We start from the raw sequence: 262,308 nt of genomic DNA, 5'->3' as shown, positions 1-262,308 counted from the left end.
CTGACAGACCACACCCAGAGGCTTAGAGTTGGTCCCCACACATACACGGCTCTTGGCCTCAGCACTGGCTGCCCACAGGGCTGCGATAATGATCATAGGGATGAATGTAAACATGGAGACTAATGGTGTCTGACTCCGACTGCGGCCACAGGACCACGTACATCAACCCTTACCCGAGTCAATACTATTGAACCCATGCTTTATCAGTCGAATCTCCCTAGTGTTTGAATCCATATGGAGTAGCTTTGTTGTACTGCATGTGCACGCACACGTGTGTGTGGTTGTGTGTGTGTGTGTGTGTGTGTGTGTGTGTGTGTGTGTGTGTGTGGAGGGGGGATGCATGCTTGCTTTGTGGACATTTTCTCGTGAAAACAATCAAAGTGGCATTAATGACTGCGATGCACGCAATCTTAAATGTTAAGCTGCTGTGTGCCAAAGAGCATAAAGATTGTTGAAATGGTTTTCCCACTGCCCTTTAAAAGCTAATTAAGAATTCTCAGTCCTTTATTGTGTTCCTTGGATGTGTTGACAATGACAGCAAGGAAAAGAGTTCACGCTAAAGGTCACACTTTAGGGTCTCCAAGGACACTGCGAGTGACGTGATGGCTAAAACCTGCAAATGGAAGGTACCTTGAAGCTGCTGGGGTTTGTTTTTCTACCTTCTCGACATTACATTCAGCGCAGTTCATGCCTTAATCAGTAGGAAATGTTGTCATTTTATCTCCATCTCCTTTAAATTTGAAAGCTAACCTAAATAATGAAAAGCATTCTAATCCTCCATTTTACACAGTCTTTGAGGGAATGTTTGTGGTTATTTTCAAATCAATAGGTTTTTGGTTTGAGCCAACCGAAACCTTTTCTCTCACAGAGATTTCTCATGTATGTGTATAACCAAGACAACAGTGAACACTTTTATGCAATGTAAAAGAAAACAGATGCGTCTCTAAGGGGCTCATGGGGAAACAGAGGTTGTCGCCCAGTTACAATAGTATCAAAACAAGAGCGCTATCCTCAGATGACACCGAGCTGTATCAAACAAACCTTTTAGACACTGTGAACTTCACCACATGTCCTCTGCATTTAAGCTGATATATCAAGCTTCCAAAACCCACAGAGCCATTAATAAATAAACAGAAAAGCAGGTGGCACGAGAGCCGAACATCCATCTACATCTGCTATCATTCAAGAGCTTCAGCTGGAGGCTATTTTAGGAAGCTGGACTCAGTATTCTTTTTAAACTGCTGTTTGTGTGTGTATCTATGCTCATTGCCTCATTGTAAAATATGTAGTCAGTCCTCTTGGAATTGCCAAGCTGCATTATTACTTTTTGGGGGGTGTAATTTGGTCACACTGTTAATATTTTCTTTAACCTACTTCACATTGAATTCGATCAGAAAGATGTGCATAGCAGTAAGCAAAGGAGCTCCTTAGCAGGAAGAATCCAGTTTTGATGCCAGTTTCCTTCCACTGTCCAAAAACATATAAAACTTGTCTGAATGTTGTAAATTGCCCCCATGTCAGCATTTACATGTAGTTACGAATAAGATTGGTTCAAAATGGACATAATACTAATAACAAGTGCAAAACCTGCTGCATGTGCTTTTATTTATGAGAATGTTGGTGTAATAAGATGTGAATAGGCTGCTAGATTTTACTGAATTTCAGCTCCTGCTCCTCAGCCCTATTATTATCATGCCAAGGTCAGGTGAGTGGGCAAGCACAGAAAGAACAGATGAATCGGATTTGTGCATTTTCATTCATCACAGCAGAAATGTACAATCCCTGTGTATTGTAAAGAATGAGTGTTGACCAACCGACATCTGTAAGATACGATGCCAATAATATTACCGGCATTTCTAATCAGTAGTTGTTTTTTTCCCCCCTTTGGCCTACAAATGTACGCACAAATGTATCAGAGATAATGTGCTGTCCTCTCATGTTGTAATGAGCGAATAAACTGGCTGCAGTGAGCTAACAAGTCTGTATTTGTCTTCTAATATTTATTTCCTTTGTTTGAAACCTTTGTCTCTATTGTGCTGCAGATCAATGAATGCAATGATTTCAAAAAATGAAATGTGGATGGCGAGTTACATAACCACTATTAGTGCACACATTGAAGAGGAAGAGTGCTTTATTAGTCCTACAGAGTGACATTACTGTGTTCACTCTCTTTTCAGAGCACGTGCACACACACACACACACACACACACACACACACACACACACACACACACACACACACAGAGGCATATTGTGCTTTTGCTAAGTTGTATTTGCTAAATGAAAGATCAGTTATTCAAGGTCTCAGATACAGTACATACTTTTCAAAACCTTTCCTTTATTGTGTAACAAATGCGTTAAAATGAAGATTGAATCACTGAAATTAATTGGCTGATTCTAAATAATAAATACGTCTATGATCTATCACCTATCATCTATTTATTATTGGACTGTGATTAGACCGCGGGACCCGTGTGGGCGGGATCATGGCCTCGTTCTCGGTCGCTGATTGGCTTGTTACCGCATGTTTTCACTTCCTCGTCCGGAAAAATCCTTTTCATCTAATTGGTTGAAATAGCTGGCGGGAGAGCCTTTCGCTCGGGTTTGAATTTTCAAAGTCTTCGACTGTGAGTGCTCACGCAGCTAGTTGGTCGGTGCAAATTTAAGATAGTTCTATCAACATTTTTAGTGAGCAGAATTTAGCAATAAATACCAGAAGAATGGCTGTGCCACTAAAGGTAAATTTACGTTTAATCTGAAGTGTGCGATGCGCAAATAGTTTTACTTTTCGCGATGCTAAGGGCAACTATAATAGTTGATTAACTACGCCTCAATTATTTGTTGTGATTATAGTTGAAGTTGCAAAGAAAGATTGATCCAGAGTTCAAACGAGTAAAGCAGCGTTGCCTGGGAAATTCATATTAAATTAACATCTCCCACACACACACGCCATTGAATACATGATTATCGGTGGCTAACATTAGCTCAGTTTTTAAATTGATATATTTGCCTTCTCCGCCGAGTGATTTCTTTTGTTGATGTGTTAGCTGTTAGAATGTCAGTCCGATTGTTACGCTTTGCGTATTTTCTCATTTTTCATTTTTGTCAGCGTTATGTTTTTTTGCTGGTGGATTAAGTAAACTGGGAAGATTAATTAGCGTGGCTCGATTATTGTAGAAAACCCTGTTATAATCGGCCAATTATAAATGCTTCGTCATTTACAACCATGGTAACCTGAATACTACTGTAGAAACATCTATTCTGTTCTTTGAAGATTGAAGAAAATAAATCTAAAAATAACAGTTCAGTTTTTTCTTCTTATTTGTAACATTGTGGCTCTCCTAAAGACACAAATAAATAGTCCTCTTACAATGCAAGAACATTTTCAATAACCATTCTTTGCTGTTTGCAGGCTTTCTTGGAAAACAAACCTCTGGAAAAGACAAAGAAAGATCCAAAGAGGATGTCAGTAGAGAGGATCTATCAGAAGAAGACCCAGTTGGAGCACATTTTGCTTCGGCCGGACTCGTACATAGGCTCCGTAGAACCCGTCACCCAGGTAAGATGTCATCCAGGCGACATCAGCTGTGATTGTGTTCTCACAGCAAACCTTGAGACACAACACAATCAGAACTGATTGATGCCCAATTTTAGAAGCTGATGAAAGCCAGTTGTTGACAACATGATCTTTCCTTAGCAAATGTGGGTGTATGACGAGGATGTTGGACTAAACTGCCGTGATGTGACATTTGTTCCTGGGCTTTACAAGATTTTTGATGAGATCCTGGGTGAGTGAGTGGTTTGTACTTCAGGATGGTCTGTTATGCCGTGACAGTGTTTTGAGTGTGTGTATGATCTGTTTTATTTTCCCTCAGTAAATGCAGCTGACAACAAGCAGAGGGACAAAAGCATGTCCTGCATCAAAGTCAGCATTGATGTGTGAGTTAGACAATGACCAATATCTTAAATTAATTTGACAGTATTTGCTTACAAGTCACGTCTACATGTTTTGTTTCACTGCACTTCTTTGCACATAATAAGTTACATATGTTTATGATTTCAGTGAAAATAACACCATCGCTGTTTGGAATAATGGGAAAGGTATTCCTGTTGTAGAGCACAAGGTAGAGAAGGTCTATGTACCAGCTCTGATCTTTGGACAGCTCCTCACGTCTAGTAACTATGATGATGATGAGAAGAAAGTCACTGGTGTGTATGAATAACTGATTACATTTCGTTAGAGTTGGAGATGATGTAAACGAGATCAGTGCTGTAGTAACCCCGATCCTAATGTTCAATACTCTAGGTGGACGCAATGGGTATGGTGCAAAGCTCTGCAACATTTTTAGCACAAAGTTTACTGTAGAGACTTCCTGTAAAGATTCAAAGAAGACATTTAAGCAGGTAAAAATGAAAGAAAACACTACAATTTTTAACAAAAGGAACTTAGTCCCTAACTGAATCTCTTATGAGATGTAGAACATGTAAATTTAGATTGAATGTTTTCCACAGACCTGGTATGACAATATGGGAAGAGCAGGGGATGCTAACATCAGGTCTTTTGATGGAGAGGAATACACTTGCATCACCTTCAGACCAGATCTGGCCAAGTTTAAAATGAGCATCCTGGATAAAGACACCCTGGCCCTGATGACCAGAAGGGCCTACGATGTTGCTGGGGCCACGAAAGGCGTCCGTGTTTTCTTCAATGGAAAGAGGCTGCCAGTAAGTTATAGCATGGTTTTGCACGTGTTGCTCAATAGATGTTGTCTTTAGAGAATAATTTCCTACATCTGAGAAGATTTTTGGTGGATGGGTTAATATTAGTGGTCACTCCATGAGTCTGCGTGAAATTAAGATGGTTTGTTTTATATTCCAGGTCACAGGTTTCCGTAGCTACGTGGACTTGTATTTAAAGGACAAAGTGGACGAAATAGGAAATGCCTTAAATGTGGTCCATGAGGTTGTCAATGAACGTTGGGAGGTGTGTCTCACCATGAGCGAAAAAGGTTTCCAGCAAGTCAGCTTTGTCAATAGCATTGCTACAACCAAGGTAAAGGTCACCGTGCATTACACCTTGTGAAGTGTGTCACATTTGTGGCCTCTGTTAAAAAAAACAAGTGACTCATGTTGTTTGTTGGAATATTGAGTTCCACCTTTTAAACTTCATCTTATTTTGTCAGATGGTTTAATTTATAAAAAAAAATCTTGCTGCAGTCCCTCAGGTGCACTATTCTAGTGGGCCTTTTTGGCAGCTGAGTACACGTTTGGCTGCTTTCCCAGCTGCTCTGTGTCATAAGTAAGACAAATGACATTTATCCTTTTAATGAGATCTTATCTTTATCTGCCACCTAGGGAGGAAGACATGTTGACTACGTGGCTGATCAGGTGGTCAGCAAACTAATTGAAGTGGTGAAAAAGAAGAACAAAGCTGGAGTGGCTGTCAAGCCATTCCAGGTACTTTGATTATAATCTGTTTACTAAGAAATGTGGATGATGTTGTTATATTAAGATGATGTGTCCAAATTCCTACCTGTAATGAGACTTCTGCTCCTTCTCCAGGTGAAAAACCACATTTGGCTGTTTGTAAATTGCCTGGTTGAGAATCCCACTTTTGACTCTCAGACCAAAGAGAATATGACTCTGCAGCAGAAAAGCTTTGGGTCGACTTGTCCTCTCAGTGACAAGTTTATCAAACAGGTACCAAGAGAAAGAAAAACTGACCTTGCACTCTTGACTGAATAAATTTCGCTGATACATTTACAAATTTGTCATTTATAGGCCACAGCTTGTGGGATTGTGGAAAGTATCATGAATTGGGTGAAGTTTAAGGCTCAGACACAGCTCAATAAGAAATGCTCAGCTGTTAAACATACAAAGATCAAAGGGGTGCCTAAACTGGATGATGCCAACGATGCAGGTAATGTAGTTCTTGTTCAGCATCAGGAGAGAATTAATCACTTGGTCTCATTACAGCTGGTCGTGTTCTCATACAGGTGGTAAGAACTCGATTGGCTGCACACTCATCCTCACTGAGGGAGACTCGGCCAAGACTCTTGCTGTGTCTGGGCTGGGTGTGGTCGGCAGGGACCGCTACGGCGTCTTTCCTCTCAGAGGAAAAATGCTCAACGTGCGGGAGGCCTCTCTCAAGCAGGTTAGGCCCAAAAATTGTGATAATTGTGACTTTTACGACAGCACCTATATTTTTACACATAATTTATGTAATCTGTTGTTTTTCCCATCAGATTATGGAGAATGCTGAAATCAACAACATCATTAAGATCCTTGGCCTGCAGTACAAAAAGAACTACAGTGATCCAGAATCCCTGAAGACTCTGCGCTATGGAAAGATCATGATCATGACAGATCAGGTGTGACAGCAGTTTTAGTTTATTTCTAATTCACATTGATTACGTTAGAGTAGATATAAAAGGTCTTCAAGTTATTACTGAGTATTGAATTCTCATGATTACGACAGGATCAAGATGGCTCCCACATTAAGGGTTTACTGATCAATTTTATCCACCATAACTGGCCATCGCTGCTGCGACACAACTTCATTGAAGAGTTTATCACACCCATCATCAAGGTGAGTTTTAGTTCAGCAGAGATGTGTTCTGCAACCACAATGGAGCGGAAAGTATTTTTCTTCTGGTTGGTTGCTGTATCTTTTAAAACATTTTTCTTCCCTGGTAGTGGACAAAGATTTGGAGTTGCAACACTGCCACCTTGTGGCGATATTGTAAACTGTCAATAGCCTAAATTATATATTTTTTAAAACAAAAAAAACGTTGTCGTTATTTGCTGTGATTGTTTATATATTTCAATGTTTTATTCAATGTCAATAATTTGAACAAAAAGGAGAAAAGCACAATTTGAGTCATGTTTTTCCTTTCTCTCAGGCTTCACACAAAAAATCCCAGCTGTCCTTTTACAGCATCCCTGAATTCAATGCATGGAAGGAAAGCCAGGCCAACCACAAATCCTGGAAAATCAAATACTACAAAGGTTTGTTATAAACCCCTGTGTGGTAGTAAAAAGCCCAAGTAAGCAGCTCTTTCAAAGCTGACCAACGTTGTGGTGTTAATTATGTGATAATCTCACATTTTCTTCACTTGGCTTTGATGCATTCCAGGTTTGGGAACTAGCACATCTCAGGAAGCCAAGGAGTACTTCTCTGATATGCAGAGACATCGTATCCCCTTTAAATATGCAGGACCTGAAGATGATGAAGCTATTACCCTTGTATGAACATTGTAGTTCCTTTTCTGCTTGTATCATTTAAACTATTTTACGGAGCACATATCTGTTCATGATAATGCAGAAGCATGATTTTTTATTTTTTTTTCCTGACCAGGCCTTTAGCAAGAAGAAAGTGGAAGAGCGAAAAGAGTGGCTGACCAACTTCATGACTAACAGACGCCAGCGCAGGGAGCACAACCTGCCTGAGGTAAAATCAGCGCAGACATGACTCGCTATGATTTGTCCGTCTGTTGGGTTTCAACATGTCTTTGGTTTCTTCCCAGGACTACTTGTATGGTCAGACCACCAAGTATCTCTCCTACAATGATTTTGTCAACAAAGAGCTGGTACTTTTCTCCAATTCTGACAATGAGAGGTCAATCCCCTGCCTGGTGGACGGTACGTGATGTTAAGATGACCACGCGCTACTCTTTTGTTACTCCTTCAGAACCCATTTTGTTGAAAGTGAGACTGTTCTAATCTGTATCTACATTTGTGTTTTAGGTTTCAAACCAGGTCAGAGGAAGGTTCTGTTCTGTTGCTTTAAGAGGAATGATAAGCGTGAGGTGAAGGTGGCTCAGTTAGCTGGATCAGTGGCTGAGATGTCGGCCTATCATCATGGAGAAGTGAGTTGATATAACCCTGAAATTCTGGAAAGGACTATCATGTCATTTGATGGTGAAGATATGTGCTTTAACCCTGGCAACTCCCCTGATTAGATCACAAATTTAAAAAGAAACATATTTTCAGGTCTCTCTGATGATGACCATTGTTGGTTTGGCCCAAAACTTCGTGGGAAGCAACAATCTGAACATGCTGCAGCCTCTGGGACAGTTTGGAACCAGGCTGCACGGCGGCAAGGACTCTGCCAGTCCTCGATACATCTTCACCATGCTGAGGTCAGTATCTGCCCTTACATTGTGCCAACATTCTAAAGTTACTGGCCTCTTGTCTTTGTAGTGATTCATTTGTCTCCTTTCTGCCCTTTCAGCACTCTCACTCGTCTCGTTTTTCCACCCGTGGATGACAATTTACTGAAGTACAACTACGATGACAATCAACGCGTAGAGCCAGAGTGGTATATACCCATCATTCCCATGGTGCTAGTCAATGGTGCTGAAGGGATCGGCACTGGTTGGGCCAGCAAAATCCCAAACTACGACGTACGAGAAATCGTCAATAACATCCACCGCATGCTGAATGGTGATGAGCCTCTGCCCATGGTGAGCACAGGCCCTGGCTCTGCTTAGGTCGCTACACGGTCACGTTTTGTGATTAGATGTTGTTATAGCTGTCTTCCATGTCCAATAGCTTCCAAGCTACAAAGGATTCAAGGGAACCATTGAACATGTGATGAACAACCAGTATATGAACAGTGGAGAGGTGGCCATCATTGATTCCACCACTATTGAGATCTCAGAATTGCCGGTCAAATCCTGGACACAGGTAGGTGACTAAAGCCTCGCCTGATCTTCAAATTGTATACATCCCTGAAAGAAATGAGGTATTGTTCCTTTCTGTGACTAATTAACGCTTCAACTCTGTCTAGACCTACAAAGAGAACGTGTTGGAGCCCATGTTAAACGGCACTGAAAAGGTGCCTCCTCTCATCACGGACTTTAAGGAATACCACACAGACACCACTGTGCGCTTTGTGGTCAAGATGTCAGAGGAGAAGCTTCGTGAGGCCGAGGCCGCTGGCTTTCACAAAGTCTTCAAGCTTCAGAATCCTCTCACCTGCAACTCCATGGTAATGGAGCCACACCCATGTGACATTCTGGTAACAGTGAATTGTGACCGTCTTGTGGAGCCGTCCTTTTTAATCCCTTATGTCCTGGGTTTCAGGTTCTTTTTGACCATGCGGGCAGCCTGAAGAAGTACGAGTCTGTGCAGGATATTCTAAAGGACTTCTTTGAGTTGAGGATGAAATATTATGTCCTGAGAAAGGACTGGTTGGTTGGCATGCTGGGTGCAGAGAGCGCTAAACTCACCAACCAGGCCCGCTTCATTCTGGAGAAAATCCAGGGCACCCTAGTTATTGGTTAGCATCTTTTTTCCTATTAAGAACCAGTTTGGTTTAAATTTTCCATGATTAAAATGATTTTTCTATATTGACTTATAGAGAACAAGCCCAAAAAGGAATTGATCCGTATGCTGCAGCAGATGGGCTATGACTCGGACCCAGTCAAGGCATGGAAACTGGCTCAGGAGAAGGTATGGCGCTAATAAGTAATGCTCAGTAGTTCATATGTGCCTCCACAAATATCATTCCATATGTACATTCCCACCCTTAGAATGAGGAGGAGACGGTTGAGGAACAGGAGGAGGATGAAGCGAAGGAGGAGGAGGCCAGTGGGCCAGACTACAACTACCTGCTGAGCATGCCCATGTGGTTCCTGACCAAGGAGAAGAAAGAGGAACTATGCAAACAGAGGGATGCTAAGGTGTGAGCTTTAAGCTCCTTTAAAATACTAATCTCAAATTCTCAAGCAAACTAAGTTTCGAACCACCTGTCACCTGGCAGCTGACTGAGCTAAACACCCTGAAGAAGAGGAGTCCCATAGACCTCTGGAAGGAAGATCTTGCTGCTTTCTCTGAGGAGCTCGAGGTATTGACCCTTGTGAAGGAGGGCTTGGTCATTAATCCAGGCGTCTTGATCATTCAGCACTCAAAATCTTTAGCCCTCGTTACATTTTTGTTCTTTTTCAGAACTCTGAGGCAAAAGAGAAGGAGAATGCTGCCATGCCTGTCAAAAAGGGAGCTGGGAAAGGCAAAACATTAAAGATGAAGCAGGAGACTCGGCCCACTCCACAGGGCCGCCGTGTTATTCCACGTGTCACCAGCACCATGAAGGCTGAGGCTAACAGGAAGGCAGATACTAAGAAAGGTGAAGCCAAGAGAGGCAAGAAAATCAAGGTGGGTCTGTGTTTCTTACCCGACTCCCCCACATTTTCTCAAATGAACAAACATTTGACTGGATGTCATCTGCTGCAGAGTGAGGATGTGGTGATGCAGATGGACTTTGAAGATGCAGAGGGAGTCATGTCAAGCGAGGACGTCGGCTTGGCTGCACGACTGAGCAAGAAAACGAAAACGCAGGCAAAGGAAAAAGGTAAGACCGGAGATAACTCCCCCCCAATTCCATCAATCGGAGCAGAGTCGCCAGTTCAGTGACGTGTAACAGATTGAGAATATAAAATAAAAGCACGTTTACTCCGTTGGTTCTGATGGATTTTAAAGCTGCATCGTTACTGTAAAAAAAACCTTCTTGATCCTTTGCAACTGCAGCAGTAAAAAGCAGCAAGCAGAGCACCATTCAGTTCAAACCTGTTGCCAAGAAGCCTAAGAAGAATCCATGGTCGGACGATGAGACCCCTCAGTCTGACAGCGACATGGAGGATGAGGAGGAAGTGGCTGCGCCTCGGGAGCAGGTTGGACGCAGAGCCAAAGGTGGGGCAGCTCAAAGTCCTCAGCCACTGTCATTGCTTATATATCTGGCTATAAAATAATATAATTCTGTCCCATAGATACTGTGAAGTACAGTCTGTCTGACAGCGAGGAGGAATGGAATTTCCATGGGAAGAACGCTCCCAAACGGAAGGCTGTTATCAGTGACGACGACAGCTTCATCCCAGATGCTGACTCCCCAGCACCATCTCCCAAAGTTCCAGAGCCGGTGTAAGTGGGACAAAGATGTCAGACAAAGCGTCTGTGAGAGGTTTTCTTGATTCACTCCAACTTTCTCTGCAGGAAGAAAGTGGCAAAAAGCAAATCGACTAGTAAACCAACGGAGAGCAAGTCCAGCTGTAAGTCCCTGTCATGTGACTATCTCAACCAATCAGAATCATCTGTGTGAGAGATGGGTTTTCTCCATTTGGTGGTTTCCAGCTCCTTCAGACGACCAGGTGACGGCCTCAAAGGCTCCGGTTAAACCAAAACCTAAAGAGACTGTGGCCAAAAAAGCTCCTGCCGCCAAAAAGCCAGCGGCCCCAAAGAAGAAGGCTACAGGTGATTAAATCAGCCCCGCCGAGAGCACCTCGGATTCCCGCTGTGGTCCATCAGCAGACAGACGAGACGTTCAGAGCTGAACTCTGTGGTCTCCTCTTAGGTGTGAAGCAGTCGTCCATCGCGGACGCCTTTTCCAAACCCAAACCTTCGTCCACCAGTGCCAAGAGAGTCCCCTCCTTCGACTCTAGTGACTCCGAGGCAGAGGTGAAGGCCGCAGCGAAAAAGGCAAAGCCCGTTTCCAAACGGAAGCAGGCGGTCAGCGACGACTCCGACAGCGATTCAGACAACCTCATGTCGCGCCTCAAGGCCAAAAGCGCAGGCAGCAAGGTGAGCCCTGATCCCGGAGCTGGCGTCATTTGTCATGAAGGCGAATCGCAGCTCAATGTTTCCTCTGTTCTTGTAGAAACCCAAGAAGTGCACAACTGATGAAACCTTCAGCATTTCCAGCCAGGAAGCGCCCGTCGCCGTGGAGTCGCGCAACAACCCCTCGCGTGCACGCAAACCCGTCACCTACGCACTAGACTCAGACTCGGATGAAGACTTTTAAAGGATGTATGTTTAGCTCTTTTTAGTCTAGAATATAAAAACAGCTTTTACCGTTACGCTGGTCAGGCTTTTCTGACCTGATTTTACCAAGGAAAAGTTGTTTAGTGCGATATTTTGGTAGCTGGCCTCGTTGCACTGTTTTTGTAAATATTTCAATGGTTGCTCATTTGTTGTCTTAAAAAATAAAGTTGTTTGTGTTCTGTAATTGGTGGGTTGGTGATGGTGAGCGGAATGTTGTGTCTGCCTGGGAGGGGAAATGTGAGACCGGTGCTAAAGGGAAACCAGTCATTAGGAGATCAGAATGGGCAAGTTGGCTTTACTGTTAAACCAGTGTGTAAAGTGTAATTTTGAAGCTAGTTTAATCATCATTCATGCAGATTTCATCAGGAGTTTTGACTAGATTTGGATGCTTCGAAGGGGAACAGGAAAGTATGAATCGGAGGCTTCCTGCCACTTAGGAAGCTCTTTGAAACGCTCACAAGTGTTTGCCTTTCATAGGCGTTCTCCAGGCCTCTTGATTGGAACTGATTAGGATGGAACAGGAATTTCCTCTAAAGTTGCCACCCTCACAATTATAAAGTTCCTGCAGCCCTTAAAGACTTTATGTTCTTGCTTTGATGCAGCTTTTACACTGGCTGTGAGTAGATGAAGCTAATGCCTCGGTTTTGAAGGTTATCCAGTGAGGTCTGCATGTTTCTGCATCAGGTAAATAGCGTTTTTCTTTGAACTTTGTGATCTCGAGCCATGACTGGTCTCAGGAAAGATTCTAACTGGTGAAGCTATATAACATCTCCGCTACACTGACTCATACAGCCTGACGATAAACCAACACTCGTGTTGATCAAAGTTCACTGTTATTCTTAGTCATCCCTTGTGATGATCTCACATTACAGATCCAACTTCTTTGCTCTGTGATAAGGTGTATTTGCCACTAAGAGAACTTGGCATGTTTTCCTCTTTCTAGAGAAAAGAGCAGGAGAAATAATCTTTTCTCATCTACTGAAATGCTCAAACACGTGTGAAGGTGCTTGTCTGTGCCAAACCAACAAATCTGTTGCTGTACTTTGACGCCGCTTTCTTCATTTCAACTTTAAGAGTGACTGCACTGATTATGTCAGGGGGCTACGTCAAGACTTTATATCTGTATCAAGGGGGAGGAAAAAAGAAACCTTGTGAAATGTCTATGCGTATAATGAAAAAAAAAATCTTCCAATCGGTGACACATATTCTAAAAAATGAGTTTTAGTTTGCAAAACTTTGACTCATCCTGATTTCTAAAGCTTTTCTCTCTTTTCTTCTTAAATTTCAAAAACAATCATTGCTTTAGATCTCCCTTTATGTTGATTATTATTATTAAATCTTTGCTCACCAGTTTTGCTATTTGACACCCTCGAATGTTATAAGGGAAATTATTAATTTTTGACTTGAGGTTTCACCACAGATCACCAAGAAATAGTGAAACATTTAAGAGGGTGTCAATAATTTCCAGACCCACTGTGTGCTCATGTCCATATAGATGCTGAGTAAAGATTCTGCTCATTAGAGGAATCTTGAAGATTCTTGAAAGAAAGGATGATGATTGAGTGTTTTTAGTTGGTTCTGAATATTCTTTAGTCAGGTTCATATTTCATATTTTGAATAAGGCAGCTGCTGAATCTTTGTGTGATACTACAGAGGTTATTAAGTAACAGATTTGTTCATTGTTATTGCTTTATCACACTCTTTACTGTATTGTTTCTCGTAATTCTGTTTCATTTTTGGTTTCAGACTTTCTGGAATCTGGACCTACCTTTGACCTGCCATTTGATCCATTATCAGTGTTGAACTGGAGATAATTAAACTTGCTTTAGTTTCTTTATGTGTCCAGAAGCAACTGTTTCCCTGAGTGGAGTGGCGGCACACGTCTCCCCTTTGCCAGAATCTCTAGCTAAAACCGTGAAAGTGCTGCAGACATGGGGGAATGGGGCTTCCTCGGTGGACTCTTCGACAGCCTCCAGGCTCACTCGCCCATGCTCGGCCGCTTCTGGCTCCTGCTCATGCTCATCTTTCGGATAGTGATCCTCGGAACTGTGGCCAGCGACCTGTTTGAGGACGAACAGGAGGAATTTGCCTGCAACACCCTCCAGCCGGGCTGCAAACAGGTGTGTTACGACATGGCCTTTCCCATCTCGCAGTACAGATTCTGGGTGTTTCACATCGTCCTCATCGCCACGCCATCGCTGCTTTTTCTGGTTTACACCATGCATCACCACAATAAGAAGAACTCCAAATTCAATCAGAGGTACAATGAAGACATCCGTTTAAGGAGGCTTTACATCGTCAACGTGGTGTTTCGCATCCTGGCAGAAGTTGGGTTTCTCGTGGGTCAGTGGCTGCTCTATGGCTTCAAGGTGGAGGCCCAGTTCCCCTGCAGCCGCTTCCCCTGCCCCTACACCGTGGACTGCTTCACCTCCCGCCCGGCGGAGAAAACCGTCTTCCTCTGCTTCTACTTTGTCGTCGGGGCGATTGCAGCCCTTTTCAGCTGTGCTGAGCTCTTCCACAGCTCCATAAAGTGGTTCTGCTGCAGCACGGAGGTAGGAAGGCAGAAACAGAACTTGCCCTGTATCAGCGACAACCTCTTCAACTTCAAGCAGGAAGAAGAGACAGCAAAGGAGAAGCGGCAGATGAAGAATCCGCACGCACCCAACAGCGTGAGGCAGAAGAGAGGATCAGCGAAGAGCATCTCTAGGAAGAGCTCCAGTGGCGTCCACAGGCACATCGGTGGGAAAGTGGTGAGCACCAGGACATTCATGGTGTGAGCGCAGTGTTTGGATCAGACTCTTTTTTCATTAAATTCACGATTTAATATTTACATGACTGACCTTTGCTGGAAGATGGACACAAACTGGTTAGGTTTAGTGAATAAAGATGAACTGGTTTGGTTGATGGTTTGATCGAAGGAATGGAAGACACAAAAGGAAATACGCCACCTGGACACTATTTGGAGCTTCATCTTGAATTTTAGGTCAGTTGTGGCACATTTGACAGTTACAGATCAGGGTTAGTGCTTCATCAGGTTTGATGGTGCTGGAAGAACGTTTGATTTGTTTTAGATGGATATACATCTTTCAACTTTCAAGAAAGAGATGCAGAGATCATTTGCCGTTCACAAGCTTAGCTAAACCGAAGTACAGAAGCCCACCACAGGGGGCAGTGTGACCCAGGATGTAAAAGTCTCTCTGTTAGAGTTTTACCTGATGATGTGATGTTTCAATGTAGTCGCACCACCTATTTTGTGCGACTTTCACGAGGTCAGCATGTCCTGATGATGCTCTTGCACGTGGGTTTCACATACATTTCAGTCTTTAACTAGAATACAATCAACCAGAGTGTTATCTGACTGTGAAATCCCCCCCACCCCCCCCCCCCACCCGCCCCCCGCCCGAGGTTATAAGGAATCCATACTGCTCTAACAGTCAACTTCATAAATGTGTTTTACCTTCTGATTCCTTGGTCTTAACTTGTAACAGAAATGTTCTCCAGATATTCTCAAACAGAGGCGCTCCACACTCACACAACAGATGTTATTCCCAGTAAATCATCACGCTCTCACACAGTGACTAACCTCGTCCCATCGTGGAAATGAAGAAATGCAGATGTTTCCTGATTTTATTTAATAACACGGCGCCTCTTTAACAGATGCAGCTGTTTGTGCTTCCTTTGTTAAATGTGTTTTTCCACTTAATTATGAATAAATGCATGAAAAAAAAGCAGGGACGTCTCTAGTGTTATAAATCCCAGGACATTATTCCCCATTATGTGTTCCCTGCACCGGCTCTCAGGTGCTGTGAAATGTGTGAAAGGCAATGTTCAGATCTTTTTTTCCATAGCTTCCAAAGTTTTGTTGGGAAATGTTTCATTTAAAAAAAAAAACACACACACAGATTATACAGCTGAGTCATCTCACTTTATACATCTGAAACCATTTAAGTTATATAAGAGTCATAAAAACTGAGGAACAGCGACACTTGCCTCTGATTTACTTTTATTGTTCTTTTAGGAGTTTTGCAGGAATCTGTGATCAAACAGTTCATCTAAAACTACTGTCAGACTATTCTAATCAGTCAGTTTAGAGTTCCACTTTGTGTTTGCTGATAATTGTTTCCTATTAAATTAACTCTGACCTCTAAAGTGTGGCCCCTGCAGACTCTATGAGATGCAGTACCCTACCTCGGCAGTAGGTGGCAGCAGTGAAATAGCGAACCAGTTGAGCTCGTCCTCTCTGTGACGTCTTCATCTAAAGCTCCATTATTACAGCCATAACATTCACTCTTCCATTCACCGGGGCTTGATTTAATATTTTCTCCCCACCCCCCCTCCCTCGGGCCATGCTTCCTGACACGGCTAATGGTTCATTCTTCATTTCCGATAGAAGCATCGTAATGTCTGTCGCAGTCGTTCAGCCGAGGAACTCTTTATGTGTCTGTGAGGACTGAATAAAGCAGTTTATTTATTTTTTTTGCTGTAATGAGTTCTGCCTCTGATGATGAAGATGTTGTCTGAAGTCTGAAGCTCTGACAGATGTATGCGGCATCCGAGCAGGGAGGGATCTGAATACTCTCCAAAGAAGCTTAATTTGGACTCAGATTTCCCTTCCAGGACACACCAAACGTGCTTTTCCCTGGACACAATATATATGCATATTGCAAACCTCTTTGATGTGAACGGAACAGAATTGGAAATGTGTTTTATGTAAGAGTTTGAGAAGGGAGGAAGGGAAAGTCGAAGAGGATTACTGTCAAAACTTTCCCCACTCTCCTTTTGTCTCCATCTACCTTTTCATGTCTGCCTCTTTCAAGATGGAAGTGTTCCTATTTCTGTCTTTCTCCCTCCCCTCCTCCTCAGACCCTCTCCCTTCATACTCTGCATACCTCTCTGTATGTTCTGGATCTGGGGAGGCCTCACTGCTGGAGTCTGTCTCGGTCTGGGAAAAAAGGGGGGAAAAAAAATGTAGGTCATCTGTTTTCCGCAGCTTCCTTCACACCAGCGATGAGCAGAAGATAGAAATGATAACATCTTCTTCCTCACCCAGTCACCACCTAGTCTTCCTCAACCTTGAGAGGGGAGGCTCCCTGTGCCTCACCCCTCAATCAACCACCTAGGCCCTTTTTCACGGTGCAGATGGTTGACTGATGGCTCCCCAGGACATCTCTGAAGTCACACACGCTCCTCCTTCCACCTTATAGCACAGGGTGGTAATAGACGATGGAAATAGAATGTGCTAGTTGTAGTTTCCATCGTTCAGTCTACAACTTTGCAGCACATTTAAAATCGATGCAACACGTCTGATGTTTCCCTCATTTTCCTTCCTGTTATCCAGACGCCATTTTCTTTTCTTTTTTTTTGCTTGGATATGCAGCTGCCATTTAGCTTAGCTTTGCAGAAAAAAAGAAAAAAAAAGAAAGTGACAGAGAGGAAACATCCAACATCCAGCCTTCAACACACATATTTCTCATTGGTTCAGTGCTTGGTAAGCTGTGGGGGTGCTGATGGATGTTGGGACTAGCTGTGGACGCGACCCGGACCGGCTGTGTGTCACCAACTGATGCGGAGCGATCTGCCCAAACACACAGCGTGCGAATGGTGATGTATACATCTCTGTGTCAGCGCCGGTGACCAGGGATCCAGGAGAGCTCATATCTCCCTCCTGGAAGCTGCTGAAGCGTGCCTGCAAGTTTATGGCGTCACCGAGGAACTCGGGTCAGCGCACATCACACCTCGGTGCTCCACCTCCTCCTCACCCACCCTCCATCTGTGCACTCCATCCATCCCTCCTTCCCTCCTTCCGCAACGTTTACGGCGCAGCACTGGCAACCCTCCCTCCATCTGTTTCCTTCACTTCTGCTTTTCCTTGCCTAAAGGGCAGGTTTGCAGCGCGAAGAGTGCACTGTCATCCAGATCCCTTTTTCTCCCTCTCATCTCCCACCACGTTCTATCTCGTTTCGAAGGGAAAATGTTGTGTCAAGGCCTCAGAGCTCAGTCAGTCAGCCATGTTACACACAGTGACCAGAGAGAGGATGAGCTGACTGCTCTGCTCCTGCTGACACAACCGCTCTGCTGGAGAACCGTGATGCACCCTGACTGCCCTCACACTCCCCACTCTGACGGATTTGATTAAGTAACTTGCTATGGTTTGTAGCTTTGTGCGAGCCAGACTTGTATACTCGAGCAGGACGAGACAATGCGCCTGTGTTGCTAAAGAGCGCAGCTCCGAACATCAGGTTGCAACATTTCCCCCAACATGAAGACGCACTCTTCTGGGACAGGCAGAATTCATTTGGTTCTGATTAATCCTTCACTACCCCCCCCCCCCCCCCCCCCACCCCCCCAATGAATATTTGTAAGAAAGTGGGCAGGAAATGAATGCTCCATTGTGGCAGCAGAACCACAGACAGGAAAGACTAATGATGGATAAATGAACGGATGCCCTCGTGGAAGAAAAGGCGTTTGAAGACGCTCCTGGCATCTGTCAAAGCTCAGTAGGTGCTCACTTGTTTTCAGTGTGTGGGAGGTTATGGCGTGTGTGCATTTGTCCTCAAATACAGGTACCTTGTGTGTGTGTGTGTGTGTGTGTGTACGTGCGCCCTGAGCTGTCCAGAGTGGTGTGCTCAGCAGTCGTGCTTGGCTGCACACTAACGCGATGTGACAGGGTAGAAATACCAGAACCGACCGCGCTCTCGCCCACCTATAATCGCCCCCCCAACCCCCAACCCCCCCCCCCCCCCCCCCCCCCCCCCGCCCTCCACCATCTCCCTCTCTGTTGAACCGCGCCCACGTCCCATTGGCTGTCTCCTTCTGTCTCTCTGCTTCTTCTGCTTGGAAACAGCCTCATAAACCCTCGCTGTTCTCCCGCTCCCTTTCTTTCCTCCTCACCCCAAAAAGTCACACCCCACTGGCTTTCCTTGCTCACCGGCAGCACCACGCGGGGTCCGAACATGCATCGGTGACATGGTTTCAAATGGGGTGCATTACGCAACACCCCATTATGCAACCGTGCATTCTCGTGCGCTCATCCCTGGTGTTCCGGAGAACTTGTTCCCATTTTCTTCCTTTTGTTCTCTCTGTCTGTCCGCATCTTCCCGCTGCTCAGTTAATCCTCTAAATGATGAACCAAGGTGACAGCCACAGTGGGGGACAAGTCATTTGACATTTGCAGCTGTCACAGTTTGAACCTTGACCTCTGCGCACTTCACAGCTGGTGACCTGATAAGACGAGGGGGAATTTAAATATTGCACTACGCTGGCGTCTAAAAAAAGGGGAGGAGCCTCTTTTAACCTTCAGAAGAAGTTTCTAGGGAAAGTTGATTTGGGCAGCACCTCGCTCCACGTTTAGACCTTTACACATTTTCATGCCTGGATGCTACCACACGATACGTCTCAACTGGAGCGTTTCAGCTCCCAGTGCCTTGCTCAAGGGCATTTGTGTTTCACTTGCTACACGAAGAAAAGGCCATCCGTGAGTGCGGAATCACTTCAGACCTGCATCAGATCCACTAAAACTGCTTCAACTCCCAGCTGGCTGAAGGACCAGCAAGAGTGGGGTCTTGATTAAGATGCTGTTTTGTTTGCCTTTCTACAGAAAAAAGTTTAATTTTAACACATTTCACTTTAACATTCCAAACCCGTTTTTATAACTTGAAGCAGTATATGGCAAAACAAACAACAAGCTCTGCCCTTGTGTTTTCTAAAAGGTCAGGTTCAGCACAGAAGAAGGTCCCTGGATGGTTCTCTGGTTCCTGACATTCAGTCTAATGAGCTGTTATTATCCCGCTTTTCTTCCTACTAAACTGCGATTTGACGCTCTGGTGTTCCGGCACATGTGCAACCAGTTTCTCCAAATATACTTCGGCCATCTTCCAGAATCTATTTTTTACCCCTAAACCATGAATAGCTTGAATAAATGAGTGTTTAGTTTGAAAAAATCAGGCTGGAAGATGAAATACGGTAGCCTGACTAGCTCTCCGCTCCACTTTGACCTTTTTATCTCCAAATATCTATATTGAGAGCGAGCGGCATCTCATATTTTCTTTCTGCATCACACTGCCTCTCACCTCTCATCTTTGCTGTGGGCTGACATACACTTTCCCCTCTCTTGCCTTCTCCTCCATCATCTCTGTTTCTCCTCTCCCGGCTGTATTTTTCTCTCTCCACAGGGAGTCAGCTGCATGCAGAATCATTGTGGATCACTGAGCTTCAAGACACAGTCGCTAAAAATTGCTCCATTTTCATTTCTTTTTTTTTCTGAGGCACTAGGAGGGTACAGACTGGTTTAATATGATGCGTGTTATTCCTGTTTCGGAATTTGTTCTGTGAGCTGATAGTTCAGCTGTTGCAGACTTGCGGAGGCATATTCGGTCTTGGTATCAGAAAGTCAGGTCATGTTTGGGCTTTTAAGGCTTCTCAATTCCACATCCCGGGGACTTCTGTGAGCCATAATCAGTTCTGAGATTTAAAATTGAACCACTGATGAATGTAGAGTTCATCTATCAGGTTTGGGTTTCATGGCAGTCCAGCCCTGGAGGCATCCATCTTGGATCTTCTCCAGTTCAGTGGAGCCATTGGGTGGGGGGCACAGCCTGGTGGAGGCTGCATTTTGGCTCCCTTCCAGTCCAGTAGGCATGAAGCAGGCCTGCAAGGCTCCTGGGATTGCCCTTTACACCAGCTCCCCTGCCCTCAATTACCCGATTAGAGAAGCGAATTGCCTAACTGGACATATAAAAGACCATGCGGGGTCTGAGGAACGAGAATAAATCAGTGGTAACACGAGTCGAGGAGAAACACCATGGAAGTGCTTGTGTGGATAAACTGTGGACTGGTGACATAAACCCCACAGAATCTATCATCATGCCCCCCCCCCCCCCCCCCCCCCCCCCCACACACACACACACACACTCCATTGCATGTGATTCACCTTCCACACACGTCTGTGACTAAAACACACACGGCCTGTGATGGATGTTTACGAGCCCATGTCAATTTTCCTCTTATGTGAATTTACTGTCACCAGATGATGAATGCACCCAATATCACTGCTTATTCATCTCATATATCCTCTATTGATAATGTCTCATAGACACCAATAGGTGTCATCCTTGTCCACCTCACTGGGAGCAGAGGCGATCCAGCTGGCAGGGACAGCTCCACCGTGCACACTGTGGTGTAAAACGACATGATTACCACAGCTAAAGTGAGCACTTCCTGTCACTCCAAGCTTTCCAAATAAAATCTCTGCATTTAGGTATGGATCCCCCGCATGCGTTCATGAATAAATCAACATTTTGCCCGAGGAATCTGAAGATGAGTCTGGGTGGAGATGAAGCACGGTGGAGAAAGTCACCTCAGTTTTGTGGAGCATATGTTTGTGAATGTGTGTAAGATTGTGTAGAACTGGCACATTGTTAGGACTCTTTATTTTTTTAAACAAGGCAATGTAGTATTCGGACTGACTGAGTCAGATTGAGATTTGTCAAAAATGATGTAGCTCTATATGTACCCACAAGACAAGGTAATGCTACGTGTGTGTGTGTGTGTGTGTGTGTGTGTGTGTGTGTGTGTCCGTCCTTGTCGTGGCCATGGTCCTGCAAGCGACCCACATCAATTCATAAGGCCTCTGCCCTTTTCCCAAGGCTGCCTGGGAAATGTGATGTGACATGTGGGATGAGCCAGACGGAGCGAGGGGTGAGGTTAGGAGGGGGAGGAAATGGGGTAGGTGAGTGCAGTTGTTGCTGGCTGATTCTAGATGACGCTAAAATAAACTGAGAGACGGGCAATTTCAGGCCTGTTCACAGGGAGGAAAACCCCCTTAAACACCTTAGTGAAACTCAGTGACACAAACAGTAAATATTGCACATATTTATATACATCAAAAAGAAATACACCTTAATAACAGTAATCAACTACGGCAAAAGAAACTGGTGATTTTTTTTAATGAAAATGGAACCAGCATCTAGTTTCCATGAATTATATTTTTTGGGATTTTGCTCTGCTGTATCTTATGTTTAATTAGTGCATTAGCACGTTAGTATGCAAGAATAATATGGTAAACAATACAACATCAGAATATAAAAATCTTGCCTTTTGGTTTGTCACTGTGATGTTATTAGTAAAACAAAACCAGCTTCTCTGCGAGTGAAAAAGTGACTCCAGACTTGCTGTTGGGGGGAAAATGAGAATATTTAATTCACTTACAACATTCAGTGACAGTATGATGTGTTGTGCACTCCCTTGTGCCCATAATGAGCAGCAGATGAGGAAGCGGGTGAGGGAGGGGATTGACAGGCAGGAAAAACAAAAGACAAGGTGAAATCTCCTCATGTGACACCTATAAATCTGCAGATCTCTGGGGAGTGCTTAGCACAGAAATAAATGAGATGGGGAGATGGGGTGAGGACGAGGCAAGCGATTTAAATTAAAGTGATCAAAGGAGGGAAAATCTTCGGCGTCCCAGTGATTCTGACCCAGGTGAGGGGATTGTTGAGTGCCGAGTGTGCCGCACACGCAGGTGCTGCGTTGTTCCACACGCGCTGATATAGCTGCACGGACTGCATGGTAATGTACGCGCCCTCCCCTCCCCCAGTCCCGTTCTAGTGCTACCAGGATGAGTGTGTTCCATATGTATGTCAGCTCCCATCACTCAGCGACACAGGGTCGGGGGGCTGCACACACTCCCTTTTTGTGTTCACGTCTCTCTGCTGAAGCCTGAGCAGCTCAGGCCTGGGGTGAGAGCAAAGGAGTTGCAGTGCTTTTTTGGTGAGGACGTGATCGATGGGCGCTTTGAGGAGGAGTGGATGGATGGAAATAATATTCTTTTAGTGGTTTCAGCTGAGACTTATTGGTTTACAGCTATCATCCATCCCCTGCCTTACTTACTTTATAGCTCTTTCTGTTTCTTTTCCCTCCTTATCACGTTTCCATATTTCCAAACTGCTCGCTCTCTCTCTCTCTCTCGGCTGTCAGTTCCCATCCTTCCACACTGCCACACCCATGTGTTCTTTTACACCCTACTCCTGCTGGCCCCAGACTACAGCGTCCTAGACCTTAGTCATGTGACGCTGACCTGCTATGTTTTACAAGGCTGCAGTGCAATGAAGGGGCCTCGCAAGGGAAAAGGCTGCGTTCAACAGCGGCAGGAAACAAAGCATAGCTCGGAAGGGTGTGTGTGTGCATAAGCGTGTGTGTGTGTGTGTGTGCGTGCGTGCGTAAGGGTGTGCGTTTGTGTGTGTGTGACTGCATGGGGGTGGGGGTCAGGAAGCAGTATTTCAAGGCATGGAACCCCACTGTAAAAAGTTTGACATTAAGGAGCAGTGTGTTTGAAACTGCTGCGTTGTCTCCCGGAGATGATTTGATCTTTGATCAAAGCGAGCTGGAATTTTTCCACGTGGCTGATGTTACAGCTTTCAGCTCTTATTGACGTGCTTCGATAAGCACTGGCTTCTAATCTCAACCGCCTTTCTTGCTCTGTTTTTATCTCCTCTCACAGCGGGATTTCTAAATTCTTCTCGTTTTTTTTGGTTTTTTTAACGACACGCACAAAAACCAAAATAGAGAATCAGCCATAGATCTTCATCCACACAACGAAAAACAAGAACAAAATGGCCCCAGGGTTGGAACTCTTTTGGAGCTGCACTCACACATCTGAACATTATCTCCTCTCGTCCAACCCTAACCCTAACTGTCATCAATTCCCCGTCAGGTTGACCTCCACTATTGCCCAGCTCGGTTACGAGCCCTCGCAGCAATAATCTATGGCCGCAGACGCAGACGTATCCTGTTATCCCTGCCTCCAAGCCTCCTACACACAAACACACTCGCGCACAGCACAAGAGATTCCACACAGAAAATATACATGACGGATGACCAAAGATACTTATGGGGACATAGAGGTGGACACACACACACACACACACACACACACACACACACACACACACACACACACACACACACACACACACATCTGTGTCAGTCTTGGGAGGTTTTTGGACATTAACAGAGAGCAGCCCAGTCCAGGCTCTCGGACCGCCGCTGTTCCCCCTCTTTGTTCCCCAAATCAGGAACAGCTGTGCTCCTCCACAGTTGTAAGTCACTCAGTGGAAATTTAAAAGCCATTAAGCGAGCCCCTCACTGCTACCCCACCCCTCTCTGCGCACCATCTGAGTCTGAGCACTTCTGAGTCTTTCCCGGTTATCTGCATCTGCACATGGAGGCATTTGCGTGCACGCTTGTGCGTACATGTTGAAAGTTGAACGTCCCCCCTCGGCCCTGCACAGTCCATTTGAGACAGCCCCTCTTACAGCAGCCCTCTTGGTGAATCACCATGTTTTCAAGAAGAGACTCTTGCCGTGTCTCTTAAACACTTTGCTGTATTCCAGTCATGGCTAGGGCTGGTGGGGGTGGCGGTTGGGTGGGTGGGGGGGCATATAAGGTTATGTTGTCTTCAAGTGTGAAACAACAAAAACAAGGCCCTGCTGAAATAGCTTGCTGCTTGTCCACTTTCTTGGCTTAGCCAGTGAATCACCTTGCCAGGAAAAAACAACAAGCCTGGAGCCTTTCATAAGACGAGCTCATCGAGCTTGACTCTGCAGACTCAGGCACAGCTGCATGCACAAATACACACCATGAGCAGATGTTACCCTGAGACAGACGGAGAATGTTAGGGAGAGGAGCAAAGCGGGACATATCGAGGCTTTGAGATTGGGCCATGAGATGGAGAGCTGGGTTGGCTGCCAAAAGTGAAATCTATGGTTCTTTCTGGTGTTTTTCTTGTGTCCCACCTCCACCTTTCCTCCCTTCCATATCGCCTGTGGAGATCTCTCATTTCCTGCTGGGCCCAATGTTGATTTCATACTGGAGCCTGTGGCTTAATCTGCGAGATGGGTAAGGGGGGCGACGAGGGGAGGTGAAGTGTGGGGGTATTTGAGTGGAAGCCAAAAACAACCTTCACCACCAACTCTCTGCATTTCTCTGGGTTAGATTTGTTAAAAAAAATGTAAGGAGCTCCTCCAAACCTGCGAAAGGCTGCGATGCACAGGCTGTTTTACAGTCGCCTGACCTGGATATTATGCACAACCCCCCCATTATCAACCCTCATCAGAATAATTATCATGACATCTCACCCCAAATTAGGTGGAAAACTGGGTTTTGTGGATGATATAAACCCACCCTGGCTAAGACAAACATGATGGAAAATCATGCCCCCAGAAAGACAAGTCTACTGAAGTGTGTCATGAGCAGCGATACAGAGCTCAAGGTTTTCTTTGGGCCTTAGAATTCCACAAATTCCAATTCAATCACACCGCTGTGGAATTCCAACCCGGTTTGCCCCCACCTTGCCACTCACAGGAGAAAGAGGATGCCCTGCCAACACCCTAATAAGACACCGCCAGGAAACCCCCATAAGGGGTGGTTAATTCTTTCCAGGCCCTTCCCATTCATTTGAATCTGTGGCATAACAGAACACACCACATATTATCTCGCTGCAGGGGAGGGGGGGTCTGATATCACTGAGGTGTTTTGGTGTCATTAAGATTTTCAGTGTTGCAAAGCTATCCCACAGATGACGGAGTTGAGGATACGACAATCGGTGCCAAAAACACAAACCTGGATGAACGGGTGGAGGAACGACATATTAAAGACTGTTATAGTAAAAAGAGCTGCTTCATTTTAACAAGAGTAAAATTGGGATTCAGCTCTAATTAGAGTCACTCCCAAAGTGTCACTGTGACCTTCTGAAATCACGGACCCCTACAGGAGCAGATGACACACAGCTAGCTTGATGTTGTAAACAGCTGTAGGTGGGGTTTCACAGTGCCACTTCCACTTCTATGATGTCACTTTGGCTTTGTCTTGTGATGTTAAATGACTTTGTCAGCATAGGAAATCCAAGTGAGCACAGTAAAAAAAAAAAGCTGACCGCCCCAGTGGTAGACAAGATGAGAATAAGTGTACAGAATGAGAAGTTCAACTGTTGGATCTTGGCAGGATTGACCAGTGATTCACACAGACTTGCGTGCGATGCGTTTTGTAATGCTCAGATTACTGTGGCATGAGGCCAGTTGCTGCTCTTCACTTCCTTTCGCTTGTCGCTGGATGAGGCCTTTTAGACAGCTGAACAGCTGCAGCCTTCAGCTTTCATTTCCCCTTCTATAAAGCCACACACTTCTTGGTAACCATAACAAGTTCCCTAATCTTAGCCTCTCGTGCCCTTTGTACCCTCCCACGCATGCTGGCACATGCACACGTGCTCCAACTGGCACACAGTATATCACACATATATAGGAAACCTCAGTCACCGTGCTCCATTTGTGCCACTCTAGTCTCTCTCCGACTGGACGCAACTGTTGTTGCAAACTGACGGTATTTATAGATTTACCGGTAGTGGTGACAGGTTTTTCGGTCATTCAGTTATAAGATTTTATTCATAAACACTTAAAATTTACAACACATTTGTCCATTTGTCTGGGAGGCTGCGGCCATTATCTTCCTGAGTTCATTGGTGACCTGAGATGCTCTTAGTGTGTGCGCAACACACATATACAGTTTTATATGCAGTGAATTTGGCATGCTGCTGGCAAAACTCACACACTCACACGCGCGCATCGACGCGCACGTGCACACACACTAACACACAGAGGCATTGCGTGACTGAGGCTTCACACCTCTCTCTCGCTCTCTTTCACTACACGAAGACATAAAAAACTTTCAGCCACAGTAATGTGAGACATGTGTGTGTATGTGTGCGTGTGTGTGTGTGTGTGTGTGCGCGTCTGACTGTCCCCATGTTTTTGCTCTGCATGCCTGCACAGTCTGAGTGGTTCTGCTAGCTAACATCATTTCTGCTCTGATCTTCTGCTCCTTTGACACAAGATAAACATATAAATTAGGCTGCCTCATCCTTCCATTTTACAAACAGGTTGCTCATCTTAGCCATCAAATGATATAATCCTCTTATTTTATATCAATAAAAGTCGATTATGCCGAACGTGTCTTTTAGATGGTGACTGACCCTCTGGAGCCACACCTGTGCACAAGGGCTGAAGAGCTCAGTTTTGCCATCTTGTGGGAGGCAGCGGCCAGGTGGACTGAGCCGTTTGAACCACCGATTTTATTATACCTGTGTGTCGAGTTGAATCGTCCTGTTGGCTGGGTTAGCCTTTAAATAAATGGGGACACTCCGGGATTGATAAAAATCTATATTTTGATTAGTTGTGGTGGTCCAATGCATCCCTTTTTAGCTGCACAGGGAATCCTTCAGCTGAGATAAGAAGAGAGGACTTCCTGTTTTGGTTTTGTAGCTGGATGGGCGTCTGTGACAGCCTGTCAGCAGGTCAGACTTGTTACTCTTTTCCATTATTTTGACAAAAATGTCTCCATTATTGCATGATTTGCTCTTTCATCCTGGACAGGCGTTTGTGTTCCCCCGAGGACAGCTCAACCTGACTCCGCTGACATTTCCTCCATTGATTTCATGCGCTTCTCATTTGCGGTCGTGTCTAAAACATCCAGACAGTCGTTGAATGGATTACTCTAAAAATTGGTACAGAATGTACTGTAAAACAACAACAAAACAACTACAACAACAAAAACAAAACTATTTAGTTCTTCAAGTCCTCAGTTGATTTGTGAGCTTTTTGTCCTTTAAATAAAATCAAGCTTCGCCCCATTTTTTCATATAGATTGCAGATTATTGACTTTTTCCTTATTGATAAAATGCTTCAACACGTCCGTGTCTTTAATCAAAGCTGATGCTGTGTCTAGTCATTCGCTTTTAAAAGCCTTGAAGCTAACTGTAGTCCAACCGAACGGTATTGAAAACACTGGGACGCTCTGTTTGGCTGCACTGAATCATGATAATAAATAGACTCTTTTGTTGGGAACACTTCAGCGTGCATCTGAGGTCTGATCGCCCTTCAGTCAAACTTAAGCACGGACTTGAAAGTGTGACATTTCTGTTGTGGTGCCGGAACATGTGGTGGCCAGAATTCCCAGAGAGGATGTCTTTTTTTATTTTTTACAAAAACCAACATATGTTTAATTTGTGGTGACATCCCATTAATACCACTTGTACTCCCAGTCCCACCACTTGCCTCCAAAGTAGAACGTGCACCACAAGAAACATATTTAAAACAATACCAAGTCAAAACAGCTATTCTCTGCACATCTTATATGTTTATGGTTTTTCCCAGGGGAGGGGCTGTTACACTGGGGGTTAATGGGGTGACTTTAAGCTGGATGTGGGCTCACCAGGTCTAGAGGAGCAGTTTCCAAATTGTAAATATGATCAGGACAACCCACCCACGGTCCTGTTCTGAAAAACGCCTCTTGAATCGGTTATGGTTGTGCCCCCACCCACCACCCCAAACATACCAGCCTCTCCCCTTTTCCTTTCCTCTTCATGTTTCCTGTTGAGCTGGCTAGACTCCTTTGACAGATTTACAACTCTGGGGTCAAAGTTTTCCGACAGCAGCAGATAAATCTTACACCCCCCCCCCCCTAACTCCTACACCTGAGTTGGAGTCTTATGCTGCCCCACAAACCCCAACCCTGCCCCCACAGACACACACGCATGCACGCTCACATTCTTTAGTGTGTGAGGTTTTAAGAACAGGAAAAGTGTGTGCACCTCTGCGTGCATCTATGTGTTTGAGGATGTGGGTCATCTATAGCGTGTGTGTGTGTGTGTGTGTGTGTGTGTGTGTGTGTGTGTGTGTGTGTGTGTGTGTGTGTGTGTGCGCGCCTTGCAGCCTTGTGGTTAACAGAAGGGGGCAGGACATTGTTCTTAAACCACAGGCTCTTTGTGTTCTAGTCATTCTGTTTGATGGAGGAAGTCTCCATATTTCCACTCCCTCCATCATTTCTTTTTTCCAGTGTGGTCCCAGTGCGCTACTCACTCAAGCTGTCTCCACTCCTCCCCCAGATAGATAAGAAGGCCGGGAGTACCCGTTTCATTCCACCGGCATGCAATCATTTGCGTATTCTTTGTTCTGCCGGTCCCTCTCCTGTCTCCACCCACCCACAATAACAATAATTTCTCTTAATTTTCCTGTCTTCTCTCCTCACATCTTTCTTTGTAGACTTTGGAGAAAGAGAATGTCTGGGGGCCATTTTTTCCCCCTACTCTTGTCTTTGTTCCAGAGCAGCAAGCAAACATAATCAATATCCAAAATCTTTATCCAAAGATTTCAGGTTTCCTAATTAAATCTCACATTACTTTTCCTTGTGTTTGTCAGCTTTCTAACCATTCACCCCCCTCCCCCCCCCCAACCTCCCATTCATTTCCTTGCAAGAAGGAGGGGTGACTATTTGGTTTGGACTAGTGACAGATCTAGAGGAGTCGCGGCTGTATTTTAGTTCTTTGCAGTGAAATCAATCGATGCAAACCTGCAGGATCCACTTGGGTTTTCCCCTGTGGCACATGCCGACATGGCACAGTCGGGATTTCTGCAACACACACGTGTGTTCGTACCCTTCCGTTGGATCGATGATCGCGATTGAACCGGCGGTCAACAGGCAGCCAGTCCTGATCAATGTTAGCTTGGCTGGTGACCACAGAATGTGGAGCGCTGTCACTCAGCATGCGAGTCAAAACGAGTCCTTCATCAGGTCAATCGCATTTGACGGGAAGTATATTTTTTTATGGCATCATGTTTCATTTGGCTCCCGCTGCATCGAGCAAATCTTGAGGTGTTGCCTACAGCACAGCAGATTGGTCATGCATGCAGTCATGAAAGCTCAATTTAGAGCTTTCCAAGCCAAGTTAAGTCAACACTCTGGTTTTTCTGCATTACTTTAAAAAGACTTAAAGTACAAAATCATGATTTTGACCTTGTTAACATATTTTTATGCACTATGGGACACATTACAGCCAAAATAAGCAGTTAATGTTCCGTCTGCTTTGTTTCTATATTCCAATAACATCAGTCCCCAAGACATGATTTCAGAGAGTAGATTCTTCTTTGGAATCTGTTGCTGGTTCGGATCTTTTCAGATTGAGACCAGGAAGTCTGGGATGGAGGCACTGCCACCTTATCCTGCTGACATCACATTGAGCTGCAATCTGGAGCTGGGGAGTTTACACTCAGGCTCCCGTAGTTACCAACAGGGGAGGAAAATCAGTGATGATGTTTCTGCACATTATCGTCACATTAAATAATCAAGGCTGATGTTGTTTGATGAAAATTAACCCCATGCGAACACCAGCACAACCCAAACTAAAGAGAGAGAAATTTTAACCGGAGTGGTGAAATAACGAGGGGCGTGGCTATTTCCTTTATGTCGTTTACCACCAGGGGGCAAAAGATGACACTTCCATTCTCCAGATAAAGGTATAGATCTTTATCTCCGCCATAGAGCTGTTTTGTAACGTGCTCACTGACAGGACACGCCCCGTGCACACTCAATTCAACTTTATTTGTCTAGTGTCTGTTACAGTCCAGAAACCCAGAGCCTAACCCTTGAACAAGGAACAGTGGCAGGAAGAACTTCCTTTTAACAGGAAGAACCTTTCAGCAAGACCAGGCTCATATGAGGTGACCCTCCTATTGGATAGGTCATCCTCTTTCGCAACTGTTACAGACACACACACACACACACACACACACTGGATTAGCTGGAAACATAACAAATATTACAACATATCACAGGCCTTGTGAAACATGGTACGGGCCACGGTGTACGTTTCGTCAAACGACATTGGATCTTTACGAGCCCCCTCGGTACGGTTTCTCCCCCAACCCTCATCACACACTCATGCCACAGGAACGCGCAACACACAGGCATGAATAGAAGAGACAAGTGTCGGAAACAGGGAAATAAAAAGAGAGACCGGAAAGGCTTGGGTCAAGCGAGGTGGGGGTGGAATGGTACCATCTGACTCTCTCCAGGGAAATCTTATCAGTGGAGTGGGGGGAGATGGCTTTCCACTGGAGCGAAAGATTGGGATGAACACGTAGAAGGTAGGGGGCTTTAGGGGATTAACAGCTGAGAAAAGTTGTCCTCTTCCAATCTCTCGCTCACTCTCCTCTGTTCCATCCCCCTTTCCTGCCAACTGGACACGCTCTGTATATCTGAAGTCCCCACATAACCTATCCGGAGTTTTTATGGTCTTTTCACAAGACCTGTTATTGGATTATGGCTCGCTCCAAAGACTCTCACTTTTTCTCTCATGTTCTGCCCTCCCCCTCTATTACTCGCTGCATTGCTCATTTCTTTTACTTCTAGATCACTCTTCCACACTTCCCCTTCCTCTCATTTGTGTCGGTGTTTGTTCTTGTGAAGAAAAGAGAGTAAGTGAGCTAATGCTGTAGTCTGATGTGCTTTTTTGGCTCGGTGCTGCACCTTGTGCCAGTCCAACGTGAGCCATGATATCAAGCGACAGGCCGGTTTTCCGTTTCAAGAAGCCCGTGTCTTCAAAGTGGAGCTGAAGCAAGAAAAAAAACGAGTGGAAAGGAGGGTGGAGAGTGACGGGAAGGGAACAGTTTATCAAAAAATAATAAGATGTGTACCGTAGATTGAGGGGGTTGTAAGTTGAGGAATAAGGAAGAATGGGAATAAACGTCCAACTTTGAAGCAGTGGTCAAGAGGGTAAACCACCCACAAGCAGGCGTGCAGCAGTCAGCTGTTCTATGAGATTCAGTGACCTTCCAGAGAAAAACTTTGATGTTAACTTTGCATGATTAGTTTGGCTGCTGTACTGTTTGAGAGAGAGAGAGAGAGAGAGAGAGAGAGAGAGAGAGAGAGAGAGAGAGATGGAGGGAGAGCGAGTATAGACTACATTATTGAAACTAGGACAGTCACTGTCTAGATATGTGGACTCATGTTCCCTTTTCCAACCATTATCCCAGAGGAGATAGCCTACCTGTCTGTTCAGACACGTCACTGTCTGCAGTTCTGTCTTCACAGTTAATATTTATCCTTCATGATCAAATATTTTGGGAAGTGATACCATATGACTGAGGAAAAAAGGATGTAAGTATTCTTAATTATTATTATTATTACTATTATTATTATTATTATTATTATTATTGTTGTTATTATTAACTATTCTTAATTATTAATCTGCATTCATCCACAGCTAACAATAGTCTTTTTTGTCCGTTTTATTTATTTAGGAAAAATGCATCTCTGATGCCTAATGCTTCACAGTAATGTAATTTCATGTAATTTTCTAAAAATAGGAACAATTTGATCAAGAGAGAGAGCTGAGTGTGGAGTTTAATGCAGCACATTTAATATAGGCCTTGCTGACAGTCTGGAGAGGATATATGTCAGTGCAAGGCAACTGTCCTGAGTGACGAAGATAACATAACCCCCTCCCCACCGGAGGACAGACAATGGTGGTGGTGGTGATGGCAGTGGCAGTTGGGGTCTGAGAGGCTTCTGAGGCTGCCAGTGAATGAGTCAGTGAAGCTGGGGAGAACAGCTGATGCCTCCAGAACCCAGACAATGACAGCAGGAAGTGAACACGCAAGAGAGAAATCGACCAATTGGGGCTGAAGAAAGCAAATGGGACAATTAGGACACATAGTTGGTTATGAGATAATCTGGGACACGATATCAACACTCAGAGACCTAAAATGAAGCATTTTACTCTGTATACTCCTGTGCTTTTTATTCTGGCTGCTTCGGGTCATTCCAGCTATGGCCAGGGGACAGGAGGCCAGCAGGAAAACCACAAGCAGCATTTGCAACCCATAATTCAGCGCGTGTAGTGCCACTTAGAGATAAAACCAAAATGAGTCCTGCAAGCATATATAATTCTACACGTGCATGAAGCATGCATGATAATGACTAGATGGGATGGATCTACAGACGATGCCACATAGGCAGGGGCCCCTGTGCAAACGTTGGTAGTTCTTTTTTATTGAATTTGCACACTCTATGGCCGGATGATATACTTCATCATCAGAGCAATTCAAATTTTCAGACCTATAGGAAGAGAAAAAACAAGAGAAACAACACTGTATTTGGGACAGAAACACATCAGTATAAGAATTATGGGACTACATTTTATGTATTGAGGTTGATTAATTTGTTTACTCGTCAAAGAAAATGTCCTGTCCTGTTACTGCTTTTTCCCACAGCTTTGCAGTTTTTCTCCTGTAGGGTACGATTGTCTGTGCTTGGCTCGGGCCACGGTGACATATTACCTGCCAGCCTCTGGAGGGTGCATGGTAATGTATAACATCTGTGCAGCAGAATAAACTGTAACACAAAATGAGTCAGTGCCTCTGAAATGCAATATTTACAGTACCAGCTGCGATAAACTATACTCCACTATATATACTTCTCCACAAAATACATTGTTGCACTTGAATTGGATTGTTCTATCTTGCGTTCCCCTTATAAAAACATTTATTTGTCTATCAGAAGAGGCAGCGCAAAAATATGTGCATGTGTAAGATATGAAACTGGACAAAAAGTTACACAACTCCAAGCAGGATATGAAAAGGTTTTGTAACCATAACTGCCGCCCTTTTGTTATCATCTGTGTGAGGATAAGTAAAGTTAACATGCAGGAGAAATGTGAGAGAGGGGTCTGGCGCAAACACCAAAGCTTTGTGTCATCATGTGCCAGCCTACCTTTTGCCCTCACTCTGCCTGGCACCACGACTCCGTTAGCATCATGTAGCACCTGGCGCTAATCCAGTCAGGGCAGAGTGACCTTAATCTGTGCCTCTGTCACTGAGCTCTGCACACATCTGGCCATGCCCTGGTGCAACCAACACACGGGCCTTCAGTCCTCCTGTGGTAGGCGTGATAATCCCTCACTGTTTTTACAGCCCCGCTCCAAATTCACTACAGGTTAGCCCTTATTAAACTGCACTCGGTAATCAGCCCTGGCACAGTGAGCGGCTCAACTTTGTTGCAGATTACCATGGAAACATGGCACTCTTTCTCCACGGTTACACTTCCTTCCTTTGTCCATCTATTACTGGATAATTCGAACTGTAAAAACAAAGAGGTGGATCAGAATAGAATGGGGTCAGGAAGTGCATGTGCGCCTTGAGGAAAGAGTCAGTTCTTGCTTCACCTGCAGCCCCTGACGGGGGTAACAGGTGGATAACCAGGCAGTGAACTGTCCTTGATGATGCCTTGTGTTTTCTTGAGGTGGCAGGAGGAGCGGAGAGGGGTCTCAATGCCATTTGGCAGCATAGATTACCCTCTGTAGCCTCCTCCTTTCTGCACACACTGTAATAACGTATGTCAACAGGCCTGCAACGCTTGAAAGTCAGCGGCAGATTAGTGCTCCCACTGTTCTTCCTGAGGACACCCAGGAATTGTACCCACCACCGGGGCCTCTTGATGACAGTTGGGATGCTCTGCATCCAGAAAAAGATGAGGACACCCCAGAGACCTGAATGCATGGACCGTCTGAGGGTAGAGGGGGGTTGGTGTGTGTTCTGTTCTCCCTGTCTGGGATGATCACTTATGTTGTTGTGGTGTCCAGTGTCAGATTATTTACTAAATTACAGGCGTGAGAGCTACAGGGCCACTGACTGTGCTGCAGCCTTTACTGCCTGGAGCCCCCACCTCACATCATGCTTCCGCTCGGTTAGGAATGGGGTGCTGGAATCTGGTGGGGGCAGGGCTGGAGTGGATGAGCATTGTGACAGGAACAGTTCGGCTCCTCTTCCGGGACACACACTCATGTTCCCCGTTGTTGAGTCACAGCCTGTAGTTTATGATGCTCTCAAGCTGCCTCAGCTGCCATTTAATCCGTAGAGGTCACGAGAGCATGCAGACTCGGCCGTGCGTCCAGATCTGAGGAAAAGCTGTCATGACGCGTCTACGACGACACAGTTCCAAACACTTTTCAAACATGTCTGGCAGCCTTCGAGACTCTGAATTATGTGTTCTCTGCTGAATGCTCACCACGGAGCGTACTTCATCGCATTTTCATGTACGGTGGGTCACCATAGTGGGCACTCGATCCTGCCAGCGGAGACCATGTTTCCCTTTTTGGCTTATTTACCCTGCCTGCATGACATCATCGGACACCACATTTAGTGTCACCCTGTAGCACTCGAAGCACTGAGAAGTCGACTGTCTGCATGCACACAAAGATTTTCATTTGAAGTTTACATTATTTATAATATTGTCAGGCTCATAATGATATAAAGGAAGTTAGTATTTGGAACGTTTACTTGCGTTTATCATGTTTTGGAATTTTGCACACATCTCAAAATACACAGTAACCTCACGCTTATCGGCATGAATCCGTTATTATTTCACATTTAAACTGTCAAGAAAATGTGTTGCTCAAGCCAGCTGTTATTGCTACTGTCAGTTCACCCAAAGGCAGGGCTGTGGAAGACCAGCATCAAACTGCTTCTCTTTGATTTCCTTCTCCTTGCAAAGAGATCAGGACAATGATTTTTCCTTCTTCACTTCATTTAAATGAGATCAGTAGCGGGCTCCTCACAGATCACTGGGAGATATTTGCGGATTACTTCTGCCCCTTCAGTCAAGCTCTCTTTCCCATTTGTAACCCTTTGGAAAAGCAGCACGAGTCACGGATCAGTAACGTTGGATTGTACTAATGTCCTGTGATAAAACCATTGCAGCAGCATTTTTAAAAATAATTTAAAAAATACACACCAGAGCAGACAAACCCTAAATAGAGCACATTTTAGCATATTGGACCAATAGTATCGCTACATTGTATCGCTACATCCCACAAATGTAACTATAACTTAGCAAAAATACGGCATAAAAACATTTCTTTTTAATTTCAAGTGAGTTTCGTGTCATGGAGGAACCATCAAAGGTGTGATAGAATCATTGCGACTGACACAGGAAACCCCAAAGAAGACAGAGAGAAGGATACACATAGTGATCGAAGCTGAAACCTCAGATTTCCGTTGCCAACTACGACTTGTTTTTCGCAGTGACAAAGAATGAGAGTCTCTGATGCCCGGCAACGGAGGACAAGCTTCTTTAAAAGGCAACACCATTCTTTCATTCTCCATTCCCGTTCTCACTTTTTTTAGAATTTGCCAGTAATAGTGAACAGATAACTGTGAACCATGCAGACTCGTTGAATAAAAACTCCTTTTTATTTTCGCTCCAGCTCAGTTTCCCCCCCCCACTACAGGCAGTTGCCCGCTCAGCTATGTGGCGCAGCCCTCACGTCGCATCACTTCCAGGTTTTTCTCTATTACTTCCCATGTTTCAGGCACAGCATGAGGCAGCAATCAATAAGCAATTAAAGGGCCAACACTGTCCAGGATGCTGCATTCATGGTTGCAGGGTGCAGCCGGGCTTTTCACTGGGAGGATGGTTAGTGATGGGACAACTGGTCTCTGCTTGGCTCTTTACACTGAGCAATCCCAGGAAATAAAAACAGAGCTCATATGTTTCTCACATTTGACATTTGTATACGTTTGGTGCTCTGTTTTTAGCTTGTGCGATGGCTGGGTGTATAAAGTGATATTCCTGTTGTCTTTGCCCTTTCCTGACGTTTAAAGGCACTGACGCGCGCTCCCTGAATAACATCCAACGCTCCAGTTTATCATCGGTCTTAAAGGAGAGGAAGATGAGCTCAACTCAAGGTCATATGATACACAGCAGTAATTGTAACCAGGAAGAGACGCTGAAACCACCCATCCTGTGTGAAGGAAGAGCTGCAGATGGTTTACAAGGAATTCTCATGTAGCAGCTGCACCAGACACACTTTTCCAGCCTGGGATGTTCCAATCGTCGCTCTGCACCGCAGCACTGACAGCTTTATCTCACACACCAACTGCATCTTGTGGAATCGGCGCTCATCCAGAGTTGAAGCTAGGCTCGCGATGCGAGGGTGGACTTCAGTGAAGTCTCAACTCAAATGCTTCCACGTCTTGATAATTGTTTCCCAAAACCCAACCACGATGATAAAAATCAACATTGGTGAATGTTGATTTGCACGTTTAATAACGGGTGGAGTTACGTAACTGAATAAAGAGCAAAAACTGAAGTAAAATCCAGTGCTAATTTCTAAATATATCTGAAACAATGAACTGGAAATAGTTGTGGAAGCAGTCGTGGAAAACTCCTTTGTTTCCTGGCTCTCTGACACTCACAAAGGAATATTTTTGCCACAATTCTGGATTTTGATCCTGAAGTAATGTCAGAATTGCGTTTTTTGGACTGGTTATTATTTGTATGACGCGTGTGGTTCAACTCAGCTAGATTCTGGTGTGTTGCATTGATGCCATGACTGAACAGGGAAGGGGGGGGGGGGGGGGGGGGGTTCTGCTGAAAACTTCAAATTTTCTCCTTACCTTCCTGCTGTAATACGTTTCGCTTTTACAGGCTGCCATTTCCACTAAATTAGTGCCCAGGGTTTTAATTGCAGTTTATGAAGCTCATTTATTGGCTCTGGAGTCTGTTTTTGTGATCTGGAATCCAGTGAGTCCAGTCGACTCCGAGCTTCCCTGCGGTTTTGCATTTTTCCCTCCGTTCTCTGTTGTTGTTTTTTTCTCCCCTCCCTCGTTCGTTCTTTATAACACCAGAGCGTTGCTGGGTTTAACCATACATGCTGCTCTTTTTATAGAGAATTAGCACTTCTCTGCCCAGCTCTGACTGTGTGGCTCCACTCTGGAAGTGCTGCCTTTAAATCAGCCCTCCCCTTTAAAAATGTTGAGATGCGTGCCAGGAGCCACATGTTTAGAATAAAGACACAAACATGACTTATGACTCTAATCAAGGAGCTGACAGCATTAGGCAATGTTCTGATATCCAAGCATTGTGCACAATAAATGTAATATGTATTGTTTTACATGAGATAAGTTGGAGGGCGGACATCTTTTCACCAGACTCATGATGAAATCACCTCCTCTAAATGTCTCCTTCAGTTCTTTCTTCCTCTATTCCTCCACATCATCCCCTCCATGGCTTTCCACTGACACCCTGGAGGCTAATTAAACCTTAATTACATTTGTTGGAATTGATTTGTGATTTGGTCTTTCCTCTGTTGTTCCAGCTCATCGGCCCCCCCATAGAAATGTCATTAATGCACCATTATTTTCACAGGCGGTCTAATTAAAGGCACATACTCTCTGGGTTCCCTCTGATGAGATGCTGGGAAGGGGAACATGTTGGCAATTGACACCCCAATGATCCAAAATTGAAGACTTGATTGGAGTCTGGGGAGGAATCATGACTGTTTTTTCTAAGCTGAGGCAGAAAAACCAGCTTTAAATGAATAATTCTGTGTTTTTGATCAAGGAAAGTAAAACAATGGCCCTTTTGTCGCTACAAGGAATACGAAACGATCACAGAGCTTGGAAATTTCCTTTCATCCATCAAATGGGTTTTTGGTATACTGATGCAAGTCATAGTAGAGGTTTCCTCAGGATTCCATTTTCATTGCTGTGTGATGTTACTCACCTCCCTGTTCGTGCACCGGCGTGACCGTGGGCTCAATTACTAATTCAAAACATTTGAATGGCCCAAACTTTCTGACCCTCGTGATTGATGTGTGTGTTCAGATGTGACTGAAGGTGTCACCTCCGCAGGACACAAGGAAAGGTGACAAGGAAAGGTGAGCTTTGATTGGAGCTGAAGGAGACATAAACCCAGAGAGACATAAATCAATCCCTGAGAAACTTGCTCTGTCCTCTTGAAACACAAGAAAGCAAAGGCACGCTGGACTCCCCTTCAGATAGAAGCGGTATTTGGAGTTGGCAGTGCTTTTTGTGCTTGTTTTAAAACACTGGCCTTTCCTTTGGGGGGCTTGAGGGGGGTGCAGCGCGTTCATATGTGAACGCTCAAAGCAGGAACAGTCTTTCCCAGCCTGCCGTGGCTTCATATGAGTTATGGAATCCAGCTAAGACCCTTGAAGAACAAAGCCATTCCCTCCATCTTCCTGTGCTCGCTCGCCAAATTCTCAGCCAGAGTAACTGGCCGGGCCCTGCGTTTCAGTGCAGCTCTATCAGTTGTCTGCATGTGCCCTCTCAGTCTATGACCGCTGGGTATAAACGAATGCAGGCCAGCGTGTTGGCTGACAGGGCAACGGCCGTGTTGGATAGCGGCTTCACAGTTGGTGAGAGAGGGGAAAAACAGAGAGAGGGAAAGAGAGAGAGAGAGAGAGAATGAGAAATGGGGTCGCTTGAGTTTGGTGCTCATCGGATATTAAGCAGCTAACTCGCTCCCTCCATTTCCCTCCCCGTCTCATCAAAACTGCTATCTTTGGGAGAGTTTCTACGGCAACATCCCTCACAAAGCCTTCCAGGAACTGTTTCACTGATAAACAATGATGATGGAGTTCAACTGTGGCATTAACTCAGCTTTAGTCCCGCATTTTTGTACCTGGCATTGGCAGAGTAGGACAGACTATATTAAACGCCCTGAGCTGTCGAGCTGATACGTGAGAATGTTCCACTGGGCTGCAGGTTGTTCTGCAGAGGGAAAACACAGCAGTAATAATGCCGACAAGCCTTTATCCCTAATAAAGGTGTTTTCCTTACCTTTGCCAGGTCCCTGCGATTGCTGAGTCATCTGGAACAAGCACCGTGTCCGTGTTATTTTTTCTCTGGTAATGCAGCATAAGAGCATTTACAATTTTAGCTTTATGGCAAATTACATGAAACCACAGTTCAGCAGGCGCTAATGCTCTAAAAGTAACAAAAATCGACAGAGGGGGATAAAAGTTTTTTTTCTATATTGCCCAGGCTTTCTCCCAGCAAAGCCTCTTTAATACCCCAGAAAAGGGAAAAGAAGGGGTTAAACCTGTCTGTGGCCCACATCTGGGAATCATTTGAAACATTCCACAGGGCTTACCACATGTTTTCAGATGGACTAAGTCCTGCAAAACCCTCGGCTGTCAGAGTTTTGAGAAATCATCTTTTTTGCCAGAAGGGGAAAAAATGAGAATGAGAAAATTAAAGCGTGTAATGGCTTTCCTCTCGTGCAGGTGTGATTAGGCAGAGATGGGTGGGTATAGTGGGGGCTGCTTACCGCCGTGGGAGCGTGCGCCGGCGTGCGCTTCCTCACGCCTGTTGCTTGCCTGCTAGCTAAATGCCTTCGCAGAGTTTCTTAACGTGAGTTCACAGTTCAAAGGGGGCTAACCATTTCCATGCGGCTGATACCATCTCATCTGAGCTCCCTTTCTTCCCACTCACTTCAGCTTTTCATACTTCACAGCCCAGCACCATAAAACAGACCAGGGTGAGACCTGGCTTTTCAGCACACTCGTACACGCAGACTGAGACTTGAATGGCACGTTGAGCTGCCGACAGTGTAGCTGCGTTTTCTCATTAGAATGAGGTGATATCTTGAATGCATAAAGGTCATATTTAGGTGCCAAAATGTAACGGCGAACACACCGCCACGGATCTTTTCAAATTCCAGTCTGAAATGTTCTTCTGTTTGCTTGTTCCCTATGCATTTCCTCTAAAGCATTTCTATTTCATTTCCTGTTACTTATTGTGCAATAAACATAAACCAACTCAAAGGGAAATTGTTTGAATAAGTCTACAAATATGAGCATTTGTGCAAGTCTTCATCAAAGGTAACAAAAAGTTCCAGATGGCTGCAGATTCAAGGAAGAAAATCCAGCATTGAGCTGGATGTCACTGAGTGCATGAAGCAAATATAGAGTGGCATGAATACACCGCGCAGCAGAACTGCGTAAATGCTCACTGCGGCATAACAGTTAACATAGGCCACACACGCTAAAGTGCAGTCTATATTTGCATCTCTCACTAGAGGGTGATGAGCATTAAGAGAGCTATTAAGATTCAACTCCAGTAACTTCCAGTGGGAACCTGGCTACACAGAGAGGATGCAGCTGGGCTGGGGAGACCCTAGATGACTCACTACCCGACCTAGAAAGAGCAAACAAAAAGCAGCGCAACACAAATCCCCACAATGCAGCTGTGTCGGCGTGGGCAAGGCTGTACAGTTAACATGAGCACATGCTAACAACATGCATGCTGGGCACCGGGTGTCTGGTGTCGAACTCCAGTGACACCAGTGTACTTCCACCAGCACATGCTTTCAGCTTTACATGACAGGCTCTGTCTGATATTTGCATTGCTGCGTGCCTCAAAACCAACCACCCCCCCCCCCCCCCCCCCACTTGATTTCTCAGCGGTGTGGTGGTGATGTGCGACAACTGTGCCACTCACAGCTTTTGGAGAGAGCCTCAGAGGCAGCAAGGGGAACACGGTAGATATTGTTGTCACTCTCTGCACTCTGTTGGCAGCATCTTCAGAGCTCTAGAAAACAAACAAAAAAAAAAGACTGAGGAGGGAACATGAAAGCAAAGGATGCCACCAGCTATCGTGGACCTTTGTCCTCTCATTCGGCACCAGGGGTTCAAGTCCCCTACCTGTCACAAAACTTTGCTTTCTGTGGTGGAAAGCTTTTGAGTGTAGCTGTCAGATGTGACAGACAGAAAAGAACACATGCTTTCCCCTGACACACAACTCAACGCAGGTACATGCACCTGATGCGCTACACATAAAGGTGCACAGGATTTCAATATATGCAACCAAACTGACATCATTTCAAAATTAACTGGAGACATCCCTAATTTAACCGTCAGAAAACTGCGGTTCTCAACTCACATCAAGTCTGCTCCAGTTATTTGTAGCTCTGGAGTACCAGACTGACAGAGGAAGGGACCATCGCCTTGCACAGTTGCGCAAAGCCACTTGCCTCCGCAACGCTGCATGTGGGCAGAATATTCTGCACAATCTATGCAGCAGCTAACAGGAAGCACCATAAATATCAGCAGAGTTCTGCCACCAATCGCGATGTCTACTTGCTTACAAAAATGCCAACGAAAGCAGGGACCATTTGGTTTTACAATAGTCAAGAAGTACTTCTCGCTCTCTTTTTGTCTACATTGACTTGAGACAATGCTCGACTTTTCCTTCAAAAACGACGTGCTACGCATTTTTCTCCCGTGTCTGACCCGTGCTGGTGCTGTGAACGCTAAAGACAAGCGCAGCCGGTGCCTCGCACAGTAGTTTGCACATCTGGAGAGAGCGGAGCATCGCTCGGGAAGGACAGCCCACCGGGGGAGGAAAGGGGCGTGGCCTGCTCCGCTGCTGGATCTCGCGGCGACAGAGCGTGACTGCGATGGGCGCCCGCGCGACAGCCGTGCCGAACTTACCTGCTCAGTGAGGAGCGGCTCGCCGTCGCTCACCCACCGGCTTCACCGAGGGTAGCGGACGAGGTAGGGGGGGGGGGGCGCTTCTGTTGAGAGCCACCGCCTGCACTTAGGAGATAGAGGAAAGTTGGAAAAGAGCGAGAAGGTCGGCGCAGAAAGAGGTCTGCTGGGAGCGAACTTCCAGCCGGAGCGCAGGAGCGGAAGGAGGAGCCAACAGGTCCAAGGTATGACCGTCCGCATCCGCTGTTGCCACTGACAGCTTGTCAACACCTGCCAGCGTGCGTGCGCGCGTATGTGGGTGCGCGCGCGCGTCCGTGCACGCACTTCCGACTGTGCCGTAACCATGGAGCGTCATTAACCAGACGCATTTTTGCGCGTCATGAATACTTTGGAAGTGACCTCGATGTAACTTCCCCCAAGTTTGCGAAAACTTCGCTCAGGTGAACAGCTAAGAGAGGTATTTAAGTCGTGACATTTTCTATGGGGGGATGTTTCAGCAACGCGCACAAGCAGCAACGCGCACAATCTGACTCTTTTTGGACACATTAAAAACGATAACCGGGCAGTTTGGCACGTCTCAGAGCAAAAATGTGCCGCTATGTGGTGCCGAAATGCATCGCTGGATGCACGAGCCCACGCACACGCTGTGATTCTGCAACGGGTGGCAAAGGTTGTTTTTATAACCCTCTGTCGTGCGTTTTTGGTCAATATCGATCCTTTGTGTTTGTCTGCAGGCTTCGTCTCTGAACTTTGCACGAACACACACTTCGCTGTTGATAACGATCATTTCACTTTGTCTAGGGGAGCATAAACGGTGAGGAGGCACATTTCACACAGGGCCGGTCATTGCATTCTTCTCTCAATGGTGAGAATTGGAAACCTGATCCCCAAACCACAACTATTCAAAAGCCCCACTGCAACTTGTCCAGCACCCCCTCTAATTTCTGAAAGCCCTGATTAGCCCCTGATCATCAGCGCTGCGGTCTGAGGTGTCAGCCTGCTGCATCATAAAACTGCGGTGTTTTGGTATAAAAAGACTGCAGTAAAAACGTGGATTACAGTACTTATCACCTCCTATTTGGAGGTGCTTATCTTCCCAATTGCCCTTATTATTTGAAATAAGCTGCGCACTTTATGTGTTTAGCACAGCCTGATTTGTAAGATTATATTTAGTAGTTTTATGAGTTGTCACATGACTTCTCTGATATGGTAAATGGCAGGCCTGATTTTCTGTGGTGCAGGGCTGTGAAAAGTTGAAGATTCCATTCCGTGCAACTGTCTACAGCGTGAAAAGAAAGATATATTACAGGTTATTTCCCCCGGGAGGAAATCTGGTGCATGAGAGTTTTCCCACCCTGTCACCACCTTTCTTGGTGTGATTGACAGCTGTATGATGTGTGATGAAATGCTAGTTTCTGTGGATGATTTCTACATTTAAAAATGAACCTATGACTTTATAGTTAAATTTAGCTTTGAAAAGTAAAGCATTACAGCTTCCTGATGTCAGAGACAGAAATACAACAGTTAATGGAGACTCAGTTGCGTTTTTGTCTGAAAGATCTCTCCTCATGTGACTGGTGCCAGTTAAAAGCTTCACATGCAGTTTCACATGGTACGAAATGTGTCATTGCTTCCGAGGCAGTGGCATACTCACTCTGTTCTTCCGTCTTCCCTTCCCCCTCGCTGTCCTCTGCACATATTAAAGTCAAAGGTGAATTGCACTAGAAAGGAAATTTTGTGCACATGAGTCAAGTATTCCTGAAATTGCGCTAAATGGTGATCACTCAACGTGCGTCAGAGAATTCCGTTTCTGATCGTTTGATCCATTTTTTTTTCAATGTTTTTTTTCTCCATCTATTTCCGGCAAAGAAATTGAGAGAAGTGTGTTTTCCTGTCATGGCAACGACTTTAAGCATCAGCACTTCTGTGTTTATTTTTATTGAAGCAAATCACATTCTCAAGAATTAAATAAGATCCTAATAGAGAAGCAACTCCACATCTATCTATCTATCTATCTATCTATCTATCTATCTATCTATCTATCTATCTATCTATCTATCTATCTATCTATCTATCTATCTATCTATCTATCTATCTATCTATCTATCTATCTATCTATCTATCTATCTATCTATCTATCTATCTATCTATCTATCTATCTATCTATCTATCTATCTACACACACACACACACACACACATATTATAAGGTATCAGCCTGCAACAAGTGGTCTGCAACAACCCGTTCCCACTGGCTGACCTGGGAGGCTGCGGCGGCACAGTCCAACCTCATCAGCCACTGACTGATGAGACAGGCGTGGTGCAAAGGCAGGGCACCCTGGAGATGTAACCCACAGCCGGTCAAATGATAAACACACCCAGGCCCCTCCACGCCACGCCGGAGCGTGACTGCTGGTAGGGCTGAAACACCGTACCAAGCGAAGTTCTGCTCGCTAGATACAGCAGAGTGATCTGTGGGTTTTAAATGAATATACCTGTTGGTTTAATGGTTACACTGTTCACTTTTACAGAGCAAATGGAGTCCAGTAAGCTTGTATTTTCCTACAAATAAAGTCAGCGCTGACCTAAATGATGCAGGCTCTGACTTTGGCAGAAAAAGTAGAAATAAATTGGGATATTACAGTGGTTTGGCTAAAGTGCCCTGTGACGTCGTCATTGCCTCAGGGACTGAGGCGAGTGTGGGAAAAGAAGGAGCAAAGGACGGTGGGAGCTGATACCAGGCGTATATAGCTGAAGCTGAGTGGGGTTTTTTCTTTTGGGGGGGAGTTCTGGAGCCACTGTGAAGTTGGGATGTTGCAGACAACTGTTGCAGAAATGTACTTTTGCACAAATGTAACTACCCTTGTCCTTTTGCACTGCCGCCTCTTATTCCTCCCTTTTTATAGCTTCGATGGCATTAAATAATCTTTACGTGTCAAAGTGCACAGCTCCCAGTGTTCATGTTGAGAGAGTGAGACGGCAATTAGGTCAGAGTGGAAGAATAACTTGGTTTTATCCCAACCTTAAAGCAGCAGGGCAGTTTTCGTTCCTTTGCGCGTTATATTCACCTCAGACCGACGGTAGGATTTTTAAAGAGGTCTAAGGCCAGCGGAGCTATCGCCGCATCCCTGAGAGCGTCCTTCAGATCCTTCTGTTGCACAGTCTCCTATTGAAATGCCCCAGAGTGGATCATCGTTATGTTATTTTAGGTTCCTCACTTTGTTAATTTGCCCAGAATGAGGTCACGCTTGTATTGTTTTTTTGTCTAATGACAACCTGCAGCTTTTTAAGAGAACAATGCAACAGATTTTAAGTGGTTTCCTTGTGGTTTCCTTCCGTTTGATTCCACTCATGATCGAAGTTTTAAAAAAATTCCCATTGCTGTCCCGTGTTTAATATCACATCTTTACCATTTTGCATGGTGATGTCCCGCCTCAAGCCACACAGTTTCATTACCCTCTTCACAGGGTTTCACATTATTTTCCACTCTAATTTTGTAAGTTGGCTTTTAACGAAAGTCTCTGCTCAGTCAGACAGTTCCCCAGTGAGATGCCTGACATTTGCAGTCAAAGAGCCCTATTGTTGGATCCTCCTAATCCCCCTCCAACCCCCTTCTCATAAAACAATACTATCAATTGCTTCTACTGAGTACATACACAGACCGGACAGCCAGCCCGACCGACATCCTAACAGACAGCCAGGTTAAGCAGTCGTCTCCACTGATTGTCCACAGATTGGTTTCTAGGACTCTATGCTAACGTCATCCGTGCAGCATTAGAAACTTGATAGTGGCAAAGGTCATAACAGCACAAATAAGGTCCAGTGTGTGTTCAGTTTTCCTAGGAGACAGCGGTGCTGAGTGATCACATGCCTCTGTGCTATTTTCCTTCATTTTACCCAAGATGCTGCCATAAATTTTGACAGATGACAGAGATTGTTCCATTAAAGCTGAGCGCACCGTCGCTAAAAATTTTATTCACATAACCTTGTTTGGCTGCATTTTCTCCATATTGGATTCTCCTCTCGTCCCACTTATTTCTATTGCTTTTCCTGAAGTCTACAAGGGGACACGTATTAATCATCTATTTTTTTCTGAGCTGCAATATTCCCCGATTAAACAATATCCAACTAATGAAGGTTAGCAAACCAAATCTTAAAAAAGATTCATTATGAATGAAGGCCCCTTTGTCCCCCCTGTGGAGCACACACAGCATACAGTCCAGTAGGTGGCCTTTGACAGCGAATTAGCTGTTGCGGCTGTGTGCACATAAGCTTGAGTCGTGAGACCACGATATCGGCATGCAGCGATCACACACGTCAAGAGATTATGGTCTTGAGTGCAGATGATGCCACTCTCGCTGCTGGTCTAACAGCGGCGAGCTGGTTGTGGCTCTGCTCAACTGTCTTGTTTCCACCAAGTCTGAGTAAGTTGAGCTGCTGCTACTTATTCTGTCACAGATTATCATCACAGTGGTGAAAAGCAGCAAACCCACTGTCACGCCAAAAGAAGACAACTGTGGAGGCAGTCGACACTAAACATTTCCCCTAAATTGTAGCTGAGGAAATTGTACTCCGCCTTTTCTCAGCAAACTAGCCCATTTGTGATTTCTTGTTCTTGTAAAAGGTCCACGATTGCTCCTTATGTTGCTAGTTTTAGGGAAAATAAACCACAGTAGATGCACTGTATGTAGGAAATTACATAAAGAAGTTGTCTGAGGAATTCTCCCAGTAAATGGCCTCAGCCCACAAATGTCAGGTGGCTGGAAATGATCCTCATTCACTCCGTGTGGCTGAGACTCTATCAGTAATTGTGGATCCTTTGATTGGTTTTGTGCCTCATTTTGTGTCAAGATCATTTCCATTTTTCTCGCTGCTTTGTGTTGTGGTAATAATTCTGTAATATGTTGCACCAGGCTGCATATGGCTGCCGTTTATGATCAACAGCCTCCGTTAAGGGGAGACTGGGATATGCTAATGGAACAGTAATGTAATGAAGTACGTAGTGAATGGCCAGTAATGAGCTCTGGTAACAGAGTGGTGATGGCTTTTTTCTGCCCGCCTTTTGCTGTTTCTCTGGCTGCACCTTAGGTTTTTGTTCTACGGGCTTTGTCTAGAAACACAAAAGCATGCACCGATTTGGAAACCCGATATTCTCTAACTTAATTTGCGATACTGGGTGAAAATCTTATTGATATAGTACCTGCCCGTCCAAATTGTGGAGCTAAATTGGGCAGAACTCAGACAGACGCAGCACACTAAATTAAACAAGCAATCTTCTCTGTCGGGTGACAGCACAATGGTGATTAGGGTTTCATGTGAGCTGCCCTACATTATTTATGGCGGTGCTGTGGGCCGCCTGCAGTTGAATAAACCCACAGTCCATTGACTGGGCACATTACAAGGGGCCGCGCCGGAGTGAGAAAGGGAGTTAAAAATGGCATTTTCCCTCTAGAGGAGGTCCATTTTCATCTAAATGAAGGTGGAAGCCCCGAGCGTGTTGTTTTCAGGGCCTGCATGTGTGAAATGTGTTGACTTTGTTCCAGGAGGTTTCTTGGCACCACTCTGCTCTATGTTCCAGGGTGATTTCTGCAGGACCTCTCATTTATACACCTCCTCCATCTGTAGCTTTATTTGTTGCCTTCTATTGGCCCTTTTTTTTAGTTTTTCTTGGTGCACCTTTATGTTGTCACATGTAGCATTTATGTAATGTCTAAAGGAATCAGTTCTAACCATCAAAAGGTGTGAATGATTATGAGAAAGAAAGGATTGACTCAAGGTAATCCATTAAAAACATCTTGATTGACCTCAAGCCACAATGTGGACATCTGCTGGGACGTGTCTGCTTGTCTAATGTGTCAGATCCAGGTAAACTCGGTGACTCCTTTCTTCTTAAATGTAATTCTTTTTCCTTTAAAATGAAAACATTGAACTAATGTTTAAATACATAGAGGATATCTGACACTAGTGTATGTTTACTCACACACAGGCTGTGGTTATTGCTTCACTAGACTCCATAATTAGATTAATGGCTTTGTCTTATTATAAATACTGGTGAGGGAATCATCACATCATTGGGATTCTGCTACCATGTCTCCCCGGCACTTGTTATGATGTGCTATTATTTAATGGCCATTATGTTCGATCATTTTCAACCTGTTTGTGATCCATACATAGCATTACCTGATCACAGCACACACAGCATTCACTCACACATGAAATGTCTGACTGTGCGCACGTGAGCGAAGGCCAGTAGAGTAGCAGAATAAATACACGGAGCGAGGGGAGGACATGCATCCATAGGAATGCCTGAGCTGGAATAGAACCCGGGCTGTGCTGACTTGCACTGCCTTGCTGAAAGACGTTTTCCAAATAATTCGCTTATAACAACAAAGATTCCTTCAGTGCTTTTGGTGCCCTCTAAAAGTGCAAAGCAACAACAAAAAAAACACTGCTAAAATGCAATCATTTTAGCAAAGTGGTAAGAAATAACTTATTTTCACCGTTGCTGACATGAAGCTGTCCCCTCTAGTTTAAGGACAGTCTCTACTTTTTACTGCATTTTACTTCTGAATGACCCATTGTTCATTTTCTGCAGAGCCAGTCATCATAAAATGGCAAGAAGAACAAGAACAAGAAGCCTCTGTTTGTTTTAATGTGTGAAATCAAGTGTCATCTTCATCTTGCTGGATGTTGCGTGAGTGTGTCCTAATTGTCCTCCACAACAGTGTGCTGTCATGCCCAGCTGGCCTCTGGCCCAGGTTGCCCACTCCAGCTACGGTCCGCTGGTGCGGAGCATCAAAACAATGCCGAGCTGCCGTGCTTCTTCATGGAGCCACTGTTGGGCAGTCCCCAAGGGGTGGAGTGTTTTCGAACAGGCCGGTGCCAAATCTGGTTTCTGAGCTCAATTGCGTCTTTGTCATTTCCTCCTTGTGAATGTCAGTGTGTCTGCATTGTGGCTCCATGGATTCCTGTTTTTGGATACCACGCATGGCTTTCATCAGCGCTGTGATTGTGGTGCCCCTAAGCCACCACTCTGGCTCCACCACCCTCCAACATTTTTCTGTTTCAATCAGGTGCGACTTATTTTAGTGTCTCTTGCGAGGCATGAAACGCGGGCTTTTGTGTTGGAAATTGGCAGATCTTAAACCCTCACAGACTTCCAGACTGTACTCGTTAAAGCGCCTAAATGATGTAACATTTCGCTGCCGCCGGTGCTGCTGCCGTATGCCAGCGTAGCATGTTTTTCCACTTAGGGTTTCCGACATTTGTCTCTGTCATAAACGCGGAGCATCTGGTGGACCACAGCGGACCCTGCCTTCATGTGGACTTTGACATCAAAATGTGACTGAATTCTTCAGAGAGGGGCTGTCTGGCTTCTCACTGAGCAGCTTGTGTAGGTATGATAAATGTTACTAATCACCTATTGACCCGAGGAGGTCAATCCTTTGGCCTGTTGCCCATCACCCTCCTCGTTCCTGCTGTTTTCTCCCTGCCTCTGTTCCCTGTGGATGCCTTTATCTATAGCCAAGCAATTTTCTCCCAAACTCGCCTTGTCCACCAGCAGATATCAGGCAACACAATTATGTCCTCATTTGCAGTAAAGACTAAGATTTTCTTTTCGCTGCCACATTCATCTTTTGGGATTTTTCACCCATGTGGCCTCAGGAATCCTATTATGTTGTTGCTTCAGTGAGTCACTTATCTCCATGTTCTCAGCTTCAGTTTTACCCCGGCGCCAATCATAAAGACACTATTTTACAACCCAACTGTGTGAGATTATCAGACACTTAATGCAACTGAAGAAAATTCAGTTGCAATACACACGCACACACACACACACGGATGGACTTTTTGTTTGGTCTTTTATAAACTACCGGCAGTCAGAAAACTGCAGAGAGGTTTTATTTCTTTTTAAAACTGCTTCCTTTGCATGTCCAAAAAGCTCCCGCTCTGTGGTGTCCAACCTAGAGTTAGCATATTCTCTACAGCAGCAAAACAGATGTTCTGTTTGGGTCCTTTACTACTGGATGGCAAATGTCATTTAAGGAAATACCCACTGAGGCTGGCAACGCAATAATAGTGCTTCCGCCTTGTCAGTTTGTGTTGGCTTATAGATGGTCTGTACTGTGCCATTCACAACCCCTTGGGACTGTGTGGACCATACCGCAGTGCTTAAATGTGTGAAGACTGAAAATGTAAAAGAATAGAGCAAAACATTCCTTTAAGCATGATGTAAGGATTGTTCCTCCCTGTGGGATTATTGACATTACCAACATTTTAGAGTTTGAAAAAACTCAGATAGACCTTTTTATCACATCTAATGTGCATTTACAGAAGAGTGTGTGTGTGTGTGTGTGTGTGTGGGGGGGGGGGGGGTGGGGGGGGGTGGGGGGGTGTCTAAAGGTGTGACAAATCAGCATTTAATGGGATGACCTGCAAATTTATCTAGTCTAAACAGAATCAGTCGACTAACCGTTCTCAGGTGCCACTAAGACCCCGATAGTTTAAACCTTTTTATCTCGAATGTTTGGCTTCCCTGACATGTCATCGATGCTGAACAACCATCGATATCCTCCAGGATAATCGCGTTCAGAACCGTGGAGCGCCACATCGCTGATGTACACTCAGCACTATTGCAGCCTTCAGATAATCGATTCTCCTTCGAGGGCTACCTGAGTTCCTCTGCCTGATCTCTTCGGTGTGTGACAGCCGAGAGCATTTTCATTAAAAAACAAAAAGCCACAGAGGAAAGGGCCCTTTTTTTTCGTTCCACACAGTGTTTGGCTGTGATTATGTAATCCATCAGGGTATTACCATAAAGGGGAGGGGGGCAGGCTGTTAAGAGGTTGGAAGGTAATAGTGGTGCTGCTGATGATCATCGTGTAGCAACTGCCCAAGGGCAGGAATGTTTTGTGCCCCGATGTGTCCGACAGGTGGCTAGGAGACACTAATTGATTAACGATCAGGGTGATATACGATCGCCCACAGCCAGCCTAAACATAAAGGCTCAGAGCGCCAGTGTCACCCTAAATCATTTCCAACCAGGCCAGTAAACCCCTAACAGTTTCCTCATTATCATATGAAAGACCAATTGGGACGGCTACTCTGCCTTCCAGCCCCTTTGTGGACCATCTATTGTCAACCCCATGAGCCAGAATCAACAGCATTTTATGCCAGAAGAATAAGGACAACAGAGATGGGTTTAGGATTAAGGGTTACTCAGCACTAAGATGAATAAATAATATTGCAGCAGTAATAATGATTGATTATTATCACAACGGCCTTGTTATCACTCAGATTCTCTGCTTGCACTTCAGCGGCATCCTGATGGGGAAATAGTCCTGCTTCCTGCTTCTGTTCTGTGTTCTGCATCCAAGCAAAGTCAGATTCTTCTTTGATGATTAACCATTAATCCCTTCACTCCTCCGGATAATCTTATTCTCAGGCCCCTCATTCCTGTTCATAACTTTTAGACTGTTGAACGTGGAAGGGTCTTTCCATTTACAATTCTACGGGGGATCCCCGTCCGAGCCTTCGCGCTGTTTCCCTTAGATGACTGTGAAGTGGTGGTCTGGAGCCTCGGTCAGCACTCAGCGCGTGTGAATCTGCGTCTCTCCTTTGGGAGTGCTGTCCTCCGGTGTCAAGAGAGGTTACGTGATCTATGTGTGACTGAAGGGGTTTTCCACCCATGAGAGTCAGAGCCTCAAGGAGAGAGCTTATATTGTGGGACGCCTGTGAGTGCATGCACGAGACCTGTGGAATTTGATAGAAGCAAGTTAAAACAGCACATGGTGTAAGTCTTCTGTTTTTTACACAGTAGAAACTCTGTATTTTTCAGGGAATAAGTGACAGCCCCATGGAATGCTTTTCATCCCTGGGTTGGAATACCTTCTGTCAAGCCTTTTTAAGCACAAATCCAGTTCCAGGTGCAAATGGATTCAGACGCCAGATTATCGGTTCAGATTTTCAGCTCGGTGAGATGGTTGTTCCAGACCTTCTCCTTGTGGTAAATTGGTTTCCATTTTAAAAGCAGATGGTATTGCCTGGCAGGGCTCTGGCGGCGGGAGCGAGTGCGAGAGTCGGTCGCTCTCTGCCTTCAGCGAGAACGATCCTGTGATTACGCCAGACTATTTGTGTGCGCTGTCCCCATGAAGGGCATACACAGTCTCACGTGTGCCTGCCAAACCACACGCTGACAAATGTGTATAAATCCTGTCTTCTCTCAACTCCCTCGCTGCACATTTGAGTCCACAGAGCGGGGGCGGAACGCCTCTCCTTACAGTGGGCATTTATGGCGTGGTGCTGGGGACGGTGGGATGTAACTTTGACACAGTTCAGATCCACAAACTGGAAGTAGGGGCTTGTAATGAGACAGGAAGTAAGTCGAGTCATTCTTGATCATGTTCATAGGCCAGATCATTAGTCATTAAGTGATACAGATTTTATGGTTTTAAACTGTCAAATGTAAAATGGAAGGAAAAGTGATATTAGATTTCTAACTAAATATTCACATGTTGCCAGAGGTTAAGCTTATAGCCCGTGGAACTGAGAAACATTTTAATTATTCACATTAAAGGAGGGGCAGTGTTTGTTTTTATGTGGATTTAGTCAATAAATGAATTTTGGAGTTAAATCATTAAAAAGAACCCAACGTAAATATATATCTGTTTGAACCTTCTTGTGTCCACAGGTTTTCACTGTAGGGTAGCGTGTTACTTGCTCACTGTGATGAGCCCAAGTCAAATAAAGCCAAACACAACATAGATTTAAATGTCACTGGTTTCTCTATGACATGCTTTAAGGACACTGTAGTCCAAGCTCAGCGCTTTAAAGGATACTGTAGCAAGGATGCTAAAAAGAGATAAACCCTGGTTTTTCCTCAGAGGAAAAAAAACAGGATTACTCCTTGTATCGAGCATGCTTGCCACGACACATTTTTCTATTTTAGAGGATGTGTTTGACATCCAGTACTAGTGGCTTTACCATTTACACTGTAATTCTTAAGTGCTTTTTTGTTAAAACCCACATTCCAAAAAAAAAAAAAATCAGATTCCTTCTGCTATCAAAGGTAAGGCCTTATTTAGCTCTCTTTTGGGCCTCGTTGGCAATCTTTAACCAGACATAGACCATTCTGATGTTTTACCATCATACAGTACAAGCACAGTGATCAAAGGATAATATTGTGAATATTATATATCCTTCACACACTTACAGACTTATCTTCAGCAGCCATTCATAATTGGATTATATCTGTCCCCCCAAAAAAGTCATGCTGCTTTCTATTGGTCTGTATCTTGGCAATGAAGGCGCCTCTGTGTTCCCATTTGTGCAGCCGGCTGAGGGGACTTCTTGGCCACCACCTGATTCACATTTAATTGAATTGTGGCCGTGAGCACTACTGTGCCATCCGGGGCCCCAGGTAATTCACACGCCACAAAAGCGCTGTTTTACTCCGCTTTTCACATGATGTCTGGGACTTAAATGTCGTGAGTGAAAAAGTCCAATCTGCTGGAGAAGGGTGGGGAGATTACAGGGAGTTTTAGAATGAAGAAAGGAAAAATAGTGTAAGAGGTTTTATGTAGCCAAGGCAATGTAGGCAAGGGAGTCAGTGAGTCTGCAGCACGTGGATAAAGACCACAAAGCTGTTGGTTTCAGATGTCTTTCCCTCTCTTTCTTCTTCTCTCCTCAGAGCTTAGGAGCTGGGATCGATTTGAGGGGAGATTTCCTTGGCCTAGAACAGGCAGATTGACATTTTTAGAGTAAGCTGAAATTCTGTCGCTGCTGTCGACTCTTTCGAAATGATGTTGCAACACTTGTTATTATGGGTGCCAAACAGCATCTTGATCTCTGTACAGGAGCATTGTTTTACCTCATGTGACCAATGTGGAACTATCCACAGAAGCTGTGTGAGAGCAAAAAATAATGCCGCGACTTTTCTTGTGTTTAGCTTCATCTTTCGTTTATTTATATTTGTTTTTTCTCTGGGAGCGTTTGTACATGGAAACAGTGTGCCCTTTTTCAACCCGGTCTGTCTTTCGCACAGTCTAGATCCAGTAGAAATGTGATATCTTCTTCCATAGCCCCTCTGACCGGCCAGCCAGGATGAAGTGAGAAACCTTGGACATCTTCTGTCACGCTTTTTACCCTGTTTTTACTCAGATTTTAATTATAATGGCTCAGGGGAATCGTGACTTTATTAAGAATTATAATTTTATTATCTAAAGCTTGTGAAACTGGCACAGCGCTGGGAAAAAATGCAGTAACAGTAGGTCAGCTTTCCTTTCAATTTCTTTCTCCTCACATTCGGCTTTTCACAACGGAAAATAGTGTTAATTTCACTTGCTCCCAATGAAATTCCTCATAATTATTCCCATTTATCGACTTCTCTTTTATGATTGTTCCTGCTCTCCTCGTCTCTCGCTTCGACTAAGTTAGCAGGTTTGGGGTTTCATGCTTCACTTCAGTTTCTGTTTAATCCTCCCATCCCATCATAATTTAAAGCCAGTCTGAAGCATGGGTTGGGAAGCGGCCCTGGCAGTTGATGTGGAACACATGCCTTTAACGATTCACACTGTGTGCGGTAGGTCGCCTGTGGCTGCGGGGATCCTCTCCGTCTAGCATTTTAGTTCTACGTGTTCTTTCAGTGTTGTTTTCCCCTCTGCTGCAAAAGTTAAAATGTGACATTTGTGAACAGATAAAATTGCGCTTCTTCATAGTGACTCAAGCCTTTTCTTTTAGTTGGATACTCTTGCACACTGACTTACAATTTCTCCTCTTGTTTACTTTATCTGAGCCACTTTTGAGTTACGGCTGCATAATCAGCGTCATGCTCCGCTTTTGCTGCTATTGAACTCATGCACTTGTTTTAACTGGTCCCAAACTCATTATCTTCAGAATTTCTTCCACACAGCACATCACCTCTGACCTCGAAAGCCTTCACTGGCTCCCTCTTTGAGTTTAAAATCTTCCGATCCACCCGACCTTCCCATCTGTTCCACCTTCCAGACTGACTTAACCCACATACATTTTTATATTCCCGTTTTATTGTGAAGAGCTTCTGTCAGACTTTATTTTTATTTGAGTATGTTGATTTTATTCGTTGGATTATATTTACCAAACTGTGGCATTTTAATAAAGGGAAATGCATGAGGTCATGCTCGTAAGTACAGACACCTGATATTGACAATATTAACTTCACTATTACTCCTCACTCTGAGAGTCACCAAGGTCTAATCAGGCATTTGAGTTCTTCTAAATCTAACATACAATCTACGCTTGAGGATGGTCACGGTCCCAATCAGCGATATTCCCTCTTATCCAAGCTCAATTTGATGACGTCAAGGTTTTCCTGCGTTTAATGTGGAGTCGCTCAGTTTAAATAAAGCACTTTGTCACGACTTGACAAAATGTCCCTTTTGTATTAATCTGTTTTGGATTTCAATTGAACTTTCTTACAAAACTTGCTTTGTAAAGTACAGTTCTGGTAAATTCGGCCAGCGTGAGTGAATGCCGGAAGGTTGTCTGTGTGTGTTCTAAAATTGATGAAGGGACCTCCTTGGATGGCTTCAAAACCTTCTCCTGATACTGTACGCAGAAAACCCCATTCAGTCCTGGCGAGAGGGAGTAGCTCACAATACTGAGTAGTCTGCAGTTCCTCCTTGGGGCGCCTCCTGACAGGAACTTGGCAGCAGCGAAACATAAACAAATTCCCTGTGGTGGGCTGGCAGGCTGGGCGGTGCGGTTCCCCCTGCTACCATACATGCACAGCTCGGCTCTGAAACCGTACACTGTAAGAAATAGATCTTAAAGGGGCAGGTGCTGCCTGCACCCCAGAAAGGAGCTCGGGCCTACTTCAGTCTGCGTCTATAGTGCGCTCTCCTTGTGGTCACAGCTGCCTATGCTATGTTTGCTTTCCACTGCTCAGTTCCAGAGCTACATTTATATATGGAATTCTGCTCTCCCGGAGGTTTCCAACAATGGCCTTTGTAGGGAATTCGGTCATGCTGAAATGCTTAATGCTAGGTTGGCAAAAAAAACCTGTAGAGCTTATGATGTCATGAGGTAGGTTGTAAAAATAAGAGATCTTCCTGTTGAGTTTGGAAGATATACAGGGTGCACTGGTGCTGGTAGTCATACGGCACATCCACGTGTTTACTCTCACAGTATTCCCAAAATATACTCAAACAAAAAAAAGAGAAGAGTGAGTGAGATGAGACCCCTGTCCTAGGTAGATTAAATGTGTGTGTGCGTGTGTGTGTGAGAGAGAGAGAGAGAGAAAGAGAGAGAGAGAGCAAGAGAGACAGAGAAGGAAAAATCCTCCTGTCACAATATGATGAGGATGACATCTCCCGATACCATCATCATGAATGTGTGTCTGTGTGTGTGTGTGTGTGTGTGTATGCATAGATGATGGTTTCTCTTCAATGAACTATCTTCAGCTCTGCTTATGTCATCCGCGTCTGCGCTCATGGGGAGTAAAACCTCCCACCACTGAGGTAAAGAAGACGGCACCGAGGGCCCAGAAATATCCACCGTCCACACCTCCTGTCACAGGTCCCAGTAGACACATCTCTGTAATGGCCCTTTATCGATCCCGAGGCCTCCTTGTCCACACTCAATGCCCATCGATTGCTACCTTGCAAAGAGTCTCAGAGGCCTACTTCATTTCCTGCGGTTTGCTGTGCAGGTAGTTTGTGTTATTTGTATACCAGAGCAACAAATCCTTTGCTTATATCTAATGTCAGCGGCCTTTACAGCTGTGACCAGATTCCTAAAGGTCTAGCTGGAAATCTTGAGTTGAGCTGAAAGCCTCCGTCACATTAACCCCCACCGAAGGCCTCCGCCTTAAAACGCTGCAGCATTATCAACAACATAAAATGACTCAACGATACTCTCAGCAGTCTCCCACAACACAGACGGGACAGAAGAAGAAGAAGAAAAGACCCCCCTCGCCTGAAATGCCTGATTAATCAGTCAAGCCACATGAAAACTTTGCTTGTTATTGTTGCTGCTTGATTTATTAACGTCCCGGATCTGGGTCAGTCCCCCTTCTCTCGCACTCTTCTTTCTACCTTTCCCCCCCCCCTTTCCTCTGTCTTTCTTTCTACCTAAATAAGGACCAACCCCCCACGACTCTTCCCTTTGTCTCTCATCTGGTTTTCTGTTTTTGTTAAAGGACAGTTGATTAATGGTGCCACAGACAAAGCCCACAGTCTGCTCTCAGCCCGGGCTCAGATAGGGCTCCACTCTAGGTAAACTAAAACACATGTGCTCCGGACGGAGGCTGGGAACCCCCGAGGAGAAAGACAGAGAAAGAAATAAGAAATAAGTTACCAGCAGTAGTCATTGATATATTAAATGCTGTGATATATGGCCCTTCCTGCAATGGGCAACAAAGGAAAGCTTTGAAAAAGACTAATGTACAGCCCTAAAGTCAGCGCATGGCCTTTCACACTATTTCTGTGTAATTCACATTTATTTGCGAACCTGCTAACTGGTTTGCTATTTCTATTCAGGTACATCATATGTTTGCAACTATATATTCTTGTTTTCTAGCTGGTGCAGCTGTATAGTTTCTATAGTGGGAGTTTTACATACATTAGTGAGCTAGACTGACTCTGCAATTAAATGCTGCACTGGCTTTATGAATAGTTTCAGGATTTGTGGCCACGCTGGTAGCAGCATATTATATTGCAGTCAGCCAAACTTCTCAGTAGTTTTAGGTGACACCATGCATGTAGGTTCTAATTAGAGTAATATTCAGCAATATAGGGGAGTGAGCACAGTTTGTGTTTTAAATGAATGCATTTATGTGCTCAGCAAATGAAACATCCATTCTGGGATAGCTAGGAAGGCAGCCGGTTGCATTTGAACAGACGCGTTCATTTCCTGTTGGCAGTTGTGACACAAGTTGATCAAATTTAAGAGGCTGGCTTTATTTTATTTTATTTTTTATAACGTAGCACAAATAGAAAATCAATTTGAGTCAATCGTCTATGGATATCTTACTTTTTTCCTTTCACCAGAAGAGACCGTATTCATTATTTTCTTCCATGTCGGTCCACGCATGAGCGCAAATCGCGATTATGAAGCTGACCGATCAGCACACGCGTGCACGTGGTTCATATTTAAGCCAGATTTCCAAAATGCCAATCGATTTCAACCAAACTGCACATTTTTAATCACCTGGGAATTCCAGGGTGCTCCAGCATCTCTGTGTTTGTCTTTCAGGGCTGAGTTTTGCCCGTGTCGTGTGCCATTCCACATGCTTATGGATCTTTATGCTGCAAAGAGACATTTCAACACCTGAGGAACATTTGTCGCCTGTAGGCAGGAATGAACCTTGTCCCACTGAGGACCATGTAGAAGGGAATTGCCTTATTGAATCTTATTGAGGGACACACTGCTGTGACTGCACCTCCAGCTTTATTGTCAATTATCTCCATAATGGCATTGTTTGCCAATAATGTCATACTTTATGGTTGCACATTCTGTTTTTTATATTTGTGTGTCTTGCCATGGCCTCATTTGCTGTGCTTCCTGCCTAAGGTTAACATTCCTCCTCAAGAGTTATTACACAGATGTGTATTGGTTAATAACAATTATGCGTTCAGCTATCGTGTGTTAGGGCACTATTTATACAACTAAAAGCCTATACATACAGACCATGAATGTGACTATAAACATGATGGTGTTTTTCTTCTTAATTTTACACATTATTTTATTATTGTCTGCAAACACGTTATGAGATTTTGCTAAACTGATGAGTATTCATATCTTTGTCCCTTCAAGCAATATAATACAATCTAGAAAATAAAATAAAAGCACAACATACGCTCGCATCACAATAGTGTAAGTGTTCGTTCATATGAGATGAACAACGGTGATGCATTTGTTCAGAAGAGAACTAGATAGATATTATTTATGATTGAGCCTGTTGTGGTGGCTGTGAGGTGCTCTTCCCACGGTTTTGTTAATAATTACATATGTATTTCAGTTTAAGATAAAGTTTTTGCCCTCTGTCTGGTTGTTGTGGAGGCAGAAACATTGGAGGACTAGTCTGTGGTCAACGAGGTCACCGATTTGTACCAGCAGAGGAAAGACGGAGCGGTTCAGGAGGGTCTGTTGCACTCAGCCACAACAGTATGCGTCTGCCTGCGTTCTGTGTCTCCCGGCTCCCACAGAGATAATCCCCAAGCCTTCCTCTGGGTCTATGAGGGATTAGCGGTGGCATGTGGACCGCTCAAAGAAGAGGCAGACAGCGAGCAGAAAAGTAGCGACTGTAGCTTTGGAGCAGCACCGCTTTATTAGCAAAGTAATAATGTATTTCCCCTCCCAGTCTCCTCTGGGTTCAGATCTTAGGGGAAAGTCAAGCACAGAAACATTGGAATTGCCACAGGTGTCTAGTACAGAAATAGTGTTGCCATCCCTGAACAGAGCGCGGTCAGAGCTGGGACGTATATGTGCAGCGCAGGGTTTCCTGACAACTGAAAGATGTCCTTGGTGCACATATGACGTGATGCTCGCTGACACCGTAACCTGCTGTGGAGATCAGTAGCCCAAACACGCGGTGGTCTGCTGTGATGAGTGTGCAGCGTGCAGCTTATCTTCACTTCATTAAACAAGCACCTGTTAATAATTCATGGCCGGCTTTCCCCAGATGCAAAAGCGAAAGCTCAGCTGTGCCTGTCCGTCCGTATTCCCCGTCTCTAGATATTTAGGCCTTTTCCCATTTCAGACTAGCAGTTATTCACGCGTTTCCCCCGACTCTCCAGCCTGCAGTGTGCACCTGCCTGGACGAGCGGATGAGGCTGCAGTTCCAGAGGACACGGTTTCGACGTACCCTTGCTCGTAATCTTGATTTCTCATTCCATTGTTACTCAGACACGATGTGTTCTCTTTGTGCTTATTCTCTCCATTCATCCCCAGGGAGTGTCAGCTCTCATCTTTTCTTTGAGCGGTATGGCCCGTGTGTGTTTTTTTCTCTCTGCTCGTTGTCTCTTATTGCACATCGGTGTCAGATTTAGTTGTGTATGCAGCCCATGCGTTTGATCCTGGCTGGCCTCCTCTGTTGTGTACATTGCATAACCACTCACAGCTAAACCCAGAAATGTATCTCTCTCACACTCTCCACACACACACACACACACACACACACACACACACACGCAGTTGCCTTTGTTTTTGGCAGTGACCCACACTCCCCCCCCACCTCTACATTATTTCCCTAAACCAATGCCAACCTTGAAAGTTTTTCTCATAGCATCTCTTTGTGTATTTCCTTTCCCGTGCACCCATCTTCCTCCTCCTTTTCTGTGCTTTTCTTTTTATCTTCCCTTTCTACTCATCCCCCTCTCCCCGTCTCCTGCTCTCAACACTCCCAGTGGTCTTATTAGATGTGAAGGAGGCTTGCCTGACTGGTATGTCCCTGTATGTGTGTGTGTGTGTGTGTGTGTGTTCTCTTAGGCTAGATGTCAGTTGACTGAGCGTGCCACTTGCACCAGCATTATTACCACCAAGCTGTCACTACCAGTATATAAAGTAACCTGGTGTTGCTGAGCTGTAGGTCCGGTCTCGCCAGCATCAGCTATCACTGCTGAGCCTTGTCTGGACCGTAGATGAGGTCTTTAAATGAGATGATACAAGCTGTGTTATTGCTTCAAACCCTTTTGTGCTGTGGAATAATGGTGGGTTTTAATGACTGGCATCTGAGTTTGGGGGTGTTTTTTTTATACCTACTGTCCTGAATTTGGCTGGCTGTTTACTGCGCAAGTGTGACAGGTCCTGAAGTAGTCCTTGGGATTCTTATAGCATAAGGTATATTATTAGGCACACTAAAACATCAAATCTATAGATTTTTGTAGCTGCTTTAAGCTAGACAGGGATTTAAATTGCAACAAACCATGACATTAAATTTTATTGAGCTAATTTAATGCTTTTGGGGTCATACGTGAAACATGCAGACACACACACACACACACACACACACACACACATAATCTGGCTCTAATTTTTCCTGCACATTCAGCTCCTGACACACAACCCACATACCAAACATCTATCTCCTCTCTTGAATGACAACCCACCTATGTGGTCCAACCTGTGGGATGCCTGATGCCCCTCTGCCTTCATTCTCCTGAGTGAGTGACTGATTATTAGTGTGTGTGTGTGTGTGTGTGTGTGTGTGTGTGTGTGTGTGTGTGTGTGTGTGTGTGTCTTGTTATGTTTTGTTAGTGTCTGGTTACAGGGATGGAGCCATGTGCAGGAATGGGCCCCTCCACTTCCTGGCTGGCAGGCCTGACCTCAGCAGGTCAATGTCCATTACCACATGAAAACTAAATGTCAAGCAGCCCCCCCACTACAGCCATTTGTCTTTCTCTGTGGGTCACAGTCTGCCTGGACACTTGCACTCCAACACAACCTGCTATTATCTGAGCACGCACCAATATACTCTGCAGGAAGGAAGTGAGACTGACACAAATTTAGGAAGTGACACAAATGGAAGTGAAGTTGAGAGGAACCCATTTGTTCCAATACCTTTGAAATGATCGGTGGTGTGACTGGACACAGCTGTTGAACGGTTGTTTATATTTGTCTTATCTCTGCGTCGACTGACTAACCTTTGGTACATGTGTCAGCCACATAGTCAATGGGCACACACACACACACACACAAACACAAACATACACATGCACACACAGTCTCTCTGTATTTCAGGGATTCTTTTTAGTTGATCAGTTCAGTCGGCTTTGGCTACTTGGTTCTTTCATTTTTTTGATATTTGAGAGCTGAGTTCCCAAAAGAAGAACCACCCTCATCATTAGCTTGTAGCGATCTTTTTCTTCTTTAAAAAAGACTGCTAACTGTCTCCCCGTTCTCAACATGTCCTCTCCACAACTTCATGTGTTGCCATGTGTGAAACAAGCTCCTTTGTACTGTATATGGTGACATTCTCCAACGGTCCTTATCAGACCTCCAACCTCCTCCCATTTCCATAGATAACAATAGCTGCAGCACACACACACGCATAGACATGCATATATAAACACACAACTTGTTTACAGGAAGCTGTCAGCCATGCATCCTTAAGATAAATAAACAGGATAACATCCCTGTTTTAACGGTGTGCTGAATATTGATGGAAAGATTGAAAGCATTCTCTTGGGCCTTTCCAACCTGAAGTATTGCTCTCAGGCAATCCCCCCCCCCCTTGTTGCCCTTCATTTTTATCCCATCCCTTTCAGCTTCCTTTTATTTATTGTAGACAGTAGCTTGTGTGGAGATTTTATAGACGCGGAAAATGCCATAAACACATTTATCAAGCCAGGCTGTCAATGGGGAAAACATTGGGAGCATAAATGAAAAGAATGTGGTTATAAATACAGAGAGAAAAGCAAAACAATGCAAACTGGGTTCCTGGGGACTGGTGGGGGTGGGGTGGCGTTGTAAAGTGCCAACAAGGAACAGGTTGCTTTTGACTCGGTAGAAACATGCAGGGTGGTGCGGACTCTCGATACCACAAACAACAATGGCTGCATTAGCAGTCTGCCCGTGCAGCATGGAATACGCCACGTCCCCCCCCCACCCCGATTTGATAAATGTTTCATTGTTTATGCCGTCTGGCTTTCTTTGCTGTCCCTCCACTCGCATCCTCTCTATCCTGCAGTGTGTTCAGAGACCAGCAATGCTCCCACACAAAGTGTTTTTCTCAGTGCCATTCAAGCGTTTGATGTTTGTCTCACTTGTTCGTCAGCCTCCCCCGGCTCGGATCACAGGCAGCGTTTATTCATTTGCAGTTTCGGGCCCTAAGCTGAGGGACCCCTACTAGCGAGCCCTCCACGTGCCTTTCACTTTTCCAATGCTTGTGAAGCATCATACTGTACTGTGACCTCTTTTGACTATTAGCGATTGACCTAGTTTCTAAATCTAAAGTTAGCCTCACTCAAGGCAAAAATAAGTTGATCGTCTCGCTTGCGAGGGCAATTCAAATCTGTGCTCTATAAAGATGCAGGGTTAATTGATGCACGCCAGCGTCTCTGTCCCCACTGCTGCCTTTTTTTTTGCCTGGTCTTCTTGTTTAAGCTGCCATTGAACCCCATTATCTGATTAGCCGTGCAAGGGGTTAGGACGCATTTTGTGCGTAAGCGAGAGTCTCACAGAGATGAAGAGCTCTCTCCTTACCTAAGGGGGAAAAGCCTCAAATGTACTGTAGATCCCCCCCCCCCAGTCCCACTCTGCTTCTCCCACCATCCCCCCACTGCTGATAAATGTGTTTTTCTTAAAAGAAGAGGTGGTCGGTGGAGAGGAGTCTTTAATGTAGCTTTTTTTTTTTTCATTTGTGTGTGGTTTGCTAATGCGGCGCAGGGCCATGCTGGGGGGCTAGACCCAGGCAGACTCAGAGCCGGGCCTGCAACCTCGACCCCAGCATCATTTGTTTGGACGAGGGCCGTCAGCGCCTGTCGCGCGGCCCATGATGAAGTGTCAGTTGGTAATTGTCCCCGCGAAGCATCCACATCTCAGGGGTGAAGGAGGGAGGGAGGATGTGGGAGGCAGGGAGCTGACAGGGAGAGAAATGATGCCCTGGATTCCTCCCTCTCTCACTCTGTCTCTCATTCAATCCATATTTCTCTCTGTTTTCCCCTCTTGTTTTGCTACAGCTGCAGTGGCTACCAGGTTGTAGCTCAGTCCCAGTAGTATTGCTCTCCTGTGTACCTGCGTGTAGTTTGTACTTTGAAATTATGGCAAAAATGGTCATTTCCTGCTCTGTTGTGGTGGATGATCTCATATCAAACAAGTCGGACCTTCCATCACGTCTAAATAAATCTGAGAAACACACAAGAGGTGGAAGAGGTGTCTTGATTTTTTTTCTTTTGACTTGTTTTTACAATTTTTGTGCCCTTGAAGGATTTTTGGTCATTTAAAAAAAAACATCCCAGCTGTAAATGAGCCTTGGTCTTTTTTGGTAATTATAACAGGCATAGGTCTTATATTGATCCAGCAAGGTGTCCACGTAATAAAAAGCCTTTACGGGACACACATATGCTATTTATACAGCAATATATAAGGTGTGCTTGAGCACTGAGGGCCCTAATGCACATCACCTATTCGCCCGTACACTTAAGGTATGAAATCCCAGCCCGGTATACTGAATCAGCTCTGTGATAGAAGAGTGGGGGTCACTTTTGTTTTCTATATGATAATTCCACATTGTTAAGAACTGAAATGTAGGAAAAACTATGAAAAGACAGTGAGGGCTCAGGGTTTGTCTGAAGAATATGGGGATAAAAATATAAATATATTTAGACACGTATATTGTAGCAGCATGTTAAGGAGCTGTTATTGAGACATGATGTTCCTTGAGACAGCCCGGGGACAGCAGGCGTAGAGGACGGTCTCCTCCGCTCCTTATCTGTCTGTCTGCGTGTCTGTTGGCTGCAGGTGGAACAGGCTGCCTTATCTGTTGTTTCAGTGAAACAGCGTCTCCTCTCTATTTAATTGTTGTGCAGGCCTGGAGCAGTAAGGCTTCTGCAGCAACACACACACACGGACACACACGGACACCCTTCCACACTGAAAGAGGTGAGTGAAAGCACAACCTGCCAAATTATGCCCCAGTCTGCGAGGTGATGAATTTGGTTTGTGATTAGTTAGTAGAGAGGGCAGACACAGTGCTTAGACCTTTTAATGGGATATCATTTGGAAGATAACTGCTATGTCATATCAGTCTTGACAATTCACTCTAATCGGTCTCGGGTGGACGGCGTTTTGTTCGCAGACAAGAGAGGCTTGAGGAGAGCGGATTAACCCGAGCGGGGCTAAAACACGGGGGTGACTCTCAAACCCATCAGCAGTTTTGGGGTAGGTTCAGAAACCCATCCACGCAAAGTCACTTCCTCTTCCTTGCGCAGATACCACGAGGGAATCATTCCAAGTCTTCTCCTCTGCTCCTCATTACCACAGATGAGATGCTCGGTTTGATTAACACTTCTCTTTCATCCTCTTCATTAGCAGAGAAAAGCCTCTGCAGTTGCCGTGGCTCGTGAAAGGAGGGCATGAATTAGAATCCACTTATTCCACAGACTAGCCGCTAATTCAATACAATGGCGGTTAATGGTGGAGGGTAATAAGAAACACAGTTTGTAATTGTTTCTTCGGAAGGTACGGGGCACACCAGCAGCTGTTTCTGAGCAGCAGACCGGGCCACTCAAAGAGAGTTGAATAAAATCCAGCGCCAGTATTGGAGGGTCTGTCCAGGTCCACTCACAAGCAATAAATGCACATAGACGAGCCAATTTCCTCTGGCGAAGCATCTTGTCGAGGAGCTGGGCCCCAGTCAATGAGAACCACCTGGTGCTGAGGGAAGTGATTAAGGCTGGCACCACGGCGAGCAAAGGCCTGTGTGTTTTTTTTTAGGGGCGGATCGAGACAGGGATGGGGGATCTAGTGGGGGAGGCTCACCCTAGTTTGCTTTGTTGGAGAAATATTGATGTAAGGTTTTTGCCAACGCAAGATCAGAAGCGCGTTGTTGTTCTGTTGGTGCTCAATTAGAGGGAATTATTTCGGTCACAGCATGTGTTTTTGGTTTTGACACTGGCGATGATTGCCGAGCGGGCTGCAGCGCGGGACATGCCATAACAGTGGGGTTGTGGGTTCGGCTCCCACATGCTCTTCCTGTACGCGCGAACCAGTCAGAATAGCTCAGGGAGCGGCTGGCGGGACGGGATGAATTCTTTCTCTACGTTAATTGAAACCCTAAAAAATGCTCCTGAAATTCCGAGGGAATGGTGATAACACCTGTGGTGAGCTGCAGCAGGTTTCAGATCATCCATAGATGTCACAACTGCTGCAGTTCCTAACGCCTGGAATGGCTACATCGTTATTATTATGCTTATTTATCACTCGTATTAAATAATACATGATGGTTTTCATAAGGTTCAACTCCCCAGAGCAAAAGCTGAGCCGCAGCAGCGTTCATCTAACAACTGCTTCACTCTGATGGTTTTTTTTTTAAAAAAAAAATGTATTTGACCTTTTAACTTAACCAGCCCTCTTAGTTCTTCTGCTGCTCTCTGAAAAGTCACGCTGGGATCGCCCTTCGTGTGTGTGTGTATGCGTGTGTGTGTATGCGTGTGTGTGTATGTGTGTATGCGTGTGTATAATGTCAGGTACATCTTTTTCTCTCTTTTCCATCCTGAACAGTTCCTCTATCTATTTTCATTGTCCTAGAGCCTCTCATAAATTATTTCCAGCCTGGTAATTTCGTTATGCTCATCGTTTTTTGCACAATAAAGTCTGTAGATCTGAGATGCAAGCGCACGTGCATGCCTTTCATTTAAATATTTTAGATTTCTCCTTAAACTCATGTATACGTTGCCAGAATACTCGGGATTTTGACCTTCTTCCCGTCACGGACGTCACTTTGCAGTCTGCTTCTTTTCAGAAATGAAATAAACACTTTTTTTTTGGTAGTAATTTAATGTCTCTTTAATAAATCCCAGAACTCCATACATGCAAAAACCTTGGAACAAATCCTAGCTGGCTGGAGTGTGTCGGGCTGATCTATCAGGCTGCGGTTGTGTGGTCTCCATGTTTTTGATGAAGCACGTAGTTGCAATGTTCACATTTCACTTTTTGGCTGTGAGACCTCTACGGTGTGTGTGTGTGTGTGTGGGTGTGTTGGTGTGTGTGTGAGTTCTCCAATTGTAAATCAAAAGTAAACCGCCTGTATTCTGCCTGCAGGCCACTAAAGGCTGAAGTCGTGAAGTAAAATTAAAGAAACATCATCATCATCACGGACAGAGACAGCAATGCCACATGATAACCCGGTGTATATGTGTGTGCACGCGCACACGCACGCACATGTCTTTGTTCTGTTGTCTAACTGTCCTCTTGGCAAGTAAATCATAATGGATCTCATTATCCAGCTGGGCTGGTTTGGTGGGGCCTGTCTGGTGGGAGATGATAGCTGGATGGCTGAGGGGTTGCCATAACAAACTCAGTCTCTCTCCCACACACACACACACACACACACACACACACACACACACACACACACACACACACACACACACACACACACACACAGTTTTTATCTACACATACATTTTTGGCTTGCAGGGCTATGGGAGCGTATACATTTCATGCACATAGACAGAACACATGTGTTTGAGCTCATCCAGACACAATGGACATTAGTGGCTCAGCTTGCCATCAGACAGACGGGGAAGTGATGCAGAGCATGGGGGGGGGGTTGTATGAAAAATGGAACTTATCCTCTTACAGCCTCTCCCTTGTCATCCCCTCTCCTCCCTCACTTTATTTCTCTCCATATCCTATCTGTCAGTTGTTTGGAGGACACCAGCAGATGTTGGTTCATCCCTGGAGGTGAGGAAAGCTGCAGTGCCATCTTTTCCCTCCTTATCATAGTGCAGCCTCCCTCATAGGACACAAATAATGAATCACCCGTACAAACATATTGGCGCTGTGGTGAAAGAAAAAAGAAAAGTTTTTAAGTCAAACACACACACATGCTTGCAGCCACGCAGGATCTGTACACTGCTGCTTTCCACTGTGGATATGTAGGTGGAGCAGTCGGTTGCTTGTAACACAGTTAAGGCCCGCACCATTTGTCTGGACATGACCATTATCCAATCCAATTACTGGCTGGCGTACAGGCGACTCGCCAGCAAACTAATGTTTTCCCGTCATGGCTGCCCTACCTCACACCCCTCCCTTTACAAACACACACAGTCAGAAAAGAAGGCTGGAAAGGAAAGCCTCAGGCAACCCCCCCAACACACACACACACACACACATGCTCGGACAAAAGCACACACATATCTGATGACTGATACAGTTAATAAACTTTCATTTGAACTAATGTTTTCTGTTTACTCTGTGCCACCATTCCTCTCTCTCCTCAACTTGCTCTGTCCTTTGTCCTGTTCTCTTCATCTTCTCTCTTTTTCTCTCTCTACTGTTTATGCTCCAGATGTAGAGCTTATCTGAGCAATCAATATTGGCGGTCCACCAGCCGGAAGCCCAGGTGGCTGAACATGGTAGCACTCAATCAGCCTGACCAGCGGTGGAAAAGGCTGCTGCTTACAGAGGTCGACGCAACTGAACCATCCAAACAGCATTAAAGTCTCTTTAAATCAGAAATCAAATCAAACACATGCTGTTTAAATAGCACAGGCTAGCTGGAGCATTTTTGGTCGACATCCTCTCTGGATGCTGTATGTGTAAAGCCAATTAAAACTTTGGGACAAAACAGCTGCCATGTTTATCCTCTTTTTTATGGTAGCTGAATGGCTTTCGTCTGAGCCCACACTTGGCTCAGTGTGTGTAAGTGTGGTTTACCCGTGCTGCTTACCGTGTCAGCATGTGTTGACAGTAGACATGCTCCTTATAACCACACAGCTCACAGTTGCTGTGCGCTCCGTGTTTTGCTCGAAGGCTGCATTGAGCAGATACAATGTGTGTCTGTCTGCAGCGCCTGATTTCTAGGATTTCTTTTTTTGTTGTTGATTCTCCAGCATGTCTGTGGCCATGCTCACATGCTCTGAATGTTTTATAAATGTTCCTGGAAAAGATAAACTACTTTCCCCTACTGTCAATTTTTCATTATCAAATTTTGACAATTACATTTTGCAATTTAGCAGCTTTTGTCAAAAGTGACTCACAGTGAGCAAGTGCTTCTACCAGTGCAGATCTACAGAGAGGCAGTGAAGAGGGATAAAGAGGACAGAAGGAGAGAGGAGGAGAAAAGCGATAGGAGGAGATAAGTGCTGTTGGGACAGCAGGTGCTCTCGGAAGAGCTGTGTCTTCGTGACCCTTTTAAAGGTGCTGCTCTGCTCTGACAGGCCTCCATCAGCAGTGGGATGACGTGGGTCCGCGTTGGTTGGTTAAAGACCAGAGGCGTCGCCGCATTCTGCAACATTCCCCATACACATCAGACCCGTTAGAAGGGCATTGCAGTAGTCGATGCATTTTTTTACTATAACTATACTCTATACGTTAAGTAGGTACAACAGTCTGATAGAAGGCTGCTGTGTGTTTCAACTGTGAGCCTCTGCAACAACTCCCCGAGCCTCTCTAAATGAAATCCTCCCCTCATGTGCCACAAGACAGGCTCCATTAAGGGAGATAAGGCTCCTCAGTAGATTGTTGCAAATCAGGGTCATGTGAGGGCATGGACATTCAGAGGAGAAATCCCTGCACCCATGCTGTCTCTCAGCAAAAGAAGAGGAGGCCGGTGTTTGTCAGGGAGCCCCTGTGTAGATGTTAAGGACACTGTGTGGCTTACTGCTGTCAAGGACCTTTGCCAGCTTTTGTGCGAGCCGTGCGTTTGATCTGTGGAGTGCACAAGTTGAATTTCTCCTCATCCCCCCTTTTTGCCGCTGACCCACTGGCAAACACACACTCCCGTCACTCCACATAACCTTTTTCAGTGGTGAGGAGCTCTTGATGCTTAAAGTGAGAAAGAGAAGTGTCAACCGAAGATGAAGTGAAGAAGAGGGAGGGAAAGCTTTGTGGATTTGTTTAATGCATTTACAAAGACATACAAAAACTATTATATATAGGTGCAAACCTGTTGTATGGATGATCTCATTTTGTTGCTGGAGGTGCTCAAATGTGGGCAGACAGTCTCAGTATTTTTTAATAAGACAGCAATAACAATAAATCCTGTACGGTAATCACCCACTTGCGACTCTTCTCTCTCCCCAAACGCTGAGCGATGTAGCATTACTTTGCTGCCACCTTCAATTACACCATTCATCATGCGTCTTATCTAGCTGTTGGTTTGATTGAGTATGCAGTGGGAAGTGTTGCAAACCCTGCATCTTCTACACAAAAGTGTGTGTGTGTCTGTGTGTCTGTGTGTGCGTGTGTGTGTGAGAGAGAGAGAGAGAGAAAGACAGTCTGTGTGTTGGCAGGACTGGAAAACTGCTCCTCCAGTGGAATGTGGTGGGGTGTGTTGGACGTATTGGGATTGGTCTGCAGATGCTGAGATGCATTTACGCTTAGCTTCAGAAAAGTATATAAATCAAATCAGAGCATCATCCCCCACTCTGATTCTCTCTGTCTCAGCAAACACATTTCTCTTTTGTCCCCTTGTGCTGTCCCTGTCCTTCCTTCTCTCTCCCCAAGTTCCTCCTTCTCTTCTGCCTCCTCTTCCACGTTTTTTTGATTTCTGGGACAAATTTGTCTGGGGGCCCAGGTCTAATCTCCAGTCATGCTGGGTGTCGGGAACCGGGTGACAAATTTTAATAAGCAACTGGGTGCTATAATTTAGCATCCTGGGAGGAAGATTAGGATGATTGATACTGGGATTGCCTAATGGTCCAGCCGAGGGCTTCCAGCCCAAATTGGTGGTAATGAAAGTTTTGTGCAAATTACAAAGGAGCAAAATAAGCCATCCACACTTCTCTTTCTGTTTCATTCTCGCACTGCCCCCCCCCCCCCCACACACACACACACACACCTGGATTTTCTCTTTTATTTCCACCTTTGTTTGCTCCTTCCTCTGGCCTTTCTTCATGGAGATGCGCTACATACGTGTGCACACAGAACGGTTGCGAGATGCTGTCTATGTCACTCCCGCACTGTCAGGCCAAATATATCCAGAACTCCAGAGAGATGGAACGACAAGGCCGATGACCCATCTCCTTCCACCCCCTTGTGTTTCTTTCGCTGTTTCTGTTTTCATCCCTTGCGCTGCTCTTTCTCATCGCTGCACCAAAATCACTTTCAGCTGGCCTGCAACCCTGACAGACTCTTCAGTATCGGGCCAGGACAATTTCCAGGCCACTTTTCAGGCGATGATGAATGCTCATCACTGTCCAGTACATTGTTCCCATGTCAGACTGTTTACAGTATCCCAAATTCCAATGAATTATTCCTTTTCTCGTAACAACCATTTGAATAAAAAACAAAACAAAGCTAGACAATAAGGGCCAGACAAGTTTGCCACACAGACTCAATAAACAAAATCGAATTAAGGCAGTGTATCACGAGATGCTGTGATTGGTACAACCCAAGTATGTTGCTGTAAAATGTAACAAAGAACACAATGCACAGTTTGGTCTGGGTGGGGTGGCGGAGTTTGCAGAGGAAACTGCTTTCATAAGTCGTGCATGAGAAAATGTCCTTGCTGAATCTCCAACTTCCTCTACTTGCCAGTTTTACATTATGTACCGACAAAAACATCAGACCTAAACATTTCACCATTAACTCGTGAACAATGGATAAATAAACTACTGCTGGCGCTGAATGTGGAGTGGTGGAGGTGTTCGTTGGTCCACAGTTCTGGATGTTAGACCTGATGCTTTGAATTGGAATTGGAAATAATGTTTAAACTCACCTTATTAAGTAAGGACGTGGCCTTTTGACCTCTGTGTTTTTACATGTATTTGGCTCCATTTGATTATTTTAAAGCTCACATTGCTTGTTTCAGTCCTGTGCTCTCCGTACTCCCACACAGCCCTCTCTCTAGTCCTGTGTGTTTTATGTAATATTTTGTATGCTTCTCCCAAACTCGCCTTCCTCTCTCCCTGCCACACTGAGTTATGAATTGATCTTTCATTAATAGCTTCATTAGCATTTTCTGTCTCTGAGGTGTTTGTGCAACAGTTGAAATTACACCCAGTATGTCTGCCTCATTAAACAAGCTAACGTTCCAAATCTCCTCCTGACAAAACTCAGTAAGGTGTGGAGGAGTGGTAATAACACCCAACGCAAAGCTTACTCACAGTCCCCAAAAATGCTCTCCTCCAGTTTCCAAACCTGCATTGCGCAACCAGCAGGCTTATGCAACGTCCTGGACAAATGTGAACAAAAAGAGCGTTTGTTTCAAAACCCAATCTGCTCTCAGTGATGAAAGTTTGATGCGCAGTCACGATGTTGAGTGGAGAAGCGCCCGCACATAAATGATCCAATCCCCCGCTGCAGAGCATCATGATCAACTCTTTAATCCTGACAGCTTCCTGACTCCAGCGTTGGTGAGGAGCTGTTCCTGACAAGCTCAGATTTGGCGAGGCCTCGCTTCATTTGTGGGATTAATACCCATGATTGTGATTACTGTTACAAAGAGGATTCTTACAGTGACTACAGTTTATTTTCTCCACGGGGTGGGGGGTGATTTTCACTACAGGTACATGATTCAAAGCCTGTTGGACTGTAAACATGAGCCACTTTACTGTTTCTACCTATTCTGGTCAGGCGTACAGTCATTTGGCACAGCTCAGTGTTTGTACAGGCCAGTGCAGCAATTTGTGTTTTCTAGGAGCGGCGGTCAAAAAGAGCTCCTGGAACACAAGGAACAACGGATAATACTTGGCTGCCCCTTTACTTTTTCTAATTCACAAGTGTTTCATTGCAATGCAGATTGTTTGAAAAGTGATATGGTGTTTTCATTTTGACAATATACATACCATGAACCCGGCTGTTGGGAGGCAATAATGCAGGAAAACAAGTGAATATGGGTAGCATTTGTATGCTAAATGCTGTTCTCTCCCTCCTCTGCGGCTGATGCTCTGAGATATTAAACAGCGCGGTGGAGCGCTTTGATGCCTATTTTCTTGTGATCATGGGATATTTCTGATATTATAGGCTGCAGGGGGAGGGCCTGAGTAGGCGTCGCTTCATGTGACTGGCTTTTAGGAGGGGGAGATGAGGGCCTTATGGTGGAGGAGAGAAGCAAGGCGAGGTGCTGATGGGAAAGAGACAAATGGCGTGCCAGTGTCAGAAGTGGTCATGTGCTGAGAAAAGTACAGGAGCGAATGAGAGGGAGGATGGAAGGAAGGGTTGACTGATTAACCTGTTTACCTCCCTGAAAACGCTGCAGGCGCCATTCTGATTAAAGTTCCATCTTCCATCTATCATCACCAATGCTGGCTCAGGCCGTCGGAGCTGCCAACACCAAACGTTGTGGAACACTCCCCCCCCGGCCTGAGCAGCCATTACACCCCGGAAAATTGAGCCAAACACTTTTGGCTTGGGATTCTTCCTCATATACATCTTTATCTACTCTTCGTGCTGTGCTGCAGAGCGTCTGGCTCCCTGTAACACTGCTTCTGTATCTCTGCAAGTTTGCTCCAGTGTCACACTTTAGCAACTTAAGGCTTTTAGCACCTACAGCATAATATGATTACACCCTCTTAGAGATGTGAAATTGTCAGCAGCATTCTAAAAATAAACTCTGGGTCCAGTAGCGAGGCACCGGTAGCACTGTGATGGATCGCATATAGAAAAATGGAGCGGCAGCTCAAGAAAAAATCTTCCAGCCACTGAAGCAGAAATGTCAGGCCTTTAAAAGCTTTTTGTGGTGTCATAAACCCAACAAGCACCGCTGGATAGTAAAATAGAGGACATGCTGGCAATTAGTGTTGGCTGTTGCCTTGACTAGAGGTTAGTCAAGGCAACAGCGGAGGTGCTGGCCCGACTCTTTAAAAGAGACTGTCCTCCAAGGAGAACAATAACGTAACTTGTTTTTCCATAAATGCTGGCTTCATTGATTTGTAAACCACACACCTCAACGTTGATCCGCCCTGATCTCTCTTCTTTTCGCTCCTCTGCAAAGACTGGTAGAGAATGAGGTCAGTGTAATTTCTCCCATTCCCACAGAGCCACTCCACTTTCGGAACGCTGCTTTGTTTCCACGCTCGTTCTGCCTCCTCCTCGATTCCTCTACCACGCTCCGTCGTTCTTCATGCCAGTGTAGGTTGATTGAAAACATATGGGCATTGGCGCGCCTGGTCCTTCCTCAACATGCAGGTCAATTCTTGGTCAGCGAGACCAAGAAACATTCGGTTTTCAATAAGTGCAGATTACAGCAAATTTAGATTCAAGCCGATATCAACTTTGCCTCTTATTGGTCCATAATTTAGCAGTTAATGCCACAAAAAATGAAAACATTTGTTGTATTTTATGCAATCGTGATCTGAAAAAGATCTGAAAGAGTACTGAATACAAAAATACAATAATAATTGCCAGACAAGAGTCTATGTTCATCTTCACTTTTCAGCCATATTGGAGCAGGAGCTGTGTGTGTCTGCGTGTGTGTATGTGTGAGAAGGAGAGGTCAGTGGTGCTAACGCAGTCCCCTGGCTACTCTCAAGGTTAATGTGAGACTGACATTGGCCGCTATTAGTGGCCTTCAGATACTTCCCACCCCCATACGTGCAGCTGATTCATCCTGGTGGCAGCCGTGCATTAAGTTGTAACAGCTTCACTTCCAGGTGTCACTCACCCCTTTAGACGGGGGCCTACATCATCATTTTACATTTCCTATTAAGTCCAGTTGCCTACGCTCAAGCACAATGGACCATTAAAGTGATAGGCTTGCCGTTACCACCTCGCACTGATGTGTCGCTCAGCTCTTACTATATGTCATTATTTCATGTCATTCCATTGTCTGTTAATTGAAATAGTGCAGACATTGTCTACATGGTCCATTAACGGGACAGGAGCCTTGTTCATGTGTCACTGCTGCATTGGTGCTACCTCATTAATTTTCATAGTCTGTGTTTGACTTACACATGCACAGAAAGACAAGAGGGGAAAAACGCGAAGAAGAGATGCACAGTGACACTCTGAAGATCACCCAAACCATTGAAAAACCATTTGCATTTTAATTCAAAGGCATTAAGCAGATGCTCGTGCTGGATGATGTTTAGTGTCTAGCTCAAGGACACTGGAGGTTTTAGTAGATGAATGAGGGCAGTCAGATTAATCCATTTTCTCTTTTCATTGTTAAAGGCATAGTGCAGTTCTTTGAAGAGTATTTGTATGGAGTACTTGTGCCTAATCGATACATAACCTGCAGATAGTGGGTAGCAGGTCAGTTGTCTGAAGGGCTGAAAGATGGACTACAATACTTCAGTTGAACCAACACTATTGTGGTGAATCCTGCAGAATCCCTCTCCCTGTCTCCGTTGTTTATTTTTAAGATCGCTTTTCAAGGGCAAAATGTGTGCTTTATGGGACTCAACCAGAAGATGGTGGGGATGTGTGTGCAGCTGGGTCCATGTGAAGAGTGATGATGTTGTTGACTCACTGTCAGCTGGGTGCCAATCAATCAATTAACCAATCAATAGTCATCTAGTGAGCGCCTAAGGACAGAAAATCTCCCCGAAACACTCAAATCAATTACTCTATGCCTTAGCCACAGGCTCACGTACAGGTGTCCACACACACACACACACACACACACGCACACACACACACACACACACACACAAGCACAGTTTTACCTAAAAAAACCCTGAATTTTGAACTTGTAGTTCCTCTCTCATGCATTCAGCCATTAGATTCTGGTGCCTTGGGAACAAGACAGATGAGAAGCTTGTCTTTTTTCCCCTCATTCCTTTTGCCTGATCCCCTTTTTTCCTCTTTTTCATCCTCCTGCTCCTCCTCCTCGGCTCTGTCGCCTAATGGAATTCAGTGTTCCCTGGCTGCCATCAGCAGCCATAGTCACTGCACTATAACGCAGTTAACAGATAGGCCTGGCAGCTTATGGAGCCCATGCATTTTTAAACGGCCATGTTATGACTTCGAGAAAGTGGGCAAAGGCAGAACACCTTGTAGCTTTATTTTCATACATGACTATGTTACCAAGTACATAAACTGCATACATATTTGCAGGCCCCCAGATGTCATATGGATTTATTTGTGAATAAAATGTATACTGCAGTGTTGCTAATATCTCCTTGATCACACACACACACACACACGCACACACACACACACACACACACACTCAGCTTACCATGTGCTTGCGTGGTTTAGAGAGGTCATAGCATGTTAAACACCACTCAGTAGTGTCTATCCTGACCTGCAGTCTTTCGCCTCCTCTCCGCCCTTCCACATAAACTACACACGCATGAATACACATGTGCACACAGCTGGAAGGTGGCGCTCTAAATGATCTCATTGTGGCCCTCCTCCCGTTTGCTTGCTTGTTCTGCTGAGGGCACCACTCAGTAGGAGCTATGGAAAATGTTTTTTTTCTGTCCCGGGCAAAGACGAATTGCGTTCAGCTCCAAATGTGGTTTTCTCAGAGCCACTAATTGCAGATTTTGGCACAACAGGCGGGCTTTCTGCCAGCGTTCACACCTGATCTTTGCACACTGGATGTGTCCTGATCAGCAATGCTGCCCTGTGAAGGTCCACTCGTAGAAAAACCAAAATCCACAATGATGTCATCAGGCAAGTCTGTTGTCAAATGTAAAGTAGAACAAATTGTTTTTACGTGAACAACCGATTTCTGTTTTTATATTAGTAACTAAGGAAGATAATATTGCTGTCAGAAGCAGTTTAGTTCCTTGCATTGATTGCTCACAGGTCTGGACTGGACTTACTGTTGCAGTAAGTCAACATTTTCACTTGTTCCTGGATTGTTCTTTATTTATTAACATGTAGTTTCACCAGTCCTTTAATACCACACTCTGGAAGTGTCCTTGTCCGGTTTGCTAAACACGGGTTAAGTTTAATTTCTTTTTTCCTTGGTTTATAATGAAAGGATAGAGCCTCATGCAAGCAAACACATAGTTGCAGTGTAATATTGTACATCATTCTTATGATTCGGTTTAGCCTTCTATAAACAAGATGCTAACAAGCATCTGGAAATGGTAATATAGGGGTTGGCAGCTATATAATACATTTGATTTATACTGTCTGGCTTTGTGTAATAGAGTTTCTTATGTCTGTGTTTGACAAACATGCCTGCAGCCATGTTTGGCATGTATATTTGTCTGCATTCTCTCTGGCCCTCCAATTTTATTGACTAATGTCTTGAAGATTTATTTTATTTCTTTTCCAAATATGGCATGACTTTCCAAGTGTAGGGTGATGTGAGGCACGGCTGAGAGGGATGCGCTTAACTATTTGTAATTGTTAATATATTTCCAGTATGTGCTGGGTTTCCTGTAGAAACTGCTGATTATCCCATTTAAGAGGACTCTTGTTGTGAGAAGTGGGTCCTGTTTGATCTTCCAGCAGGGGAGTAGTCACATAAACAGGAAGGGGCCTCACAGTTTAGTGCGTCAATAGCTCTCGCGTCATTGATTCGTCTGTGCTGAGACGTGCCAGAAGTGTTTGACACAACACTGTTGGCCTGATATCCTGGATAGGTAAATAAAGTTGATGCAGACTTACAGGCAACACACACACAGACATATGCCGATGTGCTGATTGCACAAACACACGCGTATCCGCGCACAACTGCCCGGATGCTGCGCGTGTGCTGGCAGAAGGAAAAATTGTGCGTCCTCTTGAGCCAGCTGCGTTCTGTTCTCTGATGGGACCAGAGTGATGTAAAGGGGCATGTGCTGCTCTCATGTTCGTGCAGTATGGGGTCTGACAGCTCCAGTGCTTGGACTGAAGATATTCTGCATGTGTGCGCCAGCGGGTGGGGTATGTTGTCTTTTGGAGTTCTTTTTAGAAATATGGAATTCATTTTGTTTCTTACTCACTCAAGGAGTGTGTGTGTGTGTGTGCGGGGGTAACACACACATGGACTTATTATATCATCCATCGTCCATCAGTATTACGAATAAGACTGTCTTCCTCCTTTGCCCCTGACGTTGTCTTAGACTGTAGGCCGTTTAAATATTTTCATTGTTGAGCTTTTTCTTTAAGAAAAAACAGATTTTTATAACCATCAGCATGATTTTCCTGGTGCTTTTACCTCTCTGGTGCTGTCCCAACAAACTTGAGATGGAAGCATGTAACTGATGGGAAAGAATAACAGCCCCCGGACCACAGGAGGCACGACTCCCTCACCAGCAGGAAACCTCAGGGTTGGTGTTCTGTTTGCTCTCGCTTGAGCTGTCCTTGTGCTTCTTCTCCACATTCAATTTTTTCCTATGCTTTTTTTCCCCCCTCTTGGAACTTGTCTGTTATCCCTGAGTCTATAGCACATTTAGCCTTTAACACACTTTGTCCAGCATTATTCCCCCTCACCGCCACCTCCCTCTCTCCCTCCCACTTGGATTCTTTCCCTCATTTCTCCCTGTAACCTCATTGCTCATGTCAAATTTCATATTAAGCAATCCTTTCCATGGATCCAGCTGTGTAAACAACAGGGACAGGGCCCTCCATGTTTTCTCAGAGCGGAGACAAAAATGCTGGATGCAGGGAGATCTCTGCACGCCGCTTCGATGTAAACCCCATTGTCTGCACTGTCGCTTTCTGGTAGCGGAGTGTTTCTTGTGCGGGGTGAGGCTGACTGTGAAGTGTACCAGGCGGTGTGTTTATGTGGGTGTGGAAGCTTTCTGTTACTATTGCCCCCTGCAAATATTGACAGGGTTGAATAGCTGCAGTGAGTAGCTCAAAAGTAAACACTACATGTCACGCTCTGCCAGATATGCCGCTGGTAAAAATGTGTCTTGCCTAAGGTAATTCCTCACTCCTCCCCACCTGATACGTGTTACTTAAAGTTTTTGATTTAATAAGAATGATTTAAGAAAAATACCGGCGCTGCGTTACATCGCTGACCCATATATCTCACAGACACGCCACCATCTTACTCTCCTATTTATAAGTTTATAATCTGCCAGCCTGTTTATGTGCTTATCTGTGAGACTGATCTTGACAAATGAAACTGCCTTGATTCTTTATTTAAAGAGTGGGGTTGCAGCGTTCGATACTAAGTATATTTAGTCTTGTTTGACATTGTATGGCTCCTCACTTGAGCCATTTGGTTTGTGTTTATGGCCGTTTGTGCAAGTATGCGTGCAGCTGGGCCAGATGGTACTGTTCTGCACAGACGGCCACAGAAGGGATTATTATGTGTGAAGGAAGTCAGCCACCATCTTACACACACGCACGCAGGGATCGTCTCTGGGTTTATTTTTTGCAGGTGCAGCGCTTGCTGGCATTTCAGATAATTAAAGGTTGACCTTTTTGAGGTGAGGCAGAAATGTCACCCATGCCGCTTCACTGACGAGAGGATTCACCCCACAGGGGGCCTTGGCACGGCAGCTCAGGATTCTCAGCAGCTCGGATAGGCACTTAGCACCTTTTATCCTTTTGCCCCGTATTTTCTGGCTTTCTTTGAGGACTAGATGCTGCCTCCAGCTTCTCCACTGAAAATACTCCAGTCATCACGCTCCCTCACCAAAGCTAGACAGGTGGAAGGTGCACAGAGGCGCACGTAATGTTTAGTGTTTGACGTATTGCTTTATATTATAGTGCAATCCATGATAATGCAATCACTGTCGCACCTTGGCACGAGCACACAAGCGCAGAAATACGTGCTAGCACAGCCAACAGCTTAGACACTTGTTGATGTGCACACTCATGTTTTCTCTCGTACACGCTCAATTTTGCATGTGCCAGTGCAGGCATGTCTTCCTAAACATGCTTTTCTGTTCTTCATTTGACTCGGGGAATGTTACATCTCACGTTTGACATATATCTACACTCTCCCTGCTGTCCTCATAAAAATTTCAGTGCATCGTGCTCAAGTGACTTCCATTATGCGGGACTCTGCCTAGGGTCAGAGCCCACCCTGTGTTGGAGTGGTGCTGACCTAACAGGCTGCCAGGAATGATTTTTTAAAAAAAATAAAAATTAGTTCTGCACTTCTGCACTGCTTTTTTTTAAAAATTGTTAAAGTTCATCCACATGCTTTCGCCGCTTTAACATGAGTTTGGCACATTCGTGAAGGAGGGATAGCAGAGACATAGCAGTGTCATGCACCTGAGTGGAGTGGGGCTTTTGTTTGTTGTCGTACCGCCATCCAAGCCTCAACACCAAACAGTGTTTTTGTGTTGGTTTATTTCACTGGTCATTTCTGACCCTGCACACTTGTACTGTATAGATCTGTGCTGGACTGGCTCTTCCCATGTGTCTCCCTCTATTTATATCCATGCTAGAGTGTCTCTTTAAGTCATGTGCTGCATTTACCAGCTGCTGCGGATGGATTTACCGTGCTGTCTGTTCATCCACTCTGACCTCAGGCTGCCAGTTGTGATTATTTATTCAACATTTAATGTCACAAGGAATCTAGTCCTCTGTGACCCGCGACCCCTGACCCTTCACTCCTAGTGCCTTTTTCATGCCAGACCATGTTAGGACCAAGTGACCCAGAATGTTTTTGTTTACAGCTCCCACAGCAAGCGGTCATATACTTGCTGTCCGTATAGCACCTTGTCTGTGTAGCCGAGCGTGTGTAAAGATACTGGAACACAAATGGATGCTGTGGAGGAATTGTTAGAAAGCCCATGAAAAGATACGTGTAATGGCCATAATCCAGGCCCCCGGGGAGCTCTTTACATATAGAGGATGGGCATTTCCTTTAAATCTTATCGCATAGGCTTATTTTTCAGTGCAATATTTTAAATGGGCTATTTACATAAACATGAACTTAAACAGTCATCTTCAGCTTTACAATGCAATCCTGCATCTTCTATTTCCTCTCAGCCGTGACAGTATCTCAGTACCTCAGCATGAAGAAATCATCCAGTATTATGCACCAAAGTTCTGCCTTTATTCATCCTCATATCAATGACCTTATGTGTTGTCCTATATTACACATACTCCATACAACAAGAGGCACAAGAGTCAAGAGTACCCTGGCACAGCAACAGAGCTGGAGAGTCATGTCTGCATACGCAGAGACAAAGCATAACATGTAATTGTGAGCGTTTACTTGTCTTTCTTTTTTTTTTGCTCATGGGTTGTAGCAACCTTATATGGAAACTCGGTAGTGTGTTGAATTCTTAATTATTGCTGTATGCCAGATTTTCTGATACATATATTCACTTCTACACGTATGTAGGTTTGATGTATGAGCATGTCTCTGTGTGGGTTTGAACATGCCCCCTGTTTTTTCTTTTCCCTATCTATCTATTTGCATTTATCTATTTCTATATGCATACAGGCGTGCAGATGTAGTAACGATCTAATGCTCCGTTTATTCGGTTTCATATCATCCATTTCACAGCCATAGTTATGCCATAACTGAATTATTCAAAGTTGCCCCTGCATGGATGAACTGTAAATAATACATACATGCATGCAAATGATTGCAAGAAGCAATCTGACTGGGGCTTCTGTGCACATCTCAGAGGTTCAGCTCCTGGGTTTCTCTCACTGTCCCAGTAGTTGTGTTTCTAACTGGCCTGTTTGTTGTGTAGATAACATCAATGCTTTTGTATTTAGCAGCAGTAAAAAGAAACGAAAATGAAAAAGCATAGCCGGATCTTCAGTCCACGATCCCTGACTGGGGATCACCGTAAAGAGGAGGATTGGTCACTTGTTTACTGAAATGTTACAGTTCTGGCTCGTTCAAGTTGGAGCAGGCACACAAATTTGACCCCTGTTTCTTTGCTGGAGTTCATCCATGATGCCCTTTTGGGATTCATGCAAGTGTCACATTCCTGAGCAGCACTGTTCAAGCAAAGACACATTCCTTCTGCTCTTTACCCTCACCCTGTGTCGCAATAATGTACATTTACACCTTTAGATCTACTTTATGGCTTCAAAAAGGCTCAGCACGGTATAACTGTTGCTGTTGTTTTGAAGAGAGCGTCTCTCTGTTGTTGTCTATATTGTGCTACTATTGTTGTGTTTTATGTTAATCGTGTCCCTGGTGTGCAGAGTTGTCAGGGCTGGTGCTTTGTGTAGCGCATACAGATCTGTTAGTACATGCCTGTCGCTATACTTTAAAGTGGCAGAACTCTCTGGTGGTCCCACTTCTCAGATCTCACCTCAGGATTCTGCCACTGTTTTAATTAGCAAACTTTTTCTTTGTGTTTCTCCCTTCGTGATTGTTTTTGTTGCCTGCCTTTATTAATGAGCACGTGAATGAGCTTGCAAAGCTGCAAGGAGGCATCATGCACCCACTGCTCTCTTTGCAGCTTTAACAGTCCAGTAGGTGATTAAAGCAGAGCGGTGTGGGGGACGGTTTTTTGTACGATCTCAAATGAGACATTGCCATTAATTAGTGTCAAAAGAAAAGAGCTGTTGTGCTTGAGCACCTAAAGGAAAGCGATCTCTTTACCTTGTCTATGAAGCTCTAAATGTATCTCCCTCTCTTTCTCTCTCTTTCATAGGCATTTGGGTTGTAAAGAGGAGGCCTGTCCAGGGAGAAGAGCTTTGTCTTGGCATCATGTGATCTGTGAATTCCATCACAGTGCCCTCACAGAGGAAGCTCCCATGGATGCTTTATAACCACTAGCACCCCCGTCACTGCTCCAGACTGTGGCCGTCAAAGTCACCTGTACTTGAACTGACTTGCTTCTTCTGCCACTTACCCCCCACCGGCACCATCCTTTTGACACGAAGATAAGGAATGGCCGTGAGAGTGCCAGCCTCCCCAACGCCTCTTGCAAATAAGGCCTTTCAGCTTATTTCACAATAGCAGAGAAAGGAAGGATAAAACGTTCTGCAATCCCCTTTTATGCTTCCGCCCTTTTTAACTTTGTTTCCCCAGTAACAGCCCTCAAAGCACACATTTGCTAAACCCACCAGATTATATCTGGGTGACATCAATGGCAGCAGACATTTAGGTTCACTCAAAAGTATACTGCCATTTTCAGACAAGCTATTTTTTGGGGGAATATCTACTTGTACGCCAGCTCAATGGAGGATTAAATCACCCAGGATCCCAAAAGGACTCACAGGACTTCTTACGGTGGTTTCCCTTTAACGTCAGTTTTGTAACTGAAGGTCAACTTCTGACATCATGGCGGGCAAAGGCAACCCAGTACCGGGTCCCCACCTCAACGGCTTCCCCGTGCCGACCTACTCGTACTTTTTCCCGCACATGCTGGGGAGCTTGTCACCACCAGCCCTGCCTGGTCTTCCCATCAGCGGGTATAGCACCCCCTCACCAGCCAGTAAGTAACCTCAGAGAGCTAATGTTCACTCTGCCACTCTTCACATTTCCAAACATATGAGTGTGTTGTGTTTGGGTTTCTCTGGATGATGGTTGGGGGACAGGAAGTGGCAACAGGAAGTTCAAGGTAGTTTTCTATGTCAACTGGACTGGGTTTCTCCTCTTGAAGACCTGAACTGAAGAACTGAAGAAGAACTGAAGAAGCCTTCTGGATAGAAGGCGAAACGTCTTCAAGAGAAGAAACCCAGTCCAGTTGACAGAGAAAACTACCTTGGATACAATGACCTGGATGATTGAGAATCTACACAGACAACAGGAAGTTCGATTTTTCTTCATGTTTGCACCTGTACACCTCTCCTCTACCAAGTATGCCTGCACACTGCATGTGTGAGACTCCTTCTCTTAATCCTGTTTGGAAGATTTGTACTTGAAGACGGACACGCACACACACAAACACACACACACAGATAAGTAAATACATTGCCTGCAGCATTGTCCTAAATTTACAAGCCCACTCACAAATTGAAATGTCAGTATAAAAGACAAGGAAGTGCAGAAGAACAGCCAGAAATGAGCAATGCTGCTAAATAAATCTCCAAAAATTACCAACCTACTTATTCAAGCCTTCATGAGGATAATTCCTTTGATTTAATCAAATCCAAGAATAGCACTGAAGATGAAAACAAACTAGTCTGATTTCCATACCAGTGTGGAACAACACAACTGTCTGAAAAAGGAAGATCAATTTTAATAACAGTAACATCGACGTCGAATAAATCTGTCCATGTAGGCTTTAAAATATAAAACCTCTATGACAATCTTTATCTACAAAAAGGCTGTGACTGTGGCAGAGCCTAAAACCAGAGACATGTATGGTGCTGAACATCCACCATGAGTACATTAGTTGTTGTGCTTGGCCCTGGACGGACCTGACAGAGTCACCAAAGTTCAGCTGAGGTCAGTGGATTGACTTTCTATCTGGAGTTTACGTTGGCAGCTGGCGTGGAGGGAAGTAAAGAACAGTTAGTGCCCAGCCCAGTCACTCCCACTTCCCCAATTCCAGACCCCTTACTGTCTTCAGATTCCTCTTTTTACACTGTTGCGTGTGTGTGTGTGTGTGTGTGTGTGTGTGTGCGTGCGTGCGTGCGTGTGTGTATGATTACTCTCGCAGTGTTTGCCATGCTGGGCGGTGAGGTTCCTTCCCTTTTGCCTTGGACAAACATTTCCTGTCTGTAAACATTGGAGAACCAGGGACACCACAGTTTCCTGATGAAAACATACACGCACGCGCGTACACACACCCACACTCACACACACACACACACACACACACACAGAGTCAGCAGCATGACCACACTGTCACACCAGCACATTGCCCTCACGTCCTCTTCATCCCTCTCCCAGCGCTCTCCGTGTCCCTCCTGGTTGCACAAACACATTGTTTCTCTTTTATTCTCATATTTTCACACACACGCCAGTTAAGCCCTCACCAGCCCCATTCAAAGCGCAGAGGTGATGAAAGAGGGAGAGAGCAGAAAGAAAGTGTGCCAGTGCCGTAGGAGGAGGGGGAGAGAGCCACTGTGTTCAGAGCTCGAACGAGAGGGATTTACTGAACATCAGATCAAGAGAACTGAGAGTTGGATTCGGATTTCATCGCCGGCTTAATCCACGTGACAGTTTTCCGTGTGTGAGTGTGAGCGTGTTGCTAGTGACGATGACGTGATTCGAATGATGGTTTGAAGGATTTTTGACTTCATTAATTTCATTTTGTCTTGTCCATAATCCTGCTGTTGGTATGTTTGGATTGCAAGGAAAGGCATGTGATTGTGTTTAGTCTAATCACATGCATGTGGGGGTATTAACCATGAAAACCGTGTTATTGGCAGTTCCTGAAGAGTATTATGTTGAGTAAACAGTCCTGAAGACGGAACATGACATCTGGTTTTCTGAAACCTCCAAACTCTGTCCACGCTCATTCTCCCTCCGCTCTGCCCTCAGAGCCGTGCGAGCCTCTCCCTACGCTAACAAACCACAGTAGACCAATTATTTGGATCAAGCAGAGCAGAAGCAGTAATCAGGGTCTGAAGCACACACTCTCGGTATCTTTGTGCAGCTCCAGCCTCCTGGGTTATGTCTTTACATCGCATAATCTGAAGACCATCAGGTTGTGTTACGCTCCAGAGCAGATCTGTTTCAGCCATTGATATTACAGCCCTGCCTGAAGCTTTATGAGGTTAGCTGAACGTTATCAGCAGGGTCTGAAGGGACTCACAGGCCTGAAACTACCACCGTGTCTAACATGGCACAAAGTCCAAATGTAGACCGTGCTGATTAGACACATTCACGCTAATGATCGTGTTTTTAGGCAGATCCTTGTTTCTGTGAATATGGAAAAATCCCCTGCTCAAAACACACTGGCTATTGATCCCATCATTATCAAAGCCTTTTACACTCCCTCTCATCGGCTCTGACCCTGCGCCATTAGCATAGTGTTATGTGGGATCACCAGTGGAACCAGTATGGTAGCTGCCGCTGCACTGGACTAATTGGCTTTTCCCCACAGGGTGCTCTTGCGTCTGCCGCCACTGTAATGGTTCACTACAGGAGCATTTTCATAGAAGAGCCGGCGCACCAGAGCAACTTCTCCTCTGAGTTATTAGGAGGCTTTTCTAGCATCCGAGAATATATTTTCAGGGCCGAGTTTTGAAAAGGAAGCTGCCTTTGCGGGCGTGTGTGTGTGTGTGTGTGTGGGGGGGACATGAGTAAATATGGATATGGTAATGTCAGGCTGTGTTTGTGTTTGTGTGCTGGGTTCCTGACAGACAGGTGGTTCCTCTCTGCACCGGTGGTCTGGACAAATCAAAAGAAATGTCAGTGGTCTCAATGGGTGGCGAAAACCCACACATGCTCCTAAGCTCTCACTTTTTTAACACAGACACCAGCGTGGAGGAAACAAGCACGATGACGCCGATAAACCTTTTGGTGGCAGTCCGGATAATTAAGTAGGTTATTTTTTTAAAACCCGGAAGCAGCTGTTTATCCACTTAAGCTAGACACTGAGGTTTCTGTCATTAATGGGCAGCCATTTGAGAGGCACCGATACTCTGACAGAAGGAACACAGGGTTATTAAATATCGTGTGTAAAACACAATCAGCATGGGAGCGCAACACTCACTCAGCCCAGCTTAATGACCTTGTTAATTAACTGTAGAGCACCAGGAGGCTGAAAAATGAGCAGCAATGTCATGTTCTTGCCTTCCCAAAGAAATCTCTAGATAATAAGATTGTGCGGTCGAGCTTATTAGAAATGGAGCCATTTTTTTTGTTTGTTTTTACAAGTGAAGGCTAAAGAGAAAGAGATGCAGACCTGCTCTGCTGATGGGACAGAAGTGGGAGCCTCCGTCACACTCCCAAGAGTTTGGAGGCATCGGTGTTCCCTGCCAGCAACGTGTGCCAAAACACCAGCAAGCTGAGCTAAAAGGGGATTCCGTAAGAAAACCCACTACCCTCTGCTTCCGCCATCTGGCCTTTCAGCATATCTGCCTCAGTCGATTTTCAGCTTTTAGACATCCACTCATCTTCTCTCCATACATCTTTATCATACCCGATCGTCTCCACATCTCCATCCCTCTATCTCTTCTACACTCTTACGCACCCCCATCCTCCTCATTTCCACTTTAAGACTTGACAGAGCTATCATTACCCTGCCACCCATTTACACACAGCCTGTTATTTTTCATTTACTTTAAGGGGGCTAAGGGACAAGCCCTTGCCCAGAACACTTGATCCCAGTCACAGGATTTATCCTAGAGGGGTTTGGCAAGTTCGGTCCACTCTTCTAGGTCCCCCCATCCTATTACATGTTCCTTTCCTTTCTTTCATTCCCCCCCACTCTCTCACTCTCACTTCCTTTTCCATTTGGTTTCCTTTCTATAGGTTGTCTTCTTTCCATGGCTGCTTATGCAAATAAAGGCCCCTCTTTTCAAAGAGCTGTCTACCCATAATCCCATGGATGGCTCCATTTTGGGAACACTACACACACGGACACACATTTGTGGTGTTCACAGAAAGACCAAATGTATCAGATGCTCTATTAGAGCTCCATGGACACACTATCTCCCATAAACAGTCAAACCAAGAGGCAACTGCAGGTGCACGCATGCCCACTCTAAACAAGAGGAGTTCCAATGCACCAGTCAGTTCGGTAAACACTGCTCTAATGTAAATCTTTTTTTGATGTGCCAGTGCAAAGAGTTCCATTTCTGTACCCTTCAAATGTCCCTGCAAGGACGCGAAGACAGCGGCAAAATGACACAAACTGCTTTTTCCCCCCTGTTCCTTATCTTTTTTTCAGTCTCTCGTCTCCATCTATCCCCCCTACACACATGCACATTCACACTCACACATGTCTCTGTGTCCTTTTTGTAGCACCCATTTTACGCAGCCATAACTCATATTGCAAGATACTAAAATGCCAGTGATTCTCTCACAGGCATCAGTCCTCTATTGTCCTTTGATAAGCAGCCTGGATGATGGCATCTATAAAATATAGGGCAGTTATCTAATGGAGGAGATGAGTGCAGAGAAGGGAAGGAGTGAGAGGAGGAAAGATTGTGAGAGGTTGTGCAGGTCTGCCCCGCACAGCATGGAGAGTGATTGAATTATCAAGCAGAGCTTTGCTTGTTGTCCAGGGGTTGCAGAGGAAAAGCCCTTTTCTGAGACGCTAATGCGCTTTTTCAGCCGGGCACAATAGCTTGCTGTGTTGCGCCAAGGGGCTAAGAGAGCTCTGTTGGGCCAGAGCTTATGGGGCCACCAGCTTTCTCTTGGCACCTCTTTGAGTGCGTCCTGGCCACACTTAACCTCAAGCTTGTCTGCTAGCATTAGCGTTCGGGCTCCTCTGAGGGAAAGGTAATGCACAAGTGACAGCATTAGCACATACCAGACTCTAATGTCTGGATCATATTTCTCTTTTTGCGATGCAGTGGATAATCTTAAAGCAATGTGAGAGGTGCCATTTATGTTTAATAGAATTTGTTTTTTATTTGTCTGGGAAGACTGCATTTGTGCAGGAACTGTGGCTGACAGCTTCCATGACATTCTGACTATAAAAGCAAAAACATCAATACTAAAGACTAAACTTAACCAGGAACTTAACTGAGCTCATTAAAGATTGTTAAAGGAAAGGTCATTCCTTATGTGCAAAATATGGAATAAAATACCATGTTTTTAATAAACTATAAATAGTTTGGGGGAGAGAGAAATTTAAATTCGGACAAGAGCCCAACCAACACTGAAATGAAAGTTCACTTACATAAATGTTGAATTGTGTGTGTTTTGCTTGAATTTGCTGCAATGAGGAACACATGTTGGCTTCTTACATTCTATATAATCCATAGGTAATTCTGCTGTGGTAACTTAAATGTTTATTTCTGCTAGAGTTTTTCAGGGGTCAGGAGCCCATTTTGTGATCAGTTTGAAGTGATATCTGGAGGTTAGCCGAAAATAGCATTAGCAAAGTAGTAGCACCTAATAACCTGTGAGGATTTTATTTGTTTGACCTGAACTTGAAGGCTTCAGTGTTTTTCAGTCTGCCTGTGTTTTGTCTCTGGTCATCTGGTTTTCACTAGTTTGCTTTCATTTTCATCCTCCATGTATGACCTCTATTTATGGCCTGTCTCTCCTTTCCTTTCATTGTAAATGAACAGCTGTCCAGCAGTTACCCTGTGATCAATGTTAAGAGGTACCTGAGAGCCTCTATCTTTTCTATTTATCCCACACAGGCATGCTCATGCACCTTTCAGTATAATGCTGCATGAGCCTCATTTTCCCACACTCACATTGTGATCAGTGACAGCTGGTGTGCATTATTCCTTCATTATTCCCCAGATTTTGCCTCTGTCGTGCAACATGTAAGTAGATTCTAGGAACATTGCCGTCATAGCAGCCATTCCCCCATCCTTACTTTTGCCTTCCACTCCCCTTTATTTAAATTTCCTGGAAACCATCTATTTACTTTATTTAATGATCCTTTCCCGGGTTTTTTCATGCCCTCCCACCAAGAGATGCCGGAATCCACCCAGTCAGTTTAGAGTAATCCTGCTTAAATTCAGACAGATAAACAAACACATGACTAATAACATAATCCTGGAAGGGGTCATGGTGGCATATCACCTAACAGAGGGACCTTTTAACCTCATACTTAGGTGGCAACCTCAGTTGTCGTGGATTAAGTTTTACTTAATCTCTGCACTTAACCCAGTTTTACATTAAGGACTGCGCTGTTGGAGGTTTGGGACCCAAACTGTCTGTAGCCAAACTGACCCATCAGCGACTGCCAAGATAAAATCACTGGTCTTTGGCCTGACACAAAACACACACATGAAGGCTGCACTTGACTGGAACAAAGTGTTTTCAACTCAGATGTTACCACCGAGCTCCTCTCAGCCTAAATTACACGGCAGCCATTTGTCCAAATTCTACCAGCAAAGGTTTTTTTTTTAATCTCCATCAGAATATGCACTGTGACTCCAACACATGTGGAGTCAAGTGTCTCTGTGAGTGAATGAAGCCACCAGAAAGAATTCAAAGGCATAAATGACTGATCACAGAGAGGAAGAGAGGGCCAGGGTTAACACCAAGGCCTCCTTCTCTGACCCAGAGACCCACCTAATGGCTTTTTTAAAAAAAAGAAAAAGAAATGAAAGACACTAAAATAAAGAGGGGGTCAAGAAGTGGGAGAGGAAGATCAAGAGAGGGAGCGAGTGAACGACTGCTAGAGTGAAGGGCCCCCGCAGGTATCCTCATGCCCGGGCAGATCCTTCCCCAAGATTCGGCGGCGGCTCCTCACCAGTGACCTGAACTCCCTGGAATACCTGCAGTGTCTGTTCCTGGCCTACCTGGAATGACGCATGCTGGTCCGTGTGTTTGTGTTTACAACCCCGAATGTAGGTAAAATACGTGTGTTTACTGTTAACAGAGAGCAGGAGGCGGAAACAGAGGGAGAGGTCAGAGATGGGATTTTGCTGATTCAATATTTACTCATCAAACAGAACTATTTCCTGTAAGCACTTGGCAAAACTCTCACTCTCACCACCTTAATCTTTCTTTCTCAGTCTTGTTGTGTCCACCCCCTTTCAACATGGTGAACTTGAGCCACATTTACTATCTGTCTCCAAGGCTTCTTGCCGCTGCAGTATTTCTGTCCGTGTCCCACCTCTGTCTTTGTTTGCGCGCCCTCTATCCCAAACACATGAGAGACCAAATAGAAACCATCCATCCGTCCACCGAGAGACTCCACCATCCATTCTAACCGCTCAACTAGAGCTGATGTTGGGGCTGCGTGCACGGTGAGGGTGAGCTGGTTTGACTTTGGGAACAATGTTGATTTAAATATGATTCTAACTGAGATTCTTGTGGCCGTGTGAGAAATGTGAGAGTCAAAGACCCGTCCGCGTATTTTATATTTGTGTGTGAGCTCTTTGTTCCAGATATTTGTCAAATAAAGTCCTGCTTCACTGAACACGATACTCCTGATTGTACAGCACACATCTCCTATTTTTTTTCCCACCAGCTAATGTTTGGATGGAATGAGAGCAGTCTTCCCGTTTCTATGCACAGGGATTATTGCATAAATGAAAAGGTGAAACTTAAATAATGCATCAACTTGTGTTTGCACCATCAGTTCTTCATAGGATTCCGTGTCTGCTTCACATGTGCCAGAGACAGCCAGTAGAATAATAAGCTCAGCTGGAAAGATGGTGAAATTAGAGGGAAAACTTGCAATATATTATGGAATGGGAGAGGAAATAAAAACAATCCAAGCTGAGTTACATCCAAGGCCTGTATAGGATGATTTAAAATGCAAAATCATAGTGAGGCCTTTCACAGGTTTAATCAATAGCTGGAGCTGGACAGTGGTTTTCTGCAGCATTTTCTGCTATGAACACAACTTCTGGCAAATGGCGCCTCTCAAACCTTTGAAAATAGCCTCTATGTCAAAACCAGTTTGCTTGGACTGGATGTTCACATGGAAACTACTGCAGGAGTTCGGAGGGAAAAGCTTTTAAAGGGGGACTACTTTAAGTCTTTATCATTAAGGTAGTCGTCTGTCTGTCGACGCATTCGGTGCGCCGGCTTTTGCCGTGTGCCCAGAAGCTGACGTAGTTTTCCTCTGTGGCGCGTGTGTGTGTTCCCTCTGCACATGTGTGAGAGGCACATTAAAAGTCAACTCTTTTGGGCCATGTGGTTGCAGCCCAGCCACATATAAACACGCTTCAAACCAGGAGGAACATCAGCTGACATTTGTCATTTTTGGGGGATGGAAAGGTGAACGATCCAGAAGAGCTGTCAGCTCAGTGGCGGCGCTTGGTTCCTCATTTAGCCGCAGATTTGACTTTGGTTCCCAGGTTCCTGCCACCCGTTTTCAGCCAACACCCTACGTTACTTTCGTCATAGCTCTGGTGCTGTGTTCCAGGACTGAGATATCCCCGGAATGAATGTTTGACTGATCGCTCTCTCTCTAACTAAAACGCACACACAGATACACACACATCCGCAGAAGGGATGTTCTCTTCTCACTGCTGACTTCAAAGCTGGCTGTCCCATGAGGCACTTCAAACGCAGGGTCGGCCATTAAAAGACAAAACTTATTTTCTAAGAGGACATGATTTATTTGATTGAAAAATGAAACCACGAACCCGACAGGCATTATTTCGGTCCTTCCCGGGGCCTTCTCTACCAGGCAAGACTGGAATTGATGCCAGGTGTGATTCCTCTCGCAGGAGAATAGCTCAGTCTTGTTTTCTCTTGCTTTTAAGATTTGGCTTATTCGCTCTCCTCTTTTTCTCCAGAAAAAAAATGCACAGGTTGTTGCCTGCGTGTTTTGGTTTACAGTCGCCCTCCCTCACGACCATCAGTCAAAAATCAGAGATAAAAGCGGCGCAGAGTGCGTGCGCTGAGTGTTTGTGAAGAATTTCAATCGCTCGAGGGTATTACGGACGTGATGGAGTGTGTGTGAGACAGATAGATGGGTGAAATCTTGGAGGGAGAATACAGGAGAGGGGTTCAGAGGAAGGCAAGGTGAACGAGGCTGAAGGGGATTCATCCATTTCAAATCAGGAGCAGAGCAGTGAGATCACACCATCATCCGTGTCTTTTCTCCTTACTTGGCGCGCATGTACGTCACAAGCGGATCCGTCTGAAGATACATGGAGAGCATCTTTAGATCAAGCGGCAGTTTGATCCTTCTGGATGCATCTGACTTTAAATGAAAACAGCACATGACTATAATTTCACTCTCTCACTCTTTGTCTTTTGTCATTTCTGTGAATAGCCTCACTATGTCTATGTATGCACGCTCTCGTGCATGCTGCCCTGGCAATATTGTATCTCATGCCCCCCCCAACCCCCCTCCTCCCTCCCTCTCTCCCTCCCTCCTCCAGCTATGTTATCTCACTTCCTTTAGGCCCCTGACAAACTCACCAAACAGGGAGAAAATGGAGCGCTTTATTGGGACGCCTGTCAGGGCTCTGTCCTGGATTTATGGCCAACAGACAGTGTTTATCACTCAACCGAGAGAGGCAGGGGGGAGTGGGGGAGGGTGGCGGCGGGGTTGGAGGCAGAGAGGGAGCGGAAGCACAAAGCAGGGGAACAGAGTGATCCAAAACTTCATTTGCATACAGAATTGTTCAAACTGACATGAGCCACCTCTGGAAAATGCTCACTAAATTATGACACTGTGAACATCTTGAACACATTTGCAGGACAAACCAGTGCTGCTGGAGCTGTTTGTTGAATTGATTATGGCAACTGGAAACTAACTGCACATTTTTTGCTCCTTTGCAAAAAGCAAAAGCGGAGGAATAAACATAAATTCTGTTGACTGATCAACTGCCGAGGGTGACACGGTGCTGAGATTTGACTCATGTTCTCCCTCGTGTTTACATCCCATTTTTATTCACCAAAGGTTCAGTCAAAAACTAGAACTAAAAGATGGTGCGCTGCTGTGATAACTGGTGCATATTTGTTTTTCTGTGTATTTATTATGTGTCATGTATTTTCTTTCTCTTTTCTTCTACTGAGCGGAATCAATCTATTGATTGTGTCTGGCTCTGAGATAGATGGTGATGCATGCGCGCTCGCCGCTTGTTAGGACTGAACATTTTCCCAGACGACCCTTTAAGTCACAGATCAAACAAATGACAAGTTAGCTTGCGTCAAACAAGTCAAATGGTGACAACGCAGAGAGCTTTATAGCTGCGACCACCGTGCTCCTTATCAGCTTGCCATATTGTTTCCTTGATCCTGTTTGGTCACCAGATTTGTTCTAAGTGGAACCAGCACCTTTGATTTCCATCCCACTCGCGGTGTTTCTGTGTACAGCAAGCTTGTAACTGTCAGTGCACCCGTAGACACTCATATACAACAGATAATAATGGGTAGGACTTCATGTCCTTTTTGAAAGACAGAGATCTCAAAGCCAGAAATTATTTATAAAAGCCTCCCAGGAGTGATCTGCAGCCCATCTTCTATTTCTCTGCCCTCTATTGAGGATTAAATTTGGATCGGAGGAGCGTCTGCAGAGGCTTTTAGTGAAGGGGAAATAAGGAGGGAGAAGCAGGTTAACAGAGTCATTAACACATGACGATCCAACTGGTCTGATTTAGTGCCACGCCAGGCTTTTCTGGCATCTGCAGCTATCCTCCTGTGGACTGGAGGGAAAGAGTTTTCTTTCCCCCCTCACAGCATCCTTCCTTCCCTCCTTCCCATGAGGGATTCCCCCCTCTCTCAGAATGCAGTTTCTTCTTCCTTATTTAGACTCTCATCGTCTTCCTCTCGTTTCCCCTGTCCTCCCCCTCCCCAGCATTCATTTGTATGAACATTTAATGTCCTCAAACAAGCTTTCTGTGTCAGCCCACTGAGAGCATCAGTGTGGGGGGAAGGGGGGACTCCGGTCCTCCTTCTATTTCTGGTGCAGGAGCGTGTGCGCACCCACACACACACACACACACACACACACACACGTGCACACAGAACAGAAATAAACACTCCTGAGCTCATTGACACGTGCAAGCTCAGTCATATCAGAACTGCTTTTTACCTCCCCAGTAAGGAGACAGTAATGCAGGTTCAGATCTCCTCTAGGCACAAGAGGAGATCTGCCACACACACACTAGGTGTGTGTTATGGTACAGTGATACACACTCCGAGGGAACCCAGCAAGAGACTGGAATCCTGTGGAATTGTCTGAAATGAACTGGCATCCTGGCCTATGTTTGGTAAAACACACATGGGCACTGTGTTCGTTGTATTTCTCACCTCCTCCCATGCAATTTCACAGCCTCATTGATACCCCCCCCCCCCACACACACACACACACACACACACACATACTGGTTGATTGCACATGCACTCAACATGCATGTAAACACACAGGCACACACACCATGCACCATGGCCAGAAGATGTACCTTTTTTCTTTCCTTTTTTTATCCCTCTGCTAAACTTGCATCCCTCCTTCTTTTCACCCTAAGGGCCATCCCAGTTCACCAACCTGGTGAATAATTAATGCCAGCAGGCAAAGTTGATTAAAATAACACACTGGGTCTCACTGAGAAGATGCAAGGATCGAGTGTGATCCTGCAACCCACACCAGACAGTAGAGTTGTTCTTCAGATTAACCTTGATTAAGATTTTATGGGTGCTAAACTATACTGTGTCCCTGTGCTTTGGACAAGAGTGGAAAGAATTCATAAAAAGCACCCCTGGCTTGGTGGAGGCAAATCATGACCTCACTAAATAAGTGAAAATGTCCCATCTTGATGCTATTTTCAGCTGGGCTGTCTCTGATCCAGTGCTGCTGTTTTTTCCTCATTCCCAGCATCACAACATTACCTCTGAGTCACTGCAAATCATTTTTGATTGTGTTGCCAGACAACAATAGCCTCTGACAATGGTGGCCCATTGCGCTTTGATTTACAGGCAAATCAGGCTGCGGAGCACCGCTGAATTAAGGCCCACAGTCTGCAGGGTCTTCACCGCTGACGCACTCATGATACAGGGAACATCAGAATTTACTGTAAGGACAATATTGACTCTGATGTTTTGTCAAAGCCTTGAGTCTTTACTCTTAACAACAGAGGCACAAGATGCAATGTATGGAAATACGGTGCCTATAACTAACATGCAGCGATCCATATATTTTGCTGTTTTGAGTTCTTACATTTGCTTTTTGAGACGTCAGACATCTCAGTTGGCTGAACATTGTGAAGAAACATCAGCATTACAGTTCAAAGCCTCACACAAAGTCCAAAACCTGAAATATCCAAGTGGATGTGACAAGATAAAGTCAACATTGTTAATTGGTTTCTTCTTCATGCCAGACTACTGTAAAAAAAAAAGAAAAGAAAAAAAAAGGTCCCCATGGCTTTAAATTAGAGCAGATGGCGTGATTGGATGACATATGATGCATGTTTATGTTCACTAATTATGTCTTTGCAGTGCTGCCGGCCTCTGCGCTTTGATTCTCCGGCTCTAACAGATGTACATGTGCTCGTGTCACCCTCCTTCCCAGCTCTTCCCATTTCTGCCGCATGTTTTATTGCCATAACTCCTATAATTCTGTCAGAGTCATCTTTGAAGACGAGACGGAAACAAATACCAAAGAATCAAAGGTGCATGCTTCAGTAAGGCATGCTAACTGTTCGCATGCCAGCTCTACTGTGGTGTGTGTGTGCAGGGAGGGAGAGGAGAGCTTGGCTGGACAAAAGACAACCCCCCCTTCTCTGTCTCTACTCTGTACTCATTGCTGCAGCCACTGGAGGTCATAGTTTGCCACTGCGCAAGCTTGAAGCCTGTTGTTATTCCTGTGCATGCGTGCAGACGGTTTTGCGTGCTTTCGTGTGGGTCTGCACGTGTGCTTCTGCCTGTTCATAGATTACAGTGTGAGTAATAGAGCGAGCATTTCACTGCGGTGTTGCTAAGTCTGTGACCTTGTTAACCGTAGAGCATATTTCTGCTGCCAGCAACATTCATCCATACTAAAGTTCATGGTGGTGCTTTCATTTTTTGGCATGCCATTTGCTGTCACACTGCTCTTCTTTATCTGTGTGTATTCACCCAGTTTGATACAACATTTCCCTGATCTTTTCCCCTCATTACCTATTTTGCCTCAGTCTTTCATGCTTTGCCTCTGTTCTCTACCCATTTCTCTGGTCTCCGCTTTCTCTCTGAGTCAGTGTTATTTGCATCGATTCCTTTTGATGTCTTATGTTGGGTTTTTTCCAGGCATATGAGAGACACAGAAGTTGTTTAATTTGAACATCTTTGTGTTTGGCTAATGGGCCTTTCCACTGATGCTTCACGAACACAATGGAAGCAATCCACACCGCAGCAGCTCTAACGTTGCACCATTCAGTCTTGAAGAGGTGCTTCACCTAAAAATGGAAATCTACTCATGTTCTAGTCTTTATGATGTTGATGGAGAAGAACTGAGGCAAACAACCTTGAAGCCAAGTTGAAAATGACAACGACAAGTGACTTCATATTTCTGCATTTTATTTCATTTTTTTGCCCTTTTCCCTTTGAGGCAAGGGGACACACTATACCATCTCTTATTACAACTGCATTTGACCTTTGTCCCTTATGGCTAGCTAGCTAAGTACAAAACAAGCACATTATGGCAAATGGATTAACGCTTGATCCCTGGTTATTCTCAAGCTTGTTTAGTCAGTAAACCAATTGTGGAATTGCCTCTTTCAAAAGAACGCACAAACAAACGCAGGTGATAGTGAGCACATGCACGCTCACGCACAGCTAGCCCCAGACAGCTAATTGTTATTGAACTGCGGTGTGTTGTTTTTACAATCAGCTCTCTCTGGACAGCACCTCAGACTTCTTCCTCCCCTCTCCGTCCCTCACTCCTTACAAAGAGCGGCTGCTTTTACGACAGTCTGGCTGCAGTAAAACCCAGGGTTGTAAGGCGAGAGGGTAAAGGGGCACCAAAGGCTGTCAGGGCAGATGTAAATTACAAAAATAAAACACGCTTAAAGTCCCTAAAGCAAGCCAGAAACAGAATGGACAGGAGGAGGAGAGGTATTTATGATAAGGGAAGGGAATGCCAGACAGATGGGCTGGAGGGGGGATAACGGGACAGATGGACAGGAGGAATGTGGACAAGGTACGGAAAGAAATAGGCTGCATTTAAATTTCACTACAACTACAAAACTTGACTATCGTCTTGGGGTGGTTTGGAGCTCCAACCGCATTCATTAAACAATGCTTTCATTGTCCGTTCAGGGAGTTGTGAACGTACTTCTGAAATCCTAATTTGCGTTAAAAGGATTTTATTTTAGCAAAATACAATATATATATATGGAGGATCTGAAGTGTTTATGACTGCCCACTACAGCCATGCCTGTTTATTACTCTGTAAACAATGCAGTCGCAGTGAGAGCCAAAGGAGACAGTATGAGAAGTTGCACTCCCTGGCCGCCCCACAAACCAGGTGCTCTGTGAGACAGGAAGCGGAGCAGGTCTGTGTGACCAGGTTACTGTGCTGGCAGACAGCAAAGCATTTCACTTGATTATAGAGTTGCACATCTCCCCCAGGAGCTGGACAGGAAGTGAGCCACAGTGGAGAGAAGATGTGTTGCAGGGCAGGAAATGGTCCTGCTTTGGTAGGATGAGCTCCCAGAGAAGATGAGAGGTCGGGGGTGGGGGAGGGGGGGGGGGGGGGGGGGGGGGGGGGGAGTGAAGTAGAATTTCTCAGATACCTACAGAAGACGTCAGAGATGAATCTTGCCGTCTGTTTTCATGGTCAAGTCTTAAGGTCCGTTTAGGGTAAAGGATCCTGCTAAAGCAACAATTATTTTTACAAAACAAGATTTAGTTTTGTAGGTTAGTCATTTCAGCATATCAGATTTGAGCTTAATTCAAATTAAGGTCACATCTTCTCTCACTTCCTCCACTCTGATCTGTTCTTAGAGTGAAATATTTGAACCTGATGCTGCTGCCTGAATGTTTGACTCAGTTTGCAGGCATGAATATGGACTCCAGGAGCATTAAGTGTTCCTAATAAGTTATTATGAAGCCATGACATCCTCCGTGCTATGACAGTTCAACCAAAAGAAAAACATATATTATATCTTTTTGTTGTAGTTTGCATTTATTAGAGTTTCTAATGTTTAATTGCTTGTTTTAAAGCATCACGCTCACTGGCTTGTTTGCCGTTTCATTCTGATCCTGAACATGGATATTATCCAAGTAACCTGCCCTCCATACAGCAGCTCATCCTGAGGAAGCCTGTAGTCATCTTGTGCATGAATCACGTGTCACGGCTGAAAGGGTGAGCCGGGAGACGAAACTAGGGAAAGCTAATGTGATGTTTGGAAAAACTGATTCATGACATCACTCAACTGCTGTATAGTAACAACGAATATAGAAATAACGCAGCCAAGCGGTTGAGACGAAGCAGTCTAAGCTCCTTTACTGCCCCACCATTGTTGTCCCATCAGCCATATTATGCTGCCCCGCTGCAGGACAACAGGAATATCCAGGGTGATGTGTCTCACTCAGCTATTTTTGCCAGGCAACTGGATTTTTGTACGGGGGGGAAAGAGGATGGCGTCCATTGTTGTCTGCTTGCTAGAATGATCTTGCGCCCGCATGTTGCTGATGGTGGGGTTTTGTCTTTATGTGCGTCAGTGGCAGTCTGCGGCCTAACAAAGCGCCTTATTTGCCTTTACTGTCTGGCTGCAGCTCACAACTTACTAAAATGAGTTCCACGGAAAACACGTTTGAATTATTTGGATTATTTGGGGGTGGGGGTGGGGGCTTTGGTGTTGATTCTCCATTCAATTAGCTTGTTTGTTGCTAAGGTTGGAGCTAATGCAGCTCACGGTTACAACCTCTGTGCATGCGCAGCTGGACGTATGCACCCGTTGCCCATTTGTGTGCGACTAGGCGGCGGGTGTGGCCCGGTCAGAGACGCACATCGGATACAAATTACGAATGTCTCTGAGTTCAGGCCAAAGCCCTCCACCTAAGTGCCTTGGTTTGTCTGTTGTACCCAGAGGTGCCTGTGCAGTAAATCCTGCAACATCAAACCTGCAGGGCCTTGGTGTGTGTTTCCTATGTGCGTGTCTGTGAGAAAAAGAAAGGGCGTGTTGTTTGTACAGGCTGACGGGCCTAACTTTTTATTGCTTGTACACAGAAGAAAAAGGACAAAGTGTTCATATTATTTCTCCACATGCAGTCTATTATTACTGTTTGGAATCCATTAGGCATTTTCAGCAGCACACAGAGTTCTATAAAATTTTGAGGCAGGTGAATGACAGTAGATCCATTATACTTTATATGATCACACCAAAGCGGGGGGCAGAGAGTCAATGGGGATCAGTTGAGTGAATGGATGGATGGATGGATGGATGGATGGATGGATGGATGGATGGATGGATGGATGGATGGAGGGATGGATGGATGGTATCTTGTGACACGTGTCTTTTAACAGTCGCTCCCTGCCCTTCATGAATGATTCACATGTTTCCTCAGGTGTAATACCAGTAACAGCCATGTTCTGCCTGTCTGGCTTACTTTCCAGCAGGTCCTCGACACAGCAAAGCAGCTCCATAGAAATTGAGATCAACAGAGACTCCCACCACTGACAGAATGCTTTTTTTTTTTTTTAAACTGTGCCTGCGTGAGAGGCAAATGTCTGCTTGTAATGTGTCTCAGAGCCGGGCTCTTTTAAACCACGGTGATGAGTGGATCCTCCACATCTTTGCAGCAGACATTCGCATTGAGATGCCAGTTAACAGATCAGATGAAACAAAAATGTGATTGGCTGCAAAGACAGTTACATTATCATCTCTCTAAATGGCCTTACACGCACACTTCATTTCCATTCCCATGATCTGTTGTGATGTGATTAACTAATCAACTGATGCAATCCAGCGGTTTATCGAAACACCACGTCTGACATTCACCACTCATCGCTATGACATGAACTATCATCTCTTATCAACCCTCAGACAGCCAGCCATCAGCTATGTGCGTCACCATTTTGGCCCATTAATTGGCCCTTATCAGCAAACTGACACAACTTTATATTATTTTTTTGTGGCAGTTCTCCATCTTCTCTGCTGTTTTTCGTAGTTGTACGAGTGTCACTGCTGACGCTTGTTGTTATTTTCAATATCAACTGTTGTTTCCTATTTGGATCTGACCAAATTATTTTCATAATACTTGTCATCATGACCTCATGATTTGAATCATCCCATTGTTTACATTCTTTCCGGTTCCCTATTCCCACACACAGACACACACACACACATGCAATGGTGGCGTGACACATTCTTAAGAGCCATTTTGCTACACAGAGAAATGCATTGAAAGGAAGGAAATGTTGAAATCAATAGAGGGTTGTCAAATGTCTCTTTTCGGGGATATTCCCCATGCCTGTCTTAGGACTTTCTGCTAAAATGTTCTCTTTTATAAAAAAAGTCACACACAAATCTGGCTTAGTAGTCAGCAGGGGAGTGATGGATTTGAGGAGGGAGAGGGTGCAGCTCATCAGATATTTGGTCGAATTTAACTCACAACACACACCCACAAGGCTTAGCAGCAGATTCTTTAATCTCACAACCATTAAACCCCATTACGCCTTTTACTAAGCCAGCAACTAAAGCACTTCTAATTGCTGTAATGTGGAGACGGTAACCTTCTGTCCTCTTGTGTCAAACAGCCAGAGGGCTGCTGCATTAACAGCTGGCACCATACATCCTTTACGTTTAGATTACAGCTGGTCAGAGAAAATGCATACTGCTGCCAGATCAGGATCATAGCATTAAATGACTAGCTTCTGGTGATCGAGTTAGTCTTTTTCAGGTTTAAAAAAATGTAAAAATTAAACAAGACATTCAAGGCTTAATCTATATGAGCTGGTGTGGACCAGGATGCTCTGGAAATGCTTGGAACTGGGATGTAAGGCAACTAGGATAGTAGCATTCTTTGCACGGTTGCATCTAGATCATCTCACACAAACACACAGACTTGAACAAACACGCTGATCGCTCCCCTGGTCTTTGGGTCTAGACTCAGTGACGCTTACTTGTGTGCTTACGTAAATATGCATCAACCCTTGTTTATTCTCTGCGAACACAATAAGTTGGGTGGAGATGTGGACATTAGGCAAATAGTGAAAAATTGTGTGCAGCTAGTTGAGAACTCATCGTACAAACGGAGTTTCCTAACGTGTGTAACGCGCAGTCTGTGGTAAATACGTTGAAAATCGTAAAGGGATGTTGTTTAAGTCTTGATGCACAGACACACATGCCGACAGGTTCTTACAGTAACGTTGAGGTTTAGCCGTCATTTTTCAGCATTGATGGAGCGACAGGAGCGGCTGCAGGGGCAGCGGAGAGAAGAAAGAGGGAGAGTATAGCAGAGCCATGGAAGAAAGCAACGGAACCCGGCTCCATCGGGTCGTCAGTGAGGTGCAGCCATAGTTTAGTACGTAATAAAGAGGGCTTTTAAAAGGTATTGCACTGAAGATGAGTCAGAAATAAATGACTTCTTTTCTTTATTCAAAGAGTCAGCAGAAACCAGGGTCATGGTCTATGTGCACAAGGGAGAGGGATGTGGTGATGAATCCATGCTGGAGCCTGGAGTTTGCTCCTGTGAATACATGCAGACTTTTTTCCAGGGGGCTGATGTTTTTGTTAGTTTTGACACAATAACATTATTTTTCTGGCCGTTGTCACCTCTTTTCAGCACTCAGTGAGAAAAATAATGTTCAGACGCGACATACAAGGTGGAACAATGGCTCCAAAAGAAAGAGGAGTGAAAGAGAGCTGGAGCCTTAATGACAATGGACGGGGCTAACATGAGGACGGATGATGCTGGGGCGGGGTGACCATACTGATGATAGATCTCCACTAGTTAAATATTATCAGGCTTCTTTTGCTTGCATCAACCCCCTCCCTTCCTGGTATCACACAGTGAATAGTAACATGTGGCCGGCTAATGATCTGCCCATCTGAGCCTTTTGAACGAATCACTCTCTTACTATTGAGTCACATCCCATCTCCATGGGCTCAAGGAACAGATGGTTTGGGTAGCCATAGCGACTGCTGAGCTTTATTTACATCACTCCAAATGGTTTCTGTGCTGTTTTGCAATTTCTGGACAAAAAATTGGGGGGGGCGTCATTAAAATTGGGCATTTGATGTCTTTGTGGCACCTGTGGTCACGGTGTAAATGTTTTCAGAAGTTAGACAGGTCAGAGACTAGAGGCAGCTCAAAGCTTAGTTTAGCATTAGTTGTAGCATAAACCAAGAACTCAGCAGCCAATTAGCATTGGTGTTTGAGCTTTCTAACATCTCTGGAGAGCTGGTCACCTGTTTCTAATGTGACTGTGAGAATATCATGTGGATGTTTCCATGTAGAGCCAGTTTAAGTCCTCAAGCTTAATGTCATGACTTTGACTTTTGACACAGAGATTTTGCTAAATTGAGCAGGTGCATGTAAAATAACACACACACTCACACACACTCACTCTTGCACTCCTGCTGGTGAACAATGCCAGAGGGTGAAGGATGGCAGAGAAAGTGAAGAAACCATTCCCTGCACCCCAGCCTTTTGAAATGCTTGCGACACCTCCTCCCACACCCTCATTGCACTGTTCTCTTTTAATGTGGCAGTCATCCATTCCATTAACCCCCCCCCCCCCCCCCCCCTCCTCCTGCTCCCCACCCCCTGGTTAGAATGGAAAGATCCCCAACCCCCGGGCTCCCCCCACCTCTCATCTAAAAGGCTGGGGTAACAGGGGCCACAGAATGACGATCGCAGGGGCATTTGTCATGATCTGAGCCATGGCAGTCTGTTGCTCTCCTGTGGGTCTTTGTTGTCCCCGGCTCACAACTTGCTGGCTGAGCAGGGGATTTCAGATGTATCATTAACATCTGAACCAGGTCGACAGTTGCACGGCAGGAGCACAAACACACATGCACACACTAAAGACACAGAAAGCAGGATGTAACAGGCGTGCAGCAGAGAGTCATCACTTTTATGAAAGATGTAGGCTGAGATTATTGCACTCTCGCACCCCCCTCGCACAGTTCTGTGGTTTTTTAAACCATGCAGTTACTGTTCCCATAACCCAGTGTCCTGAAGTGCCGGGTCAGAGTTGAGGTCACAAGGTACCCTGGATCAGCCCACCTCCCTCACCTCCTCTGATAATACATTCAGATCAGCATGGCATTGGGACGCAAAGCAATGGAAAAACCCCATACACAATCATGTAATCATATGACTAAAAGAAGACTTTGTTATTGTTTTTATTAATATTTCGATCATTTTTTCAGTGTATGAATATGAGTCTCTGATTAAATAATGCCGGTCCAACCTGCTCACCATAGTTACTAATGAAGACGATGCCATTTTCTCTCAGTATTTCATCCTCTGCTTCCTCTCTTAAATCTTGATAGAAAGACATACAAGAATAGGGAACTTGTTTGCTCTTGCAATTTCCAAGTGATTGCATACCTGTTTACGGCTAATGCAGCATTCACTTTCATCATGAAGTGGGGAAACTAAAAAACCCTGGTCTTTGCTGCTGACAAACACCACTTCCCCTCTTGGGAGAGTCTTTGTACAACACACCACTCGAACCCTTTTAACATGGCTCATTGATTTGGTTATCCCCATCGTACATCCTCTTTAATCTCTAATCTTCCAAATCTTTCTTTCAGTCTCTTTTCTCATCTGTGTGTCCTTTCTTTTCCTCCTGGTGCTTTTTTCTGTATCCCCCTTGTGTTTTTAATTGAATTAGCAGCATGTCCATCCTTTTGTAATTAAAGATCTGCCTGTTTCTGACAGCTAATGGGGGCCATTCCAAGTTCTGGATGAGTGATATTGAGATATCCTTCCTCCAGGGTCACATCCATAGCAATTTCCCTTTGATTTTCAAAATGATGGACTTGTCATAAAGGAGCAAAGGCTTAATGATCTTTGCTACCATCAGTCCACTCTCTTTTGCCACTGTGTGGAGACAGTTCCAAGTCATAGACTATGCTCTGTCTCTCCCTCTCCTTTTTTCTCTCACTCTGTGGAGGTATTTCCAGAATGCCGCTGGCCATAATGGATTTATGAGTAGGCCATACTTTGGTAAACACCGATGGTGGGCAGCCCCCCCTCCCAGTGATATAGTGAAGGTCCCCATAAAAAATGAGAAAACCAGGTTACAGCCACCATAGAGATGGGCTAAACAATAAAAGGCTTTATGGGAAGATATAGCCCAGTACCATAAATGCTGGAATCTGCTGTGAGGGGGACATTAAAAGGGTAATGAGGAAGGGGGGTTGCCTTTCACAAAAAATCCCTGCAGCCACCAAGTAGGTTCTTTTTAAAAAAGACCCACACACACTCGTAGAAGTTAGCAACGCACAGTAATGGAGATCATTAATGTTTTGTGCTCTATATATGTGTATCTGTCATCCAGGAAGGAGGTGAGTTCAGTTTAATATGCACTGATAACTACAGGATGTTCTCACATTGAAGGGTCGAGCCCGCATCACACATCGGCTTGCAGTCGGGGACCACAGCTGTTGGGTTTGGATGGTGCTGCCAATATCGGCTGCGAAAAAAGAAAACAGCTGTGCAAACAAATAGACACATACGCTCAGACAGAAACCACAATGGCTGCAAGAGGAGCAAAGTGGTAACAGACAAGTCTATGCAGTTTGTGACCCTGCACCTAAGGACACCAGAGCAGAAGAACAGACATATGCTGACCTGCAGATCCAGGAAAATCTTGGTTTGAAAGCGTCAGGAGGAAAGCAGTTGCTGGGACCAAGCCAGCGGGAAGTGTGGGGGTGGAGAAGATTAGGCTGCTGAACACTTCGTAGGTGAATGCTACTGACTTGTATGTGGCATGCTTTTGCACCACAGCATAACAGAGATTTGGATATATCCCTGGGGGGGGGGGATGGCTAGGGAACAACATTTTACAACTTCCTAACAACCCTGATTGGACTAAGAAAGGAGATTTGGGGTAGTAAAAATAGTTTGACACCCTTAAGGTCCTGGCTGCAATCTCCTCTTCACCCTTGCCCATAAACCTCTTTGAATGACCTCCAAACTCCCTCCACCTCATTCTTCTCTCTCCACTGGACTCTGTAGTGGTAGATTTGCTCCACATTAGGAGCACAATGTTTACCACATGTGGAATGTCTCTATTACTTCTTGCTCATATAATCATCTATTTCTGCGAAGCCTCCATGTCTGGAATTTATGCAACAAACCATGTAACCTGTAACAAGTTAAGGGATTTAAACACAATCTGGCACTGCTGTCCGCTAAAGTACTTTTCCATGTTATGTGGAACGGGGCAGAAAGAGGCAGAAAAACAGCCACCTGGGCTGATGTACTAATGTGAGATGAGTCCCTTCTGATAGATTTTAGACTTTGCTCAATAAAAATGATGCAACAGGGAGCATTGGCCACTCTTCTGCAAGTATCGTGACAAATCACCACTTATTTTTCCACTAAAGAAAGATAAAACACCCAATTCCCTAACTGGCTATTGCTTGGAAATCATAGCCCAGTCCCTCTCAGAAATAACAAATTATTTTGTGTAGGCATTTGATATATTCCTCTCTTTTTATGAATGTCAAAGTGACTGTTTTGCTTCAAAATACAGCTTAAAGGTTGTGGGGGAGGGTTCTCCCTTCTGCTCCTTTGTAATAAGCCATGGTCATCAATCTGCTATCTGTAGCTTGTTGTATGCTATCACAGGCTATCACTCGAGGATGAATGCTGTCCCCTTGGAGAAGAAAACAGAGCCTGCAAAATTAGCATTTTCTGGCAGCCATTACTCATAGGACTAATCCCGTCAAGGAATGTGTGGCTGCATTATCAGTGTAGGCGAGGGGTCGAGGTGGTCCCAGCCTGAGCACTGGGCCCTTATCGGGTAGGGTAAACACACTGGGGCCTGCATTAAATAAGTGTCACAGTCAGCGGGGAGGAGCAGGCCGAGCCCACCTGCCAGGCTCCATGCAGATAATCCCTCTCAAAAATCCATGTTGGTCAGACCCAGCTGTGGCCTGTGGATCAGGTGTAGGGAAAGTGGGGGAGGAGAGGACATGCATTGTTCCGGCAGTGGTGTAGATTACAATACAAGTCACACTCGTTTTCCCACAATGTATTTTTCCTGTGTTTTTCAGCCATTCAGCTTTTTGATATATTTTTTTAAATGACCAGACTATGTTGTTGATCTTGTGCCCATTTCGGTCATATTAATATATTTAAATCCAGTGTTACACCAGCATATTTTTATGAAATGACTGCATATGTGCAGCCAAATGTATGTAACCGCAGTAACACTGATATAGCAGCCACTATCATGTGACCCTACCTCTCAATGCATTATGCATGCATAATGCTGTAATAACTATGGCATGGAAGCAAGCCACAAGCCACGCAGAGCACCGTGTTTACATAACATGGTGCATTGAGGTGGCGTGGACTGCTGACCATTTAAAGCGGCGTCCTGTTTTGGTGGGTGGTGGTACAGCATACATCTTCCCAAAGTTTCCTGTTCCGCTGTGGGAAAAGTGGGCAGATTCATGACTCAGTGACTTTACTGCTTTTGTGCCTGGATGTGTGCTGGGTGAGCAGACTAAGGTGCTTCTCTGGGCAGCACTCGAGGAAAAGCGTAATGGTGTTACACCGACCGAGTGGGCAAGGTGGGAAACCTTGAATAATGTCGAATGAGAGCGAGCCAGAAAGCCGAATCCGAGTCAGCCAGTGGGTCACTAGGAGGTGAGGCTGCCTACTTCTCTGGGTTCAGGGAAAGTTCAGCTGCATAGCATTAGGCAAATTAGAAAAGTGGGGCTGGGGGAGAAAAAAAAGTCTGAGGGTAGGGACTGATGAGAGGACGGGGGAAAGGGTCAAATTAGTTGGAAGGAGGAGCCCAAAAGACCGAAACCATAGAGGAGAACTTCCAGGAAAAGCGGAGCGACAGCGCTCATTAGGAACTCGGCTTATTGATATGAAAGGTTCATTATGGAGCTTGTATGACTTAATCATATCCGCAAACGCGTTTGTATTGAAAGCTCCGCAGCCGACATTGGATGAGGAGGAGTGCGCCCCCTGCTCCCGAGTTTGGACAGGGGAATCCACCGGGAGATCCTTGAAAGGGTTAAACGTAGGAGGAGCAAACCCTGAAAAGAGATCGAGTGTTGGGAGGGAAAAAGCAAAAGAGCCGAGCGGAGGTGGAGCTACAGTCCTCAGCTGCTGTGCCTTGTCACATTTCTGCAGAACATGAGAGTCGCACGATAAAGTGTGGGAATGCGTTAGGCTCCTCTCCCCGAATACAAACAAGGCTGCCCCCGCTGCATATCCTACACCACCCTGGATAACCGACAGCAGAGACTGAGCGAAAGACGCCGCCAGGTGTTTGGAGGGTCCAGACGGAGAGCGCTCGGCTGGCAGTAGTCCACCCTCGGCGGGCGCAGACGGGACGGCCGAGCGTAACCCCGAGGACGCACTGCGCCCGGGCGGAATCTCCTCTCTGATAGCTGGGCTGCCGTCGCTGTGATATTCCCCGTGCTGTCGTGGGGGCTTGGGGAGCTCTGCGTTCTCTCTTCCCTGGGATTTAATCCTCTCTCTGCTGTGGATATTGCCGTAAATGCTGTGCGTCACGGCTGGAGAACGGGAGCGGACCCGTGTTTTTTGTTGAAGTCGTTCGGGTCGTTTTCTGTTAGTCGTGTTCTCGGCGTCGGGCACCATGCAGACTGTTCTCTCGCATTATGTTTTCATACTGAGCCGAGCTGACTAAGCTCCAGAGACGCGGACCCTTTCCCCAGTTTGATTTTTGATCAGCGGAATAAAGAAGATGCCAAATGTTCCCCGGCCCCCCCCTGTGTTCGGATTTGTCACTTTTCCTACGATTTTAATGCAGTTTCCCTCCTTTCTGTCCCCCCGTGTTTGCAACTGCTTGCGGCGTGCCGACAACCACAGGGTCCGTGTGTTCCTGCGTGCGCCCCGGTAGTTCGCTTCTGACTATATTCTCTCGCTGCGTATGATGTATGAGAGTGTGGACGTGGTGGGACTGAATCCCAGCCCGAACCCCTTTTTAATGATGGAATACTACAACCAGAGCAGAGGATGCTTGATCCCAGAGAAAGGACTGGTGCCCGGGGCGCCCCATCCCTACAGCACGTCCATCAGGAACCAGCACTGGAACGGCTCCAACCACTGTAGGTGCCTTTTCTGTCCTCCCCAACTTCACTCCACTAAACCCCCCATGTCTGCATATGCGTTCACTGGGGTGTTATCGTTTTAATAACCTGTAAATACGCAAATTGACTGCAGTCACCCCCCCATTATCCGTCCATGTGTATCCCGCCCTGTTTTACCTCAATCATTTAACCCCATTAATATGTACCAAAAGCGTTGCGTGTTTTCGCCCTCGTCGAGCTTTGTAAACTGCATTATATATACTTGACCCACTTTCGTCTGTGTTTTTTCTGCCTCTGTGTGCGCCCTGGCTGGGTATGCTGTTTTTTTTTTTTTTATTCCGAGAAACCTCGGCGAGACTGCGGCGCTTTGAACAGGGCCACACGATCAAAAGCGTTTGGGTTTCCTGAAATGTGCACTTGATACAAACAAGGGTTTACGAGCCATGCCACTGCTAATCAGATCAGACTGTCGTGCCAGTTTTAACCTTCTGCTCCTCTGGTAATCTGGATAGCTGTGCCCACGGGCCCCACCGGACACTCGCGGACACTTGACTTCCAAAAACGGGCCTTTTGCCAGATGGATGGATTTTAAATTCCAGCTTATTTTGAAATATAGTTTGACAATAAGGGAAAATTTCGATTTTAAAAAACTGCACTTGAGTCTAACTGTTTTATCGAAGTGGAAACACCAGGTATGTAAAAATAAACATGTTTCTAAAAATAATGAAATTGGTCATAGTTCTTGTGCCGGAAAGGGATCAGGACAGGCTTAATGTCGTGAAGAATATGGCTTGTTTGTCTGATTGGTCTTTTGAAATGCCTTTTTTTGCTTGGTGTGTGTTTGTGTTTTCCTGGGTTGACTATGAGCTGCCGGTGATTGAAAATGTAAGTCTTTGACTTGGTACCTGCAGCAGTAAGAGTTTTATTGCAGCAACACGGTGTTGGAGAGACTCTTCCCTTTCATTACCTCAAAGCTCTGGCAGGCCTTTCGAGAAGAGAGAGTTTTGTTGTCTTTCACAGCTGAAGGAGTGTAAAAGTAGGAATCTCCACAGGCTCTTAAGGGCCAATTTCCTCTCTGTCTCGGGACTATAGAAACACATGATGATGTGACAATTAAACAGGAATTTTAGATGTTTGCCAGCAACAACAAAACATACTCAAAATAGATCTTTACCTGTTGTACCCAATGAAGTCTCGTTTTTCAAAATTTGAGGAGTTGCTTTTTTTTTTAAAGCCTTGTGAACTAATTTCTAAGTGTATTTAAAAGCAGACATGTTCTGTGCTTGATAGCATTTATTGGAATGGCTCAGTGATCGTCTGTGGCGTTGATTCAAACCATGTGAGCACATCTGGGGGTATTTTGTGGGGGTTTGGCCCAGGAAAAGACCTCTGATCCTTCACTCAAATTCACATTGTGTTGCTCAACCAGACAAGTTGCAAGAGGAGAGAGAGAGAGTGTGTGTGTGTGTGTGTGTGTGTGCGTTCGTGTGTGTGTGTGTGTGTGTGTGTGTGCGTTCGTGTGTGTGTGTCAGGAGGATGGAACACAATAAAAAAATGTAATGCACAACCAGGGAGCAGTGGCAGGGGGGTTGGGAAACCAAGCACAACATCCGTTTGTGTCATCACGCGGCTCAGAGGCTTATTGGTTCACAGAGGCAGAAAACACAACGGAGCGGCTAAAGCCAAACATTGACTGGCTGCATTTTTAAAAGAGATTCTTGTTCTTTAACCTCCACGAGTTCCCTCTTTTTTAACTCTCCACATTCATTCACTTCATCCCAGGCTCTGCAGATGAGTGCACTCGGTGACATCTTCACTGAAGGAAATGGCCTCCTGGACCCATTAACTGGCCAGGCACACTCCTACATCATATAGCTACTTCATCCCTAATGTTATTGTTCTTTAAAGATCTTATCACTCAAGTTGTTCAATAGGCTCCAGCCGGCTGTAGACAATGCCAGCAAATTTCTGCCGCTGTAGATTAAAAATGTAGTTTTTTTTATATCCGTTGACTGTCCACATCCTTATGGCATTTACAGGCTCATGCATGAAAGAATGTGCACGGCCCTGTTCACATGACAGTCACACACTTAAGCAAGGGTATCAAGGAAAGGGGGTGGGCCCAAAGATTCACTCATGTATAAACGTGTGCTCAAGGAGTCAGAAGTCAGTGGAAAGAGTAATTTGTGAGGAAGTTCTTTTGCCTGACAGGGTTAAAAAGATCTAGTAGAAATGAGAAGGTATTTGATTATTTCTGGACCGTGGCTTTAAGAGCATTTCAAGCAATCATGAAGGAGGTTAGTTGAGGTGGATTTTTATCGCTTCCCTGTGACCTTTTCTTATGACACGCAGGCTCTCTCATTTTCCTCCATACTTTTTAAATCTCTGCCGTTAACAAAGCAGCAGCAGGAGCTATTAGTTTGTGCTGTGAGCAACATTGAAAATGGTGAAAGATGTGTTTACATTTTGTGTGGGCCAACAAATTGGCATGTGCTGGGCGAAAGACCTTTGAATATCACTTCCTCTTCCCCTGTTTATATGCCAGGGTTCTCTTTTTCAAGAAGATGCTGAGAATTTAGAAAACATAAATAATGGTGCACACACAAGAAGCTGGTGGAATCACCACAGTGCTGCTAGTTCCCAGCGCAATGAAACAAGGTTGCCACAGGGAAAAGGTCGTGTATTAAGGTCATGAAATATGACTTTTATTGTCTTGATCAATTCACTCGTGAATTCTCCTGAAAACATGAGCTTGTGATATTGTTCTAATACTGTAATGCAAATCCTGAGCTTTAATATTCCTGAAATGTTGTGCCTGACCTTAATGTCAATGTCAAGCCACTAAGCTTCATAACATTGCCTGCATGCACTTTAATGCACATGCACCCTGGTGCTTTCATGGTCAGGCTTATGAAAGAATGACCCTTTCATCCTGGAGCTTTGTTGATCCCAGCTTGATGGAGCTGGCAGGATAGATTGACAGCATTGAAGCAAGGACCTTGTTCTTCTTGAGAAGAAAAGCATCAAGCAGGCTTCTTATTGCACCACGTCTGCCTAACCCCATTCAGCCGATGGTGACAGTGATTTAGTATCCTGAAAGCTCGGAATGCCCGAGTGAGTGGGTGTGTGTGTGAGCGAGAGATCAGTATGTCCACAAAAGCGCGCCTGCTTTCACCTTCAGGTGAACATCAATAACACATTTTGTCATCAAGGTATGTTTGTAAAGGCAAAGGGCCACTACTCTTGGGGAGGGGCCGCAGGTCAACATTTCACAACCTGCCATTACTCGCTCCAAAAACGCCACCCTACTACCAACCGTTGAATCTGTACCTACCTTTTCGGATGTGAGTTCTTGCACATTAACCTGGTTCGTCCACTGACTTGGAATATCAAGTTTACACATTTCGGCCGACTGTGATATCTGTCATAATCACAGTGTAATGAGTGGATTTGGCACAATATCATCAGGGAGTCAATCATTTTATTTCAAAGACGTCAGAAGTCCAGTAAAGTTCAATTAGAGTGGTGAACACAAGGTCAAATCCACCAGCCCCAGCCTGTTTGTAAAGAATTAGCCAGAGGCAACTGCCTGAATGTTCTGTATACTCATTTGGTTTGATGCTAAATCCCCAACCAAGGGCTGGTGTACACGGCAAAAGCTCCCTTTGATGAGGAGAGGAGGATACACAAAAGATCCAGGCGGTAACATTGATTCATCACAGCTTAAAGACAGTGGCTGGTTGCAGATATTGTGACACGGGGCAGTAATTCTGCTGTCATTAATTACAGCCTTCCGCACGTGTCTTGTTACACAGCGTACACAGGGATATGAGGGAGATCAAAACAGTTCAGGTAAGGGGGAGGGGGGCTACCCTATAAAATATTCATAGCTTCTTCATTTAAATCAATTCAGCTCTACGGGGGCAGCCGAGCGTCAACTGTCAGAAATTGAGCTGGGCCTGTTGTAATCACTTCTTTACTTATCTCTACAGATGGCTTGCTCGCAATGGGCTCTGCATGGCTAACTCGCCGGCACATTGAGAGAAGGGCACGTTCTTTCTCTTTGTCACCCTCCCCATCTCTCCAGCCCATCTCTATGTTTCGTCCCCACCTTCCCATAATGGAGCACACATAAATTCATCTGGCTATTGAACTAGGGACATTTATCACCCAAGAATGCATTTTCATTCCCAAAGTGTCTCCATTCTCCCTCCATTTTTACCCCCCCCCCCCCCCCCCCCCCCCCCCCCCCATGGTTGCATTCTCCACATGGCAAGCCCACGCTGGGCAGTGAGTGTCACGATTAATCTTTAATGCTTGCCTGCCCTAATTTTTCCTCATATTTTACAAGATTTCCTGCCCTCCAACCCCTTTTGCCAGCATCTGCTATATATAGAGTGATTACATGGAATGTTGCCTTGTTTCATCAGTTTTGGTGGGCCACTGGCCTCCCCAGGCTCTGCGGACCGCTCTTCTCTCTTGCAGCCCTGTCTTAGACCCTAGTCTGCTTCTTCTACTGCGCTCGTCCGCAGTTGAACCTCTTCGAGACACACACATTACAAATTTGTGACTGCCAATAAGTGCGCGTGCGCACACCTAAACGCACGCCTTGCAATCCAATGAGCCCCCACTATTTATAGAGTGGGGCAGTCACAGAAATAGAGGAGAGGCCAGCATGGCTGAAGTAAAGAGCATTATATTTCTACCCGTTTTTGCAGAAATGCATATTGCTTTGATGACCTTTGTTAACCAAACGAGCATGTTTTTAATAAAACGGCACAAAGGTTTGACAAATGTTTGAGGGGTTCATACGATCCACCGACACTTCATCACTAGATCTCAGGCGTGGTGCTTTGAAAAACCCCTCAGGTTGTACACAGGACATATCTGGGGCCTTTTACTGTTGGTGCGGCTTGATTTATCGAATGCGAGTTCCAAAGAAACTATATACATCCTTATTGTGTGTACTCTTCCTTAGATCCCTCTCATGTCTCACGACAGAGCATAGCCTATCCCAGCTCAGCTCAGCTCATCTCAATATGGTCCCACTTAGTAACAGAGGAGCTTCTCTGTCTGGATGCTCTTCTCTTCTCTTTCCCACAGCCCCTCTGAATCATTTCATATTCATTACGTGTCTGGCTGGTGCCCAGTCTCTGACATTTGACTCTTTAAGGCCCACCTGGGACAGAGATGAAATAGACTGCCAAGAGTGTGGTAGAGGTGGAAAGGAAGAGTGTAATGCTGGATAGTGATGGATGGGATGTCATGTTCATCTTAAGGAGGCAGACAGAGTCAGGTTACAAGTGGCTTGTTCCCCATAATCCTGTTTGTGATATTATTGTTGCGTGAACGGTCATATACCCTGTAGCCACACTGGGTAGAACGTATGCAGAAGGCTACAATGGCAGATGTTTAGCATCTGTTATTCCACTGCATTTTTAACAAGAATCGGGAACATTTTTATAGTTGGCTGAAAACAGGAGGGGGATCGCTAATGATTTGCTTTGGATAGATAAATTAGAATTAAAATCTTGGCTACGTATTCCCTGTGGTGTTCACATACAAACCTTAAAGGAGACGCTGTATCATCTGGAGATAAAACACTCCTAATTGTTCTTCCTCCAGTGGTTTAGCTGGCTTATAAGAAAGGTCAAGAGTTGTCAAATCATGCACTGTGGCTTCATACAGTAACTGGTGACCAACCCTCTTTGCTTCTAGCAGCAATTTTCTGTGCCCATGCCACGAAGTGACACCCCGCTCTGCCCTCACACCATACGTGGGAAACCTTTACACAGCACCGCTGCCACTGTGGCAGCTCCACAATAGAGCTGGATTATTGTGTCTGGGCTGTCAGCACCTCTCAGCTGAAAGAAAATCAGAGGGAGGGAAGGGTAGCTCTCAGGCAAAGGCAGAGAAAGGGGGGCACCAGGAGGGTTGGCATTTTTAAACAGTAATCTCAGTGGAGCCTCTCAGGCGGTTTAATGTCATTTTTGGCCTCTGGAGTTCTGCTCTTTGAACAAAATGCAGCAGAGCTATGGATGGACAGGGAGAGCATAGAAGGAAGAGGCTTGACTCTATGACTGATATTATTACTGCCCTAGTGCAACTGATCACAGTTTGGCCTGGGTCCAAAAGCTGCAAACTGTCCAGCATTGGAAAAAATGCTGTCTGGTACAGAATGACCTATATCCCAGGCCTATGTCACACATTTCTCTTGGTCATCTCTAGTATCTGTCCATCAAGTTTGTGTTTGTAATTTTGCACCAATTTTAGTACTGACAGGGTGGGTGGATGGATGGATTGATGTGTGCATGCCCCAAATTGTGGTTTCCTTCTCTAGCTATCCCGACAGTGGTGGAAATAGGTTTTTGGACAGGATTATAGCCCTACTGTGTGCTAATGGCAGGACTGCTCACATTAACTCGATGATGATGAGGTTTATTTATTATTATCACATTCAGGTGTTATTGGTTGACTTTGATGCCAACAACGCTGAGAACTGACATCTGGAAACTGTCAAAAATGAATTAAGCCTTGTTAATTTTGCTTGTAAAGAGTACCCTAAAAAAATATGTGATTTTTTTTTAACGCTAACCTTTTGAGACACAAAAAGATTTTTCACAACTATTTTGTAATAATATTGTTGATAGTAAACATTTTTAGGTTGTCTGAAAACTTTTTTCCACCACTGTGAGGAGTAACTGGAAAAAGGATGTAATGCTTCTCAGTAAAACAGCCTATCCTTGGTTAACCCTATTCTTCTAGACTAAATAAGAATTGTAGCAAGACATTAGTTGTTCTTTATGCTGCAAAACAGCTCCCAATATGACAGCAGCCCAGGGTTCTTTCTGTGGGAAATTTGATCTAGGTGGACTGTACCTTTAAGACAACCGTCATTTCTTACTCGGGGAGCCTAGCGTGCAATCTGCATGGCTGCCCAAATGGACTCCTTCTGGGTACAGGCAAGGTTAGCAACACTAATCCTTCCCCTCCATGTGAATTATGGATTAGATGTAATGCAGTGATCAGACAGACAGACAGACAGACAGACAGACAGACAGACAGACAGACAGACAGACAGACAGACCGACAGACCGACAGACCGACAGACCGACCGACCGACCCACATACATGTCCTTTTGGCAGCAGAGGTGACCAGCCCATGCATAGAGAGAAGGCACCTCTGTCTAGCCTAGATTAGTACTAGCAACATGGCCATCCAGACTCAACCTCCCTGTCCTGTTGACCTCTAATCCTCTACAGCTATGGACGACCTACAGCTAGCGAGGGATGAAATCCCTTCTGGTGCACGTGTTTGCAAAAGCCCCACTGAACGTAGAAAATGTACCAGAATCTTGGGCAGTGTCAGTCAGAGAGAGGAAGTTAAGGAATATTTCTTTCAAGGTTGATGCCTTGTAAAGCCTGCTGGGATGCTCTTAGGGCTTGACATACTCAACCCCACCTGCCCTCACTGCTCAGCAGGAAGCTCCATTGCAGGCTTGCCCTGAGCTGGCCTACTTTGGTCTGTTTGATCTCATTGTGGAAGTGAGCTAGATTGCCCATTGCCTGGCAGGACGAGAGCTCCTTGAAGTTAAGGGTTGAGTAGGTGGAGCGAGCTTCACCGCCGAGGCTTAATAAGTGTATTAACTTCGGTGGCTCCCCCAGGGCCCACGCCTACGTTGCAGAGGGAGGAGAAGGGGGTAGCACCGTAAAGCTGGCTTCTCATTCTTTAAATGCCCTGCCCTAATTTTCTCTCTCATCTCCTTTCAGCTTTTTTTTTAAAAGTTAAATGGGATAGAGGTCAAGATATATTAAAATCACACCATGGAAATGTTTCTCTGTCTTTACACGACTTTTTGTATTTTCTGCTCTCGTTCTTCCCAATCTTTTTTCCTCTCCTGGCTAAGCTGTACATCCATCTCCTTTTGCTTCCAGCAACTGGCTCTTTATTTATTCATCACGGATTGACATTAGCGTTGTTGTTCCAACCTAAAGTCCATATCATCTTATTAAACAAATTGGCTCACAAATGTGTAATTTTGTAATCAACTTTGAATAGAAAGTCCTACGGTCCCCCCTCACCTGTGCGTGGCACGATTCATCACAGTTCCCTGTACCTCTTCAATAATTTAGTGCCAACTCTTGCATAATATATTGGCCCCACTTAGCTTAATGGACAGAGTTAACTGGGAGAGGTGTGTGTTGTTACTTGGGGTAGAATTGGGTAGCAACAGACGACATTCAGACACCCCCCAAAAGCAGTCACGATGAAGACTCAGTCATAAAAAGAGCTACACAGCAGTTGACATAAACCAGCCGAGGTTAACTGCACCCCAGGGGCGAGGGTGGCATAGGTGGGGAGAGGTGGGAATAACACCCAGGAGACTCACCTGAGGATCCGGTTCAGGTTTTCTTTCCTCATTGTTTTTGGCAGGACTGCTAATAAAGGATGTACATCAGACACACTGCAGAATTTGTCCCCTGTAAAGGTGTTGTTTTGCATATCTCCTTGTGTTTGACCGTGAAATGAAACCTGAATATGAGCAACTGTCATTGATAAAGTACAGTAGGTGGCCCTGGATTTGTTTTCAAGGCTGGAACGGAGTGATTGTTTTCTCACTGAAACCAACCCACAGGCCAGTAATATCACAGGAAACGGTGCCTGCGTGTGTTTGTGCGTGTCACAATTAAATGGCATACCCCCACAGCCACACTGAAAGGTCAGGGATCCATGCAGGAAATTACTGTCTGTGGAGACGCAGACAACGCTCAGGCCAGACACATAGCGAAGAGGAAGCGCACAAACCACACTAGAGGAAGCCAAACATGTCCTTCATTAAGCCCTGGTAACACCCTGCTGTTCTCTCTTGATGGCTCTGCCTCCTCTCATCAGCCATTTTTCCCAAGGACTGAACTCACTTAACCTCCCAGTGCTATCAACAAGCATCTCGCTTTTTTGGAAATATATTTTTTTCTTCATTAGCACTGACACTAAAGACAAATGAGTTTGGCTCTCCACGCCCACCCATTCTCCCCCTCACTCTGCCCAAATCTTCCCCTAAGCAGCCCCCTGATGCTCCACATCAGACGGCTGAATCAAACGCGTGTCATTAGTTATCATTAGAGGGCATGAGCACTGGAGCAGTGGCGAGCGTTGATGCTCACGTTTACATCTGCGTGATCTGACTTCAATATGTACATTCGAGCTTTTTTTCCTGTAATCTGACAAATCGTTTTCATACCGCCACAATAGAAATACCATATTGTGGATGCTTTTGCTTTTTCTTGACTTCCTTATGCTTCCTTTGACATTAGAATTTAGATTTTAGCATTAATAATGTAATGTTTCTGGGCAGGGAAGATGGCGACGTATTTGCCACTGTGAAGCTAGCTTGTTCTACCCTGCATAGCTGTTCTTAATATGCAAGCAATTTCCTCGGGGTCCAAAGGTCATTTCAACCTTTGTGCTGACCTAGTAACCCCTTCAGCTCGCTCCTCAGTTGTGCTCATTAGAAGGCTTGTGACAGGATAATCGTATCTGCATGCTCTTTTTGACACCCTTTAAAGTGCCTCCACTTATAAACACACTCAAATTCATTTGATGCAAAAGATGACGGCGTCATCGGTACTTTGCGCTTATTTACGAAGGGGCTGTTGTCATCACGGTGGAGCACAGTGTAGGAATGCAGGTGAGGATGCAAAGAACTGAAGGCAGAAGGAAATTACTGCAGTCTAATAAGTCAGCCTTGACTCCCACCGATGAGTATGTGAAATGACAAATGTAGATTTCTTTATCCTGAGAAAAAATAAGTGGTGAGAAAATGATCAAAGAAGAGGAGTACCCGCTCTAGTGGATCCAGTTCTATATACGCTGCACGCATGACCTATGCTCCGGCGCTGAAGCCGTGCAGATCAAACCTTGGTAATCTATTCGTTTGTGATGTCCACAGAGAGAAGGGGAAAAAGAGGGATCATGAGTGGAGAGAAGCACTTTAACATGACAAAGCCTGCCCCTGGTGATCCCCGCTTCTCTTCCCAGATCATGAGCAGATTCCCTTTCTTCTCTGCTGATCCCCTGTTCTTCCTTTTCACTTGCCACCTCCTCCTAGCCCCATCTAGTCCACTTTAGCCCTCTAATGCAAATAGCCCTTTACTGCCCTCATATTTATGACCTGCTTCCACCCTCTGTTAAATATGCGCTTAAGGACAGGGGGGGCTTGAATGCTGCCAGTCACATTGGATTAGCGAGTATCAATGGTCAGATAACCTCTCTGTTAGACCGAGTGAAGAGCAAACACTCGAGCATGAGCATTCAGGAGGGGGCTTTGGCCTTCAAATGCCGTGTGGCACTCGGCTCCATTAAGATGAATAGAGACTGGTTAATGTGTAAGGGTGTCATTTCAACTGAGGCAGACCGAATGATGCTATCCAGAATTTCTTCATCTGTAGCGGCTTTAAATGCTCAGGGCACAAATGTGTTCGTGCTTTCACCACTAATTTAAATCATCTGTTCTAAACCCTTAACTGACGACTTTGGTTATTGCTGTGAAAACTTTGCAGTGAGCCATTTTAATTGTTTTTACATGTTTGTCCATTATTGCTTTTAAGGCAGCAGGGATATTTTTCACACAAAAGACTAATTTTGTCGCCCATCATGGATGTCGGATTTATAGTTGGGAAGGCACCATCTTGGTTCTTATAGTATGCATGAGTGCAGTTCTCGCAGAGGGGAAACGCTCGCATGCTGTCATCCACTCACGCACAATTCTATAATTAACCGGTGCTGGCTCTGTAAAAGAGAGACTTAATGTTTCATGCGACCATTTTCACAGTAAGAGCAGTTCCATTAAAACCTGTTCTGTAAAAGTGTTTGGCATCACTGTGTCACATGTGTCCTCCCGTTAAGATCGAAAGACGATGCTGAACCCATCACGCGTTAAATGGTCCCAGACCAGGAAGTCATTGCATCGAGATGGTGTTTTGGTCTCTTTCTGGAGCCGTTGCTCCTTCTCGCAGTCTCACTAAGTGTGTTTACATGCGTGCAGGAATACAGAATTCCTGTCTTCGTTTCATTACATAAAAAGTATGCGGATGTCTTAGCTCGATGAAAATCAGTCCAGGCAACTCCAAAAACAAGTCGGACTGACACCCCCATGTTGTGAGTCGATTGATGAGAGGATGAGGTCGCCGAGTTGGCTTATGATGCGCATGCGCTACATTTGGCTGACACGGAAGCAGGAGCATCACACTGAGTCGGCAGTGTGTGGCAGCAACCGGTAGGAAGCTAGCCAACCATGACAAAGTACCGATGCGTAAACCCGTCCGTCGCCGCTGTTGATTTATCTGCGGCTGCTACCTGGCTGGCTAACTTCTTTATGGATCGTTGCTAGCCAACCACAACAAAGTAAAACAGTACAAATTGTTGCCAGGCAGGAGGGAGGGAGGTGGTTTGACTCCACCTATGATCCGACTACTGCAAATTCCTTCATAGACAGTAAAGTCCGGTTGTATAAATTATTCACACCAATCGAGTGACAAGTGTAGTCCAATTTAAATGTGCATGGAAACGCACTTACTGTGTACAGAGCAGGGGCGTGGAAACCCAGGCCTCGAGGGCCGCAATCCAACTTGGTTTTCTTATCCACCAGGTAGACAACTCCTTCACCTGGATTCCCACTTTCCTGTGTGAAACCCGTTTTCACCCTGGGAGGACAAAAATATATTTATTTAGGGCCTGCTTTTAAAAGGTTTAGCTTGCGTGTCGCCCTCTTTTCCCATCGCTGCCTCTCAGCTCGGCACATCTTTCTCAGATGCTTGCTCCTCACCCTCCTCTTCCGCCCTTGTCTGTTGGAACATCCTGCTGCTCCCCGTTTTAGTGTGTACGAGTTCCAGATCAACTGTTAGCTTTAACATACTGTTTACATTTAATGAGCGCTTATGTTTAATTGAAGATGTGCTGTTGGCAAACACTGTCCGTATTTGTCTTGTGGATTAACAGTGGAAAACGCTTGTTAATCATAGGTTAACCTCCCTGATCTTCAGCTCATTACTGTGATGAATCTTTGGAGCTGCGCCTAATGCAGACACATAGAAGGACATTACATCTCTGCAGGAAAAAAAGGACGTATTCTTAACACTGGGACCTGTCATCAGCCATCTAAATAGAGCTGACACACACCAACTGTGTTCAGAATCTGCTCTTGCATCAGATATCATCACTCTAGCACCACATGTGCTATAGCCTGCCGAAATAGTCGCCGATGTGACCGTTCAAATCCTGGCATCCTCTGGCGGACATGGGCTGCTTTTTTTTTGGCCCTCTTGTGCCCACCACCATGTCCCACACTATCAGCTCATGCCAGATATCTCCAGTCACCCTGGGGCAAGTGCCATCTTGCTTAGTCCAACTGTCAGTCAGCAGCCACAGACAGCTGCTGGGTAAAGTTACTCTGTGTTACTAGGGATTGCAAACGCTGTTGCCAGGGAACCGGGTGTTCCTTCCAGCAGCAATCAACTTTTTACACGTTTACTCTTCACCCACTAAAATGCATGAACTTTAGAGTCCACACAGGATTTATTAAATCTGTTTTTGGTTTAAACGCTGGGATTGTTAATGTGAGGTCCCTGCTGGCCTCATCTTTGCCATCTACTTGCTTCCTCTGCCAGTCCTCCCTCCCCAAGCACTCTGGTTTGTCAGCACACGCTCTCGGGTCGGTCTCCATTTGCCTGGGCAGTGGTGATAGGAAAACCTGGTGTGTTGTTATTTCAGAGACCTGGCAGCATGGAGAGGGAAGTTATCTTGGGCCCCTGGAGAAGGGCTTGGGAAAATGGTGGGGGCTGCAGGGCTGATAAAAAACAGACGCCGCTTAGACAAGAACATGTTGAGCGTCACGCACAGGGCCCTTATTTACAACACTTATCAGTAGAAATTCATGGAATTATGAAAACAGGCAGATGTACTCAGTTGCTCAGATATTCACTGTTTGTGTAGCAACATTCAGTGTAGCCTCAAAAATGCATGCAAGCAGTTAAGGAATATGTAACGGTGCCATAAATTATCCTCAACACAAAACAGCCCTGTGTTTTCCCCACCTCTGGCCCACCATTTCCTGGTGTTTTGGAGGGATCTTCTTAACGGACAAGAAGGCCCTTTGCTCTGGGGTAACCTGCCCTTCGGCCTTTACCCAGACCCCCATCTGTCATTCACAAATGTCTTGTCCCATTTGTAGCACTCTCATATGACCTCAATACCAAGCTGCTGGACTCTGAGCTATAATCTCAAACATAAAGCGACAATTGTTGTGTCGTTGATGTTGTTCTGTCTGCAAAAGGCAAACGCCTTCTAAAAATGTACATTAACGTCCTCCCTCTAAGCTAGACACATGTAGCTTAGCTTTCAGACACATTCGTGCAACAACGTGTTGCACCATCACATTAAATATCAGCAGATATAGTAAATATAGTCGATGTCTGATGTGAGGAAGAGAATATCAAAGTTTTAAGACGGGACAGGTTGGGAAAAGACGAAGAGGGTAGCGAGATGGACAGGACAGGATAGGCTGTTAAAGTGATTATGGGCGGCGTGAGGAAAACCGTCTGCAGTCACGCTCCATAGTAACCTCCTGATTCGCCTTCCTGTTTCTCTCTCATGCCTTTAAGCCGGGCTGCCTCCCCTCCTCCCGTCCAGTAACTGTTCACACTCTGTGTTTGAACACAAACACAGCCCGCTGCTGCTCAGCTTACATCTCTCAGCCTCTGCATGCCTGCTGGAGTGTGATCGCACGCGCACGCCCTCGCTCTGTCACATATTCAGATGGCATGCATGCCTTTACTGCCAGTAATCACTTTGAGGGCAGTGAGCAATACCCTTTCCATTTTCAGCGGAAAGCTGCTATGACGCTTTGTGAGAGAATGGCAGGATTTCCCTGTAAGCAAGGAAATAGTCCCATTTCCCCCTTTAGTAATTGAAGAGTGCTGACAAAGCATTCCTGTATGTGTCTCTGTGATTTTCTTTGTTTTTGTCTATATCCCTGATATGGAAAACAGAAAATATCTGATTACTGTGCCTGAGTCCCACTGGTCTTCTTCACTGCACTTAAAGGCTCTTAACTTGCTGTTAGTTGTTTTTATGGACATACGTGATACATTGGTCAGCCACTCCCAGGCTCATCCGAGACGGCCTGTCCTCGAGGCTGTTACATTGACCATTCCGCTTCATTAGTTAATGCAGACTTCAAAGAAAGCGCTAATGCAGCGGCCTTTGGCACGGAGGTCTGGCTGCTGTCTGTGCTCCTGCACATCCAGCACTGAAAGACAAATGGACTTCTTTATGTTCCTCTGTCTACGGTACACATGGTGAGCATGTGTGCGTCCCAGCTAACCCAATAGAAGGCAGAGAGGCACAATGGAGATATGACATACTAGTATTTAACAAAGCGGAGGGCATTCTCATCCTTTTTCTTCTTTTCCTCTACTTCTCTTGGTCATACTCACAGCCAGCCAGCCAGCCCGCTAATGTAGTTATCCTTCCCCTAATGATAGTGAAATCTCATTAATATGCTTCACAGCTGGGCGCAGTAACCAGTGGGGATGAAAGTAATCAAATCTCAGAGGACTAACCTAAAGCTGAACCCCAAGAACTGCTCCGCAGAACTGCGCTAACACTGCCCAGAGTCTGTGGGCTTGGTAATAGCCGGTGGGCTTGTGTGCCTGCATCCTGTTCTGTAGTTGTGATGTCTTTGAAGTACCAATGTAAGCCAGGCTATCTACTGTCAGGATTACACTTCAGTCTAGTTCATCTTTTTAATGCCAAGCATGCGGTTATTGCCCACTAAGAAATGCCACAGTCAGTGGTAACTTTTGTCTAAGTGCATTTGTAGCTTGTGATGTAGGCAAAGTAAATCTGGTGAGTGGCATTACAGACCACTCACATTTGAGCCTAATTAAATAACCAGTGCTTTCAGCCCTGACTTCAAGAACGCTTTGCTAGATTAAGCTATTCAAATATACTGTATTGCTGAAGTACACAAGCACACTCATAGAGAGCAAATACACACCGTCTAGAGTGATTGTAATATTTGTCCATCCACAAATATGAGGAAAAGCTGGTTATGTCCAATGTTTTTAGAAAATCCAGTGTGCCGATTTGATTTGACAGTGAAAATTCCTTGAACCTGAGCTATCCTTGATGACCGATGATTTCTTCCTACTGCCAGAACTGGTCCAATAACATGCCTGGGTGATAAACTTAATTTAAGACCTGTGTGAGATTCACAGTGCCTGGTTGATCAGTAGAATTGATAGCGATAACCAAGGTGAGTGCAACAGTTCCTCTGATGGTGAAATTTAAGCTAGTTTGATCAATATTAGCTACAGTGGTGGTTCTGCAGGCGCTGAGAGGTCCCCAAATGGAAATCTCAACATACACACATTTTCATCATTAACATATTGCGATATACAAAGGGAACCTCTCCAGGCAAGTGTGAGTCACTTCTTCCAGAGTTTTTGCTTCTGATTTTGGTGGAGTGCACAATGGGCAGGCTTGTCTGATGGTTGGTGCTGATCAGAGTTTGGATGCAGACCGGTGTTGAATAATGGCTGGATGAGGGCTGCTGAAGGGCTAAGTAGCTCCGTCCAGTCCACCGAGCCACTCTGCCTCGCGGTCCACAGGCTCGCCATTGTTTTACTCCATGCCTCAGCTTGACAAGGTTCCAAAAGCCAGCCATTGTATTTAATTACAGTGACCAGCCCCCCTCACAGACTCTTGTCCTTGTGTCCCAGATTTTCATGGGTGCTCTCATTAAGAATTAATGATTAAGGAGAGGGGGAAAACATTTTTCCCCCTCTATGTTGGCATGGATACCGTTTTTGTTATTTCACGTTATTTTGAGTGTGAGGGCAGATTTATTAATCTTGATGTATAACTTTCTAATGGAGGAGGCCTGAATGCGGCTGAATAGCTCTTGACACACCAATAATGCTGTGCTTTCATCAGTCTATGTCAAGAGACCGGCAAGCGAATGTCTTCTTTTAATGAGAAAATGGGCCATGTTACATAAGGGCCGCTCTATTTACATTACATTTGTTTGATATGACTGTGTTTACTTCAGGGTCCAGTGGTGAGGACAAAGATCGACTCTAATTAAACCAAAAAAAATGGATCTGCTCTCATTTTCACACAAAACCCAAAACCCTTCGGCTTCACCAAAACTAACATATCTCTGCTCTTCAGAGTCTTTATTATTGATAAAGCAGATGAGGTGTCTTTAAAGGCATCACAATTTCATCCATAGATACTGAAATTCATTTCTTCAGAATTGTGCAGTATGAATGACTCCAAATATTTGAGAGAGATGTTATGTATGATAACTCATTTCTCTAGATTTTGTCCGTGTGTGACCTATTTTGGAACTTCCCTTGCCGACTCTTGTTCTTATCACCTAAACACACCATCTTTCTTTTTTCTTTCACTTGTTCTTTCTTTCATTCTTTCTTTCTTCTGCATCTGAAAACCTTCTAAACTGCTTTATTCTCCCACAAATCAATCCAAAAGCTGGCATTTGGTCTTTTTTTTCTTTTCTTTTTAAGAAACCCTTCCAGTTATCTGGAAAATGGGGTTAATTTATTTTGGGTGTCGTGAACGTAATCTTCCCGTGCACCATCTGCAGCGTGCAGGCGGAGATTTGCAAGTTGAAACATGGACTCGTGTCAAAGAATAGAGAAAGGCTGCCCTCCGAGTTGCCCAGCTTGCGTGCAGGGGTTTCTGCGGGCTGTCGGGATCCTGCGTGGGTTTCTGTGGTGTTTGTCTACATCATCTGCTGTGTGTTCCCAGCTGTAATATGGACCTGCTGACCCAGCCCTCTCTGTTAAACAGAAACTGTATTTACACAGGAGTTTCATGGCTGCTCGTCTACCTCCCAGATCCCTCCTCTGTTAAACTGAGGATTCTGGAATGGAGCAACAGTCCGCACAACTACGCGCCTTTCAACGTGTTTATCAGTACGGATATGAATGCAATCAAAATGACTGATGTTGTTCGGAGCTCCTGAATAGGCACCACCGATGCAGCCTTGATGGGATTTTCCCCCGCATAAAGAAAATGCTGCCAAACTATTGAACAGAAACATCAGTGTAGCACTAGAGCAACAAAAGAACATTTATGGCACTGAATTAGAATGGCACCAGTTGTAAGAAGAGATTGATTTACTGAGTCTGCCTTAGACCACAGCGCCATGGTCTGTGTTTTTATTTTTTGATTAGAGGGGCGTGTTTAGTAACACATAGGTTATTGAGGCCAAAGTCCAGTCCCTGTTACATGAAGGCATCAGGAGGACTGTCAGCCCAGAAGGTCCAAACACAAAATACGGGGACCTTCTGAGTGCCAACATCTTTGTATCATGTTGGGATTTTCAGTGTATTGGTGTGATGTTTAATTAAAGAAGGGAATGGGGGAGGTTTCTTGTTGCATGTAAACAGGCACAGCATGACCCGTTTGTCGTGGCGCTTGCGTCAGCTTCTGTGTTGTCCCTGCTTTATTAAAGATGTGTAACTTTTCAGAACACCCATCCCCACACTGTAAACATGGACATACTCTTAGAAGTAGAAATGCAGGCATTCTGTCATGAAGATATCCAGATTTTTCCGTCCACTTGCAGACATGTACACGAGCACAGGTGTATTATTCATGCATTTATTAGAATTCTCTGCAGCAGCGTGCAAACACGCACGTGCTTGCATGTTCTAGAATGTCTTCTGTGAAGGTCGTTTGCAGGACTCTTTGCTATTGCCGATCAAACAAAACAGGTCTCCCCTCCTGTGACCTGAATGTGTGTTTGCTTTATGATTCTGGATAATCTTGCACTTCCCTCAGCCCTCCATCTGAGCCGTTCTTGTTGCTCTTTCTTCTCTACAGCCATAGAAACCCAGAGCACCAGCTCGGAAGAGATAGTGCCAAGCCCACCTTCGCCTCCCCCGCCACCCCGCGTCTACAAGCCCTGCTTTGTGTGCCAGGACAAGTCCTCAGGGTACCACTATGGTGTCAGTGCCTGTGAGGGCTGTAAGGTGAGTTTCTTTGGCCTTTCCCTGAATATGTCAAGCAAGCAAGATACCCTTGAAAGGTTTTTACATAAAAAAGTTGGTTCAGCTCTTTTCCCCCATAATGACCACTATAACGGGGATTGTCATTGGATTTCTTTTGTTGCTGATTGGGTGTTATCACTTTTATGGAATATACTGTATGGATAATCACACTGTTACAGCCCAATGTGCAGTTCTTATCAAACATAGTACATGAACCTTGTCAGCTGTCCAGCATCTTTCATATCAGCTTTTTTATCTGTGCAACTATGCATCTCAGGTAAGGATGGGGCCGTTAATAACCCCCGCCCGCTCTGGTATCAGTTAAGATTTGCTGTCTGCCTACATGCAAACACCTGGCTAAGTGAGCGCAAACGTCTGTTTATCTCACTGCTCCTGAGCTGCTGGCTGCAGTTGTGTAAACTCAGTGGATCTCAATCCCAATGCTTCACGTGGCAAAATTGTGTTGGAACTCTCAAACAACAAAGTTTTGTATCACAGTAGCTATTTGCATGTTAAGAGAAGGCAGGGAGTGGTCTGGTTAAGGCAGGGTGGGTCGATCTCTGACAGGTGCCTGTTAGATGGTTTGACTTATGGCCCTCCAGCCGTTGTGTGTGTGTGTGTGTGTGTGTGTGTGTGTGTGTGTGTGTGTGTGTGTGTGTGTGTGTGTGTGTGTGTGTGTGTGTGTGTGTGTGTGTGTGTGTGTGTATGATGTGCAGGGATAGGAGTGGTGGTGAGAGAAGTTGGAGAAGAGAAAGAGCTATAGGGTGGAAAGCAGGATTCAGTATCACAGACATAAAAGTTTTAGGATGGGAAAGAGAGTGGATTAAGTAAAAATGACACAAATATGGGGACAGCTGGGAGCCCAGTGTGCTTCAGGGGACATGGAGAGCCAGGGTAGCAAGGCTGGTTGAAGAGAGTAGATTAGGAGGCCTGGGTTGAGCAGCCATAATTGAACTCACTGACACCAAAAAAAGAGCGTGCATTAGCTTGCGGGTGGGGGAGGGGGAATAAGTAAGAATGCAATGGGAGGAGGAAGCCAAGACAAGTCCAGCACACATGTGTACATATGCTATTTAATGAGAACCTTCTGAGTGCTCCATCAAACGTAACCTAGCCCCACAATCGGACTTTAAAAAGTCCTTAAAAGTGAACGGTGACCTCTGCCCTGCTGTATGGATGTGTGTACGCGTGTCCTGCTCTATGGGAAATGGAGATTTTCAAAATGCATCTCCTTTCATCGCTGCTGTATAAGAATATTTGGATCTGATAAAAACAAAAGTATTTAACAATTCATCCATTTCAAGCTGTTTCATTCTCATCACAGTGCTGATTATTACCAGTAACGTATGACGAAGTGAGGCACTAAGTTTAATCTTTGGACCAGATTTGTGGCATTTGTGCCTGTGTAAATCTGTCTGTGTTGTTGTTACAAGATGAATCCACTTCTCGCACCTTTCGTTGCCTCAAGCATCCGCAGTGGTTGTGCAGCGTTTTACAGCTACCAGTGTAATTAAAGCATCAGCTAAGAGTTGTTACATTAACTGTTTATTGGTGTACCTAAAATGATGACATGAAATAACAACAGTGCTGTTTATTTAGAAGTTTGCAATCATCTCCAGGTAATAATAGGTGAACAAGCATACTTAATGAACCCCTGACACCAAGTAACAGTCAAATAAACTGTAAAATATTAAACAGTTGTAAAATGATAATTCAATTCACCCATTTCTTTACTTAAAGTGGAGGTCAAGGGGGCCCTAAAATTCACTGTTATTACTTGTTATTGATGATGGCTATAACTACTATTATAAAATGCCAACAAACCCTAATTAAAAACAGACATCCATCACTTGTCCTCCATCTGAGAATGTGCTGGCTGCCCACGAGTCAGCCGCAGTGCTAATTTGAAAAATTCACGATGCCTTCTCCGTATCTCTGACTTCAGAGAAATGACTTGGCATAGCGTGCTCAATAATTCAGCACTACAGGCCTGTGAATGTATATAGTTGTCTCATTTGAGACCGGGGTAAGATGAGGGTTAGCATCCTCGGCTTTGGTGCAGCGTGCCAAACTACAAAGGCATTTCCTGGGGGCTTCTCTGAAGAGAGGAAACAGAGGGGAATGTTGTGCTCTGCTACTTGGAGACAGCTCGGCCGTTTGTTGTTTAAGTTCCACCACCCACACATGTGCACCGGCATTGCACTTTCATCCCCCTGGAGATATTAACACGTATACATTAAATAAGCTGCCCAATCCCATGTGTTATTCTCTGGGGGCATGATGGCAAACAGCAGGCCATCATGCTGCCTGGAATATACTACATGCAGTGTTGGAGGAAGGCAACTACATTCCCAAAATCCCCTTGTGCTGCTTCATGCAAAAAACCACCCCCCATTTGTTGTGTTTTTCAAACGGCCTTCAAGCATCCGTCTTCACTAATGTGCAGGCTGAGGCGAGAGATGCGTACACACACACATGCAGGGTCACAGTGGGAGGCTGGGATCACACCCTTAATCTGGCCACAGTGTGAAAGTCACGTAAGAGAGGATTCCTGTGTTTCATCATGAACTTGCAAACTCCTGGCACCTCCCGCTCTCCTCCTTAGACCATTTCCTCACTCATGTGAAGCGTAGGACTGGCATACAAGCGCTTTAGAGCGCTACATTCAAAATCACAGGACACACTGAATCGTGCATGTGCACTCTTTCCTGTATCAACTCTTTCGCTTTCGTCTCCGTTTCTGCTCATCTCCTGTGAATGCTGCAGTGTGGCTGACAGGCCCACTGAGGGCCCGCTTGTTGCAGAGTGGATTAAGCAGTGATACAAAAAGAGGCTTAAGAGCTGCAGGGAGAAATGACTCCTAAAGGAACGGGAGGATGAGGAAAGGGCAGGAAGGGTTGACAGAGCCACGAGCTGCCAGCAACAGCCAAACTGGAGGTGTTGGTAGAGGGCACCTGAGATGTCTGTTTTTGTAGTGGGCCAAACCCCGGATGACATGGTTCAGGGTCAGGCCACTACGGAATCAACAGGCATGCGTCACTTATGATGTGACAGAATTCAGAATTTTGGTTTGAAATGTTCACTTTTCCCTCATTACAAACAGCCACAGCAGGATTTACAAGTAAAGGAGACTAATAGCGCTTCCATCATTGGCCAGAAGCAGTGTCCTCCCTGTGTAACTGGGATCATCCTTCATGCTGGTTTTAAGCCCCGACAGATACAAATCATAAATATTTCCTCTCTGTAGCTCATTTGGAAAAGCCTTTCCGCTCGGCACTGGTGGGTGGCAGATACGAGTAAGGCTGGTGATCCAGGAAGGACAAATTGCAAGCTTAGGACTGCTGGCCATCTGTTGGCCACCAGAGCTAATCCCATGGCGCGGGACAGGGCTCCCGGCAACACTGGCTCCATCCCGCGCTCGATCGGGTGCTGGTCCCACCCACCTTCCAGCACAGCCCTTCAAAATGCAGCTTGTGTCCCATTGTTGCGCATCAATACTGCCATTGACCTGTGTTACATCTGTACTGATTCATGCTCACTGAGGGTCTACTCAGTTGTAGCTGATTTGCATTAACCCCTTTTTATTGTTTGACACTCGGGGGATGTTGGAGCAGACAGGCCGCGGAGGCTGACATTGATTTTATTGGGGGTTGCATGGTGTTATGTTAAATGTATGTTTGGATGCCTGGCTTTTCATCATGGCTATTTTTGCTTTTTGTTGACTCGAGTTTTCTTATTGATTGTAAATCAGAAGAGATCATCTATCCGTTGTAATTCAGACCGAAATCGATAAATAGCTTTTTTTTTTGTGCTGTGTAAACCATGTTGCAGTTACAAGGTATTAGCCCATCTTGAACTTCAGGCCTTTAGAACTGAAACATCAGTATTTTTGTGACGTGGAGTTTGACTGTCTTGCTAGATCATGTCACACAATAAGCCCTTTAGGATTTGACTTTTTGAGAGGTTGCTTTTGCAGCCCCGAACTCTGGTTTGTGACCCCTCTTTAAAGCATCTGCCTCCTCTTTTTTGACAAAACTATAGCTTCATTTCTATGGAGTGTTGCTTCTTGTATCAACCTTCCCTCACCAACGCCAGTCCACATCTGTCTGCCTCCATCACACAGGGCTTCTTTCGGAGAAGCATCCAGAAGAACATGGTGTATACTTGTCACCGGGAGAAAAATTGCATCATCAACAAGGTCACTCGCAACCGCTGCCAGTACTGTCGACTGCAGAAGTGCCTGGAAGTCGGAATGTCCAAGGAGTGTGAGTACACCTGCCATACACCCATAATGCCCTCTTTCCTCCAGATTGAGCGCAGATGTCATTGTAGTCGTTTAATCCCTGTTGGTTTAGCATGATTGCTACCAGTCTTAAGCTGCTTCAGTTGTTGCCAGAGCCGTAATCATCATTGCACAAACACTGTTTACAGTTGCACGCACTAATTTACATTTATTCTGCGGCACTTTTTGATAATACAACTCACGCATCATTCATTCTATTTCAAGTTATGCTGAATTATTTCAGTTGTAGCAATAATCTGTTGTACGTCTGAGTTCGGGGATCATCCTGACCCAGACCAACAGCAGCAGTCAGGGTGTCGCTATGCTTGGCAGGCCTGGTGATGAATATGTTCTCACCTGCCGGGAGTGAAAGAACAGACGTCTGCTCCCATCATGGCACCCTGGAGGCTGTGTGAACATGAACACACACTTAAGCACTCACACTAAAACAGTGTGACAAAGATAAAGTAATTGGCAGAGGTGTCATTGCAGAGCACTCAAGAGGCCAGCAGTTTTTAACCCAACGTAAACACTCACACACTGGTTTCCATTTCACATTTTTCTAAAATGTACAGTAAAGTCACATCTATATCATAGAAACACAAAAAATTGAAGACTGTTGATGTATTACCTCTACTCCTAATAGGGACTGGCATCTGTTTAAAAAGAATTGCACACAAGCTCTGAAGCTTCTTTCCCTTCTCTCTGGGTCTTCCCAGCACCATTTCCTTTATCTTTCTGGATGAGCGAGTGCACGGAGCGCTCCCCATGCCTCAGCACTGTAAAAGAAGTTATCCTCCGAGCTCCTTACCTTTGAATGGGGCCATTAATCATTGTTAGGACAACAGTAGCTGGGTCTTTTGCACACACGACCCAATATTACTTAGGCTTGAGGGTCCATCTAGTGGTAATTGTGTTGAACTGCATTTCAACTGAAATCGCTTTTGTAAATGGAGGATGTTTGATTTCCTCCACGTTTGGACAGCTGTTTTCTTTTTCTTGATCCTTTTATTCATTGCGTGGATTCTACGTGCCTTGCTTAGTAATGACTTTGGCCAGTAAAATAGTTTTTTGTTGGCAGAAGGGAGGCTGACCATCTGGGGCCAGCAGGGACTCTCACCACCTCTCTGTCCTTTTCTCACACACACAAATGAACACTCATGCATAATTTCAACCACATGCTCTGATTAACGCAAGGTGACAAACACAAACTGGTATGAATAAAAGAAATACACTCAGACAGCTCAATTGAAACACCATACCGTGCCTGTCGGACGTACACAGAAGGTGGACCCCCCGCTGTCACCAGGGGCGTCTCCATGACCTTGTGTCTGCCAGCAGACAGCTCCAGATGACACTGCCAGGCCTGTTGCCAGGTGGCAATGCCAAGCGAGTAGTTGGGGCGGGGGGGGGCAGGTGGAGAAGTACAAGAGGAAGGCCTCTAAATGTTTCTTTTATGTCAACCTTTGTGTACTTGGGGACATACTAATACATCTTATGTTCTCACAGTCAGGCTGAAAGTTAAGCTTAATTTTCTGATGCCTCCTATATTTTTGGACAGTAAAGAAATGTCATTGCCACAACCCACATTTCATGACTTTTGTCTAAAAAGGTCAAGAAATGTATCTGTGTGTGTGTGTGTGTGTGTGTGCATGCGTGCATGTGCCATTGGAGGCAGTATAGGTCCAGTCTAGCTATTTTAGCAGTTCTCTCCTCATCACCCCCTCCCCTGTTCAGTATTATTCCCTTAGTTGTCATTTCCACAGTGTCCCAGGTTTTTTAGGGAAAGAAAAACAGAAGTCAAATGAGGAGAGCATAGAAGCAGAGCATCTGCCAGAAAGGCAGCGTGGCAGAAGAAATCTCACACCGGGAGACTATAATGGGGAGAAGGGATGCGTGAGGCCGGGGGACAGAGAGAAAGGGAGAGAAAGTTTCATCACTGTTGACGTTGGCTCTGTGCTGCGAGCAGCAGGAGCAGGGAGAACATTGACATTTTTATCTTTCCATTGAATTTAATCTGTATGATGGACGAGCTGCCACTGCTTTAATTTTCCTCACACGAATTATCCCTGTCTGCCCACCTCTGTCTGTCTTATACACACACACACACACACACACACACACAGAAATCATCCATGATGTGCACACTACAGCTGAACCCTGTGTGAACAAATGGTTGAATGACAGTCATGTGTGTGTTTCAGTGCTCTCTACACAACTCTTGTAAATCTTTTTTATGTAATGAGCACAAAACCAGAACTCAAGCGTTCATTTTCATCCTCCTCTCATATATGTGGAACGATCCACGCCTTGGAAGTTAGTGCACACACAAATATTAGCTTCTCGTTGGTATCCAAATGCACACAAACATAATAAAAATCCAAGGCGGCATTTCTTTCATTTTCACTCCCGTGCTTCAGTCCTCCCCCACACATTATTGCATGTGGCAATTCACCATGACAGATCACCAGTCATGCCTAATAGTTCTTTAATGACTTCATTAAATTGTGTTGTGCGGCTTATGATTGTGCTGCCAATTTGTCAGCGCCCGTAATGTTCGGGCACCAGGGATGGCCCACTTTTATTTGTGAATTAATTGGACGTCGACTAGGATGCAGCCATCCTCTAATGGCTGATAGGACAGATTTCCAGTCATCTTTTCCAAACAAAAACATCCCAAATATCTCCAGCAGTTTACTGCAGTTTTATCTAAGCTGTTTCTGTACTACCAGGCTACAGTTGACATTTATTTTTATTTTTTTTTACTATTTTGCTTTTCATTATTTTTCCTTTATAATTTTCTGGTATGAGTGTATCACGAAACACTCCACACCCACCATGGACAAAGAGATGCAGACATTTATATTGTTTATTTTATTGCCTTAAGTTATCCTATAGAATATCACGTTAGCTTTGATTTATGTGGACTGATTCCCAGCACCTCTGTCTGCAAAGTAGGGTCGTCTTCATATATCTGCTTTGGTGAGCCAGGCTTAGCAATAACAGTTCACCATCAGACTTCCATTGGCTCCCCCTTTCTCTGGGGGCTCTCACGGGGAACGAGGCCCGTCTGTGGGCTGATGGATGAGCAGCATCACAGAGTGATGCATCCCTCCCTGGCCTCGAGCCATGCCCCTCTGTCATAGACGCTGATCTCCCAACAGCCAGAGCGCCCTCGCCCTTAATGGCTAAGTTTTGGATTAAGAGAAGGAAAATGTGATCTTAGATCAGCTGCTTGGGGATCCTTCTGTACCTTGAGGGGAGATGTGGGAGCTGATTGAGATGAGTTTAGGAAAAGGGGAATGACTTAGAGCATAAGAAAGGTAATTCTGGGAGGAGGGGGGATAGCGTGCATTGGTCAGGTTGAAATGAAAGAAAGAAGGAAAGGGGAGCATGTGTTGTATAACCCAGGAGCATAAGCTGGGAGGGTTTTTTCCCCCCCTTAATATGAGCTCAGCAGCCGAGCCCTTTTAAAACCATTAGAGGTGGGATATTTGTCATATTATGTTATTAGATTAGCTGGGAGCCCTAATGAAAGCTCTGGCAATTTGTCAGTCTTATGGATAGCTCCTTCCACCACCACTATTTATCAACTGGCACTCAATATTACTCCTCCCACCCCCACCCTGAACACACACACACACACACACACGCACACACACACACACACACACACACACACACACACACACGGGCCAGTCGTAGTTAAACTGCAACCCAGTCTGGATGGGTTAGAGGAAATGGATTGAGGCTGTAATGGGATTCCAATGCTAAACACCCCGCCTGGTGTGTTTTATCATTTGGGGTGAGCGCACTATTCTCTGTCAGATTGCCCAGAGGGAACCATGTTGGATTATTTCAAGGTTTTTTCTTTCTCCTCCCTGCATTACCATGGCACTTCTTCAATGGAGCTGTCCCACAACATTTATCTGTAGTCTTCAGATAAAAGAAGTGATAGTTGTACACGGAGCTTCCCTTCACACTGATGACGTTCCTCTGAACTTGCTCTCACTTCACTCTGCACCAGTTGATTTTATATCTGATTTTATTTCAGTGCGGTCTCTACAATTCTAATGAGATATTTAAGATATTGTTGGTTCCTTCTACTCATTTTTAAACAATGGCCCAATGCTCTCATTTTTTAAATGTGTAAACAATATATTTGAGATACAGTATGGAATAAGAAAATGAATAAAGCTGAGCTTTTCTTTGGTCCTATATTTGACTCTTCTAGCTGTGAGGAATGACCGAAACAAGAAGAAAAAGGACGAGAAAAAGCCAGAGTGCATAGAGAACTATGTGCTGAGTCCTGATACTGAGCAGATGATCAACAGGGTTCGCAAAGCCCATCAGGAAACTTTCCCCTCTCTCTGCCAGCTGGGCAAATACACTACGGTCAGTAGCACCACGTTTGTCTCACTTAATTATGGAACTTCAGTTTAGTCACTTAGCATTTGGTTTATCTGGACTTTACTAAACCCTGTACATCCATCAATAAAAAGCCTCAAAATTGTCCCATTCACAGACAAACAGCTCAGAACGACGTGTAGCTTTGGATGTAGACCTTTGGGACAAGTTCAGTGAACTCTCTACAAAGTGTATCATAAAGACAGTGGAGTTTGCGAAGCAGCTGCCTGGCTTTGTGACGCTTACCATCGCAGATCAGATTACTCTACTCAAAGCAGCCTGTCTGGACATCCTGGTAAAAACTCAACACTCAGTTTTTAACTTTACAAAATTTCTCTGAACAAATTCTTTGAAAAATGAAAAGATGGTTCCCTACCAATGCAACCATTTTTTCTGTCTCTGCTCTACCCAGATACTCCGGATCTGTACGCGCTACACGCCAGAACAAGACACCATGACTTTCTCAGATGGTCTAACGCTAAACCGAACTCAGATGCACAACGCAGGTTTTGGTCCTCTTACCGACCTGGTTTTTGCATTTGCGAACCAGCTCCTTCCCCTGGAGATGGACGATGCAGAGACCGGACTACTCAGCGCCATCTGTTTGCTGTGTGGAGGTATGACGAATATCTTCATAACCTCTTTTAATAAGGAATTTTAATGTTGCTTCCCCTTGATTTTATTCCATTTTGTTTCACCAACAGATCGTCAGGACTTGGAACAGGCAGAGAAGGTAGACATCCTACAGGAGCCTCTGCTGGAGGCACTGAAGATCTATGTAAGAAGGAGGAGGCCTCACAAACCCCACATGTTCCCCAAGATGCTGATGAAGATCACTGATCTAAGAAGCATCAGCGCTAAAGGTTTGTGATACACACAACACAACCGGGTTTTTACACATTTTCACTGTAAGCAAAGGATCGACATACATGCCAATATTTGTTTATGGTTCCATTAAAAGTTCATTATTCCATGTTTTCCTGCAGGAGCTGAGCGAGTCATCACTCTGAAGATGGAGATCCCAGGCTCCATGCCTCCTCTCATCCAGGAGATGTTGGAGAACTCTGAAGGTCTGGAGAGCGGTGCTACAGGCAGCCGGCCCAGTGGTGCACCCCCAGGCAGCTGCAGCCCCAGTCTGTCCCCCAGCTCGGCCCAAAGCAGTCCACCCACACAATCACCGTAGTGACTGTCCACCTTTTTAAATTCTCATGGTGCTCTCTGTCTCCGCCGTCTGCGGCCTGATGAGGAGGGGCAAAGGAGGAGGGGCTCAACAAAAATATGAGACCGACCAGGCCAACCTCCTCCTCTGCTACGACACAAAACCTCACCTTCTGATCTGCTTTCTCTCACTCTGGAGCTCCCTCCTCGTGTGCTGGGGGTAAAGCCAAGCCAGGCCTCTGAGAGACCACACTGTAAACACTGCTGATGACTCCTTCTTCCTCCCCTCCTTCACCTTTCTCTAAAGGACTCGTGGAAAGGAACCTGGATGTTTTGGAGACCTGCGAGAGCAGGAAGAGACACTGTGGGACAAATAGAAACAAGGAGATTACAAACACCAGACACTTTTCTGTTGAACTCTGAGGCAGCCTGCAAGGATGGGATTTGTGGAAAGACTCACATCCTCAAAGACTCTTTTTATCCAGCTTAAAAAACAAACAGATTTCGTACAAAGGATATATAAATATATATAGAAAAAGTTAAGAACTATTGTGATTGACATGTCCGACACAGAATGGCAGGTTGAAATGAGGACATGACTTCTGAGATTAGAACTTGTTGTACTTCCTCACTGTTTGAATCGTTTCATACCCATCAAGACTAGAGAGAGAGAGACATTTCAGTTTTATCACATTTGTACATTATTCTAATCTAACAAAAGGTGTTAAAATATCTCTCCCGTCTACACATGCAGACACACACAAAATGTGCACAGAAAACAAGCCGCAGTGAATAGCGGCTAATCTTCCAAGTTGGAATTGTGTTTGATTTTTTTTTTTCTTCCAGGAGAATGGGGAAAAAATATGATTGTATGAACTTGGTTGTAAGATATGGTCACAGGTCCTTTCAACAAATCAAATTAATGAAGATTCATTATTAAGGTGTATTTTAAGTAGCCTTTTGAGTTTGTGTATATAAGCTGTATTCATTTCTTTAAAACTATGAAGAGTTTTAGGCTTCACCTTTTTTTTTTAAGAAGACATTTTACATGTTTTGTTTATAGGTTTGTGATGCAAGAAAAAGACATTTTGAGCACATTTTACTGAAGGAAGATCATGTTTTGTGTCCTACTAAATACTGGACAGACCTTTAACCAATCACTGGCTGTTCAGAATGTGGCTTTCACGAACGATTTCAACCTCCCTACACTTTAAATTTTTTTATTTTGTTTTTTACATTACGTAGATAACAACAAGAGTAGCACTCCAGTCGGGTCATAGCTTTTCTGGCAATGTAGCAGATCGAGTTGATATTTCCTGAAAACAGCGAGCTTGATGCCACGTGTAGCCTTGTCAGGATTGAGTGCACTACAGCGGCTCAGCTTCAGAGAGTTTAAATGTGAAGAATGGTGTACATACACACTGTATTAAAACACAAGTGATTCCAATTGGTCTCTGAATGGATCAAATAATCGGTTATGGGTAAGAACAGAGGAGACTGCTCCATCAGAGGTCAGGCGAGGGAATGTCCTACTGCAAGTCTTCCCCCAGGGAGCTTGTGGTTGCAACAAAGGTGACTTTTTGCCAAATGCAGAACAACTTTACAGTATACGATCCGCTTCACAAAACGCCTTCACACACATCATCTCGACCAAGATTACTGTACACACACCAATGTCTCAGGAAGGAATAATTTTGTTTGCTTGGCCTGTTGTTTGTATATGTTCTGTGCTGCACCTCCTAACCCTCCTTTCATTGATGCACACTCAGACACAAACTTCTGCTACTGAGCCCCTGAATTTTCACCAGTCACTCATTTTTTGCTCGACCTGACAGACCAGAACCTGTACAAAGAGACGCCACCTCTGATCCCGCAGTGTTACAACATAGGAAGCCAGTGCGGAGTCTCTTTCAATTGTTCTTTCCCTTTAATTTGTAACATCAAAGCTGCTTTCATCATTTAGGACTTCACCTGTCAAGAACAACGCACAACTTTTCCCTCCACAGCTAATCTGATATAGCAGCAGACACGCCGTCAGTTTGAAAAGTATGAAACGTGTTGCAATCTTTTTGTCAAGATTATCAAGCGGCTTTGGGAAAAAAAGAAAACAAAACAAAAAAAAATCAAAAATAAAACCAACATTTAATAATTAAATGTGTTTGTGTGATTTACCCGTATCTGATATTTTTATTCTCCGGTCCAGAGATGTTCTTAATAAAGTCCAAATACTTCATAATCAAGATTATTACCTAAAACATTTTAACATAACTAATCATAAAGAGATTTTTGTTACATTTGATTGATTTTGTTCTGAGTTAAGTTAATCACCAACATCCTTAAGTTTAAGTGGGTTCCTTGACCTTACCTGAAAAGAAAAAGAAAATCTGGATTTTATCCTCTTCAGATTGAAATAGTACCAATGGACATCTCTGTTTACAAAAAGTTTCATTTTTCATCAAAGGCTTTGGAGGATCATCAAAAGATGGCATTGTAGGTAGCTGATAACTGGTGCCATACGCCTCCCCCTCTGTTCAAAGAACAAAGATGGCTTTTTTCCCGGTGAAACTATTAATTTTCTCTGTGACTGTGTTTTGAGAGGAGAAAAAGATTCCTTCAAGAAAGTTTCATAGTCATTCACATCATACAGCACATAATGAGGAAGATCAACATCCCATTCATTATCCAAATGAGGACTAATAAATTGTTTAAGGTGTCCTAGCACACTGCATATAAATGTCAGGGATTCCCACCAGTCAGTTAGATTTTCAGGACCCCACAAAGAAGTCCAATTAAACTAAAAGTGACAAGTCAGCTATACAAATTATTGGATTTTATACTCATTCACAAAAAGGAAGCCCACCAGTAAAACACTGACTTGGGGAATTTAATAAGGTTTTACACCAATAATCATAAAATGATTTATTACTGACACCTATTCCTATTATAAAACTGTTTACAAACATAGACATGATTGAAACAAATAAGTTGACCGTCGTTTTATGTTCGCAAACAAGTATGCAAATATTAAACTATGTATTTTATCACTATATGATCTCAAAAGGCGGTCGATTCTTCCGCGACATCTTCGGACGACGTCGGGAAGGAGAGCTTTACCTTTGCCCCTCCCCTTAATTGCGTTCTAACCAATCACAAGCCTTCGCGCGGGATTTCAAATATTTTCAAACTGGGGTGACACTGTGGCGAGGTTAAAATATTCCGCCACATTCGTAAACAAAATAGTCCGATCCATGCAAACGTGAGATAGAGCTAAAAGGGCGACCGAAAACATCTTGAATTCGTCGGTTTTAGAAAAAAGACACTTTATATTTCACAACGACTCAGAGCCAAGGCGTATTCCGAGGATAATGAGTTTAAAGCGTGGCGGAGTGATATCACATTGCAATTCAGCAAAGTAGAAGACGTGAGATGACGGCTGTTCGCGATAGCTTACGTTAGCAGTGTATTTTCACGTTGTTGAGGTATGGTATCATCTTTATTTTAGTCCAACATGGGTTTTAATTAGAAAAAAACCTCATTTTATTCAGGTCGACCTTCATAGAAAAGTTGTGTCCTGAAAATATTTACAGGTAAGGTTGTAAAACTTCTAACGTTTTTTTTTTTTTAATTTTACGTGTCAGACTATTACGTGCTTCAAAATGAAGCTAAGTTAGCGGTTCACTTTAACTCTCTACTGGTGTGTTCTTAATTAAACCACGCTTTTCTCTCTATTTGCCTACATTGTTTAATCAGCATAAAGTTAGGATTAAGTCGCTGCTGCACGTGTTGCGTCGAACTCTTTTCAGATTTCTCTTTAACGCAATGATGGGGTGAAACACTGGAAAAATTCGTTGTCAAATTTCAACTTGAGTTTTTGTTTTCCAGTTTTTGAATTGAATGTTGCAAAAATGCCATTGCATGGGAAAATAGTCGTCATTAAGAGGAGTGGAGGTGATGGAACCGAGTTTCCTCTTACTGCAACGTGCTTATTTGGAAGGTACATTTAATTGAATATTATGTTCATTTGTCATCTCGTTTGGATACATGAGTTTTGTTTTGTTCCAGAAAATGGTGGATAAGGATGCAAGCTTAATGAGAGATTTTATTGAGTTATTTACTTTTTTTTAAAAAAATAATTAAGTTTTTTTTGACGCAGTCTGTTGCTGACGTCAGTAACATGTTGCAGCACGTGCAGGCTAGTTACATTTTCAGTGGATTGTTTTTGTGTATTTATACCTCAAGTTACAATAAAAAAATAAAACCATATTCATGTGGTCTTCTCAGGAAGCCAGACTGTGATATCCGTATCCAGCTTCCTCAAGTCTCCAAGGAACATTGTAGAATTGACTTGAATGAAAACAAAGAGGTAAGGTTGTGTGCTGGCCCCTTTCCTCAGGTTATTCTGCCTTTCAATTGATGTCTGTGAGAAAATGAGTGGAACACTTCTGCCCCAATATATTGATCATCACATTGTATTAGTATTTAAGATATAAGCCTTGCTTGTGCAGTATTTTCCCTTTTAAGGCAAACTGTTATGTGTATTTCGTGTTTATTTCAAGGTCATTTTGACAAATTTAAGCTCGGTGAATCCAACTCTTGTCAATGGGGAGGTTCTGCAGCAGTCTGAGCGTTTGAAGCATGGAGATGTGATAACTGTTATTGATCGTTCTTTCAGGTGAGTAATGCTTTCTGTTATTGTAGGTGACCATCATTTGTTTAAATAGTGTTATTTGGAGAAACAAATTTCTGCATATATATGCTAAATGTCATGGCAGGTTTGAGTACCCTCCAGCACCCACCCCAAAGAAGAGGTCATCCATTGGAGGCAAAGCTGAAAGTGTCAAAGTAATATAAGATGATAGGGTCACCTCAGACCAACTCAAATATTTATGCTTTATTTTGTAACTATGTTAATGAGAGTTATGTACCTAGGTTCTTCGACATCAACAAGTGAAGGAGCGGAGTGCAGGAGAAAAAGAAATCACTACAGTTTCCACAGGTAAGACTGAGATGATGACGATGATAAATTTCAAGGCTGTGCTTTGGTGTTAAAGTGTTCTTAATAGTTATACAATTCTGTTTCTTCTCATTTTAAGGCCTGCAGCTGAAAGATGGTACAAATCATGACAACATCCAGAGGTCACTGGAAAAAACTATGGAGATGGAGGAAGAAAAGACAACCTCTCCTTTCAATGATTTGTATCAAATGATCAAAAAATCTCTAGATGTTAAGACTCCTCGAAAATCTTCAATCAGCCTCCTACAAACACCATCATCAAGGGTTTGCTCTCCAAAACCTGTTTCAGTCAAGAAAAACAGTGGAAACCTTTTGACTTTAACAAAAGACAGCGCTACCCCTAAGCAGGATAACATTAAAGCCTTTCCTGGAGCTGTTGAGATCAATACCATCAATAATGAGACCCCAAAGTCTGTTAAGAAGCAGCGCAGGTCATCTCAGGTTCCTTCAAATGACACAAGCAAGCCTGAAGCACAAAGTGGCATGTCTGACGCCCCTTCAGCTCAAAATGGAATCCGTGTAACACCACAGAGGGTAACCTCATTGGATGTTACTGAACAAGTTGCCTCTCAAACCTCCAAATCAACCACACGAAGAAGCAAAGAAGCCACACCCGCCAAGCAAGGGGTGACAGGAGGTCCTACAAGGGCATCGCCGAGAAACTCGGAAAACCTTGAAACGGGTAAGTGACATTTAATTTAAATGTAAATATGATGGTATAGATAATTAACCATGGATTACTTTGTTTTGTTATTCTTTTACTGAAAGTGGCATCAAAAAAACGTAAAAGTGGAGAACTTCCAGCTGGTCTGCCCACACCACAGATGAAAAAGAAGAGAGTTTCCTTTGGAAGTAACCTGAGCCCTGAGTTATTTGATAAACGTATGCCTCCTAATTCTCCATTACGCAAAGGGGCTACTCCACGACGAAGCTTTTGTCTGTCTAAACCGAAAGATTCACTCCTAAGAAGAGTGTCAGTCATCGGCATGATACAGGTAACTTTATAAACATTTTAGGTGTTATCCATAATTTTTAAAAAGATTTTTTTATTAATTTTTTTTTTTTGTTCTGTAGGAGCATCCAGATAATCAAAGTCCTGCAAAAATGAAAACTACATCGGATAAGAAGTCAACTTCCAAGAAATCTCTTATGGCTCCCATATCCGGGTCCCCGTCTCCAAAGGCAGAGACTCCTGGAAAGAAGACTCCCAAATCCAGGTCCCCATCTCCAAAGGCAGAGACTCCTGGAAAGAAGACTCCCAAATCCAGGTCCCCGTCTCCAAAGGCAGAGACTCCTGGAAAGAAGACTCCCAAATCCAGGTCCCCATCTCCAAAGGCAGAGACTCCTGGAAAGAAGACTCCCAAATCCAGGTCCCCGTCTCCAAAGCCAGAGACTCCTGGAAAGAAGACTCCCAAATCCAGGTCCCCGTCTCCAAAGCCAGAGACTCCTGGAAAGAAGACTCCCAAATCCAGGTCCCCGTCTCCAAAGCCAGAGACTCCTGGAAAGAAGACTCCCAAATCCAGGTCCCCGTCTCCAAAGCCAGAGACTCCTGGAAAGAAGACTCCCAAATCCAGGTCCCCGTCTCCAAAGCCAGAGACTCCTGGAAAGAAGACTCCCAAATCCAGGTCCCCGTCTCCAAAGCCAGAGACTCCTGGAAAGAAGACTCCCAAATCCAGGTCCCCGTCTCCAAAGGCAGAAACCTCCAGAGGAGGGTCATCAAAGAGTCCCTCTCCTGTCAAAAGAAGTACTCCCTCTAAAACCAAGGCAGAAAGTCCTGGACTCCAGACACCTACAATAAAAGGGCGTTTCTCTGTGTCACGAATCAGCACGCCATCGCCAGCTTCAGAAAGCGGTGCTGCTAATGAAGTCTGTTTAGATACTATTACACCTAAATTGCGTCTGAAAAGAAAGAGCATGAAAAGCACTTCACGGAAGAGTGTGGTGAGGAGTTCTGTAAAAGTAATGTGCAGAAAAAGTGGCATTTCACGAGGATCAATGAAAGGTTTGTTACAGCATTTCAAGTACAGTGCAATCTTCATTTGTTTTTATTCGTGTACTTTAAAACAGTTTTGTTTTTCCTTTGCTTTTTTTAGCCATGAACTCGTGGGCAGAAATCGTGAAATTTGGACAGAAAAGGGCTCCAGTAGGTGGTCCAGTTAAAGCAAAACTCAAAAAGACCTCAGTGAAAAAGGCTCTGTCAAAACCCCAGGCAAGTGAGAAACTGCTATGTTTGACCCACTCAGCCTTCTGTAAATTGTACTCTTTTGCTTTCCTGCATATGGCTGTTGAATTTATTAATTTCTTGCACTCCGGCAGACTCCTGCAAGTAAACTTCAAGACCAAGTCAGCACTGGGCATGCAGACTCACCTGTGACCATTGTTGTGGGACGAGCTCACCGACAAAAGGTTCCATGTCCAACTGGTGCTGCGCCAAGGTGGATTAGCAATGTTGGGGTACTTAAAAAGGACATGAAAATGGATGAAGACTTGACAGGTAAATATCCATATTCAGTTATAACAAAATGTTTAAAGATTGTAATTGCAATAAAATCTTATTCAATTTCCAGGTATTTCTGAAATGTTTAAAACTCCGGCGACTGGAAGGAAGCCAAGGCCCATTGCTATTGAGACTCGTGCTACTAAGACACCAGTGGCAGATCTCAGTAAATCTGTTATAGAACCATCAGTGTTGAACACCCCAGAAGAACCAGGTAAAGTCTTCTCAATCAGTACACACTTCAAATATAGATGCCCATCTACAGTATATTGACCATCTGTACTAAAAACAAATAAACTTGCAGGTGAAATGATGGTTTCACCACTGAGTGTTTCAACCACTGTCATGGATAGAAGCTACAACTGTGAGGCAGTGCAGCGCCTGTTTGTTGGAGAACATGAGTCAAGTTTTGTCAGTGAAATCCCTGCCATGGAAGTTGCTGGTGGGTCTGAAGAGTCTACAGATGCAAAAACTCCCACGCAGAAGCCAATATTGCCAAACTGTCAGACTGGAGTCAACAGAGTTAAGACCCCAAGACAGAAAGCTGAACCCCTTGAGGACCTCAGAGGGAAGATTCTGAAGACCCCAAAGCAAAAAATTGAACAAAAGGAGTGTCTTACTGGTATAAAGAGAATAATGAAGACCCCAAGACAGAAAAATGAACCCCTTGAGGACCTCAGAGGGAAGATTCTGAAGACTCCTATGCAGAAGATGGAACCACAGGAATGCCTCTCTGGAGTTAAAAGGATTTTTAGTACCCCGCAACAGCAGGCTGAAGATCCACAACATAAACATCTGCAGAGCCATGAAGCTGCAAGTTCCGATTGTATTGACCAGCCTGGAATGCTGCTCACTAAAACTCCACCATCATTCAATTTGTCACTGGTGGGTCTCTCTGGTGTCAAGAGACTGCTGAAGACACCCAGGGTAAAAGCTTCCCCAGTTGAAGATATGGTTGGTGTTAAAAGGCTCCTGAAAACTCCTAGAGAAAAGGGGGAACCTGTTGCCGACAACTTTGGCATCAAGAGACTTATGAAGTCTCCAAAGCTGAAGGCTAATGCACCAGTGGAAGATTTTGAGGGGCTGAAAGAGCTGATGGAGCCACTGCCTGATCCCACAGAACAGGAGAAAAATGAGGTGAGACCACATTCATTAGTGTTTATGAAAACAATATCATGAGTAGACAAATATTTAAGTATTCTTGCATGTTTTAGGCTTTTCTGTATTGACAATTTCATTATAATTTCAATATTGAACTCTTACAGGCTAAAGATGAAACAGATTGTGCAAAAGGTCAGTGTCCTATTGAATTATCAAGCAGTTTATGTAAATGTTGCATTTCTTATAGTTGTTAATTCAGCAATGCTGATATTTGGATAAAACTGAACTTTGTTTCTGTCTTTTTTCTGTTTAGGAGCTGAACATGAGGTTGCTGTTAATGGCCATGTTGAGCAGGTGCCACATAGGAATGAGTTGTCAGACGACAGGCAAATTACTCAAGCAGCTGAAGAATCTGAAGTTATTAAAACCAATGATTCATCTAAAGAAAAGCTCAAACTGGTGACTGCTGTCAAAGGCAGAGGGGCAAGAATGGCAAAAGCCATATTAGTTGAAGAGAAACGAAAGGCAACAGTCAATTCTGAAGAATCATCGGTCATCTCTGCCCCAGCTCGAGGAAGAAGAGGGAAAAAACCTGAAGCTACAGCACCGCCTATAGCCCAAAGGTCCACAAGAAGCAGAAAGGCTAAAAGCAGTGAAAGCAGTACCGTTGAGGGTTCAGTGGAGCAAAGTTCCACTCTGTCTTCCAAAGTGGCCAGCAAGCTTAAAGGGGGGCAGAATGCAAAAAAAGCCTCTGATCATCCAGGTGAAATGATCTCAAAGGTTGTTGCTGAAGCTGAAATTGTTCCAGAGCCTGAAAGTAAACAGACTACCTCAGTTAACTTTAGAGAACAAGCTAATGAAAATCTGGCAGCTGTGAAGAAACCTAGAGGGAGAAAACCTAAACCTGGCCAGGTGATGCCAGCAAAGGAAGAGAATGACAGTGTTTCTCATGCTGGAAAAGGTTTGATTTTTATAAAACAATTTGTTTTCTTATAAGGAGAAATTTTGACTAAATTGATTATTCTGTTCTTTTAAGATCATCAATCAAACGAAGATTTCACTCCCCAGCCAGAGGTTCTGCCTATTCAAAGTAATGAAAATAAGTCCTCAGACAACATGGAAACTGCTCTTCAGGATCTCACAGCCCAGGGTTTATCTGAAATGAAGCCTGCAACTCAGAAAATCACAGAAATTGAAACAGTTGCCACCCTGAAGAAATGTGGACGGGTTGGAAGGGCAAAGGTGGAATTGACAAGAGTTGCTCATTCTGAAAGTCCCACTGTTGCTTCAGGCATCAGTAAGAGAGGGAAGAATGCCAAAATAACTCAAGGACCCAGCGTCAGGGCGACAAGGAGAAATGCAAAGTTGCAGGAATGCAAATCTGTACAGGAAGAGAGTGTGCAGTTGAGTGAGGTTAACATGGAGGTAGTGAGGGGTGAGAACTTTACAGTTGACCCCCATCACAGAGAAGCTGCCACAAAGTCCACAAGAGGAAGAAAACCCAACCAAGCACTTACAAAACCACTTCAAGCAGAGGAAGATGTAAGCAAGGAGCAACCCACAGATGGCAATAAGCCTGACAAACCCAGTCCAACCTGTGGAAGAAACACAAGAGGGAAAAGGACTAAACCAGATAATGTCCAGTCTGCAGCTGTGGAGGAGATGGAACAGAAGTCAGCACCTCCAGCCAGAACCAAGAGGGGACAAATCACCAAAGAAGATGAAGGGAAGGTGACCACTCAATCCAGGGAGCCTGTTAAAAACCAGAGGAGAACCAGGAATGTGGAGCAAGACCCTGTAAAACCAAGCACAGTCTTAAATGATGAACAGGCAACAAGACGAGCAAAGAAGGCAGCACAAGAGAAACCACCGGCCGAGTCAGATGATGTCCAAAAGAGTGTTGCCATCAGTGTGACGGACAAACCCAAACAAAGCAGAAGAACAAAACAAGTGGGGGAAGAAATGTCAGCTGTGGTGCCGGAGGAAAAACCTGAGCTGAAGGCTGATGAGTTCAAGGAGGAGGCAGAAGCAGCTGTGGGGAAGAGAAGGAGGGTAAAAAATGATGTTCCAGAACCCATTCAGGCCAAGAGAGCCCGTCGAGGGGCCACACCCGCACCTGCAGAGACAAACACAGAGTCTCCTGACCTTGGGTCCAAGTCTCAACCCTCTTCAAAGGAGCTGCCAAAAAGGGGTAGAAGAGCAGCCAAACCCTCAGCAGACGTTGCCCTGTTGTCTGGCGAAGAGTTAAAAACAACTGTTGTGGAAGATGCAAATATTCCCACGAGGTCTGTTCGGTGGAAGAGTGAAATTGAAATCTTTGGGATTCAGAAAGTAAAACCTGTTCAGGGTCGGAAGTCAAAGGTTGGTGACAGAGTTTCTGCTGCAAGCCAGAAAGAGCCCAGGAAAACTGAAGAGAAGGATCTCTCAGATGAAGCTGAAGTTCAGGCCACCAAAAGAGCCCGGCGTGGGGTCAGGATTGCTGAGTCTATCAAGGGGAAGCATGTTGAGCCTGAGACGCAACCAAAAACCCGAAGTGGACGACTGGCAAAGAAATGAGCCTCTATGCATATGTATTCAAATCGAATCTTTAATCTGCATTTCAGTTTTTATTAAATTGTTTTTTTAGATAGGAATTTTAGACAAAGTTCTTTGTTTGCTTTTATTTCAGACTGAAATGATGTGCTCAATTTCTTTTTCATTACTACAGCAGGGAATTTTAATGGCAAGTTGTATGTTATTCATTGTTTATTTTACAAAAACTGGTTAAAAAAGGTGGTTATTAAATTTTTATGATGAACAAATTGGTCTTTGTTTTTATTTTCTAACTTGAATGTATTAGAAGTTTAAAAGTTAAATATTTCTATTATGTTTGTCTAAAAGATGCTCGTATTTCTATAAACATTTTTTGCAACTTTGATTGCAGGTCGTTTCCCTGAATATTGTGATTACCGTACTATATATTTATCACAGACACACACGCAGTAGTAATACAAGGTTAGTTGACACTAGGTTTTATGATCGAAGCCCCTTGGCTCTGGTCTTTGAAAGGTCCAAGTTCCAATAGAATCTTCAACATCGCCAAAATTGAATCAAATGTTCCTTGGCCCATTATCAACATTTCTTATAAATACCACTAAAATGCGTTCATAACTTTTGGCGTTACATCGCTAACAAATATAATCGCAGCGGAGGTTAAAAATGTCTAAGTACAATATGTTGTGGACGTGTTTGGTGGCGAAAACATACTATATAACGGTCAGCAGAACCAGACGTGAACAGCAGAACAACCCGGACACATTTGGGAGGCGGACAGGATACCAATGCAGAAGCGACGCTGGAGGGAGATTTGAGAGAGGCGCATGGACTGTGCTATCCTGCCGAAACTTTTCTGACGTTTTGAGAATTCGATTTCACTACAGTAATCCCAAGTTTGACGCGCCTCTTTCTGTCATGGAAGCGGACGGTGACATTAAAACCACAGCAACGGGCTTCCGTTGCACTCTGTGCAATGTCAGTCTACCAAACGGTAAGCTAATTTAGCCATGTTAAGCTCCTGTTCAGATTTACTAAAGGTAGACGACTGCTGAAGAAAAAATATGCATGATGAAATCTTAAACATATTGTGATATGTTATAAACAAATTGTGATATGTTTGATCTTATTAAATGACTAAGTAATGTACTGCTCACACCTGCAGTGCCAAGCTTGGAACAGCATGTCAAAGGGCGTAAACATCAGACGCTGAGTACTGTGCGCGCTAGCAGGAAATCCCAGGAGCAGCACAGCGTGTATGTGGCAGGACTCAAACCTGAAATTTCTCAGACTGACATTACTGAGTACTTCCAGCAGTTCGGACCAGTATCAGACGTAATTATGGATAAGGACAAGGTCAGTCGGCCGTTCACAGTACTATAAACATCAAATTATATTCGCTGCCAGAGCTCATTACCTGGGAGGGTCAACAATCATATGAAAATGTACTGGACAGTATTGTATTTCTGACTTGACATATTAATTTTCAACTAGGGATTTTACGCCATTGTGCTGTTCAGTGAGACGGACAGTATACAGGCAACTTTGTCCTGTGGTGAACATCGGCTCAAAGGCTCGAAACTGCGCGTCAAACCCAGAGAAAAGAAGGAATTCAAGTTGATTCCCAAGAAGAGCGATTTCCAGAATCTCCAAGAAGCTTTTGATAGACTCAAACCTCAGCTGTGCCAACTTTTGAACGTAACAATCCATTTTCAAAATGTGAAACCAAAATTTGGTGGTTTGTTTGATAGAAAATACAGTTACAGATTCTTGTCTTGTTATTTTCTTTTGTTTCTCAGGTAGATGGGCAGATGCGTTATATGGTAGAGCGATTCCAGCTGGGAGAAAATGAAAAAAAAGCCCGAGGATTGCTGGTACAACTGCTGCAAGAGGTTCTCGTGGAGTTTTTCCCAGGTACCTTTTGATTTCACTCATGATTGTTGTCTGATATTTCGGGTTTATTTTTAAACCACTTTATCTATATATATATATATCTTTGGATCATTTGCAGACAGCCAGATTTTCCCCTTTGGATCATCTGTTAACACCTTTGGAATCCACTCCTGTGACTTAGACCTCTTCCTTGACCTAGAAAACACCAAAGTATTCCAGGCCCATGCCAAGTCCACCACAGGCCAGGTCTTAATTGCTACTGTCTTACTGTGACTATACACAAATTAGTTAAACAGAAAGTGCATTTTAACTAATGTTTTCTAATGCATCTAATGCATCTTTAGACAGGGGAGGGTATGTCGGATGATGGCCGCTCTGAAGATTCCATGCTGTCTGATATTGATTTATCCACTGCCACTCCAGCGGAGGTCTTGGATCTTGTGGCAGCTATCCTTAAACGCTGCGTCCCCAGTGTGCACAAAGTCCACGTGGTCAGCGTTGCCCGTCTCCCTGTAGTCAAGTTCCATCACCGTGAGCTTAACTTGCAGGGGGACATAACCACCAACAACAGGTGAAGGAAATATTGGGGAAAGAAATATCAATATTTTTTTATGTGCACAGAGATAATTACAAATGTATTTTTCACCAGACTAGCAGTGAGAAACACGCGTTTTCTCCAGCTGTGTTCAGAGATAGACGAGCGACTTAGGCCTCTGGTCTACACCATCCGTTGTTGGGCCAAACAGAAGCAGCTGGCTGGTAATATCACATGACTGTGTATAATCCAGTTTGAAGTCATGTTTATATAAATGTATAGTTTTTAATTCCACTATTTCACCAGCAGATGCCAGTAGAGCTATATTTACTGAAGTTGAGAATATACTATATACCTATACAACCTATAGACAGATATAGTATAGATAGTATAGGTACATTATATATAGTACACCTACACTATCTATAGGTATATTACAGACAAAAATTACAAAAATAAATACTGAAATGCAGAAACAAAAATAGGCTAAAATGCAGATCTGCCTTTGAATGTCCTTGCAAGATGTTAAAATGTTGCACTCTATATTATAACTACATTAATTTACACTACACTATTGCATTAATAGGACAATAATGTTTTTGTTTAATGCCACATTTATGCTGGTAATTTTCAGGTAACCCCAGTGGGACTGGACCCCTGCTCAATAACTATGCCCTGACGCTGCTCGTGATCTTCTTCCTTCAAAACTGCGACCCTCCCGTCCTCCCCACTGTGGACCAACTGAAAGCCATGGCCTGTAAGTGTCATGGCATAAAAGATAAACAGAAATGAGCAAAGCAAAGTTAAAGAATCCTCAAAACCCTTGGAACCCTTTACAAGTTAATGAGGGGAGGTGATGGTGTCATGATTGGATATAAAGGGACTTGACCTTTTATGAGCTGGATGGAAGTGCAGAAAACAGTCACTTGATTTGGATTTCTGTCGTTTGTCTGTTTCAGGTGAGGAAGAAGAGTGTGTGATTGAAGGTTGGAACTGCACTTTCCCCAGCCAGGCTATAGCTGTACCCCCCAGCAAGAACAGGCAGGACCTTTGTAAGTGGAACTGATTTATAAAAGAGACAATATGTGGTTTGTTGGACATATATTACATTTTTATTGTGTTCTCCTCTTTTCTAGGCACCCTGCTTGCTGGTTTTTTCAATTTCTATGCAAAGTTTGATTTTGCCAGTAGCGTTATATCTCTCAGGGAGGGACGAGCGCTCCCAATCACAGATTTTCTCAAACAGAATAAGGATGAAGAAGCAATGGGAGAGGAAACACCCAACACGGGGATGCATCATGGTCCTAAACTGGGCCCTCTAAATCTCTTAGACCCCTTTGAGCTCTCCCACAACGTTGCCGGTAACCTAAATGAACGCTCCCACCGCAGCTTCCAGAGGGAGTGCCAGGAGGCTGAGAAATACTGCCGCAGTTTACAGTACCAGCGTAAATCCACCAAGGGGAAATCGTGGGGGCTGGTGCGCTTGTTAACCCCCCACGGTGAAGTCGCCCATGCCAAAACAGAGCAGCTGACAATCAGCATCCCTTTCAAATCGGCGTTGCTCCCCGAGGGGCTGCGCAGCCAGCTGCACGAGGCGGGGGATGAGTTCCGGCTGCTGTGGTTCCAGAAGATTTGCGCTGCTGTGTGCGGAGTGTTCCAAAATGTCCTCGGCTGCCATCTCCACCCCTCTGCAGACGTTGCCTTTGGAGAGGAAGGTGCAGAGGAGAAGGAAAGTCTTTCAGATTCCCTCAACACGTCAGCAGACGATAGCCGCGAGCTCATCGGCAGCCAGGACGAAGTCTCTCCTCTGGAGGTGACCGCGGCTGGGGCCAAGAGACCGCTCTCTTCTGGCAGCGACACGCCGGCCTCGCCTCAAGGTAAAAAGCCACGGCTCTCCAAGAGGGCCAAACCGGAGTTTCCACACTGGGTCTTCGTGCAGAAGCACTTGGTGTGGGCTGGCAGGAGGAGGGTGAGGCGTGAGCTGAGCAAGGGGACAGACTCCCAGCCAGAAGGCAGCTGCATGGACCTGGAGTCTCGGGTCACTGCTCACATCATTGAGAAAGAAAAGGAGCTTAAAGAGCCCCTGGAGTTCACGGTTCAACTACAAATGTTGGGAGGGACCGAGAGCACAAGGGCGGTGGTGAAGTTGGAGCCAACCAGCGACAAGACTGGAGTTTTCTATGACTTTTTTCACTTTTTGGAAGCCTTCTTGCCAAAGATGGTTGAGACTTTGTTAAAGAACGAAGTAGTTAACGTTTAAAGGTTAGAATCGGCGTTTGGTTTCTTTATTTTTAGTCTTCAATAACAGCGCACTGCTACTTAAAAAACTCTGGAAACACAAGTGTTAATGTGGCGTTTTGGGCTTGGTCAGACTGTAGCTTTTTATGTTTGTGTTGTGAACTTTCTGATTAAGCCTGGTTTTTATGTTTGTCTCTTGGTTTTTAGTGTATTTCTGTTTGAATTGTTCTTGGATGGAAACTTCAGTAGCATGTGTTAATCTCCTGATGCCACATTCTAATGAATAAAAAGTCCCCTTTGTAAAATGCCGCCTCACTCTACTGAACATATGCTCACTAGACCGTACCGTTTATACATTTATGTTGTCTCAAAATCTAGTCACAGCTAATCAACATTTGTGCATCCATTTCTGGACAAAGTTGTAGATCCAGAAATCTACCTAACCTTTGACCTCCCTTTGGATGATGTCAGCGAGGCTTCATCAAGACGGTTCGAAACCAGACTGACAGATCTTTGGTATTAAATCAGTAAAAATCAAACATTCCATTTCTGTCTTGACACACCCAGTTATGATACAGTTGGTGATCAGACAGATGACAATAACCTGGCGAGCAGTTCAGACATTATTGTAGCAGAGCGCTAACCTCTGCCTCATACACAGAGTACAGAGAACCCGTGTGATGGAGATGGCTCCAGGAGTGCTCACTTCTGTTTTAGAACAAAACTATCAGGCTCAAAGCCACCACGAAAAGCAATCTCATCACATTTGAGGGCGGCACGTGCTCATGGTTCACTCCTGCTGTAGGGAATTCAGCACCTGTTCGTGTTTCGTGTTTGATGTCAATTTGGAGGAAAGCCCAAGTCGATCCACTGGATCTACTGCGTGCACTCATCAGCCAAGCTGCATCACCAGCCGCCCCAACAACACGTCAGTCTGTGTGATGTTGTAAACTGTTGTGCTTTTTTTTGTCCCAGTTGCTGCTGCTGCTGGATGTAGATTCTTCCAGAGAAAAGATGCTTGTTGGAAATGAGCACAGAAGAAAGTCGGATTCTTATCAAGTCGCAGGACCAAAATCTGTTGAATATGGTGTGTGGTGCTGCTCACCAACCCTGACAAATGACTGGGGGCCCATTAGCCCCCTCTTTTTCCTCTTCTTTTCTCTGCAAACAGATATGGCTGCGTAAAAAGCTCTCTGCTGATTTTACTGGCTCTGGCTGAAGATAAGACTAAATAATCCCTCTTTCTGCCTGTGATGGCCCAGAGGAGGTGGACGTTCCGCTGGGAGGCAGCTCTTCCAGCAGAATGGACCTTCATATGTGTGTAATCTTTTCTGTGTGTGGACGGGGCAGCTGGTGTCGTGCAAATGGAAAAGGCGGCAGGAGCTTTTAGAGCTCAATTTGTGCAGCGCAAATAAATATCTGTAGTAAGTAGCTTTGTGACTAATGTCATTATTTGTTAATGTTTTTGCTCTTCCCTGGTAAACATCACTTTTGTTCGGCTCTCGCTGGCAGAAATGCACTTTATTAGAGGCAGAATGGAAAAGTTGGTAAAGCTGAACAGGATGAGATTAGAAGTTCTAAAGAAGTGTCTGTACAGGTCCCATCATCTTAGGAACACTGTTGGGGTCCAGACTGGTCTTCAGGAGAGCGTTAGCTGGCGGCTACTGGACTGTGAAGACTCTTTCTCCTATCTGGAGGCTGCTACCTCTTCTCTATTTACCTGCAAACACTGCGGACGGTTAATGACTTTTCTTGGTCACATTGTTGTTTCTTGTCATTGCCTTTTATGGCCTCAGAGATTAAACGCAGAGAGGATGAATATCGCAGCAGTAGAGCTAACAAAGCGGTTGATCAAGAGATATCTTTGAGCAGAAGATCATGCTGTTAAATGTCACATTTCATGAAAACTAAAAAAAAAACCCAACCACTTATCCTGACACAACAGACTGAATTATGGTTCAATAATTGTTCAGCTCAATCAGTGTGTAATACCACAGTCCACTTCCCGCATTTATGGCATTGTAACATACGCTATAAAGTGCCTGTTTGCCGCCATGTGAACCAGCTCCTTGGAGGCCGTCTGCAGGGATTTATGGACAAATCAAGTGTGGTTTTGATAAAGGCTTCAGGGCAGCGCTGATTTTACAATTCTCCAAACAACACCAGAAGAGACGTCATACAGGCTCCCTGGGGAGAGTGTGCTGTTATGTTAGCTCAGGGCCATTTTGGACGAAGCATCCATGATCCAATACAGATGACTGAGGTTAATCTTATGCACCAGGGCCCTAAAAGAGGATCAAGCTTAATGATGCCACATTTGCACAATACGGTGTTAATACAGCACGCTGTATGTACATAAAGTGATTTTTTATAAAATGTTGCTGTTGTTTTTTAATACACAGGAAACACGACAATACCCGTTGTCCTCTTTCATGCAGCTTCTCACACACTCTCTGCCAGGTTGTTGGAGCGCTCTTGTCGTCGATCCTGCTTGTTCATGACCAGCCTGGCTTGCCTCTGTCCCTGTAATTCACTTTGTTTTCTGTCCACCGTGGACTCTGTCTGATTCCCCTCCACAAATCTACTTCCCTCCTGGTTTCTTGAAGAGGGGATTACTGATCCGTGGGAACTTTATCTTGGACTTTGGTTTGTCTGGGATTTATTTCCACCTGTTGTTGTAAATATATCTGTCCTTCATTCAGGTGAGCTCTGTTCAGTAAAGGTTTCTTTTGACTTTGATGCTGTTGTGAGTGGGAAACTGGGTCCAGTTTCCACCCGTGACAGGCTCATCTGAAGTGAAATTGATGCTCTTCCCAGTATAGTGAGTACATTTCCCATCTATGAATCCATCACTCACAATTTTTCCAGTAATAAAAAAGGATGAACGTCTCCACTTATCCCACATTACCTGCACGCTGTCTGATAGAGAACCAGTGGAGGCCCTGTGAAGCGAACAGCAGACCGTGAAGATAACTGGAGCCTCTGCGGGCATCGGAGATGTTTGCTTCATTTAAGTGTGTGTGTGGGAGGGGGTGGGTGTGCATGTGCGTGCGTGCGTGTTTGTCCTAGCTGGTAGCGTGGTTGTTTTTTAAAGGTAACATTAAATAGTGGTGTGTGGTACAGCCATGACATCAATCATTTGATGGGATCACTGGTTGATAATCTTGTTATTGATCTGCTGCAGCCTATGAGCTAATATATTAATGTTTTTATCACCATCTGAATAATACATGCAGAAGTGATGAGTGCACCGGAGGTCACATCATTCCTGGATAAGACGTGTGTCATTTCATAATGAATTTTTCTTCATTCACCAAAAGAATAACCTCTCAGTAGAAAAAACCCCTTTGGTTCTTTGTGTTGTCGCTGCCTGTCCTGTCTGTTTTAGCTGACCCAGCTGACCCCACTGCTGAATTTCATCAAGCGTTCCGATGTCTACATTTTTAATGCAGCCAGAATTCTTTTTTCTAAATGCTAAAGTTCTCTTGAAACAAAAGCAAAGAGCTAACTGTGTATTTTTGTTGAGGTGTGTCTTCAAATTCTCCTGCTGAAGAGCTCATCCATGGACACGGACAGCAGCTTCAAGCGGCTCCTCTCTGTGATTGTTGAATCTCGCACACCTGTGCTGCCTATCACCAGGAGTGCGCCACTTCGGCTTCTCTTTTGTGATTCCAAACTTCAGCTGAGCTGTTTTCAGGGTGGAGGGTCTTGCTGAGAGAAACACTCCTGCTGAGTGTTGATGAAAACAGCCACAAACCTTCAGTGCGATGCTCTGCAGTTTCACCCGACTCTTGGTTTCTTTGTTCACCTGTGCTTTTTAAAAATATATATTCAGAAAAGTGTGACATTCCAGTACACTTTTTTTTTTACATTAAAAAGTTGAAATAAACTCCAACCCCAGGTTGGTCACACGGTCTCATCAATTGTTTCGGCGTTGAATATGAAACTGAATATTTACATTTTATCAAAACTCCTGCCGCTGAATGCGTCCTCCGTTTCAAAGTTTGTTTTTAAGTATTTGATTCGGATGTGAATCGCAGCCACTTGTCGCACCGTGCAGGAAAGTCCAACCTGCAGACTGTGCGTGTTAGTTAACGGATAATAACTGAACCGGTATTTTTACAAAAGAACAAATATTATTTAAAAATAGGGGATGTTGACGAGAACTCCGGTTTCACCCATGTGTGCAACAAGTCCGTTAAAAATAAATCCGCGTTTCCCGTGAGGCTGATGGGAATAGTTTCCATGCGTCCCGGGGGATGGAGGAGGTGTGGTTAACTGTCCACCAGAGCGCATCAGGTGTCACCTCAGCGTATATAAGCAGAGAAGCAGCAGGACGGAGCACCACAGGAGCAGCAAAGGAGCCACGGCAGCAGCTGAGACCTTCCAGAAAGTGAGTCTGGTGATCTTTTTGTCACCTTGAATGACCTTCTAATAGATCCTTCTTGCATGTCTGTTGAACCACGCTGGCTCAGCGGTTTGGTCACTTTTGGTTGAAACAGAAAGGTTGTCTCTGTTTTTCCACCTGAAGTTTGGGTGCGTTTCTCCTCAGATGGCCAACACTCAGAGATCGTGGATCGTGTTCGCAGCTCTCGTCATCTGTCTGCTGGCATGTTGGAACAACTTCGCCGACGCGTATCCCCCCAAACCGGAGAGCCCGGGGAGCAACGCGTCACCGGAGGACTGGGCCAAATACCAGGCCGCTGTCAGGCACTATGTCAACCTCATCACCAGGCAGAGGTCAGCTCAAAGGAGGGTTTGGAAGCAACTTATCACGCCTTTATATTCAGAAAAAATTCAATTTATAACACGTTCGACATTTAGACTGTTACTCTGCTGCATAGATGAGGTTTGAACCTTTAAACCTAAAATCTACAGATAAAAACAGTAAATGTTAAGTTCATAAAAAGAGCGCAGAGCTTCACACACACATCTTTACTTGATTATCTGGGATGTAAGATCCTAATTTCCCTGTTTGTTTGTTTTTTTAATGTATCTCTTATTTAAATAAACCCAATAACTAGAAATAATGTGTGGTAGAGAAGAAAATAGCAGTTGTGATGGACGGTTCATGCTTCTAAACATGTATTATCGGAGGATTTAAATTTCTTAAAAGTAACAGCAGGTTTTAGTCTTCTGGACACTGGTTTTCTCTGAGGAGACTCTGGTGTTGAGTGGTAAATTGAAGTAAAATTCTGTGAGGTGTGATTGATACTGACAGCATGAGAGGGGGGAAAAGATGCCAGAGTTAAAATTGATCACACACTCTGGAGCGGTCAGAGAAAGAAAGATCACCCGTTTGGGTTTTCTCCAGGTACGGGAAGAGGTCCAACATGGAGGAGCAGGCGGTGGAATGGCTGCTGTTTGGGCCCGATTCAAACCAGAACCCCCAACCACGGTGAGAAACCTTTTCATAGCTCTGAACCTGTAAAAACAAATGTAAAGCTGCACAAGAGTAAACAAGATGAGTCAAAATCTAGTAAAATAACCTGTAAATTGGGTTGGAATTTGAACAGAATCTGTGAAATGATTCTAAATAGTGTACTTTGCTAATAAAAAAGTTTATTTAAAGATATTTCCAACCATGTATTGTCACTTATAGAAGAAGAGATTAGTTAGATGTCTTGAGATGTCTCTTGAGCTCCTGATTTTAGAATTTTTTTGGTTTTGATTGATTTTATAATGGTATATATGATGTATATGTATGGTGTATGTGCTTTATTATTGTCATCATTGTAATGTTTGGTATGTGTGTTGTAAATATATTTAAATATGTGCTTTTCTTGCAGAGCGGATGATAATGATGATCAGTGGTAAAGGAAAACGTCACTGCTGTGGATTCAACAATTAAAAATAACAATAAACATAAATAAACCAACTGAGATTTTCAAGACAACTTGTACTCCCCATTGTGACTCCCCATACAATCATATCATGCATAGAAATTGTTATCCCTCCTTCAATGTGTTTTATTCTCAACTAAACATGTAAATAATTTGTATCAAATCTCTTTACAATAATAAAAAAGCCCACATTTAATTAAAGTAAAAACCTGTTAACAAATTTGGATGTAGTCCGTTTTTATTGGCGCTAGATGTCGCTGTTTCGCCGACAAACGCACAGCTCCAGGTTAATCTGTTTTTGCTTCGGTCGTTTTCCCCTACACACCAACTTCACACCGGGGTTCCTCATTTAACACTCATCTGTCGCCGCGCAGATCTGGACGGGCATCGACTTGGAGACAGACTCAGAGCCCGCTCGGCATCCATTAGTCTTCTAATCAATGGAGCTATCTCTGAGCCCATCGGAGCCGCTTTAGGTGAGGTCTTATCAAAGATAGCAATTTGTGTGGGCTGTCTTCATCTGCCTCCGATCCTGTGGAAGTGACTGCACAGATTAAGGCTGCAGACCCGCTGCTGAGATCCCCCAGACGGTTCTCTGGGTAAGCGACAGGTGAGCGCTTCGAGCCGAGTCTCTATTTCCCTACTGTTGTTTAGCTCTGGTAGCCAGATCGGCGTCTGCTATGGAGACGTCCACCTTCGTCGCCAGGTGGTAACCATTTATCGCGCTGGTGGAAATGGGGGGTAACAAGGTGATCTGGTTTCCCTTATCGGCTGAATTAAGACCCATCTGCTGTTTTATACATGTTTCTTCAAGATATGAGGGAAAACACGCACATTCCGCACAAGGCAATTGCATATGACGATGGCCTCGTGCGCCTCAATCAGTGGTCGCGTGCATTCTTTATTTTTGTTTGTTTTTAATCACCAGAGGCCTAAACGACCAGCCCGAAAGAGCGTCTGTCCTTTAATGAGACGTCTAACTTTTCATTTTCAGCTTAAACTTCTGGAAATTAATTCGATCCCTAGTAATGAGCAGAGCGCGTCACGCACCTGTGTATTTCCGCTGCGCATGCCCACAGGCGCGCGCATAGACGTCTGAGCGCGTGGTGACCGCGGAAGGGAGGCAATTGTGATTATCTATACCGTGAGATGGCCATAAATATTCAAATAATGGGATCGATCACTTTTACTTCTTATTACTATAATTTTTTGTTTTTTAATTATCATGAGGCATTTATTTTCACCTTGAAGTTGTTGCAATCGAAACTTTATTTGAATATTCTTGTTTGTAATCATGTTTTTTTGTCACTACTTTAGATGGAGTATTTTACATTAGGGTTTAGGATTTGTAGTCCAGATAAAATGAAAAATATTATGATCTTTAAAATTGTAGCTCGTGGCATTACAGTGGAAGTAGACATACTGATCAAGCCTAAAACTTCTTATAGCTACATGTACTCTCTGTTATAACAAACTGAAGACATTGTTGGTCTGGGTGATCTACCGCCAAATGACACAAGTATTCTGACTTTAGAATACAGGTACATTTATAAATAACTTACAATTAAATCCAAACAAAATAAAAATGCTCATGACTTTATCGTGTTTAACCTGATGCTTTTAATCTGAAAAACATCGGACCATCCTGTCTTAAGCTCCATGTTCCAAACAGCTACCACAAGTTATGGTAAACTCTTTTGTCGACTTTCTCTTGTGTAGAGTTGACAGAAAACAGTCTTTTCTTTACAATGTGTCTGCAGAACAGGCAAGCAAATCTGAGTGGCTCCCTGGTATATTATTGAACCCAAACACCACCCCTGCTGTTTTCTGTATTGGTCAAATCTGGTCCGACCGGCTACACCCTGTTCGTGCAAAATGTGATAATGTCGTTACAAACGGCCACAGTATGTCCTCTCCTCTGCTGGAGTGGAGGAGCAACAACACTCATCTGTGCCGTTGAGTAGGAGGTCTGAGAGTTGAGGTGGGAGCTGGTCTCTGAGAAAATGCACCTTCGATGATAGTGGTGCACCAGTACTAATGGAAACCAGTGTTTCAACTGTTTTTATATAAAAAAATAAATAAATAAAAAAATGTGTTCTTATGTGGATTGAGACTGAATATAGAAGTACAAATATTAATATAAATGTTTCAAGTTCACTCCTACACCAGAAGGAAATGTCATACATTTACTGTTTTATAGTAACATTTTTCATGTTAAGAGTATGGATCGCTTAAAAATTGTTACTTCTGTTAACTTTGTGCTTGTTCTCAGTCTGTCAGTTACATTAGTAATGTCCTTGTCATGGCTACTTCCCTGCAAAGAAGGAATGTCTAATTGAAATCCTAGTATGGTGGTGATTGTTAACACCCCCCCACCCCCAGCCCTTTAGTCTCTCAATGGTATGTACATGACATTTAACTCTAATTACACTAATTATTACTTGTATGCTAAGAGACAAAAAATAAGCACATAATGAATAGCAAAGTTCATCAGGTTTTGTTACACGGTGATTCTCTAATGGCTCTACAATTGGTTGCCCTACAATATAATGGTGTCATGTTTTCATTATTTCTGAGTCAAGACAGTTGAATATTAAGCTTTCTATCTATCATATTCTACATATAACCGTGCTGTGGAGTTTTCCTGGTCCCTGGAAGTAAATTCTGTGTGATAACCTACTGGATGTTTGACACATTTTAGTTTCTGAGAGGATCCAACCACCTTGGCTTTAAATAGCTCCGTTTTTCAGGGGAACTGATTAGCGCTTGTTTCAGGAAGTTGTAGGTCGAGAAGGGGTCTGGAAGTCTCTTGACAGAAGGATCTCCAAGCAGAACATAAACGAACCAGTCTTTATTATCATGATTTTCTTTGGAATCCCAGGATTTTAGTAACAGAGGTTTCAGCTGCTCCCTTCTAAATTACACAAATTATTTTTTTACTTAATGGAGAGTGCTGTTTATGGTTCTGGGAACTGAATTTTTTTAAAAAAAAGCTTCTCACTGCATGTACATTAAATAAAAGGTTAGATTTTGGTAAACACAGTAATAAATAATTTATGACTGTTAATTCAGCTGTGACGTTGATTTCATTCCTCTGAACTGCAGCCCAGACTCTTTTATTAGACCTAAATTTAGATCCAGCTTATTATTATTTTACGCATTTTCCCTTGTTGCCATGGTGAAGCGCCGGGGGAAAAGGCAAAGAGCTGCTCACGGTTGTCTTGGATACAACGTTTTTTCCCATGTTAAATAATGAGAGGAGCAGAACCTGTGGGAGCACAGGTTTATTTTTAGGCCTGACGCCAGCCTGCATGTGTGGATTAAGACTTGTTTGGACACAAGTGTGTGTGCGTCCATGTGTCTGTGAGCATGTGTGCGAGCTGTAATTCAGTCTCACCGTGGAAACAGCTCAAGGCATTGTACACTTGGCTTCCATACAGTTAGGCTGCCACATGTTGTGGCTCCAGGCCAGACTTTCCTCAAGGATCTGGTTGTTTTAATTCGTCTGTATTTTAATTTGAATGTTTTATATGCCCGTAATGGCTAGCCTGAACTACTTTGAAGGAAACACTTCACGCTGCTAAGTGTCCTCCTTTATGGAGAAATAGATGCGATAAATGACATTACTCTTATCTCCTGTTTCCTCGCGAGAGTGCTGATCTTACTGACTTAATTCAAATTAGCACAGAGGCGAGTCAGCCTATTCAGAGAAATGCTGGAAAAAGGGAAAAATACGGCAGCATTGATTCTACTACATTTAAGAGATATTTCCCAGGCCACAGTTTTACCTTTTCTAATGCTTTTTATGAGCTTAGAAGAAGACAAATGTAGTCTGTGGTCTGACACAAAAACCTGCACCCTGCTGGCTTCTTGTGTCACTGGAATGACAGTGTTGTCTGATATGAATATGAAATATGATGTCATTGCAGCTGCACTGCCGAGTCACTGCAACAGTGGTCGTGCAGCTGCAGGATTGTGTGTGTGAAGTTTAGCAACGCCACACTCAGTCCTGGCACTTAAACATTCAGCTGAGAACAGCTATTCGATCTTTAATTGTGGGGATTGATTACTGGTTGCGGCTCTTATTAGGCATTTGAAGTGTTCCGCAAGAAAATGAACAATTTAAAAAGGAAATTCCACCATTGCTGCACCGTCATTAAAGCTGGGCTGGTTTTTACTGTGCGGCAATTACCAGTCAGACAGGGAGAGTGAGAACCGACCCACTGTGAGAGCCCCCCCCCCCCCAGTGCTGTCAGCACACCTCCGGCATGGCCAAGCTCAGCTGCAATCGGCTTTGGCTTCTTAGCAGCCGCGTGGTCTCTGCATACTTTTAACAAGCTCTGTCATTTCACTGTGCAAACATGGGTTGCCCACCGCTGAGCCTGGGACATTGGTATGTGGTATTATGGACTCGAATTGCTCCTTTCCAGCATTTGGGATTTAGCTTTGGAGTCTTTCAGAAGCAGTTGTAGATATTGATCAATTACTGCAGACCAGATGCTTGTTCTGTGGAGAAGAAATGCTCCGAAAAGGTCAGCCACCACAGACAGCCACAAATCAATACAGAGTGGAAATTGGACTTGTACAAAATGCAATCTAAATAATATAATCTAATAGTGCCCGAAATATTTTAAAAATGAATCATTTATTCCCTAATAAACTGGTAAGCATCAGTACAGATGCTGCAGGTGTTTCCAGAAGTCAATCTAAATCCATTTGTGACTGTGACACCTGGGGACAAAAATCACACTGTAATTCTCTGCAGAAGATTTTATGGTAAATCTGATTGCTGCAGGGGTATTTTCTTCTTTAAAGTGCATGTGACCAGCATTTTTCAGGGTAAATACCATTTAGATGTTTCCTCCTCTCTGTGTATCCATTTTAAATTGCAAAAAAATTTCAAAAATGCTTTTAACCTGCTAATATAAAATTGTTATGGAAAAAAAGGACCATTGCGGGATCATTGTATTATATTTATTGATGACTAAAGGAGTGAAGGATACAAATATCTTTAGTAATAGCAAAGTCCTGTTAGGCTGCCCTGCTGCTCCTGGTTAATGATGATGACATTAAAATAGAACATCGCAGCCTCTTCCTCACCATCAGAACTTTTTTCTTCCTCATCATTTTTCTTGTTTGGCCCCGCGTGTTTCTAGCCTGACAACTCCCATGCTCTAGCCTCCTTTTGTTTTCTTCTCATGACATTTTATTCAGTCAAAGTCATCTTTACGCCACAAAAAGCATACCAGCGTCACGCCCATTAAACCCCATTATCTCACCCCCCTACAGTTCACAGTGGTAAATTGTGCTTTTGTAAGTGCTGAGGTATAAGAGCCGCATACTGATCTTCCGGGGCCCTTCTGTGATGCAAAAGTTTTTATGTTATTTCTTTTTCATATCCATTCATTAATGTGGGTTGAGGGGAGAAAACCAGGTTTGGGATGTGAGTATTATTATTATTATTATTATTATTAGATTGCGTCTTTTTCTTCACAAGTTTGCAAATTCATTTTGTCAAAGAACCTTCTTTCTTCAAGTTCTCAAAAAGACATCATCAGTGTGTTCAGTGCATCTCCATTTTTTCACTTCTCTCTCTCTTTTATTGCAGTTGACCCAACAAATTTGGTGAAGGTTGCTGGGAGAAACCCATTTTCAAAATGCCGGTGGCAACATCCAGCTCTGACTCCAGTAAGTGCTTCGGTCCTGCTACAATGAGGGCTTTAGTGTTTGTCTTTGTCTTTGTGAGAGCGATACCATGAGAGAAAAGGAGGGGACAGTAAAGGCTTGAAGATTATTCCCTGGCTCAGGACTTGTATCTCACCTTCCCAGTTGTAATGTGAATTAATGAGCTGTCTAATGCAGCACTGAGACGCTGGCCTCAGATCTGTCATTCCTTTGAATCCTTTGTGGCTCTGTGCCTGAACATGTCAAATCCAGCTACATGTGGCAGCAGACACACAGGCAGTCATGCATTTGCTCAGATCTTGCCTTCCATTTTTGTTGGCATTAAGTGAATGTTATGTGAATAACCGCTAATACGTTAAAACCAAACCCCCCAGCTTTCCTCCTCAAGTGCCCTTTACATCAAAGATTTTCATCCCAGTTATCTCGAATAAATGGAAGTTTGATTTTAAAGGCTTGAAATGGTGCTTCTGCTTGAGAAGCAAGAGGAGTAAGTGTCCCACTGCTGCACTTGAATGAGTTTCTGCTGGCACGGGATCCACTTTAAAGTAAAAGAAACACAAAAATAGAGTTTAAAATATGTCGTGAGTGTTGTTTTGATGAAAGCTGTCTGGGTGACTGGTATTTTTAGTAAGTTGCAGTAAATCATTTTTTCTAAAGAAGCTTGTGTCTGTTTTCATAAAAGAATGCTTTAAAAATATAAAGCGGCCTTTTCGCTGAGGCTATTTCTGCAGCACCTCAGAAGAGTTCAAGCAGATCACTTTTTTTTTTTTAGATGTCATTGGGATATTTTTGAACGTCTGAAAGCTAAGAATTTTGGAATGTCCTGGATTTATAAATGGAAAGCACAAAGATCTCTGATAATATTACCACATGGGAAACATTCTTAGTAAAGGAGCATCATCACTCGTACATGGACGTCAGCTCCCTAAGCCCCGCCTTCTTTGCCCGATTCCCTCCTATGAGCCAACCTTCTGCTTCTCTTTCCCCCAGTTAACCCCCACAGGGAAGCCTGCAGGGAGAAAATGGTACTGCCTCCTTTCTCCAGCCTACTAGAGCAAGCATCACACCTCCCCCTTTCTTTCCCATTCTCTCCACCCTCTTTTGCTCACGCTCGCAGCCCTCTCTCGTTTCCATCCATTCATACGAAGGCACTCAGCCAGGCGTAGCTGATACACGTTCACATCATGAGCAAGTGAAGAGGGAGGAAGAAGCGAGAGAGTGAGAGACGGAAAGAGAGAGAGACTTCTGCTTCAGATACAGTATTGGGTGTGTTACTGTAGAAAGGTGTAGTTCTCTATGGCTGGCACTGTGTTTGGAAGGCTCTCCTTGGAGAAAGGGGACTCTACCAACTCCCTGGAGGGCCTGGACAATAAACTGGGGACAGAGGGTAAGACCACCAGTCGCTACCTGCAGCATGTGTGAGGGATGCAGCTTTTTTCTTAAAAATGAGCTTCTAGACTAAAACTAAAGTGGGTGGAATCACTGTTGAATGACAGCGGGCAAAAAGGTGATGTGGGCATGGGCCAAATTTGCATCGGACCTGTGTATGATGTGCCGGTCCAGCGCTCTAATGTGTGATGAAGATGAGCAGAGGCAGATCCAAAACCCCAGCCGGCACGTGAAGCACTTGATCTGTGGTAGGCGAGGAGATCAGCTTTGTTTCAATTCATTGCTTTAATATTACCTCCCAAGAAAAAACTTTAAGACTTGTGAAATAAGAACGGGTCAAAGTAATCATAATAATGCACAAGCGATAAAGATATTGCTGAAATCGTATGGCGTGGGAGAGACCACGCATCCGCTTCATAATTGATGAGAGTTGATAAATATTACATAGAGATGTATATAACTAGTCTTGTATGATGGCTTCTGTACAGGAAGTGTCACCCTTCTTTCCTCTGTTGTCATGCGAAATAAGTCCGGCGCTAGATGGATCATGACATCATCGCGCGGGCTTAAGGCACGTCACACAGCACTGTTGCAACTTATCCTTTGCTGTGACACCCGACAAGACACCAGCGACAACAGCAATGAATCACGTTCTCTGTCAGGGCAAATTTCATCAGTTCAGTTTAGTGTGTGAGCTCACGTGCATGTGAAAGAGGGGGAAAGAGATTCCTGGGAGCATTGTATATTCATGGCGAGTAGGGGGTCATCCATATGCAGCAGTGTTCTGATCAGAAGCGCTACGTCTTAAAAGCGTCAGACCAACCTTCAGATATCTCAGGGAGCTTTATCCTCCCTTTTTACACAGACACACACACACATTCAGATGCAACTGTGTGGAATAATGAAGTAGTATTAAAACAGATGGATCACCAAGTGTTTGTAGATTAGCCTGTCAGAGATAATTGCAGGGTCTCAAGTGAATGGACCGATTTAAGTGTGGGGGATATATAGTAAAGCAGCTTTTCTATCAATTATTTTATGCTGATTGCTACCTGGTGATCTTTGTTCACTCTGAAATTAGCTCTTGAAGGCAAGTAAATGTGCAGTCAAAATGTTGAGATCCAGTTAAAGAGCATTTTCTGGGAACTGAAACTGAGATTGTGCCAGGTGTGAGAGTGTGATGGGACCTACTGTCCATTTGCAAAATGTCAACAAATATCAAGTGTTGGCTTCAGTGGTGACCTTCAGTCAGATAATACGGCTGCACACCTATCGTGCCAGATGGGAACAAGCATCTCCATGGCAATGAGGTGACTTGAATAGCAATCTTAGTCCTGTCTTCCATTTGATTGGTTACTGCGCCACATTCAAAGGTTTTTTTTTTTAAAGGCCTTTAATGCAGTCGTTTATTTATCCTGTTGGTAGGATGAAGAAAATTCAATTTTTTAAAAATCTCCAACTACAAATGATATCATTGCTGTCCCCTTAACTCTGTTAGCTCTGTATTGATTGACTCTTCCTCACACAATCATGTTATTGAGCCTGTTGTGTTGGGAAAATGACGTTAAGTATCACGCAATTAGGAGACACTGAGTCAACAAGATTCGTTGCTTCAGCGTCCCACAGCCAACCCCCGCCCCTCCTCTCAGCAGCAGTATCCCACACTACCTGAAAAGAGTCACCCAGGCAGAGGGAGATTTGATCGCACAGGTGTTTTTCTGGCAGAACGAATCGTTACCACCTGCGTGATTAATTCAAACTTTAGTGAAAAAACAGGAAAACCTATCCATCTAAAATATCTACGCAAATGACAGGAGAAGATTGCTGCTTTTTCATGGAAACTTACCATAGATAAAGTATTTTTCTCCCATGCATTCACCTTTTATTTTTCTTTGCTTTCTGTTTAGTAACTCGACTGATTTTGTCATTTGCCTAGTTCATGCACAATTTTTCCAGTGAATTTTCAAAAATTTATGTGACTTATGTGGTGTTCTCCCATAAAACAAATTTGAACTGATCAACTACCATTTACCTTGAATAAACTTTGAGTGGGACCAGGCTCATATCTGCTAATAGAACTTTGCATTTCTTCCAAGCAAACTTCAAAGATGCACTTTGTATTTAGATGTATGCAAGGCCATCAGAAACCTGAATCCTGAGGGGACCCTTAAATAACCACCAAACGTCTGTGAAGGCCCAAGAATATTTGGCACTTTTTGGTTTTGTTGTCATCCACACGGTACATTTTCCGTACAGTGAGAGAGAAAAAAGGCTGCAGCATGTTCGGGAAACAATGAGAATATCAATGAGTTCTCCAGAAGGAGATCGCTCAGAGTTTCTCACTGCTGACACATGCTGCACTTTAAAAAGGTTGAACATTGTGTGTCTTCATTGTCATCATACCCACTGTACCCACAAGTTTCCCCTTAACAGTAGGTAAACATTTAATTTAAGAGGCAACCATATGTTATAGTAAAATTACGTATTTCTGTGTCTTTATTTTGATTCTATTGATCTATTTATAGCTATCCTAAAACATTTTTAATGACATGAGTGCTATAAATATTCCACTCGCAAAGCCACTGAATCTTTTCTTCAAGTTGATAAAGATCACTGCACACTCGACCTATTTATCCCCGGAAGTTGCAGCGGTCCAGCCATTGTTTTGATTGCGAGACTCTAGAAGCAGCAGAGTCCTCCTGAGAGGGACATTACCACAGGCTCATGCCCCACATCCCCTCCTCCGTCATCGGTTTCCCTAACCACTGCTACTTAGCAACAGAACAGCCTTCAACCTCAAGTGCTGGCTAGCAAGTCCTTGTTCCCCCGTCGTGCTCTAACCATAAACGATAACAAACCAGACTGTGTTTTGCTCCCCGTGATGTTGACTTTAACTGTGACTTGAAGGTGAACTTGGGCTCAGATCAGATTTTTTCCTCTATCCAAGGCCCTCCACCCCGCTTGTCACAGAGTCAAATCATCAAGCACAGTGCCATTCTTGTGTATTGCTCTCTTGTGAACAGAGATTCACGTATTTATACTTTCAAGAGTTGGATTTTGTGTGCACTATATACTAAAGGGAATTTAGAGTCACTGAGGTGGAAAATGAGCGTCTCCTGGGTCCTCACCTGTACACGTGGGGAAAATCCTTCGGGTATTATGCGTAAGAAGGAGTTCATGATGAAAGACATTGAAAATGTTCATCATCTCAGTGACATCTATGCTGGTTTGTGCAGGGAAGTGTTCCCCAGGGTGATAGGGCATTGGTAATAAATGAGCTTTGAGGGGGGAAAATTAGATATGTGAAGAATAAAGCCAGAAACGGTGTGCCCAGCACTTTCTGTCAGATTAAGACCTAGCACAAACATTTGGTACAGAGACGTTCTTTGAGAGGAGCCAAATTGCAGGCAATAACAAGTCTGACAAAGCAGACGTTTACCGATCTCTGCGAATAATAGAATGACCTCGGCTACTGTCAGACTCCCGAAGATGGTTTATTGTAATATTGTCTCACAATCCCTGTGCAGCCTCCAGGCAATGACAATATCCAAACCTCTTTTCTAGTTCTAAAAGACCAGAATAATAAAAATGCATTTGGGTAAAACTCAAAGGAAGGTGGAATCAGGAGGGCCCGCAGCAGCAGCTTTCAGTCTGGATTATTAAAGTGAATTATGCAGGAATTAATATCCAAGCTGCTGGGCTGAGATTCTGTTCCAGGCATGAATCTGGAAACTGCTGGGAAAAAATAACAGGCCCTCACTGCAGATGTCTTATTAATGTAATTTACTTAGGTAATTATTCAGAGGGCAGATGGTCAGTGTCATCACCAGGGTTCACTCTCTCTGACTCCCGGTCTTGAGGATGTTCTCCATATTGCTTAGATGTTTTACACGCACAGCCTCTCTGTTATAATGGAGCAAATCGGATGGAACGGGGAGAATTTAAAAAGTAAGTTGGAAGTCAAAATTGTTGAAATCCACATGGTGTTTAGTTGTTTGTCTCTAAAGAGCTTCAGAATTCAAATCAATTTGAAACTTAATGAAAGTGAAGCTGTTCTGGGAAGAGACATTTCACTTTGCCCCCCTTTTATTTTATTTTTAGATTCAAAAACCTCCCATTAAACTGTTTTATGTGGCTGACTGAAACCTTCATTACCATGTTATTAAAGTAACATTGTCTCATTTGTAGCAACAGATGGATTTGAGCATGCTGACTGGGATGTTTCAACTGGTGGGTGGATTACCTTCACATTTTGCTCAGATTATATCCTGAATGTGCAGCCATTGTCAACAGAGGACAAAAATTGCGTGACCCAACCACCACCAAATGCTTTAAGCCATGGAATGAATTTCAGAATTAATTACCATTAGGGCGGTCTCCATGAATGTGTTAATGCTGGATGATTCATTTTAGGAATTAAAACGTGCAGGATAAGCTGTGAAGCTAACATTGTAGCCTGATAGGCACCACTGAAGTGTGACGAGCAGCGGAGCCAAGTTCAGTCATACAAAAAAAACAAGAATCTGCCGGCCTATTAAATGGAACTTTATGTGCAGATTGTATTTTTTCTACAGTGTGATCGTATAGCGAACTGGAATAGCTGTGTGATGCCAGCGTTTTGTGGCATGCACCTATGTGCAACTTTGTTTCTAAAGAAGACTTTAGGGAAGAAAACAATAACCCAAATTGATGCTTGTTTAATCTAATTATTTCACTGACAGCAACTGGAATCCCTTCTGCAAACCAAAAAAAATACAATTAGCATTGTAAAATTGGTCAAATAACTTCCAAAATGCTCTGCAATGGCCTTATTGCAATGTAAGTCGCACCTGCCTTGAGGAAGTTAAGTTTCTTACCTCAGAAAAAAACAAAACCAGCTTAATGAATAAATAGTTTTCTGACAGCTGTGTACTGTGATTAATTCCAGCTGGCACTGGGATGATGATGGAGTGTTTAATGTTTTAATTTCTCTTGCTTTCAAAGCATCGTGTGTGTGTGTGTTTGTGTCTGTGTTTGTGTGTGTTTGGCTTACAGAAGTGCTTTGCAGCATTAATAGCATATGCTTATAGCCTCAACATATTGCATTTAAACGAGTGTCCCTCTTCTCCTTTGGTAGCCCACTGCAGCCTGCAGCAAAATCCAAACCCATCTCTTCCTTTTGGTTTGGTGCTAGTGGGATCTTAGTTGCATTTCAATCCTCTACTGTTGCGTTTAAGAGGAAGAAAGTGGGGATTTGTAGAAGAAAGATACAGCCAGAAATGAAGAGGAAGGACACTGACAGCACTGAAAAAGCAGACAACTGTGAAGCAGCTCCCATTTCAGTCCTACGCAGCCCTGAGATACTGTAACACTGTAAAATACCTGTTTTGCGCTCACTGTTTTTCTCTCGGGTGGAGTAAAAACGGCATTTTCTTTTCTTTCCTGTGTGTGTTTTGCAGCCATGCATCAGGCCCTGGACACGCTGAGTGACAGCACAAGCTCAACTACTGCCAACGACCTGGACCTCATCTTCCTCAAGGGCATCATGGAGAGCCCAGTGGTGATGAGATCTTTATTTTACACCCTTTGAAATATCTACAGAACATCTGTTTGTGTGTTTCTGTGTGCCCTTGTGTGTTTGTTTCATTCAAAATTCATTTTATTCATTTATGAATACATAAATGGATCATTTCTGTTCAGGTGTCATTTGCATGGCATGTCTGGATATAATCCTTTCTGTAATGTTAAAAAGATCTTTGAAATTCACCAATTTCTGTGATGCTACAGCCTGAGTAGCTTGGTAGGGAAAAAAATGCAAATTAATATGAACACCTGGCACATGTGGTTTTTTATTTGGTACAATGAATCGTGACACCTAATATGCCCTGGTTGACAATGCAGGCATGATTACATAGAAAATGCTTTGTATTAGCTACAATATACAATAAAACTTTAATTTCAACAAACTAGTTTTAGACTCTGGAGGGTTATGGAACAATGGGGATACAGCGTGTGTTGTTTCAGGCCTGTAGCTCATCTGTAAGAAAACATCCATCTCTGGGTTTTTCCTCTAACATTAAACAATGAGCATGGAAAAGAAAAAAATTCTGTTAAGTAAAAATTGGCGATTTTCTCTTTTATAGCCTCTCTGTTAACAGTTTTTAATCAGCTAAATCCTGATTCCAAATAAGTAATGCATAACTAAAGTGATAAATCTCTGAACACCATTAAGGAGGGGGGTAAATGTGAAGTTAGTCTCCATTCCTTTGCTGTAATCTCTGCTCATTCTTCAGGTGCACTCACCTTACTAAATCTTCTGAAAAGGACCTCCACAGCACTTTCTGCACTTCTGAAGTATTTCTTTCCTCCATGACACGTATATAAATATTCCACCAATACAATGGTGTGCTGGGCGGAGAAAATTTACATTTACATGCTTAAACACTGCCAGAAATTGCCAATTCTGCGACAGACAGTACAGAAAGCTGCTCTCAGCCCAGCCTTCAGTTGTGTCACAAATATGAATGATGGCGACACTCGCAGTGAGCGGATGTCGACAACAGCAGTAATCGTTATGCAGAAGCACATCTGCAGTGCTCCTTTTAACAGGCTCTGACTCGGTACTTGGTTCATATCAGGACTATAGAGGCACTTAGAACCATTCAAACTGCTTTAGGACATTACGATCTACAGCTTTTGCATGTTCAGGCTGTAAATAGCTACTAAATTCTTAATATTATAATGAGCCTGTCTCTAAAGAAATATTCTACTGGGAAGGCGAAAGCAAATTAGTTAAAGATGTGTTCTTCACTTCCACTGGTATGTTGCAAAAAAGGTTAAATAGGTTTTTACATCTGCGACCAGCAGTGCAGTCAGAGAACATGCTGACGATGGAAAAAAAATTCTCTCAATTACAAAGTGGAAATATCATTTGAGAAATGTTTGCAGTTGTATTAAAATTGCATAGACTTGAGTGTGTTTAGTACTCTAGATAAGGTTTGCATTTGCTCCAGTCAGCTTCCCCCACGACATGATGCAGCCCCCACCATGCTTCAGGGATATTAGGCAGGTGGTGAATGTGCCTGGATTCTTCCGATCAGGGTGCTGAGAAGCTGAGAGTTAGGGCCAGAGAATCTTTGTTCTCATCCTTTCTTACTCTGATACATGTTGTCAGCTATGAATTTTAATTTTGCAAGAAGGAGGAATTAAGGATTCAGCCTTGTTGCTAGTAATCAATGATAAAAGGGTGACAACTGTCTGCTTGGGTCTCTAAGTGTGATATTCTGCCTCTCCGCTGGATCATCCCTCTTTTTCTCCACAAACACAAACAACGCTGCAGGCGAGTCGGCCGTCCTGGGACTGACATCCTCTGTGGGATTGCTTGACAGTGAGATTGTTCAGTGTTTTGGTGTACAGGTACAAATATATTAAGATGCAGACATCTATCTTTCTAGCTATCTAGCCATCTCTATATCTATCTGCATATTTCTATATCTCTATCTATAGTGTTCTAGTCCTTAAACTAGTTTCAAAAACAAGAAGGAAGGTCTGTAATACAAATGACATGAGGTGGAATAAATCATTATATTTCATCTCTGACCCTGAGCTGTGGAATCCATGTCCAATAACCAGTGAGGCTTGCCTCCTTGGCAGCAGAAGAGGAGTGAAAAATGAATTCTCTTGAAATATTGATGTTTCACACCAGCACACCCAACCCTAGAGGGCAGAGGATTTGACTCCAGTTTGTGTTCAATTTTCATGGTTTGTTTGCAACACCCGTTGGAGATATAAGCTGCGCGTTGTCCTCAGCGGGCGGTTTCTTTAAGCATTTTACTATTGTGTCCATATTTCAAAACAAATTGGTTCCAGGTTCTCAACTGGATTTGTTGTGTGATCGAATTACAGGCTCACGAGCAATTTGAAGAGCCCAAACTCGAGGCTGTGAGGGAGAACAATGTGGAGCTGGTCCAAGACATACTCAAAGAGCTGAGTCCGATCGCACACAGCAGTCAGGCCGCCGACGAGCTTGTGCGCATCCTGAAGGAGCCTCACTTCCAGGTCAGGGCTTATTGTAGCTGGCAGGCATGTGGGTTAAGTGTTTGATGACTTGTCAATGTAACATTGATTCTTAATGGTGCATATGGAGCTAACACGTGTTGCCAACATGGATTAAATTGATCTGATGTGGATCCGGAAGCTCTGCACTGGTCAGAATGACCTGATTTGTGCTGCATAGGATCACACGTGCAATGTGTTGACGTGCAGTCTATGACATCATCGCCATCATTTTTCTTTTTTCAAATTTGCAGTCTCTCCTGGAAACGCACGACTCTGTGGCTTCCAAGAACTATGAGACCCCTCCCCCCAGCCCCTGTTCGTTCATGGATGCAGCCCTGAATAACCAACCCGTTCCCCCAGACGCAGTCAGGATGGTTGGCATTCGCAAAGTGTCCGGCGAGCACTTGGTGAGTCCGCTCGATAAATGCTTGGGTACCTGTTTGTTCCTCTCACCGTCTACCCAAAAATCTTCGAAGGGAAATGGCGGGGAAAGTTTGTTGCGTAAGGGTTGATTTAAATGTCGCAGCTGCTGAACGGTGCGAGGGACAAACGTGTGTGCAGGGAGTAACGTTCCGAGTGGAAAACGGCGAGCTGGTGATCGCCAGGATCCTCCACGGTGGCATGATTGATCAGCAAGGTCTGCTCCATGTCGGCGACATTATCAAGGAGGTGAATGGCAAAGAGGTTGGCAATGACCCCAAAGTGCTGCAGGAGATGCTGAAGGAGGCAAGCGGCAGTGTGGTGCTGAAGATCCTGCCCAGCTACCAGGAGCCACACACAGCCAGACAGGTCAGTGGGAAGAACATGCGCACGGTCAGCTTCACATTTCTGCAACTAGATTCTTCAACTTGCAGCCAGTTAGAAAGGATAAAACCACTCCATCCTGACTGGCTTCTCTGGATGGGACTCAGAAATTTGAACTCCACTGCAAGGCTTTAAAGATGGATTTAGATATGTGGCTAACTCTTCTTGGCCTATTCAAGCTTTTGATCATTACCTTTTTAAGTGCCAAAGAGAACCAAGTGTTTGGAGGTCTTACCTGTACTGCTAATGTGTAGCAGGTCAGAGTATCAGAGATGGAAGTAAAAAAACCAGGGAGGTTTTTGAATCAGCTCAACAGTGGCGACAAAGAAATGAATCTGGTATCAGGATCAAATTCAGGACATACAAGACCATCCTTGAATAGGCTGTTTTTACTGGTAGTTAATGCAAGTTAAAGTAAAAAAACCCAAAAAAAACCTGCTAGGTTAGCCTGCAAATAATGACCGTGCTTTTTAATAGTTTAACTTTACTAAAAGGGGAGAAAAGCAAAGAAATCAAAGCAAAACTGGTTCGGAGTTTCAGTCTTTCTAATATTTGAAAGAAAATCAAAACATAAAAAACTTCTTAACATGTTCATTTTACAGCTGCCTTTGGTCATTTCAACCTTTGATATTGTGTTTGTATGTCAACAGTGTGTCGTTATGGAGAAATGCTTTTATCACACACATTACATGTCCTATATATGCCCACATTCCCCATGTTAGGGAGTGTGTGTGCCCTTTTTTGGACCCTTTATTAGGCTCACGGTGGTAGCAGCCTCAGTAACGAGTCACTCCTTTCCCCAACCATTTCCACCAGTTCCGGGAAAATCGCAATGTGTTCCCAGGCTGGCCGAGAAATATGTTCCCTCCAGCTTGCCCTCGGGTCTCCTCCCCAGGGACATTCCAAAAACACCTCCTGAGCTTGCGCGTCCAAGAATTTCTCTGACCACAAGCCCAAAACCAGCTCAACTGGCTCCTCAATTTGTAGCAGCTCTACTTTGAGCTCATGTTATGTTAAAGGTTACCCAACCTGTGGACCAGTCTCATCTCCACCAGTTGTGTTCCTGATCTTGTCCTTACAGGCATTATCCACAGCTCATGATCACAAGGGACCAGAACAGCCTCGGCAGTCCTGTAGGCCCTGCGCTGAGCCGTCTCTCTCAGTGCTATTTAGTGTAGTAACAAGAGCGGTGGGTGGGTGAGTGGTAAATAAACAATGATCCTTCCAAAAACAAATCTAATAATAGGACGTTTCTTCTGTTCCTGTGTGCACTTGAGTACTCGTGAAATTCATGAGCATTAGAACTCTTCTGGTATAATAAGTTGGTTATACCCCTGACTAATCCTACAAAATCCCATACCTTATACAAGTGTATCTAGAAGAACTGTTGATTTGAGGAGAAGATGGGAGCAGGATTTAGTTGACATGTACTCTATATCCCTCTATATCAAAGCATAGGGGAGTTGCTTTGAAGTCTTTGATACAAGACTGTATTTGCTCATGTTTGCTGACTCCTAATTCCAATACCTCATGTCTCTGGCATATATACGCTCATAAAGGTAGATTTTTCCATCAAGATCTTCTTGAGGGCGTCCTCTCATGACCGATAAGTGGCCGTCCGCTTGGATTGTATAATAGAGGTTGATTAGAAATGCCCGATAGTGTTGGGCTGAGTTGTAACAGATGATGGATGACAAAACATAGACTGTTTTTTGGTCCTTGGTCAAAAAGATTGTTACAAACTCAGAGGCAGCCACCGTGTGTCGAGGCTCTGAACCATTATCTTCAGGCAAATGGAGTATTAAAATATCCAGGGGATTCCAAATGATTGTTTCTTCAATGCTGGAGTTACAGGATGCACAGTTTTGTGTCCGGTGACTTTTACTAAAAGTAGATTGGAACAGGAAATAAGTGGTCTGATTTGGAGATGCTGGTCGTGGTAACTCAATTATTCGACCAAGGTTTAACTTGCAAGACCTGCTGATGCCGCAGCTTTCACACGTCATCGTTTTGCTTATTAAAACTCTTGTGTGCAGCCCACATTTCTCCAACCAAACTAACAAATAATCCAAAAAACAAAACACTATTTTGGGCTCATTTGAATTTGGCAATATGGTGCTTAAATTTAGCAAGGCCTCATTTATGTCAGCAAAATGTTTTCCCGGGTTTTTGAGGGCCGTTAAAAATAGATGGGCAAATTTTGGCGTTTTTGAATGTTTTATCAGAGCCATGGGGGTTTGCTGCTGTAGTTTATCTTGTACCACAGTCAGGTTTAGTGTAGCTTGCAGGGTCGGAGTTATCCACAAGTTGTTCAATCCACTGGCAAACGTGCAGATGTGTCCACAGTAATGTGTCCACATTTCCTCCTGATGGCTCATGGAGCGTTTGCTGAAGCTGGCCGGGGATCCTGCTTTGGGACGCACCACCGATTCCCTGTCGCTACAGTTGCATGCTGAAACGGCCCCTTCGGACTGTTTCTTTGACGTTCTGCTGCAGTTTGAATTGCACAGATCCCTCTCGGTGGAACCAACAGGTTCTGTAGCTGTTCTTGTGAGAACATCCCCATTAATAATATGTTTTATATGACTGACTACAGATGGTACAAGTACAGTTAGGGTTAACATAACGTTTTATAACTGTACTGTTTCTGCGCAGTAATTTTTATTTAAAAACTATTTTTAAATGTATTTGTATATATAATCAAATAAATTTCTGCTTTGACTTTGATACTTATTTATGAAATGGCTTCAAAGTTGAGAGTTTTACAAATCTTTTCAAAAAAGGCATTTTATTTATGAAATACAGTGATCCCTCGCTATATCGCGTTTCATCTTTCACGGCTTCGCTGCTTCACGGATTTTTTTTTGCGAGTCGTTCATTGCAGTTCTCAAATATAAGCGAAGGTGGCATATCCGTTTATAAAAATCTTCTTGCTCAGAAAAAGAGAGCGCCAACAACTACCCATAACAATGTTCTTCTCTCGGAGAAAGACTCCTGCGCCTTCAGTAGAAACAGACGCTCCAGCGGAGCGGAGTCAGGACGAAGAGGCACAGCTGGGACTGAAATACGCCATTGACAATGTTTCCAACCTTGTATTACTAGATTAAAATTATTGTTTTAAACAAATTTTGGGCTTTAAAACAGGTTTTGATTTTTGGTTTCATTCTATAGTTCAGTATTGCATTGTAAAATAATTTAAAAAATGAAGCTGACTACTTCACGGATTTCACTTTTCGCGTGTTATTTTTGGAACGCAACTCCCGCGATAAACGAGGAATCACTGTAATAAAGAAAGAAATAAGCCAAATGCCAGTCCTGATAATATAATATAATAATCAAACCCAGGCTTGATGACGTGAAATGAATGGAATGAACAAAATCTAAATTGTATGACCATCTAATGGAGGGGGGCAGGGACAAAGAGAACTAGGGCTGAATGTTTCGGAAGATGGACGGCTACATTGTTGGAGCCAACTACGCCATCATGTATTAGAAGAACCTGATTAGATCCTTCGTCACACCCACAATTACAAATCGGTGCACATCTGTACCACAGCTGTGTTGGAGGAAATATACAGTATGTAGGGATATGAATGTTGACCCTGTTGTTTTTTGGGGGGGGGCTTTGTCTTAAAGTTGTACATTCTTTACCAAGTTATTGCCAGAATACAGTTTGCAGTTTGCAAGAAAGCAAATAAAAGGGAATTGTGATTGGAATTCATGTTATGGAACTGTTAACTCACAGGATTAGGAGTCAAAAATGTCAAGCAAAGTGGGAGAAAGTCACTGCTTAATAACCTTAATACTGTAGAAACTATCTGTAGTTACATGGCCATCCAGCCATCATTTCTCTGCTCCTCTGTCTATACTAGTGATAGTTGTAAACAAAAAGAAAGCATAAAAAACATCTTCAAAGTTTTTGAACAGCCATTATTTTTTAAGTCCATGTATGACAATGTCTTTTTTCCTTTCAATTTAATATCCAATTTGAAGATGAGTTATGATTCACCCCACCCAAGGCAGATGGGTTTAGATGGGGCAACCGGTCATCAAACAGGTTTATTCTGTAGAGCACAAAGAGATAAATGTTCCAAAACCTTTCTTTTTATTTCTGTTCAGAATTAGTTTAGAAACGCAGCAATGGCGACAGATTCAATAATAGGATGGGAGTTGAGCAGAGCACTTTAATGACTTCTCCATCCAGTACGGGCGTTATTGACCAGTCACTGACTTGGTGCAGTTAAACGAGCGTGTCGATACTGTTCCACGTTCCACATTTAAGTCATGGCTGTGGTTCTGACAGGTACTTATTTGATGTTGTTACAAGTGTCAGACTGTTGCTAATGCTGATGGTGAAGATCTGATGGATCCTTCCCTCTCGTAGATGCAGCATAAATTGGGTGAAATCAGTCCCGCAGATGATGAAAGCATTTCATATGATGAAAGCATTTCATATGATGAAAGCATTTCATATTCAGTACTTTTAACAGTGCAATGTGATTTCCCTCACTGTCCTTTGCGCCACATTTGTTTGGAATATTTCTTCATTACTCTGATTGTAGTGGGACATGCTGAGATTCTTAAAGCATGAATTCAAGCGTATCTCAGAAGAATCGCAGGACTGAACACGGAGAATACTACAGCAGAGTGGGAGTGGATCAGCCAGGAGGCACTTGGGGCTCTTCATCTTTAACCCCACCTGACCTCAGAGAATGTGCAGAATGTGTATTTACAGCAGCCTTTTAAAGGCCCGCATCTCCAAAATGGTCCAAGCAGCTGTGCCCCTGCTTTAAACTCCCTCTGGTATTGCTTAGTGGATGCCGGACATGCAACGCTCTGGCTTGAAATGATGTGAAACGGAAACAACTGAGAACAAACAAACGTGTCACATGTCCAAGATTAGCCTAAGTGCTAATGGTTGTAAAGCAAATTAAGAGATCTCTCTTTTTTTTAATACAATCCAAGCTTCCCCCTTTTGGCTTAGGGGTGTTGCCACGGACCTGCACCATAACCCACCAGCAGGGGGCAGTAAAACACCTTGCAGGTTCTAGTGAAATAAGGCTCTGTTAGACATATTTTTTCTCATATCAAGCACATTTTGCATTAATATTCCCCCCGTGTTGGTGGGAGTTAGTTTTTCACCCATTATTTATGAAATGTGGCAGGTCCAGTTTATAAAAGAATAACATATCATTTCTAACAATTTCTCTACATTTCTTTGAGCTTACCCAACAAACACATGTGGACAGCTCAGTGGCCAACACACACACACACACACACACACACACACACACACACTATGAGAAAAGGCATCATGTGCAGATGAGGACAGTGCGGTTGCTATAGAGACATATTTTCAGTGTTCTCTCTTGTCCTGTCTGAGGGTTAGATTCTGGTTTGGGCTGAACACCACATCATAATGCTTTTGCACTTTCAGGTCTAATTTAGTCTTTAAAACTGAGTTACGTGTACCAACTCATTCCCTCTGTTTGGTCTCCTCAGGCCTTCGTAAAGTGTCACTTTGACTACGACCCTTCTCACGATAACCTGATTCCGTGCAAGGAAGCGGGACTTAGCTTCAACAGTGGTGACATTCTGCAGATTTTCAACCAGGAGGACCTGAACTGGTGGCAGGTCAGTGCCGCCCGTGCTGCTGCGGAGAACCTTTTCTTGTTTCTCACATTCGGTTATGTAGGTTACATCGGTAACCAAAACCAATTTCCTGAGCTTGCCCAGTTTGTTTGACTCTAAAACATGTCTAATCAACTGAATTTACCAACGTTGGATTCTAATCAAATGTGAGCGTACAGACATGATCAAGACAACGGGAAGGTCCTCAGAACTAAAGTTCAAAGGTTAAAGGGCCTTAAATACTTATGTGGAGGAACTATTTAAGTTTTTCTTCATAATGAATTTCAAAAATTCCATTTCCTCTCATTCTGGGGTAGTTATTGTAAACCTGAGAATTTTTTTATTTTGGGGGGGGGGTGGTAGCTGCAACAGAAAATGTGAAAAAAGTGAATGGTGTGAAAACTTCCCCACTGCTCCGTACTCTTTGACAGCTCTTCCTGTGTGTTGCCAACAGGCCTGTCACATAGAGGGAGGCAGTGCTGGTCTAATTCCAAGCCAGCTACTTGAAGAGAAGAGGAAAGCGTTTGTGAAAAGGGATCTGGAGCTAGCGACTGCAGGTAGTCCTCTCAGCAGCATGCAGTGGAGCACAGAAACACTCCTCATTATGCAAATGTTACACAGACTCCTTGCCGCACGAACACACCGGCTACAAAGACAACATCTGTTCCCCTCTCTATCGTGCACACATTTCATGCGGTGCCGCGGCTGCTCATCCCCCCCTCACCTCTCTGCTCTTTTATCCTGTCGCCGAGCGCCGCAGAACCGTTAATGGCATCGATGTGCTCTCTGAACCAGCCGGCTCCATTTAAGATGTGAGCTCAGAATGTCGATAAGAACCCTGTAAATGGAGGTCTGATCAGGAATTCTGAGTTCTCTTCTGAAATTTGGAGTGTCTTGTCTGCACTGAATACAGTCATCAACAGCACAGTGAGTCAGAGCGAGCGGCGTCCCCCCCACTGCAGAGGAAGGTGACAGCCTGGCTGTACTGCCCTTCTGGGAAGGACACGACTGTTTATAAGCACACTCTGACTTCTGGGTGTTACAACTGAGGGCATGGTTTTTTATATACGCGTGTACTTGCATGTATGTGCACAGATATGCTATAAATAGGTGTGTGTGTGTGTGTCACAGTTGGTGCCTTTTATGAAAATAATTACCAGCGGCGTTTCAGTGTTTGTGTCCTCGTGGGGCTCTGATAAGACCCTCCAGTGGCTGAAGAGTCAGCCATATTGAAGGCCCAGCAGATTGCAGGAATCTCAGGTGTTCTCTGGCAACGCTGCGAGGCTTCATCAATACCAGCGCATTACGCCACCTAGTGGTATAAAAGCTTAAGTGTGGATTCTTGGGCCAGGAGCTCGTACAGTTTACCTTAATCATACATCATTTTACTATTTGGCATCACTCATAGACTCAGCAGCGGAGGTTGTGTAATTGATTGTGCGACTGCTGTCTGTCCTAGGCCCTTTGTGTGCTGGAATGGGTGGCAAAAAGAAGAAAAGAATGATGTATTTGACCACGAAGAATGCAGGTAAGCACACCACTGCCATTTTTAATTTAAATTTGATTTAAATCTGTATTCATGATGGTTTCTTACTTTACTCATCCTAATGGGATGCAGAATTTGACCGCCACGAGCTGAAGATATATGAAGAGGTTGCAAAGGTTCCACCATTCAGGAGGAAGACTTTAGTTCTGATCGGGGCACAAGGGGTTGGGCGTCGCAGTCTTAAAAACAAATTGATGGTGTCAGATTCCCAGCGCTATGGCACCACCATCCCCTGTGAGTGCAGCCATGTTCCTTTTGTATTTGATGAACATGCATTCCTTTAAGCACACACCACTGACAAGAGTAAGACAGAAAACTCAGCTTTAGAGATGCTGCTCAGTAATATTTCTAAACCCACGTGTTTAGGGCAGGGGATTTCTGCACTTGACACTCTTATTTTCAGTCACCTCCAGAAAACCAAAGGTGGATGAGAGGGACGGACAGATGTATTCCTTCATGACTCGTAGTGAAATGGAATGTGACATCAAAAATGGCCGATTTTTGGAGCACGGCGAGTATGACGGGAATTTTTATGGGACGAAGATCAGCTCCATACATGAGGTGATGGACACAGGAAAAATCTGCATCTTGGATGTGAACCCACAGGTAGAGGAAACACGTCCGCTCACCTTTTTCTTCTTCCTGCCCTTCCCTTCCACTAGATTTGTATTCTTTCATCAATATCTGCAGCATTTCGTGCTCCATAAGATTCATCCATCCCATATTTGATCACATCAGTTTAATTTATCAGAAAGTCAAATAGTCAGATTTGGAAAGATGCTCCCATGAGCCTTTAATCATATTTTTGCTTTTCATTTGTGCAAATCCAGAAGTTTCTCAGTGATGTTCTCCCCCCCCCCCCCCCCCCCCCCAAAGGCTCTTAAGGTTCTGCGGACATCAGAGTTCCTGCCCTACGTTGTGTTCATTGAAGCTCCGGACTATGAGGTTCTCAAAGCTATGAATAGGTCAGCAATCGAATTGGGAGTGGTTACAAAGCAGATGACGGTGAGTGTGTCCTCTCTGAAACACAGTTTCACCACAGTTTAGGAAGACCGGAACGCCACTGGAGACTGGAGATTCTGCTGTGTTCACCACAATGTTATGACTTCCTCTGGAAACATACGTCTTTCCTCACCACTCTAAAGTGCACAGTCTTTGTGTCACTATGGAGATGTAGAATAAAAGCTCACTGAGAGACATATAAAAATAGACTAAGTAGAACACCAATGAAGCGATTCCCATGCAGTATGATTTACATTACACATTCTGCATCTGTGCAACATTACAGCACAAAAGAATGAAATTCTCAGAAAGAATAAGGATCTAAATAGACGGACAGAGGAACTATCTGGACGCTGTGGGCCTCTTTCACTGTTTCTGTTCAGGAGCAGCTGTTCAAGGGTTGAATGACACTAAAATTCACTGGACAAGAATAATAATAGAGGTGTGCAAGAGGAGGTGGGGTGTCCCATAGAGAAACATGATTTGATGCTGATTTGATGCCCTTTTGTGATGGTTTCATGTTTATTCACATAATCGTCTCTTTTCCTCACAGGACTCTGAGCTGAAGAGGACAGTGGACGAGAGCGAGCGTATTAAAAGAGCTTATGGACATTACTTTGACCTCTGTATCATAAACGACGGCCATGAAGCTGCGTTTCGAACTCTGAGGTCAGCTCTGGAGAAGCTAACCACAGAGCAGCAGTGGGTACCTGTTAACTGGGTCTTCTGAAAGTCTCCAGGAGTTGAGCAGCAAGGTGTCAGGACCCCGAACCAAAGGGGCAGAGGACAATCTAACATTTGTAGCTCCAGAAGTTGGTCTTCCTGGAAACACTGTTAAATCAGAGCCAAGTGTCATGACCAGCCTGGAGTCGAGCCGTTCGTACCAATGCTAGCGTTACTCCATTGAGCCTAATGTAATGATGTAATTTATTTGTCAGGATTTGACTAACTTGATGGATATCTGTTGAGGAACACTTAGAGTCGATTATGAGATTTAGTGCAATATTTCGAGTGAGTGTGTGTCTTTATAAATGTGGAAATAGGTGTAAAGAATGTTTTGCAGCTAACAGTGCTCTTTTTAAGGTTGTTGGAGGAAACTTTTAGCCTTTCTTACTTTATGTAGTGTAACGTTTACAGTGGACCGATAGAACAGACTGAATAAGGAAAAGTTGATACCAAATGTCCTATTTAAAGTCTCTAATTCATGTACCTTATCATTTGATCATGATGTATGGCCGTAGGTGTGTGGAAATGTGATTCTTTTAAAATGACTCAACAATTTTGGAAACTGAATAGCAATAGATTTTATAATCTAAAATTTATATACATAATCATAATTGTTTGCTTTATATTGTATTCACTTAACTTCAGAATCCATCACATTGATCATTGTCAGACATCACCCTCTGTTATTATTTGTAGCACTCGGAACCCTTAAAGAAAACAAAGAATAAACATAAAGTAGCCTACAGTCTGCACTGGTTGTATAATAAAGACAAATATCCTGCTTAAAGCATCAGCTGAAGAGGTTTTTCTGTTATTTATCAACATTTCAGCATATTAAATTCATAATTTTCCCTTAAATGGCTTATGCAGAAAATGAAGCTTTAGTGACTCACTAACTTGATTCTGCTACAGTTTCTACAGATACTATTATCTTATAACTCTCACTGTGCCCTGTGAGAAACAGAAACAAAGTCTAGCCGAGGTGGAAATAGATGCTAGGTGAGGGTGTTGGGGTAGGCTGAAGCCTCCGGAGCGGGTGTCATCCATGAATATGGTGCCAGAGGCAGTGTTATGGGATACATCTCGTAGGCAGGCGGTGGAACCCCTGGCCATACGCTTGTCTGCTTGGGGTCAAACTAGAAGAAAAAAGAATTTTTTTGTATTTACTAAACATTAGTAAAATCAATCTGCAGCTTTATTTATTTTCTTTTTCTTAAATTGAAGTATGTTCTTTCCTGCTTGGAAAATATTAATTCGAAGATGTTTTGGACAGTTACTGGTAATTGGAGAACCCATCACAAAAGGTTCATTCCGACAGACAAGTAGACATTTTTCCACCATTTTTCCACGCAGAAGCCCGTCATTGCCTGAGTAACGGGGCTCACGCACCAGTGAATATGGTGGGGGGTGATCCACGGTGCTGTACCGAGGAGGGAATCTGTCACATCGCTGGTGTTCCTCTGCCTGGCCTCCAGGAGGAGATGCTGTGTGAAACTCGAAAGATGTGTTGCCATCTTGTGTTGTTGGTATGCTGACATTATTTGATGTTCTTTTTCTTTTGACATACAGGTAGAAGCAGAAAAGCACCACAGCTATGGCCATCGCTAACACTGGGGACCTCAGAAAGAACACGTCAGTTATTTCTATATCACAAAGCTTAGAACTTCTTCACATGGAGAGATGCTGTCCTCACTTTAGATACTTACAAGTACTGCAATATATTGGCCATGGTAGTCATGGCAGGACTTGTTTCAACCTGCTGGCATTACTGTGAGGAAATAAGAAAAATACATTGTTGCATCTTCCTGGAAAAAAAAGTTTTATTTTAGTTTAAATTTGTTTATTTGCGTTCGTGAAATAGCTGATTTTGAAAAAGCAAGGATATTTATGTTGTAATAGTAATTTTGGCCGCAAGAGGGCGATGTGTGGAAAAATCCACTTTCACTGCCCGCCTGGCTCAGACCTGCTCTTCCTCTCCTGATTGGCTGATTCAGCGCCACGCCACAAAGCTTTGAGAGGCGCCACCTTGCGGTCAACACAATATTTTCAACATTGTTTCCGCTCTGACTTTCAGACCAAAAAGAAACGCGCTTTGCATCCAAGTTTAAAAGGATAGCCTATTTTTAGAATATAAAAAGTGAAAACATTCATTTTTGAAATTACAGCCATCAAATCTGATTTGTTAGACTTTACAAAACTAAGTGGGGAGATGTTGCATTTTAAATGAGAACATGATACTAAATTCAACTTTTCATTTTTATTTTAATCATTTCATGGAAGTCAAAAAATGTTTTTAAATTCATATTCAAGAGTAACAATTCTCTTTTTTTGGAACTGTGTAGACAGGCTGCCCAACAAGAAGACTCTATAACCTAGGAAATGGCCAGCATGATGTTTGACTTTACACTGTCTTGTCTGTCACAGCTGACAGTGGACCTTCATCCTATAAACATTCCGCTGATTAAACTTCTAAGGAAGGTGCGGCGTAATGGACACAAATCAAGCACAGAATCAGTAAACTGAACACAGAAACACACAAACTTAACAACATTATTGCCCAGATTAATTGACGGATGAACTCTTACCTTATGAAAAATATAAAAGTGTCTTAACATGTGCTTTGTGTCAAAGTATAAGGAAGTGCACGAAACGAAGAGCTTTTACAGCATTATTTTCATTTTTAAAGATACAGGACAGAAATATACACATTCCAAATCTACTAAAATGTTGAAAGTAGTGAAGTTAGGATTAAAGGCAAAAAACCCACTGTCACTCAAGTGGTTTCTTGTAACCTTCCCTCACTGCGAAAACATGAAATATCCCGTTTAATAATGTTTAAACTACCTTTGACGTTGAATTTAACACTGAATGTTACACATGCACACATTAAATAGCCATAGAAAAACAGGTCAGCAACAACTCAAACACATTTCAGATCAGTTCTCATTATTTTCTAATACATTTTCTATTATAAACACACCTAAAATGTTCATGCAAGTTATAGTTAAAGGGAAGGAGGAAAGAAGATCAGGTTTGTTCTGAGTAAGCTGGAGGGTCTGTGTATGAAGGCTCCTGATAGGCTGGTGGTTCCAGCTGGATGGAGACAAAAGAGAATGTATTACACATTCATTTCATCCCCTTTTAATCGATTAAAAATTACAAAAGCCTCTTTATCACAAGCTCTGCTAAGGGTGTGAATATGAGCGCTGTTGTACCTTGTATGGAGGAGGCAGGCTGACGTGTATTGTGGAGTACACAGGAGGGTCCCTGTGAGGAGGCTGCAAATGTGCTTCATATGGCTCCAGCTGTGGCTCCTCTCCTTCAGATACAGGGACCACGTACACAGACGGAGGTTCAGGGAGGCTCAGCGAGCGGTTGCCTGTGGATTTCCTCTTCTTCTTTACAAATTGGTAACACAAAATCCACAGAACCACCCCGAAACACAGCAAAGGAATCCTGAGAGAGAGGACAACTGTTACTGTAGCTACAGACGGCAAAAAGCTGCAAACTGGATGAGAACAGAGGGAATACTCACTCAACTGCAGGATAGAAAAGAGACATGGCAGCTTCAAGTTGTATAGTAGGTGTCACAACTGAGGAGGATGAAGAGACGTTGTCAGTAAGAAGGTGCACGGTTGTAAAGTTGAAGACATTTCTATTACAACTGACCCGTTTGAGTCTACGCAACAAAGATCTAAGACTTCATTCTGAATTGAAAAAGTAAATAGCAAAGAAGGCTGCATCAAGTGCTTCTTCTCCAGCTCAGTTCCTGTTCTCTCACTTTTAGGTCCCACAGAAGAAGACTCAAAGGAGAAGGTAAAGAGAATGAATCTCACCATCATGTTGGAGCCACTCAGTGCTGCTGATTAAGTATCTTGTAGACTTTCAACAGACATTTTATAGCCTCAGTAGCCACGGTTCTAAAGGGTGACGTAAAATCAGAACAGTAGGACAGCTGAGCGTCCAAAAGGCCAGTGGGTGTTACTGATTAGGAGAACTGCAGCAATAAATATCACGCAGGTTAATAAAAATGGAAATTACGAAACTTCAACCTAGAGTGTAACTAGGAAACCTGGGAACGCTCCTGTTGCAGCTTGTGTCTATGGAATGCAGCTGAGGTGTTGAAACATGTTCTACAGACCTCCGTGGTGGTAAAAAGGTTTCTATCCCACACGAGAAAGTCAAGATTGAACCAAAACACGTTATTTTTCTAATATTTTGGTTTATTTTATATTTGATTAATCTCTTACATCAGCCCGGACATTTTTGCCCAGTTTGCCAGTTACACGTCCCCCAGATCAGGACAGAGGCAGTCAGTTTTTAAAATGGAGGAGGAGGGGGTGGTGGGGGTGGTGGGGGGATGCCAGTGGTGCCCGAGAGGTTGAGTGGGGGAGGAGGGGGGACTGCGCCTTCTGTCGTTGGTGGAGGTGGAGGAGGCAGGTATGTGTCACTGGATGGGGAAATGGGTGGTGGAGGTGGAGGAAGGCATGTGGGTGAGATCAAGGAGGAGGCCAGAGGAGGTGGAGGAGGAACAGGGGCACCTCCTACAGCGGGAGGAGGGGGAGGTGGGGGGAGCGATGTGGGTGACATCAAGGAAGGTGGTGGAGGAAACCCAGTGTCTGTTGCTGGAGGAGGAGGAGGGGGTGGTGGCGGAGCGGTGGTACTTGGCTCTGAAGAGCCAGCAGGTGGAGGTGGAGCGCTGGTGTCACTGGAGCTGGCCACAGTTCGCAAGGAGGGAACAGAAGGTGGAGGCACGGCGATGCCGAGGCTGCTTCTGCACTCAAGACAGGGAGAAAAACTCATGAGAACTCTGGGAAATGCAGTCTCAGGAACTACGTTAGCACGCCGAAGAAGCTATAGCAGCTACAACTTATCGGGACCAGTTCTGTAGCTTCTGTCCATTTCCAGCGTTGCTGCTAAGATAACCTGTTGATAAGCGCTGAGCTTTCTGGAGTATCGTTTTTTCTGAGAACATCGATTTAATGAGGACTGAGAAGGATCTGTCTACATACACAGGTGCCTCTGGGGTGCTCTGTACACCAGCTGTGGTTCCTGCTGGCTGTCTGGACTGTGGCTCGCTGACCTGCCAGACAGGATAAATGCGGATTAAAAAAATGATGGCATCATCCTCAGCCATAGAAATGCAAGCATCCCTCCACACTTTACCTGGAAACAGTGTCCAATGGAGTCCAAGGCGGAGTACAATATTGGCACCCGTGAGTAGCTCCTCACCGGCTCCTTTCCTGACGCTGGTGGGGTCACATGTTTGGCACGAATCCTGGTTTTAGGAGCAGTAAAAGCTCCGATCTCTCTCCTGGACACCTTTTCAAAGTGGATGGCTACAGCCTGCAGAATACAGCAGGACAGCAACTTCATTCTCACATCATTTGTGGTACCGCTCGCCTGATCTGCTTCACTGTCCAGACTTGTTGGGAACAAGACGATGCAACCGAAGCTGATTCTGGATTCCCAAATTCAGTTTCCAGCCAAAAACCAACTTGCGACTGATTATTTTCTGAACATTCCCTATCTGTGTTCCAGTGAGGCTGTTACCAGTGACAGCAGGTTGACTGAGGACTCCATGTCTTTCATCTGCATGGTCTGTGAGTCCAGCAGCCTCAGCACGGTACTGGCCAGACTGTTGATCTGGTAGGTCACACTGGCCAGAGACTGGACAGCCAAAGCCTTGGCCTCCTCCATAGCCTGATGCGGGTCTTCAGCCTGTGGGATCAGTCAGACATTTAACATCTACACTGAACCCACACACCCAGTGGGACATTGTTGTTTCAGTTAAAATTCTCTAATGAGGACGCTTTGATTAAGTTGGAAGTGACGTCTTTTGTCGAGCCTGTAACAAAGGTTCCAACTCACAAAGCGTCTTCGACTGCATTTGCCTCAAAAACCTGATGAACGTCAACCGCATCGCGTGTTTTGGGAGCTCGTTTTTTTCTGCGCACTTCTCACCTCAATGTATTTGCTCTCGCAGTAATCTGCAACTTGAAGGAGGTTGTTGTGGTTGTCTGCGAGACCTTTTCTGGAAGCTGGCGCTTCTTCCAAGATCTGAGAAATGACCTCAGAAAAGTTCATTCTGTCCGAACTGTCGCCCATTCCCTGCTGTCTGTCTGGTAAGTCCGGGAGCCTTTCAGGAGGATGCCAAGGTATGTGAGGTGAGTCGGGCGAGGCGGGGAGGTCGTTCTGTAAAGGCGGAATCCCCGCAGGGGAAAGATTTCCACCGTGTCAGAGAAGAACTGGTTTCAGGGACGAACTTCGGAGCACTAATTCGAAATGCTCATGGCAGCGTTGGTTTACAGGTGACCAGCAGTTAATAAGGGTTGGCCGCGCGCATAAACAGTGATATGAAATGTAATTTAGTTGATATGATTTGATATCAAACGTGCGCTCTGATATGTGCAATTGTAGTACCCGCCCGAACCACTAGATGTCACTATGGAGAGACTGATCATTTTCCGGGGATTTTATAATAAGTGATGACGACAAACGCCACACTGAGACTGTCGTCATCAATAGAGGGAAATAACTATTCTTTTTGTCATTTCTAGTATCAGATTAATTCAGCTCCCCCTAAACATTTTCGAAATGTAGTTCTCGATCACTGCAAAATGTATTGCATTGGTTGTGACATCATGTAACCATTCAACATTAGTGTGAGATGGACCCACATCTGAAGCTTCACAGTCCTCGTGTCGATTGTGTCTTACTAAATATCAAACCATATCCCAACTCACTGCTAAGTCATACAGATTTCCTTCTTACTGGTATTCTAAAATCACAAAGGATGACTTTTCCAATATGTCATGACAGAATTCTCATTTTTGGCGTCTCTGTCGTTCTATGTGACACTTTCATGGGTGGAATATATCTCTGCTCTGTTTGAGATTAAACGCACCTACAATATTTATCAAAAGGTAGTTTTTGGTGAGCAACAGGACTCGTTGGACACCCCGCTCATTGTTTTTGCAGACAAATGTTGCTGTCAGCATGTGACGGTGGCCTGGGTTTTCTCTTTTGTCTGTTCAGTTCCAGCTGATCAGTGTGCAGTGATGCTGTCACTGCACTAAAATGAAATATTCTCTGATCAGACCTAAAGTAAAGGGGCTGTTGGGCTGTTGTGCAAGTTCAATCTGCACATTAGATTTATCCTGAATGTGTATGTTGATGGCAAATATCTGGGGCAGCATCCACCACTGTGTGGAGGACATGTGCATGAGTTTACAGAATTATACATGTTAGTATTCTGCAGTTCTTACTGGGCAACATAGACAGGAAATTACTCTTGCAGCACTCTGGGAAGTCTGTGTTTTATTCTTTAGTTTACAGTAGAGTTACATTTGCAAATTCTCTACAAAAGCTGAATGTTTACTGTAACTCACAATGACTGGTGAGTTAGCTGCACTTTGTTGAACTTTCCATCGCAGAGAAAATATTGTTTGTTAACATTTCAACTTACTTTGACATTTTGAACTAACTTTTAACACTGAATGTTACACATGCGCACATTAAATAGCCATAAAAAACAGGTCAACAACAACTCAAACACATTTCAGATCAGTTCTCATTATTTTCTAATACATTTTCTATTATAAACACACCTAAATGTTCATGCAAGTTATATTTAAAGGGAAGGAGGAAGGAAGATCAGGTTTGTTCTGAGTAAGCTGGAGGGTCTGTGTATGAAGGCTCCTGATAGGCTGGTGGTTCCAGCTGGATGGAGACAAAAGAGAATGTATTACACGTTGATTTCATCCCCTTTTAATCGATTAAAAATGACAAAAATCTCTTCATCACGAGCACTGCTAAGGGTGTGAATATGAGCGCTGTTGTACCTTGTATGGAGGAGGCAGGCTGACGTGTATTGTGGAGTACACAGGAGGGTCCCTGTGAGGAGGCTGCAAATGTGCTTCATATGGCTCCAGCTGTGGCTCCTCTCCTTCAGATACAGGGACCACGTACACAGACGGAGGTTCAGGGAGGCTCAGCGAGCGGTTGCCTGTGGATTTCCTCTTCTTCTTTACAAATTGGTAACACAAAATCCACAGAACCACCCCGAAACACAGCAAAGGAATCCTGAGAGAGAGGACAACTGTTACTGTAGCTACAGACGGCAAAAAGCTGCAAACTGGATGAGAACAGAGGGAATACTCACTCAACTGCAGGATAGAAAAGAGACATGGCAGCTTCAGGTTGTATAGTAGGTGTCACAACTGAGGAGGATGAAGAGACGTTGTCAGTAAGAAGGTGCACGGTTGTAAAGTTGAAGGCATTTCTATTACAACTGACCCGTTTGAGTCTACGCAACAAAGATCTAAGACTTCATTCTGAATTGATAAAGTAAGTAGCAAAGAAGGCTGCATCTAAAGTGCTTCTTCTCCAGCTCAGTTCCTGTTCTCTCACTTTTAGGTCCCACAGAAGAAGACTCAAAGGAGAAGGTAAAGAAAATGAATCTCACCATCATGTTGGAGCCACTCAGTGCTGCTGATTAAGTATCTTGTAGACTTTCAACAGACATTTTATAGCCTCAATGACCCGATATATGTGGTAGAAGTGGCCACGGTTCGAAATGGTGACGTAAAATCAGAACAGTAGGACAGCGGAGCGTCCAAAAGGCCAGTGGGTGGTACTGATTAGGAGAACTGCAGCAATAAATATCACGCAGGTTAATAAAAAAGGCTGCTTGTGAAATACTGTTGAGACAATGACGAAACAGGGGCTTCAAATTGGCTGACATACATATCACTATAGAGTCTTATTATCATCTGATTAGGCCAGTGTGAGACGTGCTGCTGGAGCAGTATGGATGCAGACATTGGTGTTTTTTATTTTTTATTTTTAAGGTGGAACATTGAGGACAGAGACAAAAAGTTAATGTTTTTAGGCTGCTAGTGGTGGTGGTGGTGGTGGTGTGTGTGTGTGTGTGTGTGTGTGTGTGTGTGTGTGTGTGTGTGTGTGTGTGTGTGTGTGTGTGTGTGTGTGTGTTTGGGGATGGGCGCATTTAAGCATCTAACATTGAATATCTGTCAAGCTGTCACCTGTAATCGTCTCATATTGTTAACTGCTTTATCCTTTTCAGGGTCACGGGGAGGGTACACAATGGGTTAAGGCAGGTCCACCCCTGAATGTGTTGACAGTTCATCACAGAGCCATATATGCACATTGGTGGGTTTGGCTCAAGGATCCCTCGGTAGTGCTCTGAACGTGTTCTGGTACCTTCCCTATAACCAGTTTTGTCTGCCCTGAAGCCCGTTCCAGCAACCCTACGCTTTTCAGCCTAGTTTCCAAGGGACTGAGCTATCACCGCCTCTGTCACTGTACTATCAAACCATATCCGCTAGGGGTCAGTGTTGTACGAGAGTTGGCCTCATGATCAGTTGCTGTTCAGAATTATATTTTGAATTACATACGTTATACAATCATTATTATAGTATGCATTGTGTTGTCCAGGATTTCCTGCATAAACATTTTGAAGACCACAACAGCCTTGATTGCAGCCCCACAAAGGTCTGAACTTGGATAGTTTTTTATGCTGAAAACAGTCGGGTTCACTTTGATAAACAGTACCACGATGACACCTAAAATAATCATGATTGGGCCCTTTTTGTAAAACACGTCCTGTTGGGATTTCTGGTTTGTGTCTGTCTTTGGCCTGCGGGGTGTGGTGTTGGCCGGGGTGTCTGTTCACTTTCCTGAGTGTGTCTGTTCGTGTGGGGAGTGTGTTTGTTCGTCTAGTGTGGGTGCTTGTTCGGGTTCCTTGGTGTTGGTAGGGTGGCTGTTCGTGGTGAAGCTGTTTGGTCGCTTCCCCTGTCGTATGTTGGTGCGCTGAGTTTCCTGGAGGGTCGCTCCTATTCCCGTGCTTCCGGTTTCCCTGGAGGACCGCTCCTGTTCCTGTGTTCCTGTTGCCCTGGAGGGCCGCTCCTGTCCCTGTTCCGTGTCTCCTGGAGGACTGCTCCCGCCCCCCTTGCAGTCTGGGAGGACTGCCTCTGCCCTCAATGTCTCGGGGCACGTTCGTGTGGGGAGCGTGTCGCGCCGGACTCCTGAGTCCTCGCCGGTCCAGGAGGACTGCAGCGTGTTGAGGACTCAACGGTGTTCCGAGTTCCCAGCAGTCCAGGGGGACTGCGTCTGGTGTGAGGACTCGCCAATGGGCCTGGGACGGGCGGACGCTGCCTCCCGATCCCCCTTCAGTCCAGGAGGACTGTTTGTCGTCAATGTGTGCTCCCCCCCTGTAAAAAAAGCCTTTGACCTCTCCACCACTGTGTCCTGGCCTGCGTTCGGGTCCGCTACCACCACGTATCGTAACACGTCCGCCTTTATCAACTGTAATAGAGTCAAATGGACATCCACTGTGTCCTTGGCATCATAAAACACAAATGGATTTTTGTGTATGCTTCTTAGGACATGCTAGATATTTCTTTGTTTATATTTCTGATTACGGTATTAATTTCATCTGTGCTTACAGAAAAAAAAATGGTTCAGACTTTTACAGCTTTATTGTTGCTTTATTGTTTTTTTAGAATGGTTGTTTTCAATACTGAGCCAGCAATAAATTTGTCTCTGACAATAAACTGTAGCTGTAAATTTTGTCCCTGTTGATTTTCTGCACAATTTATTAGCTGGTCTGTCGCTCTGCTTTCCTCAGCAGCTGGATGCAAACAGGTCCCCGTTCACAGCAACGGACAATTTCCATAAAACAATCAGCCACAACATCATTAACACTGTCCCAGCTTGATTAGATTTTTGATAATTAATTAAAACATTATCTTTCTTGCAAAGCTTGAAATGATCTTTAATAGATTTCTTAAATAAGGTGCCAAGCCACACCTCCTGCCTTTAACACACAACGCACACACACATGCAGACAGGCACACACACGTGTACGCTCTTGCATTTGGATCTTGCAAATGTGGCAGAAGAGATAGAGCTCCAGGTGTGCATCCAGGAGTTGCTCTCCCACGATGCATCTGTACAGGCTGGAAGACGCTCCCTTAGAGGGCCAAGGACACGTGCATATGGCCTACAGACACGAGCAGTACATGTGTGGAGCTCAATTTTATTTGAAAACCTGTCAATGTTAGCAACTTTACAGCTTTGAATATTTCATTATGAAATTGTTACGTTAATGTTCTTCAACTATTTGATCAGTTTATGAGTTTTAAGTATTGAAGATTATGATAATTGCCTCATCTTTTTTTTGCAAAGTAATAGTAAATTTGAGTCTTGCCTTTATCAACTCGACTGCACACACACACACACACACACACACACACACACACACACACACACACACACACACAGAAAGATGTCCAAGGGTGTGCAACATATTTTGGTGTTTGTAGATTGGATATTTGCATCCGTAATAGCTTCTTCACACTTCACAGACTTCCATTAAAGGAAAAAGCAGATTCAATTATTGTGTTCCAGAGTTTGAGGCTGCCAAAATCACACACACACACACTCTCTCTCACACACACACACACACACACACACACACACACTGGCGTGCACGCAGACACACACCAGTTATTCTTCAGCCTTCTGCTTTTCATTCACAAACACACATTGTAAAAATGTGGCAAAGAAAATAAATAGGATTTTTCTTCTTGAAAGCATGATTTCTGTTCTCATCAAAGTTGTCCAACATGCAGTCATCAGCCAAGGCTCAGTCTAGAACCTGGCAGGTCTATTCTGTGCTCCAGAGTAGCACATGTTCCACGCATGTCACGTGTTTCCAAATCAGGAGAACTTTGGCAACACCTTGTGTATCAGCTATTTTATTGTAATATAGCAGCACGACAACATCGAGGAGGACATCTTCTGCTCTGCCGTTGGTCGGTGATAAAGAGGAGTAGAAGGTCATAAACCAGACAACGTGATGTGAATCAGGTGATTAAATGTTTTACTGTGGGCTGATAAAAGCCTGAAAAATAGTCCTTAGACTGACAGTCAGAGTTGTTTTTTTTCCCTGCCTTCTCTAGCTGGGATCCAGATTAATTTCTGAACTCTTCCCCAGGCATCTTTTATGGCCTCTTTCAGTCTCTGTGTCATGCTGGCCTCACTGAGTAGCTTAAAACACAGTCTATCCTTCAGAAGTGCTGAATGTCAAAGGTGAAGCCAACATTTTCAAAAATAGTTTGCCATAGTTTAATCATTCATTGCTACGAGCTGACTCAGGCGTTCTTATGAGCGTAATTGGTGGAAACAGAAGCACAAGATAGAGAAGCACTTCAATTGTAAGCTGTAGTCTTAAACTTCTCCCATATCATCAAACCTTAGAACAAATGTGCAGTAGGTTATCTAAACATAGAGAAGATATATTTTTGATGATGCAAGTTGCAATTTGACAGGTCCAGTGTCAAAGCAACTATAAGTGAGCGAGGCTAATGCACATTACTGATGTATCAGGAATCTCATTATTCATTAAACAGCCCATATGTGCGAGAAGCTGATGCTAGAGGAGAAAGTTGAAGGGCTCTGAATTATTCAAGTCTTGCTAGGGAAGTATGGAGTCAGACTGTAGGCAAATATTCTCTTTTGCCTTAAAAAGAGTGTTGAGAAACCAGATATTTCTTTGCAGACACTGCAAACATGAGTGTGTTTCTGAGTTTGCACATGCATGCCGTATTATTCAAATGTGACAAAGAACCAATTTAATTTTCTCCAAAAGCATGATATCACATCTGGAATGTTGAATAGAACTCTTAATGAGTTCATTGTGTTCTCAGAAGGTTTTTGGGAGAAGTGACAACATGCAGAAGAGTCCAGATTGGCATTTGAAGCCCACCAAATGAGCTGAGTTTATTTACTCTGTACTTAGGCTAGAAAAGTGGACATGTGTTTCCATGTGTTTCCTTTTCCCCCCCATCAGGCAGAAAACAGGAACCGCTAAGTGGAACATTCCATCTGAAGGATACACCAACAAGCTGGATGAGCTGCAGGCTGGTCTGTATCACTGATGTTTGCTGGACATCAGATGAATAGAATATAGATTCTATATAAAGAGGACCAGAATTGGTTTGGCAGTTGCTGTTTTTTTTGTTTTTAATGCAGAAGGAGGAATTTCATAATCCTCTCTCACCTTTTCTGTTGTCTGCATCCCTCAGACTTGAGTCCAGTCACACCTGCCTGTTTCATTCCTCGCTTCACATGCTCTCTTTCATTACCCCATCTTCATGTCCCCCCCCCCCCCCCCCCCCCTCCCTTCTGAAGGAGGGGACTGAGAGCTCAGTATGTGGAGTCCCTCCCAGACTCTCCAGAGCTGGTTATTGAGTCTTCACCACTGTCCAGGCAGGCAGACAGGCACTTGCACTATCCTGGTGTGCAGTATCTTATCTATATCTATATCTTATCTAGCATCGCTCTGAGTAAGGGAAACGTGGATATTATGATGGAAAATTGCCATCCGTATTCTGACAGGGTGGTAAAATAAAGGTAGGGGAAGAGATATTGAGGAGGAGACCTGGGGGGTGGACATGTCTATCGCTGTTATGTGTGGGCAGGGTTAAACTGGCACTTTAAAAGAGACTTGAATTGACTTTTCTTCATTCATCAGAAAGGCAGGCAGGTTAAACAGGCAGGGAGAACTAGGTGGATGAGAAAATAGCTGGAGGGGAAGGTTTACGCTCACTCCACCGAAGATTAGTCTCACCAGTGAACTCCTTCAGTGTACAGGCTTTCTCTTTCTCCTCTTGTGGTGACCGGCCACGGGAATGGGAATGGACAGGATTCTGTGGACAGTCCTTGTGCTGCTGCAAGGGCTGGCACCTTCTGAGGCTCTGAGAGAGGAATGGCAGCCAGCAGACTATTTAGACTCTTTGGAACAAGCAAAGCAGTTCCTCGCTGACTACAACAGCACTGCAGAGGAGGTACTTTTCTTTTCCCAGTCTGCCTCCTGGAACTACAACACCAACATTACAGACTACAACTCCAAGCTTCAGGTAAGAGAGATTCGGGAGCTTTAGTTTAGATGACATGCTAGCAATGCTGTTAAATGTGTGCATGGTCAGGCATTTCCATTTAACTAAGCTCAGTTTGATTTGGATATCACCCCTATAGTCATCTCTGTCCAGAAGTGCACACAGTGCAGCCAGATCCGCTTGAAGGTTTCTGTAAGTGTTGGCTGCATCTTCTCCTTTCAAATTCGTTTCCCAGGGCTCATGCATATTTTTGAAATCAGCTATCCTTTGATATTAGCTGCTTATTTTGTAGTATTTTTTACTAAGTACGGTGCTACAGTTGGACACCCGTCTTTGAAAATGGCTTCCATCTGACTACCAGACAGAATCCATGGGTCAATATTTGATCAAATGTGTTACCATACTTCAGGATCATCTGCCTTATAGATATTTGTGTTGCAGTTGATTATATATTGATTTTAGAAAAGAAAAGGGAAGAGACAGGTGGAGCCACAGATGAAATCCATACATGTATATTTATAAATTACTAACAGTAATTATTAAAACAAAAGATCCCAGTTCAAGGCTTTAGGCATTTTAGACTAGCTATCATCATCCAGGTCTGCGGAGGACTCCAGGATGTGTCCAACACAAAAGGTAAAAGATGAGCAGGATGGACTTTTTTCTTTTGATGAGTCCATTTCTTCACCAGGACAGTGTACACATAGGATAAAAGTGGATTAGTGCACTGAGCTCATGTGACCTGGCAGCCACGACACAGAGAAATCCCCTAATTGTGCTGCACAAAGACAGGAGTGGACGGATGAATAGAGATGAGTTGATGCCTTTGTGAATAAAACTGGGGTGTTAGAGGATAAAACAGAGAAAGGATCAGCTCAGAGGCTTCTAATCTGGGGGAAAATCAACGCCTGTTAGTCTTTAAACCACCGAACGAACTGCCAGCAAGTGTCATCATTAAACTTTTCATTTCAATGCTTTAGAATATCATTAAAGCAGATTATCATTTAAAATGATTGCAAATAAATCACCAGCTTTAGTTCATCACATTTGCCTCAGAAGAACTTGTGACAGGGTTGGACTTTAGTGCTTCTTTTTCCATGTAACTGTGACTCATTGGTTCACAAAACTGTTATTGTAACCATGGGCCTGTTCAAAAATTAAAACAATGCCAACATCCTGATCTCACCGCAAATCAGCCAAAAAAGGAGGTGAAGAGTAGCGCGTCATCCTTATCTTCACTGTGACTGCTGCAAATACAGAGATGGACGGTACGGCAGCATGCTGGAAACAAGATATTGAGAGGAAAAGGGAGATTGTGAGAAAGAGACAGAGGTCAGAGTTAATACTTCTACTCACTGTCAACAGATTAGCCTGTTATTTCAGTGAAGGCTTGGAAAAGACTGATAAGAAAGGCTTCAATGAAAACATCACTAGAATGAAGCTGCGGTCCTGCCCGTTAACGCAGGATGTGTGTTTCATTGACAGTACCTGCAGCCTTTTACATTTCAGCTCTTACACTGAAGCTCAGTCTATGTTCTGGTGTGAACTGTGTGGAGTTGCCTCACAATAACATTGTGACACACTGATAATCCATGAATCTGAACAATGATCGCCAGCAGCCTTGACTCCTACTACTCTGTAGTAAGGCCTGTGTGCTGAGACCCCTCTGCTGTGACCTTCCACGTCGCCATAAAAGGAAAGCTGATGGTGTTCGCAGAGGTCCTGAATGAACACTTGATGCAGGCATTTTTCATACACATCATCCTTGGATCTGGTTGTTCGGCTTCTGTCCTTGCTCCTGTCATCCAGGAAGAGGGCTTCGTTCGTGAGCTTGAGTTCATAAAACTGTCAAAGAAGGAAGGAGATGAAGATGAATTACCGTAGTATGTTACATAACAAAACTGCCAAACCTGTACGTTATGCTAATCTCTCACCAGGTCGGTTCCCAAAAAAACACCTTTGTCTGTGCCAAAATGCAACAGGTGTGAACTATTTCACTGAAAGCTGCAAGTCTTAAGTCTTCTTAATGTGACTCATTTCTCTTCTACTTCTACTAAGTGGCTTAAGTGTCATTTGACTATCCAAACATAAAACCTCTTTTTCTAGTTATTCACATTGTTGAGGGCTGTGCTTAACTGGTGTAGCTGTGTATTAACGCTAACGTTAATACATTTGAAATTAGGAAAAAAGGTCCTCAAGGAAAAGTACTTGTCAGGTACTGGTGACAACTTTCTTTATCAACGTTCCTGAGAAATGAAGTTTCTGCTGGTTATTTCAGCTGCAGTTTTTGGAAAAAGAATATTTATACTGTAGAAAAAAAACAGCTGACAGAATCCTCTTTCCATGGCTTCATCCAAGAGCATGTTGTTTCTGGGTTTTACCTCCTTTTTTTGGTCAAACCTTTCCTGGATCCTAATCTGTCATCAGTCTTTCCTCTTGGCTTTTGTGAGCACCAACATTAGCTGGCCGTAAAGACAAAAACCCATTAATCCATAACTCAGGAGCTTCTCCACATCGTGCTTGACTGGTACCCCTGTGACAGCAGGGCTTCCTACTCTCTCCCTGGACAACATGGAAGCCATAATCTTAATTTATGGAATGGGCCATTTGAGTTTAAAATGCTGTGGAATCCTGCTTGAACCATCATCCTTTCAGCTCAACACAAGGACAAAACCACAAGCTGGAGCCACAATCACAATCTAATCTCAGAGCAGATCATTTTTCACGCTGTCATATTAAGATGACCCTTGACCTCAACAGAATAAACTCTGTCACTGCTGCTCAGCCACAAACGTGTACTACAGGACAGTCTCAGCCATTTCTGCAATACAATATTTTGTTTTCCTCCTCTTGCCTTCAGGTAAATGCGTCTCTGGAAGAACAGGCCTTTACGGCAGCATGGGGGTCAAAAGCCAAGACAACTTTCGTAAAAGCTTTGGACTTACTTTCCGAGTCTGAAAAGAAACTGATGAATAAGATCAAAGTTTTGGGATCTGCTAATCTGCCCCTGGATGAAAGAGAGAAGGTTTGTTTCACAGCCATTATTCCTAAAAGTCAAATCAGGGTTTTTATTTGTCATTCCAGTTGGGTCATCTGAGTCTGACCAGAAATGTCTTTCTTATTTCTCCAGTATAACACAATTCTTAGCGTCATGGAGAACATCTACTCCACGGCTAAGGTGCATCCACAGCCAAATGTAAGCTGGAGCCTCGAACCTGGTGAGTAAATGCAGTTTTGGAGTTTGGGATCAGACCAGTCTTGAACATGGGGTGTAACAGATGTAACTTTGATTGCAAACAGTCATAATCTTACCTCACAGAAAACTATCAGGATGGGAAAATTAGTGTGGAGCAGTCGCCAAAGGAAGTGTTACTGACAACCCGTGAAGGTTAAAAAAATACAACCGTAGAAAAAGCTTTTAAGGCAGGCAGCAAAGATCGTGAACAATGGTTCTGCGTTTAACTGTCATCAGTAATCGTGGGAAATTCCTGCCAGCTGACAGCCTGATGAGAGCTTGGTTTATTAATCTTGGAGGAGTTTTCAAACAAGGATACACTCCTTCACAGACAACGTGGATTTACAGCTGTGGCTTTCTGTCTTTGGGCCTTCCTGCCATTTTTAAAAAATTCCGTTGCATCCTTCTATATTTCCTCATGTTGTATCTTTTTCCCAGAGCTTACTGACATCATGGCAAATTCTAGGAGCTACAAGAAGCTGTTGTACGCCTGGGAGGGCTGGCACAATGTATCCGGTGATCCTCTCAGGGAGCGCTACAAGAACTTTGTGGAGCTCAGTAACAAAGCTTATCGAAGCGATGGTGAGAACCTCACCTTCAGCAGCCACAAATGAACACTGCTGGCAGTCACACGGGAGCGTTGGCCGAAAGGATGGAAAATAAAAGGGAATGTCTTTCTCCTGTTCAGGTTTCGCAGACACTGGAGCCTACTGGCGCTCTTGGTATGAGAGTGACACCTTTGAGCAGGATCTCGAGGAGCTCTACAAAACCATAGAGCCCCTCTATCACAACCTGCATGCTTTTGTGAGGCGGAAGCTCTACAACCAATACGGCCCCAAATACATCAACCTCAAAGGTCCCATCCCTGCCCACCTGCTAGGTACGATCAGGTGTTTTTCACCTTTGACAGACAGACGCACTGGTCTGCTGCCTGAGTCTTTAAATGCACCCGACACACCACTTCATCAGTAGGTTTAAATAGTTTTGTTTTTTTGCTCTACAAACATGCATCTACTTTAGTTTTTTTTGTTTTGTTGCATTTTCTCTATAAAAAATAGACGTGAATCATTCCTACTAGGATTTCCAGATAGGACCTAACATTTCCTCATGAACTAACAAGGTCGTCATCATCACGGACTGATCTTTGTTTTATTATTTTCTTTTGTCCTGTGGTGGCATTAACCATGCAAGTTTTTTAACATAGCAAATTTTGATGACATTTCGTCCTTGGTGCTTTTTTGTTGGACTGCTGTGTCAGCAGAAAGTTTTTCATGCTGGCATTGTGGAAGTATTGTATTGGAGGTGAACATTAACCTTTATGAGGAGTTAATCTTTGCAGCTCTTAGGCTGCATCATTTGCTAGTAAACACAAGGCTACAGCAATTGGCCCTCCTCCTTATCTTATCTAAAGCATATCATGCTTCGATAAAGGGTAAATAGGATTTTTTCCCCCTGGCTTTCCTGTCTTGCTTTCAAGATGTTTTCTCCTGCCACCTTTCTCAGCTCCTTGTGAGAATGCCTGCTCCACCTCCAAAGCAAGGCATTTCATATTTACAGAAGTTTTAACTGGCTTAATCAGAGCATAAACACACAAATACTGGCTTGCTTTCTTGCATGAGCGTACATTGTATGGCATCATAAATTCTAACAGCATTGCTTTAGCCCTCTTAGACAATACGATAGTGATCTTAAGTCTTTTTTCATCATTGCTGTGGAGAAAACATTTTCCTAGATTCACTCTGAGCAACGAGCTGGTTGGAAATTCCTTCCTAATTATGTTTTCTTCCTCACTTGCAGGAAACATGTGGGCCCAGTCTTGGAACAATCTGTATAGTTTGATGGTCCCATTTCCTGACAAGCCCAACATCGATGTGACCGAAGAAATGGTTAAACAAGTAAGTGTGTATTCCACTGCTGCTGGAAAAGCAATCATTCTCGAGATCACTCACAAGTCCATGTCATCCCAGGTCTGTCTGCTAACTGGATAATTCTTTCCTGTCCACAGGGCTATAACGCCACACATATGTTTGTCGTGGCTGAGGAATTTTTCACGTCTCTGAATTTAGATCGCATGCCCGATGAGTTCTGGGAAGAATCTATGCTGGTTAAGCCTGCAGATCGAGAGGTAGTGTGCCACGCGTCTGCCTGGGACTTTTACAACCGTAAAGACTTCAGGTAAAACCAGCAAAAATTTCCTAAGTTGACCATCACCATGAGTAACTGAGGGTAGAATGCACCATTGATAGAACACAACCAATTTTCCATCTGCTGCAGAATCAAGCAGTGCACCACGGTGACGATGTCGCAGCTCTCAACTGTTCACCACGAGATGGGACACGTCCAGTATTATTTACAATACAAGAACCAGCCGGTGGGCTACCGCCGTGGGGCCAACCCTGGCTTTCACGAGGCCATCGGGGATGTCTTGGCACTTTCCGTTTCCACGCCCAAACATCTGCACACCATTAAGCTGCTGGACTCTCTAGTCTCAGATTCTGGTAAGGAAACATCCCATCCTTTAGATTACATTCTAATGAGTTGGATGAATGGAAAACAAACTTAAAAGGCCTATTGTTTGATTAGAAATGGATACCAACTACCTGCTAAAGATGGCTCTGGAAAAGATTGCTTTCCTTCCTTTTGGCTACCTCATTGACCAGTGGAGATGGGGTGTGTTCAGTGGACGCACACCTCCTGAGAGCTACAATTCTGAATGGTGGTACCTCCGGTGGGTAATATGGAGAGTTTAAAATTTAAAAGCATTTGATCATATTCAGTGATCTTTAGAAGGTCAATTGTGGGTGGTCGCTCAGTTTTGGGGGGTTCAAGCCCTGCTGCAGACAAAACTTGGCAGGCGTTCTGGTAGCAGGGGGAGGTGCTACGACACCCTCAAAGCACCACTGATGTACCCTTGGGCAAGGTACTGAAACCCCAAATGCTCACACAGGTCAACTCATCCAGTGGTGGATCTGGCCTTTGCCCATAAGCAGCTGGGATTGGCTCCAGCACCATCCCTGTGACCCTGAAAGGGGTATGGTAGTCATGTTTTTAACCAATGCATGATACCTATAAAAGTTGCCCTTGGATGTCATCATAGTTCTGTAACTAATGAGGGAACACACATTTAAGATCTATTATCAAGGCTCCAAGATAAAAACAAGCCTGTGTACAACTGGTTTTCAGCCAAGGTTGCTGCCTGGTGAAAAGGAGCCAGTGTACCTTCAAGCCCTGTGAACAGAACACATGCAGTTTCCCCCCAAATGTTCTTATTCTGCCCCTGTTAGAGCGAACTAAAACCAAAGTCATATCAATAATTATCTGCAGGGTCTTCACCATTTACGGACACTTATCATTGGTTTCACGCCATCGTTGTTAAATATTGACAAAATAATGACAGGGTGATATCAGTTGATATTTAACTCATGCAGTGTGGTTTCAAGTGTCTTTTTCTCAAAAAGGACAAAGTATCAAGGAATCTGCCCGGGCACCAAGCGTACCGCGGCGCACTTTGATCCTGGAGCAAAGTTCCACATCCCTGGAAACACACCATATATCAGGTAGAAACTACCATATTGTGAACACACTCACTATTCTACTTCTAGCCAATTTTTCTAGAAGACAGCAAGGTTATAACTCTTTTTTCTTATGCATACCTTTACTGTATATCAGTGCCTGTATTCTATACTCTGTGGTGAACTACCACATGAGAGGGATTCTTAAACAGCAGAAGTCCAACAATAGCAGGAAGTTCCATAATGGCATTCCCGACCGTGGATTTTATCTTTAACAATATAGGACACAACACCCAGTTACTTAACAGCAAATTTCTCTCTTGATATAATAACTGATGTAATTAGGCGTGATGAAAAAACTCATTTTAAAATGTTGTCCATGTGCTTGGATTGAAATGTAATATCCTGAAAAGATAACTGAGCCAATCCCTCCCCTGCAGGTACTTTGTCAGCTTTATCTTGCAGTTCCAGCTTCATGAGAAACTGTGTGCGGCAGCGAATCACACTGGTCCCCTTCACCAGTGTGACATCTACCGCTCTGAAGACGCAGGAGCCATTTTGAAGTTAGTAATCTGACTGGTCTTCTGTTAAACCCAACATCTATAAAATGCATAGTAGAAGCACCGATGTACCATAACACAATTGTATCATCCAGGAAAATTCTTCAGGCTGGTTCATCCAAACCTTGGCCAGAGGTGCTTCAAGATGCCATTGGGGTCAACAAGTTAAATGCTTCAGCTCTGATGGAATACTTCAAACCCATTACTGATTGGCTCAAAATGCAAAATGTGAATGAGACCTTGGGATGGCCTGATTTTAATTGGGTTCCACCCATTCCTGAGGGTTACCCAGAGGATATCGGTGAGCCATAAATCCAAACTACTAACACACAATGAATGGATTACCTTCTACATTGTCTTCTTCTTTCAGGCATGAATACAGATGAGGTTGATGCACAAGCATTTCTGAGTGAATACAACAGCACGGCAGAGGGTGTGTGGAACGCATACACCGAGGCCTCCTGGAAGTACAACACTGACATCAACGATGCCAATAAGAATGCGATGGTGAGACCAGCTCGCTGACTGACTCCACTATGATCACCTCAATACTGTTCAGCCATCACCTATCAACAATCAAACAAAAACCCGTCTTTGATTTTTGCTTGCAACCAAATAAATCAAATTATTTAAATATGTGTCAGTGAATTAACATCCGGAACTAATCAACATCTATATGCATGTCTCATCTGTCTAATCATCATTAACTCAGCATGCTCCAACAAAAAATAGAACATTCAAAGTGTCTGTTATTCTTCATAAGCTTGAAAAAAACCTGGAGATGTCTGCTCACACGCTGCGGTATGGACAAAGGGCCCGCGAATACGACACCACCGACTTCCAGGACGTCTCGGTCAAACGCATCATTGAAAAACTCAGTGACATAGACAGGGCAGCACTGCCGAAAGAAGAGCTGGAAGAGGTGTGACGGGAAATCTTTACCTTTTCTTTTGTAACACACAACTGTTCTGAACACACAAATAGTTGTGTTGGTTGGTGGTGAAGTGTCAGCTGTCTATGAACACATGAACAAAAGACACAAAATATTTCCTGTTGGCTGCACCCCAGTTAAGGAACACACATAACCTTTGTGGTAACTCCAGCATATACAAAAGGTAGCGATTACATGACCCTGGACATAGATCCAAAGTGGATGCATTTCAACTTCAAGGTAGGATAAGAGCAGAGTGTGTGTCAGGGTGTTACACACCACACAGATAATGTACATTAAGCAATGTCACATAAAGTTTCTGATGGAACCTGTAGTCATGGGAACCAAACTAGGTACACACAGTAACTCCGGCACAAACTTGAAACAGGGTAACACACAAAAACACTCACATCCACACAAACACACACACACACATTCACACACACATGCACGTACGCACGCGCGCGCACACGCGCACGTACGCACCCATGTCATGTAAATGCCAGATTTGCATGTGAACACAACTTCTTCAACAGAATTCAGGTTTAAACCAGATTTCCTAGTGGTAAAATACATGACCAGGTTAATAGGAATTGTTGCTGGTATCATTTTAGTTACCGTATACATTTTACAGCTCTTTCATTATGCAGCCATATCCAGTCTCTGTTTAAAGGTTATGAACTGACAAATCCTTCATCTGGTTATATTTATTACTAAAACCATATACCAGGTTTTCTTTGTTGCTAATATTTTTCCCCCTTTCAGTTCAACACCCTCCTGTCCAACATGGAAGCCAATTACAGTGTAGCTGTTGTCTGCAGAGAAGATGGGACATGCCATCCACTGGATCCAGGTATGAAACTGAAGCCTTGTGTCTGCCTGTTGAAAAAGAAATGTAAAACAAATGTATAAGTGTGTGACCAGAAAGCAATATATGCCCTCTTAGAAAGGCAACACGTTGTAAAGGAAAGAGTTCTGTTTCAGATCTTCAGAAGATCATGGCAGAGTCCAGGGACTATGATGAGCTTTTGTTTGCCTGGAAAGGATGGAGAGATTCTGCTGGGAAAGTGCTTCGCCAGGGTTACAAAAGATATGTTGAACTGGCCAACAAAGCAGCTACACTCAATGGTATGGCCTCTGTAGGGGTCGTTTTACACGCACACCCACATTCAGGATTTTAGTGCTCCTCATTGATGAATGGTTCCGTCCCTGGCTGTGCTCGCAGGTCACTCTGACAACGGAGCATTCTGGCGTTCCCTGTATGAATCCCCTACCTTTGAGCAGGACCTGGAGGTCCTGTGGAAGGAGCTGGAGCCACTCTATCACAACGTGCACGCATACGTTCGCAGGGCACTGTACAAAAAGTATGGCCCTGAACGCATCAACCTAAAAGGGCCCATCCCTGCTCATTTGCTAGGTATTTTTATAACAAAGATCCTTTGGTCAAATCTATACTTAAGTTGTTTTTTCACTGTGGAATTTAAGGGATCTAAAATGTAGAACGACCTATTGTTGTTCCGTCAACATTGGGTCGGCTTCAGTCCATAACATGTCACGGTTGACTCAGTCAGAAGCCTCATGTGTTTTAATAAGACTAAGGATGAGTCACAACCTAAATCGTCCTTTGTCATCTTAGGCAACATGTGGGCACAGACTTGGTCTGGAATAATGGATTTAGTCATTCCCTACCCAGATGCCACGCAGGTCGATGCCACCCCAGCTATGCAGGCACAGGTGAATGAACATCAATTAAGAGCCCACACTCATGTATCAACTGTGGAGGATGATCTGCTCTGAGCAGATGGGAACAGAATGAATAGTTCATTCAGTCAGAATGCTTTTTCTTCACTCAGAAATGGAACGCCACCAGAATGTTCCAGGAATCAGACAAGTTTTTCACATCGCTTGGTCTGGAACCAATGCCTCAAGAGTTTTGGGACAAATCGATGCTGGAGAAACCTTCTGATGGGCGTCAGGTGGTGTGTCACGCTTCAGCATGGGACTTTTATAACCGAAAAGACTTCAGGTAAAAACGCCGCTGTTGTCATGACAACATGCAAAGTTAAAAAGCTGTTAGTTCCTATCAGTCTACTGAAAATAGAAGACATGTCTAGACAGTTAAATTGAGCCTGACTCCACCTAGTCAGCTCTGCAAGAGGAAGTTGGGGAGGTCAGGGAGAAATCAAAGACCACACTGAGGCAACGATGGGGATTCTGTAGCTTTATGAGGTGACATTGTGTATACAAGCAAGGATGGGTGTGTAAACGTGATTGCACAACTTAAGTGGACTACTTGATCCAACCATTGTGGGATTTCTTCAGTATTTTATACTAGGGACAAAGGTGTAATGTGTTGAGAAAGTATTTGTTTGTCAAGCGAAAACCCCGTCAGGCCTGAACAGGAGTCAGATGCAGAGATTGTTTAACAGCAAATGCCAACTTTAAGCAGAAAAAATTAACCTCACTGCAAAGTGAGAAAATAAACATGCTATAAAACAGTAAAATACAAATCCCTGATTGAGTAAATAACCCTGTGCAAGATTGCCCAAATCAAAATCGCTCCTTCAAAAAGGAGGCTCTACAAAATCTATCTCAAAATCAAAATCACTCCCAATGGAGGAAAACAAAATAACTGTGGGAGCTTAGGTTACTTAGGATATTACAATTAAATTACAACATTTACAAGTGAAAGGTTACTCTTGATTTGGAAAATGGCAGCCAAGTAAAATAGCCAGGTAACACATGAGGGAAGGACAAGTGATCTGAAAGGAGACAGGAGAAACCTTTCAAAATAAAACAGGAAGTCAGGTGATAAACCTCAGTGCAGTGTGACACGCTCAGGTGTGGAAGAGTCACACAAAGTGAGCCAACTAAAATCCCATATACGTGAGATTTAATGCCCTCAGTTTTAAACTGTGATATTTGTCTCCAGGATCAAACAGTGCACGGTTGTGACCATGGACGACCTGATCACAGTCCACCATGAGATGGGCCACGTGCAGTATTTTCTGCAGTATAAAGACCAGCCTGTGTCCTTCCGTGATGGAGCCAACCCTGGCTTCCACGAGGCCATCGGCGATGTCCTGGCCCTATCTGTGTCCACACCCAAACATCTTCAGAGCATCGGCCTCCTGGACAAAGTGGAAAACAACCCTGGTGTGTAACTTCAGCCACATGCGGCACGGAATGGCAAAGCTTTGTTACTCAAGAGTTCTGTGGTTCTGTCCCTTACCCCAGAGAGCGACATCAACTTCTTGCTGAGCATGGCGCTTGACAAGATTGCTTTCCTCCCATTTGGATACCTGATGGACCAATGGAGATGGAAGGTCTTTGATGGACGTATCTCATCATCTGAGTACAATAAAGAATGGTGGAACCTCAGGTAAAGTTCAAGAACCTTTGTTCCTACAATTATAAGGTGCAAGGGCTATTGTGATGTAAAAAAACAAATCATAAAAGTTATTCAAGACTGTATTGATTATAAAACAATAAATAAATTGATTGTAAAAGGATTCACTTCAGATAATGTTTTATTACATTGCAGGATGAAATATCAAGGCCTGTGCCCACCTGTCAACCGCACAGAGGAGGATTTTGACCCAGGTGCTAAGTTCCACATCCCTGCTAACGTGCCTTATGTGAGGTAAAAATCACTCCTGATTCACTGATAAAAGTTTCAACATATTTTGGAAAGATAAGATGCAAAAAATGCAATAAATCATATCACATTTGTGCTTCACTTTACGATTCCCTTCAATTAGGTACTTCGTCAGCTTTGTCATCCAGTTTCAGTTCCACAAGGCCCTGTGCGCGGCTGCCAGTCATACTGGGCCTCTTCATACCTGTGATATCTACCGATCTAAAGAAGCAGGGAAGCTCCTGGGGTCAGTAAACTGGGTAGATGATGCCCAAATTTAATTAACACAGACATTTCAACAGTAGAGTGCAGTATTATCAGTGTAGTCGCTTGCCACATGCGTGTAATTATCTTTACAACACACTATCACGGTTGATCCTCTTCCAGTGACGTGATGAAACTAGGCGCCAGCAAGCCCTGGCCAGAGGCTATGGCCATGATCACCGGCCAACCAAAAATGAGTGCCGAGCCACTGATGGAGTATTTTAAACCTCTCATTGATTGGCTGGTGGAGGAGAACAAGAAGAACAACGACATTCTTGGGTGGCCTGAATACGACTGGAGACCTTGGAGCCCTGGTAAATCCAGAACCTTTACACAGACATTATGATAATCATCTGAAGCAAATCAGACCTCTGGACCCTTGCATTAGGGAAGAGTTCCTGTTTCAAAGCCAAATGGTTTTGGCCTGATGAAGAGATAAAACGTACAATGTGGCTGTACAGAGGCATCCATTCTGTCTTTCTCCTGCTGCAGCCCACAGTGAAATCAATCTCCCTTTTCTCGGCTTTGACTGATGAGATCCCGCTGAAGGGACGTTTGCAGATTAGATTGATGAGCCTCTAAGCAGGAGAGCAAAAGCGGGAGCCGGAGCATAGAGGGGACAGAGAAAATGTGCTTTTTACACACATATTAAGAGATGAATGCAGAATACTGATGAAAAGAAAGATGAACTGTGGAGCAAGAATCTTGAGAAGCTGATTACACCAGTGTTACAAGTTCACGCATGATGAAATCAGTATGGGTGATTTACAGCTGTAATTCATATATATTTAAAACACATTCTATTCCCCTCTCTTTTATTCCAGTGTGTCCAGAGGAAGTGGAAGTGAAGGTTCCTGATAAAGTAGACTTCCTGGGAATGAACGTGGATGCTTCGGGTGCCACAGCTGGCCAGTGGATCCTGTTGGTCCTGGCTGTGCTCTTTTTGCTGACCACCATTCTTATGGCCTATAAATACAGGAAGGCAAAAAAGCCCCAAAAATCTATATCCATGATGGAGATAAAGTGAGTAGACTAGCTAGCTTCAGTGAGGCTTGTCCCACTGCGGCACCGACCTCGGCGAGAACATCGGTGTTTTTGTGTAATGTACAGTGTCAACAAGTGTCAGTGTCATTTTGGTCCAATTCTTTTGTCTCAATGTCAATGGCATGCACTTAAAATTTTGCCTATGCCAAAATGATAGTTCTGTAATTTATTTGCAAATTTTGAGAGTAAATGTTTTAAAGGAGTGCTTGTATTGCCAACAATTGTGAAGGCTTTTTAAAAAATGTTTTTGGATGCTTTGCATTCATGCAATTAAAAACAGTAAATATGTATTCTGCCTGCGTGTTTCAATAAAATAGAATAACAGGATACACTTTTACCATCACAGATGAATTAAAAGCTGTTTTACTGCTGTTTTTGTGCTGCATAAGCTCATTAGCTCGCTAGAGCTGACACTTTTGGTAACAGAGTTATACCGACATATAGTTGATCTCGAAAGACAGTAAACACAATAAACCCCCAAAAGTTGATAAAAAACTATTTAATAACATTAAAAAAAACACCACAGATTTCAGAGACTGGCTTCCGCAGTTTCCTCTTAACTCACAGAGTCAATGGAGCCTCTGTAGTTCTCACAGATGCAGCCTGCTGGCTCTCGGGTAACAAGGACAAAGTGTAATTATTGTGCAGCACTCAGTCCCATCAGAGACTGTCGAGTAATGTCTCCTGGTCCAGACTTTCAGTGCTGCAGGTTACCCTCAGAGCAGGCTAAAATGGCTTGGAAACATTCCACAGGTCTGTCTTCTCGCTGTCGTCCTTATCGCACAAAAATACAAAGCACGAGTGAACAATAAAAACAACAACATCAATGCCATGAATTCAAAACACCCATTTCTATGTACAATTCATGATCTAATCTTTCACACATACCGTACTTTTTATTTCTTGCATTATTTAATCCAGTGTGCATGACCTCCAGTATGTGGAATCGTTCTTTTCGATACCCAGATAAAGGAACTCTTTCCCTCCCGTAACAGCATATAAATTGTAATAAATAAGAACTAAGTGACTCTCCTCTCATCACCAAAGACTGCCCGCATACTCACAAGCAGCTATTTATTCTTTATCAGGTTGTTCTAAGAATGTGTGACTGTTGCCATGGGATTAAAAGTGGATAAATTAAAATGCGTGCAGCTGGGCTTTGAAAATCATTATTTCATAATGAACGGTCATTTTCCTGCGTACCTCGGTGAGACATGATTTTTCTCTGTAATTTAAATCCGAGACAGTTTTTTTCCATTTAGGGTCAGTGCTGTAACCAAAACAGCACTTAAGAAGTTAATGCTGGTCAAACACTGACGTTTGAAAATAATCCCAAAATTGAACGTTATGTCTTAAAAACCTTAATTTAACGACCACAAAGTGCCACGATAACAGAGAAAATCAACGCTCCTCCCCTGTTATTACAGACGAAAATGAAAAAAACAAAACATGGTGAGCAATAAACAAAAGAGAAAGAAAAAAGAAAAGCACAGACAAAGTAAAAGTTCGGTAAAAGTACAATCTGCATTGGGATCAGATGGGTTTGCTCCTGAATGCACCGCGGCTGTGTCTGTGATAAAAGCCTCAAATCACTGAAACATATAACTTCAGTATATTGCACTGAAAAGTGATAAAAATGAATGTGCCAAAAACAATGCACGGTCCTCGTGCGCTTAGTCTTCCTTTAGTGGCCCATGTCAAACCAGTGTGATGTGAGCAGTTCACGGTCCAAAACAAATGCCTCAGTATTCGTGATGCTGCATCTCGCTCCAGTTTGTGATCCACAACCTTTTCTGGGGCTCCTCAGGCTGAAATCCCAGGTTAAATTGATGCCGCTCAGCCCTGGAAATTCGAACCCCCTGGTGCTTCGGCATTATCCGGTAATAGACGGCGCGCTTGAAGAATCCATGCTGGAGGGAGAGGAGAGAGAAAGAGGTGACGTTAACAAAGAGGATGAGCATTCAAGCTGCTGCAGACCTGGGACTGATGCAGAGGAGATTCAAGATTCAGAAGCAGAAGAGGTAGAAGACCCACACTGAGAGGAAAGAGAGTAAGCAGCATAAATAATCGCGTAAACATCAGTGGCTCAACACGTGTTAGCCCGAGCGGAGCACAGAAGCAGCAAAGAGCTGGAAAAAATTGGGTTAAGTTGAAGTTTAATCACTTCCCCCATCTCGTGCCGTAATTAGGTTAGTCACAGAAAATGCCGTGGTAGGGGTGTGATTACCCAAAAGCCCCACTGGTGCATGTTGCTGGACTCATGGGGGCCTCAGTAGTCTTCAGTTAGCCTCTCTGTCTCAGAGGGCTGAATCTTCATCTCAGCCTTCTGGGCCTTGGCCTCATACATCTCCCTCCTGTTGGCCCTCTGGAAGAAGCCACACTGGGAGAGGAGGAGGGGGGTGTACGGGTGTTAGACTTATGGCTCCATGTGGAGGTCATAGATCAGTCAAAAGAGTAAACTATCGCACCACCTGGAGGCAACAGCTGGTTTGATCTGGAGAAATTTCACACTCCAAAACACAGAAAGTCATCGTTTCTCAGCAGACTCACCTTCCACAGGATAAGGATGATGATTCCCAGCAGTAGAATTCCTGCCACAGCTGCAGAGATGATGATCTCTAGTGGGAGTTCGTAGGGTACCTCCAGCTCCTCCACAGGGTCAATTTGTACTGTGAACTATGACAAACACAGAAATAAATTTGCAGCACAGCCGCAGCTCCTGACAAGCACTGTATCAGCTTTAAACTTGGCTTGTTCTCAGTTTTCAGTCTGCTACAGGATTCACATTAAACTGGCACCTGAAACTGGGATTTTTACAGACACCCCTATTGAAAAACAATCAAACATTGATAAAATATACATATATCATCATCCTCATCATCGGCTATCATCACTCACCGAAATGTTCTGACTCTCCATCTTGATGCTTGGGTTATTTGTGATCAGCATCAGGGTGGCTGTACCTTTGACTGTAACTCTCAGAGCATTGGGGTAGTCCTGCACACACACACACACACACACACACACACACACACACACACACACAGAAGTACGCTATCAAGACCACAGTAATTTAACAATCAAAGAGGTCCGTCCAAGTGCCTCCTGACCTCTAGCATTGTGCCATTCCACAAACGGGAGCGGACGTGAATCTTTGCTGAATCCGTCATGTTGAGCAACGGACAGCTGAACGTCACACACCGAGCTGTCCCCTCGCCGCATTCCTAAAACACATAATCAGAAAAATCATAATGGTTTTGCTCACTAATGACCAGTAAGGAATTCAGTGTTGATGTGACAGTGTGACAATATGATACCATTTATTTTTTTCAATCACAGCCTGAAGTTCATTCACTTCACTCACCAACATAAAGGACTGTTTGGGCGTGAGCAGTGCCTGAGGTTTGACAATAAGCTGCTGAGTCGCTTCCCCGTCGTCTATGAGGACCTGCCGTTTGGTGCGTGTATGTGTTGGTTCACTCAGCAGCAGCTGGACAAGGAAGACGAGGCGTAAAAATTAAAGGAGGAAGCAGAAGAGACAGAGCCGTGACATCAGAGGTAATTGCTGCCTTAGATAAAGACATTACCAATTTCCGCTCAATATAGCACCGTCTATATCTGGATATTATGACTTTCTATTTCAGGCTGGGTAACATTTATGTAAGCTTACGCAGATGCTTTTTTTTTCCAGAGTGTATTTCTGTACAGCTGTGGTTTGGCCTGAAATCCATTTTCACACTATTTTCCAGCCACATTCCTTCCTCCTGCAGGGTCTGCCTCAGATCTCACATGCCATGATTCATAAATCGTATGAATAAACCAACCTCTTGAACTCTGGCCAGTGATGAGCATGTTTATAAGTGTAGATTTAGGCCAACAAATTGTTAATCTGGCAGAAATACTTCTTTCTAAAGACATGAATGTGGTTGTATTTATTTTGCATGGCTATTTCATTAAAGCCACGGACCTACTGTGGTTTTAAAGTCTTTTCTCCACAGTTTCATTAAAGCTGGGTTCAAAACCTTTTTTTGCTGGGATTTTGGCATCTTTTGTGTCAGACATGTAGAAATGGATAAAAAATAAAGCTTTTTAAGCAGACATTTGAAATGTCTCTGGATGAGATTGGACATGAACAGTGATCACACCCTCATGCTGTAGTTCAGTATGCAATTAAAGCAAACTCCCAAATCGAAGCTTACATTGAGCGGATTTACAACGTTTCCCGGGGGGTTACACTCCATTTCTGATTGCCCAGAAACAACGATCTTTGTCAGGTACAGCAGCCACTTTCCATTTGCCACCTCAAAAGGCCAGTTAAACTCCACAGCCAGGGTCCCCAGTTCTCCCAGTGGCTGCCCTATTAGGTTCACCTAAATACCAAAGGAAATAGTAAATGGGTTAAAAAATAAAAAAAAACTGGACCATACCATCAAAAATAGCATCCACCCTGTAGTGTCTATTTCGCTTAATATTTTTCAGATGCAGCCACACAAAAGCTCCAAAACAGGGTGGAGATGAAGAAATGTGGGCGAGGAGCCCTCAGCGCTAGTGGTCTAATGTAGTCTGAATGAATGAAGTGACTCACATCGAAGGTGAACTCCACCAGACTGCCAATGTCACTGGTGTTGACCATGGCTGACTCGCCTTTGACCGTACCACCAAATTTGGTTTGCACCGGCGGGTTGACTCTGGAAAGAGCGTAGGTTTAAGATGAGTGCGCACAGCATCAGATGGAATGTGCAATATGTTTACGCGGAACCTACACGGAGAATGAAGGGATGATGGTGTTTTCAATCATCAGGGCCACAGTAACAGGCCTCAGGTCAGCCTGTTCACTAAGACTGGAAACACAGCCTTCATTAGAACACTGATGATGTCAGAGTCCATCGCCACAACAATAAAAAGGGCCACAAAAAAATACTGCACTTACGTGGTGAGCATCAGTTGGGCCTCCAGCTCTCGGGTGTACAGATCGATCCCTGATGTCTCAAACTTGAGCTTAAGTGAAACCTGATCATGGAATTTTTTTTTTTAAATCCTGATTAAGAGGACAAAAGAAGGAAATAGTGGAAGGTAAGTCTACACTTACCTTTTCATTCCCTTTTAGAGGATTTCCCAGCTCGCATATCAACGTTTCTTCAAAACTGCATTGGACATCGTGGTCCTAAACACAGGATTCATGTACTTTTTACAGCTGAAATGCTAATTTGTGTGTCTAATGGAAATTCAGTGGTCTTTCAGGAATAAAATGCGTGTCATAAGGAAAACAAGCAGCTCAATTTTTCCACATTCTGTCTTATACCCAAAACTAATGCTCCACATGCTTGGAATACCTTCCATATATGATTCAGATTAAAGAATCAAGGCATCTGGAGAGAAATCTGAGTTGTCATCATTTAATTGTGGTTGTTGAACTTAAAAATATGCAAGTTAACCAGTGCCAGTAACCTAATATAGAATATTAGGCGGTAGTAATACTAGGTTATATACTTTCGTAGGTTACTTTATGATCAAAGGATGGTAATCCGGAACATAACCAATTTAATTATGTACTCCTTTTCCCATTGCTAACATTTCATTTAAAATTTCAATAAAATCCATTCTGGCATTATTTTGCTTACAGACAGACAGACAGCCAGCCAGCCAGACAGACAGACAGACGCTATGACGTAATCGTAATAACGTCTTCAGAGGACGACGCGCCTGTGCTGCCCCCTAGTGGACGTACCTCTGACCTGACGCCAGAGTACCTCAGCGCGTCAGGGATGGTGACGTTAAGCGCGGCCTGATGAGCGTCCTCAGCCAGCTTCCCGGTACTGGGAACATTGGTCACCTCAATCTTCAGCCTTATTATCTTCACACTGCTGTTTAACTGAAGGACCTGGAATTTGCCCTTCCTGGGACACGATATGACATTTGTTAACTCATTTTTCATTATTAATTGAAAGACAAATGCAAGCTATAGCTATTGTTTCACAATTGCATACTGCATTTTGAGATGTGTTTAGGGACTATAAAAGCTGCAATCAGCATAATTTTTTTAAAAGTAATTTCATGAGTTAACATCTGTCAGAAATTGCTTTGGAGAATATTTTTTAGAACTCAGAAAAAACACGTAACATATCGATACTAATAAAAAAATTAATCTGGAAATATATTTGCACTTTGCTACCTGGGATAAGCGTTGTTGTTTTCATCAATAAACCTTGCTGACACCTGCAGGTTGCTGCTGCATTTATTATCGGTACCACATTCCTTCTGAAAGTTGATCTGCAGGAGAAATAAAATAAATAAATTTATCATCACATAATCTCAGGCAGGATTAGGTTACTGTTAGAGCTACCTCTGCTATTTCAGAGAGTTTCTGATCATGGCTCAGAATTGGATAAGAGTCCAGATTCTGCAGGGACCGCCTGGATTTGGGCTTTGGCTCGCTTAAGGATACACTGAGTGAAAAGTCCACGGGTTTCAGTTTGTCCATCACTGGAGTCTGCAAAGTGATTTCAAATGCTCAGATGAAGCTCATTTGTCACACAAAGATATTGCGGCACTTGGATCCTACAGAACAACTGAAATCGTACCAGCACATTAAGTTTCACAGTCTGGCACTTAGATTTAGAAGACGGAAGACTCAGGGATCCGGTGAAGGTGTCGTCGAGATTATCTTGAAAACGAACTCGAGGGCTTCTTTTTCTCCCTGTGTCTGCCTCGATTGTGTAGTTCACCGCTGTAGAACATAGAACATGTTGAGTGATTTACAGGTTTTACAGAAACTCCAGGTGGTGAAGCATTAATGTCTATGCACACTGTATGTCCAGCACAGCAGATTGAAATTCAAAACCATTACTGATTGACAAATCACATGAGTGATGGATTGTGACTGATGAGAACAACAACACTCACTGATATCTTTCTTGAAGTCCTTGTTTCCATTGCTCAGAGTGAAGGACATGCACAGAGTTGCTGTTATGCTGCCAAACAAAGAGACAGAAGCTGAACATGGTTCTCAGACCGCAGGGGAAATTAATGCTGATTTAGACTCAGCAGACGACTCACCAGGGAGTGTTTGCAGGACACTGGTTTGGGTCCACAATCTTTGGCTCCACGGTGAAGTCTGTGGTTAAGTGAACAACAGGACGAGCCCTGAAAAATAACATAAGTACATAATAAATTAGACTGGGTGGACTTTAAACAGGAAAAAAAGAAATAAAACAAACAAAAAACTCTGTAAAATGTTTTTCACCTGAGCAGAGCAATGCGGTCATCCAGGGAGCCGACCAAGATGTCAGGGTAACTGTTTCCATCCATGTCCATCCCTCCATTGATCGAGTATCCGAAAGTCTTAAAGCCTCCGTTACCCAAAGTCTTACCTTCTATCACCTACAGGGGGCAGCATCGACGCAGGAGATCAGCACAACAGATGCGAAACTCTGAACGAGATCTTTCTGGGGAAAGTTTTACCTGGCTGTGCTGCTCCGAGATTCCCGTATCACTTCCAAGCCATATGTAGACCCTCCCTGTGTCTTGGAACGGAGCTCCGACTGCAAAGTCTGCAGATGAATGAAAATTAAAACGATGTGCTGAGAGGAAACTGCGGTTAGAAACTTTCTCCCCTCGAGGTGGCAGCATAGCACCAGTTGTTGTTGTTTTTTTTTTTGCCTAATATGGTCTGATTCTGTGCTGACATGACTGCAAATACATACAGAACCACGGGACCTTTTACACAAGCCGTGTTGTTATTTTATACATCACTTCAGAGAAATTGTGAAAACATAAAGGAGGATTTTAGCTCCATACCTTGGAATCCATCTTGGTTGATATCACCAACAGCGGCTACAGCCAAGCCAAAGGCAGAGTTGGACGGACCTTTGAGCACCAGAGTGGCCGTCTCTCGGAAAGATCCGTTTTCATTCATGAAGATATAAACTGCTCCTCCCTGATCTTTCATGCGGTCAAAATAAAAGGGAGCGCCAACAATCAGGTCATTCCAGCTGCAAGGAAAGGTAAAAGCAGAGTGTAACATGCAAACACACATAGCTGAGGAGGCCGCGCCATTAAACGGACACATGAAAAGACAGGTTTTCATTTATCATGTCATCATGCACATGCTGAAACAAGCAGAGGCTGCTAAAAACACACGCTACACCTCTGCAAAGTTCTGGTTTATGAGGAAGTAAAGGAACATCTGCTGGTATTGCTTTAACAGACGCACTCATCATTGTTAAGGTCGGTGACAGCCAGGCTGTTCCCAAAGTACGAGCCCACTTGTTCCCCAGGAATGGTAAAATCCAAGGCGATATGCCTGTTATTCTTTGTCCCGAACATCACGGCACCCTTGGACTCATACCGAGGGGACCCTGTCAATACGGTGTAATCGTCACGGCTCCGCACCTTTTTCTCCTCCAGAACTGAGTAACCTGTGGGCAAAGGCACATCAAATCTCCGTCCCACCCCAACTATTACACAGTTTATCTGATGCACGCACGCGCAGGATATTTACCCATATAACTATGTGTTTTTTTCAGCTGGCCAAAGTCTTTGACCACAGAGTCCCAGGAGTTTTCTGGGTCTCTCCAGGTTACATGAACATTTCCTTTAAAACAAAGCAGAAAAGAACAATCTTACATTGCTTCAATAGAGCAATGAGCAGTCTTTCCAGACACAGAACAATGTCAATGTTAGACTGCTGAGTTTCTTTGACACTGAATCTCCATCTGTAGACGTAGCCTGTTAAAAGTCACTTTGCGATGACATCACTTGGCATTCAAAATAAATACCAAAGAACACAGAGTGAGCCCGCTCCTTCCCCAAGTGTTTCATAAATGTCATAAACGCACCCCAGTATCTTCTCAGTGATTGCATGGAATATGATTTGTTGTATCTTGGTGCACAGCTTTTCCTTCTAGTGGTTTTTACATTTAACAACCACCCCCCCTTCCATGTTATCTCCACAGACTGGGCTTTTCACAGTGTATTCAAGATGCAGGCAGCTAGCAGATCGAAGCGATTTGAGACAAAAAAGAAAACGCACTGAAACCATGCAAGATCACGTAGTGCACCATTAAATGCCCCCTCTGAGGTACTGACTCCGCCCACCTTGCCAATGGTAGCTGCCCGTTGCTCCAATGTAGACGTCAGTGTCTGTCATGCCCGCTGAGATCCCCATGTTGCACATGCCCTCGAGCTCCATGTTAAAGTTGGGGTTGCAGACCTCATATTTGTCTTCTTGCCATTCATCTAAGGGGTCAAAGGTCAGGTCATTGCCCCTGACGTAGCACTTTCCAATCATCCTCCAATCAGCCAATGTGATTTTCACATAGCGATGGCCACATGCCTGGATACCAGAGGAGAAGCTTTTCTTTAATGAGTCACATGAAATTTTATAAATTGGTTTTATTTAGTCATACTCTAAAGACAGTGTGTTAACTGTTGTCGTTAGCGTATGCATAGCAAGTGAAATATCAGTATGCTGCAGTGAGGATGCTGAAGCTTAAGGATTAAAACATAATGATTTTTATCTCCCCACATATCCTCTACTACAGATCTACAATCTTAATCTATTAACTTTGATAGCAACAGTGAAAAGGCACCCGTCTCACTGACGGTGAGTAGCGCGGTTGTCATCTCACCAGCACGCGGCCCCCTGTCTGCACTCTTTGACTGGCCACCGTCACGCCCAGCCACATGCCCTCCACCATCTCAGATTGGGTTGCTGTGGAAGATTTGAAACATTAGCAGAATAATTCAAGTTTCCATTCCCTTTCACATTTAACATTAATGTCACTCATACGCAGAGAGAACCAAGTTTCAGTCTTCAAAACATAAACAAAATTGATCAAATTCCTCAAACAGGAAACACTCATTTGGATTAGATCATGCCCAGACACATATTACCAACACAAATGTGACTGTAACCTCAACAAAGAGAAGAATCTTTTAATTATGGCTCTCCTACCTGAGGCTCTGGGAGGCCTATTCACCTTCAGATAAAACCCAGAGCCTAACAGTTAATAACCTTTCATTTAGAATGGAGCTAGTGGGGGACCCTATATATGAGCGCATGTTTCACAGCACAGATCTGGGGCTGAGATTCCATCCTGGGTGAATGAGGTGAAAGCTGTCTGATTATCATGTACAGGTTACAATTTACAGTTGTAACTCATCAGAAAAGAATGTTTGCATCCAGCATGAATGGACGGGAGCAACACAACTGATGTTACACATGCAGTTCCAGTTACTCAGAGAGGAGACAGCTTTGGCCAACTTTGGTGATAACAGACCATATGGAGAACCTTTAAAGATGAGGCATTTCTGCAGTGAGCAGCTGTAAAGGAATAAATCCTAGTCTTAGAAAGAATCAGGGCAATCTCAAGATCTCCCCCCACACACACCTTTGTGCAGCTTGGATGCCTCTGAAGTGCAGTCTGGTTTTGAGGAGCTTTGTCTATACATTAAGTGGAATATCAGGAATAAGGAATTATAATCTGAGTTCATACTCCCCTCATAAAGTCCACACGTGCGCCTGAAGCTGTCTGTCTCCATGAACTATCTGTTCCACTTTCACACCAACTTCCACTTCTTGCTCAGTTCTTTGAAGAACTTGTGTTTTTTAAGGGTCAAACAAAATGACTAAAAACCAAATCACTGCTCACCTGACCCGACCAGATCCATCCTGGTGCAGTCGGTGGGGTCGGCTGTGATGGGACAAGTGTAGACGCCACCAGTTTCGTTGACATTTTTCATAAATAAGGCTTTTTCTTTGGGCGCTCCTACAAGCAAACTGGAAACATGCAGACAGAAATGATAAAAATCATTAGATTATATCAGGACACCATCATGGTGTCCAGACAGTACACCGTGGCAAAAGATAATCCTTCCAGTCAAAACACACATGAGGTTAAATTTGAATATTTCACTTCCAGGTTCCATTTGACTTTTAGAAATGATTTGCAGTAAAACTCTTTAACACTCTCTTGGGGATTGGCCTGGCCTGTTTGTCCCCTCACCTGCCCTACATCATCAATTTCCGACACGCAGAATGTTGAACTCTCCACTGGACTGCATGTCAGGATGCATTGTTTACTATCAGCACCAGATTAATTCGCACCACTTTGTGGGAGGAAGATGTCGACAACCAGGCGTGAGACATGAGCCGGATGTTCTGGGCAGAAACTTGAACTGACACGAATGTGAATAAAAACCATTACATCTACAAAGACATTACACCTCTTTCCATTCACACATTTCCTTTACAGCTTTTAGGAAGTGGTTGCTCTGCAGTTGATGGTGCCCACAAGGCAGGTGCAAGTGGGGAGCAAAACGTAATAAATAAACTCTTACTGATACACTTGATACTGTTTAACAAGATTCTTGGTATATTAAAAAAAATAAACCCACTTCTCAGCCCACAAATCCTGCATCTAACATGCAGATTTGTTTTGCATTTCATGAATTCTATAGGAAATATAAGGGAAGTGTGTACCAGGCTGCACCACTCCAGCACTGCTCTCCAGTCAAACCCAGCCTCAATGGCCCCTGTCTATGCAGAGCAATCATGAGAACATCTCATGAACCCTCCCTTCAAACAGTTTTCCCTCTGAAGTCACCTGAACCAGTTAGTCTTTCCCCCTAAATCAGTCATGTGAGTTTGTTTCCAGAGGATTAAGTTAGCCCATTACTGACTAGAAACCCAGCCACAATGACAAAACCTGTCAGTTGAGAAAGCAAGTGAAACAAAATGTTTCCTTTTCTGAGGTAGAAGGCTGAACAACAGCAACAAAACGAGCAGCAACAAAACGACGATGTGACCAAAAACTTGCCTCTGCCACACTGATGAGAACTAGGAAGCTCTCTGAGGGCTGCGGTTTCCTCCGCATGTCTGAGATGCTGCAAATGACTGAGGCTGGTGGACATGCAGACGGACTAACTTATTATACTCTGGATGGACATCTGTAGATCTGTCTCTGTCCACTAGCATTATCGATTCTGACTCATGTAATCATCATAAAAACAGCAGCAGCCAAATAAAAAGAAACCAATCGAATTTATACGGTTATAAATTACTCAGAGGGTCAGTTTGAACTTTGCTCATGAAGGTATTAAAAAACAGAGAGAGAGAATTAGGTCAAACAGTCCCGTGTCCCTAACAGGACCCTCATTAACACACTTATTATAGTCTCATGGGTAAAATGGGTCACCTGTTGTTCTGGATGCGTTGACTAATGCCTTTGATTTTACAGCATAGTATTAAAACAACACATGTAAAGTCATGGAAATGGTATTTTAAACTGGTTTAAAGTCATTGATTAACTGGACAAATGTGCCAAGATATTTATACAGTGACCGGTTTGGTTTCTTCTCTTTATTTTGCATGTGTCAATGATTTTGCTCCCCAGTTTTATATTTAAATGTGTCTATTGAGGCAAACTGATATGCTGAACTGGACACTCATTCCTCCCCGTGCACACACATACTTGGCTGATCTGAGTCTGATTCTGAGAGAATTGGTGCCAGTTGCATTTCTAACACTCTTGCCAAGTACTTTTAAGTCTTTGGAGTGTTCAAAAGTCACAAAAATGCTCCCACAGAGGCTCAAGCAAGCATCACAGCTGATCTTTCATATCACTGTGATCAGGTCAAACCCTGTCAACCACCAGCACGAGGATTTGGGCTTTTCTGAAGTCTTGAGAGATAAAAGCATGGACTCGGGAATGACAACACATCTCATATCCTGTCGAGCATCAAATGCTACAACGTGACTTTTCCTTCTATCTCCCCGTGTGCTCATCACTTCCTCATAAACATGCTGCTGGAGGCCCACAAAGGGAAGGGGAGGGAGGGCAAGCGGCAGCTGCATTCCTACTGAGAACATGTTGTAGTTTGCCCCCTCTGACGAACAAGTGATCGGAACGGCTGGCTAAATCAAACATTCTCTTCAAACACACCTTGTGGAGCCGAAGGCGTGGCCTGCTTCGTTCCGTCGGGAAAGGAAAAATTCCCAGCAGGAGGAAGTTCTGTGGCATCACACAGGAGAAGGTCAGGAGGAGTGAGAGACGGATGGAAGGGGAGGTCAGGCTCCCTATGAGCAAGAACACGCACCGTGCTTAGGACCCCACGTTTGCTGAGGGGCCCCATTTGAAGAAATATGTGCAGTTGAACAATCGCTTGATCGATGCGCATATAAGACGCACGATGAGCACCATCAGCAAAGGTAACGACAGCTGTAATCTGACACCACACACGGCGTCCTGGTGATCGTCAACCAAAGCAACATATGCAGTTAATGAAATTCACACCTTTTTCAAGGACTTCCCCTAAAAGAAACCCAGATGACCTTGTATCATCCCCCGTCAGAAGGAGACAGGGCCAGTCAGGACAAAACCGCTCTTGTTTAGAGGTCATCTGTCTTCTTCATTGGAATCCAGACTGAGCAGGCGTGCGAAGAGATCCCTGACACAACTATTTTCCCTGCACGTAAATGTCAAGAGTTCATAATGAGAATTGAAAAAGAGTGAAAGTGAGAGAAAGTGCCAAAGTCAGAGCTGAATGCTCGTCAGCTGTGTGCAGATTACTCTTTTACCAAACGCTCCCGGGTTTGGGTATTTTTTATGCCTGTGCCTGCTCGGGTGTTTCGGCTGCTGTTAGTGTGTTTGACTGGGATAGATCACTTTTGCAGGTACGCTTCAGTTGGACCAGTTTGTGTCAGGGTGTGGCCTCGGCCCTCAGGGCTAAGAAAGAGAAAATCCTCACATACAGAACCTCGGGGGGCTTTTTCCCCCCACCTGAACAGGTCTTTTTAGAAATCATTCATAAAACATGACAGACGTCAGACAGCTCCTCTAAACAGCTGAACTCCTCAATATTGAAACGGATAAAAAAAATAAAACAGTAAGTTAGATGGATCTCACTTTTTCATCTCGTCTAACTTCTCTGCTCGCTGTGTGTTATCTACATAAACCACTGTCAACGGGTACACTCATGCAACGTTACCATCTGCTAACCATGTGTTCCTCATTCTACCACACAAAATGAACAGAGGCTCCATGTGATGACGTCCGTTGAGCTAAGTAACTCCTTATTTATCCTTCATCTTCTGTGGAGCTGCAGCACCATTAGCGCAACCTTTTTTTTTGTAACACCTGGACACCGAGAAGCCTGTCGGGATGCAGGTGAATAACAGGAAACGGACGTGGGCCAAATTTCTCTTTAGGACTTGAAAATGAAATCGGTGAGCAAAGATATTGGGCAAGGCTAATTTATAGTGGTGATTCATTTCCAAAGAATAAGACCAAACAAGAAAGCACAAGAAAACACAGTTAGTGTGTGTTTTTTTTAATCGTTGTCTGTTTCAGAAGTTACCTTGACAGCAGAAGCAGGTAACACAAAAGGCTAAACTGTTCGTGGCAGTGTTACCTGTAAATGTGGCAATTTGTTTTTTATATTAAATCATAATGTGTCATTTTGTGTGTGTGTCATTGAACAACTCATTGTGCAACAGAATGGTTTTTGTATTATAGCAGCGCTCTGATATACCACTGTCTCACAGGCACAGTCACACTAGTCACACTCAGCACACCCAGCTAGTCACACATTGACCGAGGCTGCGTGCGTGAAACCGTTGCTACAGATGAGCTGATTCTGTACCTTATGTACATTGAACAGCATTAAGCTCAAATGACAATCAGTCCATCCCCATGTTCTTTACACACAGACACACGCACATGTGCAACTTCTAACGCCGTATCTCAGCTGGACAAACATCCTGTTTGAAGACCACCATCTGCCATTGGTGAAACAGTAACAACAAAGCAAATGAAGCAGGTCATCCCCAGCAAACCCGCCTCCCATTAGAACGAGAAAAAGCTTATCTGTTGTGATGGTCGGTCTGGTGTCTCTACGATGCTCCAACAGCGTACACCCATGTAGCCTTTTGCTGTCCCTGCATGAATGATTGCAGGTGTCTGACACAGGTAGTCATGCTACCTAGCAAGCTACAGATACTGTACTTGCACAGAAACTGCACGGATGAAGCAGGCATTGGCAAACAGCTGGTCTATCTCGCAACTCGAATGGAGCGCCACAAACTCGGCAGGTAACAGCCAGCCAGCCTGTATCCAGCCAGTTTAAAAAGCTGGATTATTCCAATGTATCAATAATTTCTAATGCTACTAATGACAGACAGCACGTTACCACATACAGTGGCGCCCACACTACCCAGTGTAAACTGATACTTCAGGATCATTTGTCTTCAAAGATCAAAAACGACATAAAGGGGCAAAGGTATTGAAGCATATAGTTTTTCTAGCTCCTGGAAGCCCTCATTAGCCCGGAGGCTGCCACTACCTTCTTTTCCTTGCTGTGTGGGGGCATTTGTACAGCCAGGAGAAAAAAGACGGGTTCTCTTACACTTTTGTTAGTCCTCTCTGCGGGGACAGTCAATGAAAGCCCCACCATGGAGGTTCTCCTCTGTGGGGAGCAGCGGGATGCCTGGGCCTCCACCGCGATCTTTTTTAGCGTGTTATTAGAAGCTGTCATTCATTTAGCTGCTGCGGAAGATGCAGCCGAGGCTATTACCGCCTCACTAGGGTCAGCTAATAAACGCCATAAAGTTTAGAGACAGGCAGAATAGACAAGCTTATTTTACTGAGCACTTCAACAGCTGCCAACCCTTAACTCAGGCTCCAATAAATGTGGGTAACAAACAGTGTGTGACACACAACTCCACCTCCTGCATTGGTGTTTCACTTTACAGCATTAACTGATGAAATCATATTATTTCTTAACAATTAATCTTGTAAAAATTAACAAATTAGGACTTTGTTCATTTCTAACTTTCAAAAATAGGACAGTTTAATGATAAAAACAAAAGACTGGGCGACAAATCAATTCACATAGGTCCAGATTTTCAAGGGCAAAGTCCAACTGAGCCAAACCAAAAGATTTTTTTCAAAACTGAACTAAAAGTGAACATGTTGAGGTTGGCCAACAGTGTTTCATATGAACATTTTACAAAGTCACGATCCAACCTTTTCTTTTATTGCAGGAAAGCCTTTTGTCTGAGTTGCTTGTACTACTGCACGAGGGTCAACCAGACAATGCTGGATTATCACAGCTTGTCACTGTGGCGCTATGAGACGAAGAGCAGCTCCACGAATGAGAGAATGCTGGGTCACCCCCATGACTTACCCACCGGCATCATTTAAACTAACTTGGCCTTACACAACACTGAAAATGAGGTTGGAGGAAAACGAGAGGGCGACCTTCTGCGTGTTGAAACTCAACATGAGATGGTTTGTGTTTTTAAAGCTGTTTAATCCTTTTATGTCTCAGCTGAAAAGGGAAGGGCCCTGTCAAATTGAATGGCTGACTTTCATGGCTTCAGGCCACAGCAGTCAGACAGAGATGAGCACTTCAGCTCTGATTAGCTACTCATCAGTGAGGCAAGTTAAATTCCTCCCCCCTGGTCGCAGATGCTCCTGACTGTGAAATGAAGGCAGCAGCGCCTGCTCACAAATTTAAATTTTAGCGCGTTTGTTTGTGTTGTGCAGGAACACCCCCCACAAACACACACACACACACACACCCATCCCCAGAAAACGTCCTTCTCGCTCCTGTCTTGTCTCAACCTGAAACCTGGCAGGTTGTGACTGTGCAGAGAAGGGCGATACATTCCAAACATACCACGGGGTCAGTGGACTGGAAGAGCCAATAGGTGGCCAGCTGACTGCCCAGTCCCTCCTCCTGCCTTCAACAGAGAACAAAAAAGCCCTCTGAAGGGAAAAAAAAATCCCACTAAATGGCTGATCCAAAAGAAAAGTGGGATTGGAGAATACCCAGTACAAATTAGCCTCAGGTAGCTTATAGTTATTCAGCAAACTATTTTACTACGTGATTATGCACTATGCTGAATTTTAAATGACACCTTTTTTACCAGGATACACTTATAATCTAGACTATTTATAATATCTTACAGCAATGTGAACAATGGGAACGGCAACCCATTTCTCTCAATACCTCATCTGGTTTGACTCACGAATGTGCAAAGACTGGCCACTGCTGTGCGTGTCGTGGCTGGTTTTTCTGATTGCACTTTTCAAATATTCACACTGCAGCCCACACCACTAATGGGCAGACGTGCTGCAAAAAGAAACAGCTCTGGATCCAAACAGCAGGGCCATAAAAGCAGCCATGGGACACATTGGGAAGCTGCAGAATCACTGACTTGGCCTGTGTGCACAGCTCCGTGCGTGCTCAAGGAACATTTTCAGTCAACACTGGAGGCTGCAGGATTACACTGCTGCAACAGCAAAAAGATTTCAGCTCACAAAAGACAGACTGATAACAAGGAAGTGAGTGTGAGAAAGTTCAGCATCAAAGTTAAACCTGTCTGTGTTCCCCTTTTAAAGGCACCTAGGGATGCTTCAAACCCACTACATACATTTCTACTTAGAATTACAGGAACATGAGCGGGGTGTACTTTATTTTGGACAGTATACTTGATTTGCCACACTGTTAGATGCAATGGCCTATTATATGGTCACAAAAGCTAGGCTAGCTATGTATACAGGTGGTTTGATGTTGATTAAAACTATTTCTGGTTTAACAAATGATAGATAGCAAGGCAAGGTAATTAAATTAAATTTGACCAATGCCAATGTGCTTATAGCTGCACATGGCATTACAGCTGCCCAACCTTTCTGAAAGTTGGCCTCCCCCGTATAAAACTTACAGATTTGAGTCCTGCTGTCGGCGTTGCCTTATTTAAATGTAGTGGTAGACACCCTGAGTGGGGAGAGCACTTTATTAGACTTTGTGGGGTCCAAACACAACAGATTACTCATGGGAAACCTTTGACTCCACCCACAGCAGTTTCTGATAAGTAGAGTTACAACTTTTCTGTAGGTGTGCACCGTTGGTTGATCTTCACATAATCTATCAGAGTTTACAATATTGTTTTAACAAAGCAGAGCGTTGAGTCTTTTTGAACCAATCAGGCCACCTTATAATGATGGGATCTCTCTTTTTGGAGTGCTTTTGATTTAGCATTTGTTAACTGCTAATCTCCGTACATTCATCACTGCCACTTCACACCAACATTAGTCTGTGTTGAACCCATAGATGTAAATGCAAATTAATGTTACTTATTTGGTGGTTTACAATATTTTTTTCCACTATATTACAACAAACGCAGATAATAATAATTATGTGCTGCCTGGGTACTTGTCGGTGTGAGAAGGGAGCCTCAACTGTCTGGGTGAAATCAGAAAAAACTGATGAATTTTGATTTAAGTGTCAAAACATTAATGGGAATGTTTAATGTTAATCTTTCTGATAGAAGATAAAAAGGTGCCAATGAATGAAATCCACTATGAATGGCAGCAACCTATAGAAAAGACTAAAAAGCACCATCTACAGGCATATCACGAGCAGAATCCACAATGTAAATGTATAAAATAAATTAACGGAATAAGGTAGGCTGGCGAAAAAAAATCATTCATTCAAAGAAATCCAGAACGACATCACCATCATCTTTTTCAAATCTGTGTGGCTCCAGAACACCAGACACAGCAGTGAAAGGACACATTTTAGATGACGTTTCGCTTTCGCAAACAGGTGGATTAAAGAACTACTTTTCCTGTTGGGGAAAAGAGGAAGTGTTTCGCGAATAACAGACACAATAAGAGCTGTTGCAGACGAATCTAAAACGCAATAAAAGTCTCATCACCAGGTTGTGCGTTGAAACAGACACGTGTCGGTTCTGCGGAGCGTGAAGTGCGCAGTTTTACGCCTCCCGACAAAAGCAGGTGCGAACCTACAACCTGCGCGTTACATGGATCACTATAATAAAGGCGCACACCTCTCGCATGTGCACAAAATGATGACTTACAGGTACTTTGTGGAGCCGACAGTCTGCTTATGTTGAGCCACAGAGAATCCAAAGAAGCTCCCGCTGGTTTTGCCTTCCTTGATCACAGGAAAGCGCTCATCTATGTTAAATCCAGCGCACGTCTGCGTCCCGTAGAAAACAACCAAAAGGGTGGAAAGCAGGAGTCGTGGAGACATGTTTGTGCGGAATCCACGTACACTGTGGGCCCTGGCCGGCACTGAGCTCCAACAGGTAGGTTGCGCTTCACAGAGAGCTTCCCGTGGAGACTCTCCTCTGCGCCTTCACACTCGGCGTAAAAGCGCTCTCTCTCTCTCTTTCTCTCTTTCTCTCTCTCTCCCCCCTCTCTTCTCTCTCTCTCTCTCTCTCTCTCTCAACACGTATTATGTTCACTCACTACAATGCGCTCAGCTACCCCCTCCCGTGAGCCTCTACGCATATTTATTTTAAATTAGATAGGCTACTGAATAGATTATTACACATTATATTATTGTTTCATTATATTATATATAATTCATTAAATATTCCATTAATATACTTTTCATCTTGATGCAACCTTCAGAATGGGTTGGTCTTCTTTGTAGAAAGACAACCACGGGAACTTTAATTTGGTCTCTTGTGTGTCAAGATGAAATTAGATGAAATGCTTTAGTTTTATCGTACCCGGAGTCCTGATATGGGAGTCTTTTTTTAACTCGTTCTATCTGGATGTATTTTGGCAGTTTAAAGCCAGGAAAAGGCATGTGTGGCTTGGATATGTCTCTGCACATAAAATCACCATACAGACCCATTTTAACAGGATTTTTTGCCGTCACAGTGAGGGTAAAAACTTAGAATAGAATCTCAACCCATCCTGCATGCACCTCTCTGTTTGCTTGTATCTGTGCACTACTTTGAAACCCTTCATCAGGCTGACTGATTCCTGGCCAAACTCTGGCATCAATTGACCTGATCTAAATAATGAGGTGAACTCCCTCTCTGCTTGTCCTGACGCTGTCAGAGTCTCTCTCACCCAGAGGCAATCTATCCCTCATCCTTCAGATCTGCTGAAGTACCCAGAAAACAAGTTGAAGCACATTCCAAAAATGAGTTGCAATACAAATCTTGGTCATAATCTGTGTTTGGGCATGTGTGTCTGTACCACTGAGGCCAAGAACCTAACAGAATCGATCAAGTTGCCAGTGTTAACCCAGGTGTAGACTTTGAGCTTTTGCATTTTAATGTTATTTACCATGCAAAGGCTTTATAGCCTTGAGGCGAATGTGGAACATGCATGTGTATACAGTGTCAACATCCTGTTGCTTTATCTTCATCTGCAACTCTTACAGCAGTGACGTTGCACAGATCCATGTGATCTGTGTCGCTGGAGATGTGACACAGAACGACTTAGAAACAGGGAGGAATTTAAAGCCACCAAGTCACAATAGGGAGGCGCTCTGACCTCTCTCCATTTGGCTCCGTGTCATTGATTCCACTGCTTTTTGGCTGCACAAACACCCGATCCCTGAAGCCCCCCAGGGGTCTCAAACCTAACCTTAAATATCTGCAACGTGTCACTTAGGTGAACTGACAGCTGATACTGACAAATGTTCAAAATATTGGCAACAAAAGGCCATGTCGCTCCCGTTCCAGTCATTGTATTTATACTCCCATATGATGCATCGGTGTAAACCTGCGCATGAGAGTTGCAAAAACTGACTTTGCATTTTGTCCCAGCTCAGTGTAGCACTGATTTTTTACTGCTAGGTCACATGTTGTATAGTGTCAATCGCACAATATTGTCCTTTCAAGACGGGTTTTGAGAGAGGGCTGCTGGGATTGAAGAGTGGGATGCTATGTGGAGATGTGAACGTGTGATAATGCAAATGGACGGCAGCATGGGGCAGAGGAAATGTAAAGACGGCATTCCTTTGTTCCATAATAGCACCATTACGCTTATCTCGACTTGTTATTGACTCATTCTTTGTGTAAAATCTTCATGGCAAGAGCAGCTTAGTGCTGGATTTTTCTACGTCGACAAAATTAAACATCATTGTGGATGAAATGGATGGATCAGAGTCAGGTCATATGGACGTGAATATTAAATCTTATTAGCCAGCCTGGTGGATTTAACATAAAGAACAGGACATTGGATGAGTTTGAAACACAGCACGCTCTCACGCTGAGTCCTCGCTGCACCCTGACAACAGAGCGAGTCGTTGCCATGGAGCTGAGAGTTGCAATGGAGTCAATATGTAGTGAGCGGTGATGGAAAGACAGTGCGGTCTGTTTTGGCACCAACCAGAAGCTCAGATAACCTTTCAGTGGAATACAACATGATGTTCCCCGTCCAGCTCAGCAAACCTGGGTGTTAACAACCGAAACACAAACACATTTATAGACTCTGACCACAGCGACCAGTAACGTGCTCTTTCTGGTTGCAAGGACCCATCATGCTTATGTCAAGGTCGTGGCATTGTGAGTCATAATTCCTCGTATACACAAAATCTAATGAGTTTGTGTTTGCATGCAGCAAGTCTTAGTTCTCAGGACAGGTTAGAGCTAAAATTATTCATGAAAAAGAATACAGTCTTCTTTTCAGCTAACCACCCCATTGTCAACAGAGAAACGTTTCTATTTTACTTGTTTTATTGAGACACGATGCATGATGGAACTGCAGAGGAGTTTTGGCATGTGTGTGTACTGTATATAAATATGTGTGTTTTTGTAAGGAAGGAAATGCAGCAGTGGTTTTGGAAAGCTTGCTGCTAGCTGCAGTTGCCGTGTGCTGGAATGTATAGCCTCAGGAGGAAGGTGTGGATCTGTGCACCCTCCCACTGTTCAGTGGCACCTGTTTTGCAGCTTAGCCTCCAAGCTCACGGACGGAGTGATGGGAGACGCTGGACTCACTCGCTGTGTTGTGGAAACAAAAGTGCTGCTACACAAACTCCTGTTATAATACTACTGGGGTAACAATGAACCTTCCACATTCATTCAAATCTGCATCAAGCGGCGCTCACTTGGGCTTGGGTCATTTTCAGTTCAGACTGAGGAATTCACCCAAATCCCAGCAAAACTCAGTAATACATTTATAAACTACAAAGATTAAAATATAACCTCCTCACATGGGTTTTGGTTGGAATCCACACGAGAAAAGCAGCAGAACAAGGAGACAGTAAGACAAATGTCTTAATGGCGTCTGGAAGATGTTTAAATGCACATAAAGTGGACTGATTATTTCCAACGTTCAGCTCATTTGCAGTTTTCAGCATTCTTGAGTAAACAGTTAAGACAAATTTCTTTCAAAAAGCAATAAAAGTGTCAGAAATCATACAAACCACTTAACTCCTCACTGTATTAACGGTGCCAGGAGCTCCTGGCGGAGTCTGTGATTCATGAAGCACAAAAATGAAGCTGACACACTTTCTTGACAATGGCCCAGCGTTAGTGGTGTTTAATCATTAGAGGAGGGAGACACTGTGAGCAGCATTCCTTTCTCAGCCCCAGAGACACTTGTGTTCAAAACTAACACTTCTGTTTTGAGGAGTCAAAGGTAAAGAGAGAAGTGTTTGCAGGGAGGCTGAATTTGCTGTGGCCTTGTGCCCAGAGGATTGATAACCTTGGGCAAGGGAATTAAATCTCAGATAGAGGCCAAGTGACTACCAGAAGAAGAAATGTTGCAGACAGTTGCTTCCCTTTTATGGTGGTTCAGGTAAGTTACAGATCGACAGCGAAACAGCTCTGAGGGGGAGTAAGAGGGTTAAAAAGCTGAGTCCATGGAGAATAACACCAGGCTGACCTTTAGCTAGAGCTTACTCATAACAGGACTCCCTGGGTGTGTGTTTAACTACAAGTAATGGTGGCTGTGGTCAGAATACCTTAATATATTACCTTAGGACGTCACCCTTGACAACCAACTGTAACCTACAAATCACCCTTCTGCAGTGTTTGCTCAAGAAGTCACAATATAGGAAACAAACAGTGGGCTTTTATTGCCTTTGTGGGTTCGCAGCAGAAATACACACACACACACACACACACACACACACACACACACACACACACACACACACACACACACAAATGCAATTATAAACACAGTTGTCTGTGGACATGAAATATCACAAAATGGTTCGGAATATTGGCTTTCAATTGTCTCATGGGTTATTTTCCGATCTCTGTTCAGTTAATCCAGTTACCCAGAGCGCTGTCATTGTTGACCCTGGATAATAGGTGAATGTATAGGGTCGTAAATCTGATGCATGACAGTGGGACTGGCCCTAATGTAATCTGGGGGACAGACAGCAGAATGATGACACTATCTGGAGCGTCGCGGCAGTAAATAGCAGCGCTTGCTTGCTTCTGTGCCACCCATCCTCACTCCTCTGAGTTGCTATGATTCACAGATGACCTTGCAAAACCCTTTTGTTGCCTGAACAGCCTGTATGGCTGTATGGTTGCATGGTCACTGACCCCACCTGCATACATCTGTCGTCCTTCAGACTCTTTATAAACATGTTGGATTTCTTCTCCTCTCATCTTTGTACTGCCAGTTGCATCCTGTCTAACTGTATGTGTTTATGACTGAACTTGTATGACCTGCAGATGAGTTCAGGGACATAACAGGATGGGTTAATGTGGAACACATCTGTAGTATGTCAGTATTGAGGGCTGTACTTGCTATTTGTGTTCAATGAGGCCTCAACTATTCACAACTTTACAATTACAAATATTGTTACAAATATATAAATATATTCTTACAGTTTTTGTCAATTGCTTTGGCTCAATTTAGAATCAAGGGCCCAAAACACTGCACTCAATTAGCAGAACAGATTCCTTCCAAGATTCTTTGCAAAATGAAACACTAGTAAAAGAAACTATACACCACTTTATAAAAACAATATCTTGTTAAACACACGCTTAGACCTAATTCTGTCTGAAGCTGTGCTTAACCTGAAGCACTTTTGGCAATTCTACTTCTCAGTGTTTTTAATACTGTAAGTCAAGTACAGAGAAAGGGCAAATATACAATACAAAATATTCACCAAAAACAAGACAAGACCAATGCTGCAGCTGGATTAATGTAATTTATTTCTCTCTATACACTCAAATCAGTCAGTATTTTAACAAAATGTGTGATACATGGATAAGGATATACAATTTGATTTAGTGCCTAACACGTAACAAAAATACACAGGCAATATCTTCATTGGCAGGACGATGAGGGAAGAACCACCATGAATGTTGAAACCATCTTTGAATGACATCTATTTGGTCCCAGGCCTGATGGGCACCTGAGCCTGGGGATGGAATTAAGAAACGTTCCACTTCCTTTTTGAGGAGAACTCCTTGATTAGAATCAGAAATGGAGAGGACAGTGGAAACCATTTCTGGACCTGTTTAGAGCGGTGGAATAATACAGTCCCAGATGATAATGTATTGTATCTATTGCATTGAGTTCACTGTGATGCTGCTGTATTAAAGTTCTCATTTGTGCTCAAGTGTGTGAAGACTAGTGAGGATCGGCATGCTGTGTTTGTTTTCAGCCCCCTCTCAGACCAGGGTGCTGAGCCGCCGCAGGCCTCTCGAGGGCACGTGCGAATATGGGGCTCTGCTCTTTGTCTCCTGCAACAAGCGGAGCCGTGCTCTCTAGACCTGCACATTTTCTACTCAATTGAATGACCCTGTCGGATCATTAAATGTCCATTCACGCGGGCTGGGAGTCCACATTAGGCCGAATGCAGAGGGGCCTGTCCAGGGGCCACAGCAGTCCAGAACGCTGTGGGTGGTTTCATGCAAATACTGTCAAAAGTTGCAGATTTTCAGTAGAATTTTCATGTGCAATTGTTGGTTTTGAATGAATCATTAATGGACACAATTGAAAAATGATCTGTCAGTACTTCCCAAATCACCTGCAACATCATTACTTATTTGTTCCTAAGTACGTCTATTTTTAATTGTTTCCTTATCTTAGTTTACCAACCTGACTGAGTCACTGCTGATGTTGACTAAAGGGGTCTGGCTGCACTTCACTGATGGAGGTGAAAGACTGTGGTGGGGCTCTTGAGTGTGTGTGTGTGTGTGTGTGTGTGTGTGTGTGTGTGTGTGCTAAGGAGAAAAGCGTGCGGGGGGAGAACGGGAACTTCTGAAATCTGCCGTGCTTGGGCATGCCTGAAAAAAATGACAGCGCTCTGCTTTGTTAACAAGCCCAGCAAATAAGCAGGTGATGTCTCACACCAGACTTTTCTGTGATTTCCTGTCTACAAAAGGTTTCCTGTCAGGGGCATTTGAGTACATTTGTTGTGGGCATTTGAACTATGTAGATGACAAACACCTGAACAAAGGTTCTGGATGTTTTTTTTAATCACAGGAGATGTTTTTGAAGATGCGATTGATTTTTTTTTTCTCAATTTTATCGATCACAGGCTCAGTCCCTTCATCTGACTGTTGGAACGACAGTAAACGCATTTGCCTGCGCTGGAGCGATGGAGATGGTGCGGATTGATAATCAGCAGATAGTAAAGACCAGCTCCATCTAAACTTCTATGCGGTTTAGTCTCAGCCAAAACAAACATGCTGGGATCAGGGTGGAGCTTCCTGCTAAAATCCTGGGAGAGGGCATCTCAACCCGACACACTCAAGGAGAGCTGAGCTCTGAACCAAGGCTATTTATTCACTCGTCGGTGATAACTGCCAAAAGAGATCGCAACAAAGGGTTGAAAGGTCAAAAAGAACTGTGGGATAATGGGGATGTTACTATCGTCATGGGAGAATAGGATGGGATTTTTGGTTGTAAATTTATGGTTTAAAAAAGAATCACAAAGGACAGATGTTTTGAATTAGGCTATAAACAGAATGTTTCTAATCAGAAATAGATGTGAGGATAACTTCACCCCACAAAACGGCGTTATTGCTGTGTTTTATCCTGGCTCACAGCCCATTCCGAAAGTGGCCCCTGTGAATGTGAAAGTTTGAGTGGAAGGCGAACAAAGAGGCAGTAATCAAAGAAGTCTCTCCCTCTCTTTTGATCACTCGCTGAGCAGCTGCTTCCTCGGACCGCTCTTACTCATCCACTCCTGGCAAAGTAGGGCCAAGAGAAGAGGTGAATTCTTGTCAGGGTGGCTGCTGTTGCCAGGATGGGGTGCTGGTACAGATGCCTGTGTGCAGCTTGGGCTCTGTGAGGAGATTCTCAGAAGATGGGTCATGTAAGGAGTAAGGGATCAGAGAGGTGGGAGAGCGAGGAAACTATATGATCTTCTGTCTTTTCTTTAAGAGATCTATGCTCGAGCTGACTCAAACTGGTTCATTGTACAACTCATTGAGCCATTCAATTAGTGAGCACTGTTGCAAATGCTAATTGACATGGAATTCTTTCCAGGTCAGAGGCCCATTTTCTCTGTCTTTGGGATGTTTGTTTACATCCCACAAGTATGCCCTCACATTTGGAGGCCTGAATATCATAGTAGTGAAACAAGGCGTGAAACTTACTGTGTGGCCATTTCCCATTACTCCTTTTTTAGCTTCATCATCAGAGATGATCACAACTGCCATTTGTCAGTGGAATTGAATGACTGTGACATCCTTCAAGGAACATGTGCCTCTGCTTGAGTTTGCATGCTAAAGCAGCAGTTGCCATCACTTTGAGGAGTTTTGGACATGTACTCCTTTGCTGCACTATTTGCCTGACAGCAACTTCAACCATTCATCCATGAGGTTGACTATCCCATTTAGATGCTGTTTTCAGTATGTTGTGTGTGTAACATAGTGTGTGGGGTGTTTGGGAGAAGGGCATGTCCTTTAACATCCGGCAACATCTGTCTTCCATTAGCGTTTTGACTGTTTGACAGCTGTGGACTCCTGGGAACACATTACCCAGGCTTTACCTGGTCTCTGCTCCTCTGATGTGAAGCCACATGTAGCACACGCACCATGACAGGACAGCGTGCCACCCCAGCAGCTTGGGAACATTGAATAGAATCCATGTAGCTGAGGAGACAGAAATTTGGAGAAAATAAATTATAAGGTGCTTCCCTACCTGCATGTACAGATCTGTATTATTATTCAAAGGCCTTGAGTCATTCTCTATTTAACTGTAATCGGGATTGAAGAAGGAGGGGGCGAGGGGAAGAAGGAAAGACTTACCAGGTTGACGTAGTTGCAGTTCTCCCACTCAAGAGTGTCCCGACTGCCTGAATGAAGCAGCCATTCAGTCAGACCGACACAACCCTGCCAGTGGGCATTATTATCTCAAGGAGCTCCACAGAGCCTCCTTGAAGTTTTCAAAGGAAGTCTAAATTACGCTGATGGTTGTGGGGGTGTAGGAAGCAAGGAGAGGAGTTGGTTTTGTGATGTCACCAGCTCTCTCATAATTAAAGTCCAAACTACTCCTCTGCAGTGTAGGTGTATGATTTTGTTGATGTAGACCCTTTGTTTCATTTTCAATAAAATTGTCATTGCAGAATTCTTTATTTTGCAGTTGAAACAGCCAACAGCAGAGTGGTTTCTTCCATTGGATGTGAGAAAACAGAGTGCACCCTGAGTTCTTTGTCCCACTCTGAGGAAGAAACAATTCAATCTGGAATGTTGAAACGGGCATTTTAAAATTGAAAAACCAGAGGGCAGCTGCAAAGGGAACTGCGGAAAGTACATCTTGTACCAGAGGAGAAACATTTATTTATTATTTTTATCCCCAGAGCCAATTGTATTAGAGTTGTAAAGAAGTTCCCCTCCTGTGTCACATTGGGGCAGCACTAGTCTCAATGTTGCTACTGCTGGAGCTAGTGTTGATTTCACTGATGGCTCAGAAAGATCAGGCAGGATGAAAATGCAACTAAAATTCACTTTTGTTTTGTTTGGAATCGATCAACCCCAGTTAGTCTGTAATTACTTGGGACCTCTATGTTATATTAGAACTATTGTCCTGTGCTGGAGCTGAGCCAGTTGCTCCACTTTTACACATGACATTAGAAAAGAACAAAACACATCCCAGAAAGCCCTCTCATGTTACCGAGGTCTGAAGGCTCAATCCTTTGGCTGCAGAGAGTTCACCTGACCGCACACAGGATCCATTTTCATGCAAATACGTACTCTTTTCAAGAAACTCTTTGGACTTTCAGAACTGACAGCTGAGAAACTACATCAGTAGCTGCAACTGTAAAATCTCCACACGGTTGGTGTCTGGAAAGACATTTGCAAATTAGACAAAAACACAGATTATGGTGTCTGTTGTCTGCAATAATATGATGGCTTCCCACAGGTGTAACCCAAGGCAACGAACAGAGGCAGAAGTTTGAAATGATTCTTTTGAAAAGCTAGTTTCTGTGAATCATAATAATAAAACGTAACCTTAATAATTAGTCCAGTACTTAATCTGTATACCATCCACTCCCTGAACAGAAATAAATGATAACATCATGGTCCAAAACACCCAAACCACCATCGCTAACTTGACAGATTGCTCAAGTTCACTTTATTATTTTTCCCCCTCTATGTTCCCACATCTTTACCTCTATCGCTCTATGTGGACGCGTTTGAGTGTGACGGAAGAAACGTGCACATTATTTTCAAGATATTAGTGCCATCTCCTGGTTATTACTGGTTACTGCAAGATGGCGGCTTCTGAAATACTACACTTTGTTATTGTTGCTGTATAGACAAATGTTCTCGCGAGAACTAAATTTCTAAGCTATTATCGATTCTTTAATAGCGCTTGTACTCAGATTCAAACGGATTTGAGTAAAAAAAACAAGACAATTGCATGGAAAAGAACGTTTATATTTCAATACTTCAAATTTATATAATTTTATAGATTCTAGTTTTAGTTTTATTTTATTTATCCGAAGAGATTACTTGTATTGATGCGATGTGTGTAGTATTTTATAATTAGCCTGTAATTTGTGCCACATAATGCGTTTTAAAAGTTTGTAAACCAATCTTTAAATTGACACAAATTATGTGATGGCACAAATTATGCATGTATGCTTTCTGAATAAACACCAGTACCTCTGTATCATAAGAAAATATACACTAGTATTTGGTAGTCAAGTGGTAACGAACGCATATGTAGATTAATGGGAACAGTAGCAAAGTAAAATACACGTCACTATTGTAATACATGTAGTTCTTCACAAAAAGACCAATAGATGGCGGTATCGGATAGAACAGACGGAATTTGTGTGTTATTTTACACTGTCGTTTAAAGACAGGCTCGTGTGAAAATATCAATTTTAATAACTCATCAAAACATTGTTTTATTCGTAACGCAGATGTTATTTTATTGTTTGTGCAATAAACGGAGGGTCATCGGCGGATGACGCCAGTAGGAGGCGCTGTGAACCGTCGTTTTCGCCTCAGTTCCAACAACCCATCAAACTGGCAACCATCAAAATCTTCCGCGTTTAATTTTGTGATACTTTTATTGTGCTGCATTAAATATTCAGGGCAACTTCGCTTTAATAATACGACAACAATACTAGAAATATTTGATCTATGGATGAATATGTGCGTACACGCACAGAGAGCGCACACACAGCTCGTGTAGAGGAATTTACCCACAGGCGATCATCGGTTGAACGAGTCTTTAACCTATCGCTTCCATCTCTTTGCGTAAAGTTCACTGTCTGCCATCACCTTTGAATGACAATAGTGGTCTGTGAAGAAGCTGAGTGGGGGTCTTTCAGTGCCCTGAATAAAGTCTGATCTTAGAATTTCTTGGAACTGTTAAGAAAACACAGGCTAAAAAAGGGCGACCTGCTGGCAGCGTCGTCCTGAGGTTTACAGGCCGCTCTTGTGCCTACCTGTGGGCTTTTGACGGACAGACGGTACCTGTCAGGTCACCAGTGTTGTAAAGTGAGCCAGTAAAAGTAAATCGACAGACACCAGGCACTGCTATGTGTTCATATGCAATAGCTGAAGGCTGAGTTTGCCTGAAGCGCAGGAGCTGGGGGGGTGGGGGGGAGAAGCCGAGCCAATGAGGAGGCAGCTCCCAGCTCTCTATAACCCTGTGTCTCAGAAGCAGCGATGCTACAGTCAGGATTCTGCAGCTGGGAGAGTTTCAGAGGATTATAGGCCGGTGCGTCCTAACCACTTCTGCTCCGCGCTCTGCTGAAGGGAAGACTCCACCAGTGGACCTTTCTCTCACCGTGGAGGCTTGTTTTTATTACCATGAGCGTCGGACAGACCTATGAGAAGAAAATCGCTTGCATTTTGACCGACCTTCCAGGATCTATGAGTTGCCACCCGAACTCCAAGGACTCCCCTACTCTCCCCGAGTCCTCGGTGACGGATATGGGCTATTACAGCGGACAGACGGCGCACAGCCAGCACGAATATTATCAGAGCCCGCCGTACGGACAGCCCATGAACTCTTACCATCATCAGTTTAATCTGAACGGGATGGGGGGCGCCGGAGCGTACGCCACCAAATCAGAATACTACACAAACGGCTACAGACAGTTCGGACATTACAACAGAGATCACCTGCAGGCTTCGCCCCCCAGCTCAGGTAAGTGTGACAATCGTGCCGATGTTTACTGCGCTTGTGTTTGTCTGCGAGTTCAAGATAACAACCCCCCCACTACGAAACCCCACGCATTCTCTATTTTATTCTCTTCATTTCGCCATGATTTCGTTTGACTATCCTTGAATTTGTTTAGAATGCTAAAATAATTTCATTTAAATATAGGCCGCAGCCGATTACTTGTTTTTATACGTGTTTCTCATACGTATTTAAACACACATTTTAAAAGGAAGAAAAAAAATCAGGTCTCACTTAGTACATGTCGCCTGTGGTTAATGTCTTGTTTTAACTGCTGGCCTGGGAACGAGCTGGCCATTAACAGCTGTCCATAAAACAATAATGATTAATTAAAGATAATAAAATTCGCTCAGTCACTTTTAATGCCACTAATAGCCCGCCAGAGTGGGGATTCAAAGTGCGTGTAGCATTATTTAATTCGTGATATGTGTTTTGTGTTAATTTATGATGTCGTTGATGTATTAGTAAGACAAAGCATGTGTCTTTATGCATCACATGAGCAGACCTTTATAATTTTTCGAATTTTTTTTCTTTCCTCTTCTTCTTTTTCCAAGCATTTCCCTAATGTCAGTGCATTTTCCCTGTGATTTATAGTAAAGGAAGAGCCAGAGCCCGAGGTGCGCATGGTGAACGGAAAACCAAAGAAGATCCGCAAACCGAGAACCATCTATTCCAGCTACCAACTCGCCGCGCTGCAGAGGCGCTTCCAGAAGGCGCAGTACCTTGCTCTGCCCGAGAGAGCAGAACTGGCGGCTCAGCTCGGCCTCACTCAGACGCAGGTAGGCTGACAATATAGCTAATATAGCACAAGATTGCTTTCTCTTGTTTCGAAAAATTTGTGCGCAATTGTGCATGGTGTGCAGGGTGCCCATGCATTTTTTTTTCTGTTATTTTTAAAATAATGACAAGGTTTCACTGCGTGCGAAAATAATAAAAATTAGTCTCGTTAAATGCAGCTGTGCTTAAAGGCATTATATGTAAACCAATATTTACAGTAATATTATGAAATAATAATAATAATAATAATAATAATAATAATAATAATAATAATAATAATAATTACGATTTGTGCATTACAGTTAACACACGTGTCACTCTTCCAGGTCAAGATTTGGTTCCAGAACCGGAGGTCTAAGTTCAAGAAGCTGTACAAAAACGGCGAAGTCCCTCTGGATCACAGCCCCAACGCCAGCGACTCCATGGCCTGTAACTCTCCGCCCTCCCCCGCCGTGTGGGAGAACAGCACCGCACAGAACACCCCGATCAACAGACCTCAGGTCCCGCAGCCGACGCACAACTCGTCGCCGCCCTATCTGGAGGATTATAACAACCACTGGTACCAGCAGGGATCACATCTACAGCACCCGGGCACCGTGCACCATCCAGTCCCTCAGCAGAGCGTGGGGGCGGTTTATTGACAGTGACTCAAAAGCACATATTAAGTTTTATTTTTTAAAACGAGGTCTGTCAACAAGGACTGCATCTTGGACCGGGAAGCAGACCTGGAAGTAAAACGCTCAGTGTTTTGTTGGTTTTTATGGATGATTTTAAAAAAAATAATCCTGAGCTGGCTTTCCCTTTTCAAAAAACATGAGGGAATTCTGATCACTCGTGGAAGCATATTTAACGGACAACTGGCGTGTTTTTTAAGTTATTTATCTCTTATGTTATATTTCTTCGTTTTCTTTTGTAAATGATTATGCAATTTTGAAACAAGTAACCTAAGCAAAAACTACATATATTATCAAAAACTGTGCTGTTGATCCACGTTAAATTCGATTTTGACAAACGGGCTGGTCAAAAACAGATAACAGAAACACCTCAGGTCATATTTATATGGACGTGTGCAAACTGCCGAAGGCTGTAAATATGTGTCAATATGCAGGACCACTAGGATCATGTGTGTTTGAAACGGCACGACTGCACTGTGGTTCTTCCAAAATCATTTCCATATTCATGTTATTAGTTCACTTTGTTGCCTTCTTGTCGAATGAATAAAGGTGTTACTTGGACGCATGTCTCAACCCTCTTTATGAACAAGCTGCTCTTCAGCCTTTGCGGGAACACAAAAATGAAACAGCGGCAACAATCATCTATGAAACTTCATCCATATTTGATGTTGTTCGTGTTAATGTATTTTTAAGCACTATTTGTCGCAGTTCAGTTCTGTTTCGCGCAGCGCACTAGAGGCGATACACAGGCAGACATGTTGGAGTCACCACTGGTTTATTGGTGTTATGTGGCTAGATAAGAGGATCCTGCCCCTTCTCTCTCTCTCTCTCTCTCTCACACACACACACACACACACACACACACACACACACACACACACGCACCTGAAACCTGTGTAAAAGGTTGAAAACACCTCAATTCCGATAATGACTATTATGAGAGCGACATTGAGACGGTGACACAAAACTTCCTTATCGTCGTCTACCCAGCAAATAACTATAGACAGCAAACTCTAAGCCGCGTTTGGCAGCGTTGCCAATCATTAAATATGTTGCAGAAGAAAGTACATGATGAAGAAACCGCTGACGGCAGCGTCGTCCATGGCGTCATGGACCACCGCTGCGTCATGACGCGCAGAGCGGAAGTTTTCCCGTGGGGTTCAAGTGGTTTCACATCCTTCATTACTGCTTCCAGTTTGGATGGCGGTGTGCACTCCTGGTCGGATTTTCGGCATATTGCGTTCTGCCAACTGAAAGTTCGCAACAGTGCAGGTGGTCAAAAAATGTTACAAAAAAACCCAACGAATTAACTTTTTAATTAACGGCACCAACAACGGCTATAACAATCTATGTTTGTGTATAATACAACAATCGACCTAATAGTACACAACAACAATACAACTACCAATAATTAAAACAACATAAAAGTGTTCTATTGTGATTATGAAACAAACAATTCACTTTTCCTTATTAAAAAAAAGAATTTGTATCCAGAAAAGTATGCCTACGTTTTAAATCTGAAACATTTTAGATTATTGTTAACAATGTTGTTGTCTCATGTGAAAATATATAACTACATGTAGTGAAAAAGTGTTTTTTTTACCAAATTAATTTTATTGTGAAAAGCACTTATTATAGAGATACAAAAGTGTTTAAACATTCTGCGGTAAAAAAAATTAAATACGTCATAGCTCCTAAAGCTGTATTCCCTTGAAGCCAAGTACCCTGAACACAACACCAGTTGTCTATTGCATCACTCATCATTTTAGAACCCTGTGCTGATTTGACAAAAGCGCCACGATTACTATTGCCTTTTAATATAAATGAAATCTCATCAAGGGTGCATGTGAGCCCCCTTTGGTGACTCCCTCATCATGTGTGGGCCCAGCTTTAGTTGTCAGGGAATACATTTGCACTGAAGACAAACGCGTGTTTGCTACAGGCTGCACTTGCGTGTGTGGGCTGTCGGACATGTCCATATATGTCAACTCGAAACATTAACATGTCTAAGTAGCCGTGGAGATGAACTGTTGAACTTGAATGTGATCCTGCATGGCACAACATCACAGCACCCTAAATAGAGTGTCCTGTCCCCTATGTAAGCCATCCCTCCTCACAACAGTCAACAGTGGGTTGTTGTCGGCACTTGTCCCTGGAGTGCTGCAATATGGCCTGAGATGGAGGTCAGGAACTGGAATGCATCCATGGAAAGACTTCCAGCAGCTGTCCAGCTCTCTGGCCTGGCCTGGCCAACATTAGGATCACTCAGTCCGTCCATTTTTCTGTAAACCAGGGTGAAATGATGGAAGAAAGGCATCCTTGACAGCTGTGGACTCTTGAACCCTGGCTGACCTCCGGCCAGTGTACCAATGCTTCACAGTCCAATCCCTAAATCGTGAGATCAAGTGCACCCAGCATCCATCTACAAACTGAAGTGTTATCTTATGACTCTCCATAACCCCAAAATTTGAAAATGAATGACATTTCTCCTCACACATTTTTGTTTCTGACCCATTTCAATTCCTTCCTATGTGTGTGTCCGTGTGTGTGTCTGTGTGTGTGCCAAGCTATAAAAGTCAACCCTTCCCATAACCGAATCATGTGTTCATTCACTGCACCAGCAAAGCTGCTCCCGATTATGTTATGCGAGACGTCAGCTCGCTCAAGTTAATAACAATAATCGCCCCAGAGACCTGCTCTGCCACTCTTCCATTGAAAGCTAGTGGGATTTAATAACAAGCTATTCTCCCTCTCATCACTATCCTGCAATTAATACCCATCAGACACCTCATCTGATCAATTCAGCCAGCCCCAACATTGATACAGTCAGACCTGTCCCTTTCATAGCCCGTCAACGTGTCTCTCAGGCTTCTGTCTCCTCTCAGCTTGTCCCCTCAGTCTTCCTGGTTAATAATCGCATACCCAGTTGAAAGGTACTACTCTGTCTGTCCAAATCCACAAAGCCATTATTCCATTCTGAAGATGTAAAATTGCCTATAATTTCCCTGATGGCTTGTCACTTAATTGAGCAGTTCTCACCTTCCTTCCCAGAGCCTCTATGTTTAAACATTAATATAATGGTTATGGAGATGAGGGCTCGAGGATGGACACCTTTATAAAGGAGATGGTGCTGGTTGTGTGAGGGAATCATTTTGCCAATTTGAAGGCACAGACAGTTAACTTCAAAGGTAAGACTCTGCATCTATGCTATTTTAAATGTGTGTGCGTGTCTCTTCAAAACTCGACACCCCCCTCAAGGAGTCTATCACCATTTGTTTTGTTTAAAGATGAAAATCATCAAAGAAACTGCGCTCATTTTTTTTGTCATAACCAGGAGGGAAAGTAACAATTTAAAGAATGATAAGCATTCAACTTATGCATTATAGGACAACGGGCGGCTGCTTCAGAAGTATTCATTTAGACTGTTGTTAAAGTGTCTTCATGGTTCTCTGAAGCATTAACGCTTTCGTCGCAACCTTGTTTGTGCGCAAAGCTGAAGGCAATTTTTCGTCCCTTTATCGTCCAAGCTTTAAATAAAAAAAAAAAAAAATTAAAACACTAAGATATAAAACGCGTTCTGTATGATACCTCACGGGCTACTGATGGTCTAAATATAGGCTCGATGTTGTAAATTATCCATAGAGAGTGAAGGATTTACTGTCACAGCTGAGTCTTCAGTTTCCAGCGACACTGGCTTGATAAATCAAATCACGCACACCTGTCTATTTCCTTTTAAGCTCTTTCCATGACTGAGGGTATATAACAAAAATATGCACATATATACAGACAACATCAAACCGGCAGGCTTTTATTTGTAAAATGTCAGATCAATTTTCTGAAATTTGTTTTGCGATAAAATTTAATCATGCACAAAATAAGGTCGGGTAAAAACGCAGAATTAACTGCACGCGTCAACTTTTCGGCGCATGCGGTGATGTCGTGAATTGAGGTGATGTCAGAGCCAGGTGACGTCTTTGCATCGTAAATCTGGTATACGCTAAAGTTTTAATGACACGCGTGGAAGGGGTGGGGGTTGAGGTTGAAGGTCCCAGCATTTGGCCTGCGTGAAATCAAAAGCAAAGCACTCACATCATCTGAGGCCTGGGCATGGCGTCCTGGTGAGGAGGGTGGTTTGGATACCAGTGGCCAAAACTGTTCATGTAACTATTTGGATGCATGTGGCCTCCTTTGTTCGCCATTGAGACCTCCCAAAGTTGGGGCAGCCCAGGTGAGCAGGGGGAGATCGAGCTGCTGCTGTGGAGATGCTCTTCTGATCCGCTGCCATGTTTCATGATTTTTTTGTATTTGGAGCGCTTATTCTGGAACCATATTTTCACCTAGAAGCAAATAAAACCACACAAAGTGCAACGCTGTTAGCAATCAACACCGATACTTGAAAGGAAATTTCAGCCAAGTGCTTTTTATTGGCATATTTTTCCAAATTAAGCACAATGCGCCCTTTAAAGCGGCAATAAAATCCAACATTGGAGGGCAGTAAAAAGAAACGTTCCTCATAACGCGCATCTTCGTTTCGTTATTTGGCGAATCCCGGCGCGAATGCTGGCGCACGTTAAGCCGTTCAGCTTTATGGCTGAGTGACACTTGTGATCCATTAAAACAAAGCTCTTTTCATTCGACGTTTTATGGGTCCAGCGGTGCGCCAGACCAACGGCTGCAAAAGCAACCTCAAATGAGCGCTGGGTGATTAAAATATCCGCTGATTCCAAAGGCGATCATCAATGGCATCGATTTTTAGAACACAATCTTTAAACATCTAAGCACGAAGAACTGCTGAATAATCAGGGAGATAAATGCCGAGATCAACGCTGTGAGTTTAAAGACGCGGGGGAGTTGAGCCACAATATTTTAATGCACATGTCACACTATTAATTATGCAGGTTCTAAAATAGTTGCTGGAAGAATGAATATTACACTAATCAAATGTTAATATCATGTCTGCTTTGGCTTTATTTTAGAGTTTACCAAGGCTCCTTTGGATATAAAAGCAGTTTTTTTTAAACGCAATGGGATTTTTCCGGTTAAATAAAGGGGGAAAACGTAGCTCATAATGATGAGCACGTGTAAACAACTGATTTGAATTGAAACGTTGTAATAATAGTGTCTCTTTTTGTATTTCTGCTGATAATTTTAGAGACCAGGGTTCATTCATCAAGAGATTTTCAAGGATGAGTCTCAACAAAGGAAATGTGCACCGTAAATAAGCGGCGCATTAAGGGATCGAGTCACGAATCACAACACTGTGGCTCACACTTGATCTTCGTGATCCTCAATAACACCGGAGATGAGAGGTATCCTTTTCAAACGTCGGGTTCTCCCCGTTTCTCTCAGCGATACTTTTCTGCGTTTGTTTTAACCTCATTAATATATAAAAAAAAGTTTTTAAGTGTTTTATTTTTATCTTCTTTTATGTTTTATGAATTAATGATCCCACGCTCATCCCCCTTTAGGAGTGTTTAAAGCCCACCTGAGTCTGAGTGAGTCCCAGTTTGGCCGCCAGGTCTGCGCGCTCCGGTAAGGCCAGGTACTGGGTCTGCTGGAAGCGCTGGTGCAGAGCTTGGAGCTGCAGACTGGAGTAGATGGTTCGAGGCTTCCGGATTTTTTTGCCTTTTCCATTTAGACGAAGCTCCCGACTGTCAATCACCGCCGGGTTCCCGCGATCTTATAGATTAATTGGAGGAGACAAATCAGATGAAAGATAGAGAACTACGAGATTTACCCACGTCTGTGAGGCTGTAGATCAAAATAAATGTGTATCCAAACAGGACGGTCTCTTACAGAGTTAGAAAACACACTATAAGCACACTCTTTAGTCTTGCAAGAGGGAAAAAAAATCCTGCTTTACTGGCCAGACTGAAGGAGTCACCAACGTAATTTAGGCATGACCAGATATAAGGAGTATAATAGAAAATAAAAAATTGTATAAAGAACGTAACAATAATTTATCATCAATCATTAAGGAGCTGCCACTTTCTGTTTCACCAAGGCAAACAGCAATATGGACACATCTGGCTCATGGTGCACCGGCTTTAGTTCAGCCTGGGAAAATCATGGTTAGTAAAACTACAAGCACAATCACGCGCACAGGCAAGAGTGGAGTTATTGACGATGGAGTAATGGAATCGTCTTGAACTGATTAAAACATGTTTTGGAGCTAACTTCTTGTTGACTTCGTTCGAGCAGGCTGCTGTTTTCCACCAAATCAAGAAACAAGGACATTACTGTGCGTAATCCAAAATTACAGACTGATTCAACGGTCAACTTCCTCTCAAACAGATTTACCTGTATGATCTAATCTCCCGTGGGCCAGACTGCTGCTATTGCTGTGATTGCTGTGCTGGTACGACATGTAAGCAGACGCTGGGTGAGTGTTCACTGCACCAGGGTAGGCGTAACCCAAAGAGCGCCCGTAGGACGCATTGCCGGGAAAAGGGCTTTCATGCTGGGAATACGCAGCGTTGTGGAGACCGTGAACGGGATAAATGCTTGAAAGTCCGGAGGGGTGTTGCTGGTGCGCCGGATGTCCGTGGCCAAACTCTAGAAAGGCCGATTTGGAGGACTCAGAGGCATTCAGGTTGTCAGGAATGAAACCCATAGACATCATTAGCTAATACACGAATCCAGAAACGCGTCGCTCTGAGGAGGGTTTCATGAGTTCTGCCGAGCAAAAAAGATCAAATCCACAGATAAATCCGACAAACTGCGCGAGTGAAAAAACTGTAGCGAATAATAGTGTGCATGTTAGCCGGCATTTAGAAGGAAAACGCCGAATAAAAGCTAAACATCACTGACGGAGATGACATTGTTCTTCAAACACCTCTTGCCTGCACAGCCTCAAACAAACTGCCTTCCATCAGCCAGCAATCTGATTGGTCTTCAGCAGCCAGCTGTCACTGAAGCTCCACCATTAACCCTATTAACATGTGATCCAGGATACATGAGCAGCCAGCTACAGCCTCCATTTATGACACAATTTGTGATTTTCATATAAAGATATTTAATTTTGTTGAAATTAAAATGAGCAATCGCAACGTATTGGAATTTTCTTGCAGTGCAAATGAAAAGACAAATAAAATTTTAATTCTAAAAAGCTAAAGCTTAATAATCAATGTAGAATAAATAATTCATTTTAGTGCAATTTTCCTACTAATACTCATATATGTATTGATACTTATTGAAATTTGCCAAATGAGTTTAACAAACGAATTGTGCATAATTTAGAAAACAAATGTATATTATTACCAATATATTATTACCAATATACATTTTGTTTGTCAATAGGTTTGGAAAAACTTCGGCTGCAATTACAGCATGTAGAAAGAAATCAAGTCTTGGCCGTCAAATATGAAATAGGTCAACAGGAGTAGACTATTTTATGGAAAATCGCAGAAAACAAGACTGTCTATTTTCAATTTTAGCCTGGATAAGTTAGATTTTTTTATGACATATGTCGCTATACATAAATACATTGCTCCACTAAGCCAGTTATATCGCAGCAAAAACACTACATTTATTTGTTTGTTTGTTTACCTGTCGTGATTTCTTGACCTTTTTTTGTCAAAGATTGCAGAGAGCAGTCATGCCTTCCTGTTTCTGCCTGATCTTCAGAGGAACTTGGGAATAAATAGAGGCCGTTTACTTTAAGGTCGATCTAAGAGAGCCGCCATGTGCTGGAGGCCATAATGTTGCACCTCCGTGCCCTCACACGAGTCGCAGTTAAATAATGAGCAGTGTGTGAGTGTTTGGCGGGATGAGCGCGGTGCTGAGTTGCTCTTCAACCCCGTCATTTTGGTCATGTCCCATATACCCTGCCTGCAACTACTGAGAGCCCAGCAGCACCGAAGGCCTGCTGAGGGCTGGACCGCTTCCCGACTCCTACACAGGCCCCAGCCGAGCAGCCCGCCAGAACAAAGCCGCAAATTATTATCATACAGAAATATCCAGTCACACAGAAAAAGACTGCAGCATTGTGGGTGTAAATTTTTGACTTCACGTTCGAAGCCTCCCAGCTGTAAATCCTCACTGGGAAATTATATCATGGGAGAATGTTGTACTGTGGCTTTGTCTATTAGCGATTCACTGCAATTATAGCGGCAATATAATAATTTAACTTGACACAGCGCGATTTCTGTGGCTGATGGAGCAGGTGTTGGGTATTATGAGGGCGGTGGGAACTTAATGTCATTGCTTTTGAGAGTCGGATGCGGAGAGGGAGGCCAGAATGGAGACACACAGAATGTGAGGCGCACAAACCTGCGCAGCTATGGGGGTCTGGTTGTGCATGTCTGTCAAGAATCTACCAATCTACGCTAAGGGGAAAGGGAAGGGAAGAAACAGGTCGAAGCTTTTTAAGGCTTGTAATTACGTCTGTGTTACGAGGAGAAAGAAAGCCGAGCCCTGCAGTTATGAAGGGATCAGTCCTCCATGCTGCTGTTCTCACTACACCGAATCAGGTATAATGTTGGAGAGAAAAAAATCCCTCAGCGCAACCCAGACTTACTGGCGTCTACATATGGGCAGAGGTGTGTCACAGGTGCGTGTTTTCTGCGCGCCCAGTCGAGTTTTTCCACCACGCATTTCTGAAGAAGAGTGACAGCTTTCTCTGGGAGGGAAACTGTGAGTGGATTACGCAAATAAATGTCACCCCCATGGACGACTGACACGCCGTGAACAAGCGCTCATGTGCGGCTGGTCCCCGACTTATGTTCAAAAGTGAGGCCAAAAAAAAAAATGCAGAGAGCTCAAGTCGCAGGCTCAGATAAAATCTAGATTGTTCGCAGCGGTGCAACATCTGGAAAAATATACGATCATGCGCATTATTGCTATGATTATTATTTTAATGAAACAAACCGCTCTATGTTTGTTGATTGTTGCAATTTAATATATATATGTTGCGTCAACTGCCTTTAGTGAGATTTATGGGTTGTTGTTTTTTTTTTTTGGTCTAACTGTGCTGCAGGAAAAAGGACAAGCTTGAGCCGTGTCGAGGATTATCCCACCACCCCCACCTCCACTCCCCCAGGTGCGTCGCAGAGGCAATTTTACGCGCAGCACCGGCATGTCAAGGTGCAGTAGTTTTGTGTTGCCAGCGCACCGACGGCACCCACGAACGTGCTGAATCTAAAACGAACAAGTTTTTTTTTGTTTGTTGTTGTTTAACCATTTATTCTATTAATTTACCGCTTTTCTGTCACATTTTTGTCTCAGGAATAAGAAGATCGGTACTTGATACTCTCAACAGACGAAGGCAACAGATTGACAGTTTGGGTGAAAAGTTAATTTTATGTTTTTGTAAATTTGTTGATTTATGATCTTTTAAGTATGCATAATCAATGAATAATTAAATGACGAAAGTCCAAAACTGCATTTTTAATTGTATCGTTGAGGATCAATTGTGTATCGTCTAATGGAAGTAAAACTTTCAATTTATTTTGAACAAACAATGAATTTTCGACCTAATGACCTCATGTTTTGGGACACCTGTTTTGCTTTTATTTTGCCCTAAATGGAAGTCGTTTTGGTGTGTTTAGCGGTCCTAAATTGAAGGGAAAATTATTAAGTCTGAAGGTGTTGATGCGCGGTCAGATGGACCAATAATGAATTCAGTCAAGTTTAAAGAAAATAAACAAACAAACAAACAAACAAAAATCCCAGTAGATTCAGACACAGAACAGTAACAGACCTGAGACCCGGCGTGAATGCAGTGCGTGGGAAAAGTGGGAGTGTGTTTGCTTTGCTTTGGCTTGAGCTTTGAATTCATCATTTGGCATAATTGTTACCAGACAGTGGATGACAGCAACACAGCCCTCTGCCGCCGAATGTTAGACTTTTAATTGATTGGCTGAATAACGTGGTTCTGGCAAGTCAGGAGACACAGGAATAAAAACCTGCGAGAACTTGACCTCAGTGTCACACAGGACATGTGCTGGGAGCGGATTCTTTTGTGGACACGGCGCTCATCGGTCCCCATCACACTATTTCTCGCTTTGTGCTGGAGTTGTCTAGCGCAAAAGAGCATTTGGAAGCAATTCTGGCGTTGGGATCAAGATTAATGTTCTCTGCCTTCACACAAACTTTATTAGCAGCACTTTATATTTTTTTCACTTTATTAGCATTCAAATCTGATTGTGTGTGTGTGTGTGTGTGTGTGTGTGTGTGTGTGTGTGTGTGTGTGTGTGTGTGTGTGTGTGTGTGTGTGCGTGTGTGTGTGTGTGTGCTTGCTGCCGGTGCGCGCAGGTGTTCGGTATCCCTCCGAAAAAATACGCAAGACTGCTATTATTTGCGGGACGGCAGACTATAGTGCAGAGCGAGCGGGACAGGAAGTCGGATAAAGAAGAGAAAATAAATCATCCAGTGAATTTTCAGAATAAAATAGCCTGTGTTTACGATGGGTCAGTTTTAAGTGAGCCGAAAGAACCAGCACTTTCAAAATATATTTGTCTGAGAGAAAAACCCCAGCACCACACAGTAAATGGGGCAGTGGTGCTGAGAAGTGAAAGCCCCTGGTTCAATTCCTGGCTTTGGACATTTGGAAGGTGTGCTAATGGCAGGAGAGGTGCCAGAACAACTGCTGTGGCACCCGTGAGCAAGGCGCCGAACCCTCTTCCAGGGGTGTTCCCTGCCTTCGCCTGTATGCAACTGGGATAGGCTCCAGCACCCTTCCCACAACGCTGCAATGGGAATAGTGGTCAAGAAAGAAAAAACAAACCCACAATAAATAATCTTTCCATCCACTTCTCTGGATGGAAAAAAAAGTTTAAAATAATGTCTCCTTTTGTGGCAACTCAGAAGTTCCGCAATGCAAACACAACCAGTGTATTATCAGGGTGAGCTGCACTAATAGCGAGTGTCTGCATCACATCTGGAACAAAGAAGCAGCTTGAGTCTACCCATGGTGTTTACAGCTTTGTTGTTTTTTCACACTCCTCACAAAACGTTGCCCAAATACACATTCCAGTCTCACCAACTCAACATGATCTGCTATTAGACCCACGATATTTTTCCACAGTAAATCTTAGGAGGAGAGAACAAAAGCTGGATGCTGGCATGGCTCACAGGAGGGTGACACACTGTCTCTTTGGAGTATGTGACTAAGTTCAGCTTCGGTCACAACTGCTCGAGGGATTGGCTTTGTGAGCTTCCAGGGTTTGTTAACTATCTGTTTATGTGTATTTAAAAAGCGCAGATCAGATTCTCTCTCACAATATTCAATGACAAAAAAAAAAGATGGAAGCCAACTGGCAAGAAAAACATGTTCAGTCTACAAATATACCCGTTTAAAAAAAAAAACGTCGCGCCGACAATGTCAAGTTTCAGTACAAGGTACTGAAACAGATAATCATTCAAACTGATAATCATTCAAACTGATAATCATTCAAACTGTACTTATATAGCATATTTTAAAGAGTCAAGATACAATTATAAAGACTTCAAAAAAGAAAAGACAATAACAACATTATTGGCAAACATTATTTTTCATAAAGAGGAAAATAATGTTTGCTCATAATGTTGTTGTTTTGATCCCTTTACCCAATAATCAGAACTGACTTTGTCCAGGTTTATTCTGGGACTCAACCTTTCAAGATCATTTATCTGTTAAAATCTTGATTGTCTCTCGGTGTCTCCAGGTGCTTTACAGAATCCCAAAGGCTGCCAAGAAAAAGCTTTCTTTTGCAGGAAGAAACCCTGGGGGAACCCTGAAGCAGGACCAGGGTCACGTCAGTCCATCCAATGACACATACAGCCACTAAACCATACCCATCATCATCGTGGTGAAGATACACAAACAGTGCAAAGATGCAAAATAGTTTTACTTTTCTTAGAATTATTAACTAAAACTATTCCTCTCCTACTCTTTCTAATCTCTGCTGTTCTCTTCTACTTCTTTGAATAGGAGCATTTGAGAAAGAAACTGAACTCTACTGGTTCTGGCTGACCTGAAGAATAGGATTTATAGAGTGAGATTTTCTTTTTTTATTTGCGATGCATGACCAACTGAGGTGGAAATATGGAACATACCAAACAATGACTTGCCTGAAGGCGGGGTCATACACACACCCAATCACCACATAGTGTCATTAGACTCAGGGTTGCCAGGTTAAGACAGAAGGTCCTGTTAAAAGACCGGTTTACCAGGTCCAGGGATTATCCATCTGAAGTTACCTGCCCTTTTGGGTAACGTAACCCCTTTTGTGGTCAATACAGTGCGAGACAAGGTTCAGTCTGAGATGCCAGAAGTGATGAGGATGACAAAGACAGCTGTCTAGGTGGTATCTATAGGTCATCTGGTCAGAGCGGCCAGGTTAAGTGACAGAAGATGTACAGTCTCCCCTCATCATAATCTTTTCTCTCTCTTTTCTGTCTTAAAAATGGTTCTACTGCAAAATGGAAAAAAGAAAAGTCAAAGAAATAGTATATACACGAACAGAGAGTTAATATTTAGTCGGATGAGGCCAAAGCCCTTTCTTTATAGCATTTCAATGGGAACAACTTGATGGGATCAAGTTCAGCTCCTGACAACAAGCTTCAGCTCTGTCAAGTGTTAAGTTCCATTGTGATCTACAACCGAACACAATGGCCCTGCAGCACCCGGCCTGTACCTCGTGGCCTATCAGATGACGGGGCCTCTCAGAGGAAAACTCGGCAAACTGATATCAGATTTGTTTCTATTGTATGGATCATTTGTTTTCCTACTTTTTTTCTTTGTGGTTAACAAGCATTACCAGAGCTGTCAGAAAATAAAAAAGTTTTTTCTGCTCACATTTATGCAATGATGTTTCTGTGATTTTGACACTAAATGTAATGTCATTTTAAGGGTGAGCTGACAAAAATTGGCCTGCTCACTGCCCTTGTGTTATATGTTAACTGTGTTTCCACAGACTAACTAGCTGACATCCAGTAAATAAAGCACAGCCGTCCCATTAATGGACGTTTCAGTGCACTTCTACAGGTCATGTAAATTAGATGAGGAACATGAATTTTTCCATGTGATTTATTGAAAGCATTTAAGTTGAAAAAGTATAAACCATATATAAAATATGACTTTTCTGATACATGTTTTTCCCCCCCCAAAATTATTATTTTCTTAAAATAATCCAAAAACAGTGAACAATCCACCACCAGAGCTGTATTTTAAGTTGACCCTTTGACACCAGCTTCATCATGACCGTTTCCCTACAATGCTGCAGGAGTTTACTCTTGTCATATTAATGCATTTGTCACTGGAGGGCTAGACGACTGGGGCCAAAACGGGCCGGGGATTTTTAAAGGCCTGCGCTTCCAGATCGTCAGATTGTCTGATGCTGTCTGAAGCCTGCCAAGAAACATCAAAGCCCAGGAGACTCACTCGTATTATCTTTGAACCTCGAAGGTGACACGCCCTCTCTATGCTTCCCTGTCCTTCTGCATTACTGCCTCATCAGTACAAGGTTCTTTTCATAATCAACTAAAACCAAATGAGAGGAACACAAACACCCCTCTGAGAAGTTGCCGTGGACGGGAATTATGGTGACGAAGAGTCTTAGCGCCAACAAGCCCATGATGAGACAGAGTAGCCTCCGATCAGATCTCAGCTAAGATTGATGGCTATGAATGAGGCGCCTGAGGTGGACATCAAAGTCAGACAGGATACGTATGCCTCAGCATTTAACTCTTTCATCCCACGTCTTTTCTACATGAGCCACGACCCTTCACCCGTATATCTCTGTGACCTGTGGCAGATAAATGGTTGTAGTTCTACGGTATTTTCCTTTATTGCACAAGAACAAAGGTAATGTCAAAGACAGAAATCGGACATATGAATACAGAGATGTCTCGAGGGTTCCAGCATTTGATATATATTTCTAAATCTGAACAATAAATGGGAACTTGGTTGCTTTTGTTCCCCTCAGAGAAGTGGCCAGTTTTGGAGGGCTGTTTGCATTCCAGCAGTGAGAGTGAGGACAATTAAGCCGTTTCCCCTCCAATCTGTCTCCCTCTAGTCAGTCATCCAGGGAACCCAGTAGATCAATGGGAAGTGCAGCTGTACAGCCCATGTGTGCCAGGCTGTGAAAAGAAGATTGGGGTTAAAACCCTCCTGGCCCTCAGATTGACTCCATACCTGAGTCAGAGCAACCAGCAGCTGTTGCCAAGAGGAACCTGAACAGGGATGTTCTCACCCCATCTGTAAAAGCATTATGCAGCTTCAACTTTTAAGCCATTGTTTATTTTCTTAACAATTTCAGCTGAGATCCCTCTGTTTTGATTTTGGCATCAGAGACAGAGAGAGCGAGTAGGCCCCAATTGCAGCAGGTCCCATTTTTTGGATCTGCGTTTGTCAAATAATGCTTCCATTGCAACTCATTCTGGTGTCACTCCTCGCAGACATTCTAAACTGGCCACTCCAAAATCAATTAGCTAAATCACATTTCACAAAAAAAAAAGATAGCTGGGTTCTCCTTTCAGCAGCCATAGCCCTCAGGTGTCAGAGGGGCATCTTAAAGGTGGTAGGAGTCTTAGTTTAAATTGCGTGGGATTAGACCAAACAAAGGGCCACAGATATCTAACTGCACCTGGGCAACTTGCTCCTCAAGCACTGCTAATAGTGGTTCTATAGTCGAAGAGCAGGGTGTTCAGAACTTAATCTTGCAGCTCTCAGGCCATTTGCAGGTATCCATTACTACATTTCCCCACAACAGAGCCTATCCCGAGCCTGGCCGTAAACGTCCATCCATGACTTCCATCTCTGTTGCCTCTGCCAAGTCCAGGTGATCAATCATTTACATGTGTAATTAGGAACGGGTGTCAAAACAGAAACTGTACACTCACTCAAAGACCCCATGTGCTGCAGGCTGACATCAGACTTGGCAAGTGGGCGACAGGGCCAGACGGTGTGTGTGGGTGTGTGGGTGGGTGTGTGTGTGTGTGTGAGAGAGAGAGAGAGAGCGAGAGAGAGAGAGAGAGAGAGCGAGAGAGAGCGAGAGAGAGAGAGAGAGAGAGAGAGAGAGAGAGAGAGGAGAAGCCAAGGATTTTTCTAACACTTTAAGTCATTTCCCACCCAGGGGGGTTGACTGCTCTCCTTCACACAGATTTATCTTCCAAACACCTTGCTGTTTGCGCGGCAGCTTCAATAATAGGCATAATCTTTTTGCTTTTTCCCTGTATTTTGAATATAACTACTTTGTTTAAAACATTGAAAACATGTTAACTCAAGCAGAGCTGTGTTTACTCGTGACTGTCTTGATGTCGTGGCATACAAATAAAAAGGGCAAATTGAGTTTTGTTAGGGATCAGCAACAAACACAAATACTGAGCAGATCCCGTTTCCTAAACAAGCCATCCTGCTTGTGATTTAGTCAAGTGGCTCATCGGCCTTCTGAGTGGCCAACCAGCCATTCACTCATTTGAGGTCATAACAATGGATTACGCTGCAACAACAACGCTTGCCAGTGTTAACAGATGCTTTGAATACAAATGATAAAAAGGCAAGCCTTACTGACAGAGGTAACGCATTTCCCTTGACTTTCTCAAGCTTTAAGATATGGTTTTGAGATTGAGATGAGCTCAGATTCAACAAACAAAAAAAATCTGTTTAAGGCAACAATCTAAAATTTGCATCATTTCTGCATCCTGAGCTGTGAATTCCCACAGTAAACGGGTGTGCTCAGGAGTAAATGGGCAGGACAATGCAGAAATACCAATGTCCAATAATCCACCTGTCACCTGAGGGTTATAGGTGTGGTGCCACAGGCAAAGGAGTCCAGGCTACCGTGACTTATGTGGACTCATCCAGCCCACACCTCACTGCCCAAGGGGTGAGTGGGTGTTTAAAAGCGTTTGTCTGGGGCCTGAGTTTAGAGTTTCCCGGCAGTGGTGAAGCTTTGAAGAGGCAGGCCCAGTAATGAATTAGAGTATTGTCTGCTCAGAGGCAGAAGCCTCTGGGTGGGACATCACATCAAAGACAAGACTTCTTTATTACTTACAGCGTCAGGTCAGGTATGCAAGTGGACAGAGGAGAGGGCGCACACGCTGACCCTTTAAGGAACAATTACTATCACCTTTAAGATGGTAAAATTAAATGTTTTCAACAACACGGCAACTCATTTTAACTAATTGTTTTTTTGACATAAGCTTGTGCGATGTAGAAACGTTTGTGAATGTGGTAGCTCATACAGTACATTGCTCCGTCATTTTATTAAAAACAGCAGCTGAAATGTTATTATTGTTGGTTTTGTGGTGATGAAATTGCATTTTCTAATAGAGAAGAAAGAGAAGAAGGTACTTTTAATGATCATCTCAGGTCACCAACTGAGATGTGCGAAAATGCCATCATCTCCAGATCACTAGCCTGTCCGTTCATGTGCAGATAGTCTCCATGGTTACTGTGTTGCACTGCCATTGGTGCTACACACTACAGTACCTCCTGCAGTGTCTATACCTCAGTCAACACAATAAAACTATGCCTCGTTGCACTGCTGAGACACAGAGGAATGTGTTGACCGCTCCTCTCAGGTGGCTTCCCATCGTCCTGGGGCTAGACCAACCTGTCGCGGGGTCAGTCTCCCATGACATTCTCTTTAAGGTCGAGAAGGAACAACCCACCCTTCTTTGAAGTCAAAGTGGAAGGGTTTAGAAGATGAGGTAGCGACGAGCGATACACAAACACCTGGATGGAGTGGAACTGAAGAGGAATGTTGCTCAGAAGGTGCTGAAGCAGGTGTCATGGCTGAAACTGCCAATATTCAGCCCTGTAAAATACTACCTATGTGAATATGATTATAGAGATGGTGGTGCCACAACTTTGCGCCTAACTGAAATATCACAATGGAGGAGGAATAAAATTTGGTGCTAGTCCTAACATAATCCAAAAAAGACCACATATTCGCATGACTTTTAAAAAAAAGGCTTATTTATGTATTACTGCATGAGGTGATGCTGATCTTAGTTTCTCTGTATGTGCAAAGTTCTGGTTGTAAAACATCTCAGGCAGTGTAAAACACTTCGAACAGTTGTTGTCGTGGCAAAATCTCAAAGCTGACCACTAGGGGCGCTAAGAAATATTCTTCAAAGCACCGATCTATTGGGGTAAAAAATGTAGCTCTTTGGTAGATTTTAGTTTTTATGGTTATAATAAGAAATCTCATACCGTCAGCTTGTTTGTGATCACGTCAATAAATCCACTTGGGTTTCCAGCTCCGGCTGTGTCAGGACTCGTGGCTGCTGATTTTGACTGTGCCGTGCCCACCAGCACATGCATGCCCCCCAATCCATCCATCCATCAGCAGCATGCGTTTTTATTTCATCATTGCCTCAACGTCTGACATTAGGGTGTTCTGAGAGAAAATCACAGAGGATTAAATGATTAAAAACCCAGTGCCATTACATGATCTTTATGTTAAAAACACAATAGCGGTATGTTGGATATATAAAAAAAATGTTGATCATCAATGCTTTAGGTTTTTCAGCTAGGCATCAGATCTAAATTATGTACGCATTTGCTGAGAAAGCAGAATCAAAACTAATCCCTTATTGGTGTATATCTTTCCACCTCCTAAGTGCAGCAGAACCCTCTTGGTGACGAGACAACATATTGTTGTATGTGGTGGATTTCTTTCCTGTGGGAAGTGTCGCTCTCGGGTTGCCCATTCCTGTCTTCTGTGTCTGACCAGCTGGGACTGCTGCTCAGCCAAGCAGCTATAATGTCATAATTGTTCTGTTCCTCTGCTCCTCTTCAGTCATCAGGGCACAATGAATGACAGATTAAGTCAGGGTGGGAATAGAGGTCCTAGATGACTGGAGGTGGGTCACAGATTATTCTCACACCTGCTGCTCTCACACTGGCACCACATGTGAGTCATGCCACACGAAGGGAAACTGGTGAATATCTTTGACAGGGGGTTTTACACTGAATATAAACAAAATTGTGGGCAATCAGCACCGGTGATATCATTTTCATCTTGTCTGCACGGATAGAACGCTGAGGTTAAACCTTGCTGAGACTGCAGCACATTTCATCATCCTACGCTACGACTCCCCAGATTTCAATTAGCCCTGATGACTTGTCTGGGGGGAGTTTGTGTTTAAGTCAAACAAGGAAGTTATTGCTGGAGAGGCATAATAATTGAATCTATGGGTCTCTAAAACCACAAGACAATTACTTATCATCATTACTTATTTCTGTTTGTCAGCTATGACAGTAGGAGCCTCTATAGCAGCAGGGGAAAACAAAACTCCTCCTGAGACTTCAGGTTACCTGTATGATACATGATACATAGAGGAAAATAAATTCATCAGTTTTCCTCTTCACAACTAATCGAAGGCTGGGAATTATTAAGGCTTGTGAACACAAAACATGATCCGTAATGACTTTGCAGTCAGCAAGAGGAGAAAACAAACCTGGGGCCACAGGGGACCATGGAACAGGTGCTCTTCACGTGGTTTAGATCTTCATCATCTAAGGAAAATCAAGCCACAGTTCAACTACCCTCCTCGTAGGTCACCGTATCTCATCGATGCTGGTCATGGATGACATCATCCGTTTTGGACTTCCTGTTGGCTTGTCCCTCTGTCTGGCATTTTGAGAGATCTCAAGATAACGACTGTAAACTGGTCCTCACTAGCTGCCTGCTCTGTTCATGTTGATTCGGACCTCATTTGACATAATCAACTCCCCTGGGCCGACTTTAAAGAATGTCCGCCTGGCGTATGCACAGAAACTCTCCAAGCAAAATGTTCCTTTGACGTGACTGAAAGGAAAAAATCTAAAGCATTTATCTGATGGAGAGAGCTTTGGCTGTTCTTCTTTCTGAGTGAGGCAGAAAGGAAAGTTTTTGGATGCGAAACTTCAACTAAGAGAAAAAGCTGCTCCAGAAAAACTGCATGTGCAGCCAAATATGCCTTGTGGTGGGTGGGGAAGCTGAGTGACTCCACTGTTTTTCTTACTCTTGAGAGGGTTTACCGAATTCATAACCACAAATTTAGCCAAAACCATGCATCGGAAACCCACGGCTCCACCGGTAGCATAGTTGCTGCTGGCTACCCCCGCATTTTCAAAAGGTCAATGTGAGAAACACTGAAACTGACAACTGTAATCTTTGAATGAGGAATTTGGCTTTGGCAGACATGATGAATAGTCACTATAACACCAGCAGAATGATGGATTCTGCATATACCCAAACATGTAACCTCATGGTTGACTAAACTTCAAGCACATCAATATTTCAGTGACAGGAGGCTTCGGGGAAAACCAGTTTACCTGTAATCCTTTTTTAAAAGTGGCTCGCGAGAAATGAGACAGGCCATCAATGTTGGGAAAACTTTGAAAATCTGCCCTGAGAGGTGGCTTTAAAATGATTAAAAAACAAAGAGGAGGAAGCAGAAAAGCTTCAGTTAAGCAGAGCTTGACTCAAACAGCCGGGTCACTCCAGGCAATTTTGATTGGCTGTAGGTCATTCGATGTCCCTTTTTGATGAATAGACCAATTATGTCAAGTACTGTTCTTAACTGACAATAACAAATCCTAATCAATTCGGGATTCATAACTACATGTTTTGCATGTGATTGTCCAAAATCAAAGAGCATTGTTTATTGTGTGTCAGGCAGGCCTTTCAAAAAGTGGATCTTTCTTTGCCTATCTACTGCAATTGTCATTCGGTTTTCTGCTCAAGGCTCCAGCAGCCTAGAGGGCCCAAAATGGCTCAGGCCTTTCCCCTTCTATTGTTTCCCATAAGATTTAAAAACCTGGTTGTTTTGCCGTCCCCCCCACCACGACCTTTCTCCAGTACACCCTCACTGCATAGCCAGAAGGAATGCTGCATTAAGTCAGGCCCAACAATAGCAACAAAAACCGAACAAAAGCAGAAGGACCAAACCCGGCTAAGTTACCTCCCCTGGACTTACAATGCCCCTGCTTACCTCACCCAGCCCCTCAATTCAACCCAACCCTTGCCCCCCTGCCAAGGCAGGAATGCTGAAGGACAGTGACCTTTTTACCCAACCATCCCACCTTGGTTTCTCAGGAAGATTAGGAGGTGGAAGAGGAACTGGGAGGGTCCCATAGACGGAAGCTGTATATCCCAGTTAAAGGGTATTCGAGTTTTCTAAGGTGGGTACAGATATGGGATTTGGGAAAGCTAGGTCTAGAATTTCTGCTTGTTTTTTTGTTTTGTTTTTTGCTTTATATCCTACAAATCCACACCTCTAGTTTTTGGAGAAATTATGCATCTAGTTGGGTAATCTATGAACAGCTTTGCCAAATTTTTATTTCATTTTAAAGAGTTTGGATGGCTAGAACATAGCATTCATTCCAAAAAGAGTTTTCGCTTGTTCGATTTTCTTTTAACGTAGAAATGATGGTTTGAAAATGTAAATTAGAATTATACTGATGAAAACTTAAATGGTTTCTTGAATTTCAACATATCATTTCAAAGTTAAACTTTTAACTGGTTTTACCACCATTTGTGTAGTGAGCAAACGTGAATGAATAATGAATGCATTATAATGTTTGTCTTGTTTTAACCTGTAGTAGCATCTTACATGAAACGATCCAAAGCTAAATAGTGTTTGAAGGGTTATGATCACACACACTATTGACTTATTCTGAATCAGTTGATTCAGCTCGGGTATTTCCTCTTTCAAACAAGAGCAAAAAAAAAATGCTATTAATGAGTTTGTAATGCAGAAAGTTTCAGATGTTAATGCTACACTAATGGAGTAATCCACATCATGCAGTTCTGATAACCCGGACTAGGAGCTATTATTTCAAAGTGCTACCAGATGTTGCAACAACATGATCAACAGTGTCTAGGATAAACAATCTTGGCTCATGTGATTTCCTCAAAACCTGCTGTATGTTGCTGCAGTGTGCAGTTTATCTTGGATGCGCCAATAGGCAATTGGTATAACTCTAAGAAATGGGTTACACTTTTTGTGTAGTGAATCTACA

At 43.9% G+C, this 262,308-nt stretch overlaps 14 protein-coding genes and 2 long non-coding RNA genes across 26 annotated transcripts; 10 read left to right on the top strand and 6 right to left on the bottom strand.

Annotated features, from left to right (window-relative positions):
* The first annotated feature begins 2,583 nt into the window (after positions 1-2,583).
* Positions 2,584-12,001, top strand: top2a (DNA topoisomerase II alpha). The gene is made up of 35 exons (XM_011604055.2): positions 2,584-2,738; positions 3,413-3,559; positions 3,698-3,788; positions 3,876-3,939; positions 4,064-4,209; positions 4,307-4,404; positions 4,513-4,725; positions 4,880-5,053; positions 5,356-5,457; positions 5,563-5,700; positions 5,782-5,920; positions 5,997-6,154; positions 6,246-6,371; positions 6,479-6,589; positions 6,903-7,008; positions 7,136-7,245; positions 7,358-7,450; positions 7,527-7,641; positions 7,747-7,868; positions 7,993-8,141; positions 8,234-8,465; positions 8,554-8,688; positions 8,792-8,992; positions 9,088-9,283; positions 9,365-9,456; positions 9,537-9,686; positions 9,767-9,850; positions 9,952-10,158; positions 10,237-10,354; positions 10,531-10,692; positions 10,770-10,920; positions 10,993-11,048; positions 11,131-11,250; positions 11,351-11,577; positions 11,654-12,001. The coding sequence occupies exons 1-35, from the start codon at positions 2,721-2,723 to the stop codon at positions 11,795-11,797; spliced, it is 4,695 nt and encodes a 1,564-aa protein (XP_011602357.2). The 5' UTR covers positions 2,584-2,720; the 3' UTR covers positions 11,798-12,001.
* A 96-nt stretch (positions 12,002-12,097) lies between these two features.
* On the top strand, positions 12,098-15,183 carry LOC101075653 (gap junction delta-3 protein-like). Its single transcript, XM_003961468.3, has 2 exons — positions 12,098-12,501; positions 13,564-15,183. The coding sequence occupies exon 2, from the start codon at positions 13,749-13,751 to the stop codon at positions 14,592-14,594; it is 846 nt and encodes a 281-aa protein (XP_003961517.1). The 5' UTR covers positions 12,098-12,501; positions 13,564-13,748; the 3' UTR covers positions 14,595-15,183.
* Positions 15,184-31,568: 16,385 nt separating this feature from the next.
* Positions 31,569-36,961, top strand: LOC115246552 (uncharacterized). The gene is made up of 3 exons (XR_003885685.1): positions 31,569-31,800; positions 32,938-33,005; positions 36,303-36,961. It is a non-coding gene; the product is annotated as an uncharacterized lncRNA (long non-coding RNA).
* Positions 32,025-42,069, bottom strand: LOC115246550 (uncharacterized). 3 transcript variants are annotated; one of them, XR_003885683.1, is made up of 5 exons: positions 41,939-42,069; positions 40,947-41,036; positions 39,285-39,349; positions 39,127-39,215; positions 32,025-35,325 (listed from the first exon to the last, which is right to left on the bottom strand). It is a non-coding gene; the product is annotated as an uncharacterized lncRNA (long non-coding RNA). The 3 variants fall into 3 exon arrangements; XR_003885684.1 differs by lacking the exon at positions 32,025-35,325 and adding an exon at positions 37,057-38,849; XR_003885680.1 differs by lacking the exon at positions 32,025-35,325 and having other exon boundaries at positions 37,057-39,215.
* raraa (retinoic acid receptor, alpha a) lies at positions 41,874-138,094 on the top strand. 2 transcript variants are annotated; one of them, XM_029826335.1, is made up of 9 exons: positions 41,874-42,159; positions 81,993-82,778; positions 125,927-126,075; positions 130,217-130,358; positions 134,610-134,770; positions 134,901-135,077; positions 135,195-135,399; positions 135,487-135,645; positions 135,769-138,094. In XM_029826335.1, the coding sequence occupies exons 2-9, from the start codon at positions 82,625-82,627 to the stop codon at positions 135,963-135,965; spliced, it is 1,344 nt and encodes a 447-aa protein (XP_029682195.1). In that variant the 5' UTR covers positions 41,874-42,159; positions 81,993-82,624; the 3' UTR covers positions 135,966-138,094.
* Positions 138,095-139,178: 1,084 nt separating this feature from the next.
* Positions 139,179-147,353, top strand: mki67 (marker of proliferation Ki-67). Of its 6 annotated transcripts, none has more exons than XM_029842174.1 (17): positions 139,179-139,527; positions 139,823-139,934; positions 140,222-140,303; positions 140,497-140,612; positions 140,713-140,782; positions 140,870-140,936; positions 141,034-141,636; positions 141,723-141,949; positions 142,029-142,120; positions 142,223-142,956; positions 143,048-143,163; positions 143,271-143,448; positions 143,522-143,665; positions 143,756-144,588; positions 144,717-144,744; positions 144,866-145,513; positions 145,589-147,353. In XM_029842174.1, the coding sequence occupies exons 2-17, from the start codon at positions 139,846-139,848 to the stop codon at positions 147,106-147,108; spliced, it is 5,547 nt and encodes a 1,848-aa protein (XP_029698034.1). In that variant the 5' UTR covers positions 139,179-139,527; positions 139,823-139,845; the 3' UTR covers positions 147,109-147,353. The 6 variants fall into 6 exon arrangements, with proteins under 6 accessions (XP_029698034.1, XP_029698041.1, XP_029698028.1 ...); XM_029842181.1 differs by having other exon boundaries at positions 142,029-142,528; positions 142,631-142,956; XM_029842168.1 differs by having other exon boundaries at positions 142,029-142,579; positions 142,631-142,956.
* A 483-nt stretch (positions 147,354-147,836) lies between these two features.
* On the top strand, positions 147,837-152,055 carry tut1 (terminal uridylyl transferase 1, U6 snRNA-specific). The gene is made up of 10 exons (XM_003961469.3): positions 147,837-148,078; positions 148,250-148,440; positions 148,579-148,782; positions 148,884-148,998; positions 149,096-149,223; positions 149,322-149,548; positions 149,627-149,736; positions 150,147-150,269; positions 150,472-150,564; positions 150,649-152,055. The coding sequence occupies exons 1-10, from the start codon at positions 148,003-148,005 to the stop codon at positions 151,770-151,772; spliced, it is 2,391 nt and encodes a 796-aa protein (XP_003961518.2). The 5' UTR covers positions 147,837-148,002; the 3' UTR covers positions 151,773-152,055.
* Positions 152,056-156,037: 3,982 nt separating this feature from the next.
* LOC101076332 (peptide Y-like) lies at positions 156,038-157,813 on the top strand. Its single transcript, XM_003961470.3, has 4 exons — positions 156,038-156,143; positions 156,303-156,490; positions 157,065-157,148; positions 157,540-157,813. Exons 2-4 carry the CDS (start codon positions 156,303-156,305, stop codon positions 157,565-157,567), a joined length of 300 nt encoding a protein of 99 aa, XP_003961519.2. The 5' UTR covers positions 156,038-156,143; the 3' UTR covers positions 157,568-157,813.
* Positions 157,814-157,895: 82 nt separating this feature from the next.
* On the top strand, positions 157,896-183,203 carry mpp2b (MAGUK p55 scaffold protein 2b). Of its 3 annotated transcripts, none has more exons than XM_011604107.2 (13): positions 157,896-158,069; positions 163,202-163,281; positions 170,106-170,206; positions 172,552-172,704; positions 172,956-173,111; positions 173,266-173,493; positions 179,011-179,142; positions 179,594-179,696; positions 180,599-180,667; positions 180,758-180,919; positions 181,089-181,291; positions 181,562-181,690; positions 182,241-183,203. In XM_011604107.2, the coding sequence occupies exons 2-13, from the start codon at positions 163,251-163,253 to the stop codon at positions 182,415-182,417; spliced, it is 1,644 nt and encodes a 547-aa protein (XP_011602409.1). In that variant the 5' UTR covers positions 157,896-158,069; positions 163,202-163,250; the 3' UTR covers positions 182,418-183,203. The 3 variants fall into 3 exon arrangements, with proteins under 3 accessions (XP_011602409.1, XP_003961370.1, XP_029700814.1); XM_003961321.3 differs by having other exon boundaries at positions 157,896-158,203; XM_029844954.1 differs by lacking the exons at positions 157,896-158,069; positions 163,202-163,281 and adding an exon at positions 164,421-164,665.
* Positions 183,204-185,073: 1,870 nt separating this feature from the next.
* On the bottom strand, positions 185,074-186,505 carry LOC105416475 (early nodulin-75-like). The gene is made up of 4 exons (XM_011604116.2): positions 186,250-186,505; positions 185,949-186,006; positions 185,629-185,869; positions 185,074-185,506 (listed from the first exon to the last, which is right to left on the bottom strand). Exons 2-4 carry the CDS (start codon positions 185,972-185,974, stop codon positions 185,441-185,443), a joined length of 333 nt encoding a protein of 110 aa, XP_011602418.1. The 5' UTR covers positions 185,975-186,006; positions 186,250-186,505; the 3' UTR covers positions 185,074-185,440.
* A 129-nt stretch (positions 186,506-186,634) lies between these two features.
* Positions 186,635-188,571, bottom strand: abi3b (ABI family, member 3b). The gene is made up of 5 exons (XM_029844968.1): positions 188,378-188,571; positions 187,967-188,134; positions 187,580-187,759; positions 187,426-187,496; positions 186,635-187,187 (listed from the first exon to the last, which is right to left on the bottom strand). Exons 1-5 carry the CDS (start codon positions 188,519-188,521, stop codon positions 186,734-186,736), a joined length of 1,017 nt encoding a protein of 338 aa, XP_029700828.1. The 5' UTR covers positions 188,522-188,571; the 3' UTR covers positions 186,635-186,733.
* Positions 188,572-189,960: 1,389 nt separating this feature from the next.
* Positions 189,961-190,926, bottom strand: LOC115251699 (early nodulin-75-like). The gene is made up of 4 exons (XM_029844984.1): positions 190,881-190,926; positions 190,578-190,635; positions 190,258-190,498; positions 189,961-190,135 (listed from the first exon to the last, which is right to left on the bottom strand). The coding sequence occupies exons 2-4, from the start codon at positions 190,601-190,603 to the stop codon at positions 190,070-190,072; spliced, it is 333 nt and encodes a 110-aa protein (XP_029700844.1). The 5' UTR covers positions 190,604-190,635; positions 190,881-190,926; the 3' UTR covers positions 189,961-190,069.
* Positions 190,927-195,698: 4,772 nt separating this feature from the next.
* On the top strand, positions 195,699-209,892 carry ace (angiotensin I converting enzyme (peptidyl-dipeptidase A) 1). The gene is made up of 25 exons (XM_011604124.2): positions 195,699-196,359; positions 199,199-199,363; positions 199,469-199,556; positions 200,012-200,155; positions 200,262-200,453; positions 201,371-201,468; positions 201,579-201,748; positions 201,848-202,071; positions 202,157-202,301; positions 203,032-203,130; positions 203,526-203,648; positions 203,741-203,946; positions 204,016-204,152; positions 204,409-204,567; positions 205,342-205,429; positions 205,561-205,704; positions 205,802-205,993; positions 206,213-206,310; positions 206,430-206,602; positions 207,509-207,732; positions 207,814-207,958; positions 208,121-208,219; positions 208,338-208,460; positions 208,601-208,791; positions 209,302-209,892. The coding sequence occupies exons 1-25, from the start codon at positions 196,132-196,134 to the stop codon at positions 209,502-209,504; spliced, it is 3,858 nt and encodes a 1,285-aa protein (XP_011602426.2). The 5' UTR covers positions 195,699-196,131; the 3' UTR covers positions 209,505-209,892.
* A 111-nt stretch (positions 209,893-210,003) lies between these two features.
* On the bottom strand, positions 210,004-228,703 carry itga3b (integrin, alpha 3b). Its single transcript, XM_003961473.3, has 26 exons — positions 228,408-228,703; positions 220,174-220,301; positions 219,151-219,233; positions 218,618-218,855; positions 218,022-218,114; positions 217,734-217,938; positions 217,319-217,512; positions 216,983-217,071; positions 216,765-216,901; positions 216,578-216,664; positions 216,425-216,492; positions 216,103-216,248; positions 215,865-216,011; positions 215,694-215,791; positions 215,250-215,418; positions 214,611-214,685; positions 214,452-214,531; positions 214,285-214,362; positions 214,107-214,209; positions 213,721-213,891; positions 212,886-213,011; positions 212,632-212,745; positions 212,420-212,518; positions 212,072-212,197; positions 211,749-211,901; positions 210,004-211,431 (listed from the first exon to the last, which is right to left on the bottom strand). Exons 1-25 carry the CDS (start codon positions 228,581-228,583, stop codon positions 211,791-211,793), a joined length of 3,141 nt encoding a protein of 1,046 aa, XP_003961522.3. The 5' UTR covers positions 228,584-228,703; the 3' UTR covers positions 210,004-211,431; positions 211,749-211,790.
* A 10,682-nt stretch (positions 228,704-239,385) lies between these two features.
* Positions 239,386-241,914, top strand: dlx3b (distal-less homeobox 3b). The gene is made up of 3 exons (XM_003961322.3): positions 239,386-239,886; positions 240,514-240,698; positions 241,023-241,914. The coding sequence occupies exons 1-3, from the start codon at positions 239,547-239,549 to the stop codon at positions 241,335-241,337; spliced, it is 840 nt and encodes a 279-aa protein (XP_003961371.1). The 5' UTR covers positions 239,386-239,546; the 3' UTR covers positions 241,338-241,914.
* A 1,049-nt stretch (positions 241,915-242,963) lies between these two features.
* On the bottom strand, positions 242,964-248,258 carry dlx4b (distal-less homeobox 4b). Its single transcript, XM_003961323.3, has 3 exons — positions 247,671-248,258; positions 246,856-247,049; positions 242,964-245,707 (listed from the first exon to the last, which is right to left on the bottom strand). The coding sequence occupies exons 1-3, from the start codon at positions 247,990-247,992 to the stop codon at positions 245,456-245,458; spliced, it is 768 nt and encodes a 255-aa protein (XP_003961372.1). The 5' UTR covers positions 247,993-248,258; the 3' UTR covers positions 242,964-245,455.
* Positions 248,259-262,308: the final 14,050 nt, after the last annotated feature.

This window comes from Takifugu rubripes, chromosome 1 (assembly GCF_901000725.2).
Source record: "Takifugu rubripes chromosome 1, fTakRub1.2, whole genome shotgun sequence".
In the NCBI taxonomy this organism is placed as follows: Eukaryota; Metazoa; Chordata; class Actinopteri; order Tetraodontiformes; family Tetraodontidae; genus Takifugu; species Takifugu rubripes.
Note: the sequence above shows the minus strand (reverse complement) of the source record. Positions and strands in the feature narration are given on the sequence as shown.

Coding starts and splice junctions, on each gene's coding strand:
- top2a (XM_011604055.2), top strand. Junction 8,993..9,087: donor CTCTCACCTGCAACTCCATG/GTAATGGAGCCA, acceptor CCTGGGTTTCAG/GTTCTTTTTGACCATGCGGG. Junction 11,578..11,653: donor CCAAAAGCGCAGGCAGCAAG/GTGAGCCCTGAT, acceptor CTGTTCTTGTAG/AAACCCAAGAAGTGCACAAC.
- LOC101075653 (XM_003961468.3), top strand. CDS start 13,749: ATGGGGGAATGGGGCTTCCTCGGTGGACTCTTCGACAGCCTCCAGGCT.
- raraa (XM_029826335.1), top strand. CDS start 82,625: ATGGCGGGCAAAGGCAACCCAGTACCGGGTCCCCACCTCAACGGCTTC. Junction 130,359..134,609: donor AGTCGGAATGTCCAAGGAGT/GTGAGTACACCT, acceptor TGACTCTTCTAG/CTGTGAGGAATGACCGAAAC. Junction 135,646..135,768: donor AAGAAGCATCAGCGCTAAAG/GTTTGTGATACA, acceptor GTTTTCCTGCAG/GAGCTGAGCGAGTCATCACT.
- mki67 (XM_011604073.2), top strand. CDS start 139,846: ATGCCATTGCATGGGAAAATAGTCGTCATTAAGAGGAGTGGAGGTGAT. Junction 140,304..140,496: donor ACTTGAATGAAAACAAAGAG/GTAAGGTTGTGT, acceptor GTTTATTTCAAG/GTCATTTTGACAAATTTAAG. Junction 144,589..144,716: donor CAGAACAGGAGAAAAATGAG/GTGAGACCACAT, acceptor GAACTCTTACAG/GCTAAAGATGAAACAGATTG.
- tut1 (XM_003961469.3), top strand. CDS start 148,003: ATGGAAGCGGACGGTGACATTAAAACCACAGCAACGGGCTTCCGTTGC. Junction 148,783..148,883: donor AGCTGTGCCAACTTTTGAAC/GTAACAATCCAT, acceptor TTTGTTTCTCAG/GTAGATGGGCAGATGCGTTA. Junction 150,565..150,648: donor CAAGAACAGGCAGGACCTTT/GTAAGTGGAACT, acceptor CCTCTTTTCTAG/GCACCCTGCTTGCTGGTTTT.
- LOC101076332 (XM_003961470.3), top strand. CDS start 156,303: ATGGCCAACACTCAGAGATCGTGGATCGTGTTCGCAGCTCTCGTCATC. Junction 156,491..157,064: donor AACCTCATCACCAGGCAGAG/GTCAGCTCAAAG, acceptor GGTTTTCTCCAG/GTACGGGAAGAGGTCCAACA. Junction 157,149..157,539: donor AACCAGAACCCCCAACCACG/GTGAGAAACCTT, acceptor CTTTTCTTGCAG/AGCGGATGATAATGATGATC.
- mpp2b (XM_029844954.1), top strand. CDS start 164,575: ATGGCTGGCACTGTGTTTGGAAGGCTCTCCTTGGAGAAAGGGGACTCT. Junction 173,494..179,010: donor AGCCACACACAGCCAGACAG/GTCAGTGGGAAG, acceptor TGGTCTCCTCAG/GCCTTCGTAAAGTGTCACTT. Junction 180,668..180,757: donor TTTGACCACGAAGAATGCAG/GTAAGCACACCA, acceptor AATGGGATGCAG/AATTTGACCGCCACGAGCTG.
- LOC105416475 (XM_011604116.2), bottom strand. CDS start 185,974: ATGTCTCTTTTCTATCCTGCAGTTGA. Junction 185,870..185,948: donor CTTTTCTATCCTGCAGTTGA/GTGAGTATTCCC, acceptor CCTCTCTCTCAG/GATTCCTTTGCTGTGTTTCG. Junction 185,507..185,628: donor GCCTGCCTCCTCCATACAAG/GTACAACAGCGC, acceptor GTCTCCATCCAG/CTGGAACCACCAGCCTATCA.
- abi3b (XM_029844968.1), bottom strand. CDS start 188,521: ATGGGCGACAGTTCGGACAGAATGAACTTTTCTGAGGTCATTTCTCAG. Junction 187,760..187,966: donor CAGTCAACCTGCTGTCACTG/GTAACAGCCTCA, acceptor TGTATTCTGCAG/GCTGTAGCCATCCACTTTGA. Junction 187,497..187,579: donor CCATTGGACACTGTTTCCAG/GTAAAGTGTGGA, acceptor CCTGTCTGGCAG/GTCAGCGAGCCACAGTCCAG.
- LOC115251699 (XM_029844984.1), bottom strand. CDS start 190,603: ATGTCTCTTTTCTATCCTGCAGTTGA. Junction 190,499..190,577: donor CTTTTCTATCCTGCAGTTGA/GTGAGTATTCCC, acceptor CCTCTCTCTCAG/GATTCCTTTGCTGTGTTTCG. Junction 190,136..190,257: donor GCCTGCCTCCTCCATACAAG/GTACAACAGCGC, acceptor GTCTCCATCCAG/CTGGAACCACCAGCCTATCA.
- ace (XM_011604124.2), top strand. CDS start 196,132: ATGGGAATGGACAGGATTCTGTGGACAGTCCTTGTGCTGCTGCAAGGG. Junction 196,360..199,198: donor ACTACAACTCCAAGCTTCAG/GTAAGAGAGATT, acceptor TCTTGCCTTCAG/GTAAATGCGTCTCTGGAAGA. Junction 206,603..207,508: donor TATAACCGAAAAGACTTCAG/GTAAAAACGCCG, acceptor ATTTGTCTCCAG/GATCAAACAGTGCACGGTTG.
- itga3b (XM_003961473.3), bottom strand. CDS start 228,583: ATGTCTCCACGACTCCTGCTTTCCACCCTTTTGGTTGTTTTCTACGGG. Junction 217,939..218,021: donor AAAAACACATAGTTATATGG/GTAAATATCCTG, acceptor CTTTGCCCACAG/GTTACTCAGTTCTGGAGGAG. Junction 214,363..214,451: donor GCCCAACTGATGCTCACCAC/GTAAGTGCAGTA, acceptor CTGTGTTTCCAG/TCTTAGTGAACAGGCTGACC.
- dlx3b (XM_003961322.3), top strand. CDS start 239,547: ATGAGCGTCGGACAGACCTATGAGAAGAAAATCGCTTGCATTTTGACC. Junction 239,887..240,513: donor GGCTTCGCCCCCCAGCTCAG/GTAAGTGTGACA, acceptor TGTGATTTATAG/TAAAGGAAGAGCCAGAGCCC. Junction 240,699..241,022: donor TCGGCCTCACTCAGACGCAG/GTAGGCTGACAA, acceptor TCACTCTTCCAG/GTCAAGATTTGGTTCCAGAA.
- dlx4b (XM_003961323.3), bottom strand. CDS start 247,992: ATGATGTCTATGGGTTTCATTCCTGACAACCTGAATGCCTCTGAGTCC. Junction 247,050..247,670: donor CGGGAGATTAGATCATACAG/GTAAATCTGTTT, acceptor TTAATCTATAAG/ATCGCGGGAACCCGGCGGTG. Junction 245,708..246,855: donor TGGGACTCACTCAGACTCAG/GTGGGCTTTAAA, acceptor ATTTGCTTCTAG/GTGAAAATATGGTTCCAGAA.